Consider the following 278,835-nt stretch of genomic DNA (forward strand, 5'->3'; position numbering starts at 1 on the left):
TTTTTAAAGGATCTAGTTATTTAGATGCGTTATAACAGATGTACATGATATAAAATAGAGTAAAATCTTTTTCTCAGCAGTCGGTGCTCTACAGTGGCTGCCTGAGTGAGAATTCCTCAAGAGTAATTTAGGGCCTTTCCTTAGGGAAAGGAAAGGGGAAAAATTAATTTGATACCGTCTTAGAAATTCTATTACCCAACAGTATCATAAGTTAATCTTCTTAAATTCCTATTATACCTAGTATTTCCAGTCCCCTTTGACTGTTTTTGACTTCCAGATTCCCATTTTGGGCCTGGCCATCTGACTGCACCCCTGCGATTTCACCAATGCTTTCCTGCCCTGCATTCCTCTACCTACCCTGCAGAGTTGAGCTGATTTTCCTCGCTTTCCTTTGATTTATTCTCAGATGACAAATTCCTCAGGGGCAAAAACTAGGCCTTCAAGTTTCTTACGAATGACTTACAGTAAGGATGTAAGTACTGGTTATTGGTAAAAATCTTTTGATAGTCTCAAACTCTTTCAAAACCTTGAAGAGGGTGGAACATTTCCTAACTCATTCTATGACACCAGCATTACCCAGACACCAAAGCCGGGTGAAGACACTACAAGAAATAAAAATTACAGACCAAAGTCTCTGATCAATATTGATGAAAAAATTGTCAACAAAATACTAGCAAGCTGAATTCAGGAGCATACTAAAAGTATTATGCACAATAACCAAATGGATTTATCCCTAGAATACAAGGATAGTTTCACATATGAGAAACAGCATAATGTAAGAAAACACGTGATCATTTCAATTGATACAGAAAATTTGACAAAATTCAATACCCTTGATTTAAAAAAAGCCACACCCAAACTGAAATAGAAACATGATAAAGGCCATGTATTAAACACCCACAGATAGTACTGTACTATAGTAAAAGACTAAAAGCTTCTCCTCTAAAAGTACAAGACAAGAATGCCTACTTCCACCACTTCTATTCAATGTAATATTGAAAGTTCTAGCTAGAGCAATTAGGCAAAACAATAAAAGTCATCCAAATTTGAAAACAGGCCAGGCGCGATGGCTCACGTCTGCAATCCCAGCACTTTGGGAGGCTAAGGCAGGTGGATCACCTGAGGTCAGGAGTTTGAGACCAGCCTGGCCAACATGGTGAAACCCCATCTCTACTAAAAATACACAAATTAGACGGGTGTGGTGGCAAGCGTCTGTAGTCCCAGTTACTCGGGAGGCTGAGGCAGAATTGCTTGAACCTGGGAGGTGAAGGTTGCAGCGAGCTGAGATCATGCCACTGCACTCCAGCCTGGGCAACAGAGTGAGACTCCACCTCAAAAAAAAAAAAAAAAAAAAAATTAAAAAAAAATTTTTGAAAACAAAGAAGAATTATCTGTTAGCAAATGGCATGATCTTATACATAGAAAACCTTAAAGATTCCACACCAAAAAAAAACTAATAAAGCTAATTATTCAGCAAAGTTGCAGGACACAAAACCAACAAGCAAGTATCAGTTGCATTTCTATATACAATGAACTATCCTAAGAGGAAATTAAGAAAATAATCCCATTTGTAATAGATCAATAATAAAATACTCAACAGACCTGTACAATAAAAACAACAAAACATTGTTCAAAGAACTTAAAGACCTAAATAAATGGAAAGACACCAGTGTTCACAGACTAGACTTAAAATTGTTAAGTCAATTTAATCTTCCTATCAAGTACCTGGGATTATAGGCATAGAATTTAATCTATTGTCAAACACTACCCAAAGCAATCTAAAGATTAAATGTAATCTTTGAAAATCCCACTGACAATTTTTGCATAAACAGAAAAAACTAAGATTCGCATGAAACTTCGAGGGGCCTTAAGTAGCGAAAATGATCGTGAAAAAGAACAAAGTTGGAAGACTCATACTTCCTTACTTCAGAACTTACTACAAAGCTACATTAATCAAAATAGTGTGGTACTGGCTAAGGTCAGATAAACAGACAAATGGGACAAAAGAGAGTCCTGAAATAAACCCTAGCATACATGGCCAACTGATTTTGGCACCTCATTCATTGGGAAAAGGAGTCTTTTCAGTAAGTGGTGCTGGGAACAGCGGGTACCAACATGCAAAAGAATGAAATTGACCCTTACATCACATACTAAAATACTAAAATTAACTCAAAATGGATCAAAGACCTAAATGTAAGAGCTAAAATAATACTCTTAGAAGAAAACACAGGGAAAAAGTTTCATGACATTGGATTTGGTGATGCTTTCTTAAGACATACCAAAAGCAAAGACAACAACAAAAAAAATTAGGCCAGGTGAGGAGGCTCACACCTGTAATCCCAGCACTTTGGGAGGCTGAAGTGGGACGACTACTTGAGCCCAGGAGGTGAGAGCAGCCTGCGTAACATCGTGATACCCCCACCACTACAAAATATTTAAAAATTAGCTAGGTGTGGTGGCACATGCCTATAATCCCAGGTACTTGAGAGGCTGAGGCAGGAGGTGCACCTGAGCCTAGAAATTTGAGATTGTAGTGAGCCACTGTGATTGTGCTACTGCACTCCAGCCTGGGTGGGAATGGGACCCTGGGGAGGAAGGGAGGGAAGAAGGCAGGAAGGGAGGAAGGAAGGAGGGGAGGAAGGGAGGAAGTGGGGAGGGGAGGAAGCAGAATGCAGGTTCACAGAGGCCGCGGGAAGGGAAGAAGTATGGGGAATGACTATTTAATGGGTACAGAGTTCCTGTTTGGGACAATGAAAAGAATTCTGGAAATGGATGGCAGTGGTATTTGCACATCGCGAATGTACTGTCACTTAACTGGACGCTTAAAAATGACTAAAATAGTAATTTTTAGGTTATTTTACCACCACCACAACAACAAATCTCTTGGTAAGGATAGCCATGGTTAAGGGCTTGGACACTGGAGTTACACCTACTTGAAACCTGGACCTGCTACTTTCCAGCTGAGTGGCTCTAAAAAGGTACTTAACCTCTAAAGAACCGTAGATTCTTCTTTTGTAAAATGAGGATGTCACTGTCTCATAGATGTGGTTAAGATTAACATTAAAAGAAGTAAAATACCGAGCACAGGGGCCATCACATAGCAGGCTATCACCCAAAAGCAATGGGTTGTTATTTCAGTAGCTCTGCAGACAGAACAGAGACACGGTTATTACAGAAAACACATGACTGAAGAGAGATGGGGAAAACTTTGACATGTTAACAGGCACAGGTACTGGTAACGGGGAATCATGAAAAAAAGTTTGTGGCAAGGGACTCTCAGCTTTTCAACAGTTCATGAAAAACTTTCAGGTATAGAGGATTTCATTTACTAAAAGTTCCATAAGAAGTGTGTGATACAGATGCTTAGAAAAGAGAATGCGATCGCAGGTCCAACTGACAGTATAGTTCACCTGTCACTGTGCTTGTTCTAGGCACACTCTTTCAGAGACATGAATGAAAAACAGTGCTTCCAGAACAGGGCTCCCAGGAAGGATGAAGTCTTGGAAAGCCACCTGATACAAAGATCAGCCTTGAGATCAGAGGCACACTGGGAGAATGAAGGATGGACTGAAAATAATGGCAACGTAAGTAACAATTCAAGTTACTCAGTAACGGAACCGGCTTCCAGCACTCAAGTGCAGGCTGACTGACCACTTGTGAAACAGATTTTACAGGAGCAATTACCACACAGGAAAAGAGGAGGAGCAGGAGAAACAGTAACCTTTAAGGTATTTTACCTGTTTTATCCTCTAAGATTCTATGACTCTCAATTTTCAAATTTAAACTTTGAACTTTGCAAAGACATGCTATCACAGAAACATGATACAAGCTACTATGTGCTAAATAAATGCAGGCACATGTAGAACGTTGTTTTACACACATGCAATTCTGTCCTAGGGAAAATCTCTTTGGATACAGAAGTAGGAGCTTGGGCAAAAGTAGTAGCACAATTTCCGAAGTGTCCACTTCTAATCTGTAAATACATTTTAGGCAAAAAGGAAAAAACACACTTAAAACCCACAGGCACAAATAAACCAACTTTAATAGATATTATTTTATATTTATATAGCGCCTTCTTCAAGAACCTTAAATGCTTTACAGACATTATCTCTAATTAATCCCCACAACAACCCTGTGAGGTAGGTATTACTCCCATTTTACAAGACAGGGAGACTGAAGCACAGAGAGGTTAAGTGACTTGCCCAAGGTCACACAGTTAAATTCACTGAAGAGCCAGGACATGAGCGCTTTAGCCTCCCAGCTCCCAAATACCTCATGATAGAATCTTTAATAAAAAGTGTTTTTAAAGAAAGTATCAAGAGTAGTTATGAAAATGAGGTCTTTCTACTGCCATCAAGGAAAGAAAAAACCCTATACTGATGGTTAGAGGCCCCAAGACCCAAATAATACAACATTTCCTTCTTTCCCTGTTCCCAAGCCTCCTGGTTCCTGTCTTAAATAATCTTTTAAAGGTAAAATTTCCAAGACAGAAGCCATGTGACTTAAGAAGTGGGATTTAATTTAGAATATTTACTTTTAGTTACAATAATTTATAGAAATTTTTATTCCAATATACAAAATATGGGACAGCCATCCCAATAATCATGTACATAGTTACATAGCAATCGGCCACCATTTACAACTTAAACCAGCCCTGCATTTTAATCACAGTCAACTAACATACAACCTCACAATGCTTTCTTCATGGGTCACTTTTCTTACTTACTATACCTGTATTTTTCCCCCAACCCTGACCCTAAATGTTTTAAAAGTATATTGAGTTTCTTCAAAACATTTTACTTAGATCCAGCTGCATTAAGAAGAAAAAGTAAATGTAAAACTGTGACCCCACAGTCCCTCCCCTGACAAATCATACTATGAAGTATGATGTAGATGTGAATAAGTATGTGATTACCAGGAACTCAACACATATACTAGAACTTGCTTTAATATGAAATGTAACTTGGCTTTTACTGCATGTTTTTTCTTTAATGCAAAAATGTAAAAACAAACACAACGTAGTATTTCAATGCTGTACCTTTATGCAAATGACTTCATCTATCTTTTCTTAAACATGTTGTGATATAGCTCATGTTAAAACTGACACAGCTTCACTTACCTCTTTTTCTCTGTACTGAAAGCTGCAGAAATACAGCTTTAATTCCAAGACAATTTGGTTTAAGCCCTCAAAATAAAAAGAGCGCATCCACTTTCACTGCCCTGACTTTCCCCACATTGTTGATTGTGATTCTCTGTGGCATGTTGGTAGATAAGGCTGGCTATATATAATTTGTACAAAACATCTCTAGCCAGGGTAAGGCTTTAGAAACTATCTTAAAAAGAAACTTGTCAAAATACTTTTGATATTTAGTACAAATACTATTATTATAATTTTCTCCCAGCACATGTGTTTAAGCAGCCCAATTACCTAAGTGACCCTGTTAAAGGTCTGCTTATGGAACAAATAGGTGAAGTCATTTCCTGAGCCAAAAGATACAGATAATAAATGTTAATAATAGCAGCAGACTAAAAAATTCCTTTTTGTTGTTTGTTTTCCATAGTCATCAGTTTTAGCAAAAGAACTTTAGCAAATGACAATTTTTTTTTTAAATTTACTGCCTGAAAAGAATTTAATAAAGAACATCCAAGGCCTGATTGCTATTATTCTGAATATAATTTTCAATAATTTTCTGCAAGTTACATTCGGCTACTGTCAGACAACTTTCTGATGCATGGAAAACCGTCCAAAAAAACTGCGACGGTTTGCATACATTTTATGTTACATATATTATTTCTTAAAACCCCCAACAGAATGAAGTCTTAGCAAACACAAATTTTAATTTCTGAACACCCTTCCAGTAAGATTGTAAAGGTGCGGGGAAGGGGAGGAAGGACTTGTTTTTTGTATTCCTAGTCTACTTGATTAAAATTTAATCTTCAAAGGGTTTGTTTAGCTCACTATCCAGGCTGCTAGGGTTATGATGAACATTATTACTTCTTTCCAGGGTAAAAAAATGACATCTGAAAATAACATAAATGCTATGACAAGATATTCCAAGCATGACCTCAACTTGAAACATTAGAATACTTAAGAATTCTAAAGATTGGTATACCACCACTGCACCAGAATTTTTAATTATTCCAACAACTACAGGAATTTTTTTATAGTTTTTTAATTTTATGAAATTAAAGCTGAAGAAAATAACTGATTTAGAAACCATAACAAAAGGACAAATACTTAGCCAGAGATATCAGTTCCTCCTGAAAAAGGATATTTACCTCCTCTCACTGCAGTTTTTCTCAAGGTATCTTACTGATTTCAGATAGAATTTAAAATTCACCTTAAAAATAGAAACAAACAAAAGGACTACTTAAACTGACATTAACTGATAAAAATATGTTCAAATTTACTGACAGAATCATGGGCACTTCATACAATACTTAGACTCTACCAGTTTTAAGTAAAATAAATAAGGAAAAAATTATAATTACAAAGCCAGTCTTTCCCCTTGGGGAAACAAAAAGCCACTTTTGACCAATTGCTCCCTACATATACATACACTGTATATTATTATAAGCTTCTTCAGAGAAGCAAAACATCTTTGTCTTCCCGACACTGGATTATCTAGCATGTTAGGTTTTACATCAGGAAGGCAACTGCAAGTGTTGGGCCCAAAAGTATTTCTGGTTGACTCTTGAAAAGACACCGAATATGCTTCTATACACATTGAACCAGGCAAATTTATGCAGTGTGTTCGACATCACCTCCTTATCAATACAGCACAGATCCCGATTCTTTCTACTGCACTCCCAAGGAATTCAAAGCATTATTGGTGCAATTAATAAAGAGAAAATGCGTGTCAATGACTGGAAGGCTGTTTTACAAGAGGAGCTGGTATCTCTGATTTCACCTCCTTGTTGAATGGAACTGTACAGACAGCATGATACCTGAGCAAATAAATCAACTACCATGATCGGAAGGGCTTGTCAATCCATCGTCTTTGCTTTATCGTGTGCAAAGTGTGCTACTGCCCCCTGAGCTTCCTGCATTTCTCTTTTCTTGAAAAATCAGTGCTTGATCCTTTCCAAAATAACCAGAGGAGAAATGAGGCAGAAAGTATCTCTTCATCACGGTTCCCCCTCAGTCCCGAGACTGATAGAAAAGGATGTAACCAGACTCAGAGTTCTTTGAGATATCTGATGTCAACCCGTAGAATTCTTCAATAGCCTGTGCATCTATTTTCTGTGAGGCAAAATGTAAACATTAGTACATAAATGAGCTCTGTACAGTCAGATGGCTTAAATTTAATAGACTGATAATACCAAGTATTTGGGGAAAATGGAACTCTCATACATAGCTGGCAGGGCACTCTGAAAAAATGTTTAGAAATACCTATCTTCTAAAGCTGAACATACAACTACCCTTTGATCCAGCAATTCTACTTCTAGATATAGGATGAATTATATGAAACCACTAATAACTATTTTGGACCTACAAAATGGCAACTTCCAGGCCGGGCACAGTGATTCACGCCTGTAATGCCAGCACTGTGGGAGGCCAAGGCTGGCGGATCACCTGGGGTTAGAAGTTCAAGACCAGCCTGACCAACGTGGAGAAAGCCCGTCTCTACCAAAAATACAAAATTAGCCAGGCATGGTGGTGCATGCCTGTAATCCCAGCTACTCGGGAGGCTGAGGCAGGAGATTCACTTGAACCCAGGAGCTGGAGGTGGCGGTGAGCCGAGATCGCACCCTCGCACTCCAGAAGCCTAGATAACAAGACTCTGTCTCCCAAAAAAACAAAAAGGCAACTTCTAGTGGTCCAACCTAACATATACCCAAGAAAAATGAGTGTATACGTCTAGCAAAAGGCTTGTAAAAGATGACCAATGCATTTTAATTCACAATAGTCATTAACTGACAAAAGGTCAAATTTCTAACTTGGTATATTTGTACAGTACAGAATGACAAAGCAGTAAAAAAGAACTGCCATTACTGCAGGCAACAAGAATGCACCTCACAAATATATTCAGTGAATAAAGTCTGACACAAACAAAATCATACTGTATGAGTCCATTTATATTCAAGCCTAGGCAAAATTAATGATAAAAGTCCAAATAGCAGGCTCCAGGAGGAAGCTTAAGTTCTGACCAGAAGGAGGAACAAGGGGGCCTGCTGTGGTGTTGAAAATGAATTATATCTTGACCTGGATGGTAGTTACAAATGTGAGTGTGTCTGTGTGGCTGTGTGTGACGGGGGGACACACATATACAAATTCATCAAATTCAGACTTGTACACTTTACTGTATGTATGTTACATGGCTTAATTTTTTTTTTTTAAAGTCAGGTCTGTTGTTGAAAGCTTTCCTTTGTTTTATTCCACGTGTGTAAAGGTTACGTGACCACTCAACTGTTGGGCTTGGACGTTGTAGAGTAAGAAGTAGGAATCAGACTACAATCCATAGACCCAGACATTTGTCTCATAATCATCACCAGTCATATCTAAATGAGAAACTATCAGAAAATAGTGAAAAGCAACATATGCATAAAACTTTCAAAAATAAGAGATTAAGAAACTACTTACTTCTACAATGTCGTCATCAAACAACAACCAAAAATCATGACTCTTAACTATTGCAATATAATGGCCTCGATTGGGACCACTAAAACAAACAAAAAAGAAGTTAATTTAATATGATATTTATTAATATTACTCTTTCATGCTCTAAATTTTATGTTTTATAGAGAAACTGAAACAAATAGCAGTAAAAAAGAACTGCTTCTTTTTTATACCCCTTAACTATTCTTTCCAAAAAAGATAAAGCTACACTGAGTTGAACTGGTAATCAATTTTAAAATCAAATAATTAGTACTCTAAGAGATTCTATTCACATAAAGCTGCATTATTGAAATTCTTTCCTGTCTTTGTAATAGTTTTCAATTTTGCTTCTATAATAAAAGACAAGGTTTTCTATCATTTTATAAGGGAGGGGATCACAGCAGAACATGCTGAATTCAACTATAAAACAATGCATACAAGAATTATTTCTAAGCCTCACTCCCTTGGTAATAGTTTTTTTTCTTGAGGAAAGATCCAACATGATGCTTGAAACAGGCAAGGATATCAAATCCTTGGTTCCAAAATCAAGCCTGAACTTCACAAAATGTCTTTAAAAGCAAATGACCTTTGCTCAATGGTGAGTCAATACGAAGTACCTAATTCTTAATACCATTATAACTATTACTATGATTGCCCTTGCATCTCATTTTAAACAAATCTGGAATATATAAATGTAGACATGCATAAAAATAAAGGAGGCATAATTTCTTTCAAAAGCAATTCTTTGTTTTATAAAAGGATATGACAAAGGTTTTAACCTCTTCCAGTTTAAGTACGGTTCATTATAAAGGCTTATATAGTTATATTTATTCTTTGTAATTCTATAATTAATACAGAATTTGAAATCCTTTTCAATACAAATTATTCCTTACGCTAAACACTATTTTAAAAGTAGTGACCAGATTATTAGAATAAGCCACCTCCTAAAATGTCTTATGTTTCTCAGATCATTTGATCTTGTAGGTAAGATAAATACCTTAGGTGACAGAATGACACCAACAAAAACATTATTTTTTTTAAACTATGGAGGATGACACCTCAAAACTTTCTTTTTAAAAAGCATTTAATGCTTTATTAAGTCTATTTCTATATTTATTTAGGACTCATCTAAAGGGTCTTGTGTGTTATGGGGAGAGGGTCAGAAATGAAAACAAAATTATAAAAGGTGAAATCAAGAAAAATCAAAGAAAGGCTGAGGAACACAGGATGGAAGGAAAGGAGGTGGGTGGGGTGAGAACTAGTAAATTGAGAAAAGTTAGGCGGCTTTTTCCTTTGGCAAAGAACTAGTTTGAAGAACAGTAGACAAAAGTTAATTTCATAAACTAAAAATGAAATGAGAGATGAAGGGCTGAACTTCCACCTAAGGAAGCTGTTTCTTAGGCATCTGATTTCTGGACATTAAACACACTCAGTTGAGCAGATATAAATGCCTAATGTATGCAAGTAACTACTGACTGCTGTGGAGATTAAAGAGATTTCAACAACTGCTTGCCCAAATACCCCTTCAGTACAGAGATAGCTACTCCAAAAACATAATCCAAGGCAGAATATGATATAAAAGTAGAGCCACAGGAGAGACCGTATCCAGCAAGAGAGGAGGTGGAAGGGAGAGAAGGATGGGAAATCAAGAATCGGAGCCCAGTTCTGACATGGGCTTGAAGGGTAATACTTAGTCAACAAACATTTGCTAGAAGTCTCTTCTAGGCTGGGAACCAGGGATAGAGAAGGAGCAAGCTGAACTGGAACTGACATGCTGATAATGAGGCTGTGCACACCCTCCACACTTTCATATGAAGCAAATCTACAAATAAGTCTGACAAATAAAATACACAATGGAAAAATATTCTAAAATATGATTATCTTTTATTAGCGAGCAAATTATCTCCTGTTTTAAAAAGCACCTGTTCTCATAAGGGAAGCAGACATACATCCTAAGACAGTACACAAAGCACTAAGACAGGGCTAGCACTGCACATCTAGTATTTATGTGAAGACAACACGTGGAGACTGAGGCTGGGCAGAAGAGCGTCAAGGAAGACTTCCAGAGAGAAGAGGCAGGAAGGCATGAGGCAATGAGAGTGAGACAGGAGAGAGTAAGACCCCGGGGTAGGGGCGGGATCCCAAAGACCTACTGTGCAGAACTCCACCAGAAGTGAGTTCCCAGTGAAGGCAGACCACCAGGGCTGTGAGGAAAGTCAATAACCATCTCTCTGCAATTTTCTGCAACAATTCTGACAGTAGGGATTCAGACAGCTGGCAAGAGGATTTTACAGTGCTTGTGAGAACATGCTTTAACTGACTGTGGAGTTCAAGTTGGGAGAAGCAAGTGAGGCCAAAGAAAAGGTTAAAAAGGCAAAGGGTCAAGAGACTCAAGGATTTCAGGGTGGGGAAAGGGTTGGGTTAATTTTAAAAGGAGAGAGTGGGGACGGGACCCTGGTTGCCATCTAAGTCAGGCATCTCAACTCAATGTCTTGTGAGTAGAGCATAATTCTAAAAATCTAACATAATTTAAGTAGAGTAGGACTGTTACTAAATTTGAAGAGGCTAAAGAACAGTCTAATTAGGGTGTGAGAAAGTAAATATTATAGAGCTGGGATGTGAGAAGGCAGTATTATATTTTTGTTACTAAGACAGTAGCAGTAGCTGATTTACATCTCCTTTTGAATCCCAACAAAGCAATGAGGTAATTAGTATTATTTACATTTTCTAGAAGAGAAAACTGAAGCCTTTTCAGGAAACTCTGCATAACATCACACTGCCCACAACTGGCAGAAATGGTACTGAGATCCAGGCTTCTCTCACTTTGAATACCTGGTCTGAATCACTACACCAAGGTTCTTTAAGTAATCTTGACACTGCTTCACTCCTTTAAGATGTGATCACTCTTAATTTAGAAGTAGAAGAAAGATTCTTGCTGAGGATAAAAGACGGGACCCAAGGCTGACCCAGGCAATGGAGGTACAAGACGATTATTACAGAGTATTTGCTCCCTCCGGGTTGTCCTTAAAAATTCTGATCAGAGGCTGGGCATGGTGGCTCACGTCTGTAATCCCAGCACTTTGGGAGGCTGAGGCAGGCGGATCACCAGGTCAGGAGATTCAGACCATCCTGGCTAACACGGTGAAACTCTCTACTAAAAATACAAAAAATTACCCGGGCATGGTGGTGGGCGCCTGTAGTCCCAGCTACTTGGGAGGCTGAAGCAGGAGAATGGCTTGAATGCGGAAGGCGGAGCTTGCAGTGAGCCGAGATGGCACCACTGCACTCCAGCCTGGGCGACAGAGCGAGACTCTGTCTCCAAAAAAAAAAAAAAAAATTCTAATCAGAGAGCTGGGAGGAGGGCTGAAGTGGAGAAAGCTGGAACTTTTTTTATTTGGATAAAACATGCTGTTAGTACAAGTTTCCCAAAACCAAGGGGAAAATGATGAGTGCCTGCTTTAAAATTATTAAAGGAAATTCTAAGCAGTCAATGAAGACGGTTATGTTCCAAATACAAGTTCTGATTATGTGATGCTCTTGCAGTTTGAGAATTTTTTGATGTATTTAATAAGGTCAGTTACAGGTATGTATGTTCATACAGAGAAGATGTGTATACCACGTTGGAAAAGAAGATGAGAAGGAGACAGAAAGCAAAATTAGCTAATAGGAAATGATAAATACACACCCAGGTAAAATCAAAAAATGAATCTTTGAAGATTACTTCCAATGCCATTTTAAATGCTTTTTACAACCACTGATATGCTGAACATATGCAATTAAACTCAGAAGTGATTTATTTTAACCAACAACCCTCTATACACACACCCCAAAAAAGGAAAACTAACAGATCTCAAAGTTCTAGGAAATCAGATATAGTACTTGCAGAGTAATAAATAATAAAAATAAAAACAATATATTTTAACATATAAAATTTTTAAGGAATGATAAAATGTAAAGCTAAAACTCCATTTTGAAATAAAATTATCTTGAGAAGAATACAGAATTTCTAAAAGTTCTGCATTTGAATAATTCATGAACATCTTGAATATACACTGCTCTTCTAACCTAGAAATTCCACTACTATGTCCCCGGAGTTGCAATTACCTTCCACAGTGAACCACAACAGCAACCAGGTCGTACATTCTGTCTGGATTGGTGGCATCACCTGAAGTGTTAAATAGACGAAGTTCTAAAGGGAAAACTACCCGGTAAGAGAGTTTTGTATATCGATGAAGTTGATCCATATATTTAAATCTCTTCAGGTGTAGAGCTAGAATCATGGGCAGTTTTTTAACTTTCATCCTATTAAAAATAAAAATGAAAACAAAATTTCACAAAAGATATCCACCATGTCCTTGAATTATCAAACTATGATATCCAACGAACAGATAGTCAATGGTCAGTTTTAATAGCCCAGCACTGCCCAGTTTCGCACATTTCTACCAATTATTTTTATAATGACAAAACAATGTTCTGAACATCTTAGGACGATCCCACCCTACCGATCATCGCCACACCACATAATTTGACATAGCACTCAACATGGCTCCGAAACAGATGGAATGGCATTAGTCCTTGGTTAAGGAATCTGTATTTTTCACACACACATCTCTTATAATAAGGCTAAATGCACAGGGTGCTCAAGAGTGGTAGAGGGAAAACAAGTTTCTTGAAACTGACAATTCCTTTGGACTTGGGTAGACTGAAATCTAGTTTTTCTATCAATCTATATGATGCAGGTACAGACTGACAATAGGAGACTAAAACAACAAAAGCGCTACAGACCATTCAAGGTGCTTGTCAGAGACAAGAAATAATTCCATATTAAGAAAAATGACTATGTATATCCTAGAAAGGGAATAAAATAACCTGGAAACTTAGGAGTTAAGTTTTTAATTGTGAAACACAGGCTGTTCTTCATGTTCTAAATAATCTTTATTATGCCTTTAAATGCCATTTCTCCCTGAGAGTGCCTTTGTACTCCTACTTCACCTAAAAATCTATTCTTTTAATGGCTCAGCTCAAATGTCACACCCTCTGGCACAAATACCTGCTCTCTTCAATCCTCCATCAGCGCTTTACAGGTTCACTTTATATATGTCAAGCTTATTACATGGTAACAATTTTAGGTGATTACGGTTCTTTTCTTCTAGGCCCTGAACTCGTGGCAGCTAGAAAGCATTCCCTTCATTTTTATTTCCCCACTATCTAGCAACATGCCTGACATAGGATAGATGCCAAATGTTGCAGAACTGAATTTTAAATGGGTCTGGTGAAGCAAAATACTCCTCACAATTTAAACAAGTGAGATATATGGTAAGCCACTGTCTCTAATAAGTGAAAAATCATTTTATAACATTATACTAAATCTGCATTCTACATGTCTTAAATATGGTGGATAGCTTATTATTCCTAAATTACTTACTATTCGAGTAACTTGGCCTTTTGGAAACATTAGCCAAAGTAAAGGTAAACAACTAGTCACTCCTAGAAAGCAATCCAGCAATATAAATTGGGAGCCTTTACGGCCTTTGTCTCACTAATCCTATTTCTAGAAACATAAATTAAATATATAATCTCAAAAACATCCCTTATGAGAATAATCTACTTGTAGAGTTCTTTTACATTGTAAAAAATCCCAACTATTCAACAACAGGAAATGTAGAAATAAATTAGACTTCAAACATAACAGAGTGTTGTACAACTTAAATAAAACACTGCTGATGAAAGTTTCCAGGTGACATGGGAAAATACTTAAGAAGTCAGGATGTAAAATTATACATAAAATTTAATTCAACTATGAATTACCCATGTAGAGTTCCTGAAACGAAATCTTTACAAAGCATCAAGGTATCCTTTGAGAATTTCCAATGGATGGTAGATGCAAAAGACAAATTTTCTCAGCATAAAATGAGTGTCAGTGTACTATTAATAAATGGCAGTCAGGTAAGACTAGGAAGAGGAAAGAGAATGAACTTGGCCTGATGGTTAGGGAAAATGTGTTTTTAGCAATTACACAAGGCGGGGGGAGTCCAAATGCAGAAAAGAGAAAATGTCTCAGTAATAGCAGATACAATGTTTGATAAGACAACACATGAAGAGTATGAATCCTATTTGCCAAAGATCCTCCCAGGGGAGAAGTGCTGGCTACCACAAAGAAACCAGCTATCCATGGAATTGTCAAGCAAAAATATGTGTGGAGCCATATTTTAAAGATGATGAGAGACTAGCTTACAAAATTTCCCTCATATTGAAATGGTTCCAGAAGAAAAAGCAGAAAACTGCTTGAACATACGTGTAAGGAGTGTGAAACTCATGTAGATTTTGCAGCAGAAGGAAGAAAAAAGAAGTTGACTTCCTGTTCAAAACACTAAGACCAGCAAAACACCAAAGAATGTATAAGATTCTGGCTTTCCTTCCATTCCAACTTGTGGCGAGGGAGGTTACATTAGGGAGGTCTTGATCACTGTCATTGTTTTATTAAAAAAAGTTGTCTTAGAACATAGTGTTTTCTACAAAAGACAAACATTTTGAAGAAAAAAGAGGAGGACAGAGATCATTATTTTCCTTTTTAAGTGTGAATAAACACTGATTTTTAAAAATCTTCTGTAAGCAGATATCAATTTTCTATTTAAATTTATTTTTTTAATGACATTTACCGACCACACAAACAACTACTTAAAATTTGGATGAATTTCTATTATTCAGTTGGCCCTCCATATTGGGAGTTCCACATCCACAGATTCAACCAGCCATGAATTGAAAATACCCAAAAAATAAATAACTAAAAATAAAAAAGACAAATGCCATTTTAAAAAACACAGTACAACAATTATTTATATACCATTTACAGTGTATTAGGTATCGAAATACATAGGAGTATATGCATAGGTTATATGCAAATACTTGTCATTTTATATCAGGGACTTGAGCAACCATGCATTTTGCTGTAGGTGAGGGCCCTGGAACCAACTGATACTGAGGTACAACTCTATGCATTTTCTTGCTTTTACATCTTTAAAATGACAAATTGCATTCTTGTTGTATTATAACATAACAGGGGGTTGCTTATCTTGATAATGTCTAGTTATAATTTAAAACTATTCCAAAAAAGCACAAGGATGGGAAAAGACATACCATGTAAACACCAATCCTAAGTAAGCTGGCTATACTAATGTCAGACAAAGCATATAAGATAAGGAATCTTACCAGAAATAAAGAATACTTCATAATAATGGTCAATTAACTAAGAGAACATAACAATCTTAAAAGCATGTGCTCCAAAATTTTTTCAAATTTCAGAAATAAACAGACAAGTGCATAATCAGAATTGGAATCTTTAAGACTTCTCTCACTAACAAAAAAAATCAGTAAGGACAGGAAAATATGAACATCCTAACTATGGACTTAATTGACATTTATGGAATACTCAACCCCAAACTGCACTATATACATTCTTTTCAAGTTCAACCAAAACACTCACTAATGTACTGGACAATAAAAGAAATCTCAATAAATTTCAAAGATGAAATCAGAGTATGCGGGAGAATGGCGTGAACCCGGGAGGCGGAGCTTGCAGCGAGCCGAGATCACGCCACTGCACTCCAGCCTGGGAGACACAGCGAGACTCCGTCTCAAAAAAAAAAAAAAAAAAAAAAAAAAAAAAAAAAAAATCTAGAAAACCCCCTAGCTACGGAAACTAAGCAACACATTTCTAAATAAGCCATAGGACAAACAGAACATCACAAAGGAAATCAGAATACATTTTTAAATGGATGATTATTATGAGACTACAACATCCTCTCATTTTAGGTCCTGTTCCCTAGGGCAGACCCTGAGACAGGAATTCCCAGGCCTGTGATTTATTAATGTCATGCTCCCTGTGTATGGTGGGGGGGCGGGGGGAAGGAAAGCAGGTAAGGATTCAATCTCAAGCAAAATCCCAGGAAGAGTGGCTTCAGCTCAGTGTCAAGAGAAACCCTGGAGTCTAAATTTCACCTCCGATTTCTCTTGACCACAAGGTAGCTGGGGTTTCATATGCTCTTTAGCACCTGTCAGTGACTGGTCAAAAACTGGGAATTTGAACCAAATTCCCAGAAACTCCCTTCTCCAGTAGCCCAAGGGGGAGTCCTTCCCAGAGCCATCAGGTGCTAAGTAGTCCAAAAGGCTAGGGGAGGAGCTGGAGGAAGGACTGACATTGCCCGCAACCACCCTCAACCGGAATACCAACTATCCTGCCGCAGGCAAGCAACACCAGTACAGGATGGAATGCAGACCCTGGAATCCAGTGGAATCAGCTGTTTTTCTCAAGTCAGAAACCCTTTTTAAAGTAAATTTCCTATTTTTATAAACTGTGTGAGCCAAACAGAGTTCTACAGATGGAATGTGATCCAGAGGACACTATGTGCAAGCTCTGCCACAGATGAATGTAATACCCCAGCCACAGGCACTTAAGAGCTTACCAACATCCTGTCAGCACATAAGTCCTGACCACACAGAAAAGCTTAATAATTGTACAGACATTCAGTTCCAAGGACTGAATTCCATGCCCTTTTAAAAGGTGCCATCAACAAGGATTAATTGTGACACATTACAATGAGGGGGTCAGGGCGAATAGAATGTTTTATGTGAGAAAGTCACTAAGGTGACTCCGTGAGATATAAGCAATGAGAGGACATTTAGGTAGCAGAACCTAAACTCCAGCATGTGTCAAAATGGGGGATGGGTCACAGGCACAAATGAGGCTCATGGCGTACCCCAACATGTGTAAAAAACGTACTATTGAGGGACGGACATCTGGAGATCCAGGTAGGCACGTAGGCAGGGAGCCAGGAGGCACCAACTTCTCAAAAGATGGAAGGACCCACCCAACTCAGATTCCAGAAGACTTGCATGGGGCTGTGTGCGCAAGAGGTGGTCGGAGATGTTGACTATAGCAAGGCAAATCCCTATTGCCAATATGATTTCACATGATACTACACAAGTTACCATGACTGGGACTGACTACAGGGGAAAAAGATATGAATCTAGTTAAGAAAATGAAGCAAAAGGAAGGGCCTTCATCTCACAAACAGGAAGCAATTCAATCATTAAATCTAGGGCAGATACTCAGAGATGGACTGTGGCCATGACAATGTGATGCTGAGTCACCTGGCCATGCATGGGTCTTCTTCAACACCTGGTAAGAACAGGACTGGTCCCAAAAGTGGGGTCAGGCACATACGGAATAAAGGGAGAGTAAAGAGACTTGAGAGAGGAAAGATGAGAAGGCAAAGAGCTCAGCTCCCAGTCCATTGTCACTAATCATTGGATCCCACAGAGTAGTGACAGAAATACAGGCATACCTTGGAGATACAGAAAGTTCAGTTCCAGGCCACTCCAATAAAGTGAAGACTGCAATAAAGTGAAGACCGCAATAAAGCAAGTCATACACATTTTTGGTTTCCCAGTGCATATAAAAGTTATGCTTATATTATACTGTAGTCTATTAAGTATGTAATAGCATTATGTCTGAAGAAAAGTCTGTTATCTTGGTTTAAAAATAGTTTATTGCTGAAAACTTAATGATCATCTGAGCCTTCAGAGAATCATCATCTTTCTGCCGGTGGAGGGTCTTGTCTGAAGGTTGATGGTTGCTGACTTATCAGGATGGTGGCTGCTGAAGGTCGGGGTGGCTGAGGCAATTTTTTTTTTTTTTGAGACAGAGTATTGCTCTGTCGCCCAGGCTGGAGGGGAATGCAGTGGCGCGATCTCGGCTTACTGCAAGCTCCAGGCTGAGGCCATTTCTTAAAATAAGGTAAGAACGTCTGCCACATCAACTGGCTTTTCCTTTCACAGATTTCTCTGTAGCATGTGATGCTGTTTGATAGCATTTTATCTACAGAACTTTTCAAAATTGAGTCAATCCTCTCAACCCCTGATGCTGCTATCAACTAAGGTTATGTAATATTCTAAATCCTTTGTTGTCATTTCAACAATGTTCACAGCATGTTCACCAGGAGTAGATTCCATCTCAACAAACCATGAGATTGCAGCAATTTGATCATGAGATTGCAGCAATTCAGTCACATCTTCAGGCTCTTAATTCTTGTTCTCTTGGTGTTTCTACCACATCTTCAGTGACTTCCTCCACTGAAGTGTGAACCCCTCGAAGCCATCAATGAGGGCTGGAATGAACTTCTTCCAAACTTCTGCTAATGTTAATATTTTTACCTCCTCCCATGAATCACAAATATTCTAATGGCATCCAGAATTGTGAATCCTTTCCAAAAGGGTTTCAATTTACTTTGCTCAGATCCATCAGAGGAATCTCAATCTATGGCAGCTATAGCCTTAAAAAATATTAAATAATAAGACTTGAAAGTCAAAATAACTCCTTGATTCATGGGCTGCAGAATGGAGCTTATGTTAGCGGGCATGAAAACAACATCAATCTCTTTGTGTGTCTCCATCAGAGTGCTTAGGTGATCACATGTATTATCAATGAGTAATAATATTTTGAAAGAAATCTTTTTTCTGAGTGACAGGTCTCAATAGTGAGCTTAAAATATTCAGTAAATCATACTGTAAACAGATGTGCTGTCATCCAGGCTTTGTTTCTTTTCTACAGCACAGGCAGGGTAGATTCAGCATAATTCTTAAGAACTCAAGGATTTTAGGGACGGTAAATGAATACTGGCTTCAACTTAAAAGTCACCAGCTGCATTAACTGCTAACCAGAGAATCAGCCTGTCCTTTGAAGCTAGGCACTGACTTCTCTCTAGCTATGACAGTCCTACACGCCCTCTTTTTCCAATAGAAAACTGTTACCTCTATATTGAAAATCTGTTGTTTAGTGTAGCCACCATCAACAATTATTTTAGCTAGGCAATCTAGATAACTTACTGCAGCTTCTAGATCAGCATTTGCTGCTTCATCTTGTACTATTATCTTATGGAGATGGCTTCTTTCCTTAAAACCTCATGAACCCACCCCTGCTGGCTTCAAAATTTTCTTCTGCAGCTTCCTCACCTCTCTCAGCCTTCACAGAATTGAAGACAGGCCCTTGTTTTGGATTAGGCTTTGGCTTAAGGGAATGTTGTGGCTAGTCTGATCTTCTAACCAGGCCACCCAAACTTCTCCATGTCGGCAGTAAGGCTGTTTTGCTTTCTTATCATTTGTGGGTTCACTAGAGTAGCTCTTTTAATTATCTTTCACAACTTTTTATTTGCACTCACATCTTGGCTGTTTGGTGCAAGAGGCCTAGCTTTCAGCCTATCTTGGCTTTCAACATGCCCTATTCATTAAGCTTATTTCTAGCTTTTCATTTAAAGTGAGAGACATGCAAATATTTCTTTTCACTTGAACCCTTAGAAGCCACGTAAGGTTATTAACTGGCCTAATTTCAATATTGTTGTGTCTCGGGGAATAAAGAGGCCCGAGAGAGAGGTGGTGGTGGGGGAGACGTCAGGTTGGTGGAGCAGTCATAACACACAACATTTAAGTTCATCTTTTTTTTTTCGAAATGGAGTTTCGCTCCTGTTGCCCAGGCTGGAGTGCGATGGCGCGATCTCGGCTCACGACAACCTCCACCTCCTGGGTTCAAGTGATTCTCCTGCCTCAGCCTCCCAAGTTGCTGGGATTACAGGCATGTGTCACCACACCTGGCTAATTTTGTTATTTTTAGTAGAGATGGGGTTTCACCACATTGGTCAGGCTGGTCTCCAACTCCTGACCTCAGATGATCTGCCCACCTCAGCCTCCCAAAGTGCCGGGATTACAGGTGTGAGCCACCGTGCCTAGCCAAGTTCTTCATCTTAAACCGGTGCAGTTTATGGTGCTCCCAAGACAATTAACATAGTAACATCAACGATAACTGATCACATATCACCGTAACAATATAATAATGAAAAAGTTTGAAATAGTGCAAGAATTACCAAAAATGTGACAGAAACAGGAAATGTGCGCACATGCTGTTGGAAAAATTGCACCGATAGACTTGCTCAACACACGGTTGACACAAACCTTCAATCTGTAAAAACCGCAGGATCTGCGAGGTGCTGTACAGTGAAATGCAATGTGCTGTTCTCTAAGACCTCAGCCTCAGCCTCCCCCTCACCCCCATGCCAGCAGCCAGGGACAGGAAATCAACACCTGAAGCAGCCATCAATCCCTTCTCATTACAGTTCCCCAGGGTGATCACTGTCCTCTCACCTCTATGCTTTAACCTCCCATGGGATAAACGTATAGATGACCATTAGAGTGACATTTCCCAAACCACTATCTTTCCGGAACTGCGCTATTTACAAAGTTCAATAGGCATGCTATATAAACAGAGTCTATGTGCAAGTAAATCCTGGAAAAGGCTGGATAAAGTTTCCTTTATTCTGTGAGTCTTCAGGAGCATGAATATCTAAAATAAAATATTATACAGCAAATCATTTGATCATAAAATACGGATTTTGTGGTACATCATTAACATTCCCAAAAATCATTCTTCAGTGTTCTCAGGATGAACCTTTCTGGGAGATTTTTTTTTTTTCTGTTTTTTGATATGAAGTCTCACTCTTGTCACCCAGGCTGGAGTGCAATGGCGCCATCTTGGCTCACTGCAACCTTTGCCTCCCAGGTTCAAGTGATTCTCCTGCCTCAGGCTCCCAAGTAGCTGGGATTACAGGCTCCTGCCACCATGCCTGGCTAAATTTTGTATTTTTAGTAGAGACGGGGTTTCACCTTGTTGGCCAGGCTGGTCTCAAACTAGGTTATGTATTTTGTTATCTTTTTAACTACAATAAAAATATGCACTTGAAATTTGTCACTCATAAATCCATGTTTGCATTTATATACACACACACACACAAACAAATTATTGTCCGGGCGTGGTGGCTCACGCCTGTAATCCCAACACTTTGGGAGGCCGAGGTGGGCAGATCACGAGGTCAAGAGATTGAGACCATCCTGGCCAAGATGATGTAACCCCGTCTCTACTAAAAATACAAAAATTAGCTGGGCGTGGTGGCGCACGCCTATAGTCCCAGCTACTCAGGAGGCTGAGGCAGGAGAATCGCTTGAACCTGGGAGGCAGAGGTTGCAGAGGTTGCAGTGAGCTGAGATCATGCCACTGCACTACAGCCTGGGCGACAGAGCTAGACTCCATCTCTAAAAAAAAAAAAGAAAAGAAAAGAAAGAAATTAACATTTGGCAGTGGTTCATGCCTGTAATCCCAGCACTTTGGGAGGCTGAGGTGTGTGGATCACCTAAAGTCAGGAGTTCAAGACACGGTGGAATCCCATCTCTACTAAAAATACAAAAATTGGCCAGGTGTAGTGGTGCGTGCCTGCAGTCCCAGCTATTCGGGAGGGGGAGGCACTCCAGCCTGGCGACAGAGTGAGATGGAAAAAATGAAAATAAAAAAGTTCTATAGTTTTAGGTCTTAAATCCATCTTGAGCTAATTTTTGTAGATGATGTAAGGTAAGGGTTCAACTTTATTCTTTTTCGTGTGGATATTCAGTTTTCCCAACACCATTTGCTGAAGACATTATCCTTTTCCCACTGTGTATTCTTGGCACCCTTGTTGAAGATCAGTTGCCTGCATATGTATGGTTTTATTTCTGGGCCATTTTGTTCCACCTGGTCCATATGTCTTTAGGCCAGTAGCATACTGTTTTAATTACTGTATTTTTGAAATATATTTTGAAATCAGAAGTTTAATGCCTCCAGTTTTGTTCTTCTCTCTCAAGATTGTTCAACTATTTAGGGTCTTTTGTGATTCCACATGGATTTTTGGATGTTTTTTTCTATTTCTGCAGAAAATGCCATAGGAATTTTTATAGGGACTGCACTGAATCCCTAGATTGCTTTCGGTAGTATGGACATTTTAACAATATTAAGTCTTCCATCCACTAACATAGGATGTGTTTCCATTTGTTTGTATCTTAATTTCTTTCAGTAACATCTTACAATTTTCAATATACAAGTCTTCTGCCATGTAAATTTATTCTTAAGTATTTTATTGTTTCTAATACTATTATAATGGAATGTTTTCTTTTTTTTTTTTTTTTTGAGACAGAGTCTCACTCTGCTGCCCAGGTTGCAGTGCAGTGATGCCATCTCCGCTCACTGACACCTGTCTCCCAGGTTCAAGCAATTCTCTTGCCTCAGCCTCCAGAGTAGCTGGGATTACAGATGTGTGCCACCATGCCTGGCTAATTTTTTTATTTTCAGTAGAGACGGCATTTCACCATATTGGCCAGGCTGGTCTTCAACTCCTGACCTTAGGCGATCTGCCCACCCTGGCCTCCCAAAGTGCTGGGATTACAGGTGTGAGCCACCACGTCTGGCCGTCAAATTGATTTTTGGTTTTTTAGTAAGAACTATGATCTGTATACTCAACACAAGCTTATCTTATTATTCCAAAACTGAAAACTATAAACTTTCAGAAGTGAATTCATCCAAGTAAAGGTCAAAAATACTAAATAAACTGCTCAATATCACACCACAAATTATCAGAAAGGCTGATGCTAGATCCTAATGAGAAATAAGTAACTTCTGTAAAGTTGTCTTTCCAGGAACTTATGCATAATTCATCCTACAAAGTGTCCAAAAATATGTGGGGAATATGTGTATATACACACAAAACTGTTTACTGTTCATAACAGTGTAAAAAATCTAAATTGTTAGATTTAGACAACTGGTAGATACATGGTACTATGGTATGTTCATACAAAAAAAATAACTACTACACAGCAGGCGTGGTATCTGGCTCCTGTAATTCCAGCCATACCAGAGGCTGAGGAAGGAGGACTGTTTGAGGCCAGGAGATCAAGACCAGTCTAGGCAACATAGCAAGATCCTGCATAAAAATAAAATTCAATAAATTATTCAGGTGCGGTGGCACACATCTCTAGTCCCAGCTATACAGAAGGCTGAGGTAGGAGGATCATTTAAGCCCAGGAGTCTGAAGCTACAGTGAGCTAAGATCGCACCACTGGACTCCAGTCTAGGTGACAGAGAGAGATCTTTTGTCTCTTTAAAAAATATATACATATATACATGCACATATATATATATTTTATATATATGCACACATATATACACATATATATAAAATTACACACACACACACAGACACACACACAATGCACCACCTCCTAAGGATATAAAAATATTTTTTCATTAACATGGTCGCAATTTTTTAAGTGAAAAAAGTTTCAAACTTGCACATAAAGTTTGATAGCATTTTGGGGACTATGTATGTATATACATACACACTTTAAAAATCTAAGATATATACAAAAATGTTAACATTTTATAGCTTTTATAGTGATTCTTGATTTACATTTATCTGTATTTTCTAATTTATTTACAAAGAATACACATTCTTCATGTATTTTCTAATACATTAAAATTTCATATCTTTAAAACAAAGAGCTCGATTTTACAGACAATTCTCAATTTCTCACATGTGATTACTTGTATAACCATCATTCGAGGGAAAGGGTGGCTTTTGCTCACAGATGGGCCTTCCTCCCTACAGTCAGTAGTCTGAAAGGTGTATTTCTCTTAGCTACATTTAGTCCCTGACTCTTACTTATCCAATGGTCTTAGGTACTTTCGAAGGCGTTTTCAGGATGAATGTAATGCCTTAGCCCCTATCCCTCTGATTAAACTTCTTTGAGGTGCTCCCCATCATATACACTAATGGACAGAAACAGTGAGTAATCTATTTTGATTCTGTGGTCCATTACCAAAAACACTTCCCTTCCTAGGAAATGTCTGTGACCAAAACAAAAACATAATCACTTAAAAATCTGAGCTCTTCCCCTCCCTTAAAGAACAACTCGGTTCAACTATTTGATGGCGCCAAATAACAGACATCTGTACAGGCAGGAGAAGGCGAAGCCCAAGCAGAAAAGGGTGTGTGTGTTTATGCATGTGTGTGCATGCAGGGAGCGGGGGCAGGAAGGCAGACAGAATAAGCTGGGTTACCAAAAAGTGCACCGACCAAATAAGTTAATATAGTGGGGAAGGATGTGTGTGTGTTTGTGTGTTCACGCGCATATGCATGCAGGGAGTGGGGGCAGGAAGGTAGAGAGAACAAGCTGGGTTACCTAAAGGTGCGCTGACCAAATAAGTAAATACAGTAAGGATAAGAGCAGCCAACTGTACTGTCGGAGAAAGGAATTACAAATATTACAGTGGTGGCTACAAGAAGATTATCACTGGGTATTCATGGTTTTCAATACAGATAAAGAGATCAATAGATGTAGAAGAGAAATAAATGCAGATATGAAATTGTGTGTGTATATTTATAAATACTCATCTATCCTCTAGCTCTGCTCACTAAGCAGGCTCAGGAACAATGACATTCCAATAGCAATGAGCCCAACTACACAAGGTCTTAGTTTATCGTTTTCCCCTAAGAGAAACCAGGGCTCCTTGGAGAAATGGCTTATTCCAGAGTAGGGGCAAAGAAAGAGCAAAACAAGCCTGAAGAGCTTGAGTCAGAAAGGAAAGAAATCCTGGAGAATGACTGGGCACATCAAGAGAAGAGCCAGCTTGGAGGAGCTCCCCCTGGCCAGATTGTAGATAATGTGAGCATGGAAGTAAGAATGCTAATGGGTAACAATCCATTGAATAAAACAGGAACCTTTGAGTCCACTGTAAGATTTTAAAAGTGAATAAAATGAAAGTTCAATGAAGAATGAAATATTTACAATCTCAAAATACTTCTACACAAAACACTTCTAAATTACAACGAGAAAAAGTAAAGATTAACATGAAGAACTCTGTAAAACATCTGGGCAACTTTCACTCAAACATTCAACAACAGCCAAGAACAGTAATGGGAGGTTCAGAAAGGGATTCACATCGCCTCAAACTATCCTTAGAAAGGCCTGCTTGCGTGGATGGTCCTTTTAGCATCTGGAAACTTGGATTTCGGACATGTTCCCACCGCTTGCCAAATAATAAGTGTCTCGCTGTGCCTAAATTGTTTGAACAAACAAGACAGTTTATGCTGAACTCCTGCTTTCTTTCTGGGAGTCTGGAATTCGGGGGCATGGTAGGCAGAGGGTACCTGCATGACTAGCCCCAAATAAAAACTCAGGGCACTCAGTCTGTAATGAGCTTCCTGTGTTGTCACAATTCAATGTGGGAAGAATTAACTGTCTTTTGTGACTCCACTGGGACAGTTACTTCCGGGCACTTGCCTGGTTTTCTCTTTGCTGACTGTTTTGTATCCAGTTCCTGTAATAAATCTTAGCTGTGAGCATGCCTGGGTGTTGAGCACTGTGAGTCCTTCTAGGAAATCACCTGTCCTAGGAGTGATCTTGGGGATACCCCCAACACACGGCACAAATCAAGTCACATATGCTACTTAACAGGACACGATGAGAAAAACACTGTAAGATTCCTGTCCAAGATACATAACCTGAATCTAACCACAGCAAAACATGAGACAAACTCCAAAGAGGGACATTCTACAAAATAACTAACTTACGATTTTCAAAAGTATCATTAATGTCAAGAAAGGACTGAGAAACTGTTCCAAATTGAAAAAGACTAAAGAGACCGAATGCTAAATGTAATGGGGGATTCTGAACAGAATCCTTCTTCTATAAAGGTCATTACCAGGACATCCTGTGATACCAAAATAAGGTTTGTGGTAACAGTAGCATGTCAGTGTTACTTTCCTGATTTGGATGGATGTGGGAACATAGGAGAACGTCCCTGTTACTGGGAAATATCTATTAAAGTGCCAGGGGCCATGAGGTACATATTAGTAACTCACCTTCAAATGATTTAGGGTAAAAAAGCTTTCTTGGTCTATTCATGCAACTTTTCTGAGTTTGAGATTGTTTCAAAATAAGAAGTAATGATGATGATGATGATGATGATGTTTATTATTCCATTTATTGATACCAAACCAGTCTTACAATAACACGCTAAGAGAATGTACAACATCCTATGTAGGAAAAGCAGAAACTGGGGGTGTGGGGGATGGAGAATGGGGAGTCCTATCTCCCTCAACTCTCTTCACCAAGAAAAAAGTTTACATCATCAGGAAAGCCTCAAAGCCAAATATTTTAGCTGTACTGGTTTATGATGATTAAATAATTGCTAGACATAGGAAATCACTTGAGGGTACAGAGTTTTTGTAAAAGAAACATCAAGTAGAATATCATTTACCTAGTAATACTTAATGAACATTAACTGTTAGTGACAGAATTAAGAATTTTTACTCAATTTAAATTTTCCTAGATTGTTTTTCCAAGCCCACCTCCAAAACCAATTGCAAAAAAAAAAAAATCACTTAAAAATCCATAAAGCACTAAATTACCGTTTGTGTGCTTCCTGTTTGCTGCGACACTCTTCACAGTAATACTTGTATTCACTGCATAGAGTTTCTGTGTTGCTGAAACCCCTGTGTGAAATTCAAAACAAATTTATTTTGTAGATACCAGGAAATCATTATCCATTTAAAAAATATTCCAGACTAAAAATAATTATTAAATTTCAAACTAAATAATTCTACATATACCTTAAGCAGTGAGTAATTGATGTATTTTGTTCCACGTCAACAGAAAGGTCTAAAAAATCTTCATCTTTGCTGCTTATCTGTAAAAATAGTGAATTATCTTTGATTTTTTCAAATACTAGTAAACCACAGTTCCCAATTAACAGAATTAAATGCATTCTATTACTATTAGTAAGTAAACAATTCTTTTCCCTCAAGTTCAAAAGAAAACTACTTAATTTGGATTATCCAAAAGGACATTGAATAAACAACCCATACCAGATGTATAAATAAAACACCAAAGTACACTTTTGACTGACTCTCTCTGGCAAAGGCTAGTATGATGTGAGAGTTCATGATTTTCCAAAGTCTTTGTGTTATTTTAAAGCATGAAATAAACTGTACCATACACACTGATTCTTAAAAAAACATAGGCCAAGACTGAACAAAAATGCTTCACACAGGACATCTGTATTGTTCTGTCATTAAAAAAAAAAATTTAGCCCAAAATGTTAAATTACATTCTTCATTTGTGACTGACTTTATTTCTCCTAAAAATGTAATATAAAGTTTTGTTTGATTTATGGGTAAATAATCTTAGAAAGTTATCACTTGCTCATGTGAATTGGAATAGGACAGAACTTTAGACATAAATCTTCCTAGCTATATCTATCAGCAAGTCCATCCTGAAGGTACATGTGCAACAGAAGATACGTCTGACTCAGCTCCCTGGGCCTCTCATCCACTCAGTTAAGCAAACACCATCCCATTTTAATACTGCATCGAGATTATAAGCTCAGTAAGTTGTCATAGAACATGTGGCTGTACATAGTATGTATTTATGCAAATGTAAGTAAACCAGGGTACTGTGCAGAGCGTATTTTATAGACAGTTGAAGGGAGTTCCAATGGTGATTTTGACTTTCCTTGACTTCAACATTAAGCTAACCGTAGGACCTAAACCCCTTCTCTAAGATGCCATTCCACTGTGCGATGGAAGATACATTAACACTACAAGATTAACTGACCTGAGTCTCAAAAAGTCTGGTGAAAAAGAAGGGGAAACACAGACAACTCAGAGAGAAAAAAAAGAGAACATGATATGTTTAAGGAAAATACATCAATTTTGTAGAAAAGTGGGTAGGGTGACAAGAGATAGTATGGCAGAGGTAGGCTAAAGCCAGATCAGGCAGGAATTTACATGTAAGCTATAGAGAAGTAAAAGTTATACAGTCTGGTGTTTCTCAAAATCAATTCTGTATTCCTCAAAAAGAAGTCCTCAGACACTGCCTCAGGGGTCATTTGAAATGTTCACTTTTATGATCATGTAAAAACCTAGACACAAGGATGTTCTAGATCACCTGGGCGCATGAATTACTACGTTTATATTTGCAATTGGGTTGGTGCCAAGTGGTCACCAAGTAGGGCAGTATTTCACTCTCCAAAGTGGTTGTGAAGACATCTGGCTGCTATTGGACTAATATGTCCTAATGTCACGTCATACACAATATGGGGAGATCCTAGTCTAAAACTCAGGGAAGAAGTCTAGGATGGAGATCTGGAGTTGAGACTCATCAGCACATGTGATAATAAAATGGAACAGGATCATGATCCTCCCAATGCAGAGTGAGAAGCAACCGACAATGAAACCTGGGGAACACCCACATTTAAAGAATGGAAAAAGAGAAGCCAATGAATGAGACTGAGAAGGAACCCTCATAGAGAACACCAGAAAAGGGTGTTGCAGACACCAGCTTCCTACCACCTGAGACGTTACCAGTTGCATTTCTAAAATACAAGCATAAGCTCCTCCAGGAAGCCCGTCCCTCACCTGTCCAAATCCTTCCCACTCCCACCTGGATTAGGTCTACCATTCTCTGGCTGGCATGGCATCCTGTGCATACACATACAATAACACACTGTACTGGAATTGCCTGAACACTGGTTTGCCAGTCTTCATTACCACAGGAGTATCTTGAGATCAGAGGCTTATGTCTTACTCATCTACCATCTTCTACCTGGCATAGTTGGTGCTTAGCACCCCCAAAAATGAATACTTAAATAGAAATCTAACACAACACGCGTGGCATTGATACGAGGAAGAACTACCAAACTCCAATGAAAGATAGCAAAAAAAGTGGTAAATAAGGGGAGATAGTGCATATACTTGGATAAGAAGACTCAATTTTGTCAAGATATTTTTTTCTCAACTTGATCTATAGGTTCAGCAAAATCCTTATCAAAATCCCAGCAAGTTATTTTGTGGATATCGACAAACTTGATTCTAAAGTTTACATGGAGAGGCAAAAGACCCAGAAAAGCCAACAAAATATTGAAGAAGAACAAAGTCAGAGGACCAAGACTACCTGACTTTAAGACTTACTCTAAAGCTACGGTAATCAAGACAGCATGGTAATGGGGAAAGAACAGATATACAGACCAACAGGACAGAAGAGAGTGCCCAGAAACATGCTCACACAAATAGAGTCAACTCATCTTTGACAAAGGAGCAAAGGCAATTCAATGGAGAATCATCTTTTCAACAAATGATGCTGGAGCAGATAGACATCCACATGCAAAAAAATTAACCCAGAATAAACCTTATAATACCTTATACAGAAATTAACTCAAAAAAGATCATAGACATAAATTTAAAAATGAAAAACTATACAATTCCTAGAAGATAACATAGGAGAAATTCTAAGGGACGTTTAGTTTATTGATGACTTTTTAGATACAACACCAAAAGTATAATGCATGGAAGAAAAAGTTGGACTTTATTAAAACATTAAAAACTTCTGCTCTGCCAGCCAGGCCCGGTGGCTCACGCCTGTAATTCCAGCACTTTGGAAGGGTAAGGTGGGCGGATCACTTGAGTTCGGGAGTTCAACACCAGCCTGACCAACATGGAGAAACCCCGTCCCTACTAAAAATACAAAATTAGCCAGGTATGGTGGTGCATGCATGTAATCCCAACTACTTGGGAGGCTGAGGCAGGTGAATCACTTGAACCCAGAGGCGGAGGTGGCAGTGAGCTGAGATCACGCCACTGCACACCAGCCTGGGCAACAAGAGCGAAACTCCATCTCAAACAAACAAACAAACAAACAAACAAAACTTCTGCTCTGCCAAAAACAGTGCTAAAAGAATGAAAAACACGGACTGGGAGAAAATATTCGCAAAAAACCCACCTGATTTATGAACTAGTATCCAAAATTATACCCCCCAAAAAAACCCACTTAAAATTCAACAATACTCAAAGAAAACAAACAGTCTGATTTAAAAAAATAGACAAAAGATCTGGACACGTCACTAAAGATATATAGATGATAAATAAGCAGATGAAAAGACGATCAACTTATGACCTAACGATCAAGGTCATTAGGGCCTTGCAAATTAACATGAGATAACACTACACACTTATTAGAATGGCCAAAATCCAACTGACAACACCAAATGTCAGCAAGGATGTGGAGAAACAAGAACTCTCATTCACTGCTGGTAAGCAGGAAAAATGGTACAGCCACCGTGGAAGACAGAATGTTGGTTTCTTATCAAACTAAACATACTCTCACCATATAATCCAGTGATCATGCTCCTTGATATTTACAAAAAGGAAGTAAAAACTCACATCCACACAAAAGCCTGCACACAAATGTTTATAGAGCTTTATTTATAATTGGCAAAACCTGGAAGCAACCAAGACGTCCTTCAGTAAGTGAATGAACTTTAAAACCTGCAGCACATGCATACGGTGGAATGTTGCTCGGCCGAAAATTAAAGAAATGAGTTATCAAGCCATAAAAAGACATGGAAGAACCTTAAATGCATATTGCTAAGTGGAAGAAGCCAATCCAAACAGGCTGCATCCTATATGATTTCAACTACACGATATTCTGGAAAAGGCAAAACTATGGAGACTTTACAGGACTCAGCTTTCTTGCCTGTGGATCCTCTTTTCCAATGTTATGAAAACCTAGCAGCGCAACTGTCATAGTAAAGACGAGATCAGGCAAAATCATAAAGGCATGCTGAATCTTGGGCGAGATTTCGATGAGGAGGGAAGTACTTGTGTCTCCCCCCACACTGCCTATTAATTGCAAGGGGATTTAAAAAAAAAAAAAAGTCATCATAAAATGGAACAACTGGCCCAGCACGGTGGATCATGCCTGTAATCCCAACACTCTAGGAGGCTGAGGCAGGTGGGTTGCTTGAGGGCAGGAGTTCGAGACCAGCCTGAGTAACACAGCAAGACCCTGTCTCTACAAAAAATTTAAAAACTAGCTGGGGGTGATGGCAGGCACTGTAGTCCTACTTACTCAGAAGGCTGAGGCAGGAGAATCACTTGAGCCCAGGAGTCTGAGGCTATAATGATCTATAACAGTGTCATGCACTAAAGTCTGGGAAACAGAGCAAAAACCTGTCTCCGAATAAATAAATCAAATGGAGAAACACCACTACCTTGACTGGGTGATCAAAAATTAATTTCACCAACGAGAGGACGATGGATAGTGTGTGCCTACAGATGTGATGCCCCAAGAAGAACACAACATGAACGATGTATTATTATAGCCATGAATGCATAATCTGTATCTAATTAGGAAGAAACATCAGAGAAACTAAATATGAGAACATCTCATTTTAAAAAGTCTGGGGAGGCATATTCCTAAAAAATCTCCATGTTATAACAAAAAAAAAAGACCATGTAAATGTTTCAGGTTAAAAAAGGCTAAAGAAACAACTAAATGCAATGCCCCCCTCCAAACCGGATTCTGCACTGAGCGGGGAAAATGCTTTAAAGAACATGACTGGCCGGGCATGATGGCTCACACCTGTCATCCCAGCACTTTGAGAGGCCAAAGCAGAAAGACTGCTTGAACCCAGGAGTTCAAGACCAGCCTGAGCAACACAGTAAGACCCGTCTCTACAAAAAATAAAAATTCAAAAATTAGCTGGGCATGGTGGCACGTGCTGGTGGCCCTTGCTACTTATGAGGCTTAGATGGAAGGATTGCTTGAGCCCAGGAAGTCAAGGCTACTGCACTCCAGCCTGGGTGTAACGATTTTCAAGCTTCATCTTTACAAAGTGTACAGCAAGTGGGGTATCTTCCCCTCCTTGAGGGACACTGTATGCTTTAGTTTTTAATTCCAACAATGGATACTAAAGGTAATTGTAGAAAAAGGAAAAACAAATTAGTATGCCTCCCTGATCGGTATGATCCTATGAGATTTTGTCCTAAGACATAATTTTCACAACATGGTCTGTGGCCTCCTAAACTGAAAGAAAATCAAACAGTTCAAGCTACGACATCTTTCTATCACCTCAGGTATTCATTGTCAATAAGCAACATTACATTAAGAATACAGATGGAGTCCTTTTAACTGAAAAACCCATCTTTAACTCCAATATTTAAGAATTACAACTTTCAAGTTCATCTTCCATTCTTCTCTTTCTCAAAGAACAACCTTTAACGTAATGATTCAATTTTTCTCTATACAAAATTGTATGATATACTTACAGTTTCACAAGTAAGACATCTGGTTTCATTAGTTAATGTTCCCTGAAAAATCTCATGAACCCACGTTGGGTCTGGTGTGCTGTTATTATTTTCATTGTCAATATTACCATTAGGTAAGCGACCATTTTGTTTTTCCTGCTTTCTCTCTTCTTGTAAAATATCAGCAATTGTATTTAGCAGGTAATTTAAGAATTCATGGGCATCTTGTTGCATGTAGTTGTCAAAAAGCTCTGAAAATAAAAACATAACATTAGATAATTATTTCAGAATTAAAACTTCATAAAAAAACCATTTATAAAAGAATATCTAGTATTGGGTCAAAACTAAAATATAAATGCACAAGGTTTTTGTAATGTATAACAAATAAATAACTTTCACATCTAAAACTTTTATCTGTATTTGGGGAAAATAAATGTAAAATTAATGAAAATCTTGTTTAAACATACTACTAATTGACCCATGAGAAAAGGGCAAAACCTATCCTCATAATTAGCAAAACAGATACTGAGAATTTAAGAAGAAATTGCTTATTAGCTTACCTAACCTATTATTCCACAAATATTTCAACGTGGCAAGCTTTAATGCAGAAATTGGACAACCATTTGCCAATGCCAAGCCAACTGCTTAAGACCCACCACAAAGTTTATTAAAAATAAATTACTGAACCGTACATCCCAGGGATTCTGATTCAGTTGGTAAGGGGTGAGGCCAGAACGTGGGGCTTTTCAAAGCTCCTCCAACTAACTCTAATGCAGAGTCAGGTTTAAGAATCATGTTATCAAGAATTATCTATGTAATCTAGGTAATCTCAAGTCCCTTCCAAATGTGAGATTTTGTAATTCCAAGAAACATTTCCTGCAGTTACACAAGTGAGTAAATATAATTGAAATACTGGTGGTGCTAACATCAAGTGCACTTTACCCTGTGCTTGGCAATACACCACTCTACCAAGAACAGTAAGTCCAACACCCACTTGCTGGGCACTTTGTAAAGATAAAGCCTGAAAATGGCTACACCCAGGCTGGAGCGCAGTGGCCCAGAAGTAAGGACTTCAGAGGCAGTATCTCATTGGATCCCCAACAACCATGTAATACTGTTACTAACTTTATTTTTAAACATGAAAATGGGACCAGAGAGGGTACAGTCACACTGCCAAGAAATGGCAGAGCCAGGATTCAAACTGGGCAGCCTGACTCCACCATGCCACACACAAAGTAATGCCCAGTGTGAGCCCACATACATGAATTGGTCAACAAAATGCATTGAGAAAACCTATCTATTTAGGACATTTTATTTTTAGATTCTCAATGTACATTTAATAAATTCCAGAAGAGTAATTTTACATTTTAAAATAGGTAATTTTACATTTTAAAAATGAATGCATACAAATTTAGAAAAAAATTTAGGGAAAGTCTAAGATAAAAGGAATTAACAACTACATTTTAGAAGAGATACAGATATGACTATATAAAATTAAGTTCTATGTATTAGAAATCTTTTAAAAAGTTAAAAAAAAGTGAAATCTGGAAATTATTAACATTTTCAACATATAAAAGCAAATCTCATATAAAAGAAAACCAAAGTGGGCAACAGACTTGCAATTGATTGATAAGAAAAAAACAATCAAAAGACTAAGAAACATGAGAAAATGTTCAATCCCATGGTAAATTAAAAAAAAAAAAAAAAAAAAAGCAGGCTGAGCTCACTGGCTCATGCCTGTAATCCCAGCACTTTGGGAGGCCAAGGCAGGTGATCACCTGAGGTAAAGAGTTTGAGACCAGCCTGAGCAACATGGTCTCTACTAAACACAAAAAATTCACTGGGCGTGGTGGCGCATGCCTGTAATCCCATCTACTTGGAAGGCTGAGGCAGAAGAATCTCTTGAACCTGGGAGGTGGAGGTTGCAGTGAGCCGAGACTGCGCCACTGCACTCCAGCCTGGGCAACAAGAGCAAAACTCCGTCTCAAAACAAAACAAAACAACACAACAACAACAAAAAATCCAGAATACCATTCTTTGCAAAGTTATTGTAAAAACAGAAAGGGAACGAGTGAAGCTATTTATGGGGGTGGGGGACACAGCTGCTAGAGCAAGGCTGTCTGGGTTGGTGCTATGGTTCTACCTCTAACTGCACGTGTGGCATAGGCAACTTATTCAACCTCCCTGTGCCATAATTCCTCATCTGAAAAATGGGGCTCACAGCAGTACCTACACCTCACAAGGCTGGTAGAAAGATTAGAAGGGCTTAGAATACAACAATAGGTTTTGTATTCTGTTCAACAACCACCACAGTAACAATATTGGCAGTATCACTACAGGTTGAGTATCCTTTATCCAAAATGCTTGGGAGCAGCAGTGGTTGGGACTTTAGACTGCTTCAAATTTGAAAACATTTGCATACACATAATGATATATTTTGGGGATGGGATTCAAGTCTAAACATGAAATTCATTTGTTTCATATACACCTTATAGTCTGGAGGTAACTTTATATAGTACTTTTTTTTTTTTTTTTGAAACGGAGTTTCACTCTTGTTGCCCCCGATGGAGTGCAACTTTATATAGTATTTTTAAAAACTTTGTGCAGGGAACTAAATTTGTGTACACTGAACTATGAGAAAGTAAAGTTGTTACTACCTCAGCCACCCATGTGGCATCCTGCAGCTCAAAAAGTTTCAGATTTCTGGATTACGGATGCTCAACCTACATTGTTGTTGCTACTGAATAAAATACAAAACACATCAAAGACTGACTACGTAAAAATTATGAACTTCTGTATGGCAAAGTCAACATAAATAAAGACAAGTGACAAACAAGGAGAATTATTTGCATATTAATATCCAGACTATGTAAAGGCTTAATATACAGAATATTAAAAAAAAAAAAACCCTTTACAAAACAAGAAAAGAAAAAACCAATTTAAAAAATAGGCAAAGGAAAATAATAGCCAATTCAGAGTAGAAATATAAATGCCTATATAATATATGACAAGGGACTGGGAAATAACAATTAAAACAATGACAAAATATCATTTTGCCCATCACTTTGGCACAATAAAAACTGACTTAGTGTCCATCCAGTGTTAGCTTGAGTATGGAGAAATGGACATTCTCAACTGTTGCTGCTGGGAGCATAAACTGGCATGGCGTGTTGTAAAGGCAATTTTGGTAACACATTTAAAATAATACAACCTCGTTCTCCCAGGTGTCGATGCCAGGTAAGTATCTGTGCATGTACCGAAACAAGCATAAATACGGCTGCTTATTTATAACAGAAGTCTGAAAATATCCTAAATGTTTATCAACAGGAGAATGATTTATTTAAATTATGCTATAATTTTGTTAGGGAATGCTGGGCAACGGTTAAAATGGAAGCAGTTCCATATGAATTAACATGGCAAAACTTCCAAGACAGAAAGCGAAACAAGGATGCTAAACACATGTGGATCCCACTCACCAAAAACAAACCACCGGCTGGGCGCAGTGGCTCACGTCTGCAATCCCAGCACTTTGAAAGTCTGAAGCGGGTAGATCACTTGAGGTCAGGAGTTCGAGACCAGCCTGGCCAACATGGTGAAACCTCATCTCTACTAAAAATACAAAAAGTAGCCAGGCATGGTGGTAAGCACCTATAATCCCAGCTACTCAGGAAGCTTAGGCACAAAAATCACTTGAACCTGGGAGGTGGAGGTTGCAGTGAGCTGAGATCGCGCCACTGCACTCCAGCCTAGGCGACAGAGCGAGACTCTGTCTCGCAAAAAAAAAAAAAAAAAAAAAAAGAAAAGGAAACAACCACTGTAAGTCCCCATAAAAATGTAACTGTGGCTTCCTATTTGGACATATGTATTTAAACACATAGAAAAGGATTTGGTAGGATCAGGGTATTTCAAAGGAACATGAGACTGAGAAGCTGGGGAGGAAGCAGAGTACTCAGGGAAACTTCTAGGTTTGTTTGGTACTGAAATTTTATTATAAGAATGTATGATGGCCGGGCGCGGTGGCTCAAGCCTGTAATCCCAGCACTTTGGGAGGCCGAGACGGGTGGATCACGAGGTCAGGAGATCGAGACCATCCTGGCTAACACGGTGAAACCCCATCTCTACTAAAAAATACAAAAAACTAGCCGGGCGAGGTGGCGGGTGCCTGTAGTCCCAGCTACTCAGGAGGCTGAGGCAGGAGAATGGCGTAAACCCGGGAGGTGGAGCTTGCAGTGAGCTGAGATCCGGCCACTGCACCCCAGCCTGGGCGACAGAGCAAGACTCTGTCTCAAAAAAAAAAAAAAAAAAGAATGTATGCATGTATTATTTGTATGCTTAAAAATAAAATGGAGCTTTCCATGCAAAAAGTCCACTTCCTCGCTCCCTGTCCCTGCCTGTTACACATTTTTTTTAAGAGGTGGGGGTCTCGCTATGTTGTCCAGGCTGATCTCGAACTCCTAGGCTCAAGCAATCTCCCTGTCTGTTGCATACTCTTCATATACAATTACTTTCCAAACCCTTTCAATTTTAAAAGTTCATTTCCTGCATGTCTAGTCTGTTCCATTTCCATTTAAATCTACCTAGTTCAAGTCAGCTCCCTTCACTTAACCCACTGAGTCTCCTTTCCTTCAGTTTCACACTGCAAATAGACAAGTTTAATTTATAGACCCTGAATCTTTCTCCCTAGGAATTTTCCCTGACATCTCTTGCATTACATGGTAAAATTCACAATAATTTTTTCATGTTCATTATTTAGTTATTTTCATATATCCAAATCCATTCCACAAATTTGGGTCTCAAATAAAGTACAATAATACTAAGAATGCAACTGAAGCCCAACTAAGCCACAGTTCACTTCTCTGCTGTAAGTTTAGCCTGAGGGACCCATCAGCCTTTAGCAAAATTCCCATGTTATGCTTAAGAGCAATAAAAGTCATGAGTTCTAAGTGCTCCGTAGTGGCCTACGTGGACTTAACAACTAATCTTGAATTTGGTACATTGTGTGGGTTTTTGTCCGTAAGAGACAGTAGATCTAAAGCACTGGGACGCCATTCCCTTCACCCTGCTCAGAGCAGAAGCCTATGCAACCTCTCCCAACGCTGAGCCTGAAACTCAAAAAATCTTCTCAGCAGTCCACTCCATCCCTCCAAGGCTGGGCCAAGTCGTGCACAGAACCTCACACGGTTTCACCAATTGGAAAAGTCTAGACCACCACTGAGCTAACTGAAGTAAATTATCTAACCTTGCCCCTCAATGCAGTAATCCTCCATCCCTGAAAGTAATAAACACTTCCCCTCTCAACCTCAATCTCCTATCCTCTGCTACTCTCATTTGCTTATTGTACCTTATTTCCAAATGGAAATAAGGGATTTCATTTGTTCCCAACCCTTTCTAAGTTGCTCCTTCTAGGTCCTGCATTCTGTTCTAAACAAACTCCCTTGCCTTAGCAACCTTTGGCATTTTCTAGTTTCCGACTGCTACTTGCTCTCAATCACAAAAGTGCCCAAGATCCAGCCATACTATGACCCTCAACCCTCCTCTCTCTGAGGCCATCTCCCAACCTCCTCCTCATCCACTGACAGCCTGATTCACGGTTTCTCTTTCCGCTCCGCCTCCTGCACCAACCTTGACATGTCAGTGTCTAGGCAGCTTCCTGACGTGCATGTACCTCAATCCCTTACAATTCAAGAACCTTTCTCTCACTCACCCACCCATTTCCAGGTCACTAATCTGGAACCACCCACCTCAAACAGGTCTACTGAGACAAGCAGTGGAAGGTAATTGTGCTAAAGCTGAGTTGAGGGGCTTAAGAAAAGTTGGAAACCAACCGGAAAAGTCCCAGAGGAATCTAAAAAGAAGAATCATCAGGGAGAACTAGTAAAAAGATTTTATTGGCTTGATGCCACAATCTGAAGTAGCCTAATTTTCCCGTTAATTTCCCTGTTGAAAAAAATTATTTAGCATATACATGTTTTTCAAAATAATTACCTTTTAAGCAAAAATGTGCAAATGTTTTTGCTTTTTAAAAATTTACATCTTTTTTTGGATGCTCTTTTAACACAGAGCAACGATTTCATATTCACAAAAATACCTCAAACGACATGAATGCTCTGGAAATGAGATGCAAAGGAAACAAAAAAATAATCTTTAAACTTTTGTTGAAATATTTCTAAAATTATTTATAGTCCATTTTCCTTAGAGTATACTGAATATGCCAGAATTCTGCTGTACCTGAAAGCAGCCACTATAGTTTTAAAAACATCAACCGCCGGGCGCGGTGGCTCAAGCCTGTAATCCCAGCACTTTGGGAGGCCGAGACGGGCGGATCACGAGGTCAGGAGATCAAGACCATCCTGGCTAACACGGTGAAACCCCGTCTCTACTAAAAAATACAAAAATCTAGCCGGGTGAGGTGGCGGGCGCCTGTAGTCCCAGCTACTCGGGAGGCTGAGGCAGGAGAATGTCGTAAACCTGGGAGGCGGAGCTTGCAGTGAGCTGAGATCCGGCCACTGCACTCCAGCCTGGGCGACAGAGGGAGACTCCGCCTCAAAAAAAAAAAATAAAATAAAAAATAAAAAAAATAAAAACATCAACCAGGACTGCATAAACATCAAATTAACACTGATAAAGGACCTCAGGACAATCCCTGTGAACTCTATTGTATTTAATTTGTAAAACCCTGGTTTTCTTATGGTTTGCTTTCTTCTTTGCTAAGTAGCATAATGGGAAAGGTGGACTTCAAACTTGCTTTGGAAGTTAAACAATTTCATTCATTCATTCACTCATTCAATAAATATTTAGTAAGCACCTACTATGTGCCAGGAACTGGAATATGTGCTGGGAATACAATGGTGTGCAAAAACAAATGGGTTCCCTCCGTCATGGAACTGACAGTCTAGTGGGAGAGACAGACAATTTCATTATTAAATAAATGTATGATTATAAACTACTATAGTCCTGATATAGCTGCAACAATAATGCAAAAAAAAAAAAAAAAAAAGAAAAGAAAAGAAAAGAAAAACACTGCTTAAAAATCGGTTATGTTCTCCTCACAATTCAGAAATAGCTATGAGCTCTCATTACACAAAATACCATCTATGCTCTTTTGGAGAAAAAGAATTGCTTGAAATAAACATAAGAAATTATTTACTCCAATATATTTAATAGGTATTATTTGTGAACAACTAAAATTTCGTCACTTGAGGGAGACCAAGACTTAAATTTATCTGTTTTTGTATCTCTCCACGGCACATGAAAAGCTGCTATGTCCATGCAGGTTCCTTAAGAACAGGGACCCTTTCTAGCTCATTCCCTGCTGTATCCCTAGGACTGACAACAGTGCCTGCCACATAATGGGATGTCTTTCCCATTTTTTAATGAATGAATGAATGGATGGATGGATGGACAATAGGGACTGAAACAGCTAAGATGATGACAGAAAAGTAGATCTGCCCCCAAACAATAACTTAAATGACTGACATTGCTCAGATTCAGGAAGCAGAGCACAAAGCTACAGATGCCAGCTGATGTGGCCCTCAGGCCCACCTGAAACGATCCCAAACAGGCCAGGTGAGGGTTAACTCTAGCTAACACAATCAGATCACCAACCTATGATGTATTTCTTCCAAAATAATAGATCACCCACAAGCAGTACCTGTAAAGAGATGACTCCATTTCCTACCTGGGTACTGCAACAGCCTCCAGGCTGGTCTCCCGTCTCTACTCTCATGCTGCCCATGCCCACCCAGCAGCCAGAGGGTCTTCTCAAGCAAATCAGAACGCACCATCCACCTGCTCAGAACCCTCTCATGGCTTCCCACGGCTTTCCAAAGAAAACCCAAGCTTTAGGCCCCTGTTCTTCTGACTTTATCTTCATCTTATTCCACTCTTGCCATGCTAATTTTCTTGCCATCCTTCAAGCACTCAGGCAACCTGCACTTTCTTCTTACTGACAGTAACATTTTTGCCTCAGATCTTCAAATGATGTCTTCAAATTTCTGATCTAACATTACCTAATCAGAGACATTCCCCAACGACTGACATATGAACTAGGAACTCCCTCATCCTCTGTCCCCTCTCCCAGTCTTCTTTCTTTCGTGACAGTGACACATTACATCACACAACTGATGGCTGTCTGGTTCCCCACGAGGGTGTCAGGTACCTGAAGGCATATTTCTGTATCATCAGTTCCTAGACAGTGTCTGGCACACAATAGGAAATATATCTATCATAATTAGTCTACTCAAACACTCAGCTAGCATCCATCCCATCAGCAGGTAACATGCATGGAAGCCAGTATTCCTGTACTCTATGCAGGAGCACTGTGCAACTGTCCTCTTACGCTATGATTAGGTAACATGAGTTACAAAAATTCATTAATAAATAGAAATTAAAATCAGTTCTTTCCAGAGACACCAAAAAGATTAGTAACATAAAGCAATGGTGGTTAAAACAATATGGGGCTAATATCTATCGAGAATAAAAGTTTTTAACATAGTATGGCAGGAAATTAATTAAGAACCATCCACCAGTGAAAATTAGTGGAAATACTGAAATGAGTAACATACTTTCCAAAGATTTAAAACAAAATCTCAGAAGCAAAGATATGCAATGAATAATATATTAAATCCTCTTTGATTTGTGTATTCTTCTCTACACAATTCTCAAGGGAAAATTCAAAAGCCAAAAATATATTTCAAAACATATTTGCAAATGTCAGTAACACCAAATAATAAAAATGCTTTTCTATCAAAAAAAATGGCTTTTCTATTAAGCATTATTTCTGAAGTTTAGAAAAATGAAGCAAAACTTAAGAGAAGATGGGCTTAGAATAAATATTCTAGAATCAGTCTCTTTCAAAGAAGTATTTAAGAACTCTATTGTGTTACCAATTTAATCTGCCTAAATATGAAAAAAAATTAGTAACTACTGAACTATTAAAAACAATAATAAATAATAATAATAATAATAAGGCCAGACACAGTGGCTCATGCCTGTAATCCAACACTTTGGGAGGCTGAGGTGGGAGGGTCATTTGAGGCCAGGAGTTCAAGACCAGTCTGGGCAACATAATGAGACCCCGTGCTACCAAAAAAAAAAAAAAAAAAAAGAGAGAGAGAGAAGGAAAAGAAAAAAGCCCATTTGGAAAAAATAACAAACACCATAAAAATACCCCAGGTTTGACAAACAAACATATAAAGCCATAAGTATGTAACTGTATTTTACCTCTATTCAGCATGAGGGTCAACCTAACTAAAATAAAATCACTGTATAAAGAGCACATGTGATAGGTTAACAAGGCCAAGAGAAATGTACTATTAAATGAAAAGGGAAATAATGTATATTCTGTATGAGCTGCATACTTCTGATTTTTTTTTTTTTTTTTTTTTTTTTAGAGACAGGATCTTGCTCTGTTACCCAAGCTGGAGAGTGGAGCAATCAGGGCTCACTGCAGCTTCACCCTCCTGGGCTCAAGCAATCCTCCCACCTCAGCCTTCCAAGTAGCTGGGACTACAGATGTGCACCACCACATTCGATTAATTTTTAAAATTTTTTGTGAGACAAGGTCTTGCTTTGCTGCCAAGGCTAGTCTCCAACTCTTGGGCTCAAGCAATCCTCCTACCTTGGCCTCCCAAAGTGCTGGGATTACAGGTGTGAGCCACCATGTCCAGGCACTGAACATTTTTAAAATACGAATAAAGTCACTGAGAAAGGCTGCCATGGTCAATCACCAAGTACATAAATTTTCCACAAGGACGAAACTTTTAAAGTTTCATATAGACACACACAAAAAGACTGAGAAGACTTAATTGCTCAATCCACATTTGAGCATTAAGGTTATATTTGATTTTCTAAAAAAACAAGATAAACAGATCTGTAATCTAATAAGGTATATATGTTTAGCTTTCATTAGGGGAAACAAATGTATTTTTGTGAGCAATTAATCAATTATTCTACACGTGTATGTGGGGAAAATGAACAAATCTTCAACAAATGTATCAAATTCAAGAATAATAGCCTATAGCCTGTTTCTGGGTCATCTCATATTTCAGGGAAGTATATATGATCCAGGCTTACCTCAATTCACTGTGTACAGTGTCAACTGACTAATTTAAGGGCAGGATTACACATTAGGGTATTTAATAATCAATCTTAAAGACTTCTCAAATCCTGCTTGTGAGCATCTATTTAATAGGTAACAAATCAACTAAAAATGCCATTCAATTTTGTTTCTACAATGATTAAAATGCCTACATTAAATAAAAGCCAGAATTCTACATGTTATCTAAATTCCATTTGCATTTTTGAGGCAGCGTCCCACATTAGATAGAACCCTGGGCTTACGTATCAGGGAGAAGTAAGTTTGTATGCCAGCTCCACCACTTACTAACTCTGTGGGACCTTGGACAAATTAACCTCTCTGAGCCTCAGTTATCTCATAGGGTGATAAAGTCTAACTTATTGGCATGTGAAAATTAAATGAACAATATTTCAAAAGAGCAAAGCGGGGTGGGGCTTACTCAGTAACTATTTTTAAAAAGGGATGGGGGATTAAAACTTATCTACCCGAAGCCAAAAGGTCTTTTCTAGCTCTTTCCCCGGAGTGTGGCTCCTGGCAAGCCTTTTTTAGCTTTTGATTTTTTCACAGCTAAAATGGGGGAAATGACATGCTCTCTATCTAAGGCTACTGCAAGGATCCAATGAGTTAACACACACGAAAGCATTATGAAAACAACAAATGCATAAGCATGCAAAAAAAAAAAAATACGCTTCATTCTTGACAGAAAAGCCAAGCAAGCAAAAAGAGAAACTGTGATTTCTCATTTGCTGCCACACATAATTTTATCTCTGTATAATGCAATGCAAACATTAATTGTATCTTGTATTAATTTATTGTGAGACTATCTTCTTCACTAAACGAGTGCCTCCTTGAAGAACGGAGTGTCATCTTTGTTTCTTCAACAGCTAACATGTTATCAGGCATACAGATGATGCTCAGTAAGTGCTGGAATTATGGCACACTATATTTAACCTTCCTAGTATGTCATTAATACAGTGGAAAGTAGAGTTACCATTTTCTTTCCGTAATCTTGTGATGAACTTCTTAGGGGGTATTACTCCAACCTTTTTCTTCTGCGTGGCTATGCTATGGAAGAGATCTGCTAAGCATGTAAGAAGGCTCTCCTTTTTCCTAGGTTGACTCTTATATGCAAGAACTTTTTCCCGAAATGGACGACAAAAATAAAGTGCTTGAAGAACTGAATTGCAGTAGCAGGTATTCCCAAACTGCAACAGAAAAAAAAAGTTTTGTTAAATTTAGGGAAACACATTTTCAAGAGAGAAATTCCCGGTGTATGGTTGAGAGAACAGAAAGAGATGACAAGTGGTTACTACTGTTACTATAATACTGACTGCATTATATTATACATTTTAAAATACAACTCTCAAAAATTCTTTAGAAATCACAAAAGTAAAGTTTTCTATCAGGTTCTTAGGTACAACCAAATTAAAATACTTAAAAACAAAAAATAAAAAAACCAGATCCCCTGAAATGTTACATGAAAAAGTCACCAGTATGACAGTCTAACAATCACTGAAATGCCAAGTCACAGTATTCATGATGCATTGGAAAGACATCAAATTCTTAATTATGAATTTCTCTCTTACCAGTCATGTCATTGGGAGTATGTCACTACATCTTACTGAACTCTACTTCTCTCCACTCTAGTAACTGGGGGGCAGGGAAATAACCCTACTTTATAAAGTAAATGACACACAGTTTGATAAATATGTATTGCCTCCTTTTTCCCTTCCATTCATTCAACACTGGCTCTAAAATCTAGCTAATAAAATACCTAAAAGTCAGTCATGAAGATTTGGGGAGCACTATGAAACTATAAAAAAGGAATGAGGACAATTCTCATATTTCTACTATGGGCTGAGATCAAGTATATACAGTATTAAGTTAAAAAGGCTAGGTAGAGAAAAAATGTTTAAGGTTGGGTGATATCAAAAGTATGTCCACAGACCATTGTTTATATTTTTTTTAAAAAAATGAGGAAGGATAAACAAAAAGCTAATAAAAATGGTTATTTATAGAAGAGGAAAAATGGAGAGATGGATGAAAATGAGAATTCTCTGAAAGTAAGTGGTTATAAAACATTTACTTTTTACCTCCATCTTTCTAAAATAAAGAAATTTCTCACACCTGTAATCCTAGCACTTTGGGAGGCCGAGGCAGGTGGATTACAAGGTCAGGAGATCGAGACCATCCTGGCTAACACGGTGAAACCCCATCTCTACTAAAAAAAAATATAAAAAATCAGCTGGGTGTGGTGGTGGGTGCCTGTAGTCCCAGCTACTCAGTAGGCTGAGGCAGGAGAATAGTGTGAACCCAGGAGGCGGAGCTTGCAGTGAGCAGAGACCATGTGCCACTGCACTCCAGCCTGGGTGACAGAGTAAGACTCCGTCTCAAAAAAAAAAGCAATTTCTAAAATTAAAAACAAAAATAAAACCTAAATGTATATGGATTCAATGGTAGAAATACAGAGAAAAGAATTACTTCAGGTGACTTAAAGAATGTTTACCATACATGCCTAATGAGATAGGGTCTAACCATTTAAAAAAAAAAAAAAAACAGCAAAAAAAATCTATTAGCCAGATGCAGTGGCTCACACCTGTAATCCCAGCACTTAGGGAGGCCGAGGCGGGAGGATCACTTGAGGTTAGAAGCTCAAGACCAACTTGGTCAACATGGTGAAACCCCATCTCTACTAAAAATACAAAAATTAGCCAGGCATGATGACACACACCTGTGATTGCAGCTACTCGGGAGGCTGAGGTATGAGAATCGCTTGAACCCAGGAGGCAGAGGTTGCAGTGAGCCAAGATTGCACCACTGCACTTCAGCTTGGGAGACAAAGCAAGACTCTGTCTCAAAAACAAACAAACAAAAAAACAAATTTATTGATATTGTTATTTTGAAACTATTGTAGCTATATCACAGGACAAAGCAAACAAGGAATTACGTTAATACCCTTAGGAACCAAAATTTTTCATGTAAAGGAAAAAAAGATGCTATAATAAAATCAGAAAAGTAAAAGCCTTGTAAACTTAAGTTGGAAACATCAATATAAACTTATTTTTTTTATAACTCTGAAAGTGTATGTCTGTGTGTATGCATGTATGTTTGTGTGTGTGTGTTTTCAAACTCTGTCCACTGAAAAGGTGTGGCAGCAACAAGTTTCTCCTTTACCCAGATTGTGTTCTCTAAACACCCTTTTCCCATCCAAAGGAACTCGGACACCTTGAAGATATGGCTGATACAAGATCTGGGATAAGAAGTGCAAGATTAGCCTGGGGTATCTTAAATATGTGTCAGCTTTAATACAAAAGGATTACTGCAATGGATCAAAACACACTAACTATATAAAAATTCATAAATTTAAAATGACATTTTAGGCTGGGCACAATGGCTCATGCCTGTAATCCCAGCACTTTGGGAGGCCAAGGTAGGTGGCTCAGTTGAGGTCAGGAGTTTGAGACTAGCCTGGCCAACATGGTGAAACCCCATCTCTAACTAAAATTACAAAAATTGGCCGGTTGTGGTGGCGCACACCTGTAATCCCAGCTACTCAGGAAGCTGAGGCAGTAGATTCACTTGAACCTGGAGGCGGAGGTTGCAGTGAGCCAAGACGGTGCCACTGCCCTCGGGCTTCAGCGACAGAATGAGACTTTCTCCACAAAAAAAGATATATGTGTATGTGTATGTGTGTGTGTGTGTGTATACACATAATGACATTTTAAAAAAAGAAACCTTCATGAGTCTCCATTGACAGTTGCAAACTAACATATAAAAGGAAAACATCAAAGATTCATCTTGCCTTTCTCGTAAGAACCATATTTCAGGGGCACTAAACAGTTGATGAAGGAAGTTTTTGTTTATAAAATAAGTCCAGTGAATAAAATCAGAAGAAACGGTTGTAAATAATAGATTAAGCAACAATTATCAATGGATGCTCAAAGCATTAGGTTAAAAGCTGATGAGGATCTTTAAAACAGAGGGATCAGACCTAACCCCCCATGCATTTCAGCATCGCTGAAAGTGAACAACTGAATAATGTGTGTCTTTTAATATATCTTACCTCCTATGAAGTACTCTTGCCTTAAGCAAAACCACTAAACTTTAATCATGTCTCTACGTGTAACTACTAATTTACAAGACAGTCAACAGTCAGGCAACGAAAGAGACAATACCACAAAGAAGGAAAAGGCCAAGTTTGAAATGTGAATAGTCTCTAGGACAGATGACCTCGTTTCTCCACAAATGGATAACTTGAAAAAAGTCTGAAAAGGGCTCAAGAGACACCACAGTCAAACTGCAAATGTAAATGCTGGAGTTTACTTAGATCCTGATTTACAAACCAACTATAAAAAGTCATCTTTGGCCAGGCACAGTGGCTCACGCCTGTAATCCCAGAACTTTGGGAAGCCGAGGTGGGTGGATTACTTGAGGTCAGGAGTTCGAGACCAGCCTGGCCAACGTGGTGAAACCCCGTATCTACTAAAAATACAAAAACTAGCTGGGCGTTTTACTCTTATAATCCCAGCTACTCGGGAGGCTGAGACAGGAGAATCGCTGGAACGCGGGAGGCAGAGGTTATAGTGAGTCAAGATGGCACCACCACTGCACTCCAGCCTGGGCGACAGAGTGAGAATCCGTTTCCAAAAAAAAAAAAAAAAAGTCATCTTTGAGACAAAAGAAGATACTTGAATATATAGAGCATCGGATGATACTAAGAAATTGTTGACTTTGTTAGGCGTGATCATTAGATGATCATATTTTTTAAAACGTTCATGCCACTTAGAGATATGTAATTAAACTTGTCCCATTTATGGCCAAAATGACATGATGTCTAGGATTTCCTTTTCCAGGAAAAAAAAAAAAAGTCAGTGGAAGAGAATGAAAATATTGGTAATTGTTCAAGCTAGGTTAATGGGTTCATGGTGATTCATTATATTTACCTATCCTACTCTAGCTTTTCAAAGGAGGCATTGAATCTTTGAGGTAAATTGTGTCATCATGTCATTATGTGTCAAAATCATAGCAAATAAAGGACCTAACCAGATAAATTCATAGGGAAGACAGAGACTAGGCAGAGCCAATAATTTCAGGGAAAAATTTTAAAAGCTTTGCTATGTTCAATCTCCTAATTGTCGGAATATGTTTCTTTTTTTCCACAGAGATTAAACAAGTAAGATCCCTCTGCCCACTGAAACAGGAGTTACCAACTTTTTGAAGAGGCTTGGTAGACCCAAGCCCTCTCCAGCTGAGGACCTGAGACCTAGGGAGGACAATGACTTCTCACATCCACACCGCTAGTAGGAGACAAGCACCGGTTTCAGAAAAAGAGGTGCTTAAGAGGTATGTGATTAAAGCGTACTGGTATCATGATCATAAATGTAACTATAGATACACTTCAGTGCACCCTACCCAGGGGTTAAGTACACCTGAAACAGCATCCACAATGTTACTAAGATTAATTTACCCAGTATCCTGAATAATTTGTCTTAAAAATACCTGTATTTGTATCACAATCTAATCAAGCTAATGACCAACAAATGTAGTTATATCAACTAAAGAGAAGAGACAATGTCCATATTTTGGAATAGGCAACAGGGGAACTGAACAACTTCCACCGAGTAGGGAGATGAAAGCAAAAGAGATCATCTCGGAGTATATCAGAAATATTACGATAATGAGGATTGACCTATCTATAAAAAATACAAGCAGCAAATAGGATAGGCTAAAAAACTAGAGGGAGTCTCTATTCTGAAGACTACTGGAAGTCAGGCTCACACTTCTGTTCAACATGACTTGCTCATCTTTGGAATATAAAGCAAGAGTAACATTATGATCAATTCTCTGAGGCCTGCTATTAGTCTTCTTCTATTTACTTTCCTCAATCCCATTAAAGAAAAATTAAAGGTTGAAAGTACTACTCTTTCTCCAGAATAAGCTAACTTCAATCTTATTAATAATTTTGAAACTTTTCTTTCAATTTTCTTGATTTTTAATATTAACTTTCATTCAAGGTCCTAAGACCTAAAAATTATCTTTCAAGAGTACAGCCTTCGCGCAAAAGGTTTTCTGGGATGATCTTCTCTATACTCTTGTTTGTGAATGCTCAATTTCCTAAAAAACAAAAAAACAATGCTTTAGTGCTGAAATCTATGCTGTGTTATCTCAGCTGGTTTTGAAGATCAAAGGTAGGTTTAAATCAGGGAGAGGAAATTTTAAAAGTTGCCACCCTACTCGAGGTCTGGTCATTGATTTTTTGATTGCTTAGTGAGTACAATCTCATTCTTGCTTTCAACGTGCTTTCTCTAATGCCTTTTTCTCCAAACCTTAACAAACATCCCACCGCAAATACTTTTTATATACCTACTACAAAGACCATTTTGAGCGCACATCCCTTACACATATTTATAAATTATATGTACTATATTATGTATATTAAAAATGTAAAGGAATGCAATTAAGAAAATGCACATTTTAGATTTTTGTCTTATTTATTATACAAGCTGTTATTTTCATGAAAAAATATAGTTTTAAGTGAGAGCAAGGAGATTGGGTATATATTTTTGTAAAGGTTTTAGATTTTAAAGCAGTAATTTGATAGCCTGGGTTTATGTTCAGTTATTTGGATATGTGGTTTTAATGGCTATCAAAACTGAAAAAGGTACCTTTGTAAAGATACGTAGGTACAAGGGAAGGAGAGTCTCACTACCTACCCTTACTTTTTAAATCATGGTATCCAATTTGTGGTCCTATCTACCAAATTAGTTTGAATCCATTTAGGAAATGCTTGCCTTGAGAGCCCCCCAGCACAGTAATGAAGCACATAGTATCTGAAACCAAACTGTCTAGGTTCAAGTCTGGTTCCATTATCTGACCTCGGGAATTTACTAAACGGTTCTGTTTATCAGTTTCTTCATCTGCAAAAAGGGGACAATAAAGCACCTATCTCTTAGAATTTCTCAAAGAATTAAATGAATCATCACGTAAAACACTCAGAACAGTTCCTGGCCCTTCATCATTTCATAGCTATTTTTTTTTTTTTTTTTTTTTTTTTTGAGACAGGGTCTTACTGTCACTCAGGCTGGAGGGCAGTGGTATGATCATGGCTCACTGCAGCCTCAACCTCCTAGGCTCAATATCCTCCCACCTCAGCCTCTGGAGTAAATGGGACCTCAGGCATGCACCACTATGCCCCCAGCATTTTTTTTTTTTTTTTTTTTTTTTTTTTAGAGACAGGGTCTCACTATGTTGCCCAAGTTGGTCTCAGATTTCTGGGTTCAAAGCAATCCTCTCGTCTTGGCCTCCCAAAGTGCTGGGATTAAAGGCATGAGCCACTGTGGCCAGCCAATAGTTGCTTTTAAAACAACCTTTTAACTAAAATTATGTAATTCTCTAAAACTACATTTAAATTATAATAGATCTGCCACAGCAGAAATAAATGAGTGAGGGTGATGCCATCAACTATTTGACATCATGGAACTTGTAGTAACATACAACCATATCATATACAGATAGAGTACAGGCACCAGTCTCATCCTTATGTTAAGAATAATGCTTAGTCTTATCATTTTTAGATAAAAAATAAACATCATAAATTCTAATATTTTCTTCCCATTCCCAATGGATCATCTTACACACTTTATTTGGAGACTACTGGTTTTAACCACCATAATGTCAATAGCATTACTTTGTTTAAATACTGAGGCTGGGCACAGTGGTTCATGCCTGTAATCCCAGCACTTTGGGAGGCTGAGGCAGGAGGATCGCTTGAGACCAGGGATTCAACACCAGCACAGGCAATATAGTGAGACCCTGTCTCTACAAAAACCTTAAAACATTAGATGAGCATGGTGGTGTGCACCTGTAGTCCCAGCTACTCAAGAGGTAAAGGCAGGAGGATGGCTTGAGACAGGGAGGTGAAGCTGCAGTGAGCCATGATCACTCACTGCACTCCAGCCTGGGTGACAGAGCAAGACCCTTTCTCAAAACAAAAACAAAAACAAACAAACAAACAAATCCAGATAAATAAAAAGCAAAAAATAAACTGTGAAAAGGAACTGTTTTTGTAGAAGCACAACTTCCTCCCTGTCCCCCACGCTGGGCCTGGGTGACGGTGCCTGTTCTGTGAACATGCTGAGATGTTCTAAGGGAATGCCCTCTTCCACCAACCAGTTCTTGCTTAGGTGACCCTATTTTAGAACCTTGTATTTCCACACTCCCCTACCCACCACTCTTCTTACTCCAGCAGAGTAGACCAGACAATGAGTACCTAACCCAGAAGTCTTCTTTTCATACTCCAATGGATGTCACTCCCTCACCCTACGTTCTTACTCCACTGCCCCATGCTTCCTTGTAGGAACTGCTTTCTCTCCTCTATGCAAATTACTGTTGTGTTATCAATCAAAGCGCTTTTACGGCCCCTAAAACAAGGCTGGACACTTGGTACAGTCTAGCCAGAGGACCTGGGCCGGAGCTCTTTTGCCAGGTTTGATATGGATATTCTCTGGACTCTCCAACAATGTAAACCTCAAGTAACCTATGGCCATCAGATGGGGAGAAACTGAAAGAGAATGAAATCAATGCAAAAGAAAAGAGAACCAAGAGACACTTGCCCTAATGAACTTTATAACCTAAAAATGGGAAGTTTCATTTTTATTTATTTCTATAATGGACCCTGCTCCAACTAATGACTAGAAGCAATTCAGGTTAAATAGCCTTTTATATGATAGACTAGAAAAGGAATCATAATTGTATAATAAAGATTCTGAAGGGAAGCACATTTCCTTTTTTTTTTTAAACAAACAGCTTAAAACCTCAGAAGACAGGAAAAGCACATTTCACAGCACCCTCGCAAACGGAGTTCCTGCAGCCAGCCCACTTGTGTGTTGAGGCCCACCTGTATTAGAAAATTAATAAACAACCATACAATAAAACAATGAAAAAAAGCTATTCAAAAACAATGCACAGACTATATTACAAGTAGGAAAGATACACTAAACTGTGGTTTAAATCACTCTCTATCAGCTCTACTAAAATAAGTACTAACCAGCTACAATATAAAAGGAAAAAAGGCAATTTGATTTAGCCAGTTAAAACTTGTTTTCAAAGAATTTAGCTGACGATGTAAACAGCTGGCTTGTAAGTGGGATACTTTACAGCAAATTTCCCCATCCAAAGCTCCTCAAGTCACACCAGTATTTCTCCTCTCTACTTCCAATAATATCAGGAATAGCATTGTATCTATGAGATAAGCTAAGAGGAAATCCTCATTCTATGTATTATACAAATTATAGTGACAGGTAATTATCCCTCACTAAGAGTAAGCTGCCATAAGAGCCATCATCTGTGAAAATATTCTTACAAGACAAAAATATCTACAATTGAAAGTAACAGAAAACAGGTTGTCATCAAAGCACTAAGAGCAACCACTCTGTTTAATTTTCTGCTAATTTAATTTGTGGTTATTTTCCTTCTCTCCATTCAAAAAAAAAAAAAAAAAAAAGCTTGGGCAATATAGCAAGATCCCATCTCTACAAATAATTTTTTTAAAAATTTGACAGACATGGTGGTGTGTGCCTGTGGTCCCAGCTACTCAGGAGGCTAAGGCAGGATTGCCTGAGCCCAGGAGGTGAAGGCTGCAGTGAGCTGTGATCACACCACCACACTCCAGCCTGCTGCATGGAATTAACCACTCCACTAGCTCTGCTGCATCTACTCTGACCAGTTTTATTTCTGAGTATAATTCACAATGTTTCCCAACCTTTAATAGTTGGAGCTGTGACCCCTGTAGATATGTTAATTTTATATATAATAACGAGGCACAGAGACCAGAAGTTCTATTTCTATTCATCAAATGAATCTCTCTAGGGGATAAAGACAAAGGGTCCTTTGATGGTCTCTTAGTAAGTTTATTCTCTCCTGCTTGTCTTAATTTTATTGTTAAGAATTCTAATTGAAATGCTGTTTTTTAAATTAGAATATAAGGCTAAATTCCAGAAAAAAATTAGCGAGAGGAGTAATGAGCAGCCTGTTCTGAACAGAGAGAAAGGTAGGGGAGTGATGATTCTTTGTTATAGGTTATATGTATAGTGCACAGAGACAATTCCCAAAGCACAGGGAATCACACACATCACTTCAACTGCCTTCCTCAAATCCATGAGAAACCCATCTCAAACGCCCCATGTATGGACTAATATTTAGAGTCCACCAATCTGTTCAATATAACTTACTGTGTTACCTATTTTATCAATATATGCATTTTAAAACATCTGCCATGGATTCACCTAATAGTACAGTACAACAGTATAAAATAAACTACCACAACAATTATATAGCACAGGTTTGTGATACCCCCCAGTGACTCAGAACAGATAACATTCAGGTAAACTTCTCAAATTTTCCTAAAGTCTTAAAAATGTGTAATTACTAGAATTACCTCCATAAGAACTGGGATGTACTCTTTCCCCACATTTCACACTTTTATATCTCTAGCACTGGTACAATGACAGAAGTAAATTGTCAAATACCCCATAGATACATGGAGGCATTTGCACAGCTAAATTTATACTTGTACATTTCTACCACTTAGTCAAGTAAATCATTCTCAAAGAATCAAGAGTTCACTTGGACTAGGTTATATATTAACACTAAATTTTGGCTATGATAAATTTCTGACAAAATAGGGACAATCAGATTGACAAGTTAGAAACTATTCTATCTCTAAGATTTTAAGATGTGAGACAACTGGCCAGGCGCAGTGGCTGATACCTGCAATCCCAGCACTTTGGGAGGCCAAGGCAGGTGGATCACGAGGTCAAGAGATGGAGACCATCCTGGCTAACACGGTGAAACCCCGTCTCCACTAAAAATATAAAAAATTAGCCATGCGTGGTGGCAGGTGCCTGTAGTCCCAGCTACTCAGGAGGCTGAGACAGGAGAATGGCCTGAACCCGGGAGGTGGAGCTTGCAGTGAGCCGAGATGGCGCTACTGCACTCCAGCCTGGGTGATAGAGCGAGACTCTGTCTCAAAAAAAACAGGCAACTTTGTTTCCCTTCCCTTGAAGATCATTTCAAAATTCCCAATCAAGTCTCTTGGCATTTAATTCTATTAATACAAAAGAACAATTTTTCTTTAATAACTTATGAAATGCATTCATCGTCTTTAAAACTCCTTCCAAACATGATTCTAAAAGTGTACCAATGGATACTTACGTTGACTAATCCAAAATAGTGCTCATTGACTGGAAACTGTTCTGGACCAATCTCTTTCTCTAATGCCGAAGCATTGGCGCCCTAGAAAATGAAAAACAAAAATCTTAGTATTTATAGTAGTCATGCACCACACAATGACGCTTCAGTCAATGACGGGCCGCAGCATGATGGTCCTATCAGATTACAACGGAGCTGCCCTACACAGGTGTGTCTGTATCCTTCACACCGTATTTTTAACTGTACCTTTCTTATGTTTAGATATGTTCAGATGCACACTTACTCCGTGTTACAACTGCCTAGAAAACACAGGAGCATGCTAAATAGATTTGCAGCCTTCGAGCACTAGGCTCTACCATCTAGCTAGGCGTGCAGTAGGCTCTACCACCTCGGTTTGTGTAAAACACTCTATGATGTTCACATGCACAATGATGAAATGGCCTAATGAAGCATTTCTCACAGCATATCCTCATCGTTACACGATTGCATGTTCGTAGTGTTGTCATAACTACACAGGTGTTAGAAACACCCTGTAAAAAAAACTATCTGTGATCCCTATTGCGACCTAACACAAAGAAAAGAAAAAGGAGAAGAGAAAGAATGATATTGAAGAGTAAAGGCTTTTGACAATGGCCAAAAATTGGTTTTTAGGAACTTTCTCACAGAACCAAAGCCTGGATCAAGGAATTACATTCACAACATGTTCTTTTTTTCTAAGTAATGAATGAAATTTCCTGCTGTATCATGTACTCTAACAGGAGTGTAATCTGATAGCACACATCTCTGAGAGCCAAACTTCTGTGAAACTAAATATAAATATGCACATGCTCAGTGGCCTAGCAATTCTGAAGTATAAACCTGAAATTCTTACACAGAACTGAAGCTGACAAGAATGTTTACTGCAGTATCATTTATGATTGCAGCTGACAGCAGTCTAGATGGTCCATCACTGGGGAAACAGATACGTAAAATGTGACAGCATACTACATAGTAGAGCCAAAATAAACAAACTAGGTTTACACAAAGAAACATGAGCATCTCAAAAACACAATGTTAAATGAAAAAAAGAAAAATTAGATTAACATAAAACACCAACGTGTGTGTGTGTTTAATAGCACATGGAAAGTAGACTGAAGAATGTATATTAAATATACTGTATACCTGAGTGGTGCTGGAAGAGGGATGGGCCATGGAATTGGGAATGGGGTAAAGGAGAAAAAAACAAAATCCAAGAAACAATGACCTCGCACAGACAATCACAGTGTGTCACGGTTTCAAGAGTGTGATCAACTCAATTCTGTGCACCTGTGGTCCCTGAAGACCATGTGAAATGGAGGGGCAGAAATGTGGCCCTGAGCACCATGGTGGGTGATGACATATAAGCAGATACAACTAAATAGACTCTAAAATGTAGTTTGAAAGGGAAATAAAAGCAATTCTGCTAATATGACTCTGAATATGTTTACCTTGAAAATTCCCAGGAAAACATACTAGATAAGTATAACTGATAGGACATTGCTCAAAAAATACCCAAATGTCACACTGAAGAGCTGCAGAGACAACACGCCTCTTCAGCTACACCGGGCATATAGTCAACAACGCACCAGTGCTCAGAATCCCACATCTGCTGCTTCCTTCCTGCACGAGACTCCTAAACCTGGGAAGCCCAGAACCCTTGTTAGACACTGAGTCTTCAATTTCCTGACAGCTCTAGGCTGAAAAGGAGGACTGATAAAGGCACATGGTGAGTTGGCAGTCAAGTTCCACCAAAACAGGACGTTTCTTCTAATATCTTCCAGCCAACCAGCACTTCACACCTCATATATACAGGATACTGTCTTTATTTTTTTGACTTGGGAAATCAATTTTTGGTTTTATATAAAACCTTGATACCATCACTAGTTAACAGATATCATTTATTTCTAAATTTGGATAGCAATATGTCGTAACAATACCAAATTCAATGATTACAGTAACTTCACAATCCACTAAAAACTGATGGGAATATGGCAAGCCCTACTACCCCTCACCCTGCCAGCTCAAAAGTCCCTCATATATGTTGAAAATAACCAACAAACCCGGGTTTTTAACACCTGTCGTAAAAATTCAAACTGATACTGGCTTATCCAAAACAGAAGAAACGTGCCATCAACCAAAATACAACCTCAAATACTTACCTATCTAGAACAATAAAATACCAGTGCATACATCTTAGGAAGGCATTTCTGGCCTTTAAGATGCACTAAGAACAAGTTAACGGGTGAAGATGATCCCTCCACTGTTAGCCGAATCACACGCCACTCGCCTTGTATTCTAACCACCCCACATGTCCACCTGTCACCATATGTACCACGTACTTTCATGCCTGCTTAGTAAGCTCTTCTCCCACCCCCTTGTCCTCACAGCAGTTTCAACTATGGGTCAGGGTATTGTCTCTCTGTGCCTCAGTTTCCCAACAAAGAAAAATGTTAGCAACTACTTTATAGGGTGACTATAAATTAACAGAATTTTAACTTTTCTAAGGCAGCTGGTGGCGCCTGGCACACAAGCAGGTGTCCAATAAATGTTGGTCCTCTTCTTACCCTTCCCTTCAAACAAAAAGAAAACAGTCACAGTAATACATCTTTTCTGCTCCGTGCAAAAGCTAAGAAATGACAAGAGGAAAATCAGAAGACAAAACAAGACAGCTATAATACAAAAAAATAGATACCCTCCTTAGTTTAGGAGACAAGAGCCAATTCCCTCAGGCGGCCCCCAGAGGTATCATCACTGTACTCCCCCACACAGCCTAACAACAAAGCAGAACCATAATCCAATTCAGAAATCTGAGAACAGTAGGCCAAGAGTGGTAAGGTAGAAAGAGCTGTAGATCATCATCATTTAACCTCTCTGGATTTAAGAATCTTCATTTGCAAAATAAAAGGGTCAGAATCCTCAGTGATTTTCAAAGCTCCCAGTTACAAATTTTCTGCTGGGTTTTCAAGTAAGCCTTTACATGAACTAAGATTTTCATGGCTAAAACTATTCAGAAAATTAAAAGATTATGTGATTTCTAAAATTCCTTCTCACTCAACATTCTATCGTTTCTGATGACTTTCATCAATGCTTCTGAAGACATTACTGTTTTAACACAAAACTCTAGGGAAGTCTAAGACAATCAATATATGCCAAGCCAAGTCCACAATTCAACAGCTTGAAGAATGATGGTTAGGACAGACTGACGGTAGCAGACTGAAATGAAAAGTACAAAGAAGGAACAGTACTCACCTTATTACAGTTCTAAACTAAGGCACAACACCATAAACTATGCCTTCCTGTGGTAATGACTGTGCAGCAGATTCTGCAGATGCAGGAGAAGCATGCTTATTGCATGCATTCAAGGTTTTCCTCAACAGAAATGATCAGGGTACACTCCTCTCTCTAGCCTAATGCTAACTAAAAAGGCAAAAGATTATACTAAGCAATTGGTTTCTGCTGAGTTGTTTTTAAATTTAACAGCGTTTTCAACACCAAAGTTAGACATAACTGGTGAAAACCAACTGCAAAGTCAAAATTTTGCTGTTCGATTGCAACCATCTTTAAGACATTCCTGAAGGATTTTGTTGAAGGCTGACAAATTCTATCATATCACATAATAGTCATACAATCACCCAAAAATTTAAAGTGAGCCTAGAAAAAGTAAACATTCAATAATAATAGCTCCATTACCACATTTAAGAAGTATGACCCTATCAAAACTAACAATAGCTTTTATGAAATCAGTGGTTCTTCACTGGGATAAAGGGAAGGCATGATGGTGAGTTAAGAAGTTCTGCTCCAGGCCAGGCGTGGTGGATCTCCTGAGATCAGGAGTTTGAGACCAGCCTGGCCAACATGGCGAAACTCCGTCTCTACTAAAAATACAAAAAATTAGTCAGGTGTGGTGGTGGGCGCCTGTAATTCCAGCTACTCGGGAGGCTGAGGCTGCAGTGAGTCAAGATCGCGCCACTGCACTCCAGCCTAGGCAACAAAAGCAAAACTCCAACAACAACAACAACAACAAAAAGTAGTACTTCTGCTATGGAGTCTTCATAGGTATCAGAATTAATTTATTTTTGTCTGAGCACATGACACACATAAATGGAAGAAGACATTTTTTTCTGACTTCTGTGCCCATTTTTGTAACTTAGGCAAAAGATGAGACTTAGTACCCTTACTACAGAATTCATCACGAAGAAGTAATTAGATACTCAGGCCCTTCTGATGAAAACAATCAAAAGATAGGTGAAATTGAAAAATAACTATTAACTGAGCTAGTGATAAAAATAATCTGCAGGAATCAAAAAACAAAGTGATGGGGTAATTACGAGAGATAAGCAAACATCAAAGACTTCCCACTGCTGGTATTTTCTGACCCTAGCGACCTTTAAATTCTCTTCCAGCAGCTGAATGGAATGGTATGCAGGAAACAGGTGCTAAAACTTAGGGCCCACTCAAGACAGGGAGGACAACAGGCAATATGAGCATGAAGCCGAGAGCTCCAAAGAGTTTCTCTTCAATGTAAAAGGGAACCAGTAATAATCCCACACTACAAGAAACAGCAAGAAAACTTGCTTGACTTGTCCTTGGCACTTAGGAGTAGAGACAGGAAGAAAGAAGAAGTATCTTCCAAAACTCTTAACTATAACTAGGCCCTTCTAAAAGTCTGTGACCCAAATTTCCACAAACTGTGATCAAAAAAAAAAAAACCCTCAGTAGAGAATTCAAAGAAATCCTAAATTCAGAGTGCCCTCCTTCCACCTCTTCTACTCCACAAAAGGCAGAATCACAAATTCACTCTGGAATGAGATGAATTCAATCCACCCACAAAGAATTCCTACAAGTACAATGCCAAGAGATTTGAATTCATAAATCAAAAATTACAAAAACACACAGGAAAAGAAAGCCCCATGAATAAGAGCCCCATGAAGAAATGCAGACAGCAGAATGAAACTCAAAAAGTTACTGACAGGCACAGGATGTAAAACAAATGTCTAATATGTGTCAACAAATGACAATGAATTGATTGTAAGAACAAAGATGAGACTCTAAGCAGATGTTTAAAAAGAACTAAATACAACTTCAAAATATAAAAGTTGCAAAAGCTGAAGTAAAAACTCAATGGTGTGGCCAGGCATGGTGGCTCCAGCCTGTAATCCCAGCACTTTGGGGAGGCCAAGGCAGGTGGACTCAGGAGATCAAGACCAGCTTGGGCAACATGGCAAAACCCCGTGATATGGTTTGGCTCTGTGTCCCCACCCAAATGTCATCTTGAATTGTACTTCCATAATTTCCACATGTTGTGGGAGGAACCTGGTAAGAAATAATTTCAATCATCGGGGTGGTTCCCCCATACTGTTCTCGTGGTAGTGAGTAAGTCTTACGAGATCTAGTTTTATCAGGGGTTTCTGATTTTGCATCTTTCTCATTTTCTCTTGCCACCGCCCCATAAGAAGTGCCTTTCTCCTCCTCCCATGATTCTGACCCCTCCCCAGCCATGTGCAACTATAAGTCCAATTAAAACTCTTTTTCTTCCCAGTCTTGGATATGTCTGTATCAACAGTGTGAAAACGGACTAAAACACCCCATCTTTACCAAAAATACAAAAAATTAGCCAGGCATGGTGGTACGCAACTATAGTCCCAACTACTCGGAAGGCGGAGATATGAGGATCACATGAGCCTGGGAGGTGGAAGTTGCAGTGAGCCGGCAGCGCGCCACTACAGCTTGGATGACAGAGTGAGACCCCATCTCAAAATAAATAAATAAATAAACATTAAAAAAATTTTTTTTTTAGTGGATGTGCTTAAGAACTAAACAAGGTTAATATCAGACAGTATTTTTTAGCCAATATTCCTGTCAATGTAAGGTTATTAATGAAAACTCAAGTTTCATTAAAAACAGGAAACGTGGCCAGGCACGGTGGCTCACACCTGTAATCCCAGCACTTTTGGGAGGCTGAGGCAGGCAAATCAAGAGGTCAGGAGATTGAGACCATCCTGGCTAACACGGTGAAACCCCGTCTCTACTAAAAATACAAAAAAATTAGCCAGGCGTGGTGGCGGCGCCTAAAGCCCCAGCTACTTGGGAGGCTGAGGCAGGAGAATGGCATGAACCTGGGAGGTGGAGCTTGCAGTGAGCTGAGATTGCGTCACTGCACTCCGGTCTGGGTGACAGAGTGAGACTCCATCTCAAAAAAAACAAAACTAAACAAAACAAAAAACAGGAAATATTTTACAGAGATTTCACGGGAGAATGGATCCATTACAGAACTGCTGTAGAGAGACCACGGTATACCACAAGTAGCACTAAACTAGTAAAGCTACAGACTTGAGTCTGGTCTTGGCCATGACGTTAAGTTGGAAATGACTTGAGACAGATCATTCTCTCCAGACCTCAGTTTCCTCAGATGTAAAACTTCTGTCTATAGTACCTTCCATCCCCACATTTCCAGCAACATATGAATTTTACGGCTCTTCCAATCTCATTAAAACATTAAATATACAATGTTGGATAGTCTATTAAAAGTCAAACATTAACAAAGTCCTGAATGAGTTAGGAAATAGCATCATATCCTCAACAACAGCTGTCCAATACTAAGAATTTGTAGGCTGATATGGTTTGGCTCTTGTCCCCACCCAAATCTCATCTTGAATTGTAGCTCTCGTAATTCCCACGTGTCGTGGGAGGGACCCAGTAGGAGGTAACTAAATCATAGGCATGGGTTTTCCCATGCTGTTCTCGTGATAGTGAATAAGTCTCATGAGATCTGATGGTTTTATAAAGGGCAGTTCCCCTGCACACGCTCTCTTGCCTGCCACCATGGAAGACATGCCTTTGCTGATCCTCTGCATTCCACCATGATTTTAAGGCCTACCCAGCCATGTGGAACTGAGAGTCCATTAAATCTCTTTTTCTTTATAAATTACCCAGTCTCAGGTATTTCTTCACACCAGCATGAAAATGGACTAATACACAGGCAATGGGGCAAGTATCTCCTTCAACTTACCTAGTATGAATTCTTGAAAAGATGAGGGCTTGTTCTTTTCACACCCAGAAATCGCCATCCAAGTGAAATAATAATAGGCTGAAATTACAAAGATACCCTTGGCCTATTATTTTGATAATATAAAAGTAACTATATATTAAATGTTGTGAGCAACCCAAAAATATCTGCAAATAGGAAAAAAGTAATCTGGGAGATGGCTATCCTGCAATTAAATAATTTTTACATAGTCAACCATGGAAAACATATAACTATCTACCTTTCACTCCTTTCACTCTGCCATTATGAAAAAGATAAAAATTACACAAAAGTAAACTGAAAACAATTAATTCAATCTGGAATTAATGTAATTCCTTAACTTAAAAATCTCCTGGCCCACAACATCTACATCTAAAACTAGATTATGGCTAAAACATGGTGTCTATGAGGATATGTCATTTTGAAAAGTTATATTCAGTATATACTGTTTCAGAAAGTACAGAACAGTACACCTTACCAAGAAATTAAAAATGATGAAAACACAAAAGAATGTGCATCTATCAAAATAAATAAATAAATAAAAGTAATTTTGAAAATTTTTAAAAAAAGAATGTGCATCTATCATTTGGAAAATGTATTTAAATAGTTAGCCAAACTATTAGTTTCCACACAACTTTAACACACATAAAGAGAAAATTCAATACACTGTTCCAGTTTCATGTTTCAAATCATATTTTAGAATGCAGTGTGTATCATTTTAAGTTAGATCAGGTCAGTACACAAAGGAGAACTGCCAAATCAGGCAGGAAAAGCTTCCCGGAGGTGGGAAAAGCATGTGACTTGGTAAAATAAGAAAAGTTCTGGAGGCACAGGAAGCAGCCCATGTGAGGGTGTAAGGGTATAAACACAACAAAGAAGTGAATGTGAGCTGTAAAGATGAATCCAAAGTATAAAGGTGAAACAAGTTTATCTCATAGATGAAAAAGGGTGAAGAGTCAAAGAGAAGGCTTAACCCTCATACCTGTTCTAGAAAACACCATGTGCCCTGAAACCAAATCAAAGGCAATGAAAATATTTATGACAAAACACATTATATCTACACAATGAGTCTGAGGAATCATAAAAAGAGTATCAAAGCAGTAGGCCTCGGGATATGTGAAATTCAGTATCTGACTACCTGTGTTCTCTCTAGCCCTGTGCTAGTAATTGGAGAACATGATTTTTAAAGTGTGGCACCCATTAGTGAGTGGTGAGGTCTTTGCAGTGGACCAGTACCATCTTCTTTTTCAGTAAAACAGATCAGATACACATCTTTATTAGGAGTAAACAAAGGCTTCTCAAACTTTTGTTTCAATATGGAAATATAAATGTATGTACTGGGTCTCATTTCTCAATGTAGGTTGAAATTTTTTATATTTTATATACAAAAGCATAAGAAAAATGTCAAAATCATAATTCAACTGGGGAGTAGACAGTGAATAAAAATTAGCTTTTCATGATCACATATAAATAAAAATCAATTTAAAAATAAATTTAAAGATACAGAGATAAGAGAATAAGTGTCCAAACTATGTCACAACACACGATGTACTATAGCAAGTCTGGACAGGAACAACACTGAGTGCTGGAGAACTTGGAAAAGCTTCACAAACAGATGGAACTCAGAGTCACTTACAAGATGGCCAAATAGGAACAGCTCTGGTCTACAGCTTCCTGTGAGATCGATGCAGAAGACGGGTGATTTCTGCATTTCCAACTGAGGTACCTGGTTCCTCTCATTGGGACTGGCTGGAGAGTGGGTGCAGCCCACAGAGGGCGAGCGGAAGCAGGGTGGGCTGTCATCTCACCCAGGAAATGCAAGGGGTCAGGGGATTTCCCTTTCCTAGCTAAGGGAAGCCATGAGTGACTGTACCTGGAGGAAGGGTACACTCCTGCCCAAATACTGTGCTTTTCCCATGGTCTTCGCAACTGGCAGACCAGGAGACTCCCTCCCATGCCTGGCTTGGCGGGTCCCACACCCAGGGAGCCTTGCACACTGCTAGCACAGCAGTCTGAGATTGACCTGGGACCCTGGAGCTTGGCAGGGGGAGTAGCGTCCACCATTGCTGAGGCTTGAGTAGGCAGTTCTGTGCTCACAGTATAAACAAAGCGGCAGGGAAGCCTGAACTGGGCGGAGCCCACTGCAACTCACCAAGGCCTACTGCCTCTCTAGATTCCACCTCTGGGGGCAGGGAATATCTGAACAAAAGGCAGCAGACAGCTTCTGCAGACTTAAACATCCCTGCCTGACAGCTCTAAGAGAGCAGTGGTTCTCCTAGCATGGCATTAGAGCTCTGATAACGGGCAGACTGCCTCCTCAAGTGGGTCCCTGACTGGGAGTGTAGCCTGACTGGGAGACACCTCCCAGCAGGGGCCGACAGACACCTCATTCAGGCGGGTGCCCCTTTGGGACAAAGCTTCCAGAGGAAGGATCAGGCAGCAATATTTGCTGTTCTGCGGCCTCCACTGGTGATACCCAGGCAAACAGGGTCTGGAGTGGACCTCTAGTAAACTCCAACAGACCTGCAGCTGAGGGGCCTGTGAGAAGGAAAACTAACAGAAAGGAATAGCACAAACAGAACCAAATGAGCCAGGCTTTGACTCTTTCTTCAGGGGTATTTTCATCATAGCTTTTCATGTTGGTACAATGAAAGCCCTGAACTACGAAGAGTAGGCATTTAAACGTTCCAACTACAGGCTGGGCAGGGCACTGAGTGACAGCCTTCAAACCAGAAGGCTACATTCCTGTCCCCATTCTAATATAAACTAAACTACTGAACCACTGCAATAAAACACTGCCTCAGTTTTCTCATCAGCAAGATGGGAGACCAGATTTGTAGCATCTATTGCAAACCCCAAATGCTACAATTCTAAAACAGCATCACTACTGTAGAGTTACCAAAGTTTAAATTTAGAACAAATAACTTTTTTTAAACATTTGAGCTCCAAATTACTAATCTGCAAAAAAAGGGCAAATAAGACTTGCAACACGGCCTGTTTCTGTGAAAAATGTATAGAAGATGTTCAGAACAAGGCCTGGCACAACAGGCCCAAAGCAAACTTCCTTTGCCCATCTTCCTCCATCCCAACTACAGTGCCATCTACTACTCTTTCCTTCGGATGAGTCTTTCAAAAAACACAGTCCTGACACAATTTCTGTGGCTGGGAGGGAAAGTATCTGGGGGTTCTGCACTGATCTGCGGTCATCCTAAGAATCTTGGGCTATACTTCCTCTAGTGGCCTCCTCTGTTTTTAACTATCCCATCGAAGTTAAAATGTGCACCATAAAAAGTAGAAAGGTCTAGACCTAAAACTGGCATTGCACCATTGCAGTACACGTGGCGGAAGCTTGCAAAAGCTTAAAATCAGAAATTGGCACAAAGCAAAGTGACCCTCGGTAAGATACGATATGGTACCAATGACACAAAAGGGAACAGAGAGGTTCAGTTGCCAACACTAATGGAGAAGTCAGAACATGTTGCTAACTCTGAGAGAAATGAAATATTGTACAACCAATTATCAAGCTCTAATAATCATATGATCAAAGGGCCTTTGTCTCTATTCCTCTCTATCACAAGTCTTCTGAAAACCACTTGTTTCGTTGCAGGAAGAAAGAGAAACAATATGAATTTGCTGTCCAGTAGTGTTTATGTTTGTGTATATATCCCATCCTCCCAACCTACCCTCCATATCACTCCTAAACATCTTCAACCTGATAGGGAAGATTTCTGGCAAGTTTTCAAAAACAGAATTTCTTCCCAGAAGAAATTAAAAGTAGTTTATTTCTCCTTCAGCTGCCACCACAGAAGCACATATGTAACATATTAAAACACATAAATTTCTCATCTAAGCAGTTCAGAAAAAATCCAATTCTATGATTAATCACTGGGCAAATAACTGCAAATCTAAATTTACTCAGAGGACTCCACTTATGTAATAAAAAACAAGTTACATATCTGAATCAATATTATAATTCATTGCTAAAATAACTAAACCAAACCAACAGGCATGCAATTTTAACTTTCAAAAATTCAAATGTCCACTAGAAACTCAATATTCCTATCTGACATATCAAAAGGCACAGTATTCCAATTATTTTATTCAGTATTTTCAATGAAGTTTCACCACATAATTCATGGCTAAATGTGTTACAGAGAATATTTAGAAAGAACAAAAGAAGATTCGGATTTACCTTAAGTCTTTTAACTCAGTTAAGATATGGAAATATAAGACCACTGGATGCCAAAAAACAAACAAACAAAAACCAAGCTTTTGATCTGTAAATGTTCACGATGAGACAATGAGCTACTGAAAGAAATCACATTACTTCATCTCTGTCAGAAGTGACAGTAGTGATAATACTGGCTTTTCCAAGAACCACTCTGTCAAGCCTTCACATTTGGCTTAACAATAACATCAAAAGGGAAATTCTCAAATATGACCAAACTCAGCATAACAACATACTTGAGTGTGCACAATGAAACTTCACAGATCCTACTTTCCTAACAATACAAAAAGCTTTCAAAAAATTAATAAAATACTCTCATGGATGCCAAACATTTAAAACATAACTATATCTGAACTCCGTAACTGGCACCTTACCTAAGGCAAAAAGGGGGCAAGATGTGTTTTTTCAGCATCTTCACGTTGTCTTCAATGCAGGGATTCACCCACTTTGGTGAACAAATTACAAGAAAGTTTCATCAAGCTCTTTCTACCATATTCTTGACAATTTCTGTATCTATTTCACCAAATAAGGTTTCAGCTCTATGAAAAGCAAGGATCCCTGGATTGCCACCCTGCATACCCTTCAGACACCTGACTTGGATAACAGATTTCTGTGATTATGCTCAATGAGAAAACCTGTGTTGATGTTTTTCCACTTATAAATACATGAACACTTCTATTTTTCCCAACACCTACGTTATAGTATAATAAAGTATCTGTAAAGTACCTACCACTCCTGAGAAGAAATCGCTATATAAATAAAAGGTATTATTAAGTTGAAGTGAAACCAAAATCAACAAATTACATTATGGACTGACTTAGTTTATAGTAACAGAGTTCATACTCCAGATTCCATATGCGAACTCTGACTCATCCTTTAATAAAAAGCAAATTATCATCAAACTTACATAGTTATATCAAATACTCAGAATATTCCATACACTTCAAACAAAAAAAGGTACTCATATTGTGAACTGTCTCAGAGTTCTTCATTTTCTTACCACAGTAAGAAAGTGACCTGTAGCTCTGTGTCACTGAGACAACAGGAATATTAAACCAGAGTTAAGTGAAAAGAATAAAGCAGCATCTCTGCCAGCCCTGTTTTCTAGACCTCGATTCCCCTGACCTATAAAATGTGGTTCTCCCTTACCATTTTCCAGCTATAAAACTGTGAAAGAACTGAAAACAACCTTTAAGTTCTGCAAAAATAAAAACCATTCTTAGCAACCACACCATCAACAGCTCAGAAAATGACAGTGTCACTCTAAAGATGTGCGTACGCCAGGTGCAGTGGTTCACGCCCATAATGCCAGCACTTTGGGAAGTCAGAACAGGAGGACTGCTTAAGGCCAGCAGTTCTAGAGAAGCCTGGGCAACACAGCAAGATGCTGTCTCTACAGAGGATGTTGTGGAGCATGTCTATAGTCCCAGCTGCTCTGGAGGCTGAGGCAGGAGGATCGTTAGGTCCAGGAGTTCGAGGCTGCAGTGAGCTATGACCTGGGCGACAAGAGTGAGACCCTATCTCTTAATAATAATAGAAAATAAAACGTATGCACAATTTTTGTGAAGGATGTTAGAGAAATGCTGCAAAGGACTTTATTCCATTAATGCAGTTTCAGTATCTTCAAAAACAAGAACAAAAAAGCACAACTGTTTGATAAATGGTGGGGAAGTAGAAAAAAACTGGCTGCAACTGGCGTGAAGTACGGTCACATCCAAAACATATCAGTGGAGTGACCGACATGGAAAATGGCAGAGTAGAAAGCTCCAAGGGTTAGTCCTTCCAACAAAACCATTAAGCTGAAAAATACATCAGAATCAACTATTCTGAACCTTAGACCCTCATCAGACATTAAACACCCAGGGCAGTGGTTGATGAAGGGAGAAGAGACCACAGCATGCAAACCAGCTACTATCCCCTACTCCTCAGCATCCCCAGAGGCGGGCACAGGACCACCTCCTAGAGCAGCTGCCTAGTAACAGGGCTGGCAGCGGGAGCCTTGCCCTTCAACAATTTCGGATTGTGCATTTTGCTCAGCCTGGCAGTAGCCTCGGGAAACAGCGCAGATGCTTGCTCTTGTTTCTATCCCCTTAGGCTGCAATCTTTCTTGTTTTTTTCCCTTTATTGAGGGGGATAGGGATCCAGACATTATACTAAATTTCTGTCAAGTCATAGTTGTCCAGAGATAGTAAGACAGAACTTCAGTGACCACAAACAACAAGGAATACAGACTTTGCAAAACTGGTTTAGAAAAGTCATTATACAAATGGATGACTGCAAGCCTCAAAAAAGCAATTACTGAGGAGGTGGAGAATCTGATTTTCAGAGTCACCACATTACAACATTCAAACTGTTCAGTTCTCACAAAAAAAAAAAAAAAAAAAAATCACAAAACATGCCAAAAAACAGAGGAAAATATGGTGTATTTGCAGGAAAAAAAGAATTTGACAGAAACCATCCCTGAGGAATTCCAGACACTAGAATGACTAGTCAAAGGTATTATTAAATCAGTTGTATCAAGGGTATCACACTGGGGCCCAACACAAGAGCTGAGCACGCTTACCTCCCCACAATTAATGTGGTTTTTTCAGTGAGTCACTTGTCGAAATCCCAAATTTCCTGGATGAAAACCATTTCTGCAGGGTTCAAATAAGGCCAAATCACAAGTCCGAAAAGATTACACAAGTATCACAAGTCCAAAAGATTAGCTAATTCTTGAAGGCAACAACATTTAAATTCCACCACTTTGATCAGCAAGCCATGACACTTAAAAAAAACAAGGGTGTCAGAAAAATTCTGGACAAAAAGATCAGTTCATGAAAGGAAGGAAGGAATAGTGTTGTGCAGCTACAGAAATAACAAGGGCTGAATGACACTCAAAGTTTATGTGTGGCATTTTCAAAATGCAGTAAAATTCATTTTTAAAAATAAACAGATTTATATACGTTAAACACAATTTGAATACTAATTCAGAACACAGGAAGCAATCAACATGGGAACTTGAGTGTGGGTACGTTACAAAGAAGAAAGGTAAGAACTGGTAAGAGACACTTTAGCCATGGTAGGCCAGAAGCCTGCGCAGGTGTGAAACCCTCCTGGTGAGTGGGTGAGCAGTGAGCGCCACCACCACTTCTCACACCACGTGACTCTGGGTGAGTCACTTTCTCAGTCTTAGTTTCCTCACCATCTCATATAGGAAAATACCTACTCTGCCTACCTCGGGGTTATGGAAATCCAATAGTGAATGTGAAAGTGCTGTAAAACGTAAAGCATTATGTAAAGCTATGACTAGAAACATGAGTCATTTAGATTTTTCTAAGTAATCATTTTATCAAAGTGAGCAACATGATGGAAACTTGCAGCAGTAGAGTGAAGTACCTTGTTCAAGTACACTTGGCTTTGAAAGCTACTACGTAAATAGAAGGAAAAGAGACCAATCTTTAACCTATGTAAAAGTCTGAGGTTAGCTTCCTATGGACAGTTAAAATATCAGAACAAGCACCAAATCCCTTTCATATGCTTTGTGTAAAACTTTTTATTTTATAAATACTGTAAGTTAATAATCTAAAAATAATCCAAACTGTAAAGTGAGTGTAAAACTCAAAGTATTATTCACCACTCCCTCCCTTAAGGTTCATTTCCCTGGAGACAACCCCATTAACAGTTTTAGTTCTTAATGATTATTATCATAACTTTAAATAATATATTGTATGCCTCAGTCAACAGCTCTTAATTCTGCACTTTGTAGGAAGAGAAACTGACACACTACCTCCCAACTCTCCTTTCACAGGCCACCTCCTAATTTTTATTACGTGTCATTGGGTAGAGTATTGTTCTAGTGCTTCTACTGGTTCTGCATCTAAATCTTTAGCTAGATTTACCAATTTTCATATAGCACGTAAGAAATCCGGCCTATGAAACAAAAGGAAATAAGCACATTTACCTTTCCTGCTATCCCTCATTTCCTCCACCTCTCAGCCACTTCCTCATATATTCAGGGATTATAACATTTATATTTGCTTCTATAATTATATCTTCCATGCTTTATCTTTGGTGTATTCAAAAAGCAATTAACTAGAAAGAGTAGATACTTGAAGGGTAGCTAATGTGTGCTAAGGAGATTGGCTTGTGAAGTAGAGAGGGGCCGGAAGAAATGTTAGCAACTTCAAACAAAAAAATTTTAGTTACACATGTTAAAAAACATATAGATTACTAGCAAAACGTAAACAAAATATCATTCCAATAAAAAGCAGTACAGGAAGGAAAAAAAAAAAATCAAAGGAACAGAAATACAGCCCTCACTCATTAAACTACTGCTCCTCAAAGGAGACTCTTCCATGTTTCAATCTCTTGGTTTTCCTCGAGTGTCTGGAAATCCCTGGTTGGCTGCTCAGCTTTGTGAACGAAAGATGGTTAGTGTAAGTATCTCATGAGGGTTTCCTCTGCATTTGCGTAGGTCTGGTTGTCCTAAAAGATCACTGGTTTCAAGTTCTACGTGTGTGTGAGGAGCTGGTGGGCACGTTAACAAGAGCAGTACTCTGAGGATAGGAGTGTCCTTCTCCTGTGTCTGCTGTAAAAACCAAAGTGCCATGAGCTCTTCTCTGCTCTCACCACTGTCATGCTCTTCTCAGATAAAAGATCACCCACTTTCTGGCAAGACCATGACTCTAGCCTTATCCTAAAGGTGAAAGCTTGGCATACTTTATAATATAGTTTAACAAGAATAATATTACTTCAAAGTAGTCTACTCTTCCCAGAATATAAATTATCATCTAAATTACATAAAAAGCTTTGCTACTACATCTACAATAATGGGAGGAATATATGGAGCTAAATCAATCTGATCAGAAACTCTCAGCCCACACCAAAGCAGGTTTCATTCAGACCACTATTCCAATAATAATCACTAACAATGTTTTCTTAAATACTACATATTGAAATGTAAAATATATATATATTTATATTCAGAAAAATGTTCTAATTTTATTCTAATTTAAAAAGCAATATTTGGGGCTGGGAGTGGTGGCTCATGCCTGTAATCCCAATGTTTTGGGAGGTCAAGGCAATAGAATCACATGAGCCCAGGAGTCTGAGAGCAGCCTGGGCAGCATAGTAAAATTCCATCTCTAAATAAATGAAAACATCAGCTGGGTGTGCCCATTAGGTGGTGTGTGCCTGTAGTCCTAGCTACTTGAGAGCCTGAGGCAGAAGGATGGCTTGAGCCCAGGAGTTCAAGGCTGCAGTGAGCTATGATTGTACCAGTGCACTCCAGCCTGGGTCACAGAGCCAGACCCTGTGAGAAAAATAAATGTTATTAGTCACACATTATGACTGAAATGTATGACTGCCCTATAAATGAAAAAAACTAAAGAAGCTCTCTCTATAGGGTTACTAACAACTTGTACGACAGAATTTGGAGAAAGGCAGCATAAAAAAGTGTTTTGATCAAAAGCAGTTCAATTTCTAAAATTTCTCTATCACATTTGGCTTGCCATATAAGCTCATTCTCTGGTATATTCTGAAAAGAGACACTGAAAAAGGGGAGAATAAGTCAGCAACTGAGAGGGTGGAAAAATAAAATTTCAATGAGTTTCAAGGTAGGAAAACATACTTCAACATGCCCACATAAAAGGTAAGCTTTCTCCCAAATCTGTCAGAAAAGAGAAGAGTTACTTTCTAATCAGGTCCCCTAAAGTCTTCCATATTACAAAATATACTCTCTTAACTACTTCATTTTGAACAACAAAGGGTTGTCCAAGGAAGCCCCCTGAGCCTAAAAACACTCAAACAAACAATTCTAGATGACATTAAAGAAGAAATTGAACATTTTATTAATTATGCCTAAAGATTTGATGTCACGATTGTACAAGATAGATGTCATAATAAATAAGCCATCTTCAACCAGTTTTATAAAAAGACTAGGTCAGTAATTAATGATCTATTAAGTGGAGATATTAGCAAACAAAAAAAAAGTCAATATTATAGAAATAGAAATGCTATCCCAAGCCACAGTACTCACTGACTGACACCATCAAAAATGAATGTTAAAGTTCTGTAAACAGATGTACACTCAAACGAAAGTAGACATGTTCTAACTAAATGTTTCACAGATGCTGAAAATACCTATGAACAGTTCAAATAAATATATATCCTGAAACAAGGCCAGGTGCTACGGCTCATGTCTGTAATCCCAGCACTTTGGGAGGATGAGGCAGGCAAATCCCTTGAGCCCAGAAGTTTGAGACCAGCCTGGGCAACATGGTGAAACCCCATTTCTACTAGAAAAACCAAACCAAAACAAACAAACAAAAAAAATTAGCCATCTGTAGTCCCAGCTACTCAGGAAGCTGAGGTGGAAAAATCAATACCTTAAACATCGAAGGCAGAGGTTGCAGTGAGCTGAGACCACAAAACCTGGGCAATAAAGCAAGACCCTGTCTCAGCTAAATAAATAATCTTAAAATGAATGAAAACATTTAGAATTTATTTTGTCTGATCTCAAATCTCTATCGTAACAACATTTATGTATTTTTTTAAGTAAACTTTAATTATATCTAAATCCCTAAACATTCATATACTCAAACGTTTAAATATTGGGTGTATGGAGGCTGGGCATGCTGGCTCACCCCTATAATCCCAGCACTTTCGGAGGCCGAGGTAGGTGGATTACTTGAGGCCAGGAGTTCGAGACTAGCCTGGCCAACATGGTGAAACTCCATCTCTACTAAAAATCCACAAAAATTTGCCAGGCATGGTAGCACAGGCCTGTAATCCCAGCTACTAGGGAGGCTGAGGCATGAGAATTGTTTGAACCAGTGTGGCAGAGGTTGCAGTATGCCGAGATCACGCCACTGCACTCCAGCCTGGGTGACAGAGTGAGACTCTGTCTCAAAAATAAATAAAATAAATATTAAAGAATATATAGATTACAAATCTGCTATTTTACATATGGATATATAACTACATATAAACTCTTACTGCCAGAAGCTAGCTAGGGAGGGGAGACAGCAGCAAAGAAGGAAAACATGCTTTCCTTTACTTCCCAAGTTGAATTTTAAAATATCCCATCCCAAAACATATGAACTTTGTTTTAACAGGGCTCATTTTACATAGAATTCAGGCAGCACCATGAGTTCTGCTGTAGGATTCTCAAATGACTCCTGTCCTGAGATCAAAATATTATTTTAAACAGACCCTAATTTTCTGTCACACTGCTGAAAGTGGGAGAGTAAGGTGATTACAATAAAATAAACCGCTTTCCATGTTCTGTTTAACCCACTGCCTTCCTTTCAAAACAAACTGTGACTGTTAGAGAAGCAACAAAACTTCAAGGCTCCTAAGTCCAAGTCTATAACAACAAGAAAACAGATCTTAATAAAGACCCTTGGCCAGGCGCGGTGCTCACACCTGTAATTACCCAGCACTTTGGGAGGCCGAGGCGACTGGATCACCTGAGGTCAGGAATTCGAGACCAGCCTGGCCAACATGGTGAAACCCCATCTCTACTAAAAATACAAAAATCAGCCAGGCATGGTGGTGCATTGCCTGTAATCCCAGCTATTCGGGAGGCTGAGGCAGGAGAATTGCCTGAACCCGGGAGGTGGAGGTTGCAGTGAGCCAAGATCACGCCACTGCCCTCCAGTCTGGGTGACAAGAATGAAACTCCGCCTCAACTAAATAAATAAATAAATAAATACCCTTTAGGTAATTCAAAAAAGTGAAATTCTTCTTCAATGGAGAGAATAGATAGGTAACTTATTCTAGATTAGTTTGTAGAGTCGACTCACATTAAATTAGAGAAGACAGACTTTTCTGACTTCTAAGTGTGTACTTATGTATAGCTTTCCAAATATGTACTGACTACCCACAAGGCACCACTAGGCTAAAACTTGAAATATGCATATGGTTCATATGCTCAGGGAGCATTCAGTATAAAAAAAGGAGAACCTAGATCAAACATATTAAAAAGGTAAATATACAATATTTAAGTAATAAAATGATATTCGGGATTTCCTCCTAAAGAACCTGGCAAGGTCTAAGTTAGAGGGAGTAAAAAAGACACAACATTGGTCAAGAGATGTTTTTTGCGTTAACTAAAGCGTGATAGGTACCTGGGTGTACATAATATTGTCTACGTCAATATACATTTAAGTTTTCCTATAATAAAAAAACACTAGATATGGTTAAAGCAAAATACATTATTAACTGCCAAATAAGTGACAAAGACAACTACTGCATTTGTTCAGAAAGAGATACCCCTTCACATCAGGTGATGTGTGCCAGTAGTCTTCCATATTACAAAATATATTCCCTCAATTCCTTCGTTTTAAACAAAGGGTTGTCCAGGAAGCCTCATGAGCCTAAAACAACCTCAAGTAAACAATAATTCTAGGTGTCGTTAAAGAAGAACTTGAACACTTTAATTATGTTTAGAGATATGTCATGATTATACATGATAGATGTCATAATAAATCAACCATCTTCAATCCGCTGTATAAAAAGACTGTCAGTTATCAATGATCTATTAAGTGGGGATATTAGCAAACAAAAAAAAATCAATTGTCAATAATACAGAAATGGATATGCTATCCCAAGCCACAGTACTGTGCTCACCATCAAAAATGAATTTTAAAGTGCTGTAAATAGATAGATGTATACTTAAATGAAAGTAGACATGTTCTAACAAACTATACTAGATTTCACACACAAATAATCACAAGTAAGATACCACACGATTAAACCTCAGTCAGAGGCTTCTCACTGAGAAGCTATCGTCAACGCGGTGCTGTGGTGGGCAGAAATTACAGTGTTCCCCCGCTCTCAGCCTGCTAGTATCCGTGCCTTTGTATAACGGCCTCCCTTGGAATATGGGCAGGACCTGTGAATTCCTTCTAACCAGTAGAAAATGACGAAGGAGATGGGATGTCACTGCTGTGACTATGTGACATTATATAAGACTCCATACTGCTGGTAGACTTGCTCCCTGACTCCCTCATTGGCTTGGAAGGAGCAAGCTGCCGTGCTGAGAGGGCTTATGGAGAGGGCCACATGGCAAGGACGTAGGCAGCCTCTCAGCACTAAGGGCAGCTGCCAACTGGCAACCAGAAAAAGCCCAGAGCCCTTAGTCTTAACAGCTGCAAGAAACACTCAGTGAGCCTGAAAGCAGATCCACTGCCAACTGCAACTGCAGATGTGGCCTAAGCCCTGGCCAGCTCACTGATTACAGCCTTGCAGAGGGCACGGCTTACCTACAACAGAAACTGTTAGATCACATGAGTTCACTTAAGCTGCTAAATTTCTGATTACTTGTTACACAGCATAGAAGAATATTACTACCATCCATTTAACTATAAACTTTTGCTCCTATATGGCAAACGTACTCCGAAAGGCTCAGGGAGCTGAGAGGCCAATGAAAGAGGCTAACAAATCCAGTTTCTCAGAAAGAAAAATATAACAGGGACTTATGAACAAGTCTATTAAAGGCCTGAAAATTCCAGGACAGGCTTAGATGGTAAATTTACGAACAAAAGCAATGTCTTGGCAGCTGAGAGATGGTGTATCCCCCGTATCACCCTCCAGAAAACACCCTTCACAGAGCAAGCTTTTAGGGCAAGCACATGTGCAGCTCGGCAGGCCTCAGGCTTTCTTAGGAAACTTGTGACCACTGGAGAGGTTAGATAAGCACCTCCACGAGGCATTATCAACACTACAGGCATTGTTTTTGACCTTGCTGTGGGAAAGCCTTTGTATGCAGGAGTCAAACCCTGGTCCATTATGACTGGTTTCACTTCAACATGGTGTCACTCTTGCATGTGACAGGCTATTTTCCTACAATTTTTCTCGTATTTTCAGTTTGAAAGCGCCACATTTGCTATGTTTCGGGTATTGTTTGCCTTTTTAGTTATTCTACGATTACTCCCTTTGAGTTTAAAGAAATATTAATTCTAGAACTCCAGGATACAAAAGAGAAACCCATATGCACCCTGTAACAGAGTGATCACACGTCCCACTTCGCCAGAAACAGTTTGCACCAGTTGTCATGGCATAATTAATAGCACGCCTTTCCACTCCCAAAGTGTCCCAGTTTAGACGGTAAGGTGTATGATCATTCAGCCTTATAATCGCATCTTATGTATTAACCAGTATCTTTCCAAAGAAGATTCTCATTCTTTTCAGTCTGTTACTACTGCATCCATTCCTAACATCAGTAACATTTTGCTGGACTTTTCCCAGATTTATGATTTCTTCGGGAAACCAGTTCAACATACAGATCAAGATACAATACCTAACATGCAGACACACTTAACAGAGTTTTCTATGTATCGATTCACGCCCTACCTTCATCTGAGTAATTAATTTCTATATGCTGATATACCCCATATTCCTACAATTGTAATTTTCCTACAGCTTACGCTACATACTAGCACCAAATTGTTTTTTAAAATAGTCACTCTTGGCTGGGTGTGGTGGCTCATGCCTGTAATCCCAGCACTTTGGAAGGCCGAGGCCGGAGAATCACCTGAGGTCAGAAGTTTGAGACCAGCCTGGGCAACATGGTGAAACCCCATCTCTACTAAAAATACAAAAATCAGCTGGGCATGGGGGTGTGTGCCTGTGGTCCCAGCTACTCAGGAGGCTAAGGCAGGAGAATCACTTGAACCTGGGAGGTGGAGGCTGCAGTGGGCCAAGACTGCGCCGCTGCAGTGAGCCGAGATCGCGCCACTGCACTCCAGCCTGGGAGAAAGAGCAAGATTCCATCCCCCCAAAATAAAAATATAGTCACTCTTGTATAAACTGATAATGAAAATAGAGCTCTCCTACAACAATTTCATACATGCAAGTCCCACCCTAAATTCTTTCATGTACAAATAAATGCAGGTGAAGTCACATACAAGTGCTAACATGTACTTGCCTAGACTGATTCACATATTTATTTTTAAAACATTTTCTTATATGGCCTATGTGTGCCAGGAACTATGCTAAGGACAGGTGATACAAAGTTATGACTTATCCTTACAGAAAAGGAAACAGAGGTTCTACCTTTGTTGTTCACAGACAATAAACAAGTGATAGAAAAAAGATGTTCTAACATACTTGTCTCTCAAAAAGGTTCTACTAATTACCCTCTGACAGACTTAAATACAAATTAAAACTGTACTCCCTATCTGCAAAATACATTACTATTGTACTTACATTAAAAATCACACTATGCAATACAAAAAGCTATTTACAAAGCCCATTTCAAGTTTCTCATCTAATGCAATTCTAATCCCCAAAATAGTTGTTTTTTTTTTTTTTAACTACATGTTTTGAGTAGGGCATAATAAAAAGTCATAAAACTCATGCAATGTCCCCTGAACACAAAAATGCTGTGTAGTGACTGGGAGGGAGCAGAATAGTGGTTTCAGAAGTACTGATGATGTTCTATTTCTTAATATTGGAGTCAGTTGCATAGGTGTAGTTTGTCTGAAAACTCATTGAAGTTTACATTTATGTGAAATTTTCATTTTCAATTCAGCACAGTTATGAAAACACACAGTCAAAACTTTTAGAATGTGAAATCTTAAATGTACATCAATACGGAATATTAAGCAAAGAAGTATTTTTCATGCTTCTATGCTTATAGACACTATAGGGCACAATAACAATAGTGTAATAGTCTAGGTACCATTTATTAAGCACCTAGGTTAGGCCAAGGACTCTACTAGGAACTTTCTATACATCATGTACCCTCAAAATAACTTTTTAAGATACTATCCTGATTTTATAAGTAACAAAACTGAAGTCTTCTCTGCAAGTCAGCACTTAGAATCCTAAACAGACCAGAAATTTGATTAATGTTATTCTTTCTTCATATATAAAGCAATTTTAGATATAATAAATTCAAAGATTTTAACTTAAAATTCCAATTTTTCAAAGTGCTAAATATTCACTTGCTCTAACAAGAGATTAGAGTTGACAATTATGTCCAAGTCAGCTGACAATGACTCTCCAGTCAAAATAACACACTAAAACTAGAGTATTACTGAACTTCAGAAACATCACACAAGAATCTCTGTAAAGCCTTTTGTAGTTTTCCAATTAAAAAGATAGAAGACGCATAGAAGGAAAAAAAAACACTGAGGTTAATGTGATTTGAAATTTTCAATGTGGCCGGGCGCGGTGGCTCAAGCCTGTAATCCCAGCACTTTGGGAGGCCGAGATGGGCGGATCACGAGGTCAGGAGATCGTGACCATCCTGGTTAACACAGTGAAACCCCATCTCTACTTAAAAAATACAAAAAACTAGCCGGGCGTGGTGGCGGGCGCCTGTAGTCCCAGCTACTCGGGAGGCTGAGGCAGGAGAATGGCGTAAACCCAGGAGGCGGAGCTTGCAGTGAGCTGAGATCCGGCCATTGCACTCCAGCCTGGGCGAAATAGCAAGACTCCGTCTCAAAAAAAAACCAAAAAAAAACAACAAAAAAAGGAATTTTCAATGTGAAGTCACTTTTTTTTTTTTTTTGAGATGGAGTCTTACTCTGTCACCAGGTTGGAGTGCAGTGGCACAATCTCAGCTCACTGCAAACTCCACCTCCCCAGTTCAAGCAATTCTTCTGCCTCAGCCTTCCAAGGAGCTTGGACTACAGGCGTGCACCACCACGTCTGGCTAATTTTTCTATTTTTAGTGGAAATGGCTTTTACCATATTGGCCAGGCTGGTCTTGAACTCCTGACCTCAGGTGATCCGCCCACCTCAGCCTCCCAAAATGTTGAGATTACAGGCGTGAGCCACCATAACTGGCCATGAAGTCACTTTAAAACATTTCCTTGCTATGTCCACTAAAAGGAATGTATGATTAAAAACCATGACACTTCCATAGTAATGAGCACACATACGGCCCGCATCTTGGTTTCTAAATATCATTCTCCACTGAAAGAAATCAAGACACTTTAGAATGTAAGGCTGGAGAAAGGAAGATACAAGATGATTCTGTCTTATACCAAGAAGTTAGAAAGTGCTCAAAAAATGATAAAAACGTGACAAACACAGGAGCCAGCTTGAAGCTACTGGTCCCATCAGTAACAATTTGGGTATCAAAATCAATGATGATGATGAGTCATATGAACAAAACAAAAGTCCATGCTGCTCTAAAAAATACATGAATAGAAAGAAAGGAAGTATCTTTCATGCAGTAGAATGCCAACTGAAACACAGAGAAGGAATGACAGTCCTACTGCTACTACAGGTTGGGCATCCCTAATTGGAAAATCTGAAATCCAAACTGCTCCAAAATCTGATTTTTTGAGTGCTAACATAACACCACAACTGGAAAATTCCACACCTGATCTCAACTGATGAGTTGAAGTCAAAACACAATGACAGGCTGGGCATGGTGGCTCACGCCTGTAATCCTGCACTTTGGGAGGCCAAGGCAGGAGAATCACCTGAGGTCAGGAGTCTGAGACCAGCCTGGGCAACATGGTGAAACACCGTCTATTCTAAAAAAAAAACCAAAAACAAAAATTAGTTCGGCGTGGTGCACGATGGCATGTGCCTGTAGTCCCAGCCACTTGGGAGGTTGAAGCAGGAGAACTGCTTGAACCCAGGAGGCAGAGGTTGCACTGAGCTGAGATCGTGCCACTATGCTCCAGCCTGGGTGACAGAGCGAGACTCTGTCTCAAAAAAGAAAAACAAAAACCACACACATACGCAATGACAGTATAGACAGTGAAAAGCCTGGCAGGCCAGTAAAAATGTAAAAAATGTATAATGTGAATCTAATCATGAAGAAACAGCAGCCAAACCCAAACTGAGCAATAGTATACCAAACAATCGACTTGTACTCCTCAAAAATGTGCAAGTCGATAAAGATGAAGAAAAGCTGAAGAATAATGATTAAAAGACACTAAAAATATATGACAAAGATAATGCATGATAATCTTTGATACTGGGCATTATTGAGATAACTGATTAAATTTTCAAAATAGGCTGTGCATTAGATGACAGTATTGATTTTTTAAATTACACCATGTTTATGAAAGAGAATATCCCTGTTATTGGGAAATGTGCACTTAAGTTTTTACGAATGTACACACAAATAAATATTTGTCAAGTAAATTTAGCAAAATACAAATAATCAGTGGATTTGGGTAAAAGATATTTGGGAACTTCTTGCATTTTTCTTGCAATTTTTCTGTAAATTCAAGATATATCAAAGAAATTACAGTAGTCAGTTTGGAGGGGCTTCCACTGGCAAAATCGAAACTAATTTGAACATCAAAAAGAATGATTATTATTTATTATCAAAAAACTGTAACACTGAATAAACAAAACTCTATTGTGACACAAAAAAGAAGTGGAAGAGGCAGGGCACAGTAGCTCTTGTCTGTAATCCAAGCACTTTGGGAGGCTGAGGCAAGTTGACCACGAGGTCAGGAAATCGAGACCATCCTGGTCAACATGGTGAAACGCCATCTCTACTAAAAATACAAAAATTAACTGGGCATGGTGCCGCACGCCTGTAGTCCCAGCTACTCGGGAGGCTGAGGCAGGAGAATCGCTTGAACTGGGGAGGTGGAGGTTGCAGTGAGCCAAGATCACGCCACTGCACTCTAGCCTGGCAACAGAGTGAGACTCCGTCTCAAAAAGAAAAAAAAAAAAAAGAGTGGAAGAACAATGTCGTAGTAGTCAGCTTGGAGGGTTTCCACTGGCAAAATCAAGAATAATTTGAACATCATCAAAAAGAATGACTGTAATTGATTATCAAACAACTGTAACACTGAATAAATAAAAATCTATCATGACACAAAAAAGATGTAGAAGAACAATAAAGGGGAAAAACTCATTCACAGCACGGGTAGGGAATATCACATTGATTCCTTATTCTAAAAACTGGCAACTGAGGGCTTCATTATCTACGTTGCCTTTCCTGAAGACGCAATAGTTCAACACCAGTTAATGAGAAAAAGTTATTCTTTACAGAGGAATACCTAGTAATAAATATGAAAAACATAACAGAATTGGAAAAACACCATTTTGCAGGACCCAACAAAAGAACTGTAAGTGCCCTAATCATCAATGGGTGGGCTGGAGAACAAGCTATTGGTCAACTGCCAAATCCCTCAGATTACATGGTAATTGCAAAGTGAAATATTTCCCTTATGATGAAGACACTGGCGGTCTTCACTTGAATCAAATTATCAAATTCAGCATCACAGAGTGGTAACAACTGTCATCAGGTTCCACATGATAATCTGCAATATGAAGAACACAGTATCACTTAACAAAGTATTCTTCCCCAAAAATGTTTACTCTCAGTCTAATCAAGCCTTTAGACCTAATTCCCACTTTAGAGAAAATATAATGGATACAAGAGCAAATTAAAAGACACCATAAGGAAATGTTCAGACAAATCCAGATAGTTTCATTCAATGAGACAATCAGTCTTATCTGTTCAAAAAGTCAGAGGCAGTCCAGGCGTGGTGGCTCATGCCTATAATCCCAGCACTTTGGGAGGCCAAGTTGGGCAGATCACCTAAGGTCAAGAGTTCGATACCAGCCTGGGCAACAAGGTGATACCCTGTCTCTACTAAGAATACGAAAATTTGCCAGGCATTGTGGCACGTGCCTATAGTCCCAGCTATTCGGAAGGCTGAGGTGGGAGGATCACTTGAGCCCAGGAGGCTGAAGTTGGAGCCGAGATTGCACCACTGCACTCCACCCTGGGTGATAGCGTGAGACTCAGTCTCCAAAAAAAAAAAAAAAAAAAACCGTGTCTGTCAAATGTGGTAGCTCACACCTGTAACCCCAGTGCTCTGGGAGACAAAGGTGGAAGCATCACTTCAGCCCAGTTTGAGACCACCTGGGCAACACAGTGAGACCCCTACCTCTACAAAATAAATAAATAAGTAAAGTATTAGCCAGGCATGGTGGTGCATACCTGTAATATTAGCTACTCAAGAGGCTGAGGCAGGATGATTGCTTGAGTCCAGGAGGTCAAGATGCAGTGAGCTATTAGTATTATCACACCACTGCACTCCAACCTAGGCAACAGAGCAAGACTCTCTTTAAAAAAAAAAAAAGAAAAAGAGTTGGTGGGTCAACTTGAGACTGCAATATATTTAAAGACACTAAAGACTAAGTATGAGAAATGTAAATACATTTAGCAAAGTAGATAAATTAAAATTTAAAAAGTAATAAAAGAGACTAAAGAGACATAATCACACGCGTGAACCTAGATGGAATGACTGTGGTTCGAAAAAACAAAACAGAAAGACCACAGAAAACTTGTTTTTGGAAGTTTTTTTTTTTTTAATTTTTTTAAAGAAATTGGGAGGAGCTGGGCACGGTGGTTCCTGCCTGTAATCCCAGCACTTTGGGAGGCAGACAGGCAGATCCCTTAAGCCCAGGAGTTCGAGACCAGCCTGGGTAATAGGGCAAAATCCTGTCTCTACAAAGAAAACAAAAATCAGCCAGGCGTGGTGGCATGTGCCTGTAATCCCAGCTACTCAGGAGGTGGAGGTGTGAGAATCACCTAAGCCCAGGATGTCAAGGCTGCAGTGAGCCAGGATCACACCAGTGCGTTCCAGCCTGGGCGACAGAGTGAGACCCTGCAGCAGAGGGGACTTGAACACAAGTCTTGGGCTCTGTATCAAAGGTAGCCCTCCCACTCTTCACTGAACCTCCCTTCCTTTCCTCCCAAATTGCAGGTCTCTTCAACGATAGAAGCGTAAGGTATTTCCCAGTCAGTTTCCTTCTTGAAGAATGACAGGTGGCAAAAAACACAAAATTTTGGACCACGTTTTTCTCCATATGGGAATGATAGCCCCTAAGAATCAATTTATCTCCATAATGTTGAACCATAGTAATAATAGTGCTAAAACACACCTTACCCATTTGGCTAAGAAATTAAACATTGTTTCCATGGAATGTGAATGATTAGCTCCCAACAACGGACTTTAAAAAATCATCTTTAGAAATCAGTCAGTCAGGCTTCCTGCATAACCATTTTCTTCCAATGCCTGTTATCCCAGTTTAGCAGCTTTTCAGTTAGAAAAACGTTTAATAATAACCTTAAACTCAAACTAGCTCCCACATTAACTTCAATCTAAATTATTATCCTCAAGGAGTTCATTTAGAATCTGCTCATCACTGTGAAATACCATGATCTCAGATTTGGTTCCCCTGCAATACTCATTTGTCACTTTTTTAAAGGTCTAGTTGTCCTAAAGTCCCTTCTTTATCAACAAAAGTCTGTAATTCTGTACCACAAAATTTTGTTATCAATAGAGAAAATGAGAAACAATGAAAAGAAATGTGTCTTGGTCCCCAAGAGGTTACAAAATAGAAGAAAAGCAAAAACAATCTGAGAGTACTAGCCCTTATAATTAATGAAATTCTCTACAAAATATTGTTAAGAAAATATTTAACGATCCAGATTTTGTTTTAAAAATCATGTTTGCCATAAACAAACTGAGGGCACACTCACAATATCAGTTACAAGTAATTATTAACGGGTTACAGATAACTTTCAGTTTCTTCTTTACACCTTTTTACACATCACATTACACACTGACTATACTTCTTTTATAATCAACAAAACAATAAAATTTATTTAAAAGTACCTATGTAATAGGCTAGGCACAACGGCTCACCCCTGTAATCCCAGCACTTTGGGAGGACAAGGTGGGCGGATCACTTAAGGTCAGGAGTTCGAGACCAGCCTGGCCAACATGGTGAAACCCTGTCTCTACTAAAAATACAAATATCAGCCAGGTGTGGTGGCTGGTAAGTGTAGCCCCAGCTACTCGGGAGGCTGAGGCAGGAGAATTACTTGAATCCATGAGGCAGAGGTTGTAGTGAGCCAAGTTCACGCCACTGTGCAACAGTCTCGGCAATACAGCCAGACTCTGTCTCAAAAAAAAAGCACCTATGTAATAATGCACAGGGTTAAAGGCTAGGGGTGTAAGGTAGGGAGGGGAGTGAGCAGTTATGGAGAGGACAGAATCAAGCAATTAGTTAACTACGCCCACTTCTAGGAAATGTCAGCCATTATAAGATTAATGCAAAATTAACTTAGAAATTCCACCACTGCAGAGCTCCAATGTTGGCTTATAAGCAGGTTTAGAGTTAGTTAAAAAGATCCCTAAAATGAACCAATTGCTACTCCTCTTGAAAAAGTATCATTTCCTAATTTCCTACCTTGTTTCAGAAAGCACTTAAGATGGCAATATTCCTTTAATTCATCCATTATGCATTGGACTATGCAACCCCTCCTCTAAATAAAGATAACCTGAACTCCTAATCTTCAGTACTTCATAATATAACCTTATTTAGAAATAGTCTTTACAAAGATAGTCAAGTTAAAATGAGGTCATGAAGGTGAGCCCTAATTCAGTATGACTGGCATCCTGCTATTACAAAAAGGGGAAATTTGGACACACACACACAGGGAAGACATGAAGAGACACAGGGAAAAGAGGGCCATCTACAAGCCAAGGAATGCCTGAGGCTGCCAGAAGCAAGGAGAGAAGCCTGGGGCAGATCCTTCTCCAGCACCTTCAGAGGGCATGGTCCTGGCGAGACGCTGATTTTGGACTTCTGGAATCCAGAATTGTATGATCAATTTCTGCTGTTTAAGCCATTCAGTTTACGGTATCTGTTAGAAAAGACCCTAGGAAACTAATACACCATGGTATAAACTCCACGTAGCCTACACCCTCAGAGCCACTGCCTTTTTAAAGAGCTAGCGTTGCACAATTTTACATGTAGAATAATACCCAATCTAAGCGAAACACAACTCAGGAAAGGAATGCATATCGCCATTTTATTTTAGTTTGTTTCCAATTTAGTTATAAATGTCTTCTATGAGAATGCTTGTAATATAGTAATAAATTATCAGCTGAGATATAACAATTATGGATTAATCTAAACATTCTAGCTAACAAAGTTGACACATTATAACTGAGGTGTCCACAGTTTTTTAAAAAAAACTTAACTGAAAAATATAGGCATTTAGCATAAACTAGAATTTAAGAATACATGTCATTTAAAAAAGAAAAAAAAGTGTATGTCATAAGCACAAAAACATCAACAAATAAAACACTTGATAATAAAATGCTGAAAGTCAAGACAAAAAGACATAGCAAGAAAACAGGATGCATCACTTATAAGGGAAACTCCAGTTAAGACAAAAAGCTGACTTCTAAGTAGAAACCCTGGTAGCTATGAGTCAGTGGGGTAACGTATTCAAAGCGCTCAAAGAAAGGAAACAAAAAAAAACTGTCAACCAAGAATGCTGTATCTGCCAATGCTTCCATCTAAATGTGAAATAAAGACTTTCCCATAAGGGCATGGTGGTTCACACCTGTAATCCCAGCACTCTGGGAGGCTGAGGACAGAGGGTCACTGGAGCCCAGTAGTTCAAGACCAGCTTAGGCAACACACGGGGACACCATCTCTACAAAAAAATTTAAAAATTAGCCAGGCGTGGTGGTGTGCACCTGTAGTCCCAAGCTGCTCAGGAGACTGAGGTGGGAGAATCACTTGGGCCCAAGAGGCTGAGGTTGCAGTGAGCCATGATCGCACCACTGCACTCGGCAACAGAGCGAGACCTATCTCAAAAAAAAAAAAAAAAAAAAAGACTTTTCTAAAACAAAAACATAACAGAAGTTGTTGCTATGCTAGCAGACATACCTTACAAAAAATACTAAAGAAAGCTGTTCAGGCTAGAAGCAAGTGTTCTCAAACAGTAAGTCAAGTCCACATGAAAAAACATACAAGAGTACCTGTAACAGCAACTGTTATTATAAAGGACACTGTAAATGTGGATTTTTTTCTTTCTTCTCTTGATTTAAAAAGCAACTGTATAAAACTATATATATATTATGGGTCAGGCGTGGTGACTCATGCCTGTAATGCCAGCACTTTGGGAGGCCGAGGTGGGCAGTTCACGAGGTCAGGAGTTCGAGACCAGCCTGATCAACACAGTAAAACCCTGTCTCTACTAAAAATACAAAACCTAGCCAGGCGTGGTGGCAGGCGCCTGTAATCCCAGCTACTCAGCGGCTGACGCAGGAGAATTGCTTGAACCCAGGAGGCGCAGGTTGCAGTGAGCCAAGATAGCACCACTGCACTCCAGCCTGGGTGACAGAGTGAGACTCCATCTCTAAATAAATAAATAAATAAACAATAAATTTATATATATATATTATAAATAGTAACAGTACAGAAGAAGTAGGCTGAAATGGGCTAACATAAAATATCAATTGAATAAAAAAACCAGAATCACAGAATCATCTTAATTCAAACACACACACACACACACACACACACAAATCAAGTGACAAAATCCAACACCTTGTCATGATAAAACACTCAACATGACAGAAATAGAAAAGAATTCCTCTCTGAATACAGTAAAAATTGTATTTACGGGCAGAATACAATGGTTCATGTCTGTAATCCCAATGCTTTGGGACGCTGAGGAGGGCAGATCAATTGAGCTCAGGAGTTCAAGACCAGCCTGGGCAACATGACAAGACCCCATCTCCACCAAAAATACAAAATATTAGCCAGGTGTGGTGGCACACGCCTGTAGTCCCAGCTACTCAGGGGACTGAAATGGAAGAATCGCTTTCACCCGGAAGGCAGGGGTTGCGGTAAGACAAAATCACAGCACTGCACTTCACCTGGGCAACAGAGCAATACCCTCTTAACAAAAGAAAAGGTTAACTGACGGAATTAAGAAAATAAAAGAGGAAAGGAGCTCCTCAATCTGACAAAAGGTATCTATAAAAAATTCACAGCTAATATCTTACTTAACAGTGAAAACACTGGATGCTTTTCCCCTAAGATTAGGAAAAAGACAAGAAAATTCCCTCTTGTTAATTTCTATTCAATACTGTACCATAGGTTCTAGCCAGAGCAGTTGGAAAAACAGGCAACCAAATTTGAAAGGAAGAAGTAAACCTATCTTTATTTGTATGTAACATGATCTCATATACAGAAAACCCTAAAGAATCCACTAAAAAATTACTACTAGAATAAATGAGTTCAGCAAGGTTGCAGGTTCTAAAATTAATACACAGCAATCAATTGTATTGATCTCATAAAACTATGGAGTAGAATAGTGGTTACTAGAGTAGAGGCTGGAGATGTGGGGGGTGGGAGGAGTAGCCAAGGGTTGGTTAATGAATACAAAATTACAGCTGGATAGGAGGAATAAGTTCTAGTGTTCTACAGCAACAGTCCCCAATCTTTCTGGCATGAGGAACCAGTTTTGTGGAAGACAATTTTTCCATGGACTAGCGGGGGATGGTTTCAGGAGGAACCTGTTCTCAGATCATCAGGCATTAGATTATCATAAGGAGTGTGCAACCTAGATCTCTCGCGTGCGCGGTTCATAACAGGGTTCACAATCCTGACAATCTAATGCCACTGCTGATCTGACAGGAGGCGAAGCTCAGGCAGTAATGCTGCTCACTGGACACTCACCTTCTGATGCACAGCCCCATTCCTAACAGGCCACTGATCAGGGGCTGGAGATCCCTGTTCTATAGCACTGCAGGGTGACCATAATTAACAACAATTTATTATATATTTTCAGATAGATAGAGGAGCAGATTTTGAATATTCCCAGCACAAAGAAATGATCAATGTTTGAAGTGATGGATATGCTAATTTCCCAATTTGATCATTACACATTGTATACATGTATCAAAATATCACACTATATCCCACAAATATGTACAATTATGTCAATTTAAAATAATAAAAGCAAAAAATTAACTGCATTTATATAAGGTTATCCTGAAAATCTGAAAATGAAAATAAGACAACTCCATTCACAATAGCATTCAAAATGATTTAAATAAGTAGGAATCAATTTAACAAAAAAAGAGAAAGACATATAAAAGAGAAAAACATTTCAGAGTTTCAAAACTCTGAAAACTACAAAATATTACTAAAAGAAATTATAGGAAATTTAAACAACAGAAAAAAAAATACCATGTTCACAGACTGGAAGACTTTAACACTTAAAATGGTAATACTCCACAAACTGATCTACAGGCTCGATGAGATCCCCATCAGAATCCCAGCTACTTTTATGGAAACTGACAAGCTGATTCTAAATTCATATGGAGGTCGGACCCAGTGGCTCACCTGTGTAATGATCACTTAAGTCCAGGAGTACGAGATGCAATGAGCTATGATTGCAATCATGACAGTGTGGTACTGGCAGAGAGGCAAACATACAAATCAATGAAATAAAATTGAGGATCCAGAAACTCATACATCTATGGTCAAATGATTTTCAACAAGGGTGCCAACTCCAAACGACAGAGAAAGAATAGTCTTTTTAACAACTGGCGCTGGGACAAATGGACAGTCACATACAAAAGAATGAAGTTACCTTTACCTCAAACCATGTACAAAAAACTAACTCCAAATAGATCAAAGAAGTATATGAACAGCAACACCCAGAAAACTCTTAAAAGAAAAACATTGGATTTGGCAAAGGATTGACATGGGATTTGGCAAAGGATTATAAAATATGAATATGACACCGAAAGCATGAACAACAAAAGAAAAAACTCAGGCCAGACGTTGTGGCTCACACCTGTAATCCCAGCACTTTGGGAGGTCGAGGTGGGCAGATCACTTGAGGCCAAGAGTTCAAGACCACCCTGGACAACATGGCGAAACCCCATCTCTACTAAAAATACAAAAAAATCAGCTGGACATGGTGGCACGCAACTGTAATCCCAGCTACTCGGGAGACTGAGGCACAACTGTTTGAACACAGGAAGTGGAGGTGGCCGTGAGCCAATATCCAGCGACACAGTAAGACTCTGCCTCCAAAAAAAAAAGGAAAAGAGAAAAAAAAATTAGATAAATTAGACTTCATCAAAATCAAAATTAAATTTTGTGCTTCAAATGGCACCCTCAAGAAAATGAAAAGACAACCCATAGAATGGGAGGAAATATTAGCAAATAACATAACTAACAAGAAACTTGTATCCAGAATATATAACGAACTCTTACACCAAGGCCAGGCAGGGTGGCTAATGCCTGTAATTCCAGTGCTTTGGGAGGACTAGGCAAGAGGATCCCAAGGGCCAGGAGTTCAAGACCAGCCTGGGCAAAACATAGCAAGAACCCATCTCTACGAAAAGTAAAAAATTAGCCAGGCATAGGGGTATGCACCTGTACTCCTAGCTACTCCGGAAGCTGAGGTGGGAGGATGACTTGAGAACCGGAGTGGCAAGGGATGATCATGTCACTACACTCCAGCCTGAGTAACACAGCAAGATCCTGTCTTGAAAAAACAAAAACAAAACAACAACAAAAAAAACTCTTACAACAATTAAAAGACAACTCAAAGAACAGCCAAAGAATGCAAATAGATATTTTTCCACAGAAGATACACAAATCGCCAATAAGTACATAAAGAGGTGTTCAACATCATTATTCATCAGGGAAATGCAAATCAAAACCACAATGAGATGAGATACCACCTCACACCCAAAATGGAATGGCTACAATCAGAAAGTCAGATAACAAGTACCAATGGGGATGCAGAGAAATGGGAACAGCCATACACTGGTGGCAGGAACATAAAATGGTGCATCTTTGGAAAACAATCTGGCAGATCCTCAAAAGATTAAATGGCAATTCCACTCCAAAGTACAGACACATGGGAAAACAAAACATATGTGCATAAAAAGCTTGCACCCCCAATGTTTACATTAGTATTATTCAAAATAGCCATAAGGTAGAAATGGCCAAAATGTCCATTAATGAACAAATAAACAAAATGTAGTATATCCACACAATGGAACAGTATTTGTCCATTAAAAGCCATGATGAGGATCTCATCGAGCCTGTAGATCAGTTTGTGGAGTATTACCATTTTAAGTGTTAAAGTCTTCCAGTCTGTGAACATGGTATTTTTTTTCTGTGTTTAGATTTCCTTTAATTTCTTTTAGCAATATTTTGTAGTTTTCAGAGTTTTTACTAATACATATTACAACATAAACGAACCTTGAAAACAGTGCCAAAAACCATATACTCTATGATTCCATATACTAAAGTCCAAAGCAGAAAATTATATAAACACATAAAGTCAATCAGTGGTTGGTTTGCCTAGGGCTGGAAGGCGGAGGGAAAGAAAAGGAGGAGGAGAGAGATGATAGCTAAAGGGTATAAAGTATCTTTCAGGTGATTAAAACTGACTGTGGTGATAAATGCAGAACTCTATCAATATACTAAAAGCCACTAAATTGTACACTTTAAATGGATGACTAGTATGGTATGTGAATTATATCTCAATAAAGCTGTTTTACGAAAAAAGAGTTTGTGCCAGGTGCGGCGGCTCACGCCTGTATTCCCAGCACTTTGGGAGGCTGAGGCAGGCGGATCGCCAGGTTAGGAGATTGAGACCATCCTGGCTAACACGGTGAAACCCCGTCTCTACTAAAAATACAAAAAATTGGCCAGGGCATGGTGGCGGTCGCCTGCAGTCCCAGCTACTCAGGAGGCTGAGGCAGGAGAATAGTGTGAACCCGGGAGGCAGAGCTTACAATGAGCCAAGATCACACCACTGCACTCCAGCCTGGGTGACAGAGCAAGACTCTGTCTCAACTTGGAGTCTTTTTTGATGAATTGTTTATATCTGACATTTAAAGCTCAGTGTCCTGGCCAGGCGTGGTGGCTCACACCTGTAATGCCAGCACTCTGAGAGGCTGAGGCAGGCTGATCATCTGAGGTCAGGAGTTCGAGACTAGCCTGGCCAACATGGTGAAACCCTCTTTCTACTAAAAAATACAAAAATTAGCCAGGTGTGGTGGCAGGCACCTGTAATCTCAGCTACTTGGAAGGCTGAGGCAGGAGAGTCACCCGAACCCAGGAGGCAGAGGTTGCAGTGAGCCAAGATCATGCCACTGCACCCCAGCCTGGGCAACAGAATGAGACTCTGTCTCAGAAAAAAATAAGTAAATAAATAAAGCTTAAGGTCCAAAACTCAAATTCACTTTTAACATCTTTAATATAAATTTTGTTTTTAAGATAAAACATATATACATATGCATACAAAAACACAGTAATGAAATAGAAATATTTTCCAGTTTCAAGTACTATGAAATCTAGTAACAATAAACTCCAAAAATGGGAATGGCAAGAGTGGATATGTCACTTCTGTAACAATAAAAAGCTGTGCTATAATCCATTAATCGGTACATTAGAGTTACAGATCCTGCTAGTACTTGAGAATGAAATGTTCAACCTTTCCCCTTCCACAAATCACCCTCATGGAGCTCATACACCCACTTTTCTGATACTGTTCTGTTGGATGTGCATGTAAGGCTCATTTCCCCAAAAAGACGTATCTTCCTTAAGAGTAAGAATCACTCATACCTAACAGTTAACCCAGCACAGCCCATACACCAATATTCACTCATTATTCTTTTCTGTCTCCTTACCATGTCTCTTTTCTTAGCCTCTCTTGCTCTGTTGGTTTTCTTCAGACTTACAAGCAAAATGAGAAAAACGAAGTCCCTAGAAGTCCAGGTTCTATGTTTCATCCTATTTCTCGTAAGTTTACTGAGGTATCAAATCTAATTATGGCAGTCGTTTAATAAACTTCAAAACAAAAATATTTTGAGATCTGGCAATCCTCAAATTAGAGCTTCTTCTGATACTATCTTTAACCATTAAAAATCTATTTCACTCTACTAAAATTCGACTAATATCACCCACAGAAATTTCCACATCTTTCCACTTTGCCTAAGAAAATGTCACAGTTGCCCTTTTCTGCCCTTTCTTTCTTAGGAAGCACACAGCCTAAGGCCTTCTCTCCAAACCTCCAAGATTATCTTTTAATGAAGCCCAACCATCATTTAAATTACTATACTGTAAATATAAAAGGTTCTGATCTAATCTTAAAATCCTAAAATACATTTTACATATGCTCTGTTGAGCAAGGCCATGTAGTACAGCTTTTATTCATTTCATCCATTTTCATAACCTCTCATGCTACCAAGCCTATATTTACTCATCAAAAGTTGTAAAAGTATTGGTAGCTAATTTTCCTGAATGTTCCACTGCATCTTTACTTTTCTCCTGCTGAGATTGGTAGTGTGCTAACAGTACCTGAAGTAAAAATTCTCCTTTTACTTCCAAAACTAGAACAGATAACCACCTCTTAATGTTCACTTAGTACAAAAGGTATATGTTTACAAACCCACTCAACTTCTTCCCAATCTTTCACCACAACCCAAAATGCATTAAAGGCATATCTCGAATTGATTTTCACCTCTAATATATTTTTTAAAGCTAAAAAAAATGTGCATATTGTGGTAGTAGAAAAATAACTGCCTCCCTCAAAACGTCCACATCCTAATCCCCAGAACCTGTGAATTCAAGTTGCAGAAGGAATTAAGGTTGCTAAAATCAAACGACCTTGAGAGATTATCCCAGATTACCCAGGTCAGCCCTATGTAATCACACGGGTCTTGTAAGTGAAAGAGGGAAGCAGGACAGTCCCTGTCTGAGGGAGGTAATGAAAGAAAGACTGGCCAGTCATGGCTGGCTTTGAAGATGCTGCAGGGGCCAGGATCCAAAAGGCAAGGGCCGTGTCCAGGTGGCAAAGGCAAAGCAGCAGTCCCTCCTGCAGCTCCAGGAAAGAACACAGTCCAGCCAAGACCTTGGTCCCAGCCCAGCCAGACCCACACAACCTTTTTTTTTCTTTTAAACAGAGTCTCGCTTTGTCGCCCAGGCTGGAGTGCAATGGCGCAATCATGGCTCATTGCAACCTCCACCTCCCAGGTTCAAGCAATTCTCCTGCCTCAGGCTCCCAAGTACCTGGGACAATAGGGACAGGCCACCATGCCCAGCTAATTTTTTGTATTTTTAGTAGAGATGGGGTTTCACCATGTTGGCCAGGATGCCCTCGATCTTCTGACCTTGTGATCCACCCGCCTCGGCCTCCCAAAGTGCTGGGACTACAGGTGTGAGCCACTGCGTCCGGCAACCTCCACAACTTTAGAATAATAAATTTGTGTGATTTTAAGCCACTAAACTTATGGTGATATGTTACAGCCTCATTGGAAACTAATGCACACACAAATTGGTCCATTTTAAACATTATAAATAGAAAAACAAATAGAAATAAATGCACTCTAATATCCCTAAAATCTGAAAATTAAAGTAACTGTATCTGGTTAGTTCATCTAATTTTCAGAATCCTGTGCTTAAGAATTTGAAGTTGCTTTTTTTAAAGCATAGCAGCAGTAAATATATAACCCTGAGGTGGAACATATTAAAAAATGGAAAACAAAAGAAAAACTACTTAGTTAAGTTTTAGTGTATAATCAGCTAAATCTTATTAATTATAGTTCAGATGCAAAAATGTGTTAGAACTTCATGTACTCATTCACTTGTAATATCACAAAATTAAGTCCAGGTGTGGAAAAGGTTCAACTTAATCTGTAAACTTTAGCCTGCCTAAATGTATGATTTTGGGAATACAACTATGAAAATATTCTGAAAATGTAAAAAGTTTATTTCTGTGTAGCTTCAAATACAACAAAGAATAGATGTACATTCTCTTTCAATGTTTTTAAAAATATTTCTTAAAAAAACCTATAGAAGCAGTTAAAACTATATTCTGAAGCCCTAATGAAACACTGGATCTACGCAATGATTATCAACAGTTGCTAAAAATCATTAGGTAAAAAGCTGCCAGCAGCTCCATAACAGAAGAGTCGTTCTGACAATGCCAGCCTCATCATTATAAAGAGACACCACATTCCCCTGCAACCCGGAAGTACACATCACCTATGTTTTTCCACCACCACTTGTACCCCAACTTCTGCAAGGAAAATAAAAAATAAAAAAAATAAAAGATCAAGGAATCTGGATCAGGCCTCTTGATCTACCAAATTACAGAAAACATAGAGGATGGAAGAACACGTTAAACATCACAAAGGGGATGCAATCAGCAAAGTGCAGAAAATGAAAAAAAGCTATGGGACAATCTGATTTCCTCAAAAGATAAACTGTAATAAAAAAGAAAGAGGGATCCACATTTAAGAGATAATAGTGACAAAACATAACGAACATTATGGATCCAACCACGATCATTTGAGACAATCAGCTAATTTCAACAATGATTGGATATTTATGAGTATTAAGAAAAAGAGAGGCTGGGGGCAGTGGCTCATGCCTGTAATCCCAGCACTCTGGGAAACCACGACGGGCGGATCACCTGAGGTCAGAAGTTTGAGACTAGCCTGGCCAACGTGGCAAAACCCCGTCTCTACTAAAAAAATACAAAAATTGGCCAGGCATGGTGGCAGGCGCCTGTAATCCCAGCTACTCGGGAGGCTACGGCAGGGAGAACTGCTTGAACCTGGGAGGTGGAGGCTGCAGTGAGCTAAGATCACGCCACTGCACTCCAGCCTGGGTGACAGAACAAAATTCCGTCTCAAAAAAAAAAAAAAGAAAAAAAAGAGAGAGAGACAGAAAATGATTTTGTGGTTGTCTTTAGGGGGAAGAAGCATCTACAGCTACATTAGTAACAGCATGATCCGGCGGCAAAAGCACTAAACTAAATATGGAGAGGTCTCAGGCAGAATCCTAAAATCAAGTCACTGGAGTCTGTTCATTTCCTTAGCTGTAAAACAGACTACTCCTCCCTACAGGCCCACCTCATAGATTTTACAGTTTTTGTTTGGAAAAAATGAACTAATAATAACAAAGTAATCTGAAATGTAAATACTGATATTGGTGAGGTTTCTTCACAGCAGGTATGTTACAAAAAATATTCTGTGTAACAGTTATTTTCGCTAAAGTAATCATGTTTTCTTGGTGTTTTTTTTTTTCAATAAATTTTCTTTTTCTTTTTTCTTTTTTTTTTTGAGACAGTCTCATTCTGTCGCCCAGGCTTTTTCAATAAATTTTCTAGAAAACCACTTCTGATCCCTTTTTGCTTGACAAGTTTTAGAGACATTAAGCTACAAAACAGAACGCTGTAGTTGAAATGGACCTAAGATCATACAGAGGTGTATACCTAATCCCGTCATTATATAGAGGTGTACATAATTCCCCATCATTACTTTGGGAAAAAGAAAAGTGGATGTTCTAGGTACGATCTCTCCCACTTTCCTTTACCTGCTGCATCAGAAGTGCTTTTCATTAGCTCATTTTTAGCAAAAATGAGTTCTGTAAGCTACAAATGTGATTTTTAACAACATATACATGCCTTTTTTAAAAAAAAACTACCACAAGTTTATAGGAGATTTTTGCCTAAATCTATATAAACCTCATCAACTTAACAAGTTTGAGGACAAAATTCCTGAAACATTAAACCATGTAAGTAATTTTAATCACTTAACCTTCTTTCTTTCTTTCTTGTTGTTTTAATTCACTTCTCGCTTCCTTGCCAGGTCCTCTGTCCTCTTCATTTTTCTCCAAGTTACCTTTCAAATTCCACGAAGCTTCCCTCCCCACCACTCCCAAAAGCCTTCCTTCTCCAGCTGATCCAGGCCTCACTCCAAATACCAGTCTGTCTTCCCTGTACACATCAAAATACAGCTTATCAAGTTTGTATCAGCCTACATTATTATACACAAAGTTGGTCACCCCAACTAGACGGCCAGCCCTTTGGAATTTAAACAGTTTTGCATCTCTAGTGTCTAGCACATAACCCAACTTAATGAATACTCCTTGACATTGATTGCAATGGACCCGATTGTGCCATTAGTTTTACTGGGTGAATTGTGTTCCCTAATAAAGATACATTTAAGTCTTAAGCCCCAGTATCTCAGAATGTGACCTTATTTTGAAATAGGGTCTTTACAGAAGTAATCAAGTTACAATGAAGTCACTAGGGTGCATCTTAATCCAGTGTGACTGGTGCCTGTGTAAAAAGGGAAAATTCGGACACCGATAGGCATAGAAGGAAGACAAGGTGGAGACAGAGACACAGGGAGAAAGCCATGTGAACAGATTGGAATGATGCATCCGCACGCCAGCAAACCACCAGCAGCGGGGACAGACAATGGAAGAGTCTCCTCACAGCCCTCAGAAGAAGCCAACCCTGTCGACATCCTGATTCTGGACTTCTAGCCTATAGAATGGTAAGATGATAAATTTATGTTACAGGCATGCATCACTTAATGACAGGGATACATTCTGAGAAATTGATTGTCAGGCAATTTCATCACGGTGCGTGTATCACAGAGTGTACTCACGCAAACCTAGATAGTATAGCCCACTACACACTTAAGCTATGTGGTCTAGCCTCTTACTCCTCGGCCACAAACCTGTATAGCATACGACTGTACTGGATCCTGGAGGTAACTGTAACACAACGATAAGTATTCGTGTCTCTAAACACATCTAAACATAGAAAAGGTACAGTAACAATATAGTATAATCCACACACACAGTTTCTGGTACTTTGTTATGGCAGCCCTAGGAAACCAATAAAATTATTGTTTAATAAAATGAAAATGTGCAAACAGTATTATACAACCAAACTTTTCAATATGATAGACACTGAAGATCATGGGAAATTAAAATGCACACAAGAGTTCTGACATGGAATGAAACATGATGACAACCAAAAATGTACACTATATGTTAAGTGAAAGATCAAGTAAAACAAATAAACCTGCAGTTTTAAATACTGTGTGTGCATGTGACACACACACAATACCTCGTTTGTATATGCACAGGTCATGTCTGGCAATAAACACACACACATATCCCAACTCTTTCTAGCAATCACTTCTTGGGAAAGGGTGGCCCCTCCTCCTTGTAAGAAATGAATTTTTTAAACTCACACAACTTTGCACTTTTAAAAATAGTAAGTGGTTTGGTTTTTCTTAAACTTCCAAAATTGCAAAATTTAAAGAAACTACCATTTCTAAGGAAATCAGACATCACATTTTTCTTTAAGAGTACATACAGTTAAACCTAAATAATTGAATACTTTTAAAATCCTCACTTTGGTAGTTCAAAAAACAATGCATCAATTACTAAATTACAAGGGCATATCTACCGTCCCATTTCTAAAAGTTACCATGACATTATATTTCAGAGCCCATATTAAACACAGGCTGTTCCCAAAAATGTCAGGAAGAAAACAAGATTTTTCAAACACCATTTCATTTGCATCACGCATATAATTCTGGTGTTTTACAAGTGTTCTACCATTAAATTTCATTCCTCAACTAGGCCACACCTATTCAATCCAGCCTTCTCTATCAATATCCAGTAACGTCTGCAGAGGGCCTTGTTAACTTTGACGTCAACCAAAAATGTACTCTCTTTAACAATCTGTTCTAGATTTATCATCTATACATTTATCTAAACTCAAACTCTCCCTCACCTTTATTTTTTATCATTGTGAGATCTGAATCTGTGAAATGCCTAGCAATAGTATCACCAAGTAGCCACTCAATAAATGTCAGACTCCTATATAAGTTCCTTGGGAAAGCTAAAATTATAGAAGTCACATTCAACTTTACAAGTCAGCGAAGATGACCTCAGTCATCATTAACATAAAATGGCAAGAACATCACAGTAGGCTATTAGCACTGAAATGGTATAATAACTACAACCCAGTTTCAGAGATGAAAAGGAAAGATAGTAGACTATTAAAGCAGCTAACGTCTGGGATGAAAATGTCTAACAGAAGAGAGGCTTTAAGGACACAAGGAAGTAAAAACCTGAAACAGCAGAAGTGCGGAACACTTGTCACGAGCAGTAACCTGAGCAAAGGCAACTGTGTAGTCTCTAAAGAACGAAAATACCACCTTAAATACATACCATGTGTCAATTATGCCTCAATAAAGCTGGAAAAACTCAATAAAGAAACTAAACAGAGAACAAAAAAAGGTGACAGATTTCACTTGTATCTTTTCAGTTAAAAAGGGCAATATAATGTCTCCAACTAAGACAATGATACAAATATCCAAGCATTTTTATCGGGCTAAGGCTTGATTTGTATAGTGACAAAAATGACCAGAAGCAAAAGTTACCTCCTTTTAGTTTTCCACTTGCAAAGTTAAGTGAAGGCCTCTGCTTTAACCAGTCACAAGACAATGGCTGGTCCTTGTTCAGCAGAGTCCCCTGTGGAGGAGATATAAACCTCCTCAAATTGAAATTAAAAAAAAAAAAAATGCAATAAAAACAAAAGAAACTAACCAGTAAACTTAAAAAAAGTGAACTGTGTTTTATAAAAAAATATGAAACAAAAGACAACGAAAAGATTCTAATTTGCTTAGCAGAACCAAAAGCACAATATTTTTGGTTTTGTTTTTGGTCTGTCATATCTAGTTTTTGAGCCTTTGATGTTTCAAATTTGTTCCAAATTTTGTCCACCTTTACATAAAAACCCTGACCACATCAGTCTGAAGAAATTATCAGCTTTAAACCTCTAGGTCCATCAAATAACAAACAGTGAAACCACTTGATTCCTATTCCTCACCTGTTCTTAAAAGAACCAAAACATCATGTTTCTGTTTTTTGTTTTGTTTTCCTTCAACCTTAAGTTCCAGAGTACATGTGCAGGATGTGCAGGTTTGTGACACAGGTAAACGTGGGTCATGGTGGTTTCCTGCACAGCTCAACCCATCTCCCTGGTTTAAGCCCAGCATCCATCAGCTATTCTTCCTGATGCTCTCCTTCCCGCCATCCTCCCCACAGGCCACACTGTGTGCTGTTCCCCTCCACAAAGCATCATCTTTCAAGGCCACTAAGTCTGAAACCTTCTAAACATTATATCCTGTTTTGTGCAAAAGAGAATCACCCTGCTCTATTAAGATATACCTCCTAACGCAAACTTCAAAGTCCCAGCTACCACCCCCAAGGTACCACCTTAATCATCCTGCATATGAGTCTCTTCATTAAACAAATTAAACAACCAGGGAACCTTTGCAACATCAGCAAAGAAAAACTGTGAAATGATATGCCAGAGAAACAGCAGAAATAATTTCTTCAAAGTTGTAACGGTTAGATTTTTGGACTAAGATAATCACATACAAAGCAGAATAAATGTTCATCTACAGAATCTCAAAGTATAAATGTATTTTCATTCCAAAGAACTAAAGCCTTGTATTTTATTGTCTCCTTACTACTACAACTTAAGTACTTTATGGCTTATTTTATTTGTGCCCAGATGGGCTCTTTCTAATTTTAAAGTCTCTTTTCAGGGATCCCTGAAAAACCCAGGTAGACCAATACTGTAGAAATAAAGGCAATTTACTTACTATAATTTTATACCTTAAAAAAATGTCACTAGTAGGGAATTACAGAGTTTACTGACATCAGAAGTTAACTACAGGCCAGGTGCGGAGGTTGACACCTGTAATTGCAGCATTTTGGGAGGCTGGGTAGATCGCTTGAGCTCAGGAGTTTGAGACCAGCCTGGGCAACATGGTGAAACCCTGTCTCTACAAAAAAATCAATTAAAAAGAAAAAACAGCTGGGCGTGGTGGTGTGTGCCTGCCAGATACTTGATGGCTCAGGCAGGAGGATAGCTTGAGCCTGGGGGGCAGAGGTTTCAATGAGGCGAGATTGCACCACTGCCCTACAGCCTGGGCAACAGAGCAAGGCTCTGTCTAAAAAAAAAAAAAAAAAAAAAAAAAAAGATAGCCACTCCGTGAACTGTAAATTCTTAACATACTAAAGATTTTAAGGGCAATCTAAAACTTTGCTTCATGGATCACTAAAATACTCATTTTCAAACTTTGAAATGACTACACTTTGTCAAAGGTAACTTGTGAGCCCCGTTACAACTCCTACAGTCCACAGTATCTTAATGTGCTTTCCATCCTTTCCTTAAGAGGGCATGGAGCCTTACCAACAATGACCATGTAAGGGTGATGTTGATATGTATTTATAGTACAAAAGACGTTCACATGTGCCATCTCATCTGATCTAATGGGGAAATTATTATTCCATTTCATAACTGAAACTTAAATGGTTTCAGTTATGAAACCATTTAACTAATGGCCTACCCAAGTGAAAACAATTAGTGAGGGAAGTGGGACTCAAAGTCACACACACAGAGATACGCAGCTGAAAAGTCAGGAATAAAAATTCCCCAATTTCTTGTTTGAAAAGGAGTAATTTGTCTCAACCATCAAATCTGCAGCACATTGCCCTGTAGATGTCGTCACGAGTTTGCATGTCTAGAAATGGGGACCCCATCCCGAGCTACTGTGGGGTTGACTTTAAGCTTCCTTTTCCATTTTGTGAAAATGGGGCTAATATCACCTAACCTTTCATGGATCTTCAAGATGACAGAGAAAGACTAACAACAAAAACAAAATAAAATTAATGCTTTTGAAATATCTCAAAAAAAATCTATTGTTAATTTTCTTAGGTGTGACAATAGTATTGTGTTACTGTTAAAGAGACTGCCCTTTCATTTTAGGTCGGTTTTTTATTAAGCAATATTTTGTTTTTTATCCAATCTGATAGTTCCTTTAATACAATGCAGGTAAGTCTGATGCATTTGATGATAATGATTAAGGAACTAGAACAGCTTATTTCTTCCACCTGTGTTTTCTATCATTCTTTTTCATTTTGTTTTTCCTATTTTCCTTCCCTCAGAGTTGGAATGGTAACGTTTAAATGTCTGCTGGTATGGAACCAAAAAAATTCACTTCTTGTGTGGGTGTGTATTTATGTATTTATCCTTAATTTTTTAACATGTATATACAATCCTAAATTTTCCAATAGTGGTTGTTTAGTTGGCTCTTAAACAAGGAGGCCCTTAACAAGTTTTAAAAACCCACTGAACTGTCCTTGTATCCCACCCATCTTGTTTTGTTTTCATTTTATATTCTTAAAAAAAATACAAGCAAATTTTGAACAGTCAATGTAATTCAATTTACCAGCATATTTTTACCAACTCCATTGTTTCTTATATCCTCATGACTGTCCTCTGGACTTACATTTCCTCAGGCTAAACACATACTTTAATAATCATTTTAATGCACATCAATAGTTGGTAAACTCTTGGTACTTCTTTAAATATTCCCCCTTCCTACTCTCCAGCCTTATTGTTCACAAGATCCGCTTTCATGCCAAACCACCTACAGAGCCTAAGAGTAACACATTATCTGTTTACATCTGGTATCCTATCCCTCCATATCCACGTAATAAAGGCCATTCATTTTACAAAGTTCAACTCTCTTCTAAGAAGCTTTTTCCTGAAGCCCTCTTCTCTCTCCCAGAACCACCTTCTCTTTCACATATAATTACCATCACTTATACCAATGAGAAAAATACCTCATTGTGTGCATTTGTTTTATATGTCCATCCTCTTCTACAATACTGTAAGTAGAGCTGGTTTTTAATCTTTTTCTCATCATGACACACAAAGAAAATAGTATATGAAGAGCCCACAAGAATATAGAGATAGCCAGGTGCAGTGGCTCACATAAGCAACAGAGCAAGACCTGTCAAAAAAAAAAAAGCAGCAGCCGCTGCCACAGGTAAGACAGGTAAGTCTGCTCTCACCAGAAAGGGACTGGCTAAGTGTCTCGGATCAACCCAGATATCTCCAGGCTGCCCAGGGGTCAAGAGGATTACTTCCTCAGCACAACTATAACCCACTAAGGACACACTGAATGGGAAGTTCCAGAAGACCAGAGTTTATCACAGTCATCTTCATGTTCTCAAAACCCACATGCAGCCTGATATAATGTAGGTCTCCATGAATCCTTCCTCAAAGTACTTAAGAAAAAGCACTCTACTCCCACAAAAAGGAAAAAAAAAATCACTAGCATTAGGTAGAGGCTTAGTAGGTCACTAAAATAAAATCAAAGGCAACAGTACTCTTACTCCACTGAACAGTATTATGATTTAAACCACCATTTACAAGCAGAGAATGCATGGATGGTTCCTCTACCCACGAAGCATTTCAGTAAGAACATCTGTCCATTATCACTGAAATAAACATCTACTTCTTGTTTTCAGCTGGAAATAAATTTGTATTGGTAGGTAGCTTTGGACATGTGGCTCACTACAGATAAATAAAGCAAGTTTACACATCTCTTCTTTAGATACAACACACTGTTTAGAAGAAGCTAACGGTCCTTCTTACAGAGAAGCAGAAGAATATCATAAGCCAAGGCACACAGAGGGCTACAGCACCTCACACAGTGAAGCTCTGTTAAATTTCTTATACTTTACACTATCACAAAAGTCTTCTTGAGTTTTGCTGTGAAAAAGCAAAGACTTACTAGTTTTTTTCCTAAATAAATGTATATAAACGGCCACTCTAACCTCCTACAGCAAATTCTGCACATAAGATAGCAAAAGATCGAATGTTATACATAAGTATTTTCAACAATACTGGGCCTCCAATTGAGAGTTTTCAGTTCAGCAAGCATAACTCTTCATAATCAACTCTTCACTTACAACTTTCTCCCAACACTTTAAAGCATGGTGTAGATATGTAAATATCCCTCTTCTAGACTAGGAGATTGGGACTGTAGGTTTTAGACAAGATATCTAAGAGAAAGGTGGGTAAGTTCAATGTAAGCCAACAAGAGATGTTATTCTCTTGTTATGCTTCCTAAAGGACAGAGCATAAGGAAATTAAATATAATATGGACTCAGTAAATAGAAAAATCTGAAAGGAAATAAGTCCTGAAGCTAACGTGAATATACACAGCTTGTTCTAGTAATGACAAAAAGCTGCTGTGCCTTTTTTTTTTTTTAGTATAAAATAAGATAAGATAGATTTTTCTTCTAAAAGTATTAAATTGGTGAAAAAGTAATTGCGGTTTTTGCCATTCTCAATTTACCTAAACTTGTAAAATATGTTTGAGAATGTCACAAATTAGACCAGTTATTTTTGTTACCAAAGAAATAAATTATTCTATAAACTATTCAAAATACAGAAAGAAGACAATCTACATTCCTAGCTTTCATACTACCAATTAATCCACTTAATTTCAAAATAAGTGCTTTCTCAGGGCTATGTACTACTAATAAACTAACATTTCTTACAATGAAAAGGAACTGACAATTGTATTACACAAATTTCCATTTTGGTTAGTATATGTTGAGCTAATAGATTAATTAGTAGTGCCAATGAATGAATACTTTTTAACACAGGGAGGGGAGCAAATCATGTTAAAGGGTAATAATAACAGCCAACATGACACAGTGATTCCCATGGGCCAGGTACTAGTCAACAGCCTATGAACTAGATGTTATTTTACTCTCATTTTACATGTACAGAGAAGTAACTTGTCCAAGGTCATACTCCTAACTGAAGAAATAAATGTGAAATCTCAAAAAAATTCAAATCCCTTAATGGTACTGGCAAAGAAAAAAGTGTCAAAAATTAGCAAAGAGCTTTGTGAATTATTAGCCTGTTGGTGACTAAAATGGTGGTATCAGTAACCTTAAGTAAATGGTTTTAAATAAAGAAAAATATATTTAGACTGTAAAATCTAGGAAACTAAGTGAAATTCATGCTTAACTACGTCTGATTCTATGCTTTTTATATTATCTAAAACATAATTAGAACTCCCAAAATGTTCTAGAAATGGGCCATAGAGCAAAAAATAATAATTTTTTTAAAAGAGCTCCTAAAATGATGAAACTGATACCAATGATCATTTATAAACTATCAAAGGATCAGAATTTTAGATCCAGAAGGAGACAAGCATATAAGGAATATCTATTAAAGGGTGTCTAGCCCAATCCCTTAATTTCACAGATGAGAAAAACTAACTCGAAGTTTTAAGAAACTTTCCCATATGTACACATCTAAATGTCAAAATCTGGACTAGAATTTACCTTCTGGTCCAACTGCTCTTTTTATTATACCATGCTGTCAAATACATAATAAAATACCATATTAAGTTTCTGGAATAAGACTACTAAAAGAGAAACCAAAACAAAATTAGATTATTTAAATCTAAAAAGGTTTCTGGAAAGGAATTACACAAAGTATGCAAACGCTTAAATGATACTTCCTGAGACAATAAAAGCTTCAGAAGAGCTAGAATAAATAGGAGTTTAAAGGCAGGAAGAAAGGAATTTGGTAAATGATAAAAAGGAGGCAGACTCAATTTGGGGGGACTGGGTCAAAAGTCTAGAATCAAGTAAGACAACGAGAAATGTGACAACATCTCGCTGAAACTGGCCAACGTGGATGGTGGTAGGGCAGATAATTAACCTACTTTGAGACCTATTAGCCACTTAATAGCAAAAGGTGGAAGGAAAAAGTCACCAGAAGGTAAGCAAAGCCATATGATATAAAATAAGACCGTAATATTTACACACATGCCACATAATTGAATATGGTATTTAAAACTAGTTTTCCAGCATATAAAAAATTTCAGACCATAACAAGTCTTATCTTTGTGATAACTAAGTGCCTAAGATTAGAATAAACCACCTCTTATAAAATTCCATTTCTACTAACTGTATCACTTTACCCTCTAATAATCATTAAACGGGTTATAACCTGTCAACGCCCTAGTACCCTACCATTATGCTTTACTGGGCCAATCTCACCAACTCATCACTTTGTAACATTAAACTCATGTTCATCCTAAAATTGGGCAAATTTTAGGATGGGCAGGAATGATGATAATGATAACATAATAATCGTTCATGGGAAAACAGTGTAAAATTATATCCAGGGAATACAACTCAAGTTTTTTAAAAAGTCAAAGACAATATGCTCTGGAAGGTAAAAACTGACCTTCCTTTTGCTTCTTAGAGTTTTTATATTTTCCAGATTTCTATGAGAATGTATCATTTTTAATGTCCAAAATGTATTTTAGACAAATTCAAAAGATGAGTAGACTTAAATAAAACTTCCATTAATACTTCTTCTAAATGTTCTCTCCCCACCAAGCTCAAACATTCCTTTGACCAAACATTTATGTAATAGAAGATTCCTTATTTTTGAGGTTTTCTTATTTTTTTAAAGGCTTAAGAAGCTTAAGTTTTGTTCATTCTTTAAATGAACACACAAAAATTAGATAAGTAAAACAATGGCAACTCACGTCTGAATGCTCCTATCATGGAAGCACTATTTTACTAACAAAATATTAATTTACAAATAAGTATTTCATTAATAAAAGGACTACATCCACCCTATTTCTTGAGAAAGAAAAAGAAATTTCATTATTTAATATAATATTCTTGCTATATGAAGAGGAGACTTTCACGCACACACACACTGCCAACAAAGCATGGGCTTTGAGGCTTGCCCCAGCTTTCTTTTTTTTCAGTAGTAAGGATAAATTCCACTGACCACACATATCCTTACGTGGGACCCCAGTGAGACTCGAGCAGTAAGAAAAGGCAAACATTTTCCATGTGTGTCCTTTCTAATTTATGTTTAAAAAAATTGTGTTATTAAAACAGAACAAAAAAGAAAAAGACAGTCAGCTTTACCTGTGCCTTTCTTCAGCAAGTAAAGTTCACCATGCTCAGGGTGCTGTGCCATGCTCAGGGTGCTGTACCATGCTCAGGGTGCTGTGCCATGCTCAGGGTGCTGTGCCATGCTCAGGGTGCTGTACCATGCTCAGGGTGCTGTGCCATGCTCAGGGTGCTGTGCCATGCTCAGGGTGCTGTGCCATGCTCAGGGTGCTGTACCATGCTCAGGGTGCTGTGCCAGGCACAGGCATTCTCAGAAGTAAAGCCCGTCGGACTCTCCTAGCACCTACCTTTACCAGCTTTGGCCTCATTACCACCATGATCTAATGGATCTAATCTCATGCCCTCGTAACCGGGGGTGGGCAAGCAGCCAGGCCAGTGCCACCCCACGATCTAACTCTACCCACCTCCTGCACCAACAACTTCTCCGTTGTCCTGTCCCCCTCCCAATAACGCCTTCCTAACCATGACTCCTACAACCCAAATAGGAAGAGAAAATAATGATCAGAGGCAGAGCTAACATTTATGGAGCTAACAGTAAGTAGTTCCACCCCCAAAGCAGGGGCTGTCCTGACCACTACTGCATCCTCATGACGGACCACCCGGATTAGCCACCTCAACTGCAAAACAGAGCCCCCCTCTACACGTATTCTGTCACTTTTCCCGTTATTTCACACTTATTAAGTACAATATTAAATATCAGGTAGTTCATTCTCTGTGCCAGGCCCTGAAACTACTTCAAAGGCAAAATAAACACCATGTGATACTGAAAATGTATTATTTCATGGACAAATTAAAAAGAGGTATTTCAAGAGGTACCCTTGAAAATGTACTCATTGCAATCTAAACATAATCACTATTTGGTTCAGGCTATAATACTAACTTACGAAAAACAAGTTTTACTGATTTTCACATGTAAGCAGAATACTAGTGATCTAAAATAAGACACAGCCGAACAGATTTGTTTTTAACAGTTACTTAACCCAATTAAGGTATTGCAGATTTGCCCAGGTACCTTGTTTTAACAAACGAAAAAATTACGTATACTTCAATATCTATAGAATAAAATTTCAACTCATCCTAAATGTTTTCGCAGCTGCTGACTCTGAGAAGTATTCTGTTTAAGTCCAGCCCATCTTCTCTCCACATTCCATACACACACAGCCGTATCATCCCTGCTTCACCCGGCATAGCGGGAGCAGACAGGAAGGACTCTGGAAAACTTTTATACTGAATGCAGAACTTGGTACTCCAGATCAAACTGCAGAAGTAAATGATAATCCTTCCCCTTCAAGGCCCTCATAATTAAGAGTTCAAAGAAAATTTTACTACACAGTAAGCATAAGGTGCTACTGAGATTACAAAAATGCCATTCAACTGTAGGAAGGGGATGGAGGGTGGGGTTGGACAGGGGTAGGATTATTGAAGTAAGGAGGCTCCCTGCTTAACAGACAGCTACACACACTCTCCAGACGAGAAGGAAAAGGGGTGTGGCGGGGAGGAGCGTTCCAAGCCTAGCAAAACCACCTACAAAGCCAAAGAGGTATCTCTGCTTTTCAATTTTGTGATTCTAGAGGACAGATGGCAATTTTCTTTAAAGAATAAGACTGCAAACTACTGAGATATTTAGCACTGTTTGGGGGTGCATTCGAATGTATTCAAATATGAATACGGACACACCGAATTTTAATAGTACCTTTGGAACAATCTCATTTGGCCAGGCACTATTTGCCAACAATACACACACACCCCACATGTAATTAACGTATCTGGGTGGAAGCCCTAGAAAGAGCTTCTGAGTTTGACATCCTTGAGATCAGAATCCCACTTACTAAGTGTGTGACCCTGGCAAATCCCTGTGTCTCACTGTCCTAATCTGATTACAGCATACATTTATTGTTTACTTGAATACTGTTTGTGTCCATGAGCAAGAATGTAAACACCATGAAAGCAGGGGCTGCCCTGACCAATACTGCATCCCCAGCACTCAGCCCCGCCTCTAGCACTTAGTAGCTGCTAAATGTATACTTGATATACAGTACTTGAGTGAATGAATAGTCGGTCAAGAGTATCACACCACTCCTGAAATCCTAGTCTTTGACAACGAACTATGACCCATACAATGTGTGTAGCTCAGCAATCTGGCAAAATTGTCACTGTAAAAGACCTAATTATCGCATTCCTTTTGAAACTGACTAATAATTGGCATATCTAAAAATAATTAGCCCAAACAATCCTCGAAAATCATTTTAACATAGTCCATTTAATACCAGTGCTTTCCTAAAATGTAAACTGTGAGAAAGAACAATCATCCAGTTGGGAAATGGAGTCTTCAATGATTCATCCTTCAGTATGATTTCTTTAATACTGTCGATTTTATGTCCACCTGATTTCAGCCATTTTTTGTACTGTTCCTCAGCGTGCAGGAGAGAATCTGCTTTTAAAGCATCTTTCAGATCTGATTCACCACTCCTTAAAGAAAAATATATACAATGTACAACCCTTGGACGGAAAATTGCTTGGGGATCTCCTATATGAAATCAGTTGCATAAATAGGACCAGTGAGACATGAAGCACAAGATTTCAGAAGTCTTTAATAACAACCACTAGGCCCACGTTGCAAAGAACAACTTTTTTCGGTGATGACTCATAAATTATGATCCCTACATATAAGCTCATGAGGAGCTAATGAAACGAATTTGTCTCATCATGTGGAAAACTGTGGTCCTTCTGGCCACGCACAAAACACCAAGTTTCAAACGCGCCCACGTTTTGCTTAATTCGGGACTTCCAGCGGGCATTAGCACTTTTCCCTTACAGTCTATTTAAACGCCCTGGGAAAACAAATACGGTCGCCTTGGCAGGCGGTCCCCGCACAGACACACCTAGCTCCAGCCACATACAGATGTGTCTGGTGGGCTGAAGTAAATAAATGACAGGAAAGCTAATGCTGCTTTTCAAGATTAACGTGCATTCCCAGAGACAAGACTGCCACCTGGACACACGGCTGGAAACGGGAGAGCATGTGCCTCTCAGAGGAGAAAATGGAGAGAATTTCAACAGTACTTATTTAAACTTTCCACCTTCACACACGCCCCTTTCCCCCAGCGCGGGGTCGGGGACTCGGCCCAGCCAGCGGCGCGAGGAAATCTGCACTTGACTTCCGTCCTCTCCCAGGCGGGAAAGAGCGCTGCCCGCCACGGCCGAGACCCTTCCTTCCTGCCCGCCGACCCCCACCCCGCCCGGGGACCCCTCCCGCTCGGCGCGCGACCAGGAGGAAATGCAGCCCGCGCGGCTCCGCGCCCCCTCGCCGGCGACCCCGGCCCGGGGCCGCGCTCCGACTCGCGCGCGCCCACCCCTCGCCCCGCCACAGGCCCAGCCCGTCTCGGCTCTCGGCCCCGCGCCCCAAGCGCACCCCAGCAGTTCAGCCGGGGGCTCCCGGAGGCCGGTGCCCGCCCCACGCCACGTCCGGCACAGTCGCCCCCTCACCGCCACCCTCGCGCCGCCCTGGCCCACCAGGCGGCGCCCCCTCCCCAGCCGCCTGGGCCGCTCACCCCCGCGCTCCCCGCCTGCTCGCCGTCCAACCGCCCCCGCCCGGGCCGCCCGCCCGCCCCCGCGCTAGGCCCTGCGGGCAGCCACCGGGAGAGGCGGCTCCAGCGCCGCCCGCCCGTCCGAGAGGTCCCGGCTGCCCCTGCCGCCCGCTCGCCGCACCTACCATGGTACAGATGGAGGCGAATTTGGAGACTGTCATTAGGATTTCCATCCGGCCAGCGCCATCTTCCACCCAATCACAGCGGCGGCGGCGGGCGGGGGAGGAGGAGAGCCGGGCCGCCCGCTCGCACCGCAGCCCGCGGGCGGACCCCGAGCCGCCGCGGACCCACGCACCGAACCCGCTGGGCCGCCGCTGCCGTCGTCGCCGCCGGCGCTCAGGCACTCCCGGCCTCGGGCCCCAGCCCCCGCCTGCCGGCCGCCGGCCCGCCCCCGGCTCCGCCCCAGCGCAGGACGCAGCCGCTGCCTCCGGGCCCGCGCCTGCCCGCGAAGCCGCCCGCCGCCCACCCCGCCCAGCGCGCAGAGGAGCGGGCTCCGCCGAGGCCCTAATGCCCGGCCTGCCAGGCAGCAGCGCGGCCCGGCGGCGCAGCCCCGCCCACCCCTCGGCGCCCCCTCCGCGGCCGGCGAGCGCGAGGCGGGGAACTCCGGCCCGGCCCCACCCCGCGCGCGGCAGAGGGCAGGACCGAAGGCGGGCACCGCCTCCTGCCCGCGTCCCTGCGGTCCTAGAGCCGGGCGCTTAGAGGCCCCGCGTAGGAAGGGGCGCGGCGGGGAGGCGCGGGGGCGAGGGAGGCGGCGGCGACCTGGGAGAACCTCGAGGGGACCAGCTGCGACACCCACCGCGGGCGAGGGGACGGCGAGCCCCCGCTGCCTAAACAGAAAACGGAGGCGATGATCTGGGTAACTACACGCGGAGTGGGAGGAAACCTGCTCTGACAGTTAAGATAACCCGGGTTACCCAAGCACTTGGTTTGTTTCTTTTTACGTATATTGGATGAATCACCGGAGTCAAACACAACTTAGAAAAAGACAAAATAATTAAATAAAAATGAAGAGGCAAAGAACGAATTACACGTTTAACTCTTTGAATTAAGAAGAAATAAGTAATGGGGGAAGGAGAGGAGCAAATCCTGCTGGCCTGTTGGCCGTAAATTTATAACAGGCTTCTAAATATCTGCACATTGAGCTGCAAAATAGGGAAGATCTCAAGCCAGCAGTGATGATGATATTACCAGAGACAAGAAGCCCGCAAGCAAGAAGAATGCCCTGTGAGAAATCCTTAGGCAGTGCTGGCTACTGGCATGGGTAGTTCCTCTTTTCTTCTTTTCTAAAATTCATATTTGCACCCTGTTCTTCATGCCTGGCAGCTCAGCTTTATTTTTTCCTATTTGAGAAAGTAGCTCAAGTGAGTAGAATAACTTCATAAATTACTATGTTAGAAAGCTTGTGGCATCTTCGATGGGTGAACTCGTGATGGGGTACTTTTCTGGGTTCCCCTAATTCAGTGGGATTGAGGATCTGAATTCAGGCAGAGCTGTAAAATCAGAAGTGCCTCACCTCACGGGTTCAAAGCACTCAAAAACAAAGCATTCAAACAAAATTTAAGTGAAAAATAGACTTCTGGTACATGAATACTGTTTCCATAGTGATTCCATTATAAGCTTGCTTGGGGGGAGAATGCAGATTGAATATAGCTAAATCCCATGGTAGCCGGCCTGGTTCTCCAAGCGCCTGCCTCCATGGAAGCCGAGAGCCCTGATACCCCAGCCAGGGGCTTCCCTCTCTAGACTTGCAAGCATCACCCACCTGAAGTCTTTCTTGCTCTTTTCTAACCCCTGTTTGGACAAGGGTTTCTACATCTTAGACCTCTAGGGCCCACTTGGGCTTTGTCCGAGTGTCCCCATGCCCGTCTGTCTGCCCATCCTGATAAACAAACAGCTGTGGTCATCCTGTCCTTTCCCCTTGCTGTTCTATTCCAGCAAACAGATTTGATGTGCCAGAATTTTAGCCCTGCCTCCATCCCGCTAACCACCCATACACCTCCTTGTCCATTAATCCTAACGTGTCACAGGAACAAAAGCCACCGGCTTTACATGTAAGTTTATATAAGAACAAGGCCTTTCTAAAGTGAATTTCTAGGCCTGGTATGGTGGCTTACACCTGTAATTCCAGCACTTTGGGAGGCCGAGGCGGTTGGATTACTTGAGGTCAGGAGTTGGAAGACCAGCCCGGCCAACATGGTGAAGTCCCGTCTCTACTAAATACAAAAATTAGTCGGGTGCAGCGGTGCACGCCTGTAATCCCAGCTACTCAGGAGGCTGAGGCACAAGAATAGCTTGGATTCTGGAGGTGGAGGTTGCAGTGAACTGGGATTGCGCCACTGCACCCCAGCCTGGGTGACGGAGTGAGACTGTCTCTCGAAAATAAATAAATAAATAAATTTCTAGGCTGGGCACAGTGGCTCAGGCCTGTAATCCCAGCACTTTGGGAGGCTGAGACAGGAGGATTGCTTGAGCTCAAGACCAACTTCCTTGCGACCAGGGAGTTCAAGACCAGCCTGGGCAACATAGTGAGACCTTGTCTCTACTAAAAGTAAAAATAAAATAAATCAGTGGTGCATGGTGGCACATACCTATAGACCCAGCTACTTGGGAGGCGAGGTGGGAGGATCACTTAAGCCCAAGAGATCCAGGTGGCAGTGAGCCATGATTGAGCCACTACACCATAGCCTGAGCGACAGACCGAAACCCTGTCTCAAAAATACAGCGCGATGGCTCTTGCTTTTGTAATCCCAGCACTTTGGGGGGCCAAGGCGCGTGGATCACTTGAGGTCAGGAGTTCGAGACCAGCCTGGCCAACATGGAGAAACCCCGTGTCTACTAAAACTACAAAAATTAGTTGGGCATGGTGGTGAGCACCTGTGATCCCAGCTACTGGGGAGGCTGAGGCAGGAGAATCGCATGAACCTGGGAAAAACCAGTGAGTCGAGATTGCGCTACTGCACTCTAGCTTGGGCGACGGCGCAAGATTCCATCTCAAAAATAAAACGTAAATTAAAAAAGAAATAAAATGGATTTCTGTTAGAATTATCTGGAGTCGTGTCTAGCTGATGTTGGAGCCGTCTAAATTCACAGGTAAAATCATGAAACCTGATCACAGAGCCTCACAATGCCTTGTCTCCTATGGTCGACTGGAGAGGCAACAAACATAAAAGAGAGATTCTTGAATCTATGTGCTGGGTGTTGTACTGAGTGTTCTTTACCATATGTCATGCAGTTGGAGAATAAGTTTGGCTGAAATGCCACACTTTTGGACCCTGAGCTTGGAAAGGGTCATCTGGCTTTAGAACACAGCTTTACACAGCTGTGTAATCAGCTTTACAAAGAGCTTCCCTGTGCCGAGCGAAAGATGAGTTTGTGTAAAACTGACTCCTTTTGGGCCTTCTTGAATACGCAAACTACAAAATATGCCCAGATGCCTCAGGGACTAGGCAAGTAAATGAACTATGTCCAACCTTAATCCATTTAGTCAGCACAGCATTTTATAATTTTTTCATTTTCATACCTTTACACAAGCCTACACTCTCCAGTTCCTTCCAGTCTGCCTCAAATTTTCCGTTACTCATTCTGTTCAACAGCTGAACATAAGTCACTTTATTATATGGTTCTGCCACCTCTCTTCTCCCTGAAGGCATGTGGGTTCACACCAGCTCACATAAATGAGTGAAGCTTTGCTTGTGATGGGTTGGGAAAGAAAGTGGTGGGGAGAGGTCCAGGAAGGGGTGTGACCATTTTATCCAAGCTTCACAATAACCCGATGAAGCAGGTGTTATGATTATCCCCACGTTTAGATAAGGAAACCAAGGTACAGAGATAACTTTTCCAGCGTTGCACAACTAACTAGTAAGCAGTGGAACTAAGGTTTGAACCTAGCTCCAGGAGCCACACCTGTGTCCACTCTACTACACCAGCTTTGTAAAAGTATTTTATTTTGATTCTGGCAGGATGAGGTTGAGAGGCACCGACTCTTTTGGGACTTGCATGAAGGTTTAAGCTACAAAAAAAATACTCAAATAGGTATTTCTTTGTTTCACTTTCCTCATCTGGAAAATAAGGGTAACAATTACGTTACAAGGATAAAACATGTTTCAAATAGTGTCTGGCACTCAACACAAAATGGAGAGCTTAGAATGGACATTCAAAGTCAACATTTTAAAAGTTGGGGGCCAGGCACAGTCACTCACGCCTGTAATCCCATCACTTTGGGAGGCCAAGGCAGGCAGATCACGAGGTCAGGAGATCAAGACCATCCTGGCTAACATGGTGAAACCCCGTCTCTACTAAAAAATTAGCTGGGCGTGGTGGCGGGCACCTGTAGTCCCAGCTACTTGGGAGGCTAAGGCAGGAGAATGGCGTGAACCCGGGAGGCAGAGCTTGCAGTGAGCCAAGATCACGCCACTGCACTCCAGCCTGAGCAACAGAGAGAGACTCCATCTCAAAAAAAAAAGTTGGGGTGGGCAAATACAGCCCTCAGGCTGCCAGCTTGCTCCTCCAGATTTAATGAGCCTCTGCTATGTGCCAGCCACCTGCTTAGTACTTCAGATACATATTCCAATGTAACCCTTACAATGACCTTACAGATCCATCATTTCATACTTATTTTACACACAAGGGAGTATAACATTCATCATTGCACTAACCAGGGCCAGGATCCACACAAAGGCTCTGACTCTAAAACCTGTGGTCTCTCCACTTCTTTACCCAACCTCTTAATAGTTGAAGGAATCAACCTGCTTGGTGGCATTCATTAATATCATCCAGCCATCCAGCAACAGATGTCAATCAAAACAGTAATTGTTTTATTGGCTTGCATCAACAAATCAGCGACTTACTTTTCAAGCCCTTTTTTTTTTTTTTTTTTGAGACGGATTAATTTTGGTATTACAGGCATGAGCCACCACACCCGGCTGATTTTGTATTTTTAGTAGAGACAGGGTTTCACCAGGCTGGCCAGGCTGGTCTCGAACTACTGACCTCCAACCAACACGATACATTTCAAGGCTCCTCAAGCACTAACAGATATTCTGCCTGCTTCTCTGAATCTCTTCTTCGGGTTGGAGTTCCCCATTTTCTTTTCAGCATTTGCTCAGCTCTAATGAGAAAGTTCATCAGAAAAAAAAAAATAGCACAAGAAAATGAAACATCCTCTGGACTCCGAGAATCCTCTAGCATCTAGGTCTAACTTCCTCATTCCTAACTCTGATTTTCTTTATTTGTGCCCTTAGAGTTTTTCCTATGGATACAGTGTCTTCCTTCATCTTGCCTCAGAGGTACTTAGTATTTATTGACTAAGTAAACAGGATTTAGATATATACAATACATTGCTGAATAATTGAGCAATCAGAAGGGATCATGTTTGTGTTTCAGTTTGTCAACATGTTCTACATGGTTTTTTTTTTTTTTTTTTTTTTTTTTGAGGTGGAGTTTTTCTTTTTTGTTTTTGGTTTTTTTTTTTTTTTTTTTTTTTTGAGGCTCTTGCCATCCAGACTGGAGTGCAATGGCGCAATCTCGGCTCACTGCAACCCCCACCTCCCAAGTTCAAGCAATTCTCCTGCCTCAGCCTCCTGAGTAGTTGGGATTACAGGCACCCACCACCACTCCCGGCTAATTTTTTCGTATTTTTAGTAGAGATGGGGTTTCGCCATGTTGGCCATGAAACTCCTAAATGTGAAAACTAAATATGAAACTCCTAACCACAGCTGATCCACCTTCCTCGGCCTCCCAAAGTACTGGGATTACAGGCATGAGCCACCGCGCCCAGCCAGCTATCTCTCTTTCTGTCTCCCACTTTTCACAGAAGAAGAGTGTCTAATGAAAGCATTTGGAAAGGTATCCCCGCAGGGCGTAGTGGCTCACGCCTGTAATCCCAGCACTTTGGGAAGCCAGGCAAGTGGATCGCTTGAACCCAGGAGTTACAGACCAGCCTGGGCAACATGGTAAAACCCTGTCTCTATTGAAGAAAAAAAAAAAAAAAAAAGTTACTACATACTAGAGTCTTCTCTACTCCTTTCTTCCCTTCTTCTTCTTCCCTTCCTCCTCCTCTTCTCCCTCGTCCTCTTCTTCCTCTTCTCTTCTTCTTCTTCACCTCTTTCTCATTCTTCTTGTTCTTCTCTTTCTTTTTCTCCATCTCCTCCTCCTCTTCTCCCTCCCTCCTCCTCTCCCTGTCTTTCCAGCTTCATCTCCTACCTCTCTCCCCTCATGCACTATGTTGCTCCCACTTGTTCCTCAAACACTAACAAGCTCCGCAGCGCCTCTGAGCCTTTGCACTGGCCTTTCCTTCTCCCCGGAACACTCTCCCTCCTTCTTTACACAGTAAGCTTTTGGCGTGGGACTTCAACTCACATGTCACCTTCTCAAGGAGACCTGGCCTAATGCCTGGACCCATCCTGGCAGTTAGTGCTCAAAAAATACTTGTTACTGAATGAACTGAAACTGATGAACACCTGTACTTTAAGTATGTCCCACTCCAGAGCAAATAAAAGTAAAATAATTCTGATACACAGGGATGTTTTATCTTCTCCAAACAACACAGTACACGTCAAGGCTCCTCAAGCACTAACAGATATTCTGCCTGCTTCTCTGAATCCCTTCTTCAAGTTGGAGTTTCCCATTTTCTTTCAGCATTTGCTCAGCTCTAATTAGAAAGTTTATCAGGAAAAAAGAAATAGCACAAGAAACTGAAACATCCCCTGGCCTCCAAGAAGCCTCCAGCATCTAGGTCTAACTTCCCCATTCCCAACTCTGATTTTATTTATTTGTGCCCTTAAGAGTTCTCCTATGGATACGTCTTCCTTCATCTTGCCTTCTCTCTACTACCTACCTCTCAAATTTTTCAGAGTAGCTTTTCTATATGTTTTACCAGGGTTTAACCATTTGTTGGAGTTTGTATGGTAAACCTTTGGCTCTACCTTGTCATTTTGCTGTCACTTTCACATTCAGATTTGCATTTTAGCACCCACGGGGCCTCCTTGCCACTTGACCTTCATCAGCCTACCTAGGGTACCTAGGGAGAGGTAATGTGCCACGTTGGGGTTTCCTGAAATGTTCAAGCTGAGTCCTCAGCTGATGAAAATACACATGGTTTCTACTTCTTCTTTAAATATGTACATATATATATATATATATATATATATATATATATAGCTAAGCACAGCAATGTTAAACCAAATAAAAAATTCCAAAATATATTTAGCATGAAGAAACTCCTGTCATATACACAATAAACTGTTAACGGTGATTTCCTGGAATGAGGAAGTGGGAACTAGGGGAGAAGGTACAGGAGGGAATTTTTACTGTATACTTTTTTAGTTACACATACGAATGTACAACTATTTCAAAACTTCAGTAAATTGAGTATTTTTAAAACTTAAAAAGACATATTTATGTGACATTATTTTTAAATTACTAGGGCACAGTTTACTTTTTTTTTTTTTTTTTTTTTTTTTAGTTTTAAAAGTAATGTATTGGCCAGGCCCAGTGGCTCACACCTGTAATCCCAGCACTTTGGGAGGCCGAGGCTGGCAGATCATGAGGTTAGGAGCTCGAGACCAGCATGACTAACATGATGAAACCCCATCTCTACTAAAAAATACAAAAATTAGCTGGGTGTGGTTGCGCGCACCTGTGATCCCAGCTACTCAGGAGGCTGAGGCAGGAGAATCGCTTGAACCCAAGAGGCGGAGGTTGCAGTGAGCCGAGATCACACCACTGCACTCCAGCCTGGGCAACAGAGCAAGACTCTGTCTCAAAAAAAAAAAAAAGTGATGTATTTTGAGCCTAGTTTAACTCTGATTCCTCTCTGCCTAAGTAGATCATACACTTGAACCCCCACACTCCCTACTTCGGCCTCTCTCAGGGTACTTATCTTCCACTTTCATTAGCTCTGACTCTCTGGGTGAAGAAAGAAAACAATCTCTTTATACATGAAGTAAAGGACAAGCATCTATTTGCCTGCTTCAAGAGGGCTGGCCTTGGGTTGTTTTTCCAGCATTATCAAAAGTAAGAGGTTATGGGGGAAGTGAGAGGTGGAAGAAGGGAAGTGAACCTCAAAATTTCTCACTGTTCTCGTGTTCCTGCCACTCCATCCTCAAGACCCAAAGAGAAAACAGATGCAGTAGACTCCAGTCCATCACGTGATCAGTGCCCGCACCTGCCCACGAGGTGGTCCTGTCGCTGCCTTTTCCCCAGCACAGGGGGAGCACTTGCTCCTCCAAGCTCCTCTCCCTTGCTTGCTTATTTTTTAGAAGAATTTACTTTGGCCTTTCCCAATTCCCTCTGGTCAATTCTGCCAGGTATGTTGTGGACTTTTATTTCCTTTTTGTGTTTTTTAACAACAATTACACACAGGAGCAGATATATCTGCTTTCTGGCACAAACCTTGAGGATACACAAACGACAGATTTACGAGAATTTTTTTTCATAGGTTTTCCAGGTAAAAGTAAATGCACATCTCTCTCTCCAAAGCTGCAACCAGGGTTGCTTCTCCAGCCAACCTGCCGCAGACTGGCATACAATGTCCCCAGAGCCACTTCTTCCTCTCGTCTGTTGCTGGTAAACAGCAAGGAGTTTTGAATCTTAAGGATTCTATTGTTAAGTGTTCCTGGGAAACAGGAAATACACAACAAAATAATGAATATGGGAAAGTCAAAGTTTATAAAGCTCAATTGTAGAAATAGTTGACCCTGAAATACTACAGGGTTTCAAGTTAAGACTTAGGGTGTCCGAAGGCTTGATTGACTCCCCCCGTACACACACACAAACACACATGCAGGATGTTCAGTTTGTGATTCTTTTTTTTTTTTTTTTTTTTTTTTTTGAGACGTAGTCTCACTCTGTCACCCATGCTGGAGTGCACTGATGCGATCTTTGCTCACTGCAACCTTCGCCTCCCAGGTTTAAGCGATTCTCCTGCCTTGGCCTCCTGAGTAGCTGGGATTACAGGCGTGCACCACAACGGTTGGCTAATTTTTGTGTTTTTAGTAGAGATGGGGTTCAGGCTGGTCTTGAATTCCAGACCTCAGGTGATCAGCCCGCCTCAACCTCCCAAAGTGCTAGGATGACAGGCATGAGCCACCATGCCCAGCCAGTTTGTGATTCTGAACAAGCTCTTAACCTTCTCAGCTCCAGTTTCCTCATTATACAATGGTGAAGATCCCTACCTCATCATGTTGTTGAAAGGATTAAATATGATACTGTACATAAGTTCTCAGCACCAGACCAAGCCCACAGGACAAAGGAGATAAAAGGAATGCATGGTTGTTCACCTGGAATCTTTCTTCACCTGTTCTTAACAGGACACTTCAGTCAAAATAGCTTGTGATTCCTTGACTCAATAGGTAATGAATTTCCAACAGCCAAGAGGTAGAAATAACCCGCATGTCCATTGACAGAAGAATAGATAAACAAAATGTAATATAAACATACAATGGATTATTATTCAGCCTTAACAAGAAATGGTATTTCGACACATGCTACAACATGAACGAACCTTGAGGATGTTATGCTAAGTGAAATAAACCAGTCACAAAATGATAAATACTATATGATTCCATACAGTATTCCATTTGTATGAGATACCTAGAATAGTCAAATTCATAGAGCCAGAAAGGACAATGGCAGTTGCCAGGGACTTGAGGAGAAGGGCAGGGGGAGTTATAGTTTAATGGGCACAGAGTTTCACTTTTCCAAGATGAAAAGAATTCTGGAGATAGATGGATGGTTGCACAACAGCGTAAATGTCCTTAATACGGCCGGGCATGGTGGCTCACGCCGGTAATCCCAGCACTTTGAGAGGACGAGGTAGGTGGATCACCTGAGGTTGGGAGTTCGAGACCAGCCTGACCAACATGAAGAAACCCCATCTCTACTAAAAACACAAAATTAGCTGGGTGTGGTGGTGCATGCCTGTAATCCCAGCTACTCAGGAGGCTGAGGCAGGAGACTCGCTTGAACCTGGGAGGTGGAGGTTGCGGTGATCTGAGATCATGCCATTGCACTCCAGCCTGGGCAACAAGAGTGAAACTCCCTCTCAAAAAAAAAAAAAAAGAAAAAGAAAAAAAAATCCTTCATGCCACTTAACTGTGCACTTAAAATGGTTACATAATAATAAAGCCTATTATATGAGTCTTCAGAGGAAGCTGACAGGCAGTTTGGCACAGGGGTTAGAAAGTTAAACTTGGGAAAGACCCTGACCCTTTCAGTTTGTCAGTCACTTCTTAAATCACAGGTCAGTGTCTTGTAACAGTGTTGCATAAACACTAAGGCACAGTCAAGATTCAGGCTGACTATCCCTTACCCAAAATGCTTGGGACCAGGAGTCTTCTGGATTTATGATTTTTTTTCAGATTTGGGAATATTTGCATTGTACTCACCGGTTGAGCATCCTAAACCTGAAAATCCCAAACCTGAAATGCCCTATGATCATTTCCTTTCAATGTCATGTCAGCACTCAAAAAGTTTTGGATTTTAGAGCATTTTAATTTCCAGATTTTCTGATTAGGGACACTCAACCTGCAGTAGGCATCTTTAATGGATTTTTTGCAGAGTGTTACCTAAATCACATTGCTAAGTCTTGTTATTCTTTTAAAATCTAAGCCCATCACACAAGAGCATGAAGATAATATGTTCGAACATGAAGATAATATGTTCGAGCATGAAGATAATATGTTCGAGCATGAAGATAATATGTTCGAGCATGCTCTCTGGAAGCACTGATTGTCATAGTGAAAGGTTAAATAAATGTCGATGCATCCACACAAGTGAATATTATTCAACCCTTCAAAAGATTAAGACAGGGCCAGGCTCGGTGCCTCACACCTGTAATCCCAACACTTTGGGAGGCATAGGCAGGAGGATCACTTGAGCCCAGGAGTTCCAGACCAGCTGGGCGACATAGTGAGACACCCATCTCTAAGAAAAATTAAAATTACCCAGTCGTGGAGGCACACGCCTGTAGTCCCAGCTGCTTGGGAAGCTGAGGAAGGAGGTTCACTTGAGCCCAGAAGGTCAAGGCTGCAGTGAACAGTGATCACACCACTGCACTTTAGGTGGGGTGACAGAGCAAGTCCCTGTCTCAAAAAAAAAAAAAAAAATTAAGGGTATATGTGTCCTGGCTCAAAAACACATCCACAATCTATTATTAAGTTAAAAAGAAACAGCAAATTTCAAGATAAGATGTAATTACGAGAACAGGTATAATTTTATACCCAATATTTGGAAGATTATAAATTTAACTATTGTGATTAATTCTGGGGAGAATTATAGAGGCTTTCCCTTTCTTTTTTGTGTACTTCATTTTTGTTTAACATTTCATATTGAAAATGTATTACTTTTATAATAAAAACAGTGTTTCAAGGTTATCAGCCCAGTAGCTTCTTGCTCTCTTTTCACCTTGATAGAGTTGCCATTGATATCATGGGAACTGGATGACATGGAGGCATTGTGAGGCTGTCTTTGCTCTTTAAGCCATCCACTGTGTTACAGGCATAATCAGGCCTTTGGAAATCATGTTGGCACCTCCCTGAGGTCCATTCATAACATTGCCACGAGCCCCCTCACAAAATGATGAAATATGGTCTAAATGAAGTGTCTCTTTGGAGGAATCTAGTCTTGGTTCTCCCACTTAACATCACTAGTGCCCTACTTAAAGATTTTCCAAGATATAGTGTGTAAAGAGTGTTGTAAGACTCTTACATAAATTAGTGAAAACTCCCACATAAATTTCTTTGCTGGTGTATGTACCCAAAGCCTCAGAGAAAGGGCAGCTGAGATAGGACAGCACAGAGTGGGTCATGAGTCCAGAGACAAGTCTTCAGTCGTCAGACCTGAAGCTCAATTTTTCTATCAAGGAACACATTTGGTGCAAGGGAGACAAATTTACTCAAAAAAACAAACAAACAAATAAACTCACAAGGACCTATTAGGATAGCTATATATATATGAAACTAACAAGCATTAGCAAAGATGTAGATAAATGCAGAGAAATTGTAACCCTTTTCTCTACAACAAGTGGAGAAATTGCTGGTAGGAATACACAATGGTGCAGCCAATGGTGAAGAAAACAGTATGGCAGTTCTTAAGAAAATTAAGCATAAAATTGCCATATGATTCTGCAATTCCATGTCTGGGTATGTATCCAAAAGAACTGAATGTAGGCAATCCAACAGATATTTGCACACTCATGTTCATAGTAGCATTATTCACAATAATAGTCCAAAGGTGGAAGCACCTAAGTGTTCAATGATGCATGAATGGATAAACTTAAAATGTGGTACACACATGTATACGGAATATTACTCAGCCATAAAAAGGAATGAAGACTGGGTGCAATGGCATATGCCTGTAGTACTAGCTACTCAGGAGGCTGCTTGAGGTCAGGAGGTTGAGGCCAGCCTGGGCAACATAACAAGACCTATTTTTGAAAAAAAAAGAAGAAAAAAAATAAAATTGTGATATATGCTATGACATGGATGAACATGGAGAACATTTTGTTAAGTGAAATAAACCAGACACAAAAGGACTAATGTATGATTTCACTTATATTAATATGAGATAGCTGGAATAGTCGAATTCATAAAAATAGAAAGTAGAGATTATCAGAGAGGGAATAAGGGGAAGTTATTGTTTAATGGGTACAGCGTTTCTGTTGGGGATGATGAAAAAGTTGGGGTATAAATAATGGTGATAGACGTACAACCTTGTGGATGTATTTAAAGCTGCTGAATTGTATGTTGACAAATGGCTAAAATGATAAATATTGTGTGATTTTATCACAATCAAAAACTAAAGAATCTAAAAAAAAAAAAAAAAAAAAAAAAAACCCTCACAAGGGACTTGAGGACAAAACAGAATGCCAATTTGTTAATTTACACCGATTTCCCTCCTCCTCCAAGTCCCCAGAGCACCATCACTTCCAAGACTGTGACCTGCTTACACATCCACTCTTCTGCTCCCACAGTCCGCGAGTCCACCCTGGGGGCCACGGCTTATTGATACTTCCATGTATCAGCCTAGGGATCCCCTGCTGCCTTCTGAATAAAGGGCGCAAATGCACGAAGCCTGCTTGCGAATCAACATGACACCTGGCTTCCGATACCGCTTCCCTGCCCGTCTGCTTCCACACTTCTCACTCACAGACTTCCCTGCTCCCCCCGCCCCACCTTGTCTCCTTTTCCATCTGTGCTGACCCTTTGGCTTTGTGACTCAGCTTTTGGATTGGCCACTTGGCTGGGCCCTTGGTCCCTGCAAGACTAAGTTTCCTGTATCTACTCCCTGTCAACTCTGAGTCAGCCAAACAGCTGAGGTCATTCTCTACTTGTCACCACTGATGGGGACGGAGAGCCAACACCACCAGTCAGTCACCCAGGCTGGAAATTTAAGCATCATCATTTCTTCTTTTCCTTCCCAGCCCTCCCATCCCCGCTTGCAGGCCAGTCAGTTCCACCCCAGGAATGTTCCCCCTCAGGTGTACATATTTCCTTCTGAAGCCCCATCCCCCTGCTGCTTGAGATCGGGGCCCATCATTCCCCAAAAAAACCACTGTCCAGCCTCCTGCCTCACCTCTAGCCTCTAGTCTGTGCCCTCCAGTTCTTTATGCCCTGCCAGAGTGACTGTAAGTCTGGTCCCCGTGCTGCCCTGTGGACAAACCTCCACAGGTTCTCATTGCCAGGGGACCAAGTTGAAGCTCTTTGCGAGAACTGCACCCTCTCACTCCGGCCAGCCCACCACTCCAGCTCAGCCCTCCTCCCGCAGGCCACACTCATTCAACATGCTGAACTTTTGCCTTTCCCAAGGGCTTCCACCATCCTCCAAATCTGCCCACATTGCTCCTTCTGCCAAGAGTGACCATGTGGCCTGGTTTGCCCAGAACAATCTCTGTTTACGCCTATTGTCTGGTGTAATTATTAATTAACCCCCTCCCCCTCCACCTGCCCAAGTGTCCTGGTTTGAACAAGTTACATGGTCAGATTACATTTGCCCTAATTCTTCACCTGGCAAATCTCTGCTCATCCTCCAAGATGCACTTCAATGTCAGAAGCTCTGGGAAGCTTGGCCGAAGTCCTGACCTCTCCTTCAGGACTCCCTCAGCCTCATGTATGACTTGATGATGGTGTTTACCAGCGTGCATTATTAGGCAATTGTTTACATGTCTAGTCATCCCTACTAGACTTTTTCAGTCTTACATATGCTCAATTAATGTTTGCTGAGGAGGAATGAAAAATGAATCCATTAAATAGTTACTACGTAAGGGCCAGGTGCAATGGCTTGCATCTATAATCCCAGAATTTTGGGAGGCTGCAGCAGGCAGGTCACTTGAGCTCAGGAATTCGAGACCAGCCTGGCCAACATGGCAAAACTTCACCTCTACTAAAAATACAAAAATTAGCCAGGCATGGTGGCAGGTGCCTGTAATCCCAGCTACTTGGGAGGCTGAGACAAGAGAATCGCTTGAACCCGGGAGATGGAGGTTCCAGTGAGCCGAGATCGTGCCACTGCACTCCAGCCTGGGCGACAGAATGAGACTCCGTCTCAAAAAAAAAAAAAAAAAGAAAAAGAAAAAAAGGACTATGTGCCAGGCATTGTTCTAGGTTCTTGGCAAAACAGATAAACATCCTCTCCCTCTTGGAGTTTCCATTTAAGTAGAGGAAAGAGACAGAAGTTAATTTCTGAACCATTCACTGTTGAGGTACAGGTTCAGGATTTCCTTTGATTAAGCAGCCTTGCTCCTGGAGCTGGGGCTAGGACTCAGCTCCATAAGCCATACGGCTATGTGAGGAAAGTGGGCCCCATCCTGGTCAAACAAGCATTCGGAGAGCAGGAAAGAAGCGTGGGGCCAGGCAAGGTGGCTCGTGCCTGTAATCCCACTGCTTTGGGAGGCAAAGCTGGAGGATCGCTGGAGTCCAGGAGTTCGAGACTGGCCTGGGCAATGTAGCAAGACACCATCTCTAGAAGGAATTTTAAAAATTAGCCAGGTGTGGTGGCGTGCCTGGAGTCCCAGCTACTCCAGAGGCTGAAGCAGGAGGATCACATGTTTACAGTTATACATGCTCAACACCAGTGAACCTTGTCATGAAAACCCCTCCACCATTGCTGCTACCTAACTTTTGCTTTAAGCAACATAGATTTTTAGCTATCATGATATCAAATTGGCAGAGAAGTATACCCAGAGAGATTGCTATCCTTTAAATATTAACAATTAAAACAAAAATCAGGCCAGGCGTGGTGGCTCACACCTGTAATCCCAGCAATTTGGGAGGCCAAGACGGGACGATCACCTGAGGTCAGGAGTTTGAGACTAGACTGGTCAACATGGCAAAACCCCATTTCTACTAAAAATACAAAAAAAAAAAAAAAAAAAAAAAAGCCAGGGCTGGGCACAGTGGTTCACGCCTGGCCTGTAATCCCAGCACTTTGGGAGGCCAAGGAGCGTGGATCACAAGGTCAGGAGTTCGAGACCAGCCTGGTCAATATAGTGAAACCCCATCTCTACTAAAAATACAAAAATTAGCTGGGCGTGGTGGTGCACGCCTGTAATCCCAGATCCTTGGGAGGCCGAGGCAGAGAATCACTTGAACCTGGGAGGCAGAGGTTGCAGTGAGCTGAGATTGCGCCACTGCACTCCAGCCTGGGCAACAGAATGAGACTACATCTCAAAATAATAAAATAAATAAATAAATAAAAACAGAAATCTAGAGAAAGGAGAATGGCAATACGGTCTGTTCTTTGGACGTGGTTTTGACAGAAACAAGACATCCAGGAACACTAATCTCATTGCTAGATTGCTTTAGGATTAAACCCTGCCCTAGAAAGCCCTAAATACCTTTCCTCCTGGGTGTATTATTAAGTCATCTGAGAAAGTCTCAATCCTATAACCAAAAGCACATTAAAGAAAAATTTCTTCTCACCGTTTTTACCTTGAGAGATGATAGAGTAGCAAGTTTATGGATGAGAATATCAAGTGGGCATTTTAATGGAAACTGGGCCAGAAAAAGATGGAATAATTCTTTTGTGCTCTTTCCTTTTAATGCTTGAGTCAAAGTAACCCATCCGGTTTTCTTCAATACTGGGTTCTGCGTTAGTGCTCCAGGAGGTAGAACCCTCTCCCTGGAAATGATTCATTACCTGTGTTAACTTGAAAGGTGTCACTCTTCATCTGCCTTCTCTTGTTCCATGGCACCACTGTAATTTCAATAATCTGCCTGCTTCCAGTACTGCAGCAGACTTCTTCTTTCTGCTTCTTTCCTTTTTTCTCTCTTTTCTTTTCCTTTTTTTAACCTTTTATTATGGAAAGTATCAAACAAAAAAATTGGAATTGTAAAATGAACCTAATCTATGCATCATCCAGCTTTTCTACATCAAATTTATATACAGTAAAATGCATGCAAATAAAAAAATAAATAGGCTGGGTGCAATGACTCACACCTGTAATCCCAGCACTTTGGGAGGCCGAAGCGGGTGGATCACTTGAGGTCAGGAGTTTGAGACCAGCCTGGCCAATATGGTGAAACCCTGTCTTTACTAAAAACACAAAAATTAGCCAGTGTGGTGGTGTGCACCTGTAGTCCCTGCTACTTGGGAGGCTGAGACAGGAGAATCACTTGAACCCAGGAGGCAGAGGTTGCAGTGAGCTGAGATCACACCACTGCACTCCAGCCCGGGTGATAGAGCAAGATTATGTCTCAAAATAATAAAATAATAAAATAAAATAAATAAAAAAGGTTGGGCATGGTGGCTCATGCTTGTAATCCCAGCACTTTGGGAGGCCGAGGTGGGCAGATCACTTGAGGCCAGGAGTTCGAGACCAGACTGGCCAACATAGCAACACCCCATCTCTACTAAAAGTACAACAATTAGCCAGGCGTGGTGGCAGAAGCCTGTAGTCCTAGCTACTCAGGAAGCTGAGGCAGAAGAATTGCTTGAATCCAGGAGGTGGAGGCTGCAGTAAGCCGAGATTGCGCCACTTTATTCCAGCCTAAGTTACAAAATGAGACTGTCTCAAAAAAAAAAAAAAAGTAAAACGCATGGATTTTTTGATAAATCTATATACCTGTTTAACTGCCACCCAACACACAGAACATTTCCATCACCCCAGAAAGTTCCTTTGTCATCCCCCAGGTTTATCAGTTTTCAATACCTGGTCATGCTTGTTTCATCTAGACCAATACCCCACAACCCCCAGAATGATTTAGAAGCAAATTTACACATCAGATCATTTTCTCTGTAAATATTTTCTTATGTTTCTCTAAAAGAAAATCAAAATATTTTCATCACACTGAAGTGAACAATATTTTTTCCACATTATTAAATATCTAGTCCCTGTGCACATTTCCCTAATTCTCTTTTAATAGATTTATAATTGGTTTATTCACCTTTGAGCTATCCTACTGATTTTGAAATCATTCCAGATTAACATTTCCATCCACCATCATGATTATCTTTTTTCTTTCTTTCTTTTGTTTTTTTTAGATGGTTTTGTTTTGTTTCTTGAGACAAAGTCTCACTCTGTCACCCAGGCTGGAGTGCAGTGGCGTGATTTCAGCTCACTACAATCTCTGCCTCCCGGGTTCAATCAATTCTCATGCCTCAGCTTCCTCAGTAGGTGGGATTATAGGTGTGTGCCACCATGCCTGGCTAATTTTTTTTTTTTTTTGCATTTTTAGTAGAGATGGGGTTTCAGCATGTTGGCAGGATGGTCTCAAACTCCTGACCTCAGGTGATCCACCTGCCTCAGCCTCCCAAAGTGCTGGGATTACAGGAGTGAGCCACTGCACCCGGCCACCACTATCATGATTATCTATTAACTGAGTACTTTTTAATCTAACACAACTATGACTCAATATAGCTGTCCAGTTTAAATTTCCAGTACTGCTATTCATATGGCTTATCCTTCCACAAGAGTTAACTAGCTTTTGTATGAATAAACCTTGTTTCTCTGCCCCTGAGAATTTGATTATGCTGTCTCTTATCTCTACCCTGCCCTCAAACTTTCATTAAATAAATATTTGTGCAACACCTACTGGGTGTCAGGGCCAACGCTAGTTTCTTGGCAATCAGTAGTGAACAAGATACACGTAGTTCTTGACCCAAGAAGGTTATGACACCCTCCCCTCTCTACCTGGTGGAATCCATTTACTTTAAGGTAAAGTTCAAATGTCACCTCCTTTGCCAAGTCAGCCTGATCTCTTCAGGCAGAAATCAGGCTTCTATAGTATTCTCTCATTCTTTTAAGATTCCTACCTCACTTCATTTGCACTATTCCTAGAAAACATACCACCTGGCCAGGCATGGTGGCTCGTACCTATAATCCCAGCACTTTCGGAGGCCAAGGTGTGTGGATTGCTTGAGCCCAGGAGTTCGAAACCAGTCCTGGCAGCATAGCAAGACCCCTCTCTACAAACAAACAGGAAGAAAGAAAGAAAGAGAGAAAGAGAGAGAGAGAGAGGGAGGGAGGGAGGGAGGGAGGGAGGAAGGAAGGAAGGAAGGAAGGAAGGAAGGAAGGAAGGAAGGAAGGAAGGAAGGAAGGAAAAGCAGGAAGAAAGAAAGAGAAAGAAAACATACCACAGAAGGAATTTGAACATAAGATCTGTAAAGAGACTTACTTCAACTTTGTAGTACCCTCAACAGCTAATGGAAACAGTGAATGAATGAATATATAAGAGCAGCTATTAAAGAAAAAAAATTACCCATCAGCTGCCAAACTTGAGACAACAGTTTGAAAAAACATGTTTTTGAAAATTCTCAAGTTGGTATAGGTGATTGCAATGCCCTGAGGAGATCTGGGGAGAAAAGTCCATTTATAAAGCAATTGGGAATTGGGCTAGAGATTAAAAGGACATACCTTGAAGTAGTTTCCTTCTTTTAGTTATCTTGTTCCATGAGGGTATATTTCTGAACTTGGCACAGGGAATTAAAAAACCAATTTTCTGTAGTCAGAAATTCTTAAAAATATTTCTGTGCTATTATAAAAATTTGAAAATATAAAAAGAACAAAGAATCAGCCATAATTCACCACTCAGACAAAATCACTGTGACTATTTTGGCATATTTCCTTCCTGTCTTTTTTCTCTGCATATAGAAAACTGGAGAGCTGGATTTCTCAGTGGCGCTGGGCACGGGTGGACCTGCACAAGAACGTTTTGTTTTCCATATTAAGGTCATGTGGTCTTTGTCTGCTCTCTGGCCTACCTTTCCCCACTAATGACCTCTCTCTTTTTCTTTTTTTCCTATTTTCTTCTAGCCCTTCCCTCACTAAACCCAGAGTTCTGGTCTTGTGACCGTAACGTGAGTCTTCACTCAGATCTCTGGTTCCAATGTCATGTCCCTGACCGGGATACTGACCCTGTCACCTTGAATCCCTTCACCTCACTTACCTGGCTCTGAAACCAAGTTCATGGACCAGACCAGACCTGATCTTTAATCTTTATTATATTTTTTTCTTTTTTCCCCCATAGCGTTAAAAAGTCTTTGCAAATAGAATTATTATTATTATTATTATTATTATTATTACTGAGACGGAGTCTCGCTTTGTCACCCAGGCTGGAGTACAGTGGCATGATCTCGGCTCACTGCAAGCTTCACCTCCTGGGTTGACACCATTCTCCTGCCTCAGCCTCCAGAATAGCTGGGACTACAGGCGCCCACCACCATACCCAGCTAATTTTTTTGTATTTTTAGTAGAGACGGGGTTTCACCGTGTTAGCCAGGATAGTCTCTATCTCCTGACCTTGTGATCCGCCCGCCTCAGCCTCCCAAAGTGCTGGGATTACAGGCGTGAGCCACCGCGCCCGCCCTTTTTTTTTTTTTTTTAAACAGAGTCTCCCTCTGTCACCCAGGCTGGTGTGCAGTGGTATGGTCTTGGTTCACTGCAACCTCCGCCTCCCAGGTTCAAGCAATTCTCCTGCCTGAGCCTCCCGAGTAGTTGGGATTAAAGGCATGCGCCACCAAGCCCAGCTAATTTTTGTATTTTTAGTAGAGACGGAGTTTCACTATGTTGGCCAGGCTGATCTCAAACTCCTGACCTCAGGTGATCTACCCGCCTCAGCCTCCCAAAGTGCTGGGATGACAGACATGAGCCACTGCGCCCAGCCTGTAAATAGAAATTGAATGGCTGCATATTATTCTTTTTTGTTTGACCATAATTATCTTAACCATTCTAATATTGACCTTATGTTACTTTTAATTTGTCATTATCATAAATAGCATTGTGATGAATATCTTTGCAATTAAATCTTTAACTGTATATCGGATTTTCTTAAGTCAGATATGTACAAATAAAAGCACTGACATAAAATATGGCATTAAAATATTTCCTATGTATTGTTAAAATGACTTCTAGAGAGAGCATACAAACTTACATTTCCACTGGAGAGTGCAGTGTGTCCTTTTTGTTACATTGTTGCCAATATTATGTATTACTGTAGAAACAGGGAACAAAAGGGAATTTAGGAATAGAAAGGAGCTTTCTCAATGTGATCAACAGCATCTATGAAAAATGTACAACTAGCAACATACTTCATGGTGACAGACCAATGCTCTTCCCCAAGATCAAGAACAAAGAAGGGTGTCCACTAATATCACTTCTATCAGACGGTGTATTATTTTTAAATATTTGCTCATATAAGCTATTTAAAACCACGCTGCATTTCAAATTGTATTTCTTTGCTTGGTTGCAAGAGGAGCCTTTCTTATGTATATTAGCAATTGCCCTTCCTTTTTTGTGAATTATATATCTGTCATCTTTGCCCAGGCTTGCTTTTTTTTTTTTTTTTGAAATGGAGTCTCGCTCTGTCACCAGGCTGGAGTGCAGTGGTGCTATCTTGTCTCACTGCAAACTCTGCCTCCTGGGTTCAAGCGATTCTCCTGCTTCAGCTTCCTGAGTAGCTGGGACTACAGGCACCCGCCACCACATCCAGTTAAATTTTTGTATTTTTCATAGAGATGGGGTTTCACCGTGTTGGCCAGGATGGTCTTGATCTCTTGACCTCATGATCCTCCTGCCACAGCCTTCCAAAGTGCTGGGATTACAGGCGTGAGCCACTGCACCCGGCCCAGGCTTCTGTTTTTGTCCTAGGGCTTTTTACATTATTTCTGTTGAGCTCCCTAAATTTTCATCTTAAATATTTCCATGAATTTGTAGTATGTTTTTTCTCTTTTGTATGCCATATTGTTGCCATAGAGTTTTGTGTGTGTGTGTGATCAAAATCAGTTTGTTTCTTTTTAAGCTGCTTTTATGCTTAATCATGTCTTCTTATAGTACTTCACGGTACTGAGGAAACTATACCGCTTCCATATTCAAGAACTAGTTGAGTAGTTCATAGCCTATTATTTGGATAACCAATTTTCCTATGAAAAGCAGTTCTTATATCCTGCAACTGGTGTTGTCTGTATTATTATAACACATCAACAAGAAAAAAAAGTGTCAGAGAATCTAATTTGGAATACTGGTTCAAAATCATAATATGTAGCATTCATTCTAGGTTCCGAGCCATGTTTTTATGTGCAAGACTCAGAAGAAAGGTGAGGTTGATATTCAAGAATTATACAGAGGCAACCTACAGAATGGCCTTTGTCTGATTTATGACAGAATTTTACAGGAAAGGGTAGCCTAATTTGCATCAGATGTTCACCATGCTTTCATAATTGTTTGATATGGAAATGGAAACCTGTCTCCTCCCGTTCAAGAATAGCTAAAGAGTAGGGAGGACAAATAAGAACTACCCAGGCTAGAATGCAGTGGTGCAGCCTTGGTTCACTGCAGCCTCAACCTCTGGGGCTGGAACAGTCCTCCTGTCTCAGCCTCCCGAGTAGCTGGGACCACCAGTATGTGCCACCATGCTCAGCTAATTTTTGTTTATTTTTGTAGAGAGGGAGTCTGATATGGTTTGGCTGTGTCCCCACCCAACTCTCATCTTGAATTCCCTCGTGTTGTGGGAGGGACCCTGTGGGAGGTAATTGAATCATGGGGGCAGGTCTTTCCCATGCTGTTCTTGTGACAGTGAGTAAGTCCCATGAGATCTGATGGTTTTATAAAGGGGAGTTTCCCTGCACAAGCTGTCTCTTTGCCTGCCACATAAGATGTGACTTCCTCCTCCTTGCCTTCGGCCATGACTGTGAGGCTTCCCCAGTCACACAGAACTGTGGGTTCTCCATTAAACCTCTTTCCTTGGTAAATTTCCAGTCTCCGGTATGTCTTTATCAACAGCATGAAAACAGACTAATACAGGGTCTCACTATGCTGCCCAAATTGGTCTCAAACTCCTGGGCTCAAGAGATGTGCCCACCTCAGCCTCCCAAAGTGCTGGGATTATAGGTGGGAGCCACCTCACCTGGCCTGTGATACTGTTTTTAAAAATTTTAGTCTGTTAGTTTATAAAAGTAACAGTTTAAAAAATCTTTTAATTATTTGACTTTACTTGTAGCTTAGCTCATCTCTAATTATTTTCAGGTTCTAGCCTGGAGCTGATAAATGACCTTATTTTTATACCTCATATTCTTTTGTCTTATAATGAGTTTGAATGTGAGTCAATAAGACAAGATGTACCTCAGTGTCACCACTTTCCAGAAATAGTATCATTTATATATGATGAGTAAGATTTTTATGATACCAAAAAATTCTCAACATAAAACAACAGGAAAGCCCATATGAAACAATTTAGGAAGAATATTTAGACTAAAGTACAAAAAAGAGTCCAGGATTACTGAATTTCAAAAGGAAGTCATCTGGCCTGGCATGGTGGCTCACGCCTATAATACCAGCACTTTGGGAGGCCAAGGCGGGTGGATGACTTGAGGTAGGAGTTCGAGACCTACCTGATCAACATGGTGAAACCCCATCTCTACTAAAAATACAAAAATTAGCCAGTCGTGGTGGCACATGCCTGTAATCCCAGGTACTTGGGAGGCTGAGGTAGGAGAGTTGTTTGAACCTGGGAGGCGGAGGTTGAACCCAGGAGCTGGAGGTGGGAGGGAACCCAGGAGGCGATGAGCCGAGATCACACCACTGCACTCCAGCCTGGGCAAGAGAGTGAGACTGTCAAAAAAAAAAGAAGTCCCCTATCAACCACCATTTCAAAATAAATCAATGAAGAGAAAAGGGAACTGCAGAAGCCAACAGCACTGAAAGGTGCCCGGGACAAAGCAAGGCTGCAGCATGATACAAGCTCTTCGCCACTTCACTGACATCAACATCACTCTCCCGACACTCAGGGCCGGGCAGCCTTTCTAGAATTTGCTTTCTGTACAAGGCAGTACCTGCACATAGCACGGACTCAAGAGACGGTGCAATTACTAACACCTTTTCAGTAGGTTCTTGGGGAATACAGTCAGTTTTCAAAGAGTTCCACGGTGTGGCACTCCAGACAGGGTCTCTGGAGCCAGGCCATCCAGATGCAAATCCTGGGTCTGCTATTTACCAACTCTGTGACCTCAAACATTTTACTTAACCTCTGAGTGTTGGTGTACACTCGTTTAAAATGGAAATAATAGTAGTATCAGAGGTTTATGTCAAGATTGAATGAGACAAGACATAAAAAGTACCTGGTATCGAATAAGCATCTGGTATACCTGAGCTAGTCACACACAGAGGAAAGTAAAGCACCACCAGTTAGACATTTTCCATCTGTAACAGCTTATGCAAGTAAAACAAAACAAAAAAATAGAAAAACTCTCTAAGGGCCATTGAATCGGTTAGAATTAGGTTTAGTTATACGAAATAAACAAATAATCATCCCACCCCATGCCCACACACTCAGACACACACAAACCCCAGCAGTTCAGAAATACAGAAATCAGTTTCTCTCACACATAAAATAAGCTGGAAAGTAGGCAGCCCAGGGTTGCACAATCACCTGGATTCAGGATCCTTTGGTTGCATAGCTCCTCTCTCCTGCTCTGTCTGCTTCCTGGTCCTGGAAGGCTGCTTGGCTCCTACCATCTCATCTCCTTTTCCAAGCAGTGAGGAGGAGGAAGGTGCAAAAATGAACCTACACCTTACCATTTAAAAACACTTCTCAGACTGGCCTTTGTGGCTCACCCCTATAATCCCAGCACTTTGGGAGGCCGAGGCAGGAGAATTGCTTGAGCCTGGGAGTTTGTGAGACCACGATGGGCAACATAGGGAGACCCTGTGTCTACAAAAATTTTTTAAATTATTTGGGCATGGTGGCTGACACTTGTGGTCCCAGCTACTCAGGAGGCTGAGGCGGGAGGATCACTTGGCTCTGAGAGGTCAAGGCTGCAGTGAGCTTTGATGGCACCACTGCACTCCAGCTTGAGCAGTAAAAGCAAGATTCTGTCTCCAAAATAAATAAATAAATAAAAATATTTATCAGCGATTATATCCAGCACTTCCATTAACATCCCATTGGCCAAAATTTGGTCTCATAGTCTCATCTAGCAATCGGGAGGCTAGGAAATAGCCTTTATTCTGGGTGGGCGTGTGCCCAGCTAATAAGTGGGGGTTCTAGCACAAGCAAAGGAAAGAATGGATATTAGAGAGGAAAGGAGCATTCAATTCCCCAGCCCGGTGGATAACAAACTGGCTCTGAGCAAGAAACATAATAATATTCAAATACAGGAAGGCAGCCCCAAGACTGACTGACTATTTATTTGTTAGGGCATAATTGTCAATGGTTTACTTATTGTGTCTTATAGAATCATAAACTAGATTATGTCCTCAGCCCTCCTGGAAATTCTTGGCAGAGTGTGCATCCCATTCAACCTCCACAGCATAAAGGAAAGGGAAGGCACTTGGGGAGGATTTCAAAGAAAAGCCATCAGGATGACTAATAGCTCAAAACAGTAAGACCTAGAACGCACTGTTAAGGAAAGAGTCAGCTAGGGAAAGAGATGGCTAGAGGGTGACTAAATAATGATTACTTGCTATACAAAGGTCTCTGCACGGAGGAGGAGGGAGTGGGAGGAGGAGAAGAAGGTGGACGATGACCAGGAGTATGGTCACCTCCATTAGGGATTGAATGGAAGGAAACGGGAGCAGGAGTGACTTAAGGAGACCTGAAAGGACAAATATGCTGAAGGGGATGCTTGTCAAAATACAGGAGATGGTGTAAACATATAGCATGTGGGGATTATACACTGACATCTCTGACCACCGTGGTATTTGAATGTGCTCTTCCCTGAAGCAAGGCTTGAGGGTTTGCAGGGGCACTCACAGGTGGAGGGAGGGTGAGCGACCAGAACTCCTATGATTTCCTTCTCTGTGCCCCAGTTTCCCTCATGGAATACCCCTGTGTTGGAGTTCAGAAAAGAGATCCTACATTGATTTGAAAGATACACTCTGGTTTTGCAGATGTACAGAAAATAATAACTAAACAGTATCAGTATGTGGCAGGACAGATCCTACCAGTAGAAAGGAATGCCCTTTTTGTATTTTAGGATCTCATTTTTTAAATTATAAGAGCAGTATAATGGCTTTCCAGTCAAGATGGCCCTGTAAGATGCATGCCATCTGCTGCATACATTTAACAATGTCAAACTAATACACAAAGAGAAAACCAAAAAAGCTATAGCATGGTTCAGAAACAAGACAATTACTTACATGGACCAGAAACAGAGAGAGCTGAGTGAGGCAGAAACTAGGACCAAGGGCCATGGGTCTCAAACAGGCAGTGGTGGTCGAGAATCTGGCTTCTCTAGTAAAGCCTGCTCTGCCTGACGCTAGAGACCAAAGCCAGGTGCCTGTAGAAGCCAGGGGCTGCAGTAGAGCTTGCCTTCCTCCTCTCCCCCAGCTCCTGCTCCACTCCCACTCCCCAGGGGTAACCACGCTCCCTTTTCAGCCCTCCTGAGAGACACTCTGTAAGATAAGGACATGTGGCATCTACAGGGCTTCCCACCTCGCTTCCCCTTCCCTGATTTCTATTCAGTTCTGCCACTGCCCTTACCTCTTCATTCTGTTAACTATGATTCTTTTGTGTTTTGTACATAGGTGCACTGCAGAAATGTGTAATATGACTAAACCCATAGAAAAGGGAACATATTCTATGTTATTAAATCTGCCATGATTTAACAGAATATTTTTTCCAAATTCAATACATAGCTCAAAATCATGTCCTATTTTAGTTAGCTTCATTTTTTTTTTTTTAAAGGCAGAGTCTCACTCTATCACCCAACTGGAGTACACTGATGTGATCATGGCTTACTGCAGCCTCATCCTCCCATGCTCAGGTGATCCTCTCACCTCAGCCTCCTGAGTAGCTGGGACTACAGGCATGTGCCACTATGCCCAGCTAGTTTTCATATTTTTAGTAGGGACGGGGTTTCGCCATGTTGCTCAGGCTTGTGTCAAATTCCTGAGCTCAAGCCATCTGCCCACCTCTGTAATCCCGGAACTTTTGGAGGCCGAGGTGGGCAGATGCCTCAAGACCAGGAGTTCGAGACCAGCCTGGGCAACACAGTGAGACCCCATCTCTACAAAAATTAAAATTAAAAAATTAGCTGGGCATGGTGGCACTTGCCTGTAGTCCTAGCTACTCAGGAGGGTGAGTCCTAGCTACTGGGCTCAAGAAGATCACCTGAGCCCAGGACATCAAGGCTACCTTGAGCTATGATGGCAACACAGCACTCCAGCCTGGGTGACAGAGCGAGACCCTGTCTCAAAAAAATATGTATTACTCTTGCAGCCCCTTGACTTCCTGTTTTAATATGAACTGATGATTTTTTTCCTTTTTTTTTCCTTTATTTAAGATGGAGTCTTGTGCTGTTGCCCAGGCTAGAGTGCAGTGGTGCGATCTCAACCTCCGCCTCCTAGGTTCAAGTGATCCTCCTGCCTCAGCCTTGCAAGTAGCTAGGAATAGACGCCTGCCACCACCACATGCAGCTAATTTTTTTGTAGTTTTAGTAGAGACAGGGTTTGCCATGTTGCACAGGCTGGTCTCGAACTCCTGAATTCAGGTGATCCACCCGCCTCAGCCTCCTGAATTGCTGGGATGACAGGCGTGAGCCACTGCATCTGGCCTTGAACTGACGACTTTCTAAGCCTGTTACACAAATGACACCTGAGCTTCCTTCTCAATGATTTACTAGATGAGTGCCCTTGTTCTTGGGCTCCATGTCTCCTTCTTGGATTCCTGTTCCGATTGGAAGGAGTATATCCTCAATTAATTTTTTCAGAAAAGGTATATGTACAGATAAACATTGTGAGTGCCTTTTGTTTTATTCTCACAGCTGCCTGTTTGACTGGATGTCAGTTTCTAGGTTGAAATCAGTTTTCCTTATAAATTTGGGGTCACTGTTTCATTGTGTTTTAGCCATGTTACTTTAGATATATCTGATGCCAATTTGTTCTTCATTTCCACCTAAGACACTTTTATTTCTTCTCTGCAAAACTTTAGGCTTTTCTTTTTCAAACTCGACATTCTGAAATCTCACCATAATATGTTTAAGTGTGATCCTCTTTTTTTCATTCATTGTCTTTGGTACTATTGTCTTTTTCAATATAAGCACTTGAATTCTTCTTCAGTTCAAGGAAATTATCTTTCATTTCTCTAAGTGCTTTCTCTTCATTCACCATTCTCTCCTCCTGGAACTTCTATTAGATTGATAGTGAGTTCTGTTTTTTCACTTTCCCTCATTATGGCTCCATATTTTGGAATATCTCTTTGTCCATATCTTTTACATCACTATACAATCTTCTACTTCATTCAGTCCTTCTATTTTAAGTTTTCATTTTGGCAATCATGATTTTAATTTTTGAGAATTTTTTCATACTTTTTGAGTGTTCTTTTTTCATAGCCATCTGTTTCTGTTTTTTTTTTTTTTTCCAGAAGATAAATCGCATGTCTTCTGGGGCTTAGCTTAGGAAGGTCTTTTTTTTTTAGTTCTATTTCTTGCATTATACGTCTCCCATTCTCTGAAGTAATGTATTCTATTGGCTCAAATTGGTCTTTCACAACATTAGGTTTTTAAAAAATGTCTTAAAGGCTGGGCATGATAGCTCACACCTGGTAATCTCAGCACTATGGGAGGCCAGGACGGGTAGATCACTTGAGCCCAGGAGTTCAAGACCAGACTGGGCAACATGGTAAAACCCTGTCTCAACAAAAAATACAAAAAAATTAGCTAGATGTGGTGTTACGTGCCTGTAGTCCCAGCAGCTTGGGAGGCTAGGGAGAATCTCTTGGGCCTGCTGCATTCCAGCCTGGGTGACAGAGAGAGACCCTGTCTCAAAAAAAAAAAAAAAAAAAAAAACTTTTTAAAAATATCGACTTGACTGGATTAAGGAGTACCTAGAGGACAGATGCAGTGGCTCACACCTGTAATCCCAGCACTTTGGGAAGCCGAGGCGGGCGGATCACTGAGTTCAGGAGTTTGAGACCAGCCTGGCCAACATGGCAAAACACCATCTCTACTAAAAATACCAAAAAAAAAAATAGCTGGCGTGGTGGTGCACACCTGTAATCCCAACCTACTTGGGAGGCTGAGGCAGGAGAATCACTTGAACACAGGAGGCAGAAGTTGTAGTGAGCCAAGATCGTGCCACTGTACTCCAGCCTGGGTGACAGAGGGAGACTCAGTCTCAAAAAGAAAAAAAATAGTAATAAAGGAATTGTAAGGGTGTTTCCAGAAGAGATTAGCATGTGAGTCTGAGTAGATTCAGTGGACAAGACCAGCCTCAGTAATGCAGGTGGGCACCATCCAGTCAGCTGAGGTCTCAGATAGACCACAAGCAGAAAAGCTGCATCGGTCTTTCTCTGGAAGCTGGGATATACTCTTCTTTTCCTGCCTTGGGCATCAGAAACCCAGGCACTCTGGTCTTTGGACTCCAGGATGTACACCAATGGCCATTCGGGTTCTCAGGTTTACAACCTCGGACTGGGAGTTACACTATCTACTTCCCTGATTCCGAGCCTTTTGGACTTGGACTGAGCCACGCTACTGGAATTCCAGGGTGTCCAGCTTGCACATGGCCTGTTGTGGGACCTCTAAGCCTCCATAAATCAAGTGGGCTGATTCTTCTAGCAAATCTCCTCTCATGTATCTATTTAATACATATATATGTAGATATAGATATATTATTTATATATTGGTTCTGTCTCTCTGGAGAACCCTAATACAGGAGCCAAGTGAGGTTGACATATTTACCACCCTGCCTTCTCTCAGCAGGGTTGCTGCGGGTTGGCTGCTCCAAAGGCAACACTTTCCAGCACCTCATTTACAGCTAATGACCTAGAAAATTCTTTCACTACTCCCCTTCTATATCAGCAAAAATAACTAAAAGTACTTTGCCTTCATGTGTCAAGGAAAGCAATATATCTTAACTGTCCTGCCTCAGGGCTAAGTCAACTCCTGCTGTCGTAATATAATCTGGAGGAATCTTGTTTGTCTTGCTGTTCTACAGAAAGTCACATGGGTTCATTACCTGGATGATATTATGCTAATTGGATCTAGTGAGCAGAAAGGAGCTTAGATCCTCTGGTAAAACACATGCTTGCCAACAAGCTGGGAAATAATTCCCTGGGAAGTCCAGGGTCCTGATATACTGATGAAGTTCCTGAGGGTCCAGTGGTTTGTTGGAATATCTCCTTCTGAAGGAAGATCGGCCAGGCACAGTGGTTCATGCCTGTAATACCAGCATTTTGGGAGCCCGAGGTAGGAGGATCGCTTGAGCCCAGGAGTTTGAGACCAGCCTAGGCAACACAGCGAGACTCCATCTCTATGGGAAAAAAAAATAATCCAGGCACAGTGGCAGGCACCTATAGTCCCAGCTACTCCTCAGGAGTCTGAGGTGAGAGGCTTGCTTGAGCCTGGGGGTCAAGGCTGCAGCGAGCTGTGATTGTGCCACTGTACTCCAGCCTGGGTGACAGAGAGAGATCCCGGACTCAGAAAGAAAAAAAAACAAACATTAAAAGGAAAAGGGAGAGAGCATGCTTACCTCTTGCCCCACTGGTTATGTAGGAGGCACAATGCTTAGTGGGTTTCTTTGGATTTTAAAGACAACATGAATCATACTTCGGTGTGTTCCTCTAACCTCATTACTGGATTATTCACCTGATAAGGCTGACAGTTTTGAGTGGGCACAGAGTGGAAAGAGGTTCTGACAAGTCCAGGCTGCAGCACAAGCAGTCTGACAGCAGACCCAGTGGAGTGGAAGAAGCTGTGGCAGACAGAGCTGCTAGATGGGGACCCTGGTAAGACCCAATGCAACCTGAGTAAAGCTGTGACCTCTTCTACTGACAACTGTTTTTCATCCGAAAAGCAGTTCCTGGACTTAGAGGGCCCAGATACAGACTGGGCATCTGACTCTGGGTCACAAATGACTGTGTGATGTGAACTGCACCTGATGACCTGGGCCCGCTCAGCAGTGTTCATTGTAAAATGTAAATGTACTCTAGTATCTTTTCCTCACCCAGGACAAAGCTCATGACTGAGATCCCTACAACAAAAGACAGATTAACAAAAGAAAAGCATACACATTTGTTTAATATAAATTTTACATGACATGGGAATCTTCAGAAATGAAGATCAAAAAACAAACAAAAAAACGGGAAAATGTGTATCTTCAGGACCACAGAGGTATAGTTGGAGGACAAAAGGTCTAATCTAATGTCAATAAACTGGGGGGAACTTAGCAAGGCCTCTTTATTCAGATTATTCAAGGCATCTCTGTGTCTTCATTCTTTTCCTCCAGGCACAGGGCAGGACCCCTCTGGAATAAGGACCTTGTGACTTATTTTCAGAAGACACTCGGTCCAGGTTTTATGGCTCTTTTGGGGGACAAAGAGCAAGGAGGAATTCTTTCTAGTTTCTATGACCTCCTTCTACTGTTTCCTCAAATGCCAAGGCGCCATATTTTCAGGTGGCATTTCCTGTACAACATCAGTGTGTATGAGATCAGGCTCTGGCAGATCTGGAAACCACACAGAAACTTCAGGAGCGCACTGTGGTGCAGGCTCCCATGGTACCTTTCCCACTGTCTTATTGTTCCTCTCTCAACACATACCCATGGCCTTATGGGGAGTTCCCTGCCCCCACTAAATAGAGGGGGGAAAGGTGTGGGTCAGGTTTATTAATGGATCTTCACGTTAAGATGGAACCAGCCAGAAATGATGAGGTGTTGAACTATACCCCACCCAGGAATGGCCTGAAAGAGAGGGGTGAAAGACATTCTTTCCAGTGGGCTTTGGGTGTTAGGTCTGGTTTATTTGCATGGAAGTGAAGACAGTCTGAGCAACGACCCTCTAATCCATAGCCAGTCATTGACAGGCTCACCACGTTAGTCAGCAACTTGGGAAAGAATAAACTGCATACTTGGTGACCCAGAGGGCTGGGGGAGAGGTGTGTGGACTACGCACAGAATGTGAGGATGTTTTTAGACCATGTAAATGCCCCCCACAGCATCCGCTGTGAAGGAGCCTCTCATGAATCCTTTTGGTCATTGGGTTGCCCTAACAAAGAGCCACAGCCCGGATGGCATAAACAAAAGACATGTATTTTCTTACAGATCTAGAGGCTGGAAGTCCAAGGTCAGGTGCCATCGGTGTTGGTTTCTTCTGAAGCCTCTCTTCCGGATTTGTAGAGCTGCCCTCTCTTGTCCCCACGTGGCCTTTCCTCTGTATGTGTGGAGAGGGAGAGCTCTCTGATGTCCCTTCCACTTCTTCTAAGGACATCAATCCTATCAGATTAGGCCTCAACCTTTATGATCTCAATTATCTCCTGTCTCCAAACACAGTCACATGGCGGAATTAGGGCTTCACTATATGCATTTGGGGTCCACAATTCTGTTTCTAACAATAATCATGTGGTCACGATGATCCAGTCTGTGGATATCTATCGGTCTCTCTCCCGTACTTCCCATGTACTTGCTTAATTGGTCCATGAACAAAGCAAACGTGGCAGGGATGCATGCTACGCATAGGCTCAGCAGCACACTCTCACCAAGACTGATCTGGCCTCTGCCAGAACCCAATGTCCAATCGGCCACAGCAGATCAACAGAGACCCTAAAATGGCACCATTCCTTAAAGAGACCCAGCAAAGACATCTGATTGCAGGCAGATAACTTTGGATCCCTTTAATCAGGTAGGAGGCAGAATTAGCCTCACAGAGAAAAATATTTGCTCCAAGTATGGATTTGCCTTTCCTGTCCCCAGCATGTCTGCCAGCACCAAAGTCCATGGACTTAAAGAATGTCTTGTCTATCCCAAATGGTGTCAAAATCAAACATCTCCCTGCAGGGATACACTTTTCAGAGGTGGCAATGTGACAGCAGGCTCACAACCATGGAATTCACTAGTTTTATCACGATTCGTTCCCTAGAAAAATATGGATTAACTGGGCCGGGTGCGGTGGCTCACGCCTGTAATCCCAGCACTTTGGGAGGCCAAGGCGGGCCAATCACAAGGTCAGGAGTTTGAGACCAGGCTGGCCAACATGGTGAAACCCCGTTTCTACTAAAAATACAAAAATTAGCTAGGCGTGGTGGTGCACACCTGTAGTCCCAGCTACCTGAGAGGCTGAGGCAGAAGAATCACTTGAACCCAGGAGACAGAGGTTGCAGTGAGCCAAGATCAAGCCACTGCACTCCAGCCTGGGCGACAGAGTGAGACTCCGTCTCAAACAAAAACAAAAACAAAACCATATATATATATATATATATATATATATATATATATATATATATGGATTAATTGGATGGCAGAATGGCCTGCTGAAGACACAGATACAGTGACAGCTGAGGGGCAATGCCTGGCAGGGTGGGGTGCTTTCCTACAAGATGTAGTAACTGCCTGAAACCAGAAGTAGCCCATAGTGCCACCTCCCCCATAATCAGATTGCATCAGCCTGGGAACCCAGGGCTCCTTCACACTATTACACTAATTCACCATGGAAAGAATTCTTGCTTTTTGTTTGACCTTGGGCTCAGTGGCTGACCTAGAAGAAATACTTCCATCATGGAACACAAAGTTCCATTCCATTGGAAGTTGAAACTGAGTGTGATCCTCAGCCATCTGGGGCTCATCATCCTGCTAAACCAAAAGGCAGACAAAGTTGCTGATTGTAACTTTATGGTGTTATTTAACATGTTCCTTTGTCCCATTTCCCATAGATTGTTCATGTGGTAAAGATATAATAAACTTATTAAATATTAATTAGTAACAGCCCCAGTAAAAGGCAGAGAAAGCAGTCGCTGTATTGGCTGGCTCCACTGACTAGAAGGAAATTCCCTTGCTGCTACCTGACAGGAGAGGCTCATCCAAGAGATTCACTGAGGCATCTCCTATGCTAGCAGTCGGTGGAAAGCGGTGCAACGCAGAGAGGCAGGTTCACTGAGGACTCAGATCACAGATGAAGGTATGGGTCACCCTGCCAAGTAACAAGCCCACTCAGCCCGAAGGAGGTAATGGATGGTGGAAGAAGGAAGCTATGATTATCAGCATGGCCTTTATGACTTGTTCCAGAAATGTGCTCAGTCAGAGTTATGTTTCATTGTAATTATTTTAATTGCCCCCTCACTCCAGTCTCCTTGAATCTCCCCCTCCTTCATACCTTCAGTGATGGGCACTGGCAATGGCTACCATTTTAGACTCGAGGTTAGACTATGACTGAATTGAAGTCACCATGCAATGGTACAGCAGTTAATAGGAATTTTGTGGGTGCCCTCTGCTGGGAACATAAATAGTTCACCTGGTAAAAGGATAAGGGTGGATGTTTGGGGGAATCCCATACTGGATAACTTCCATTTGCCCCATCTTTCAGACCAGGGAGGCAGACCATATGGACTGCAGCAATGGGCTCTCTTGCCCTCTGGGTTCCGGTTAGATTCAGCCAACAGAAAACACGGGCAGGAGATCAAAGGGTGGAGAAAAATAAAGTTGAGGTCACTATTTCCAATTCCTCCCTTGCTGGGTCACTATGGATTGACTGTGCCCTCTACTAAAAGCTTTTCCCTGGGTTTTGGTAACTATTTTCTCCCTTTGCCCCTCCACCATTCCATTATTAACTTGGGTATACCACACTATTCCTTGCTACTTTCACAGAACCCTGCCTACACCTTTGTAATAGTACCGTTGGGGTTTTCTGTTGTTCTTTTTTTGAGACAGGGTCTCACTCTATCACCCAGGCTGGAGTGCAGTGGCATGATTACAGCTCACTGCAGCCTGGAACTCCTGGGCTCAAGTGATCCACCTGCCTCAGCCTCCCAAAGAGCTAGGATTACAGGCATAAGCCACTGCACATGACCTATAATATCGTTAAACTGCCCTTGACTACCCAGTTTGAAGGCATTATCTGCTTCCTGCCAGGAACTCACCGGATACAACCAGGGCCTATGCATGGCCCTGGAGTTAAAAAAATAAAGAAGACCTGGTTCCCAACCTCAAGGAATTTGTGCATCTTATAGTTGAAACAATTATGTAGAGAGATACAAAATTCAAATGACATGTAACAAAATGCATAACAGGGGTATATGTGAGGCATGCTGTTCTACCAAGGAGAGAGTGATCAGCTCTGCTTCCAGATGCGGGTGGGCACGGGGGAACAGGACCACTGTCCCCCACTCCAAGATGAAAGATTTCAACTGGGTCTTAACGGGTAAGTGGAAAGTTAGAAATGCCTCCTCTTCACATCCTCACAAATTAGTTGGTTCTTTGATTCTCCCAGGTGGCAAAAATGCCTCCAGCAATGTCTTCAGTGTGACAGGACTAAAGGAGAGGGAGTTCAGAGAAGAGGCATGCTCCACACCACTCTGAGAGAGGCAGATGTCAAGAACAGAGGCTGTGAAGAGGTGAGGCAAACAGCAGCTTCTGTGCCACTTTCTACACTCTCCTGCCCCACAAGGATGGTCTCAACTCCCACTGTGTATCCTAGTTGCACTCAGACCTGGGCAACCTCAACATGCAGACCCCTTCCTGAAGGCAGCATAATTCTTAACCCCTACCAAAGAGGAATAACACAACGGGCTGTTACTAATATTTAATACGTTTATTATATCTTTACCACACGAACAATCTATGGGAAATAGAGGGGACAAAGGAACATGTTAAATAACACCATAAAGTTACAATCAGCAAAATCTAAACTGTGGGAAGCCCTATAGTATCAACTGGTTTATCCCAAAAATAAACTGCAAGGGAAGCAAATGGTTTTGAAGAAACCCAAAGATTAAAACAGGTCTAAAAGGGCCATGCACGGTGGCTCATGCCTGTAATCTCCGCACTTTGGAAGGCAGAGGCAGGTGGATCACTTGAGCTCAGGAGTTCGAGACCAGCCTGTGCAACAACATGGTGAAATCTCATCTCTACAACAAATACAAAAATTAGCCAGGTATGGTGGCGTGCACCTGTAACCCCAGCTACTCGGGAGGCTGAGGCAGAAGAATCGTTTAAACCCGGGAGGTGGAGGTTGCAGTGAGCTGAGATCGCACCATTGCACTCCAGCCTGGGCAACAAGAGCAAAACTCCATCTCAGAAAAAAAAAAAAAATACTAATGGCTAAGCCCTTCCTCCAGAGATTCTGATTCAATTTAACTGGGATTTGGGTATCACTTCTTAAAGTTTTCCAGATAATGTTAATGATTTCTTAGAGGAATACTTTTAGGACCAAGTGACACAGTCAATTATTTCCAATTAATTAATGATGCATTTGAATCAACCATTCATTCAATCGTGTATTCATTTATGCAATTTCCAACTCTAATGACTGAATGTTCTATTTCAGAAAAATTATGTCTATGAACTTCCCATTTTTTAAACAGTTTTTATCATCTCTTAAAAATATTTATCTTTTTTTTTTCTGCTGGATTTTCATTGGTTAACTACATAATGAAATTACTCTGAACAGCATCTTTCCCACAAATTTCACACTAAGCTGCTTTTTCTGGAACTAGACAATAGCAAAGAAGAACAAAATTAAATAGTCTACACAAGGAATAAAAAAATCTATTTTCAGTTTATATTTTATTAGTAGTAGCTTGCCAGTCAGATGTTAAAATTATCCAGAATAAAAAAAGAATGAGACCAGGTGCAGTGGCTCTAACCTGAAATCCCAGCACTTTCGGAGGCCAAGGTGGGAGGATCACTTGAGGTCAGGAGTTCAAGACCAGCCTGGCCAGCATGGTGAAACCCGGTTTCTACTAAAAATACAAAAAGTAGCCAGGTGTGGTGGTAGACACCTGTAATTCCAGCTACTCAGGAGGCTGAGGCGGGAGAATCACTTGAACCCAGGAGGTGGAGGTTGCAGTGAGCCAAGATCGTGCCACTGTACTCTAACCTGGGTGACAGAGCAAGATTTCTCTCAAAAACAAACAAACAAAATAATCAGTAGTTTTTTTTGAAACCCTTTTTTACTACTCTTTAAGCACTCTACCAAAGAATTGTCCATATAATTAAAATTCTAGGTGACTTCAGCAGTGGGCCAGAGATGTAGACCTCTGTATCTAATGCTTTCAGAAAAGAAGGTAGAATACAAAGTTTCAATCTTGCTATGAATGCTTTTATGAATTTCTTTTATGCACATGTGCAAAAGTTGTTGTAGGGTATATATTAGTGAAATTTCTGGGTTACAGGGTATGTGAATGTTTAACTATCCTAGACTCCCAGCCAGATCTAATGGGATCTGGACTAGAGGCTGCCCTTTTATTGAGTGATATAAAATCCATCTCTCCCACTCTCTCCTTTGGACAGATATCAGTGAAAATCGCAGAGTACAGAGCTCCAAAATGTTATGTCTCCACAAAAGCAATGAAAAGCGTGCAAAAAGTATCACAATGAACTTTTTCAGAACTTCAGAATGTAATATAAAAGTTACAACAACCAGGGGAAAGCTTAATGATAAAAAAAAAAAAAAAAAAAAAAAAAGCTGAGTTTCAGTAAGAGAGCTTTGTGATTTTTAACTTATCTGGTTACTGTCCCCAACTCCCCAACTCAGCTGCAGAGTTGAAGACTGAAGCCCATTTTTCTGCTGTAGGTTGCTGGTAACAGAGGGACCAATACAGACCTTATATTCAAAGAATTAAAAAATTGTGGTTCTGTGTCTTGACCCATATGGTAGCTTCCTGAGGGATCTGCTCAAGGGCTTACCCATATTTTACCTGCCTTGGAGCTTCCCCAGAGTTGAGGCTACTTCCAGGGTGACGTTTGTCAAACAAATTTAAAGGCAAATGTATGAGCTATTGCCACCTGTGGCAAAGGATAACCGTTGCACGAGCAACAGAAAAAACAAAAAGCCTGGGAAAAAAGAGGCTGGAGAAGGGCATACTTCAAGAAAGAAGGGCTTTGAAAAGCTCTCATGTTACTATGGATTGAATGTTAGTCCCTTTCAAAACTCATGTTGAAACTGAGTCCCCAGTATGGCAATATTGACAGGTCAGGCCTTTAAGAGGTGATTGGGTCCTGAGGGCAGAGGCCTCATGGGTTAATCTATTCATGGATTAATGAATTAATGGGTTGATGGGTTAAAGAGTTACTACCACAGGAGTGGGACTGGTGGCTTTATAAGAAGAGGAAGAGACACCTGAGCTAGCACGCTCAGCTCCTTTGCCATGTGATGCCCTGCACCACCTTGGAACTCAGAAGACAAAGTCCCACCAGCACGAGGGCTCTCACTGGAATGAAGGCTCTCACCAGATGTGGCCCCTTGAAGTTGGACTTCTCAGCCTCCGTCACTGTAAGAAATAAATTTCTTTTCTTTACAAATTACACAGTTTCAGGTATTCTGTTACTAGCAACAGAAAATGATTTAAAACACATGTATCAATTTTGGCTTTTGTTGCCATTGCCTTTGGTGTTTCAGACATGAAGTCCTTGCCCATGCCTATGTCCTGAATGGTACTGCCTAGGTTTTCTTCTAGGTTTTTTATTGACGAATGGGATCTAATTAAACTAAAGAGCTTCTGCACAGCAAAAGAAACTACCATCAGAGTGAACAGCCAACCTACAGAATGGGAGAAAATTTTTCCAATCTATCCATCTGACAAAGGGCTAATATCCAGAATCTACAAAGAACTTCAACAAATTTACAAGAAAAATCAAACAACCCCATCAAAAAGTGGGCAAAGGATATGAACAGACACTTCTCAAAAGAAGACATTTATGCAGCCAACAGACACATGAAAAAATGCTCATCATCACGATGATGGCCATCAGAGAAATGCAAATTAAAACCACAATGAGATACCATCTCATAGCAGTTAGAATGGCGATCATTAAAAAGTCAGGAAATAACAGGTGCTGGAGAGGATGTGGAGAAATAGGAACACTTTTACACTGTTGGTGGAACTGTAAACTAGTTCAACCATTGTGGAAGACAGTGTGGCGATTCCTTAAGGATCTAGAACTAGAAATACCATTTGACCATTACTGGGTATATACCCAAAGGATTATAAATCATGCTGCTATAAAGACACATGCACATGCATGTTTATTGCGGCAGTATTCACAATAGCAAAGACTTGGAACCAACCCAAATGTCCATCAATGATAGACTGGATTAAGAAAATGTGGCACATATACATCTTGGAATACTATGCAGCCATACAAAAGGATGAGTTCATGTCCTTTGTAGGGACATGGATGAAGCTGGAAATCATCATTCTGAGCAAACTATCACAAAGACAGAAAACCAAACACCGCATGTTCTCACTCATAGGTGGGAACTGAACAATGAGAACACTTGGACACAGGGTGGGGAACATCACACACTGGGGCCCATTGTGGGGTGGGGGGAGAGGGGAGGGATAGCATTAGGAGATACACCTAATGTAAATGACCAGTTAATGGGTGCAGCACACCAACATGGCACATGTATATATATGTAACATGTTGTGCACATGTACCCTAGAACTTAAAAGTATAATTAAAAAAAAAAAAACATGTATCCCAGGGAACTGGGCCAGATGCGGTGGCTCAAACCTATAATCCCAGCACTTTGGGAGGCCAAGGAGGGCTGGTCAGGAGTTTGAGACTAGCCTGGCCAACATGGCAAAACCCCATCTCTACAAAAAATACAAAAATTAGCCTGGCATGGTAGCACATGCCTGTAATCCCAGCTACTTGGCAGGCTGAGAGAATTGCTTGAACCTGGGAGGCTGTGGTTGCAGTGAGCCAAGATTGTGCCACTCTACTCCAGCCTGGGCAACAGAATGAGACTTCATCTCAAAATATACAAATAAAATTTTTAAAAATACAAAATATAAAAATTAGGTGGGTGTGGTGGCATAGGCCTGTAATCCCAGCTACTCAGAAGGCTGAGGCATGAGAATCGCTTGAACCTGGGAGGCAGATGTGGAAGCGAGCTGAGATCACACCACTGCACTCCAGCCTGAGTGACAGAGTGATGCTCTGTCTCCAAAAAAAAAAAAAAAAAAAAGAGAGAGTTTCAAAAGAGGAGGAGAAAGAGAAAGGGGCAGAGACAGTATTTGAAGAATTAATGGCCAAAACTTCTCAAATGTAATGAAAGACATGACTCCTCACACCCAAGACGCTCAACAAACTTCAAGTATAGAGAACCAGACAGAGACACATTATAACCAAGCTGTCAAAAGCCAAAGAGAGAATCTTGGAAGCAGCAAGAGAGAGGTAACTCATTATTTACAAGAAATCCTAAATAAAATTAACAATTGATTCCTCATTAGAAACTACGAAAGCCACAGGTAGTGGATGACACATTTAAAGTACTGAAAAAGAAAAAATGTCAACCAAAAAAAATTTCTTTCTTTTGAGACAGGGGAGTATAGACTGGAGTGCAGTGGCATGATTTCAACTCACTGCAACCTCCGCTTCCAAGGCTCAAGTGACTCTCCAGCCTCAGCCTCCTGAGTAGCAGGGACTACAGGCACAAGCCACCAATACAGGGCTAATTTTTGTATTTTTTTTGTAGAGTTGGGGTTTTGTCATGTTGCCCAGGTTGGTCTCAAACTCCTGAGCTCAAAACAATCCTCCTGCCTCAGCCTCCCAAAGTACTGGGATTACAAGCCTGAGCCAGCAAGCGGCCAAAAAACTTTTATCTGGCAAAACTATATTCAGTAATGAAATAGAAATTAAGACACTCCCAGATTAACAAAAACTGCAGAAATTTGTCACTAGTAGACCAGCCCTACAGGAAATGCTAAAAGGAGTCCTTCAGGCTGACATGAAAGGACAATATACAGTAACTTGAAGCCAAATGAAGACAGAACATCAGTAAAGGTATTATAACTACCTAGGTAAATGTATTGTAACTACAAAAAACAGTATTACTATATTTTTGCTTTATAACTCCTTGTTTTTTATATGATTTAAAAGTGCATAAACAACAGTTATAAATATATGTTAATCAGCACATGATGCATGAAGATATAGTTTGTAGCAATAGCAACATAAAGGAGGGATGGAGTTATGTAAGAGCAAAATTCTGTATGCTATTTAAACTAACCTGGTATAAATTCAAACTTGATTGTTATAAATTATAATGTTAACTGTAATCCTCAGGTAATCACTAAGAAAATAACTAAAAAATATAAAGTAGAGCCAGGTGGCAGTACCTGTAGTCCCAGTTACTTGGGAGGCTGAGGCAGAAGGATCACTTGAGGCCAGGATTTGAGTAGTTAGCTTTGATCATATCCATGAATAGCCATTTCACTTTGGGTTGGGCAAGAAAGTGAACCCCCACCTCTAAAACATAGAGGTAAAGCTACATGACCTTGGATTTGGCAATGGTTTCTTAGTTTGACATAAAAACCACAAGCAACAAAAGAAAAAATAGATAAATTTGGCTGGGAGTGGTGGCTCATGCCTGTAATCCCAGCAATTTAGGAGGCCAACTTAGGGCGATCACTTAAGGTCAGGTGTTCTAGACCAGCCTGGCCAATACGATGAAACCCCATCTCTACTAAAAATACAAAAATTAGCCAGGTGTGGTGGTGCACACATGTAATCCCAGCTACTCAGGAGGCTGAGGGAGAAGAATTGCTTGAACTTGGGAGTCGGAGGTTGCAGTGAGCCAAGCTTGCACCATGCATTCCAGCCTGGGTAACAGAGCGAAACTTCGTCTCAAAAAAGAAAAGAAAAGAAAAGAAAAAGTAGATAAATTGAGCTTCATCAAAATAAAAACTTTTGTGCATCTGAAGACCCTATCAAAAAAGTGAAAAGACAACCTATGGAATAGGACAAATTATTGGCAAATCATATATCTGATGAGTCTAGTATCTATAATACATGAAGAACCCTTACAATTCAACAAGAAAAAAGACATGCAAACCAAATACAAAACGGGCAAGGGAAACGAATAGATGTTTCTTCAAGCAAGATATTCTAATGGCCAATAAACACATAAAAATATGCTCATCATTAATCATAAGGCAGATGCAAATCAAAATCACAAGATACCACTTTATACCTATTAGGATGGTTATAATTTTCTGCTGTTGTTTTTTGTGTTTTTGTTTCTGAGGATGGTTTAAATTTTTTTTAACTTTTTTTTTTTTTTTTTGAGACAGAGTCTCGCTCTATCGCCCAGGCTGGAGTGCAGTGGTGTGATCTCGGCTCACTGAAACCTCCACCTCCCAGGTTCTAGGGATTCTCCTGCCTCAGTCTCCCGAGTAGTTGGACTACAGGTGTGTGCCACCACGCCCAGCTAATTTTTTGAATTTTTAGTAGAGACAGGGTGTTAGCCAGGATGGTTTCGATCTTCTGACCTCATGATCCGCCTGCCTCAGCCTCCCAAAGTGCTGGGATTATGGGTATAAGCCACTGTGCCCGGTCAAAAACATTTTTTTTTTTGAGACAGGTCTTGCTCTGTTGCCCAGGCTGGAGTGCAGTGCCATGATCACAACTCACTGCAGCCTTAACCTCCTGGGCTCAAGAGGGTGATCCTGCCACCTCAGACACACACGTATCTGGAACTACAAGTATGCATTACTATGCCTGGATATTTTGGATTTTTTGTAGAGATGGGGTTTCTCCATGTTGCCCAGGATGGCCTTGAACTCCTAGGCTCAAGTGATCCACCTGCCTCAGCCTCCCAAAGCGCTGGGATAACAGGCATGAGCCATTATGCCTAGCCTAAAACATTTTTTAAACCGGAAAATAAGTGTTGGCAAGGATGTAGAAAACTGCAACTCTTTTTTTTTTTTTTTTTTTTTTTTTTTTTGAGACGGAGTCTCGCTCTGTCGCCAGGGCTGGAGCGCAGTGGCCGGATCTCAGCTCACTGCAAGCTCCGCCTCCCGGGTTCCCGCCATTCTCCTGCCTCAGCCTCCTGTGTAGCTGAGACTACAGGCGCCCGCCACCTCGCCCGGCTAGTTTTTTGTATTTTTTTAGTAGAGACGGGGTTTCACCGTGTTCGCCAGGATGGTCTCGATCTCCTGACCTCGTGATCCGCCCGTCTCGGCCTCCCAAAGTGCTGGGATTACAGGCTTGAGCCACCGCGCCCGGCCAGAAAACTGCAACTCTTGTACATTGCTGATGAGAATGTAAAATGGTGCAGCTGCCGTGGAAAACAGTTTGGTGGTTCCTCAAAAAGTTAAAGAATTACACACAAGAGTTAGCAATTCCACTCCTAGGTGTTTACCCAACAGAACTGAAAATAGGAACTCAAACTCAAAAAAACACTGCTAAGAATATTGTCATATTCAATATGTCATATTCAATATTGAATATGACAATATTCTTAGCAGTATTATTCACAATAGCCAAAAGGTAGAAATAACCCAAATGCCCATTAACTGATAAGTGGATAAACAAAAGTAGTATGTCCATATAATGGAAGATTATTCAGCCATAAAAAGAATTAAAATTCATCTGGGTGCAGTGGCTCACACCTGTAATCCCAACACTTTGGGAGGTTGAGGCAGGTAGATCACTTGAGTCCAGAAGTTTGAGACCAGCCTATGGTAAAACCCTGTCTCTACAAAAATATACAAAAATTAGCCAGGTGTGGTGGTGCATGCCTGTAGCCCCAGCTACTCAGGAAGCTGATGTGGAAGGATTGCTTGAACCTGGGAGGCAGAGGCTGCAGTGAGTCAGAAACTGCAGTGAGCTGAGATTGCATCACTGCACTCCAGCGTGGGTGACACAGCCAGAACCTGTCCCCCCAAAAAAAAAAAAAAAAAAAGAAAGAAAGAAAAGAAAAGAATTAAAACTTGAAAATACCTAGATACCTAGGAATGCAGCTAATCAGGGAGGTGAAAGATCTCTACAATGAGAATTACAAAACACTGCTCAACGAAATCAGAGATGACAAAAATATTCCATGTTTATGGGTAGGATAGCATTAAAATGGTTATACTGCCCAAAGCAACTTACAGATTCAATGCTATTCCTATCAAACTACTAATGACATTCTTCACAGAATTAGAAAAAAAAACTATTTTAAAATTCATATGGAACCAAAAAAGAGCCCAAGTAGCCAAGACAATCTTAAACAAAAAGAACAAAGTCAGAGGCATCACACTACCCAACTTCAGACTATACTACAGGGCTACAGTAACTAAAACAGCATGGTACCAGTACAAAAACAGACACATAGACCAATGGATCAGAAGAGAGCCCAGAAATAATGCCATACACCTACAACCATTGATCTTTGACAAAGCTTACAAAACAAGCAAGGGTGAACAGACTTTCATTCAATAAATGGTGCTGGGATAACAGCCTAGCCATACACAGAGGATTGAAACTGGACCCCCACCTTACACCACATAAAAAAATCAACTCAAAAGGAATTAAAGTCTTAAATGTAAAACCTAAAACTATAAAAACCCGGAAGATAATTTAGAAAGTACCATTCTGGACAGAGGACTTGGCAAAGATTTCACAACAAAAATGCCAAAAGCAATTGCAACAAAAACAAAAATTGACAAACGCGATCTATTAATAATTAAACTACGCCAGGTGTAGTGGCTCATGCCTGTAATCCCAGCACTTTGGGAGGCCGAGGTGGGTGGATCACCCGAGGTCAGGAATTCCAGAACAGCCTGGCCAACATGGTGAAACCCCATCTCTACTAAAAATAAAAATAAAAAAATCAGCTGGGCACGGCAGGCGCTTGTAATCCCAGCTACGTGGGAGGCTGAGGCAGGAGAATCGCCTGAACTCAGGAGGCGGAGGTTTCAATGAGCTAGATCACGCCATTGCACTCCAGCCTGGGCAATAAGAGGGAAACTCTGTCTCAAAAATAAACAAACAAACAAACTAAAGAGCTTCTGCACAACAAAAGAAATTATCAACAGAGTAGACAGACAACCTACAGAATGGAAAAAAATATTTGCAAACTATGGATCCAACAAAGGTCTAATACACAAAATCGATAAGGGACTTAAACAAATATACAAGCAAAAAAACAACCAATCCCACTAAAAAATGGGCAAAGGACATGAACAGACACTTTTTAAAGGAAGACATGCATGTGGCCAACAAGTATATAAAGAAATGTTCCATGTCACTAATCATTAGAGAAATGCAAATCAAAACCACAATGAGATACCATCTCACACCACTCAGAATGGCTATTATTAAAAAGCAAAAAAAAGCAAAAAGAGTCAGACGTGGTGCTCATGCCTGTAATCCCAGCACTTTGGGAGGTCAAGGTGGGTGGACTGCTTGAGGTCAGAAGTTCGAGAACAGCCTGACCAACATGGTGAAACGCTGTCTCTGCTAAAAATACAAAAATTAGCCAGGCGAAGTGACACACGCCTGTAATATCAGCTACTCAGGAGGCTGAGGCATGAGAGTCGCTTGAACCCGGGAGGCGGAGGTTGCAGTGAGCTGGGATCATACTACTGCACTCCAGCCTGGCCAGCAGAGGCAGATTCTGTCTCAAAAAAAAAAAGGCGGGGGGGGGGGAAGTCTAAAAATAACAGATGATGGCAAGGTTACAGAGAAAAGGGAATACTTACACATTGCTGGTGGGAGTGTAAATTAGTTCAGCCATTGTGGAAAGCAGTGTGGAGATTGCTTGAAAAATGTAAAACAGAATTACCATTTGACACAGCAATCTCATTATTGGATATATACTCAAAGGAATATACATTGTTCTCCCATAAAGATACATGCACGTGCATTTCACTGCAGCACTATTCACAATAGCAAAGACATGGAATCAACCTACATGCCCATCAATGATAGACTGGATTTTTAAAATGTAGTACATATACACCATAGAATACTATGCAGCCATAAAAAAGAATGAGATCATGTCCTTTGCAGCAACATGGATAGAGCTGGAGGTCATTATCCTAAGCTAAGCAACACACGACAGAAAACCAAATACTGCAAGTTCTCATTTCTAAGTGGGAGCTTAACAACGAGCACACATAGATACTAGAAGGGGAAAAATAGACATTGGGGCCTTTTTGAGGGTGGAGAATAAAAGGAGGGAAAGGATCAGAAGATATACCTATTGGGTAACTATGTTTATTACCTGGTGATGAAATTATCTGTATACCAAACCCCTGTGAAACACAGTGTACCTATATAGCAAACCTGCACATACACCCGGAACCTAAAAGTTAAAACAAAGAATTGAAATTCTGAGAGACACATGTAACCCTGAAAACATTATGCTAAGTCAAATAGGCCAGAAACAAAAGGACAAAAATTGCATTCTTCCACTTACATAAAGTACCTAGAGTAGTTAAATGCACAGAGATGAGAAATAGAATGGTGGTTGCCAGGGGCTGGCAGGTGGGGAGAAATGGGGGAGTTATTGCTTAAAAGTTACAATTTCAGTTTGGGAAAATGAAAAAGTTCTGGAGATGTATAGTGGTGATGGTTGTGTAACAATATGAATGTACCTAATGCCATTGAGCTGTACACTTAAAAATGGTTAATATGGTAAATTTTATGTTATATAAATTTTGCCATAATTTAAAAAAATCTTTTAAACTTTTTCCAAAAAGATTAGGAGAATTCTTTTGGAAAAAACCTCAAAAACATTTCAAGAAATGGCAGTGTTATTAGAATAAGTATGTAACTTTAGAAAACAACAACTTGTAAGAATAAAATACTTATTTAGATATTTGACTTTTTGGAAGCTTATGAAAAATGAATGTGTCGGGAAATAAGGTAAATTTACAAAGGTAAACATGCTCTTTAACTAAAAACAACCCCAACACCCTGAAGTACTGATACATGCTATAACATGGATGAACTTTTAAAATTTATGCTGCAAGAAAGACACAACAGGCTATATAAATTTCATTTATATGAAACATCCGGAATAGGCAAATCCCCTCTTAGTGGTTTCCAGGGTCTGGGGCACGGGAACAACACAGAATGACTGCTTATTGGGTAAAAGATTTCCTTTTGGGGTGATGCAAATGTTCTGGAACCAGATAGTGATGGTTGCACAGCATTGCAAATGGACTAAAAACCACTGAATTGTATACTTAAAATGGGTTTTGTTATTTCTGTTATAGAGAGAGTCTTGCTCTGTTGCCCAGACTGGAGTGCACGGCCAGGTGTGACCAGCAGAGCCTGGCCGAGCGATGGAAGAAGGTACTCAGGCATAGGTATCCAGTGAAAGAGCGGGCTAGGGGACCGGGCTGCTCACAGACCCCAGGAGGGTGTCATACAGAGTTGTAGCACCCGCAGCCCAGACAAGTGGAAGCTGCGGGCATTTATTCAGTACAGATTTAATAACAAAGGCCTTCAGTCAACACACTTTGTGGGTAATTAACATGGTCACCACCCCACCCCACTCCCACCCCACCCCACTCCCACCCCACCCCACTCCCACCCCACCCCACTCCCACCGCACCCCAGAGAGCAGTCCTGCAGATTAAAGGCCAGGTCCTGAAGCAAACTAACTTATCTAGATCAATTTCTTTACGTCCCCTTGTTATCTAACCTTTGCTCTCAGGCTCTGGATAAGAGAATTTGCCTGCCTTCAGCCAAACCCTCTTTCAAAGCTTTTGCAAAACCTCCTGGCCTTCCAAGAAGGTTTGCATCTTTTCCTATAATTTCTCCCACCACCCTGACGAACCTCCCACAGTGCACCATAACTTAACTCTGGGCTCTGAAGTAGCTGAGACTACAGGCATGGGCTGCCATACCTGGCTAGATTTCTATACTAAATTTTATGTTATGTTAATTTTACCTCAATTAAAAAGGAAAAAACAAGGCAGGGAATTCACCAACTTACGCAGGACTCCAAGATTAGTACTTTTGTAAAATATACATTTATTCAACCATCAAACAAAATTCTAGTTGGTACCTACTTTGTGTAGAAAGTGCCTAAGGAAGTATAGTGTGCTCTATGTTGAACAGGAAAATACATTTCCTTTAATTTGCAGTTCTGTATTTCATTCTAAACATAAACATACACACACACACACACACACACACACACACAATAAGAATAAGCCTACACTTAACATTTTGTTAAATATACCAAAAATAAGGATAAAAAAATGAATAACAAATTAGAAAATATTTTTATTACTAAAACTGAAAAAGTCAACTTTTATTGTTCATACAGAAAATTCTGATCAGCCGGGGCAACAGGGTGAAACCCTGTCTCTACTAAAAATACAAAAATTAGCCAGGCATGGTGGCGGTCGCCTGTAATGCCATCTACTACGGAGGCTGAGGCAGGAGAATCACTTGATCCCAGGAGGCGGAGGTTGCAGTAAGCTGAGATTGCATCACTGCCCTTCAGCCTGGGCGACAGAGCGAGGCTCCTTCTCAAAAAAAAAAAAGAAAAAAAAAAAGAAAAAATATTCTTTTTAAAAATCTGCCAGGGCTTTATAGAAATTTGTACATCTTTTTCCTATACCATGTATCATTAGTCTGTATAAATAACTTGTTCACAATTTTGTATCCTCTGATAAAATGAGTACTTTCCAAGGGTAGATAGTCATAATGACTCAAAATGTGTTGAATCTCATGCCCCTGTGCTGTTCTCCCACTCACTCCTTTGGTTTTATGCCTCCTACTCTGGATAATCCGTCCTGATCTTTCAGATTAAAGATCATGTTGTTGATGCTCTGGTAGCCTCAGCTGGTCCTTCATACCACATATGAAATTCTTTTAAAATAATCTTCTAATTATTAGTTTAGTGTCTGTCTCCCTGGAGATTATATAATTTCCCCAAAGGCATGGACTCATTCCCATCTCAAGAACAGGTCCCATTATATGTCATAGAGACACATAATGAATCACTTAATAAGAAACGGATGAATGAATATGTTACACACAGAACTTTTATGAGAAAACGACCTTACAATTTTTTTTTGAGATGGAGTTTCATTCTTATGGCCCAGGCTGGAGTACAGTGGCATGATCTCAGTTCACTGCAACTTCTACCTCCCAGGTTCAAGCGATTCTCCTGCCTCAGCCTTCTGAGTAGCTGGGATTACAGGCGTGCGCCACCACGCCCAGCTAATTTTTGTAGTTTTAGGAGAGACGGGGTTTCACCATGTTGGCCAGGCTGGTCTTGAACTCCTGACTTCAGGCAATCCACCTGCCTTGGCCTCCCAAACTGCTGGGATTATAGGCGTGAGCCACTGCGCTCGGCCCTTTTTTCTTTTTTTTGAGATGGAGACTCACTCTGTCGCCCAAGCTGGAATGCAGTGGTGTGATAGCTCACTGCAACCTCGGCCTCCCAGGTTCAAGCAATTCTTCTGCCTCAGCTTCCCAAGTAGCTGGAATTACAGGTGCCTGGCACTATGTCTGGCTACTTTTTCTATTTTTAGTAGAGACGGGGTTTCACCATGTTGGTCAGGCTGGTCTCAAACTTCTGACCTTAGGTGATCCGCCCACCTGAAAGTGCTGGGATTACAGGCATGAGCCACCAACACCTCGCCAGGACCTTACAATTTTTTAAAAATTATCTTATTTCTTGTTTGAATGGTGAATGATGATGATGGAGAAGAGGGTGCATACTATTGAGGAAGGCATGAAGGAACCTGAGGTTCTTGAACTTGAGAGCTTAATTTTCTCCCAGAACCTTGTCAACTGAATAGCTCCTTTCTCATTCAGTTAGAACAGGGTTTACTTCTCCTTTTGTATAATCATGGTAGTTTCTCATTTTTGTGTCCTGGGTTTCAAGAGCATTGGTTAAAGCTTTCCTACTTTAATAAGAGAAATGCTGATAAAATAGCCCCAAAGTGCAAACAATCAAAATGTCTTTCAATGTGTAAATGGTTAAACTGGCACATCCAAACCATGGAATACTACCAAGCAATGAAAGGAAACCAAACTGCTGATAAACACAACTTAGGTGGATCTCAAGGGCATCATATGAGTTTAAAAAAAAAAAAAGGGAAAGAAAAGCTGATCTACTCCATGGCTCCACTTATTTAACATTCTCACTATACAAATTAGACATGAAGGACAGGTTAGTGGTTGCCAGGTATGGTGAATGAAAGGGGTGGTATAACTGAAAAGGGTAACATAAGGGAGCTGTTAGGTGATGGAATAGTTCTGTCACGAAGTAGTGGTGTGTACTCGGGCAGGAACCTCCACGTGTGACACAATGGCATGGAACTATCCACATATGTTGTACCAAAGTCAGTTTTCTGGTTTTGATATTGCGCTATGGCTAGGTAAAAAGTAACCACAGCGGGGAAACTGGTTGAAGGGCACACAAAACCTCTTTGTTCTGTTTTTGCAGCTTCCTGTAAATCTATAATTATCTCAAAATAAAAAGTCAACAGAAATTTTTTAAAATTTTAAAAGGAAGATTGCTAAGTTTCACAGAGGAAAGCCCCAAACCTTGAAAGGCTGGAGCATTTTTCCAGATGCACCCTAGGAGGGTGGATGCACCCATGAAGGAAGAGCACCCAGAAGAAGGTTGCATGCAGGACTCAGCTCCCACCAGAAATTTACACTGGCTCTACCTTCCTTCTAGAATTGATAGCTACTTCGGCTGTTGAGTACAGAAAAATGCCACCTATTTCATATAATTGTAGATGCTAAAGGAAGCTTGGTGAGCCAAATCCACAAAGTTCCCCTAAAAAGGCTGGAGCATAGTGGAGAAATGCAGATTTGCCCACAGCCATCCACTTAGCTGATGACAGTCTCCAAATCTATAAGCCAAAGTCCTTTCCCCCACACCTTGTGACCCCGGTAACAAAATCCTGAAATTCTGCCAACAGAGGCTAAAGACAAATTCTCTGGTCATTAACATAAAATGCCACCCATTCAAAATCCTAGAATAGGATGTTTTTTTATTAAATGTGGATGAGAGGTACTGCTGAAAAATTTGTAGTGCCTCCTCCATGCTTCTCATAAAAATGAATTAAAACATTTGAGGGAAAATAAAAAACGTCAATGCCAAAATCCACTATCCTACTATCATAACACTCCACTTCCAAGGTCCCAGTGGGCATATTGTTACCTCACTGTTATGTTCTGCTGTCACTCAGAGCACAGCCCTCCCAGGACAAGAGCCAGTGTTTATCTGTTTTAAATAGATTTATTGAGACATAATTTACATGCCATAAAATTAACCCATTTCAATGGTTTTTGTTAGGTTCACAAAGTTGTGTATCCATCACAACAATCTAATTTTAGACCATTTCCATCATCCCCACCATAAACTTTGTGTCCAGTAGCTGTCAGTCCTTACTCCCACCTCACCTCACATTTAGGCAGCCATAGTCTACTTCCTGTCTTTACAGGATATCCCATATAATTACACAGTACGCTTTGTTTTGTGTCTGGCTTCTTTCACTGAGCACGGTTTTGAGGTTCATTCATGTTATAGCACCTCTCAGTATTTCATTTCTTTTTACGGTTAAATAGTATTCTGTTGTACAGATGTGTCACATTTTGTTTGTCCATTCACCAACCGATGGACATGTGAGTTGTTTCCACTTTTTTACTTCTGTGAATATTGCTGCTCTGCACATTCACATAAAAATCTTTGTGTGAACATGTTTTCATTTATATTTGATAGATAGCTATAAGTAGGACAGCTGGGTCACATGGTAACTCTATGTTTAACCTTCTGAGAAACTCCCAAACTATTTTCCAAACTGGCTGCACCATTTTACAGTCTCACCAGCAACATGAGGGTTCTAGTTTCTCCACACCCTTGCTGACACTTGTTATTATGTCTTTTTTGTTACAGCCACTACAGTGAGTGTAAAGTGGTATCCCACTGTGGTGATTTGTATATCCTTGGCAACTAAGAACATTAGGCATCTTTTCATGTGCATAATTGGCCACTTGCATATCTTCTTTTTAGAAATATCTACTCAAGTCCTCTGCCCATTAAAACAATTAAGTTGTTAAGAGTTCTTTACATATTCTGGATGTAAGTCTCTTATTGGATATATGACTTATAAATATTTCTCTCATTCTGTGGGCTTTCACTTTCTTGTGGTTATTGAAATTCAAAAGTCCAATTTATTATTTTTTTTACCAATGTGCTTTTGGTATCATTTATAAGAAATCATTGCCTAACTTAATATCACAGATTTACACACCACGTTTTATTCTAACATTTACAGTTGTTCTCTCTTAAATTTAGGTGTGTGATCCATTTTGAGTTGATTTTTGTGTATGGCATGAGGCTGAAGGCCAATTTCACATTTTTTTTTGGCATATGGATGTCTAACTGTCCCAGCACCATTTTTGAAAAGACTCTCTCCCATTGAATTTTGACATCTTTGTCAAAAATCAATCGACTGTAATGTAAGGGTTAATTTATGGGTTCTCAATTGTATTTCACTGGTCTATAGTTTATCCTTATGCCAATACTACACCGTATTGATTACTATAGGTTTGTGTTACATTTGAAAGTGAGGGTGTCTCTAGGTCCTCAAACTATACTCAAATTTTCAAGATTATTTTGGTTATTCTGTGTTCTTTTCATTTCCTAAGAATTTTAGTTTATCAATTTGTGCCCGGCCAGGTGTGGTGGCTTCATCTGTAGTCCCAGCACTTTGGGAGGCTGAGGCAGATGGATCGCTTGAGCTTGGGAGTTCGACACCACCCTGTCCAACACGGCAAAACCCCATCTCTACAAAAAATACAAAAATGAGCCAGGTGTGGTGGCACATGCCTATAGCCCCAGCTACTTGTGGGGACTGAGGTGGGAGGATCACTTAAGCCTTGGAGGCAGAGATTGCAGTGAGCCAAGACTGGGGCACTGCACTCCAGCCTGGGTAACAAAGCAAGGCACTGTCTCATTAAAAAAAAAATTATGTCCTCCAAAGTCAGCAGAGATTTTGATAGGATTTGCATTAAATATGCAAACCAATTTGGGGGATTTTTTGCCATCTTAACAACATTAAGTCTTTCACTCTACAAATATACGATGTTCTTTCATTTATTTAGGTCTTCTTTAATTTCTTTCAGCAATGTTTCATAATTTTAAGTGTAGAAGCATTGCACTTTTGCTGAATTTGTTCCTAAGTATTGCATACTTTTTTAATGCTACTGTGAATGGAATGTTTTTCTTAATGTTAGGGTTTTTTCGGTTTTTTTTTTTTTTGAGATAGAATCTTGCTCTGCCACCCAGGTTGGAGTGCAGTAGTGTGAGCTCGGTTCACTGCAACCTCTGCCTCCCAGGTTAAGTAATTCTCCTGCCTCAGCCTTCCGAGCAGCTGGGATTACAGGTGCATGCCACCATGCCTGGCTAACTTTTTTTTTTTTTGTATTTTTAGTTGAGATGGGGTTTCACCAAGTTGGCCAGGCTGGACTTGAATTCCTGACCTCACGATTTGCCTGCTTTGACCTCCCAAAGTGCTGAGATTACAGGCTTGAGCAACTGTGCCTGACCAAGTATCTAAGTATTAAACGCTGATATACAGAAATACATTTGATTTTAGTATATTGATTCTGTATCCTGTGACTTGGATGAATTTATTAGTTCTTGTAGTTTTATAGTGAACTGTGCATAATTTTCCTTCTTTCTTTTTTTGCTGAAATGGAGTCTCGCTCTGTTGCTCAGGCTGGAGTGCAGTAGCGTGATCTCAGTTCACTGCAAGCTCTTCCTCCTGGGTTCACGCCATTCTCCTGCCTCAGCCTCCCGAGTAGCTGGGACTACAGGCATCCACCACCACGCCCTGCTAATTTTTTTTTTTTTTTTTTTTGTATTTTTAGTAGAGACTGGGTTTCATTGTGTTAGCCAGGATGGTCTCGATCTCCTGACCTCGTGATCCGCCCGCCTCGGCTTCCCAAAGTGCTGGGATTATAGGCATGAGCCACTACACCCAGCCAAACTGTGCATAATTTTCTACATACAAAGTCATGTCATCTGGAAATGACGAGTTTTGTAACTGCCTCCACCCAATGGGTTATTCCTGGCCGCTGCACTATAAAGACCACAGCAGTGCAGTAAAGAAAGAGTTTGACACAAGGCCAAGTCATACCTTGTGGGAGAAAGAGTTATTACTCAATTCAATCTCCCCCAGAATTTGGAGATGGAGTCTTTAAGGATAATTTGGTGGGTGGGGGTTAGAAAGTAGGAAGTGTTGATTGGGTCGAAGACGAAATCCAGGGAGTCAGAGCTGTCTTCTTGTGCTGTGGGGACCACAAGACCAGGCAAGCTAGTTTACCGATCTGGGTGATGCACTGGAATGCAGGGTCTGCAAAATCTCAAGTACTGATCTCAGGTTTTACAACAGTGACTGCTAAATCATAACTTCTAACTTGTGGCTAATTTGTTAGTCCTGCAAAGGCAGTCTAATCTCCAGATAAGAAGGGGGTTTGCTCTGGGAAAGGGCTGTTATTGTTTGTTTCAAAGTTAAACTATAAACTAAGTTCCTCCTAAAGTTAGTTTGGCCTACATCCAGGAATAAGCAAGGACACTCTTGCAGGTTAGAAGCAAGATGGAGTCGGTTAGGTCAGATCTCTTTCACTGTAATAATTTTCTCAGTTATAATTGTTGCAAAGGTGGTTTCCGTTTTACTTCCTACTTTTCTAGATGCCTTTTTCTTGCCTAAACCACCTGGATAGAACCTCCAGGATAATGTCGAACAGATGTGGTAAACGTAAATCTCTTATTTCCGATTTTAAGAGACAATCATTTAGTCTTTCACTATTAAGTATGATGTTAGGTATAAAATTTTTGTAGATGCTCTTTATCATGTTGAAGAAATTCTTTTCTATTCCTAGTTTGTTGAGGTTTTAAAAAAATCAATAGGTACTAAATTTTTTTCAAAAGCTTTTTTGCATCTATTCTAATGAGCATGTTTTCTGTCTTTCATTAACAAAGTGTATTACAGTAATTGATTTTCAGATATTAAACCAGGCTTGCATTCTCAGGATAAGTCTTATCTAGTCAAACTGTATAATCCTTTTTATACGTTGCTGGATTTGGTTTGCTAGTATTTTCTTAAGAGTTTCTTGGCATCTTAATGTATGGGGAATATTGGTCTGTAGTTTTTTTATAATGTCTTTGTCTAGTTTCGGCATCAGGTAATACTGCCTCAGAGAATCAAGTGGGAAGCTTTCTTTCCTCCTCTATATTCTGGAAGAGTTTGTGAAAGATTTGTAAGCAATTTTTGTTAAATGTTAGGTAGAATACTCCAGTGAAATTTTCTGGGCATAGGCTTTTCTTTTAGGGAAGATTTTACATTGTTGATTTAATCCCTTGTTTTAGATTTACTTAGATTTCTATTTCTTCTTTTTGAGACAGGGTCACTCTGTTGCTCAGACTGGAGTGCAGTGGTGTGATCACTGTAGCCTCGACCTCCTGGGCTCAAGCAATCCTCCCACCTCAGCCTTCCAAGTAGCTGGGACAACTAGCTAGCCATCACACCTGGCTAATTTTTGTACTTTTTTCTGTAGAGACAGGTTTTCACCGTGTTGCCCAGGCTGGTCTTGAACTCCTGAGCTCAAGTGATCCACTTGCCTCAGCCTCCCCAAATGCTGAGATTACAAATGTAAACCACTGTGTCCAGCCTCTATTTCTTCTTGTGTCCGTTTCATTCCATGTCTTTCTTGGAATTTGCTCATTTCACATAAGTTAACTAATTTGTTGGCATGCAGTTATTCATAGTATTCCTTTATAATATTTGTAACTTCTGTAAGATTGATAGTGACGTTCATGCTTTCATTCCTGATTTTAATAATTTGAGTCTTCACTGTTTTTTCTTGCTGTCATTAAGGTTTGTCAATTTCTTGATCTTTTCAAAAAACTAACTTTTGGGTTTATTGATTTCTTCTATTTTACTTCCTTTCTATTCATTATTTCCTTCTTTATGATTGCCTTGGGTTTGTTGTTCTTTTTCTACTTTCCAAAAGTACAAAGCCAAGTTACTGATTTGAGATTTTCTTTTCTAATATAGGAGCTTACAGCTATTCCCCATACATTGCTTCCACTGTATCCCAGACATTTCGATACTTTTTTTCATTTCTTTCTTTTTTGAGACAGAGTCTCACTCTGTTGCCCAGGCTGGAGTGCAGTGGCATGACCATGGCTCCCTGCAATCTTGCCCTTTCAGGCTCAAGTGAACCACCCACCTCAGCCTCCCAAGTAGCTAGGATAATGGGCATGTGCTACCACACTTGACTAATTTTTTTTTTTTTAGACGGGGTCGCACTACGTTGCTAGGTTGGCCTTGAACTCTTGGGCTCGGTGGTCCTCCTGCCTCAGCTTCCCAAAGTGGTGGGATTACAGGTGTGAGCCACCACACCAGGCTCTTGTATTTAATTTTCATTCATCTCAAATAATTTTCTAATTTCTATTATTTCTTCTTTTTTAATCCATTGGTAACACAGTGTGTCATTTAATTCTCACATAATTGTATTTCCCATAATATTTCTTATGTTTGTATTGTGGCCTGAGAAAATACTTTGTATGGTTTTAATTCTTTTGAATTTTTTGAGACTCGTTTTATGGCCAAGTATATGGTCTATCCTGGAGAATATACCATATGCACTTAAGATGTCTAGTCTGCTATTGTTGTTAAAATGTTCTACAGGCGTTACTTGGGCCAGTTATTTGATAATATTGTTCAAGTGTTCTACATTCACGCTAATTTTTTGTCTGGGTTTTATCTATTATAGAGAGTGGAGTGGCCCGCACAGTGGCTCACGCCTATAATCCTAGCACTTTGGGAGGCCGAGGCAAACAGATCACCTGAGGTCAGGAGTTCGAGATCAGCCTAGCCAACATGGTGAAACCCCTTCTCTATTCAAAATACAAAAATTATCTGAGCATGGTGGCACCCATCTGTAATCCCAGCTACTCTGGAGGCTGAGGCAGTAGACTCGCTTGAACCTGGGAGGCAGAAGTTGCAGCAAGCTGAGATCGTGCCACTGAGCTCCAGCCTGGGTGACAGAGTCAGATCTGACTCAAAAAAAAAAAAAGAGAGCGGAGTATTGAAGTTTTCATTTATTATTGTTGAATTTTCTGTTTCTCCCTTCAACTACCTTCTCTTCATTCTTAACAGCTACTCCAGAGTGATCTTTTACAAAAATAAGGATTGCATCACTCCTCTTCAAAACCCTCTACTGCCTTCGTATCTCATTCAGAATAAAAACCAAAGTACCTGCAATACCGAAACGTCTCACAAAATGTGCTTACCTCTCCCTGCATTCCACACTACCCTCCCTCTCCTGTTACCCAACCATTAACCTCCCTGCCCCCTTGCTTAAATGTATTGAATGCTTTGTCCACAGGATCTTCGTGTTTCTTCTCTGTTTGTAATGCTCTTCTCTCGGATGCCTGCATGGCTCCCTTCCTCACTTTCTTCAGATCTTTGTTCAAATGTCCTTCTCAGTGAGGTCTTCTCTGCTCACTCTATGTTCAATTGTAATGTCTGCTCATTTCCCCTTTCTTCATTTTTTTCTCCATAACACTTTCCTCCATCTGTCATAATGTATATATTGTAATCATGTAAATAATTTATTATTAATTGTCTTTTCTCACTAGAATGTAAACTTCAAGTGCATAGGGATGCCTGTTTTATTCTCATGTATCTTCAGCACACTGCCTGTCACATAGGTGACCAATAAATGTATGCTTCATGAACAAATGAATGCCCTGAGCACTGTTTGAGGAAACCAGTCAGCTGACAAGTAGACTAAGTCAGATTCATTGGTTAATCTCAAATGAACCCTAAACACTAATTCCTTCTGTAAGACTCTGCAACTGTGAACAATCATTTTCTTAAAATTCTGTCATTGCTATTAAAATTAACTGTAGTAATGCTGATTTGGTTGAGCCAGCTCATTGCTCCCTTCCATTTTCATCTTTTCCCTCTCTCTTTCCAAATACTTATTGAGCATTTGCTATGTGCTAACCACTGGATACAAAGTGGTAAACCTCTAGTGACAAAGCCCATGCACCTATGAACTATGCAGTATAACTATCTGAAATTCACCATGCCAAAGTTAATCAGACCACTGCCCCTAGTCGTTCCTTGTGCAGTTTACTTTCCAGTTTCAATAATCTTCTCCCAGATAGACCAAAATTAAATAGAATTCTAGCAAACAATTTACATTGAACCTTGCCAAATTCATGCACATAAGTCAGCTTTCAAACACAGTCAGCCCTCCATATCCATGGGTTCCACACCTGTGGGTTCAAACAAATGCTTATGGAAAACATTTGGAAAAAAAACTTAGGCCTGGCATGGTGGCTCAGGCCTGGTGCGGTGGCTCACACCTGTAATCCCAGCACTTTGGGAGGCCAAGGGGGTGCACCTGAGGTCAGGAGTTTGAGACCAGCCTGGGCAACATGGTGAAACTCCATCTCTATTAAAAATACAAAAATTAGCCAGGCACGGTGGTACATGCCTGTAATCCCAGCTATTTGGGAGGCTGAGGCAGGAGATATCACTTGAGCCTGGGAGGCAGATGTTGCAGTGAGCTGAGACTGCGTTGCACCATTGCACTCTAGCCTGGGCGCAATATAATTAAAAAAAATAGAAATAATATGGTATAATTATTTATATAACATTACATTGTATTAGGTATCACATCAATAAATAATGTAGAGATGATTTAAACTGTTAGGAGGATGTGTGTAGGTTATATGCAAATACTATGCCATTTTGTATCAGGGACATGAGCATTCATGAATTTTGGTATCTGAGTGGTTCTGGAAGCAATTCCCCCAGATATAGAGAGAGGACTGTACTACAGAAGCGAAAATTTAAGCATCACAGGTATTTTAAAAATAGTTTGAAGAAAATAATTGGTAGCAAAATTGCATTTATAGATTTTGAAGTCTAAGTACAAATTAATAGCATTAAACTAGTGTCTGATAAATGTTCTTCACATTACATTTTACGCTTCCGTTACAAATCCCAGTACTAAAACTTTTAAAGGCATTTCATATCAACTATTGTGCAGAAATATTTTTATGGCATTGTGGTTCATTATAGTGGTTAAAGTTATTGTCAGTTTTCAAAAAATAAGATCTATTTCAAATATTCCTGACATATATGAAACTTTAGCCAGAGTAATTTTTCTAATTCCTAAAAGGGTTTTTGTCTTTTGTCAGCAAGTACTGTAGTCAAAATATTTCAACCACAGATTCTTCTTATTCCATCAGAGTACAGCCAAGTATCTGAATGATACCTCAGAGGTCCAGGAAGGACACGATAGCAGTCAGCAGAAATATTTTAATCTACTCATCAGACATAAGTCTAATTGCTCCCCTATTTCATTTGGCAACCAGAAAGACTGTTTTGAGAAAAAACTTTGTGGGTTTCTTTTTAAACAAGCATAACCAAGTGCTAGTTCCCTACCTGACTTTCCCGTAAAATTTTACGGGTTGATCTGTAAGCAGTTTCACTAGAAATCTAAGGACATGACAGAATATCAGTGAAGCAAAATCATCATAATCACAGGACAAATTAAAGTAAAAATCCAAGACTCAGTTCGAGGCAATTCAGCAAAGTTGTACTATGACCTGCCCAGAAACAAAGCAAAATGAAAATAATCCCATGAGTCCGTGTTCCTGGAAAACTTAGCAGAAGCAAGATCACCATGAGAATGTGCATATTTTGGTCTGGGACTCACCCAAATAGTATAATAATCAAAGTTTGCTTAAAAAGGAGATTACTTCAGGAACTTCCGGTGACAACCCTGGTTTTCTTCTGGGAGAGTCAAAGCAGAACCAGCAGCAGAAACAGTGGAATGGAGCAGTGCACATAAGCCTTTTGGTCTTGGGAAATCTCTACCTGTCAAAAAATTACTGAGGATCAGTAACAGCTTTTGCTTGTGTGATTTTTATCTATCAATATTTACCATATATCAGAAGTTAAAATGAAAAATTTTTATACTCATTAATTTATATAAAATAATTTTTAAAACTCTACATGTTAACATAAATAACATTTTATAATAATATTTTCCAGAAAAAATATGTGAGAAGTGTGGCCTTGTTTTTAATGTTTAGTGTTTTCAATGTCTTTACTTAATGTCTAGCTTAATCAAAGATAACAAGATATTCATATCTGCTTTTGCACCGAATCTATCGCCATATGCTGTTTGGCTGAAGCACAGGAATATGAAGAAAATGCAGCCTCACACAGATGTTATAAAAAGGAGAAGAATTTGAATAACCTTTCCAGATAACTGCATCTGTCCTTATTTGATCCTATTCCAGTGCTCAAGTGCCAGATTTTTTTTTTTTTTTTTTTTTTTTAAGATGGTGTTTTGCTCTTGTTGCCCAGGCTGAAGTGCAGCGACATCATCTCAGCTCACTGCAACCACCACCTCCCAGGTTCAAGCAATTCTCCTGCCTCAGCCTCCCGAGTAGCTGGGATTACAGGCATGTGCCACCACACCTGGCTAATTTTGTATTTTTAGTAGAGACGGGGTTTCTCCATGTTGGTCAGGCTGGTCTCGAACTCCTGACCTCAGGTGATCCGCCCGCCTCGGCCTCCCAAAGTGCTGGGATTACAGGCATGAACCACCATGCCCGGCCTTAGATTAGTTGTAATGTGAAATCTGAAACCCTAGCAATGAAGTTTTCCTACTCTGTTACATTAAAACCTATTGATCTATCTTACACGTCAAATGGATGTTTTCTCATTTATTATTTTGTAACATTATGTATTGGTCATTTGGAAAATACGGTTCACTCAGTTATGCAGATCTTCCAAATACACATTTTTTATACAATGTAAAAGAAAACATATTTGTTAATATCGTCACTGATCTCATCAGAAAAGTATCTAAGTTTTGGGGAGCCCTAAAGCTCACAGTTGTGAATACAAGTTTTCCAAAATACCAATTTTCACTTAAAAGCTCAAATTATCATTGGCAACATACATTATGAGTTATTTGCATTGAAGTGGCAATCTGGTTAAGTTCATTTTTCAAAAATATCTGCCAAATATCCAAGTCTGAAGCACCACAGTTTGTCAATCTATCATGTAAAAAGTGTTCAATGGAATAAAGTGGTGGTGAAGTTCAGCTGTCAAGTCAAACAACAGCCAAATATTTTTCCTCCAGCCAACCATCATACTGATTAGAAAGCACAATGTTACAGTGCTGTATGCATACTTCTTGCTTTGTCACATAAAATACATTAACAAGATATGGATGCTGGGCTCTATGACTCTTGCCTGTACTTCCAGCTACTAGAGACGCTGAGACGGGAGGGTCACATGAGCCTAAGAGTTTGAGGTCAGCCTGGTCAGCATAGCGAGACCCTGGCTCTAAAAAGGAAAAAAAAAAAAAAATGACTCAAGGGTAAAAAATTAAAAGTAAATCATGCCTTAGCATTATTAGGAAAACAGTTTTGACTCACAGATCCCTTGCAAGTCTGAGACACTCAGGACTGCACAGACCAGATTTCTGAGTATGACTGGGCTAGGAGGAGAGAAATGGCCAGAGACAGCAGGATACACTTTGTACCTACCAGCTGCCAGGTACTGGACAAAATAGAAAAGATGTTCTACATTCATTGTCTCACATGGTAGTATAAATCCAAACCCCTTTTAAACAAGTATTTGTGCCTCCATTTTAAAGGCAAAGAAATACGCTTACAGAAAGCTGCAGAACAGAGCTGGAAGCGAGTCTGTTGGCTCCAAAACTCTTGCTTTTTTCCCCACCATGGAAAAGGTATCTTCTTTCTTACTAGCTTTGGTATAGGGAACCCTCTCTTCCAGAGTACCCCCCTACAAGCCATGTCCCCCCTCCAATTTCCTGGACTGTTCCCATTCCTGTGCAGGCCCTTGCCTCTTCGAGTAAAATTACTTCTACTACTAGTTATCTAAATCAGAGGTAACAAAAAACACAGAATATACAGGTGCTTTTCCTCCCAGGGAGCACATCAGGTATTCATAATCTTTAATTTTCAATGAGCCTGAAATTAACCTTAGAACCTTCTCAACTGAGGTCCAGGTAGCCATAATCAATCAGTCAATCAGGGCTAACAACAGAACTGAAATTTGTTTGTTTGCTTTCACCCCAAATCAATAAGAAGCAAATGTGCGGGATCAGAGGGTGAACCTCTTCCTTCCTTCTTTACAAATACAAAAAGTAACTTTGCCAAGAAAATATGTGCATAGCTCCAGGTGGTGTTACCTAGAAAAACTAACATAATTATTAGGAGTGAACACTGTTGACTTCAATTGACCAGTTGGTCTCTCTGAATTCATTACAAGTCCTAAAAGTCTACCAAGTACTTCCCATCTACTTCAAAAGTCTAATATTGACAGTGAAGCTATTTCCACATTCCAAATTGTGCTTTATTCTTGAAATATAACTGAGCCGCTATAAACCAGTCTGCAATGACTTCCCCAACTGCTTCATCACTTCAACACATTCCCCATCTGAATACTTCTAGTATTTGATTCGGTTCTGCCTCACGTTGTACTGGCCTTAGAGTCTACAGCAGCTGAAGGTATTTTTGAAGTCTGGAACAAAAATCAGGATTGAGACAGAAAAATCTGGCTACAGACAATGAGGACGTGTGCTAGGGGGTTAGGATTCAATTTTAATGTCCAATTACATGGTTACAAACCTGTTTATGCCTTGCGCTTTTCAGATAAAGAATCAGATTTTGGAAGGAAGGACACAATCTTTGCCTTGCTCAATTAAAAAAACAGATTTTTCGACTTTAGGATAAGTGGTAAAAAATAAAAATAAAATAAAAAATAGATTTTTGTCTTGTTCACTCTGCTATTTGATGGGGCCGGGAGCAGTGGCACATGCCTGTAATCCCAGCACTTTGGGAGGCTGAGGCAGGTGGATCACCTGAGGTCAGGGGTTCGAGACCAGCCTGGCCAATGTGGCAAAACTCTGTCTCTACTAAAAATACAAAAACTAACTGGGCATGGTGGTGGATGCTACCAGCTACTCAGGAGGCCAAGGCAGAAGAATCACTTGAACCCAGGAGGCACAGGTTGCAGTGAGCCGAGATGGCGCCACTGCACTCTAGCCTGGGTGACAGAGCGAGACTCTGTTTCAAAAAAAAAAAAGTTTGATGGAAGAAAGATTATTTTACACAATTATCCTTCATGATATATTTTTCAATTATTCATAGTATTTCTAACCCTCATTACTTTAGCTGTCATTGCAGTGACATTTTTCTGGAGACAAGAATTCTCATTATATACTTTCTACATTAGAAACTCCTAATCAGTTCTTACTTGAAATTGTTCTCCTGTCAATCTACCAGAACAAAGGACAAATCATAAGTAATTGGTGAGATACTCAAAAGAGGTGACCAACTGGGCCTCTCACATAAAGGACAGAACGTTTTTTTCTCCTAGCTTGGAAAATTTGTCCTCCTGGAATTAATCAGCCAATGTCTTCTGAAAACCAAAATAAAACAAAACATTTACTTTGTTAAAATCCCTTCACAAGACACAAAAATAGAAATACATAGATGTAAATTCAGCTTAATGACCGGAAGTTGTGTTTTGTCTAGTATTTTACTCAAGCTTACTACAAAATTATAAATTTCCTTTATCTTAATAAGCCACATCCCTGTTCATTTGTTGCTCTTTTCTAAGACCATTGGACAACTTTCGCTACTCCAAGATCCTAAAGTTGTTATCCATCTCTATGCCTTTACGTAAGCTGTTCCCTCTGCTTTAAATGTCCTTACTATTCGTTCTCTGATTAAAGTGCTACTCTTATCAAGCCAAACCTCTGTGAAGCTCCCGTTTTTGTTCAGGGGTTCTTCTCTCTTCCCATCCCCTTCCTCCAATCTAGATGCAGTAACTTCTTCCACGGAACTCCCATGCCACTCATTTTCAGTGTCCTCTACTGAACCACTTACAATATTGTAATGAACTCGCTTTTTTCTTCTACCAGACTCTTTGTGGGTTCCTTGAGGGCAAGGATCATGTTTTATTCATTTTTATAGTCTCATCACTTAGTACAGTATCTGATTTAATCTAGATGCTCATAAATGTTGAATGAATTTTGCTATTTCCTATTTTCTACATGTAATTTGCTTCATATTTCTTTTAAAGTTTCAATTATTTTCTTATTCTCTTCACACTAAAGGTCTCAAACTAGACACACATTGACCATTAGTGACTCTGGAACTCACTTTGTTTTTCAGATCTGTACGCTGGAGCTAATGACACAAACCTATTTTAAAAGCCTATAGTAAAAACAAACGCCTTATCCTCTTGAGAGAAAAGTGCTCATAAAATTGGGGTTTACTTCGGAAAACCATTTTGCAATATTTTATGAAGTTAGACATACACCTACTGGTATGGTTTGGTTCTGTGTCCCCCACCCAAATCTCATCTTGAATTGTACTCCGTAATTCCCACATGTTGAGGGAGGGACCTGGTGGGAGATAATTGGAATCATGGGAGCAGTTTACTCCATACTGTTCTCGTGGTCGTGAATAAGCCACATGAGAGCTGATGGTTTTATCAGGGGTTTCCGCTTTTGCATCTTTCTCATTCTCTCTCTTGCCTGCTGAGATGTAAGCCGTGCCTTTACCTCCCACCACGAATGTGGGGCCTCCCCAGCCACGTGGAACTATGAGTCAAATTCAACCTCTTTCTTTTGTAAATTACTGGGTCTCAGGTATGTCTTTATCAGCAGCATGAAAACGGACTAATACACCTACCTTATGATCAAGGAATGGAACTCCTAAGCTGGGCTCAGTAGAGCACATCCATTGTCCCAGCTACTCTGGAGGCTGAGATAGGGGATTGTCTGCGCTCAGGAGTTTCAGGCTGTGATCTCAAACTACGATCACACCACTGAACTCTAGCATGGGTAACACAGCGAGACCCACAAAAATTATATACAACTCAAACCGCTATCAAGAGGAGAACAGAAAAATAAATTGTGATATATTCATACAGTGGAATATTTTTGCAATAAAAAGAATTGAACCACTAGTATGCGCAGTATGATTGATTCTCAACAACATTCAGCTAAGGAAAAAGAGCCACAGGAAAAAAGAGTACATACTGTATGGTACCATTCATATGAAATCCAAGATTAGGCAAAACTAACTTATGGTTATAGAAATCAGAATATTGGCCAGGCATTCTGGTTCATGCCTGTAACCCCAGCACTTTGGGAGGTCAAGGTGGGAGGATCATTAGAGGCCAGGAGTTCAAGACCTGCCTATATAACATAACAAAGATTCCATCTCAATCAATCAATGAATCAATCAAAAATCAAATATTGTTTTTAGTCAGGGAGGGGGCTTACTGGAAGGGATGTCTACCCTATGTGTATCGGAGGAGGGAGAGTGCAATTCTGGTTCCTTTGGTTTTGATGGGGGTAGGGAGTGGCTTCCTAAGAATACGCGCATGGGACAGGAGCTAAAGCCCCCAAGTAAATATAGGTCTAGCAGGAAGAAGGAATGAGTTTGAGTAGCTAAAAAACAATGTCCCAATGTCCACTCCATAACCCAACTCCTCATTCAGTATTGGAATGCCTTCAACATCCAATTCAGCTAAAACAATATATGAGTTAAACTAATTATTAGGTATCCTGCATCTAAATAACTCATCCCTAGGGGCTCCAGATTAAAATGATGGATTAAATACTCTCATCTAATTGTGTTACCTCCTAGAATCCCATCGTGTGTGCACGCGCGCGTGTGTGTGTGTGTGTGTGTGTCTAAAGACCTAAACCATATGCATGCGGAGGATAAAAAAATACAGCAACGTTTTGAAAGCTGAAAAACAGATGCACAAATGCCAGTTGACGTAGGTGACTTGAGAAAGCTCAATTCCAAAACAGCAATGGAAAAACCTGAAAAGCAACCTTTTGTACACTGTAGAATCTTCTAAATGCATAGGAGTAGGTACCACCAGTTACCTCCTAGGAGTTTCGTAAGAATTAAGTAAGATAATATTTTTAAGTGCTTACTGGCACATAGAATGAGCCCTCAGGAAATATTAGCTATCACTAATATCATCATCATGCCTCTGGTTAAAATGAGTCAGATTCTCAACTGTCTATAGAAAAAGAGTAAGCATTCTTTTTTCTTTCTTTTTTTTGTAATGGGCACGGAGGATATTTACTTAAGATGGTGGTTTTCAAACTTTTAAAAAAGTAGCAGACTGCTTGTTTTGTAAACGAAATCTTACATGAACCTTACTACAGGAAGCAGATAAATGTGCACTCCTCAGGGAGCAGCAAGGGGGAGGGGCCTGGGCTCTACCCTCTCACTCTCTGCCTTGTCCTTTAAAGGAGACTGACATCCCTGAGGAACACAACTGGTTTAGAGGGAAAGGGAAAAGAGGTTAACATTTAGACAAATAAACGAACGAATAAAATAAATGAATAGGGAAAAACGGAAAGCCTTTCCTTAATGTGGAGGTAGAAACGGAGCTGGAAAATGACCGCTTTGTAACCATCACAGTAAAGATTGCGAGAAGCATTGATGAATACTCAATCCAGGAGGGAAAGTTTGTTTAGAAGCAGGATATTTGCATGATCTTCATGCAAACAGATGGCACATAAGGGAGAAAACACTGCTTATACCAGGGCAAATATTACTGACCTGCAGACTCGAAAAACGTGAATGTCACGTAAGGCAAGAAAAGGCCAAAGTGCTTCAGATTAAAAGCTAAGAGAGACACAGTGACTATTAATAAACACAACATATGATTTCTGACCGGATCATGTAAAGAAAAAAATGCCATAAAGGACATTATTGGGACAACTGACATTGGAAATATGGATTGTAAATGTGATACTGGCCAGGAGCCTGTAATCCCAACACTTTAGGAGGCTGAGGCAGGCAGATAACTTGACTCAGGAGTTCAAGACCAGCCTGGACCACATGGTGAAACCCCGTCGCTACAAAATATTTAAAAATTAGCTGGATGTGGTAGCACCTGTGGTCCTAGTTACTTGGGAGGCTGAGGTGGGAAGATGGCTTGAGCGTAGGAGGTGGAGACTGTAGTGAGCTAGGATCATGCCACTGCACCACAGTCTGGGCCATAAAGCAAGACCCTGTCCAAAAAAACACAAAAAAATTGATACAAGCATTGTATCAGTGTTTAGTTTCCTGAATTTGATAAATGTACTGTGGTTATATAAGATAATGTCCTTATTCTTAGGAGACACAAATGAGTACATTACATGGCCTGAAGAGGAAAAGATATATGTGACCTACTCTCAAACAGTTCAGAAAAAAACATATACAGCATGTTTACACAGATGGAGAAAACAGTGAAAGAAAGGTAGGAGAAAGGAAGGTTTGATAATCAAAGAAATGATGTGAAATAATCTTTAAATAGAGTAATGTGAAACAAAATAGAAAACGTTAAGAAGCCAGGTTTGCTTATTTCTGCTTCGAACCCCTGACTGGGATGAAAGGCAGCTCCTCAGGAAGAATCTTTTTTTTTTTTTTTTTTTTTGAGACAGAGTCTCGCTCTGTTGCCCAGGCTGGAGTGCAGTGGCGCGAACTCAGCTCACCGCAAGCTCCGCCTCCTGGGTTTACGCCATTCTCCTGCCTCAGCCTCCCGAGTAGCTGGGACTACAGGCGTCCGCCACCTCGCCCGGCTCGTTTTAAATTTTTAGTAGAGACGGGGTTTCACCGTGTTAGCCAGGGTGGTCTCGATCTTCTGACCTTGTGATCCACCGGTCTCAGCCTCCCAAAGTGCTGGGATTACAGGCTTGAGCCACCGCGCCCGGCAGGAAGAATCTTAAAACAGGATAGAGCACACGGGCCCCCACGTCACTTGCCTGAGTTACAATGTTCCTGAAACAGTAAATCAACTCGACCTTGCCTTTTCCTACATGAAGATGTCTGACAGGGTTTGTGATTATGCTTCTACAATCTATAACCAATTTACTTTAGTAATCTATAAAGTGATGTACTCTTACACCCAAACTTTAATGAGATTTCACACATACAGAACCCCCACAACCTACATAGAAGCAATAGGCTGAAACACCACTTTGGAGCCCTGTGAAAGAACCGCCCTCAGGGTATAAACCTTGGTCTACAGTCCTCAGCAAGACTTCTGAATAAAACTAACTGTAATCACGTAAAAGTTTAACTTTTTTTTTTTTTTTTTTGACAGCAGGTAAGCAAATTAACTGGGGAACTGCAGTGGGGATGCTAAACAGCAGAGTACCCATTTGTTAAGGGTTGATCATGAATTTATGGGAGGGGCTACAAACACAAATGCCAACAGGGGCCAGGCAGTAAACGACTGAAGCAGACTGAGTGACGAAGGAACTCAAAAATGCATGTCCCATCTAAAGGGGCAACCACTGGAGTGCTGCCACCAAGCCTAGCAGCTCTGTGCCGCCAGATCTCCTGATTTTCCAAGGGAAGCCAGAAATCTTTATTTTTTTTTTGATATGTTAATTTTTAAAACACTCCATGGGCTCAAAAAAACATTTCTAAGTGCAAGAAAATATAGTGCTTGGATGACTAGTTTCTGATTTGTCATCACACCAGACGACCTGTTTACAAGATTTTCTTCAACGGTGCTCAGCTGTGGAGGTACTGTCATGGTTGCATTTATCCAAGGTTCTACATGTGCTAAGAAAGTGATGGGGGCCAGGCGCGATGGCTCACGCCTGTAATCCCAGCACTTTGGGAGGTGGAGGCGGGTGGATCACCTGAGGTCAGGAGTTGACGACCAGCCTGGCCAACATGGTGAAATCCCGTCGCTACTAAAAAAAATCAGCCGGGTGTGGTGGCGCATGCCTGCAATCCCAGCTATTCCTCCTGAGGCTGAGGCAGGAGAATCGCTTGAATCCGCCAGGCACAGGTTGTGGTGAGCTGAGATTGCACCACTGCACTCCTGCCTGGGCAACGAGAATGAAATTCCCTCTCAAAGAAAGAAAGAAAGTAATGGGAAAGGAAAAGTGACCTGAGGTAGTGAGTTCTAAGAGAGTGATTGTAATGACGAGCTACAGAAAATTCAGTTGAATAAAGACAATCTAGAAGCCAAGGGCTAATGGTTACAGTGAACGTCAGGAGGAGTCAATGTATTGAACGAATCAATACCAAATCCTATTCCTCCTCAAGTTCTTCAGCAAATGATGTTAAGTGCTGATGATGGTGGTCACGGAATGTACACTTTTTAAAAATAGCGATAATGCAGTTCTTAGAAATTACAACTTTCAGGTGCATCAGGAGAGTGAGTCAAAGAAATGCCAACTTCAAAAGCGATTGGACGATATTATTTATATTCAGTCTGATAAGGGATTTTGTTACTTAGATGACTTTTTAAAAATGCATCCTGAAAATACATATAATCATGATAAAAAACATCGGACAAATTCCATGATTAGGACATCCTACAAAATACATGACCAGTACTCCTCAAAACTCTCAAGGTCACCAAAAGTAAGGAAAGTTTGAGAAACTGCCACAGCCACAAGAGGCATATAAGGAGACATGATAACTAAAAGTAATGTGGTATTCTGGATGGAATCCTGGAACAGAAAAAGGGTATTGGGTAAAACAAAAGGAAATCTGAATAAAATGTAAACCTTAGTTAATAGTGTAAAATATTGGTTCATTAATTGCAACAAATGTACCATATTAGCATGAAATGTTAATAATACGGGAAACTGGATGCTTTGTATATGGGATTATCGCAACTTAAAAAAAAACTAAAACAGCCTTAAAAATAAACTACATTAACAAAATAATACCTATTTTTAAAGGTGTAGTGAATAAAACAATGGCCACCCCTATATTTAACATCTGGTTTAATAATGGCCAATACAGTTAAAGCCTCCCTTTCTTGTCCCCTCCTTACCAGATATGACCGCTTTTCTCAACTTGATTTTCATTCTCTTGTATTCTTGACTACTTTAACTACATATATATACATAACTAAGCAATATATAGCATTATTTTACAAGTTTTAGAATTGAATGCACATGAATTGTCATACTATTTATTTTTCCACATCTTTCTCTTTTTGCCTCATCACATTTCTGAATTCAGTCTTCTTTTATGGGCGTATAATACGACATCCTAATTAACATCCCATAAGGTATTTATTCTCTTATTGATGGACGTTTCTAATTTTTTGCTTCTACTCACAGCGCTGTTACATACATCCTCGTTCACTTACCAAAGTTTCTACAAGACGTATAGGTAGCAGCAGAGTGCTAGGGTATAGTAGTTGAAAATCTTTTTTTACTGGATTTTGCCAAATTGCTTTCCAAAGAAGTTTTAACGTTTGCGCACCTACTAGCAGGTGCGTATGTTTAGACGTGTGGAGGATAAACTATTTAAAGACATAGAAACTAGATAATATACTTGCTTCATTCTCGTTTGACTTTCGTACCCACGCAATTATTTCTGCAAACAAATAAGCAACTACTACTAGCACTTTCCGCAGCTCCACCCGCAGTATTCCCCGGGGAGGCACGGAAACACGGGAGCTTCCGGCGTAGGCGGTGACGCAAAGGACGACGTAAGCACGCTCGGGTCGTCGGCGTCCTGTTGGTCGTCCTTGAAGGCCCCTTTCCGGGCTGTCTGACACGATACAAGTGTCGGCTTGTGTTGGCCGGTGGTCTTTCTTTCGGAAGAAAGGAAAATATCCTCACAGACTTTCTGTGTTCTCAGAGACGATCTTCTTCCCTAGAAAGGAATCGCTTTCGGTTGGCGTTTCCCTCAGGCAGCGCCGTGGGCAGCCCACAGGCCCTTGTAAGGCGCGCGCCGCGGCCCCGCCTCTTTCCTTTCGGCCGGAACCGCCATCTTCCAGGTAGGGCCTGCGCGTGGCTCCCGGGCGCTAAGTGTTCGACAGACTTGAACCGCAACCTTGTGGCCTCAGAGCTCGTCCACTGGGACCGTGGGGAGACTGTCTAACCTGTTTGAGGTCCATTGGCATGGGCGGGTTAAACCACGTCCTGCCAGACGGGGAGCAGCGTGCGCCGGGTCGGGCCTGGACCGTGGGCTGAGAACCGGACTGCGATATCGCGGCCCTGCGGGGGCACATTTGCGAGAAAGACGACACTGAGTCGCTTTGGGTGAGGTGACTCGAGTTAATCTTTAAAAGACTTCGTTTAATGTCCCCGTGGCTGCATCTCCGGTACCGTGGGTGGCCCTCTCACATAGGCCGTGTGGGGGCCGCGTGGCCTGATGCCTTTCTAACTCTTTTCAGTGTGGCGTTTTTATTCCTAATCTTGTGATGGTGTTGGGTGAGGACTTAAGCGGTAGTAGGAATGGGTTTAGAGTCAGGCGTCGGTTTTAATCTCCTGTGAGGCCTGCACGTGTGAAAACCCGGGCCCTTGGTCGGAGAGTGGGTCCCGGAGTCGTCCTGGGTAGTGAAACCTCACTGCTCTTAGTTAATGCATAAGACGATTTTCGACTGATTTTAAAATTTTGACCCCACGTGGTGGTTGGACGAAGGGAAAGTGTTTTGACGTTGCGACACCAATATTTGCACCCAGAGGAGATACGTTTTGCGAATTCTAGGGCAGCATGCTTTGAGTGAAGGGCAACATTTAGCCGTAGTTGATCATTTTGTCAGTTTGTGGATGTTAACAGTCTGCAGATTGCTTTTTATAGTGAATCCTAGTTGCCATGATTTTAATACTGTTACAGACTGTAAAGCATCGTTTTGAAAAGTGCTTTCAGTTTTAAGTTTATGGGGTCCATGCGGAAAATGGATTCCAAACTCAGAAAGGTGAATCTAGTGGAGGACTAAGGGCTCTGGAATCAGGAATGAGTTAACTGGTTCTGCCACTTGGTGATTCCACAGAGTGGCTTGAATCTACACAGTACCACTCCTTGTATACTAACTTACCACAAGTTTGTGGAACTTTATACACATCTAAAGGCTTTGGGGATTAGAATAGGGTACCTGGCATTTAAAGGGTTCATCCATTGTAACAGTGGTTTGGCTTTGGTGAGTTAGGTGAAACATGTCTCCTTGCTATACAGTTTTTATACAAATGGTACTTTGGGAGCCATTCTTAAAGGATTGTTAGTAAATTTAGAAACCAAATTGTGTTAGAATGTTGTCAACACGTTAAGCCTGACTGCTGTATTTTACCTTACGGTAGCAGTAATAGCCAGGAATGGCACTTCTGCCCTGTAATGACTAAAGAGCCATCAAAACTATTGTTTTGGCCTTTTTGGGAAACAAAAGGAAAGGTTAATTTCTAAATGCCTACATGTAGGTGAATTCTTAGATAATGATAAATTAGCTGCCAGTTACTACTGAGCACTTTACGTGGGCCATGCATTGCTGAGTTCTTTGTAGATGTTATCTCAGTTATGGAAGTGTTCACCCCTATTTCACAAATGAAGATGAGAGATGAAATGTGGGTTTCGCAGCTAGTAAGTGGCAGAGCCTATGTCAAATTTAGGTCGATGATTATAAAGCCTGGGTTCCCCTCTCTTCTACCCTGTATACATTTCGTAGTAAGTAATCCGAAATGTGAAGTGACTTGAGATTTCTGATAAATAGATGCTGTTTGAGATACACCATCACGGAAAATTTGGTTGACAAGAAAGATTTAATTCACGTAAAAATGTAAGGCTGTTTTATTGTGTTCTCCAATAAATTCTTATAGTTAGTAATTAAATGCCATTGGCATTCTAGATTGGGGTCTACAGATAGAGTGTGGTAGAAGTCCTGTTGTAGTTTTATATTCTCACAGAGAAAGGGTACTGGTTTGGATTCTCGTATCAAGTTCTGCTGCTTGGCTGGGCGCGGTGGCTCAAGCCTGTAATCCCAGCACTTTGGGAGGCCGAGACGGGCGGATCACGAGGTCAGGAGATCGAGACCATCCTGGCTAACGCGGTGAAACCCCGTCTCTACTAAAAAAAAAAAATAATAATAATACAAAAAACGAGCCGGGCGAGGTGGCGCGCGCCTGTAGTCCCAGCTACTTGGGAGGCTGAGGCAGGAGAATGGCGCAAACCCGGGAGGCGGAGCTTGCAGTGAGCTGAGATCCGGCCACTGCACTCCAGCCTGGGCGACAGAGCGAGACTCCGTCTCAAAAAAAAAAAAAAAAAAAAGTTCTGCTGCTTAAGAGTTTTGATATTGTAGAACTTGGACAGTTTTGCCAAAATATCTTAACTTGCTAAAATAATGGGTTTTTAACCTTTCAACAGAACTAATTGCTTGGTGACCCAGCTTTCAGTTTGCAGTTCTCACTTTGCTACTGACATGCGAACATTTGAAATTACAGGGGTTTGGGGCAAATGCCAATTTTCATTTGCATTTGACTGTTACGCTTTCTGGTTTCAGTAATTTGCCAAAATGACGAACACAAAGGGAAAGAGGAGAGGCACCCGATATATGTTCTCTAGGCCTTTTAGAAAACATGGTAAGTAGGTTTACCTTCCTTGAGAGAAGCATGGCACACATTTGTGTTCTGTTGTGTTCAACATGTGTTGTAGTTCAGAGAATGTGTATCAATAGCATTAAATAACTAGCGTCTACCCAACTTATTTTGTGATAAATAAGCATGAAGATTATATGATAATTTTGTGACTAAATATTGATGCAAGATTAAACTTTGAAGAAAGGTTGTAATTTAGTAGGCTGATTTTGCTTTCGGGAGAAATTATCCATTGGCAAGATATTAAGCATGTAACCATCAAAAATGATGTGTTAAAAGCTAGTGAGATTTCATTTCTTTTACTCGACTTTTAGCCTTAGTATTCACTATACCAAATTTATTTTTGCAGGAGTTGTTCCTTTGGCCACGTATATGCGAATCTATAAGAAAGGTGATATCGTAGACATCAAGGTAAACATAAAATTGGGAAAATAACACTACGAAGTTAGAAAAGTTGGATTTAATCTAGTGTAGGAATTCAAATACTAGTGTATATTGCATCTGTAAGAGTACAGAATGGATTTTTTTTTTTTTTTTTTTTTTTGAGACACAGTTTCACTCTTGTTGCTCAGGCTGGACTGCAATGGCACGATCCCACCTCAGCCTCCGCCTCCCTTCCAGGTTCAAGCGATTCTCCTGCCTCAGCCTCCCAAATGTCTGGGATTACAGGCATGTGCCATGATGCCTGGCTAATTTTGTATTTTTAGTAGAGATGGGGTTTCTCCATGTTGGTCAGGCTGGCCTCGTACACCTCGGATGATCCGCCCAATTCAGCCTCCCAATGTGCTGGGATTATTGCAGGTGTGAGCCACCGCGCACAGCCTAGAATGGATTTTTTAAAGTGCTGTTCTTAGCAGAATTTAAATTTTCCTCATCACCTGCTTGGAGTTAACAAGTGGAAATTTGGTGGTAGGGTGGGAAATTATGAGTTTGTCACGTTGGAAGGGAATGCCTTAGTGCAAAGTTTAACTATTGATGAAGATTACCGTTACTATGATTAAAAACCCTCGTAGTGAAAGCTGTGTTCTGTGGTCTGTATTTAAGTGTATCCTGGCACTCTAGAGCTTAATGATGATTGGTTTTTTTTGATTGCTTGAAGCAATGTGAAAAACACATTTCACCGGCTCTGAAAGCTCTTGAGTTGCCATTTAAAGGAAATCTTAGAATATCTTAGTTACTTAAAGTCAGATTTTTAAAGGAAAGGGAAATGCTGGTATATTTGTCTCTTTAACAGGGAATGGGTACCGTTCAAAAAGGAATGCCCCACAAGTGTTACCATGGCAAAACTGGGAGAGTCTACAACGTTACCCAGCATGCTGTTGGCATTGTTGTAAACAAACAAGTTAAGTAAGTAGTGTTGTAGTTCTTTGCAGCCAACCGGTATTCCCTCATACCCCCTTTTCACTTTGCCAATTGGACTTATGTCTTTATTGGTCATTCAAGTGGGGCAAAGGAAATAATCCTTTTAAAACTCAGGCAAACTGAGTGTTTGTCTTGTATCCTGTCAGAGGAAACAAATTGAAACAGATGTATTGGAAAGTCTTAACACAGTTTGTTACCAAGCAGTTTTTTTTGTTGTTTGTTTTGAGACAGAGTCTTGCTCTGTCACCCTGGCTGGAGTGCAGTGACGGGATCTCTGCTCACTGCAAGCTCCACCTCCTGGGTTCATGCCATTCTCCTGCCTCAGCCTCGCGAGTAGCCGGGACTACAGGCGCCCACCACCATGCCCGGCTAATTTTTTTGTATTTTTAGTGGAGATGGGGTTTCACTGTGTCGACCAGAATGGTCTTGATCTCCTGACCTCGTGATCGCCTGCCTCGGCCTCCCAAAGTGCTGGGATTACAGGCGTGAGCCACCGCGCCCGGCCCAGCAGTTTTTGTAGAATAAAAAGAGAAAATTTTAAATTTTATTAGCAATCTGGTTTGGGTTAGATTACTAGAGTTTAAGAGGCTGTCATCTCATCAAATAGAGTTAAAAGTAGGGATGTTCTCTGCAAGGCTTCTGATATGATTAAATAATTGATTGTAAAGTAATCAAGCCATACTTTTTTGATTTGTCGTATCTGGATAAAAGGTTCATGGTTTGTTTAATAAATGAAACTGCAAAAAGTTTTCTATATTTCTGTTACATTTCTGATAAAGCATTTACAAGAATTTCTTCTCTGTTCAGGGGCAAGATTCTTGCCAAGAGAATTAATGTACGTATTGAGCACATTAAGCATTCTAAGAGCAGAGATAGCTTCCTGAAACGCGTGAAGGAAAATGATCAGAAAAAGAAAGAAGCCAAAGAGAAAGGTACCTGGGTTCAACTGAAGCGCCAGGTGAGAATTTGGTGTATATTTCATTGGTCCTGAGAGCACTTTAAGGTTGAGATTTAACACTTCACGTAATTATTTCATTCCCCTTTTTTTCCTTTAATAGCCTGCTCCACCCAGAGAAGCACACTTTGTGAGAACCAATGGGAAGGAGCCTGAGCTGCTGGAACCTATTCCCTATGAATTCATGGCATAATAGGTGTTAAAAAAAAAAAAATAAAAGACCTCTGGGCTGAAAAATGTTTCTCTTCATTGAGTAGAAGTGTGGTGTCCTCTCTCCCAAAGAAATACTTAAAGCAAATTTTAGTTGTGTCCTAATTCATTATGTAATGTCTTTCCTATTCAAATTTAATGTATTCCTTGCTGAAGGATGTAAGGTAGCTTATTGTGCAACAGATTACTCAGTTGGTTAGAAAATGGCCAGGTATTATGTATGAAATATTTGTACTGGTTTGAAGATAGTCTTAAATCATCAAGGAAGAAATAAAGTAATTTTTTTTTTCAGACAGTCTTGCTCTGTCAACCTGGTTGGAGTGCAATGGTGTGATCTCGGCTCACTGCAACATCTACCCTCTGGGTTCAAGCGATTCTGCCTCAACCTTCTGAGTAGCTGGGATTATAGGCGCGTGCCACCGTGCCCAGCTAATTTTTATATCTTTAGTAGAGACGGGGTTTTACCATGTTGGTCAGTCGGGTCTCGAACTCCTGCCCTCGTGATCCACCTGCCTCGGCCTCCCAGTGCTGGGATTACAGGCATGAGCCACTGTGTCAGGCCATATAAAATAAATTACAAAAATAAGTGGGATATAATCTCTTGCATTACAGTTAAGCTCAGGATCCAGAGTTTGCTTTTGAACCCTAAAAAAACACATTGTTTAAAGTATCCATTTGTGTGTTATATACTAGTTTGGAATTGCTTTGACCATGCATGAAACAGAACTCAGAAAATAATAGTGGTAATAGCATTTGTGTTAGGCTATTGTCTTGCTGTAACAATATAGCACAGACCTGGGTAAGCAGTAGAAGCTTATGTGGTAGTTCTGGAGGCTCTGACGTCCCAAGATAAAGGTGCTGGCAGGTTTGGTATCGTATGAAGGTTTGGCCTTCACTTACCTCTTGATAATTCCACAATGGGAGTTCCTTTTTTTTTTAATTGAATATTTTATTTTGAGATAATTGCAGATATACATGGAGTTATAAAAAAGATTCCTTGTACACTGTATTCTGTTTGTCAATGATAACATCTTGCAAAACTGTAGTGCAGTTTCACAGTCAAGATACTGATAATAGGTGGGCATGGTGACTCGTACCTGTAATCCCAGTACTTTGGGTGGCTGAGGTGGGTGGATCACTTGAGGTCAGGAGTTCAAGACCAGCCTGGCCAACATGGTGAAACCTGTCTGTATCAAAAATACAAAAATGAGCCAGCTGTGGTGGTGAGTGCCTGTACTCCCATCTGCTCTGGAGGCTGAGGCAGGAGAATCAAGAGAGACTCAAAAAGCATAAAGTCAATATGTAGAACAGTTAACACCACAAGATACCTCGTGTTGCCTTACGTAGTCAGACCACCTCTTCCCCCGCCGATCCCTGGCAAGCACTAAGCTAGCCTTCATTTCTTTTTGTCATTTCAAGAATGGAAATGACAGGGATCATGTAAGTTAGATGTGTCCCTTTGCCTTTTTTGACTTAGCATGATTCCCTGAAGATGCATCCAAGTTGTTTCACGTATTGTGTGTAGTTCTATTGCTGAGTACAATTCATGGTATGAACGTACCACAGTTTGTTTAGTCATTTGACCTGCTAAAAGACATCTGGGTTATTACCAATAGTTAGCTGTTGTTTTTAAGGCTGTTACGAGAATTCATGTACAGGTTTTTGTGTGAATGTAAGTTTTCATTTTTCTGGGATAAACGTCCAAGAGTGCAGTTGCTGGGTCTTAAGGTAGTTGCATGTTTACCTTTCTAAGAAACTGCTAATCTGTTTTCCAGAGCGTTTTCTACCATTTTACATTTCTACCAGCGGTTCATGACTTATGGCAATTTCTCTGCAACAGTGGGGATTAAGTTTCATCATGAATTTTGGAGAGGACATATTAAAACAATACCCTTCAATTGGAAACGTTTACTTAACAAACATGGGTCCTTGAAACGTATCCTCGCCAATCTTGCTGACAGGCATTAAGTCCATTTCATCCCCAAATCGATTCTATCCAACCTTTGAGATTGTACACAGTCATTCTTATTGCTACCTTCTCGGGGTGAGGCTGTGTAAGGCAAAGACCTAGTCATATTTACTAAGTGTTAAGAACTATCGGGCGCAGTGGCTCACACCTGTAATCCCAACACTTTGGGAAGCTGAGTTGGGAGGATCACTTGAGTCCAGGAGGTCAAGGCTACAGTCAGCTATGATTGCTGTCACCGCACTCCAGCCTGGGTAACAGCAAGACCCTGTCTCAAAAAAATATTTTTTAATGTTCTGAATGGAGAAAAGTCTAGGTGGTGGTCTTGAGTTTTTCCCAATGAAGTGAGATGGGTGATATGTACTGCTTGGGGATCCCTCACAGTTGGATATGAATCTGAATAACTGCCCCTAAGGATTCACATTCTAGTAGTGGAGACTTGCATGTAAACATAATCTCATTAGTCCTGTGTATTTTCCAATAATAGTTCATGGCTCAGCCGTGCATCTAGTAGAAGTCATCACACCCTGTCCCTTTAGTCACACTTGCCTTGTTCCCTTCATTAAAGCAGCTTCCAGACTCCACATTTACTCATTCTGTTACTACATTACAAATTGACCGACATGACTCAGTTTTCTTACCTGGAAGGGGATAATAAAAGTGCCCCTAAAAAGGTGATTTTGAGGGTTAGATGGGAATACTTACAAAGCACATATCATGATGTTATGGTGAATATTCAGTAACTACCAACTTTTGTTTCATAGATCTGCTGCTAATTGAGAATTTTGCATTGTTTGGACACAGAAGCCTGCCAGGAGTATTTTGGATGTCCAAAATTAAGTCATTGCTTTGCAGTGAATCTAGAATTTACTAATATTTAGGTTTTAAGAGTATATGTGACCCCCCTTTTGTGGGGGAGTGGGTGTGGTATATCCCTATTTACCATTTATCTGCTTGAGAGATACGTACATAAAGTTGAGCTCTTCGTTAATGAATTGATATTATATGCCTGACAACATTTGTTGACCACTTGATCTATTTCATCTTCCTGGCTTCTTTGAGATGTGAGGGCTACCATGTTTTATGAGTAAGATAAAAAACTAAAGAAGGGGGAATAACTCACCAGTGGTCATACTGCCAGAAAGTAGCAGAGCTGGTACTTGAACCCATGATCCTCTTATGCCAAAGAGTTCCTCTATTTGCCGTGCTGTTTGACTACCAAGTGGATCCCTGAAGACTCCAATAAGTTAGTGTGTGGGTGGGTGCCAGATAGTGTCCGGAAGACCACATTATTTTTTGTAACAGCTTTGTTGAGGTATGATTGATAACAAAGAACTGCACCTTCAGTGTGTACAGTTTGATGAGTTTAGACATTTGGATGAGTTTGTGCAAACGTGATTGCATCATGATGTATGCGAACCTTTGTAATCTGGTTTCTGCTTGTTTTCCCTTTCACTTCCTGTTACTGCCTTCTTTATGCTTTAGGTATTAGGAAAATAGATTTTTTCAAGTTCTTTGCACATGCTCTTGCCTTTGCCTGCAACACTTAGGCTTTCCTTTGGTCACTTGATGAGTTCCCGTGTGTCCTTCAGCACTCACCCTGTATTATCTCATAGATGATGCCTTCCCTGTTGCAAGTATTTTAAGGAGAGGAATGAAGAAAGCTCTTTGAATCAGACAGGAGAAAGATACTTCTGGTTGTAATAAAATCCCCCACATCTTTGTTCCCATAACTTCTGTTATGTGTTTTAACTCGTAGTCTTCCCCACTACACCTGAGTTTAGGGACTCTTCGTGCCTGGAAAATAGTAAGCATTCAGCAAATACTCTTCGAATTAATGAGAGGATAATGAGAAAAAGACTGCTCTTGAAAAAAAATGCATCTGTGTTCGGTCTTTACAAAACTCTAGTGTTTCTCTGAATTTTGAGGACTCGTAACCATTTTGCGTATGAGTGTGTAGGCTTGTTAAATCTCCCATGTAACGTGCAAAGATCAGGAGACCTTAAACATTGTTTTGTTCATTCTCCAACAAGTCATGTTCCCTTCACTTTCTGTTGCCTCATCAGTAAAGTGGTGTCACCTCCCTGAGTATAAGGGATTGGATAAAATGATTCCTGGAGACCCGTTGTGCACTTAGGGCCTATTTCATGTTGTAACACAACCAGGTGAAATAAGTAAATTGTGACTTGTCAACAAGGAAATGGGGATATGAGGTGTCAATTCAAAGGGGCAAATAAAGTTGGACATGAGAGAAAGAAGGATGACATGCCAGATTGGCTTAGGGGAACTACTATCCTTAGCGCAGATACTCAGAAAATGAACTCTTCCTATGTGATGTACAGCATAGCAATTTTTAAAACAATCAGTGGCAATACTATGAATATGCGTAAAATTTTAGTATTTTGGATTAGTCTTCAAAAATAGATTTCCTCACAAGCACAATACTGGGTTAAAGAATATATGTTTTTCAAATTCTTGGTTCACTTTGATGAATCGATTTACCAAAGGGTTATACCAGTTTGCACTCCACCTTCCAGAGAACATGCTTGTCTCAGCATTCTCATCAGCATTGATTATTTTAATTTAATCTTTGCTACTTTGGTGAGAGAAAATGTTTATTATTGAGTTTGGCTTCAGTTAGCTTCTGGAACCCTCTCCTGGTTTCTTTTTACCTGGTCTGCGGTCTTTGCTGGTTCCGTCTTTCTGATCTCCAAATACTGGAGTACCTTTATACTCCAGGTGAGATTCAAAGCTAGGAGGCTAAAGCCTAAAGCCTCATAGCTTTGAATACCATTTATAATCTGACAATTATCGTGACCTACAAAATCCTTCATTATCTGTCCTGTAGCTACCTTTGCGACCTAGTCTTGTACCACTTCCTGCCCCAAAGTCAGATCCAATTTCATGAGCCTCCTTGCTGTGTCTTTTAAAATGCCAAATGCATTTGTGCCTGAGGGCTTTTGTAAGTTGAAGTACAAAATATGAAGGAATGCTTTTGAAGGAGCGTGTCATGCTATGAAGGAATGCTTTTCCTTCATCCTTCCCCATGATTTGTCCCCTTTAGTCAGCCTCTGCTCGAATTTTATCAAGATTGTCTCTTAATATCCTATAAATACAGACTTTCTTCATTTTCTATACCTTATCCAATATATGTTTAGTGGTCTGAGTTTTTATCAACATATATCTATAGATACTTTAGGGGAATTTTTTTTTTTTTTGATAGTGTCTCCCTCATTACCCAGACTGGAGTACGGTGACACAATCATGGCTCACTGCAGCCTCAAACACCTGGGCTTGAGTGATCCTCCTGACTCAGCCTCCTGAGTAGCTGGGACTATAGGAGCATGCCATCGCGCCCAGCTAGTTTTTTATGTTTTAGTGGAGATGGGGTTTCACCATATTGCCCAGGCTTATCTTGAACACCTGGGCTCAAGTGATCTGCCCACCTCGGCCTCCCAAAGTGTTGGGATTATAGGCGTGAGCCACCACACCTGGCCTGTGGGGGATGTTTACTGGTACCTACTCTACTGTGGAATGAAGGGAAAAGAGAGACACCATAAAGCCTTATTAAGGAGGTGACAGTATAGGAGGAGCAGTAAGACCTAAATCTCTTCATAAAATAAGGCAAAACAGGTATCCAGGAGGGTAAAAGGAGACCAGAGGAAAGAGTTGATATTGACAGGGCTCTTGCTTCTGCCCTTTTGTTTCACTGATTATCTTGGTCTATGCAGTAGTGTGATCTCGGCTCACTGCAATCTCTGCCTCCTGGGTTCAAGCAGTTCTGCCTCAGCCTCCTGAGTAGCTGAGATTACAGGCGCCTGCCATCACACCGAGCTCATTTTTTTGTATTTTTAGTAGAGACGAGGTTTTGCCATGTTGGCCAGGCTGGTCTCCAACTCCTGACCTCACATGATCTGCTCGCCTCGGCCTCCCAAAGTACTGGGATGACAGGCGTGAGCCACTGCACCCAGCCCAACTTGCTGGTTTTTTTAACTTCAGCCTGCAGACTTGCAAAAACCAGCAAATAAACCAAGCAGCCCTTCCTGTGCCTTCCTCCTCCCTTTCATAGCTAAATTTCCTGGTCGCCCACTGCAAATCTGGCTTCCGCCTCCACCACTGTGATGAAACTGTACTCTTAAAGGTTACCAAAAGCTTGCTAATTAACAAATGTAGATACTTTTTCCCAATTTAATCTTAGCCACATAATAATTGACAGAGTAACAAATTTTTTCTCTTGCAGAGGGTTCTGTTTCTTCTCCCTATCTGACCCCCTTCTATCCTCATTCTGGGCCCCTCCTAGATGTTCCACGTTTGTCTCTCCCTTCTTTATAAATTATTCCTGGGTTATCTAAGCCAGAGGTTCTTAAAGTATGGTCTCCCAGCTGGCAGCATCAGCATCATCTGAGACCTTGTTAAAAATGCAGACCTGCCCGAGACCCGCCAAATCTGAACTTCTGGGGATGGGGCCCAGCACTTCGTATTTACCAAGCTCTCTGAGTGAGTAAGATACACGCTCAAGTTTGAGAACCACTGGTCTACATCTTTAGTCTTCTCTGATACTTGAGACTCAGTTGCAGAGCTCACATTCTCTGAAGCCCGAGATCTGTAGTTCCATCTCCCTCTTGGGCAGCTCCATCTGGATGTCCTGCAGATTAGGTTTTATAAGTGGGGAGATAATTAAATTGAAACCTCCAAGCTTTGAGTAGTGTGTGTATGCTGATAAGATTACATGTCTGCTTTGAAATGCAGGTCCTGAGCAACCACCACAGATTGTGCATTTATAAATTAACCTCTTACTGTCCGATTTCCCTTCTTACACGTCAGTGAAAATGAAGAAAAATATCCTAACTATAAATTTTTTCACCCTATTTTTAAGTAATAGCCATGATTGTAAGTGAGGCTGTGTGGTTCCTTGAACTTTGACCTCAAGTCTGTTCCGTTCTAACCAGGTATCTTTTAAGGCCTTCTATTTTTCAGTTGAAACCAGTCTCAAAGGGTTAGATAAAATATATCACCCTCTTTTTTGAAGTTTTCTTCTGAATGTTGTGGCAGAAACACACACTCAGGTTCTTACCTCTTCCATATTCCCTCTTGTGTAGTATTAGCATTTCTCTGTAGTAGGATGGAAAATTTGCTAAAATATAAATTCCTAAAATATGAACAAGGTAGGTTTATCTTAATTCTTTTTTGTGCACAAGACAAAAGATTTAAAACTGGGTTGGATTTATTTGGAATGAGTGTTTATAGCATATTTCTTCACCCTAGCTCCCATTAGAAAAAAATTGATAGTAAAAATCCTCCACAGAATCTGTTCAACCAGTTGCTAGGTTATGAATAATAACAGTGAGGCAGCAGCTGCAGCTGCTGTTGCTGAGGTAGAAAATGTGCGCAGAAGAGTGAATAAGCAGCTGAGGCTCTGCACTGTGATTCTTTTCAAACAGCCGCGTATGGCGAGGAGCTGTTGACAGGCCACCACACAAAGCCACTAATGGAAGAGGGACACAAATGCTGTCGTACACACTTCTCCAGCAAGACTCGGATTTATGGAAATCATTTGGATTGGAAAATAAGTGGAATACTCTTTACTGTCTCTATAAAATGAGATGATAGCTTAGCTCAAGTGAAGATGACTGGATTTTTTTGGTTCCACCTAAGAAGGAAGAGAGGTTCAGATTAAATTAGTTGCTCATGGGAGATGAGTAAGTAAACAGTTCTAAGATCTTTGAGGTCAGAGACCATATCGTTTTGTTTTGTTTTTGTTTTTTAAGACAGGGTCACCCAGGCTGGAGTGCAGTGGCACAATCACGGTTCACTGCAGCCTTGAACTCCTGGGCTCAAGGGATTCTCCCACTTCGGCCTCCCAAAATGCTGGGATTACAGGCAAGAGTCACCGCACCAGGCCCATATCCTATTATTTGTAAGCTCCTAGTACTCATACTGTTGTATGTGCGATCTGCTCTTTTTATATCTGTGAGTTCTGCATCCATGGATTCAACCAAGCTGGGATGGAAAATATTGGGACAAAAAATTGCATCTGTTCTGAACATGTACAAACTTTTTGCTTGTCATTATTCCCTAAACAATACAGTATAACTATTTACATAGCATTTACATTTTATTAGGTATTATAAGTAATCTAGATATGATTTAAAGTAGGAAGGAAGGGCCGGGCGCAGTGGCTCATGCCTGTAGTCCCAGCACTTTGGGAGGCCAAGGTGGGTGGATCATTTGAGGTCAGGAGTTTGAGACCAGCCTGGCCAACATGGTGAAACCCCGTCTCTACTAAAAATACAAAAATTATCCGGGCATGGTGGCGCACACCTATAATCCCAGCTACTCAGAGGCTGAGGCAGGAGAATTGCTTGAATCTGGGAGGCGGAGGTTGCAGCGAGCCGAGATCACACCACCACCGCAGTCCAGTCCGAGCGACAGAGTGAGACTCCGTCTCAAAAAATAAAGTAGGAAGGATGTGCATAAGTTATATGAAAATAACGACACTCTTTTTATATCAGGGATTTCAGCATCCCTGGATTTTGGTATCCTCAGTGTGTCCTGGAACTAACGCCCTACAGATAACCTGAGAAACAACTGTAGAAGGAGCTCTCCTCCTTCTCAAATGATTAATGGCTTTCCATAGCCCCTCAGTAAACTCTTTAGCATGCCATTCAGTCTGGTTCCCAGCCTTTTGGGTCACTTACCACATCCTTCTCACCGTTGAGACTACTCAGAGTTCCTCACACTTGGCATGTACCTTCATGGTTTTGCGCATGCTGTTCCCTCAGTTTGACATGGCCCTTCCCTGGTTTCCACCGATCACACGTGACTCACACTTGCAGCCCAGTTGATGCCTCCCTGAAGCTTTCCCTGATACTTGGGTCAGACCTAACTCTCCCTGTGGCAGCTCTGTTGGAGTTTGCATCCTGACCTGCTCTGGCCTTCCATTATCAACACAGTGTTCTACAACCTGCTTGCTTTATTTTGTATTTATTTTTTTGAATTTTGAACTTTTTGAGACAGGGTCTTGTTCTGTTGCCCAGGCTGGAGTGCAGTGGTATGATCATAGCTCACTGCATCCTCAATCTCCTGGGCTCAAGCAATTTTCCCACCACATCTCGAGTACTTGAGACAACAGGTGTGCACCACCATGCCTGGCTAATTTTTCTTTTCCCTTCCCTCTGCTCCCCTCCCCTTCTTTCTCCCTCCCTCCCTCCCTCCCTCCGTTCCTCCCTCCCTCCCTCTGTTCCTCCCTCCCTCCCTTCATCCATCCTCTTCCCTCCCCTCCCCTTCCTTCCCCTCCCTCCCTTTTTTCCTCCTTTTTTTCTTTCTTTTTTCTCTTTTTGTAAAGACAGGGTCGAAAACGCTTCAAGCAATCCTGCTGCCTTGGCCTTCCAAAGTGCTGGATTACAGGTGGGAGCCACTGTGCCCGGCTCTGTATCCTGCCCTCTATACCTTTGGAATGTGCCAGAATTAAAACTCAGAGGGCTTGAGGCCTGCACCACTATATGGCTGTATGACTTTGGATAAGTTACTCAATTTGTCTAAACCACAATTTAGAGGATATTCACCTGTTTCACAGGATTAATTAAAAATTAAGATAATATTTTAGAATTTTCTTGGTAAACTCAGCAGTTATAAATAATAGTGAATTTGGTAAATTCTTCACTACAGGGATGTCTGTGAAGGCAGGCAGGAGTGTGTTATACTTCGCTGTCTTAGTAAATGTTCACTGCTCTTTGTGTTCTGTGCCAGCACTTATCACAGAGCCTCACAGAGTCAATTTTCAGTAATTTTGCCAGCTGAGTTGAAGTAAAGTAGGGAACTGGTAGAGGACAGAGCCGTGATTCCTGTTTAGGGAGAGCACCTCAAAGGCAGGGGCTCTGAGGCTCCAGTAAACTCAGTAGTCGAGGACTTAGGATATACAGGAAAGGGAGTTGATGTTGGGTTATGGCTGGGGTGGGGGAGTTGTTTGTGAACAAGATGGGGACCGTTGGCAAAGTTTTGCCTGGTGACTAGAATTCAAGCTTTTATTTGACTGGGAAAGAGTTAATAACTTCCCAAGACTGCTATTATTTGCATATTACCAAACTCTGGCCTTTATACTCATTCTGAACACCCACAGATTTGTATATCTGTATCCATGCCTACGCATTTCTATTATCTTTTTAAAACCACTTCAGCATGCCTGTTATATTGGTTGCACCACAGTTTTACATAACGCTGGACACAAATTTAAAATGAAATGGCAGAACACAAGCAGCAACGGTTTAGACAAGGCTATTTATAATTCTACAGTTCAGTCATTTATTGTCTTCACTAGAAGGTCATGGATTATTTTATACAGTTATAAATGCAAAGAGCTCTTCCAAGGAGAATGAAATCACATGTTGAACTCTTCTGAGCAAAGGTGCAATGTAATTGCAAAGTGGAACATAATTATCACTGGGCAGAGAACAGTCTTAGGAATCTTCCTTATTGGCAGACCTTAAGCTACGATGGTCTTATTCCAGACTGGGAATGTAAAACAGAGAAGGAGGTGAAGAGAGACAGAGATGCAACATTCCACCAAGAAAGGACTCTTCCCTTGAAAGTGCTGGATTTTCACTCCAGGAAGGGGAATAGGGTTTATGGCCGATCTCCTTGGCAATCATTCTCTCTGTGAGTTCTTCATTTTGAATGGGGGTGGTGGTATGTCCAGCTAGAGGGAGGAATCATGATTGTCTAAACCAGTCGTGGCCATCCCAGTCTTTGCTAGATACTTGAGTAATATCTTTCCCAGTTTGTTCTGGCCAGTGAGATGTAAGAGAAAGTCTGCTGAGTTCTTGTGAGAACTGCTTTATTTCATAATTAAAGAGAACAACTAACAGAATACTTCTTTCCCTTCCTGTTTGGGTGAGGATGCTGCGGGAGCCACCCTGCATCTATGAAGGAGAAGTGAAGGGAATCTGAGAGACAACAGCCCAGACCCCCATCACAGAGCTGCACGTGACCCTGGAACTTAAGTTTCCAGTTGTTCCCTATATATATATATATATCCAGTTGCAACCAATGTAACAGGCATGCTGAAGTGGTTTTAAAAAGATAATAGAATTGCGTAGGCATGGATACAGATATACAGCTACCATTGTCTTTGTGGTGCCTTTTCCCCCATCAGGGAGGAAGGTGCCCTGCTTCAAGTCTTTCCAGTTACACTGCAGTTTAACAGAGAAAATTGCCTTATGAACAGCCAAAAGTCAGTACAACTTAAATATGGCAGTTTATCTCAGGACATCTCCCAGCACACGTCCTCCTGAGAGCAAGTTGCTCTCAAAACCAAGGCAATGGGAAAATGGTCAGAAACATGACTTCTATATTTTCTAGTTCATACACTGAAGACACCATTCATTCATTCATTCATTCATTCATTTGGAAAGTCAGCCAGTGAACAAACATTTATTAAGGACCTTGCCAGTCCCAGGTGCCACTATGTGCTGGGTACTCGAGTCACAAGCTAGAGTCCCTGTCCTCCTGGAGACAGACATGAAACAAACATTCTACCAGAAAGTAATGATAGTTGAGATCAGTGCCCTGAGAGCAAGTAACTGCAAGATAGGGGTGGGGACAGTGGCAGTGATCAGAGACGGCTTCTCCAAGGGAGGAACATGTAAACTGAAGAAACCATCTAGTCTAGTTTACTTCAGGATTATTCAGAATTCTGCAGATGAGAAATGAGAACAGTAGGGATACAGAGAGGGAGACACGAAGAAATGTAGGAGGAGAAATGATGGAACTTGGTGATTAATCAATGTGGAAGTGAGAGAGTGGGTAGACTCAAGGATGTCTCCCAGGCTTGGGCCACTAGGTGGATGGAGACACATTCATTAGCATGGTCAATTACAAAAATGGGCCCCATTCTCCACCACTCTCTGCTTCCTTGCCCTTTTCACATGTGACTCTTCTGCTGTTTCCACAAAGGGGTGGAGTGCATTTCCCTATTCCTTGAATTTGGGCTGGCCCCATGACTTTATTTGACCAACAGAATGCAGCAGGAAGGGATGGGTTCGACCTCAAGGCCTGGGTCTCAAGAGGCCTTGTCCATTTCCACCCACTCTCTCGGAACTCTGCTCAGCTACCATGAGGGTAGGCCCTGGCCAACCTGCTGACAAGAGACACGTAACTCAGTCACTACCCTCCCTCATGACGCCAACAGCTGCCAGACATGAGTAAGGCTATCCAAGGGCAGCCAGCCCCCACCTCCAGAACCTGGAAGCTCCCTGCAGATGCACCAAAGGGCTCAACAACTGTAAGTGATTGTTGTTCTAAACCATCTAGTTTGGTGTGGTTTGTCATGCAGCAAAAACTGGTACAACCAGGGTAGAGAAAGGTATGAATAAGGGTGGGGCTGTCTAATAGGCAATTAGGTGAGACTGGAACACAGGAGGCCAGAAGCCAGAAAGTCTTCTAACTGTTCAAGGTTAAAGTCCTCAGGCTTCTGCCGTGCTGTTTCTGGTGGGCTCCGGAAATCCAAGAACCAGTCCATAGCTCTCTTTTGTGTCCTGTTCCTCACACTGCCCCCCACCCCACCCTAGACCCCACCATACACCTAGAAGTAAATACTTGGATAATGAAGCAAATGCATGACTCAAGCACATAGGATAGTATTAATGATGGATAGTTAGTGGAGAGCCAGGGCCGCCAGCCGGTGTAGTGCTCATGAGTGTTCAGGAATGAGCCAGTGCAATCCCTGCCTGCAGAAGAGGGGCTGGTAATGGATACTGAGCTGCTAACCATCACTGCCCCTAAGGGGACTTCATCTATCCCTAGCAAGGTCACAGTAACTGCAGTTGCCTCCACTGATACTAATTCAGAGCTCTTGCCCCCGCCCTCCCTTTTCCCATATTAACGTCATCCGTTAGCATCTTTTCTTTTCTTCTTTTTTTTGAGACGGAGTTTCGCTCTTGCGGTCCAGGCTGGAGTGCAGTGGTGCCATCTCGGCTCACTGCAACCTCCGCCTCCCGGGTTCAAGAGATTCTCCTGCCTCAGCCTCCCGAGTAGTTGGGATTACAGGCGCCAACCACCACGCCCCGCTAATTTTTGTATTTTTAGTAGAGACAGCGTTTCGCCATGTTGGCCAGGCTGGTCTTGAACTCCTGACCTCAGGTGATCTTGCCCACCTCGGCCTCTCAAAGTGCTGGGATTATAGGCGTGAGCCACCGCGCCCACCGCCTTAGCACGTTTTAAAAACAAAAAGGGCAACGTTTTACAGGAATCGGTCTCTCCCATTGTTGCAGAAACATCCAGCTGATCGCACTTTTTCTTCTTTCTTCTCTCGCCAACTCGTAACTCATCTCAAGTTCACCCACAGGTCTAGTGACTCCGGCTGGCTGCTGCGGGGTGAGGAGACTCGCAGAGTGCCTGACTAGAGGCCGCCCGCGCGCTCTGGATGGTGGCCGTATCTTCAGGGTCTGGGCCCCGGAGCCGCAGTCCTGCAGCAGAGCGCCTGGAGCCGCAAGCAGCGAGCAGCCCGGCGAACCGCACAGCCTCGGCGATAGTCAGCTCCGCGGCCTCTGCTCCCGCCCCTCCCGTCAGCTCCGGGAAGGGGCGGAGACGAGGAGGAGCTGTGGCGGCCGCCGCGCTCCCGGGCGCACCAAGCCCTTTAAAAGCCGCGGGTCTTGACAGCTGTGCTGGCAGCCGCCGCGGTCCCGGACTCCTAGTCCCGCTCTCCCAGCTGGCGAGCCGGCTCCGGGTGCGGCGAGGCCCAGTCCGCTCGGCTTGCGCGCCGGACCGCGGGACGCGCTCCATGCGGCCGCTCAGCATGTCGGGGCACTTTCTGCTCTCACCCATCCCCGAGTCCTCCTCGGACTACCTCCTGCCCAAGGACATCAAACTGGCGGTGCTGGGCGCCGGCCGCGTGGGCAAGAGTGGTGAGTGCGGCGGGGACCCCGGGGCGGCTTCGCTCCCCGGCTCCGGCCGCGACCACTGGGGGCGCTGCGGACGGAGAAAGGGAGCTGCGGCCGAAGCAGAGGGCCGGGGGGCAGGTAGAACCCGGCTGCTTTCGCGCTCGGGGGTCCGGGTCAGTCCCGGCCTGCTTCCCCGGCGTTCCCTGGGGCATCTACTCCTGGGCTCTCGGCGGGGTTGGCGCCTGTTCGGGGATGAGGTGCGGGAGAGGTGTCCCGCCAGTCGTACTCGCGGCCGAGCCCGCGGCGCCTCAGTTTTGCGGAGCCTCTGGAAGCAAGCAGTACCCACGGTTCTGCGCCCCTCACTCCCCCCAGGGCGTCGGGGGTTCCTGGGTTTGACCCGCTTGTCCGACTCCTTCGGTTGATTTGCTCATTTCCTTTTCAGCAATGATCGTCCGCTTCCTGACCAAGAGATTCATTGGCGACTATGAACCGAATACAGGTGAGAATACTTTCACGCTCTCTGCTTTTATGCTTGCGTGTTTCTTTTTCCGGATGGGCGTTTGAGAATTGAAAAGCAAACTCTCCTTCATTCTCCAGGCAAGCTGTATTCACGTCTGGTCTACGTTGAGGGGGACCAGCTCTCCCTGCAGATCCAGGATACTCCCGGGGGCGTCCAGGTAAGAACCGCCAGGGGCAAACAGCTCACTCACACCCGTCAGACCACCCTGGTGGGCACAGCACGTAGGGCGCCCACGCTGGGCGCAGGGGTCTGAACAAGGCATCTAAACCAACCTGTGCATTTACAGGTAGGAATGGGCTCTCCACAGGGGGGGCCAGTAGTTGGGGTGTTAGAAACTCTCTAAGGGGGAGGCATGGTTAGAAGCAGCCTCCTCTTCTTAAGCACCTGACTTAACTTCACTTTGCAACCCTGGTGGGCCATCACTACTTAGGCAGGTCACACCATTTCTTCCAGAGGTAGCCGTGGAAACTTTAACAAAGAGAAAGACATTTAAAACAAAACAAAACAAAAAAACAGGTAGGATTCTAGTGGGAGAGAGTCTTCTCCCCTGGTAAGCTCTGCTTTTTTTGAGACGGAGTTTCACTCTGTTGCCCAGGCTGGGGTGCAGTGGCTGGATCTCAGCTCACTGCAACTTCCACCTGGTAGGTTCCAGCGATTCTCCTGCTTCAGCCTCCCGAGTCGCTGGGAGTACAGGCATCCGCCACAACTCCAACTATTTATTTACTTATGTATTTATTTATATTTTTTTAGTAGAGATGTGGTTTCACTATGCTGGCCAGGCTGGTCTCGAACTCCTGACGTCAAGTGATCCGCCCACCTCGGCTTCCCAAAGTGGTGGGGTTATAGGCATGAGCCACAGCCCCCGGCCAAGCACTGCTGAAGTGCTGCTGTTAATGGCTGTTCCCTCAAGTCAGTAATTGCAATCAGATAACCCCTTGGCAGAGGGTCTAGAATGTAACTTGTTTATTAACCAGTTACTAATTGCTACTCCCTTCTCCAGAGGAAAGGTCTTGTGGAAGAACCCTAAGAAAGGAATTTCTTTCTGTAACATTCTTAAGAAGTGCATGTTAAAAATATTTTTATGGGTTTGGGAATAGATATTTATCTTGGCTTATTTTCAAAGTTTTGTTTATTGTGAGTTAGTGTTTCCTAAAACTTGAGCCATTCTAGTTTAAGGTCATTCTTCAGTCAGCCATGGTTCACCAAAGACTGCCTGACAAGCAAGGGGTTTAAAAATAATGCAGGGATAACAGCTAATAAAGTAACCCAGGCAGGGAGTTTGCCTGGGAATCTGCTCTTTGCATATCAAAAGCCTGCTTCTGCAGAAGCTGGGTGGAAACTGAAAACTGTTTAGCGATTTCTTTTTCAAGTGTTTCTTCAAGGGTTGCCTTGATGTTTTTGAGTTTATCTCCCACTGAGGGTTTCCTTGACTGGATGTCATTTTGATGTTTTCTCAGATCCAAGACAGTCTCCCCCAGGTCGTCGATTCCCTGTCCAAATGCGTGCAGTGGGCCGAGGGCTTTTTACTGGTCTATTCCATCACAGACTACGACAGCTACCTGTCCATCCGACCCCTTTATCAGCACATCCGGAAGGTCCACCCTGACTCGAAAGCCCCTGTCATCATTGTGGGCAACAAGGGGGACCTTTTGCATGCCCGGCAGGTGCAGACACAGGACGGTATTCAGCTAGCCAATGAGCTGGGCAGCCTGTTCCTTGAAATTTCCACTAGCGAAAACTATGAAGATGTCTGTGATGTGTTTCAGCATCTCTGCAAAGAAGTAAGCAAGATGCACGGCCTCAGTGGGGAAAGAAGAAGAGCCTCCATCATCCCTCGGCCCCGCTCTCCCAACATGCAGGACCTGAAGAGACGCTTCAAGCAGGCTCTGTCTCCCAAAGTCAAAGCCCCCACTGCACTGGGGTGAACTATCTCAGACAGATGCCTCTCCTTTTTAATATGCATTTGTGCAGCTAAAAGACTGGGCTTCTTCCTTTTTAATCACACATTCAGAGTTTATTTTTATAAAAAGATTGATTTTCAAGTACATGTATATTTCTGAAAATTCAGTGATTGCCTAGAAGCTGGATAAAATTTTGTTTTGGTAAAAGAACTTTTTTTTTTTTTTTTTTTTTTTTTTTTTTTAACTGTAACCACTGGCCACTTTTCCATTAAAGGCAAAATGGCAACATTGCTCATTGTTTTCTCAATGTCTTTTTATAGAAATTGTGCTTGCAGCAGCTGCCAGAACTGTCTATGCTTGCCCTCGGTCTGAACTCTGATTGGTGTCTCGCAGTGGGGAGGAGTTCGTGTAGAGAGAGTCTGTTGTGGGAGAAAGGAAAGTATGTGGAGGAGGAGAGGGATTTGAATAACTGCAGGATGTCTTTAAATGGGACACTGCCACCAGTCATGAAATTGACACTGTGTGATTTTCACGGGAAGGGGTACAGTGTGAGCTGATGCTAAAACGTTACAAGTCATGAGTAACATTTATTGGTGCAAATACAAGTTTATACTCTACGCATATTACAAAACAAAAACCCCTTTTATAGTATTCCTTATGTCAGTAAGTGGGCCCTACCACCCAAAAGTTAACTCAAAATTCTCCTTCCCTTCCAATAGGGCACCAGATCTGTCCATCCTCACTCCTGTTTTTCTCTAAAGCCTCACTCTCCCTTAATCTAGCCCTCCCTTTGACTGGCAGGCAAGACTCATGTTTCTTGGCTTCTAGAATGGCATCTTCTATTTGTCTCTTCACATCAGAACAACCCTACTAAAACTAACCCTAATCATTTTATTTCTATAAAAAACTCAACTGGTTTCCCCTTATCTACTGGTTAAGATAGACAGGAGACATGGCATCAAGATTATTTACCACTTCTCCAGGCTTATCAACCCCTCCTTCCAACACACACACCCCAACAGTCAGTGCATTCCAACAGATTGTCTTTCTCAGCCTGCTCCAGACTCTTTCATGTCTTCCTGTCTTGGCACAAACTATCCCTCTGCCTCAAATATTTTTTCCAATTCTATGTCTAATGGCTTGCTAACTCGTCTTTAAAAACTCAAGTCACATGCTACGTTCAGCTCTGGGAGGCCTTCTCTGGTCTTCCTCTATTCCTGGAACATTTGTGTTATAACCCAAGCCTGTCACGTAGCTATTTGTTACTCCATTGTAAGGAGTCCCCCTCGAGGGCAGTAGCTGCATTTTATGATCCTGTATTCCAACCTTCTAGTTCAGTGGTAAGTTTTAAGTAAACATATAATGAATAAATGAATGAATACACCATTTATGGTGCCAAGGGTCAATGATGGGAGATTGGGAGATTACCATGAAACAAACTGTTACTTCTGCAAGGCAAGGACAGGTGTTCTGAGTAATTAAAGATTATTAGCTGTGATGGAGAGCTAATAATTAGAGATTATTAGCTGACATATGCAGCTTCTGGCAATCACAGACCATTACCCTTCCACAAGGACAGCTCTGTCCAGACCTGTGATGTCAGCACCGCTTTTCCCTGTAGTTGAACGGCGTCTACCTATACAAAATGGTGTGAAGGGTTAAGAAAATTAGATAATGCATGTCTAAAAGAGTGTCCAAATAATTAAGTAAAATATTAATTTGGTCAGGAGGCTGAGGCAGGAGAATGGCGTGAACCCTGGAGGAGGAGCTTGCAATGAGCAGAGATCGCACCACTGCACTCCAGCCTGGGTGACAAAGCGAGACTCCGTCTCAAAAAAAAAAAAAAAAAAAATCAATTTGGACTCCATCTTTTAAAAAATGCCTCACATCCTCCTCGTTTGCATGCTCTCAGAACAAAAGCTCCATCATCTGTTCTGCTTCCTGCCGTGCATCTTAACATTGCAGGTGTAGACCCAAGAACAACTGATTCTCCTAGTCCCTGCCATGCCTACAACATGTCCAGATTGCAGCCTGTCACCAGGGACTTCTCTGCCTTCAAGGAACTGAGATCAAACATCCCATGGGAAAAAGTTAAATCACAATCTAAAAGCTAAAGAATAAGACAAGAGCTGTCCACAGGCCACCTATGATCAAGTTTCAAATGAGTGAATGCTAAGAACAGAAAGTCATCTTGAACTCTTCAGGGGAGCAGGCTGTGGATCAGAAGGGTCAAAAGACGAGTCCCAAGGCCATTTCAAAGGGACTCACAGCCTTGTGGGCTCAGGCAGGCTGATGGGCCAAGCAGAAAGCACCCTCTCCTGTCTTCTTTCTCTCCCAGTATCATAAATGATTGACCTGCAGGGCTTCACGGCCAGCTTTATTCTCTGGTCCCTGAAACTGGCCCAGCACAGGAGCTGGCTTTTGCTGGTCGTGGAGAAACTTCGTTGTCTGTGGCCGCTCTTTCCCAGGCCTCCCGCTAATCAGCAGTGGGGTCTCCTGGGGATCATAGTGCTTAGGGAGTATCTGGAAGGCTCTTGGGATGGTAGCTCCAGAGATGGAAGAGGTGAGCATGGAGTTATCGGAAAACAGTTAAACTGGAAAGTTGTGTAGGGAAGAGAGCTGAGGATATAGGCTTGGCTGAGTGCTAAGGAAGCCCTAACAGGGGAAGCTGAGCTCTAAGCCAACCTCCCCTTCCCTCACCAATGGGGAGGGCATAGTTGAGAGAGCCATGGGTGTTATTATTTTGCAGGCAGGGGCAGAAGTCCTGAAACACTGGACAGAACATTGGGTAGAACATTAAAAGAAACTTGGGTGGGTGTGGAGAGAACAGTATCTGTGCATTTTATCTAATAGTTTTGCCTTACCTCTGAGGTGTTATGGCCGGTGCAAGAATTTACCTCTATCCTCATGAGAGAAGTGGGACTGTAGCTTCCCCCACCCACTTCGCCTCCCTCCTCCATCCCTGCCTCTGTGGGAAAATCTGTCTCTGAAACCCCCAGGCCTCCACTGCTGGCATTCGTTCTCCTTCTGGTCAAGGCTCAGTCACTGATTCTGCTTTAAAACTCTGCAGAATGATTTAATTAATGTTGCAATCAGTGTTGTTCTGGAGAAATGGATGCAATCCAAAATGGCTAAATTGTACATCCTGCAAACATTCCGTACTTCACATGCAACTCATGAGAAGCAAACTCAAATAATGGAAAAATAAGTCAATTATAATAGAAGAAGATAAATTTGTTTTGCTTGTGTTTAGGCGAAGGGCACAACGGAAGTTCTAAAGTTTATTAATATCTGTTTAGAGAAATGGATTAAAATAAATACTGGAAGGCAGTGGTAAACAATTGAGCAAATAAAAAAGACAAGATGACTGTTCAGTTATAAATTGGGGCTCGAATTGCTTTTTTGCTCCTTGTATATGTTGCAATTTCAACTTCTCATTATGCAAAGTTACCAATTCAAATTTACAATGCAAATACATTTTCTGTGATTAATAAACTATTATTACCATTTACTCTCTCTCCAAAAGGTGGAATATTTTGAAAGACTTTGTTAAAATTAGTTTCAAGCTACTGTGGTGGCACTTAGGAAGAAAGATGTGATATGGAAAAAAAAAAGATTATTTTCCAAACATCATTAATTGAGCTAGGGCCCTAGAAAAAAATTAATCTATGTAAGTGATGATTTGGTTGCAATTGCAAAGCAATTTTCAGCATAACAGAGTAGAAATGCGCCTGCCTTAGATGAAATGTCTAGAAATCTCCCTTGTGTACCCTCTCTTTATGTACTTCTCTAGTAGAAAGTCAGCTCTGTTAGGATTTGAGTGAGTCCTCATTTATCTTCAGCTCCACAGCACCTGTTCAAGTGTCCAGTACACAGCAGGATCCTCAAAAATATTGGCTAAGCTGAACTGTTAGAAATATTGGAGTCCCTAAAGTTACTTTTTTATTGTTCATGAGTACAGAGGTGTATTAGGGTTCTCTAGAGGGACAGAACTAATGAACAGATATATGTGTGTAAAGAGTTTATTAAGTATTAATTCTAACAATCACAGGGTCCCACAATGGGCCATCTGCAGGCTGAGGAGCAAGGAGAGCCAGTCCGAATTCTGAAACTGAAGAAATAGGAGTCTGGTGTTCAAGGGCCTTACCTCTGAAATGGAAGCATCCAGCACAGGAGAAAGGTACAGGCTGGGAGGCTAAGCCAGTCTCTCTTTTCACATTTTTCTGTCTGCTTATATTCTAACTGCGATAGAAGCTGATTAGATTGTGCCCACCCAGATTAAGGGTGGGTCTGCCTTTCCCAGCCCACTGACTCAAATGTTAATCTCCTTTGGTAACACCCTCTCAGACACACCCAGGATCAATACTTTGTATCCTTCAATCCAATCAAGTTGACACTCACTATTAACCATAACAAGGGGTATATATCTATATCCTGAGTTTTCTTCATCAAACTGTCAGAGACAGCCCCTTTCCCACCCATCTCCCCGGCCTCTTTTTTATCTTTTTTTTTTTTTTTTTTTTGAGGCAGGGTCTCGCTCTGTCACCCAGGCTAGAGTGCAGTAGCATGATCTCAGCTCACTGCAACCTCTGCCCCCCAGGCTCAGGCAGTCCTTCCATATCAGTCTCCCAAGTAGCTGAGATTACAGGCACGCACCACCGCATCCAGCTAATTTTTGTATTTCTGGTTGAGACAGGGTTTTACCAACCATGTTGCCCAGGCTGGTCCCAAACTCCTGAGCTCAAAGGATCCACCCGCCTCAGTCTCCTAAAGTGCTGGGATTACAGGCGTGAGCCACCGCACCTGGCCTCCTTTCCCCTTCTTTAACTCAGAGAACATTCTCCAGAGAAAGGCTACTTGAACAAAATAGATGCTTTCAATTTTGCTTATATCTTTAGAAAAACCATGACAACAGTGATTTGCATTATTTTAAATCACATCTATTGAGAATTCGCTTTGTGCAAAAAGCCCTGTGCTACATGTTGTTGTGATCAAGACAGCCTTCCTTTCCCAGGAACTGAGTTCAGTGGGAGTTCTGGGTCACACCTCTGAAGGGGTCACTTGTTTTCCGGGAGATGTGAATTTAAACTCTGACCCTACCTGAGGGTGTTGACAAAATCAGTGGGGGATGCAGATCACAGAGCCGAGGGGGGATGGAAGCAAATACCACAAAGAGTGTGAAAGTATCGTTACTAAGAAAGGATGTTTCTTACTTTACAAATTGTAAAGCATCATTTCCTTGGAGGCATGTGTTCAGTTCAAGATTAATGAGTTAAAATTGTAAAATATTTACTGCCATTTCTTATTGGCATTCTTTGCTCATATTGGAAAAACACTGTTAACTGCAGGGCTTACTTCTATAACCCAATTTTGCCTAGCAATACTAATGTGGATTTATAACTGGGAAAACAAGGATGCTTCCGAAGATCCTGCCAATGAATAGAACCAGCCTTGTGGAGACAGAATAGCACGTGTTCCCAAATGAGGTCTGGGTTCAAATCCCAACTTCGCCATTGGTGATATAAGCTTCCTTATCTTAAAATGGAAATAATAGTACCCATCAGACAGAATTGTTTGTGGAATCTGACACATATATGGTGCTCAGTAAGTTGTAATTGTTTATTTATTTATTTTTAAATATTTTAGGCTGTAGTGCTGGCTACTTGGGAGAATAAGGTGGGAGGATCACTTGTACACAGGAGTTCAAGGTCAGCCTGGGCAACAGAGTAAGACCCCAGCTTTAAAAATAAATAAATAAAAGTAAAATATCTTGGTACATTATGAAGCTGCTTTTGCAAATGAGTGTTTCTTGGGCTTGCTTGGATACTCTAAAAGATACAGTAGTTGCTTTGAAGTACATGACTTTTCCCATTTCGCTTCTGGGAAAAAGAAGGTTTGCAAGGGAATAGTTGTTTCTTCAATAATAACACCTAACAATTACTGATCTTTTATGTATGCTGGGTTAATATTCTAAATAATCCATTGAGATAGAACTATTATCATTCCCAATGATACAGGAATGCTGGGAAGGGAAGAGTGTGGTCCCTTTAAATGATACGGAAGAGGGGAAGGGAAATGCTGGGTAGAGGAGGGCATGGTCCCTGGCTAGGGCTCCACCCCCACGGACCTGGGTGAGAACAGGCTTTTTTGCTTTTCTGTCAAAAGTTACATTTCCCAAGACCACCCTGGCCTGCCGTGCCCCCATTCTGTGCCTATAAAAACTCTGACACCGCAGCAAGCAGACACGCATGTAGCTGAACAGAGAGAGGAGCACATCAGTCAAGAAACACACAGGTGGCTGGAAGTCCAGAGCAACACATCCACAAGCACCCGCTCGCCAGCAGGCCAGCAGAACAACAGTGAGTTTGGCTGGGGTAGTTGGAGGAGAGCCGGGGCCAGCTTGACTCCAGTGGAAACCCACCTCCCTTCTGGCTCCTCCATTTGCTGGGAGCTACGTCCACTCAGTAAAACCTTGCACTCATTCTCCAAGCCCACGTGTGATCCGATTCTTCCAGTACAGCAAGGCAGGTAACCCCGGGATACAGAAAGCCCTCTGTCCTTGCAATAAGGCAGGGATCTAATTGAGCTAACACAAGCGGCCTATAGATGGCAAACTGAAAGAGCACCCTGTAACACACGCCCGTTGGGGCTTTAGCTGTAAACATTCACACCTAGACACTGCCGTGGGGTGGGAGCCCCACAGCCTGCCTGTCTGTATGCTCCCCTAGAGGTGTGAGCAGCGGGGCACTGAAGAAGGGAGCCACTCCCCCATCGCGTGCCCTGTGAGAAGGACAAGCGAACTTTCCCATTTTAGTATATTTCGTTTTTTTACATGTGCCCCAAAAAAGTATCTCCCATATTTCAGATTAGGAAACTGAGGCCCAGAGAAGTCAAGCAATGAATGGCCGAAAGTCATATGAGCCAAGAAACCAGGATATCTGGCTTCAGGAAGGGAAGATAATTCCGTGCAGCTCAGGCTGTTTCCTCTGCCCAGTTCTTTGTGCCTGCTGACATATTTGGGGGGAACTTGTAAAAAATACAGCTTCAGGGTCCAGCCCCAGGGGTTCTGTTGCTATGGTTTTGAGCTGTGGTTGGTGGGGATCCTGCATTTCAGCAAACTTCCTGGTTGGCATTGTTACCTGATATCTGGCTTTGAAGCTTGTGAGAGAGACCCCGGTCTGGACTTGTTCCAAGCTTCTCGTTTATCCAAGGGGCAGTCAGACTTGGACAGCAAGAGCCTTGTTGGGAAGAAGGCAGGAATTGCTGGGTGTCTTGCCATGAGGCTGGGTGCTGGGTGAGTTGATTCAGCAAAGCTGCGTCCAGGCTGCCTCAGTACCACTTGGCAGAGCTGAGTCCTTCTCCATGGCCAGGTGACCTTGAGTCACCCCTTTGAAAGCCATTCTGGGGTGGGCATAGCGGGCTGGAGATGGGGGTAGTGGGCATTATCTACATCAACGGGCCCCAGGGACACCCTCTCGCTGGCCACAGTCTCTCTTCTCTGACCAGTGCCCCTGAGAGGCAGCCTCTAAGGCAGCCCTTGGTGATTCATGAGCTTTCTCTTGTCTAGGAGGTAGCAGGTTAGCATCTTGTGAAGAGGAGGAGGTGACTGAATGTCATCCCAGTGTCCCAGGGCTGTGAGAGTGAATGGTTACTACGCCAGAGCAGAAATTGGCAATGCACCTTTGAGAGCTCAAAGCATTCCCCCCTCCCACTCCCGCCCCCGCCATTGATTTTGTCCGGCACTGTCTCCAGGAATTGCATGCTGTGTGTGCACGTGCACCTGTCCATGTGCTGGGAGAGGCAAGAGAGAGGTAGCAAGTTCAGAGTTTGAAAAGAAAGGCCAGGCCAGGTGCAGTGGCTCACACCTGTAATCCCAGCACCTTGGGAGGCCGAGGCGGGCGGATCATGAAGTCAGGAGATTGAGACCATCCTGGCTAACACAGTGAAACTCCATCTCTACTAAATATACAAAAAATTAGCCGGGCGTGGTGGTGGGCGCCTGTAGTCCCAGCTACTAGGGAGGCTGAGGCAGGAGAATCACTGGAACCCGGGAGATGGAGAGGTTGCAGTGAGCTGAGGTCGCGCCACCGCACTCCAGCCTGGGCAATAGAGTGAGACTCCATCTCAAAAATAAATAAGTAAATAAATAAAATAAATAATAAAATAAAATAAGTCCCTGGACCATGGCGGTGGCAGAGAGAACAGACGGGATGCGGCAGATGCAGGAGTGATGGTTTAAAAGGAGAGTCCGCAGGAGAGAGATGTCTGCAACCTAGAGGTTGGAGCGAAGGAGACAGAGGTCTTGAAGGTGACCCAAACTTTTGAGTGCAGAACTGGGTGAAAAGAAACATTCTGTTCCAGTGGAAGGTACCCCAGCAGAGGGACTGGGTGGAGGAGGAAGTTGAATTGAGATTCGAAGATGCCCTCAGCTCAGAAGATAAGTCAGGGCGAAAGGAATAGATTTGGGAGGTGGGAGGGGCACGATGCCGAGTGAGTCCTTTTGAAGGCCCTGGGGTGGAAGTAATCATGGAGTGTGTAATATTCCTTATGCTGAAGGGCAGGCTGGGTGATGCAAATAGCTTAGAATTTAATGTTAATGCTTTTTTATCTTGGTAATGTTGCTTGGTAACATTGGTACCAAGCCAGATTAGTAAGATTTACCAAGATTAATAAATCTTGGTAAAATTGCTTAATTTCTTAATAATTATAATACGACTTTTTGTTGTTGTTTTGAGACAGGTCTCACTCCATTGTCCAGGCTGGAGTGCAGTGGCACAATCATGGCTCACTGCAGCCTCAACCTCCTGGACTCAAGTGATCCTCCCACCTCAGCTTCCCGAGTAGCTGGGACTACAGGCACCCACCACCATGCCTGGTTAATTTTAGTATTTTTTGTAGAGACAGGTTTTGCCATGTTGCCCAAGCTGGTATCAAACCCCTGGACTCAAGCCAACTGCCCACCTTGGCCTCCCAAAGTGCTGGGGTTACAGGCATGAGTCACTGTCCCCGGCAATAAGGTAACTTTTAAAATAGAAAATCTAGTTTGTTAAGACTCTACTTTTCTCTATCCAAGGAATACGTACACAACACACACACACAAATTATATATATATAAAATATATGTGTATATATGTATATATAATATACATAATATATGTGTACATATGTATATATATGTATATATAACATACGTGTATATAATATATAATATGGCCGGGCGCGGTGGCTCAAGCCTGTAATCCCAGCACTTTGGGAGGCCGAGACGGGCGGATCACGACGTCAGGAGATCAAGACCATCCTGGCTGACACGGTGAAACCCCGTCTCTACTAAAAAATACAAAAAAAAAACCTAGCCGGGCGAGGTGGCGGGCGCCTGTAGTCCCAGCTACTCGGGAGGCTGAGGCAGGAGAATGGCGTAAACCCGGGAGGCGGAGCTTGCAGTGAGCTGAGATCCGGCCACTGCACTCCAGCCTGGGCGACAGAGCGAGACTCCGTCTCAAAAAATATATATATACACATATATATATATAAAATATATGTGTATATATGTGTATATATAATATATGTGTATATGTTATATTATATATACATATGTCTAGAAACCATTGCTATGGTTACTAAATGACACCACATAGGGCTGGCAGGGCATCGTCATTGTCCATAACCAGTACGTGTTGAGCTTGTGCCAGATGTTTAGCGCATTTTCCACTTCGCTACTGCTCAAACTCTAATCTTTGAATAATGACTCCGTTTCTCTCTTGCAAGGGGCAAGCAGTCCCTGCTGCAGAAGAGCGGCCCCTTCTTTAAAACCGGTGCATCATCCGTTGGTTAGGTTCCGCTTGGGCAGCCCCTTCAGGAAATTCTTGGTTTTCTTTCTGGTTTCTGTGTCGGCGCTGCTTGTCGTAAGGAGGTGGGATAGAATTGGCGGGGGGAAGTCTCCATTGCCTGCTGCCTGGGACCCAGACCATGAGTCTTGTAACTGCATCCGACTCATCTGACTCCACATTTGTGTAACAAAGTTGTGAGTTGTTTTTCCAGGTTGAAGGTCATGTAACCTGAGCATGCCCAGATAAACCAAGTGGGCAACCACAGGCGGGACCTAATTGCTCAGACCAAGGAACAGGGAATGAATTAAGAAGCAGAAACCTGGCTGAGTATGGTGGCTTATGCCTGTAATCCCAACACTTTCAGAGGCCGAGGCAGGCGGATCACCTGAGGTCAGGAGTTCGAGACCAGTTCAGCCAACATAGTGAAACCTTGTCTCTACTAAAAATACAAAAATTATCTGGGTGTGGTGGCGCGTGCCTGTAATCCCAGCTACTTGGGAGGCTGAGGCAGGAGAATCACTTGAACTCAGAAGGCAGAGACTGCAATGAGCTGAGATTGTGCCACTGCATTCCAGCGTGGGTGACAGAGTAAGACTCTTACTCTAAAAAAAAAAAAAAAAAAAAAAAAAAAAGCAGAAACCAGACAGCAGGACCCAGGACCCATTCAGATCATTCCTCATTACCCTCTGACTATCAAACCTGCCCCAACTCCCAGACTGGGGAGACAGATTTGAGGCTGACTCCTGTCTTCTTGTTTGGCAGCTTTGCAATAAACTACTCTCTCTATAGAAACTTGGTTCAGTGTTTGGCTTTCCAAAGTGTGGGCCAATGGGGCCAGTTCAGTTCAGTAACAGCCTTACATGCTTTATTTCTGGCAAATCTTAGCCTCTTTAAAAAACACTTTAATTTTGAAATAAGTTTGGATTTACAAAAGCGTTCCCAAGATAGCACAGAGAGTTCTTGTGTGGTCTTCACTGAGCTTCTGTTGTTATTATCTTATATAACCATGGTGCACTTAGTGAAACAATGCTATTGTGTTTGTTTTCTATGGCTGCTGTAACAAATTACCACAGACATGGTGGCTTTGAATAACACAGATGTATTGTCTCACACATCTGGAGGTCACAAGTCCAAAATGGGTCTCACTGGGCTCAAAGCAAGATGTCGGCCAGGTGCAGTGGCTTACACCTGTAATCCCAGCAATTTGGGAGGCTGAGGCAGGTGGATCACTTGAGCTCAGGAGTTCAAGACCAGCCTGGGCAACATGGCAAAACCCTGTCTTTACAAAAAATACAAAAATTAGCTGGGTGTCGTGGTGTGTGCCTGTGGTCCCAGCTACTTGGGAGGGCTGAGGCGAGAGGATTGCTTGAGCCCAGGAGGTTGAGGCTACAGTGAGCCGTGATGGCGCTACTGCACTCCAGCCTGGGTGGCAGAGAGAGACCCTGTCTCGAGAAAAAAAAAAAAGAAAAGAAAAGATATCCCTAGGGCTGTGTTCCTTCTAGTGGTCTAGGGGAGAATGTTTCCTTGTCATCTCCAGCTTCTAGAGGCTGCTTGTGTCCTTGGCCTGAGGCCTCCTTCCACTTTTTTTTTTTAGCTGTATTTATTTTATTTACGTAGAGAGGAGAAGCTTGCTATGTTGCACAGGCTGCCCTCACATTCCTGGGCTCAAATGATCCTCTCGCCTCAGCTTCCTGAGTAGGTAGGACTTAGGCACATGCCACCTCACCTGGCTTACTAAACTCTATTTTTAAGAACAGTTTCAGGTTCACAGTAAAATTGAGTAGCAAGTACAGACAGTTCCCATACATCCTCTGCCCCCACACATACATACACTCCCCCACTATCAACATCCAGCAAGACTTGTGCGGGATGGTACATTTGTTGCAATTGGTGAACCTACGCTGAGACATCACTGTTAACCAAAGTCCACAGTCGACCTTAGCGTTCAGTCTTTTGTTTTGACAAATGTGTAAGGACCCGAATCCACAATTACAGTATCATACAGAATGATTTCACTGCCCTAAAAATCCCGTGTGCTCTACGTAGTCACCCCTTCCTCCTCTCATACCCTTGGAAACCACTGGTCTTCTTACTGTCTCTAGTTTTGTTACCCACAGTGGGTGAGTTTGGCAGCTTAGTACTTGGCAGATATCAACCCAATGACCATAACCAAGGAGGATTTAGCAAGAGAATTTTATTTCTTGTAACAAGTAAGGTGAATACCAGGAATAGTTCCCAAATCATTGTCTCCCTACAGGGCTGGGTCAGATTTTATAATCATAGGATAATGAGGTGTGATCTGATTGGATCTCACAATGAGGTGATGCCAGGAGGCGTGATATAATTGGGTCCTGCCATGGGGTAATGCCAGAGCTTGATCTGATTGGATCCTGGATTCTGCCAGGTGGTGTCTGCTTCTTAATTTGGTCCCCTCTCCTTGGTCCAAGCACTTAGGTTCCCCCTGTGGTTGCACACTTGGTTCATCTGGGCATGCTCAGGTTACACGAGGGTCGATGGCAACTGAAAAACAACTCACAACTTTATTACTTATTGAGGCTGGGTGTGGTGGCTCATGCCTGTAACCCCAGCACTTTGGGAGGCCGAGGCAGGCGGATCACCTGAGGTCAGGGGTTTGAGACCAGCCTGGCCAACATAGTGAAACCCCATCTCTACTAAAAATACAAAATAGCCGGGCGTGGTAGCACACGCCTGTAGTCCCAGCTACCTGGAAGGCCGAGGCAGGAGAATCGCTTAAACCTGGGAGGCGGAGGTTGCAGTGAGCTGAGATTGTGCCATTGCACTCCAGCCTGGGCAACAAGAGTGAAACTCCATCTCAAAAAAAAAATAAATTAAATAAATAAACAAATAAATTTTTAAAAAGTTGACCCAGGTGGGGCCGGGCACAGTGGCTCATGCCTGTAATCCCAGCACTTTGGGAGGACAAGGCGGGTGGATCGCCTGAGGTCAGGAGTTCAAGACCAGCCTGGCCAACACAGTGAAACCCTGTCTCTACTAAAAATACAAAAAAATTAACTGGGAGTGGTGATAGGCGCCTGTAATCCCAGCTACTTGGGAGGCTGAGGCAGGAGAATCGCTTGAACCCGGGAGGTGGAGGTTGCAGTGAGCCAAGATTGTGCCACTGCACTCCAGCCTGGGCAACAAAGAGCAAAATTCCATCAAAAAAAAAGAAAAATTGACCCAGGTGGATCTGATGCAGTTACAGTTTTGTCTTTTCTGGAATGTCATATAGTTGGAGTCATACAGTATGTAGCCTTCTCAGATTGGCATCTTTCATTTGGCAATATGCATTTAAGGTTCCTCTGTGTCTTTTCATGGCTTAGTAGCTCATTTCTTTTTATTGCTGAGTAATATTCCATTGTCTGGATCTACCACAGTTTATTTATCCATTTGTCAGGTCATGTACTTTTGGGTTGTTTCTACTTGTTGACTATTATGAATAATGCAAACAAATATGTACAAGTTTTTGTCTGGACATATGTGTTCATACCTAGGAGTGTAATTGCTGGGTTATATCATAACTCTATTTTATAATAGACTTGAATGCTGGACTGTTTTCAAAAGCTGCTGCACTATTTTATTGTATTTCATTATTTTATTTTATTATTATTATTTTTTTGAGATGGAGTCTAGCTTTGTTGACCAGGCTGGAGTGCAGTGGTACAATCTCGGCTCACTGCAAGCTCTGCTTCCCGGGTTTGCGCCATTCTCCTGCCTCAGCCTCCCGAGTAGCTGGGACCACAGGCACCCGCCACCACGCCCGGCTAATTTTTTGTATTTTAAATAGCGATGGGGTTTCACCGTGTTAGCCAGGATGGTCTCAATCTCCTGACCTTGTGATCCGCCCGCCTCGGCCTCCCACAGTGCTGGGATTACAGGCGTGAGCCACCACAACTGTCTGCTGCTGCACTATTTTATGTTCCCACCAGCAATGTATGAGGGCTCCAGTTTCTCTACATCCTTGTCAACACTTGATATTATCTGTCTTTGGTTGTAGCAATCCTGGTGGGTGTGAAGTGGTGTCTCATTGTGGTTTTGATAAGGGTCTAGTATCTGAAATGCTTTTTATAGTACTTTTTTCCCCTCTAGTGAAAGATCCAGTCACATACTATATTCAATTGTCATGTCTTTTGAGTCACTTTTAATCTAGCTCTAATATTTTTAGATTCCTTTCCTCAAAGCCCAACATTTATTGGCAAAGGCATTTTTAGAAAATAATATACTTCAAGTATCATTTTGAATTCTCAAAACAACCTACACGAACAGTATCCTTGGTCGTTCTGAGGTAGCACCTCACTCATTTTCTTGGCACAAACCACTCCTTTTGTTTTTCTTCATACTACAGAAGGGACACAGCGTTTTACAAATTTCCCTTTACTGTTTCTTGAGTGCCTTGAAAACGCCAAATCCCGCAAACAAGCAAGAAGGAGGTGCCTGACCGACAGGATTAAACAAGAAGCCCCCTCTTCCTTCAAAATTCCAGCTGCCCGTGGCCAGGCACAGTGGCTCACACCTACAGTCGCAGCACTTTGGAAGGCCAAGGCAGGAAGATTGCCTGAGCCCAGGGGTTCAAGACAGCCTAGGCAATGTAGTGAGACTCCATCTCTACAAAAAAAAAGAAAGAAAAAGAAAAACATTGGCCCGGTGTGGTGGTGTACACTTGTGGTCCCAGTTACTTAGGAGGCTGAGGTGGGAGGATTGCTTGAGCAGAGGAGGTTGAGGCTGCAGTGAGCAGTGATGGTGCCACTGCACTTCAGCCTGGGTGACAGAGCAAGACCCTGTCTCAAAAAAAAAAAAAAAAAATCCAGCTGCCCTGGAAACCTGTTCAGTCCTCTCAGGGGATAATTGGGCAGCCACAGTCCCCTCTTCATTGCCCCTCACCCTAGCATACTTTAGGCAGCCAATATTATTCCTTTGTGATTCTATTTTAGGGAGTTTTTCCATAGGCACTAATTCCCATGTTAGAGGCCACAATGGGGGACAGCATACATTTCCCTTGGTTCCCACCCATTGAAGCTGGCAAGGCAGTATCAGCATGAGCAATCGTCTTCATCCTGTGAGTGGCATGAAACAAAATCACTCAACCAGTGACAGATTTAAATGTTCAAAAATAGGCAGTCATGTCACTTTCCCCACACAAATGCAAACGCCCCCAAGAATGGCCAGAACAAGAGCTACCGTGATTCCAACTAGAAGAACACTTGTGCTGTTTATAGTCAAACAGCTTGTAATCGTCTGCTTCCTTCCTCCCTCCGTCCTTTCATCGGAAGGAAGAACCATCTGCTTCCCTCCTCATTCTTCCCCGCCTCTCCTTCATCTCTGCAGGTTGACTTGAAGCCTGCCGGAAGTGAAGAACAGAAGGGCGAAGTGGAGTCTTCTCTCTTAGGCACATCAGCTTCTTGCCTACACATCTGGATGGATAACCCACTCTTTCCTGACCCAATGGTCTTTCTCTACGTATCAGAACTTACCTACTCATCGATTGTAACTAGGTTTTGTCTTTCCTATTTCCTGGCCTTTATTCATGCTTCTTGGCCTTTATTCATCCTTCCACTTGGAATTCATCTGCTCACCAAAATCTTGGCCTGTGTGCAAGAGCAAACTCAAATGCCATTTCCTACAGGCAGCCTCCTCTGCTTTGCTCCTCCCCCAGGACACCTAGCACATAGAAGATGCTTGAGCAATACTTGTTGAATGAGTGAATGAAGGAAGGAAGAATGAAATATTCATTGCCTCTGTTGCTTTATGTAACTCTTGTTAAAGTCACAGAGTATTACAGTACAAGTGGTCCTGGGACATCCAGTCCACAGGAGATGAGTTACTTTGTAAGTCAGGGTATGACAGCTGAAGGCTGTCACAGGTTGGTGGTATGTAGATATGTATGCTTCACAGGGCCCCTTGGCCCTGACTCTTCTGTTTTATGCAGACAAGGATGTGGTCTTGCGGATGCTGAGTTCGTTCAGGAAACAGAAGTCCGATGTTTGCAAATATTTCTTTAAATGGAAGCATTAAGTGTAGAGGTTGTTTGTGTAAGTTCTTCCTGAGAAGTGTTGAGAGTTCAAGTATAACATGCCCATGGCAGATGACAAGATCAAGCTGCTCAGGCTCAGCTAGACTCTACCTTGCATGGTCAGGGGCCCTGGAATCTGTACCCTACTCCTGCCTCTCACCCTCAGTCCCTGTCTCCAGTCATCACACTGCTCTGCAGTGCTCAAGAAGCTATGCCAGGTCATGCCCATGATTGTGCTAAGTTTCTGTAGCTGTGGATAATTATATTGGGCTTATAGCATGATGTGGGATAGATGCCAGAAATAAAGCCCTTGCCCTCTATTATAGACTGAATTGTGTCCCCCTCCAAATTCACATGTTGAAGTCCTAACCCCCAGTACCTCAGAATGTGGCTGTATTTGGAGACTGGGTCCTTAAAGAGTTACATGAATTAAAATGAGGTCATGAAGGCAGACCCTTATCCAATACCACTAGTGTCCTTATAAGAAGAGGAGATTTGGACACAGATATGCAGAGGAAAGATGATATGAAGACACAGGGAAAAGCGGGATGTCTACAAGCCAAGGAGAGAGGCCTTGGGAGAAAAAACCCTGCTGGCATCTTCATCTTGGACTTGCAGCCCCCAGAGCTGTGAGAAAATAAATGTCTGTTGTTTAAGCCTCCCAGGCTATGGTACTTTGTTATGGCAGCCCCAGCCAACTGATACTCCTTTGATGAGGTTTGTTGTGGAGAGTTACATACATGGCTCAAACCTCTCTTCTGCTGGAAGGCATCGTGCACGAACCCATGCCTCCAGATCATCATGTGCTCTCCAAGGAGGACCTGGGGCTGTTCTCTTTCCTTATGGAAGGGATGCAAATGTCCATCCCCAAGTGACTCTTTCCACTTTGAAACAAAGAGGAGCTGGAAGAATTTGCCATTAAACTTTTAATAATAGTCACGTGTCTTCCTTATGCATTTTTATATTTGCTTGTACCTTTGTTCAATAGAAAATGACAAATGCATGACTCTCCAGCCCCACCCACTCAGCTCCCACGTTCCCAGCTGATTCAGTGTTCTCTGATCCACTGTCTCCGCTGGCTTGTCTCATCACTCCAACATAGGTGCTCACGTGCACATGCTTTGCCACTTCCAAGGGCATAGGATGAGGTGAGGAATGAATTGACAGTGTTGGGGTCTGGGCTTATCCACCTGCTGCTGGCATGGTCATCCATAGAGGCAAGAGGAGTCTCAGGTCGGTCATCACACTTGGCATTCTGGAGCGTTCAAACATTTTTCATGAATGCTAACTCATTTAGTCATCAAAGGAACCCTGCAAATTAAGCAGAGTGAAACTATTATTTTCATTTTCAGGAGGAAACTGGGGCTTAGAAAGATGACGTGCCATGTGCAGGGTCTCATAGTAAGGATGAGGGAGCACAGAGACGAGAGCCTTCTTTTAGTCACCACTCCTACGCTCTCCCACGCCTTGTGCAAACATAAAGAACTCTGTGCCCTTGGTTGTCCCGTCACCAGCATTAAACTGGCTTATCTGGTGACATAGTAAGATTTTGACAGCAACCACTTATGCAGTGTTGATGATGATCTAGGCACCTTTCTATGTAAATGCTGTACACGGATTCACATCTAACACCCTTAAGAAGTTAAGTCCTGTTATCGTCGCCCGCATTTGAGACTGAGGTGTGGAGAAGTGATATCGCTGGCCCAAGGTTACACAGCTGTCAACAGGCAGACTCAGCCTTCACACCCAGGCAGTCTGGCTGCAGGCTCTGCTCTCTTAGCTACGGTGCCGTACCTGCCCGTCACCGCTGTCTGTGGCCTCGGTCTGTGCTCAGGATGGTCAAGACCACATGGAGGCCAGGAAGGTTGTTACCTGACATATGGACAGAACCTTTGTGTCCTCCCGAAATTCATAATTCAAAACCTTCCCCACTAATATGATGGTATTGGGAGGTGGGGACTTTACAGGTGATTAGAATTAGGGGGGTCCTGAGGGCAGAGCCCTCATATCGGGATTGGTGTCCTTATAGGAAGGGACACCAGAGAGCTGGCTTCCTCTCTCTGCCCTGTGAGGACACGGCGAGGAGGTGCAATCCAGGAATCAGGAAGAATCTGCTGGAGCCTTGATCTTGGATGTCCCAGTATCCAGAATGACAAGAAATTGCTGTTATGTAAGCCGCTTGGTCTGTGGTGTTTTGTTATAGCAGCCGGGGCTGACTAAGATGACTGCCATCCCCCTCCACCAAGTGAGCACTCTATGCCCCAAATCAAGCCCTGGAATGCCCCGAAGTCTCAGCTCCCTGAAGCCCGAGCTCCTATCCCTCCAGCTAGCATCAGCTGCTCCTGGTGTCCCTCCATCTGGTGTGGCTTCATGTTCCCAGTGAAGCGGGCCAAACTAGGTCAGTGACAGCAGGAACGGGTGGCCTGCGCTTCCTGCGTCCTCCCGCTCCCTGAGCAATCTGGTCCAGTGGCTGAGAACAGTATCTCCCCAGGCTGCTGCAAAGCCCTGCTGAGGAGGATGGTGATTCAGGCTGAGTGTGTCTTAATGGTTCTGCCTGCTCCTTCTTTGCGTGTGTCAGAGCCTGCTGCTCTGAAGAGGTTTTCAAGCTCACAGAAACAATGAGGCTGGCAGTTTTCAGCACAGAACTTGTGCTCACCAGAGGGGACAGGGCTCTGAGGGCAGTGAGAACCCAGGGTATGCCAGGAGAGCTTCCAACAGCAGGGAGAAAGAACTTGGATATTTGTAGCCTTGGCTCCTCACCGGCTATATGACCCTGGAGAGTATAGTCATCATAGTAGCACTTACGGGTCACTCATTATGAATCAGGCCCTTTGCTAAGCATTTTGCCCATATGCTCTTGTTCACTCCTCACAGCGACCCGGGGAGAGCGCCTCATTTTATGGATAAGGATATTGAGGTCCAGGGACAAGGAAGCTGAGTTATTTGCCCAAGGTCATACATTTAGTAAACAGCTAGGATTTGATCAAGATTGTTCCTTGTTCTCTCTCTCCTTTCCTCCCTCCCATCCGCGCTCTCTCTCTCCTTTCTTTCCTCTTTCTCTTTTTTCCACTCAACAAATATTTGTAGCATCTGTCTGATGCTATGTCAACGGGGAGATACAGTAGTGAACACGACATTTTGGTCCCCACCTGATGCTAACTACGCTCTGTTGTCTCCCATGCCATTTAAGCCTTTTCCTGCCAAGCCACGCATGGAGAAAACGACCCCTGTGAGGCCCCCACTGGGGTTCAGAAAGCAATATCCCGAAGTCTGGCACTTTGATATGCAGAGAGGACTTAGAAGCTGCCTCAAAATCAAGGTCCCTGTAACCTTACCTTGTCCTCTTCCCCCTACCTACATCAAGTGCAGAGAAGGGCTCTCTGAAATTTCCTTCTCTGGCCAATAAAGCTTTTTTCCAAAGGAAATGAAATTGTTTTAAGACCTCCTCCCTAGGGATCCCATCAAGTAACCAGGAAAGATAAACTGAAAGAGAAGAGGCTGGGTGTCATCAACACACCCAGACAGATTTTTCATCTATTCCTTTGAGGCCAGCTCCAAGAGATGACTTGCAAGATTTTATGTGCATAATAAGACACCTTTTGTTCCTGTGCAGCTCCACCCCTCACCTTCCCTAATGCCTGCCTCCCACCTCCCAGGTCCTTAAGTCTCTTCCCTATGAAGAGAGTATTTAAGCCTCAACCATCTGGCCCTCTTTGAGTTCATATTGTATATGACTCCTGTGGACACACATGCGTGTAAATACGTTTTATACGCCTTTTTCCTGTTAATCACCTTTCGTCAGTTGATTTTTCAGCAAACCTTCAGAAAACAAAGGAAAAGTTTTCCCTTTGCTCCCACACCCCAACGGTCTTCCCTTGGCTTTTAGATGCATTCAGAAGTGGGCGTATTGAGACTGAGAAGCGGGAAGTATCTGGGCACTTGGGTGCACCTGTTTGAAGCTTGGGGAGAGGCTGGGGAATCAACTTTCAGGAGTGAATGAGTCTGTCCAAAATGAAGTGTGTAGTGAGAGGACAAGAGGGATGATGAGCCAAGGGTGGAACCAGGATGGTGGCAAGGCTGTGGGAATTAATGGATGGGTGAAGAAGAGAAAGCCCATGACAGGGCTATGAAGGAACATCAGAGAGGTGGGGGAAGAACCAGAAGACAGTATTGTCCTGGAAGTCAAGGAAGGCGTAAGTGCCAAGTTATGGGGTGTGTTCAACAGGATTACGTGGCAACCTGATAGTTTAGCCTTCTTCAGCAACATTTGTTTTTTTCGAATACACAGAATTCCTGCTCCTATTTCTTTTGAATTCCTTTTCCTCTTTAATAAAGTGGAAGGAAAAGCTCTGACTCTAGTCACCTGGACTCACTCCCTCAATGCCAACTCACTTTTGCCAGGTCCTTGTATATCCTTCCTGTGGTATTCTCTCCAGTTAATTTTTTGCGAAAGTAAAATTGTCAACTTATTTACCTGTTCAACTGCTAGATGGAATTGTGTTGAAGTTCCACTTATACAAAAATACCCCAAATTCTGGTTTTTGTAAGTTTTGCAACATTCTTAATGTAATGTTGCAAATACAATACATTTTACATTATTCTCCACTTAGAGTAGGGTTGGTGGTTTGAAACAGAATGTTCCCTTCCCTCCTGAGAACTGCCACAAATTTCCTATTCCTGGCCTGAGGGATAGCCCATTTGCAGAATGAGAAGGTTGACACATGTGAAAACCAGTGAGCAATCTAGTTAATAGCTCTGCCAGCTTCCTGGTGTTCAGAAAGATCACTCACTTGGATTCATTCCCCAGTTAAGTGTCCTTTTCACCATGGCAGCTTTCAATATTTGAGCAAAGCTTTACCAGGCAGGATTGCCACCCAAGCGATCAGGGCATGGTTTTGCCATCACGGTAGGCACTGGGCTCTGCCATTTCCACCTCAAGGACATCTTGCCAGGTCCTCACCACGAGCTTTGGGCTCTCGTTCTTCCTCCCTCGCCTGGGCCCTTCACAGAACTTTCTGCATGGAAGGTGACAGCCAATATGTCTGGTGTAGCACAGTCTTCTAGCTGTATTTTTTGAAATGTGTATGTTTTCATATAGTTAGAAATTTTTAAAAATGTAAAGAGGTATAAAGTGAAAATCTTCACTTCTCTTCCTGTATTCATTCACCCAGTTTGCGCTCCTCCCCATGTACCCAAAGGTAACCACTTGTATTAGTTTCCAGCTCAAACAGTGTGCTCTCCAAGGACCAGCATCTACTCCTCCCGCTGGGTCCCATTGCTCCTTTCTCTGACTTCCTGAGTTTGCTGGCACCTGTGTGAGAGAGTATCCTATGTTATAATGAGCTGTTTGGCTGTATATCAGGAGTCAGCAAACTTTTCCTGTAAAGGGTCAGATGGTAAATATTTAGGCTTAGGGGACAAGAGGCAAAATTGAGACGATTATATATGTCTTTATGACGAAAGAGAATAGATTTCCACAATATCGTTATTGATAAATTCAAAATATAAGAAAAACTAAGTATAATGTTTTATAATTCAGGTCTACTAATGAGAGGAATGTTTTTGATTTATGGACATTGTATCTGGGCATGATGACTCACATCTGTAATCCAGCACTTTGGGAGGCCAAGGCAGGAGGATTGCTTGAGGCCAGGAGTTTGAGACCAGCCTGAACAATAAAGTGAGACCCCATTTCTACAAAATAAATGAGCAAATAAAAAAGCAAAATGTTTTTTAAAAATTAGCTGGGCATGATGGCATGTGCCTATGGTCCCAGCTACTTGGAAGACTGAGGCAGGAAGATCCCTTGAACCCAGGAGGTCGAGGCTGTAGTGAGCTATAATGGCTCCACTGGACTGCAGCCTGGGTGATAGAGTATGACCTTGTTTCCAAAAACAAATAAAAATAAATACAATTTATGGACATTGAAATTAGAATTCCATACAATTTTTTTTTTTTTTTTTTTTTTTTTTGAGACGGAGTCTCGCTCTGTCACCCAGGCTGGAGTGCAATGGCCAGATCTCAGCTCACTGCAAGCTCCGCCTCCCGGGTCTATGCCATTCTCCTGCCTCAGCCTCCCGAGTAGCTGGGACTACAGGCGCCCGCCACCTCACCCGGCTAGTTTTTTTTTTGTATTTTTTAGTAGAGATGGGGTTTCACCGTATTTAGCCAGGCTGGTCTCGATCTCCTGACCTTGTGATCCGCCCGTCTCGGCCTCCCAAAGTGCTGGGATTACAGGCTTGAGCCACCGCGCCCGGCCAATTCCATACAATTTTACACCACAAAATATTCCTCTTTTGATCTTTAAAAAAATTATTTTAAAATGTAAAAATGTTTCTCAGCTTGTGGTGTATACAAAAACAAGGAGCAGCCAGATTTGGCCTGCAAACCGTACTGATTCCTGCCCTCTAGGATGTTATCTTCTCCTTGAAAGCAAGGTTTATTTTAGTGTTCCCTGTGACAGCTTGCAAAATCTCAACACATATTCATTCACCACAAGGGTCTTGTCCAGCAAGTAATGACAGCTTTCTCACAGACACTAAATGGAGAACTTCACATTTGCTATCTTACTTAAGGCTCACAGCAGCCTGATGAGGCACTATCATTATCCCCTATTACTGATGAAGCAATGGAGGAACAAGGAGCGAGTCTGTCCTACTCTGCCATGAAGCTGTTATGCAGTAGAGTTATGAAGCTGTTAAGTCTGCCGGCCCAGCCACACGCAGTGACTCACGCCTGTAATCCTAGTAGTTTGGGAAGCTGAGGCGGGTGGATCACTTGAGGTCAGGAGTTCAAGACCGGCCTGGCCAACATGCTGAAACCTCCATCTCTATTAAAAATACTAAAATTAGCTGGGCATGGTGGCATGTGCCTGTAATCCCAGTTACACAGGACGCTGAGGCAGGAGAATCACTTGAACCCAGGAGGCAGAGGTTGCAGTGAGCAGAGATCGCACCACTGCACTCCAACCTGGGTGAGACTCCATCTCAAACAAACAAACAAACAAACAACAACAAAAAAAGTCTGTCGGCCCCTACAGCCCACAGACCAAACAGCACCCAGACTGCTTTCAGTGGGAGCAGGAGCAGAGACCCAGATCTGAGAGCAATTTCTTGGCGCTCCAGACTCACGGCCTGGAGAAAGCTGGTCTCTGGAAAGAAGACTGAGTGCAAGCAGAAAAAGCAAGCGCCAACCGTCACCAGCATCTTCCGGAAGCTCAGGACTAGGCGTTGATCCTAGAACAAGTTTCTTGCACCCCACATTTCAACAGGGGCAAGAGGAACCCAATAGCTTTGTTTTAATTAAAAAATTGTTTTTTTTATTTTTTTAAGAGACAGGGTCTCACTCTGTCACCTAGGCTGGAGTGCAGTGGCAAGATCACAGCTCACTGTAACCTGGAACTTCTGGGCTCAAGTGATCCTCTTGCCTCAGACTCCTAAGTAGCAGGGACTACAGACACGAATCATGGCACCCAGCTAATTTTTAAAATTTTTTTGTAGACGGCCAGGTGCAGTGGCTCACTCCTATAATCCTAACACTTTGAGAGGCTGAGGCGAGTGGATCACCTGAGGTCAGGAGTTTGAGACCAGCCTGGCCAACATGGCAAAACCTTGTCTCTACTAAAAGTATAAAAATCAGTTGGGTGTGGCGGCACGCACCTGTATTTCCAGCTCCTCGGGAGGCTGAGGCAGGAGAAGTGCTTGTACCCAGGAGGTAGAGGTTGTAGTGAGCTGAGATTGCGCCACTGCATTTCAGCCTGGGCGCCTTTTATTTATTTACTTTTTTTAGAGATGGGATCTCACTATGTTGCCCAGGTTGGTCTCAAACACCTGGCCTAAAGCAGTCTTCCCACTTCTATCTCCCAAAATGCTGGAATTACGAGCATAAGCCACCACGCCTGGCCAATCCAGTAGTTTTGACTGACTTAACATTGAATCAGGTTGGTGTTTTTCCTTTATGTAACAAAATTTTATTTCCTAATAGAGCTAGGCATGTGGTTACACATATACAAAAAAAAAAAAAAAATGTAGTACGGAAGCTTTTAAAATGTGGGTATACAAGACTATTTTGTAATGTAGGAAAATGTCTCCCATCTGTGGCTAACTACAAGAAGCAGGTTAGAAACAGTATGGAGATTAATTAGCCGGGCGCGGTGGCTCAAGCCTGTAATCCCAGCACTTTGGGAGGCTGAGACGGGCGGATCACGAGGTCAGGAGATCGAGACCATCCTGGCTAACACGGTGAAACCCCGTCTCTCCTAAAAAATACAAAAACCTAGCCGGGTGAGGTGGCGGGCGCCTGTGGTCCCAGATACTCCGGAGGCTGAGGCAGGAGAATGGCGTAAACCCGGGAGGCGGAGCTTGCAGTGAGCTGAGATCCGGCCACTGCACTCCAGCCTGGGCGACAGAGCCAGACTCAGTCTCAAAAAAAAAAAAAAAAGAAACAGTATGGAGACCATGCTTCTGTTTAAACAATCAATGTGCAAAGCAGGAGAGAAAGAGGACGCACCTGAGCGCGCCCACAGCGTGCATCCCAGGGTGGGAAGATTAAGGTGTTACTTTCTTCCTTGTGCTTATGTGCATTTCTATGGCTTTTCTTCCAAAAACCGATTACTGTTGTAAAATGTTAATTAAAAAAGGAGCTACTGTCAAGCATTAGACAGGCTGCAATGACCATGCTATGGCGAAAACAACTGGAAACTGGATGTGCTCACTCCTGTGTGTGTGCCTGGCGGTTATGTCAGATGTATTACGTTCAGTGCTTGATTTGAGTCCCTTTTTTTTTTTTTCTGGAATGTGTCTTCATTTGACAATGTCAAATATTTTCATGAGAAAAATGTACCTGTTGAGGCTAAAATTTGACTTTGAATTGCTTTGAATTATAAACTCTGTGAATAGTATTTTTTTGAGGGAGAGGGGGATATAGGATTTGGTTCCTCCTTTTTCTCTGTTAGGAAACTAGTTCCAAATGGTTAAAACGTTCATAATGTTCGAACAGCATCGTGAACAAACTAAATTTACAGAAGGAAGCGTCATACCTCTTGAATCAGCGTCTTGAAGACATTGACTCAATAGATCATCTTCCCACTGGCGTGGCGCCATTTTGCCTTTTGCCAAAGGGCTTTCCCTGTGTGGTTTGGATTTAATAAAGGGCAGAACGAAATTTCATGTATGCAGTTTCCCACTGATTTGAGTCACTGTGTCACTGCTTTGGTGCAAAACCAAAATCACAAGACACAATCTATTAAGGGCTGGTGGGCAAAAGAGCTTCCTCGGCCCCAGATTAATGCCTGCACGGGAGCTCCTTAGTTTAATTTCAGCAACATAGTTTCACATGAAGCATCTTCTTAAGTTACTGGTTTTCTTTTCGTACGCAAACACTTCAAGACTTCTATATCCGAGTGAATTTTGTTCTTCAAAGTACTTCCTGTGAAGTAATCCACTTTTCTTAAAGCTGATAGTATTCTTCAAAGTGTTTTTGAAACTCTTCTTTCATAATTGTTCTCTGAACCAGCCTACAAACTGTAATAAAAACAGTCTTTTTACTTTATAGTTATGCCGGACATACAAATCAAAATGGAATTTCCCTATCTGGGAGAAAATAAAGTTATATTCTTAATCACATGTTACGCCAAAATAAAAAACAAATGGATAAAACATTAAACAATAAAAAAATGAAAACATGAAAATGTGAAAGGAAATTGTGAGAGAAAATTGTTTTACTAATCTCAGAATGGTGAAGATATTTTTAAATATGACACAAACATATGTATCAGTCAGGGTTCTCCAAAGAAACAGAACCAATAAGAGATCTATCAATCTATTTTCAATCAATAGATATATTGAGAGTGAGATAAAAAGATGGAGATTCAGATAAGAGTTGATGATGTTGCAATCTTGAGATAGAAAGCTGAAAATTTAGACAGGTTTCCATGTTGCCGTCTTTTTTTTTTTTTTTTTTCTGAGATGGAGTCTCACTCTGTCACCCAGGCTGGAGTGCAGTGGCATGATCTCTACTCACTGCCACCTCCACCTCCCAGGTTCACGAGATTCTCCTGCCTCAGCCTCCTGAGTAGCTAGGATTACAGGCATGTACCACCACACCCAACTAATTTTTGTATTTTTATTAGAGTTGAGGTTTCACCACATTGGCCAGGCTGGTCTTGAACTACTGACCTCAAGTGATCCTCACTCCTCAGCCTCCCAAAGTGCTGGGATTACAGGTGTGAGCCACCGCGCCCGGCCTTCCATGTTGCATTCTTGAGGAGAATCCCTTCTTCTTTCAGGAACCTGGGTTTTGCTCTTAAGGCTGTCAGCTGATTGGATGAGGCCCACCCCTGTTACTGAAGTCATCTGCTTTACTCAGAGTCCTCTCACTCAAATGTTGTTGCTGTTGTTTTTGAGACAGAGTCTCGCTCTGTCACTCAGGCTGGAGGGCAGTGGCTCGATTTAAGCTCACTGCAACCTCTGCCTCCTGGCTCAAGCGATTACTACAGGGATACTCCACCACACCCAGCTAATTTTTGTATTTTTTGTAGAGATGGGGTTTCGCCGTGTTGTTTAAGCTGGTCTTGAACTCCTGACCTCAAGTGATCCTCCTGTCTCGGCCTCCCAAAGTGCTGGGATTACAGGCATGAGCCACTGTGCCCAGTTGTCTGCTGACTTAAAATGTTAATCACACCTAAAAAAATACCTCCACAGCCACCTCTAGATTAGCATTTGACCAAACAACTGGCACCATAGCCTAGCCGAGTTGACACATAACATTAATCATCACAACACGGAAACGGTAAAACAGGAGGCTGACAATCCGACCACAGACAGACACAGAAAGTGGACCACAGGCCCGCGCCCACGGGGCGTGCATTCCAGCAGCCTTGCTGTCAGTGCATGGCTAACTCAGCCTGTCTTTATCCTTCTAAACAGCAGTTTGAAATGAAACATGGACTTGAGAAAGAGCCCCCTTTTTCCCCTAAAGGCTTTTTAAAAGATGTATTTAAAATAAGAATTATTAGACTGAGAATAGAAGCTGAGCAGTTCTCCAGCAGCAGCATGATCGATGTGTCTAGCATGTGGAGACACTTACTGCTTTATCTTGCTCTTGGGCTGTTTCTTGCTTGGGGAAAAGGTTTTGAATGAGAAACTTCCATGTGTTAGTCCAGATGTCACTTTGTATTCGATATTAATTGTTCACACCACTTGACACTGATTTTTTAAATTATAAACTGTTTTTTTTTTTCTTTCGTGAATTGTCTCCATTTAATTGAATTTTAAAAAGTTTTAAACTGAGAACAAAGTTCTGCTGTGTGCGGCTTTCTTTTGTAATAGAGAAGTGTTTGGGAGTTTCCATTGGATTTATTGCTATGTATGTTAAAAGAATGTAGGGTGGCAAATCATAGTGAATATGGGAATAGTCATCACGGTGGTTTTGATTCGCTAAACTTCTGTGGGGGTGGTCGATAAGGTTTAGCTTTAGAAAGTTGGTTTGCATAAGCTTTCTCCAAAAGTCTGGACACTTATTATGGACCTAAGACTATGCTTATCTTTTTTTTTTTTTTTTCCCGAGATGGAGTCTCGCTGTGTTACTCAGGCTGGAGTGTGCAGTGGTGTAATCTCGACTCATTGCAACCTCCACTTCCCTGGTTCAAGGGATTCTCCTGCCTCAGTCTTCTGAGTAGCTGGGATTACAGGTGCCTGCCACCATGTCTGGCTAATTTTTGCTTTGTTTTGTATTTTTAGAAGAGACAGGGTTTCACCAGGTTGGCCAGGTTCGTCTCGAACTCCTGACCTCAAGTGATCCACCCGCCTAGTCTCCCAAATTGCTGGGATTACAGGTGTGAGCCACTGTGCCCAGCTGAATGATGCATTATTTAAAAGAACCTCCAATATAAAGCTTTTACAAATATTAATCTCTGAGGGAAAAAATAGCAGCAGTTTTTTTGTTTTTTTTTTTTTAGAAGAAAACTAGGTGGAAATTTCTTACATAGCTGTCTTTCTTCCTGAGAGGAACATCACATGCCTTAGTTCTATTTGTGAAGTATAATTTCCTCTTTTGGCTATTTAGTTTCACAAAAGAAGAATTTCAATGGTGTTAGTAATAACTGGGGAAAAAAAGCAAAAAACAGGTAAGAAAAAGCAGCGCACAAAATGTACCATAAACATAGTGGAAAATAAAAATGGATTGTAATTAGTGCTGAGGACTCCTCCTTGCTAAGTCACATCTGGTTGCAGTGAAGTCTGTGAATTTTAGAAGAGAAAAGATTTTTGCCTGTAGAGTTGAAAATCATGTTGAAGGGCAATACAGACAGCTCACCAATACTAAGGCCATCTGCATGCCACAGAAGTGGGAGCCCTAAAGGCGCTATTGAGTGAGTGTGTGTGTGTGTGTGTGTGTGTGTGTGTGTGTGTGTGTGTACACATGTGGGCTCTCCTACCTTCCTCATCTCCTGGCACCTCCCACCCATATTGGGAGAAGGCTGTGAATATATCAATATATGCAATAGACTGCATTGATATTGACAGATTCCCGTTCTACCCTTCCTCATCCTGTCGGTTCTTGAGCTGAACCCCACATAGGGTGGCCTGTGAGCAGATCCGGGAAAGAATATTTTGTCTGTGTCATTTTGGTTTATATGAAAGCTTCTCCCTCTCTCTGTTTCTCTCTCTCTCTCTCTCTGTTTCTCTCTCTCTGTCTCTGTTTCTCTCTCTCTCTGTCATCACAGGGATTAAAAAGGATTTGACTGAGTCTTTCATCGGCCCCTCGTCTGTAATTATCTACAAACAGGCCCTTTGAAATGCCCTCCTCTTAGTTTGCGCCAGGCATCAGCGTTAGCAGGAATTGGGGTGTCCTTCACAAAGGGAGAACAGACTTATTAGATAAGCCACTCTCACAAGGCAGAGCAGATACAACTTATATTCGGAAACGTCAGTGAGAAGGAAGTTGCCCTGGTTGAAAAGATGAGGAATGGAAATTGTAAGGGACAGGAAATAGTTGTTCTTTTTCAGCCATGTGAGCCAGGTGTGGCCAGACGTGTTCAGCTGATAGAGGGACCACTGAAATTGGGGGGCTCTGGAGCCATGATGCTCAAAGCATTATTTGAGTGGTTTGACTCTTAAGTCATGAAGCTGGTTGCCTCTGCATTTTCATTAATGGAAGAAAAAAATTATTTGGTGTTTTCAGCACTGGCAGTTTCTAGAAATTCTCAATTTGTGTCCATGGGCTCCAACCCCAACATTCTGATGCACTAGCTGAACTTTAAAGCAGCCACTGCAGGAGGTTTTGATGCAGATGGTCTCCAGAGCAGGCTTCGAGGAACATTGCTGCAGGCGCACACAATCGATCAGAGTGAGACAGAACCAGCCGCGTTTCCACCTCTCTGGGGGCCTCTCTGCTGGTTCCAGTCTGCTGGGGACTCGCTCACATTGAGACTGGGAGTGCAGGCTTCGGGCAAACATGACTTAGCAAGGCGGCGTCCTCAGCATTGAAGCACTCTGTACTTCCTGCTCACTTACTTTGTAAACATAAAACTGCTCAAAAACAGTAAGTCTATTGATCTAAAAAAAAATCCAGGTAGGCTACTGGGCTGGCATAGCAGCTGTTGCCTGAGACCCAGGAACCTGTTCTTGTTCTGCCCCTGCTAGCTATGCTGTGTGGCCACTCCCCCATCGTGGTCCAGGATGGCTGCTGGAGTACAGGAAGTTCCAGAAAGCAGGCAGGAGTAGCCCTAATGACCTATGTTTCATTAAGCTTTGTAGAAGTCCTACCCAATGCTTGCATTTGTATCTCATTAGGCACATGGCCATATGTAGCTGCAAGAGAAGCTGGGGAATGCAGTTTTCTCTCTGGACATATTGCCGCCCTTGAAATATTGGGGTTCTGTCACTAACAAAACATACGAGAACGGGCACTGGGCAACAACTAGCTGTCTCTAACCAGAAAGGTGCTACCATTCTTGAAAGCTTAGGATTTGCCTCAGAAGAAGCCCTGTAATTTCTCAGTGAACATGCTCAGTCTTCCACAGCCCAGAGACCTTCCAGAAGGAATTTCTGACTGCTGGGGAGGTGTGTGTTGACTGCGTGGCTGGGCAGGGAGCTGAAGAGGACCACTAGGACCACTGCCTACACTTTTCGCCCTCAAGTGAAGGCTCGCTAGGCTGCCTGCTGCCATCACTCTCCTACCGTGCGATAGACAAGCTGTGACTAGTGCCACCCTGTGAATGGTCTGAAGTAAAGCGCACTGAGAGGCACTTGCCTGGGTGCCAGGTGGTGTTTGGGAGCCAGTGCAGCAGGATATAACCCATGTGTTTTCTGCTCAGTGGGAAGCAGAGGTCTCTTAAAGAGCAAGTGCATTAATGATGGCTCCAGGACAAACATCTAGAACCGAAATGGGAAAACTTCCCTTGTCCCCCTCGCAGGGCGTGTGACAGGGGAGTGGCTCCCTTCTCCGCTGCCCCGCTGCTCAAACCTCTAGGGGAAGGATACAGAGGGCCAGGCTGTGGGGACTCCCACCCCACAGCAGTGTCTGGGGGAATGTTCACAGCTCCTGAAGCCCCAGTGGGCGTGTGTTACAGGGTGCTCTTCCAGTTTTGCTGTCCATAGTCAGCTTGTGTTAACCAACTCAATTAGATCCTCTCTTGTTGTCACAAGGACAGAGCGCTTTCTGTATCCCAGGTTCTAGCCTTGGTGTACTGGAACAATGGGATTACCCCTGGGCTTGGAGAATGAGTGCAAGGTTTTGAGTGGAGGTAGGTCGGGGGAAGTCAGAAGGAGGCGGAGTGGAGAGATTTTCCCATGGAGTCAGGTGGCTTAAAGGCCTGCGCTCTCCTCTGACTGCCCCAGCCAAACTCCTCATCCTTCTGCTTCTGCCAGTCCTGTCAGGCCGGTCCTGTCTGCCAGTGCCTGTCGGTGCTTTCCTCTCAACATCCAGCCGCCTGCGTGTTCTAGCCGCCTGTGTTCCTCCCCTGAGGTGCACCTCTCCGCTTCCTGCGTCTGAAATGTCTGCCTGTTAAGGTCTTGGGGGTTTTTATAGACACAGGATGGGGGCATGGCAGGCCAAGGTGGTGTTGGGAAATGCAACGTTTGGGCAGGAAATGTCTGTCCTCACCTAGGTCCGTAGGGGTGGAGCCTTAGCCAGGGACCATGCCCTCTTCTACCCAGCACTTCCTTTCCCCACTTCCATACCACACTCTTCTCTTCCTAGCACTCCTATATCAGTGCCAAGCCCCAGTTCCTTCAGCCAGGCTGGGACCTTTGTGTCAGGGAATGAATCCCAAGCCCTCCAGAGAGGGAACAGAGAGGGAACAAACACATGGGCAGAGCTGATGGGGTTTCTTCCTGATGACACCAGCAGCAATCCGGGTGTGGCAGGTGCCCTACTAATGGCTTTAGATGACTACACAGTCCTGGAGGACAGAGAAGCAGGCACGGCTGTGACAAGGAAAGAAGAGTGGTTGGAAGTCACTGGGACACTGGGTCAGAGCCAATTCATGATGTGCTTCTTTCCCCCTTCAACTTATTAATGGTGCTGTAACCTTCCTTAACCACCTACTACCAGCTCCTCAGCCCTGGAGCTAGCAGGACCTCTGAGGCATCAGACACAGGGTCCTGAGAACAGGCTTGGGCTGCTTGTAGGTAGTTCAAGCTGAACTTCCCTATAAATGGGGGCCTGCTTCTCGGCCCCACTCTCCTTTCTTGGCCAGACAGCTAGAAGCTCATTTGACTTTATGAACCAGAGCTCAGAGAAGTAAGGTCGAATACATTTTTCTCTTTGAGTGGGAAGAAAATACTTTTTTTACTTTGTTTTAAAACCATATGTGCCTGCTCATATATAACATCAGTTATCAGGGAAGGATCAGAGTCACTTAGAAGACCACTTCTGCCAAAGTCCAAGAGTTGAAAACGAGTAAGTGGACCACTTTGTATTTATTAGGATTTATTTATTTATTTATTTATTTATTGAGACAAGGTTTCACTCTGTCATGCACGCTGGGAATGCAGTGTCATGATCTTGGCTCACCACAGCCTCCATCTCCGGGGCTCAAGCCATCCTCCTAACCCAGCCTCTCAAGTAGCTGGGACAACAGGTGCATGCCACCGTGCCTGGCTAATTTTTGTATTTTTTTTGTGGAGACGGGGTTTCGCCCTGTTGCCCAGGCTGGTCTCGAACTCGTGAGCTCAAGCGACCCACTTGCCTTGGCCTCCCAAAGTGCAGAGATTATAGACGTGAGTCAGCTGGGATTATAGGTGTGAGCCACTGAACCCTGCCCTATTAGGAGATATTTTGTGTTTATGTACCAAATGAGAGAAAGAAGCTTAAGGTTCTCTAGTAGAAAAGTGTCTAGTATAAAAAGTCACACAATGTTGCACAATGTTTCTTTCTCTTCATTCACTCAAAAACTTTTTCAATGAATATCTACCATGCGCCAGGCGCTGTGTTGTTTTGCCAACAAGTGAGGGGAGGTAAAAGTTGAGGGGTGGGGTCCTCTGGTCACCAATGACGGGCCCACAGTGATCACTGTTGAGACCGTCATTGTGGGCAGCCTGGTCCAACAGGCCTCTGAGCTTCCAGCCAGGCTGGGGAATGTCATCTTCCTGAAGGGCTGCCTCAGCCATCTCCCACCTCTCCTCCAGTCCAGTACGGTCCAGCCACCTCCCCTCAGGCATGGCCTGTGGCACTCCTCCCCACTTCTACCCAGCCTGGGATCTCCTGCCCTAGCCTAGGGAGGAAGGATAACCCATTCTCACCACATCCCAACTTCTCTGAAAGGCCTTTTGTATTCCCCAAATCTCCTCTCCATTGTAAATATGCAACAAGCATGATTCTGACTATCACAATTTATCTATAAACAGAATCTGCTAGAAGCTTTTAAGGGCCCAGGCTTCAGCAGCACCAAGCTGAGACACTCTGGTTGCCTCTGCTTTCTGTGGGTTCCTCTTTGGAGCTGGCTGAGCCTGGGCTTTGTCCCGGAATCATGCTTGTCTTTCCTGAGGCAGTGAAGACAGATGGAAATGATAATGGGATGAAGTCTCAAAGTGGCTCAAGGGGCATTCTGTTTCAAATAGGTAAAGAACTCTTTGTCACCATTGGAACACTTTTAAACATCCTGCAGAGAAACACACACATACACAAAATGGAAGGAAATGTTGAAATGAATGAGAACTGAATCGCAAGATCACTTAGCAGTAGTTCCAGTTGTCAAATCAGCCATTGCACCCAAGATTTTCCTTGACAAAATTATCTTCCTCTTTTTCACTCCCAGTTGTTGCTTTTATCATTTATTGTTAATTGTTAAGACAAGCTGGATGACAGGTTCTATCTTTTCCCATTTATCACCCACAGAAAGCTGCATTTTATAGTGTCATTTTGGAGGTTTACATGAGAATAACACCAAGTTAGGACGACTCTTCAAATTAATCTTGCCATAAAGATACCATGTATCCTTAGTGATTAAAACAAATAAATCTTTACAGTCTCATCTATTCATGCCTTTTTAAAATTTTTTATTTGTTATTATTATTATTATTATTTGAGACACGGTCTACTCTGTCACCCAGGCTGAAATGCAGTGGCACAATCATAGCTCACTATAACCTCAAACTCCTGGCCTCAAATTATCCTTCTGCCTCAGCCTCCCGAAGTGTTAGGATTACAGGCATGAGCCACCACATCTGGCCAAAAAGAATTTTTTTTTAATATACATTTTTTCAGAGCAGTTTTAGGTTCACAGCAAAATTGAGCAGAAAATACAGAGTTCCCACGTGCTGCCTGCCCTCACACATGCACAGCCTCCCCCACTAGCAGCATCCTGCATGGGGGGGGCGGCGGGGGGGGGCACATGTGTTGCAATTGACGAGCCTACATTTGCATGTGATTATCACTCGAAGTCCACAGTTGACATTATAATTCAGTCTTGGCATTGTACATTCTATGGGTTTTGACAAACGTGTGATGACTTGTATCTTCTATTATAGAATCCTACAGAATTGTTTCATTGCCTTAAAAATCTTTTGTGTTCTGCCTATTCATCCCTTCCTCTTCCTGTAACTCCTGGCAACTACTAATCTTTTTACTGTTTCCATAGTTTTCCCTTTTCCAGAACATCATATAGTTGGAATCATACAGTATGTAGCCTTTTCAGATTGGCTTCTACTAATACGCATTTAAGGTTCCTTGATGTCTTTTTGTGGCTTGATAGTTCATTTATTTTGATTGCTGAATATTTTATTATCTGAATATACCACAGTTTGCTTATTCATCTACTGACTGAAGGAAATTTTGGTTGCTTCCAGGTTTTGGAAATTATAAATAAAGCTGCTGCTGTAAATATCTGCACATAGTTTTTTGGTTTTGTTTGTTTGTTTTGAGACAGAGTCTTGCTGTATTGCCCAGTCTGGAGTGCAGTGGTGCCATCTCGGCTCACTGCAACCTCTGCCTCCCAGGTTCATGTGATTTTCGTGCCTCAGCCTTCCTTCCAAGTAGCTGGGATCACAGGCACACACTACCACGCCCAGTTAATTTTTTTTTTTTTTTTTTTTTTGGTAGAGACAGTCTTGCTCTGTCGCCCAAGCTGGAGTGCAGTGGCGCGATCTCAGCTCACTGCAACCTCTGCCTTCCTGATTCAAGCAATTCTCCTGCCTCAGCCTCCTGAGTAGCTGGGACTACAGGTGCACACCACCAAGCCTGGCTAATTTCTTTTGTATTTTAGTAGAGACGGGGTTTCACAGTGTTGCCCAGGCTAGTCTTGAACTCCTGAGCTCAGGCAATCTGCCCACCTCAGCCTCCCAAAGTGCTAGGATTACAGGAATGAACCACTGTGCCTGATCTTAATTTTTGTATTTTTAGTAGAGACAGAGTTTCGCCATGTTGGCCAGGCTGGTCTCAAACTCCTGGACTCAAGTGATCCGCCTGCCTCGGTTTCCCAAAGTGCTGGGATTACAGGCATGAGCCACTGCGCCTGTCCCCGTTTGTCTTCTTATTGTTGAGTTTTAAACTTTCTTTGTATATTTTGGATGCCAATCCTTAATCAGAAATGTGTTTTTTAGTTATTTTCTCTCAGTCTGTGGCTTGTCTTCTCATTCTTTTGATGTTGTCTTTCACAGAGCAGAACTTTTTAATTTTAACGAAGTTGGGCTTATCAAGTATTTCCTTCATAGGTTTTGCCTTTGGTGTTACATCTAAAAAGTCATTGCCAAACCCAAGTCATCTAGATTTTCTTCTATATTATCTCCTAGGATTTCATAGCTTTGCACTTTACATTTTGGGTCTATGATCTATTTTGAGTTAGTTTTTGTGAATGGCTTAAGGTCTGTGTCTAGATTCATTTTTCTGCATGTGGATGTCCAGTTGTTCCAGCACTGTTTGTTGAAAAGACTATCTTTGCTCTGTTGTCTTTCCTTTATTTCTTTGTCAAAGATCATTTCACTGTATTTATGTGAATGTATTTCTAGGCTCTCTATTCTGTTCCATTGATCTATGCCTGTTCTTCGCCCAATACCACACTCTCCTGATTACTGTAGCTTTATTAAATCTTGAAGTCAAGTAGTGGCAGACCTCTGAATTTGTTCTTCTCCTTCAATATCATGTTGGCTATTCTGGGGCTTTTGCGTCTCCATATAAACTTAGAATCAGTTTGTTAATATTTATAAAATAACTCTCTGGAATTTTGACTGTTATTGCACTGAATGTAATAAGTATGCATTTTTGTTGAGTCTTTACCTAGTGATGGAATTTCTGGATTGCAGAGTATGCATATGTTCAGCTTCGATTCAGTTTATATTCAGTTTTTCAGAATGGTTTTGCAAATGTACACCCTGCCGGAAGTATTGTGAGTATTCTTGTAGTTCTGCATCCTCACAATATTTGGTGTTTTTCCTTTTGACTGTTTTGGCATAATATGATCGTTGTAGTTTGCATTTCCTTGGTGACTAATAAAGTTGAGCAATTATTCATATATATGTATATGTGTGTATATATATCTGTATGCATATATGTATATACATATATATACATATACTTTAAGGTTGGGTCTCACTCTGTCACCCATGGTGGTATCATGGCATACTGCAGCCTTGACCTCCTGGGCTCAAGGGATCCTCCCACCTCAGCCTCCCAGGTAGCTGGGACCACAGGTGCATGCCACCATGCCTGGCTAATTAAAAAAAATTTTTTTTGTAGAAACTGAATAGTTCTCCCTATGTTGCCCAGGGTGATCTCAGACTACTGGCCTCAAGCAGTCCTCCCACCTTAGCCTCCCAAAATGTTGGGATTACAGGTGTGAGCCACCACATCTGGCCAAAGTTGAACAATTGTTACTTTTTATTTTTTTTCTGGAGACATGGTCTCACTCTGTCATCCAGGCTACAGTGCAGTGGTGTGATCATGGCTCACTGCAGTCTTGACCTCCTGGGCTGAAGCGATCCTCCCACCTCAGCCTTCCAAGTAGCTGGGAATACAGGCACATGCCACCATGCTGGGCTACTTTTGTTCATATTTTTTTGTACAGATAGTGTCTTGATATGTTGCCCATGTTAATTTTTTTATGTTTATTGGCCATTTGGATGTCCTCTTTCGTGAAGTTTCTGTTCAAGTCTTTTGTTATTTTTTTCTAGAATATTCTTTTTCTTATCAATTTGGAGCTCCTTTTAGATTCAGAACATAAATATTTGTTGATCATATGTTGCAAAATCTTCTTCCAATATGTAGGTTCTCTTTTTACTCTGTTAATAGTGCCTTTTGGCGAACATAATTATTTATTTCAATGTAGTCTAATTCATTATTTTTCTTTATTATTAGTGGGTTTTTTTGTTCTCTGTTTAAGAAATCTTTGCCTCCTTCAAGATCATGAAGAGGCTTCCCTCTAAGAGCTTTATTGCATTGCCTTTCACAGTTAGATCTGTTATCCAGTTGGATTTTTTAAATCTAGTGTGAAATAGGAGACAGCATGCCTTTTCCATATGACTTAGCATCTTTTTTTAAATTTTTTTTTTTATGACAGAGTCTTACTCTGTCACCCAGGCTGGGGTGCAGTGGCATGATCTCAGCTCGCTGCAACCTTCACCTCCCGGGTTCAAGTGATTCTCCTGCCTCAACCTCCCAAGTAGCTAGGATTATAGGCGCACACCAGCATGCACACCTGGCTAATTTTTTATATTTTTACTAGAGACGGGCTTTCACTATGTTGGACAGGCTGGTCTTGAACTCCTGACCTCAGATGATCCACCCACCTCGGCCTCCCAAAGTGCTGGGATTACAGGCGTGAGCCACCGCGCCTAGTTGATTTAGCATCATTTGACTGAAAAGGGCTTCCTTATCATAGCTTCTTAATAGATCTTTATATTTGAAAATGTTCCTTTTTTCAAGATTGTCTGAATATGTTTTTGACAAGAATATAAATTAACTGAGCTGCTCCTTAATGTCAGGTGGTTCTTCAGTTGATCATTTGACTTTGTCAAAGGTCCTCAATGTTTAATTAATTTTCAGAGTACCTAGTTAGATCTGAGAACACACCCCTAGTCTAAAATATTTCTTTTCCCTTTAATGATATCTACGTCCAAATGACACACATGGCTAGCTCTGGAGATGAAGTGTGCTTTAGAGCTACTATATTTTATTATGATAAATTAATGCAGTAGGAGTTTAAATAATTGTTAGCTGCTGTTATTAGCAACTAGTGATAAATGGGGTGACAGATTTCATGGTCAGATTGCCCTCACATTGAGACACTAAAATATTTTTATCAATGTTAATAGACACTTTTCTCACTCACAGGGTATAAGAGGCTGTACTAGAGAGAAAAACATTGAATGTTTGGTTAACTACAGTCCCAATCTATTATGAACCTGCAATTCTGGTGAGGAAATAAGATGGACACATTGATAAACAGAAATCAATAAATCAATCAATTTTTTAATGCAAATTTATCTAGAACAAGAAACCTGAACTTCGTCATAGCTACTCAGCATAGAACCCTTGTGATTTTTTTAAATGTTTGTTCCTTCCGCATATGTATATGCCCAGGATAGGATGTTCAAAGTGTGGTTGTAGAGTGGTTACTTGATGTTTAATGTTTCTTGCATACATTCACATCTAACACATTCTACCACACCAAGAAGCACCAAGACACCAATACAGAATATTCATGCTGAAAGTAGTGAGACACCATTGGGGCAGGGAATCATTGTCTGAGATCATTTCATGCATCATGTTGACAAAGAGAATGGACATCAGAGGATAGTGGCCAGTCTACAAAAAGAACCTAGACATCATATTAAACAAGAAATGATACAAGGAATTGAGAATGGTCAACTTTGAAAAAAGAAGAACCTGTGGTGAGGGTGTTGGGGGCGGGTGATAAGTGGGGCAAAGGGGACCTGCAAATGCTCTGCAGGCACTGGTGGGGATGATGGGGAAGGGGAGCTAGGTTTCTTGTTTGTCTCTCCAGAATGCAGAACAGCAATTCGTGGGTGAGAGTTACAGGGAATGAGTTTCAGCTCAAGAGAAAGAACTTTGAAAGTAACAATGGCCCGTGGAATGGGTGTTCTCACGAAGCAGTGGGTTCCTCCACACTAGCTGTGCTCACACATCTGGCCGTCCACCTGCCAGAGGGCATCATAGTAGATGGGCATCTAGTTATATGCCCTTTAAAGTCTTTTCTGCCTCCAAAAGTTATTGACTGATTGATTGATTAACCACAGAAGATGTCCCAAAGAAGGGTAACTTAGACTTAGAATGAAATAAACCCCAGGATTTAGTACAGTGGAGAGGGGCAGAGCCAGCCTTCAGTCGAAGAACAGTGTTGGGACGTGATGGAGGAGATGTGTTAGGGGCAACGACTGGAAGACAGAACAAATGTTTATGCCCAGAGCAAAATTCTGTTGTCAAAAATGGGGCTTTGTATGATGATGGATGTGTTCGCTTATCCATTCACTCCATAAATATTACTTTTCTGGTATATTTATATAATGGAGTACTATACAATAGTCAAAAATAAATTAAGGCACAGTGGGTTATGCCTGTAATCCCAACACTCTGGGAGGCCAAGGCAGGAGGATCGTTTGAAAGCAACGTAGGCAACATAGTGAGACCACATCTCTACAAAAAATTTAAAAAAATAAAAAAATAGACCGACATGGTGGTGTGTGCCAATAGCCCCAGCTACTTGGGAGCCTGGGGTGGGAGGATTGCTTGAGTCCAGGAGTTTGAGGCTGCAGTAAGCTATGACTGCATCACTGCATGCCAGCCTGTGCAACAGAGTGAGACACTGTCTCAAAAAAATGTAAATATATAAAAATCAATAAACTACAGTTGCTTGTATCGACATGAATGTATCTCAAAGGGATAATGTTGAATGAAAAAAGTAATACAGAAATATAGAGCAGTGTTTGATTCTAGTAGTATAAAGTAGAAAAAAATAAGCAAAATTGAACAACATGTTGTGTAGAAATGCATGCAATTATGAAATACTCTTCAAAAAACACAAAAAATGATTGATGTAAGATTCAGTATGCAGGTACCTTGGAGGAGGACAGGCCTGTGCTCAGAGGAGAACACACATGGGCTTCTAAGATGCTGGTAAAGTCCGTTTCTTAAGCTGGTTGGTGAATACACACGTGCTTATTTTATTACCCTGCAATCTACATATATACACTTCATGCAGTCTTTTGAATGTAGGACATGGTCATGGTAATAAAAAGAAAAACAGAGAACAGATGAGCATTTAAATTGAAAGAGCACACCAAGTCTTAAGCCAAAGAGATATAAGTACGCAGCAGAGTACAATAGCAGAACATCAAAAGCATAGAGAAAATCTTCAACACCGCCAGAAAGAAAGGAATCTAAAAACCAATAATACTGGGCTGGGCGCGGTAGCTCATGCCTGTAATCCCAGCACTTTGGGAGCCCGAGGCCAGTGGATCACCTGAGGTCAGGAGTTTGAGACCAGCCTGACCAACATGGTGAAACCCCGTCTCTGCTAAAAATACAAAATTAGCTGGGCATGGTGGTGCATACCTGTTATCCCAGCTACTCCGGAGGCTGAGGCAGGAGAATCGCTTGAACCCAGGAGGTGGCGGTTGCGGTGAGCCGAAATCGCACCATTGCACTCCAGCTTGGGCAACAAGAGCGAAACTTCATCTCAAAACAAACAAACAAAAACCAATAATACTTCAACTTACAGCAGACTTCCCTGCAATAATAGATGCCTTCAGTGACCTAAATGGTATCTTCAAACTGCTGAGAGAAAATAACCACAAACCAGAATTCCTTACCTGTGAATTCTCCCTAAGGTATAAGGTGTAAGAAAAATGTCTTTAAACATAGACACCAAGAGAGGTCACCCCTCACAAAACCTCACCGGAAGAACTACTGAAGGAGGTTTTTTTAGTAAGAAGAAAATTGAACCCAGGAGGAATGAGTGGGAATCCAAAAACTAGAGACAGCAAAGAAACTGGTTGACTTGTTGGAAACGCGGCATTAATATTAGCTGTAAAATACACACAGAAGACTATTGGGGGGTTTTAATGATAAGGTGCAATTAAATAACAAACGGCAATAGCATGACATGGGGCTCAGGATTAAAGGACTCTGAGATTTTCATCTTGAACTCTAGGAGAAGCAATATATTAACCCTGGACTTTTGTAAGGTACACGTGGCAAAAACTTTTAATGGTAACCTCTAAAATAATGGAAACAATGTACAATTTAAAAGTAAGAGAAGAAAATAAAAGAATAAAGAAAACATATTAGTCCAATAGTAGACAGGAAATGAGAGAAAAGAAGCATGAAGATGCATGGTAAATAGAAAAGTAAAAATTACCTGATAGACCTAAGGCCACCTATATGAGCCATCCCAAGAAATGTGGATAGAGTTAAACCATATATCGAGTTATATATTAGTAAAAACACTCCAATTGGAATAAGAGGTTAACAATAAAATCCAGCTCTCTGCTATTTTCAAAAAAAACAGAAAGATCAAATAGGAAAGATCGGAAAAGGCAGAAATGTAAGAAAGTAGATACAGCAGGGATCATGCAGAGGAGGAAATGTCTCAGGCTGCTGGCCTGGGTGGAGGGGACAGGCAAGGAAGGCCTAACTGAGCATATGACAGGAGATTTGAGATGGAAAGACAAGGGTGAGCCAGTCATGTGCAGTTCTCTCTTTTTTTTTTTTTTTTTTTTTTTGTTTGTTTGTTTTTTGAGACAGCCTTACTCTATAACCCAGGCTGGAGTGCAGTGGCACAGTCTCAGCTTACTGCAATCTCTGCTTCTCAAGCTCAAGCCATCCTCCCACCTTAGCCTCCCGAATAGCTGGGACTACAGGTGCGTGCCACCACACTCAACTAATTTCTGTATTTTTTTTGTAGAGATGGGGTTTCACCATGTTGCCCAGGCTGGTCTCAAACTCCTGGGCTCAAGTGATCTGCCTACCTTGGCCTTCCAAAGTGCTGGGATTACAGGCAGTTAGTGAACTGTTGAAGCAGCGGTACGAGAAATTGATCATGAAGGGTCTTGAAAGCCACAGAAGGATACTGCATTTTATTTTCAGTGCGATGAGAGTTCTTAGCAAGCCAGTCACATGATCTGTCTTTATTTATTTTTATTTTTGAGATAAGGTTTGGCTCTGCCACCCAGGCTGGAGGGCAGTGGTGCTATCGCAGCTCATATTGCAGCTTTGTTCTCCCAGGCTCAAGCAACCATCCCACCTCAGTCTCCCAAGTAGCTGGACTATAGGTGTGTGCCATCACACCCAGCTAGGTTTAAAAAAAATTTTTTTTGTAGAGATGTAGAGAGGTCTTGCTATGTTGCCCAGGTTGGTCTTGAACTCCTGAGCTCAAACGACCCTCCTGTGTCAGCCTCTCAAAGGGCTAGGATTACAGGCATGAGCCACCAGATCTGTCTTTAAAAAGACCATTCCGGCTTCTGTGTGCAGAATGCATCACAGAGAGTTATTGGGAAGCAAGAGGGAAGCAGAAAAGCTACTTGGTGGTCAGTACAGTTACTCTAGTGAGAGAAGAGTATGGCTCGTCCTAGGGAAGTTGTAGTAGACACACAGAGACATGACCTGGTTGGAAATACGACTTGGTAGTTGAGTCAATAGGATTTGTTGATTTACTGGATACAGAGTCCACAAAACGGAGGAATCAAGACTGAGTCTCACCTTAGGGGCTTAAGCATCTAGGTAGGTATTAGTGTCCTTCACTGAGATGGGGGTGACTGAGGAGCTGCAGATTAGGTGGGCAGCGGGAGGTGGTTTGCAAATCAACAACTCTGTTTAGATTTGAGATGACTATTGACTAAAAAAGAATTATCAAGTAGGTAATTAGATGTTCGGTGTGGAGGTTAGTGCAGATTTCCGGGCTGGAGATATAAATTTGAGAGTTATCATGATATAGATTGGATAAGTTCACCCAAGATACGGACTGGATAAGCTCACCCAAAGATTGAGTATAGATAAAAAAAAGTTTAGGGTGGAAGTTAGAGTTGCTTGAGTTAGCAAACAAAAATAGAAGACACTCAGTTTAATTTGAACTTCAGATAAACAATAAATGTTTTTTAGAATGAGTATGTTCCATGCAATATTTGGGACATGCTTATACTTAAAAAAAATTGTGTTGTTTATCTGAAATTCAGGTTTAGTTGGGCATCCTGTAATTTATTTGGCAACCCTACCTGAGGCACTCCTATGTTTAGATGACGAGTAGGGAAGGATGGGAAGCGAAGGAAATGCTGAGTGCGGCTGTGTACCAAATTTCCCCAGAATGTGGTGCCGTAAAACAGCCATTAATTATGCCCACAGATTCTGTAGGTCAGGAATTTGGACAGGGATTCATGGGCACGGCTTGCCCCTGCTCCGGGGCCTCAGCTGGAAGACTTGACTCAAGGGCTGGGGACTGGAATCCTCTAAAGATTCATTGACTCATGGAACTCATTGATCCACTGACATGTCTGGCGGTGGATGCTGGCTGTTCACTGACATGTCTGGCGGTGGATGCTGGCTGTTCACTGACATGTCTGGCGGTGGATGCTGGCTGTTCACTGGCTGTTTAGCCAGGGTCATCTGCTGAAGTCCCTCCATGTGGCCTCTCTACACGGCCTGGGCTTCCGCCCAACATGGTGGCTGGATTCTAAGGGCTGGTAAGCAGAGGGAAAAGGGGAAGAGAAAGGAGGAGAAAGAGAGGGAGGAAGAGAAGGAAAAGGGAGAGAATGAGTGAACCAGGTGGAAACTATATCTTTCTTACGACTAGCCTCCAAAACCCATAGCATTATTTCTGCCGTGCTCTATTAGTCAGAGCAGCCACAAGCCCAACCAAGTTTAAGGGGAGAGGAAATCATTACATCCTTGATAGGAAGCAGTAAACTTCCGTAAGAGCATATAAGACCATACACATGGCTGTGGTCATTGTTGGACAATACAAGCTGCCTCAGGAGAGGTTAGTGAAATAGGACAAAAATCAGGAGAAAGAAAGCTAAGAGAAGACCTTGTTTCAAGGAGGAGGGAATGGTGAGCCAAGTGGAAGGAGGCTGGTGTGGAAATGCACCCAGGGTGCTCAGTGCAGAGTGCGGGGCTGAGAGCGGGAGGCTGGGAGAGGGTGACTGTGGATGAGGTGCATACGTGTGCTAGACTTGACAAGAGAAAGAGAAGTCTCGTGATGGAGGAATTCAGTGGTAAGACTGAAGAACATGTAAGGCAGTGCGTGGGGAGAACCAAACCTGGCATGGTAAATGGGTGAACTGCGCATGGGCAGGTGACCTGGAAGGAGAAGGAGTGAGGAAGAATAGAAAATGTGAGTGCAGATCTTATTGAGGAGCTAGTTTAATCTCTTTTAAATACACTTTATGGAGACTTAAGGTAATTTTCCTAATTTGCAAAAATGAATAAAATTAATATTTTATGGTACTGAGGAAAAGGTGCTCTGCATGTTCCATAAATTTTCCATTAAAAAAAACGTTCCCAAGCCTATCAAATAATGCTACCCAGCATGTTTTTCTTTTCACAGTCCTTGAGAAGTAATTTTCAATGCTTCTGTGTTGATCATTTTTTGCTGAGTGAGTAATTGACCCACACATGCAGCTGCAGCCTTTGTATTCAAGGTTTGTTCTGAGGAATACAGTTGAAAGAAGGGAGCCAAGATCTGTGAACCCTGCCTTGATGTGCAGAGTGGGGACCAGGTGCCAGTGCCCCATGGCTGGGCTGTGGGATGGGAATGTGGTCCCTCAGGTCACCACAGCAACCAGCGTGCACACCTCCATACACTCGTGGTGTGATATCAGCACACTTCAGGGAAGCTGAACTGTGCCAGCCTGGAGTCTAACAGACAGCTTCCCTTCTAGGATACACTCTATGCCTGATAAAATGCAGCACCTACTAGTTCTAACCCACATGTGGGTTTTCAGGGTGAGCAGAAACGCTACCAGGAAATGTCTTGATGGGGTCTCTCTCCTCCCTGAGCGCCAGCCTATTGGAAAATATTTCTAATCTATCAAACATGGTTTTGAAATGAAAAAAAAACAAGAATCTGCTAGTTAATTTTTTTTTCAGTGACTTCAACCGATAAGCAAGTGGAAAACGGGTTGCATTGTGCACATGCAGACCAGGTCACAGGAGATAAAGGGCCTTATCTCACATGACGGACAATTCAGGAGACTTTATCGCTCCAATCTCCTGACGCCACCTCACTTGATCCATTTCAACAAGGAAATTTTAATGGAGAACCTCCTCTGGGTCTTGATTTATGCTCTGAATCACAGCAGGGTTAGGAAGAAAGCAATTATTCACTTGTCAAAACTTTATAGGCCAGGTCCTGTGCAGGGGACTGGGGATACAGAGGTGCTTAGCCACGGCCTCTGCCCTTGATCACTTACTGTGTGGAGGACGCAGGCAGAAGCAGGCAGGGGTGCCAGGAGTCAGGACTGGGTGGGGCATCCCAACCAAACTCTGTTCTGGCTTTGGAGGAAAAATAGGAAAAACGGAAGCAACTTAAATAATCTAGTAGGTGATTGTATTAGTCCATTTTTGTACTGCTATGAAAAAATACCCGAGATGGGGTAATTTATAAAGAAAAAGAGGTCTAATGGACTCACAGTTCCACATGGCTGGGGAGGCCTCACAATCCTGGCAGAAGGCGAAGGAGGAGCAAAGGCATGTCTTACGTAGCAGCAGGCAAGAGAGCGTGTGCAGGGGACTGCCCTTTATAAAACCATCAGGTCTTGTGAGACTTACTCACTATCATGAGAACAGCATGGGGAAAACCTGCCCCCATAATTCAATTACCTCCCACCGGGTCCTCCCACGACACATGGGGATTATGAGACCTACAATTCAAGATGAGATTTGGGTGGGGACACAGCCAAACCATATCGGTGATGAAGGCCCAGACAGGGTGAGAAGCTGAGATACTGAGGGATGACTATATATCTGAAGAACTTCAATTTTTCAACGCTCTCTTTTTCATGAGGTCTTTTTAACGAGTCCCAAGGAAAGGCCAGTCACAGTTTGAAACTGTCTCCAAAATCATGTCATCAACTCTGGGACACAGGAATGAGGAGGAAGAGGAATTCCCGCCAGGTGGCCCTCTGCTCAGTGGTGATTCAGAGATTAATTTTATGATCTTCTCGTTGACATCAATTAATGGAACAGCTGGCTGAGGGCTTCTGTTTTTCTTTACTGAGTTATCACCTGACCCAAGAAACCCAACAGCGAATTCTTAGGGACAGAGGAAGAACTCAGCATGTGCGTGTATGTGTGTGTGTGTGTGTGTGTATATGTGTGTGTGTGTGTATGTGTTCACAAAAAATATGCATGTCCAAGAGGTCCACTGGCCCACAGGAGACACCAGCAGGAGTGTGACTGCTGTCTGTTGGGTGCTGTGAATCTACGTGTTTTTTGATAGTTCTAACATGTTACTCAATTCCTGGTTGTCTCTTTGGGAATATAGGAAAGTCTAGATCTAATTATATTATATATTAATATACATCACTAACTTAGCAGCTTTGAAGGCAAAAAGATCAACCAGACAGAGATCCTGCTCCTGAGTTTACAGAGTAAAGCAGTGTTTCTCAACATTGGTTACCCATCGAAATCACCCAGGGAACTTCAAACAATGCTGATGCCAGTCTCACCCACAGAGATCCTGAGTGAAATTGGTCCAGGATATGGCCTCGGGCATTGAGATTTGAAACTTCTTGGTTGATTCTAATGTGCATGCAAAGTTGAGAACAATTGCAGTAAAGGAAAGACAAAGTCCTCAGAAGTCTGTAAGCTAAAGAGTAGTAATGGCTGGGCACGGTGGCTCATGCCTGTATTCCCAGCACTCTTGGAGGCCGAGGCAGGAGGATCACCTGAAGTCAGGAGTTCGAGACCAGCCTGGCCAACATGGTAAAACCCCATCTCTACTAAAAATACAAAAATTACTGGGGTATGGTGGCATGTGCCTATAATCCCAGCTACACGGGAGGCTGAGGCATGAGAATCGCTCAAACCCAGGAGGTGGAGGTCACGCCACTGCACTCCAGCCTGGGCATCAGAGTGAGATTCTGTTTCAAAAAAAAAAAAAAAAAAAAGAGTAATAACAATTTTCAGTCTCTAGGAGTGATAATACCACTATATAAATAGTGGAAGTATAACACGTAAACATTGTGGAACTGTAATACAATTTGAAGTTGCTGTTTTCTCTTGCGTGCATATGCATGTATGTATGTATACATATATACACACATATATTACATAAGTAATACGTTCTTCTTGTAATGGATCCAATGATATAGAAATGTTCCTGTTCCCACAGATTGCTCAATGTGCAATTCCCCAGTCCCCTTTCTATGCATTTTAAGCGCATTTATATATATATGTATCTAGTCACATACCAACAAAACTGAGATCAGGTTATCTACTCTGATTTTTAAAATGTTGGCTGGGCGCAGTGGCTCATGCCTGTAATCCCAGCACTTTGGGAGGCTGAGGCGGGCGGATCACGAGGTCAGGAGATTGAGATCATCCTGGCTAACACGGTGAAACCCCGTCTCTACTAAAAACACAAAAACAAAATTAGCTGGGCATGGTGGTGGGCGCCTGTAGTCCCAGCTACTTGGGAGGCTGAGGCGGGAGAATGGCATGAACCCGGGAGACAGAGCTTGCAGTGAGCCGAGATTGCACCACTGCACTCCAGCCTGGGCGACAGAGCAAGACTCTCTCAAAAAAAAAAAAAAAGTTTAACAACTTTCACACCTACACTTTTTAATGGCTATTTAGTGTCATTGGCTATTTGGTATAGTTAACACTCTGCTTTACTAAGCCACTCTCCAATGACTTAGTAAACTTAGCTCTTTCTAGTTACTTGTGTTTCAATTGCTATAAAAACTCTTTATAGCAGCAACAAAACAACACAAATAGTTAAACAAGTAACTCTAAAACAAGAGCTCAGAATTTCCTTAAGATTTAGGGGCTGAGTGAGATCACTCACACCTGTAATCTCAGCACTTTAGGAGGCCGAGGTGGGAGGATTCCTCGAGGCCAGGAGCGTGGCCAACATGGCAAGACACTGTCTCTACAAAAAATTAAAAAAATATTAACCAGGCATAGTGCATGCACCTTTGGTCCCAGCTACTGGGGAGGCTGAGGCAAGAGGATCACCCGAACCCAGGAGGCGGAGGTTGCAGTGAGCCATGACCGTGCCACTGCACTTGAGCCTGGGTGACAGACAGATCTTGTCTCAAAAAAAAAAAAAAAAGTGAATAACAGCCTGTGATTGAAACCCAGAAACCTTTCATTTTTAATCCTGGAACCACTTCTGGCTTAATCAAATGCTCAGGCTTTAGGGCAAAGAAAAAAAAAGGGAGAAATGTTGCTCTGGAAAATAAGTATGGTTTCTAGTAGAAACTCTGAAAGGAACATAAGCGTGGACATTTTTGAGTAGGAGGAAAAGAATAAGGAGCAATACATTCAACTGAAAAGAAAAGAAACCAGAAAGGGCGAGGTAGTAAGGAGACTCTGCCACAATAAAATCCAGATTTCCTATTTTATTTCATTTTGAGATAAGGGTGATTACGCATATACAAGTAAATCACTTGAGATGACTAAGCTGAAGGTGGGGTAGGAGGCGACAATTGTCTCTCCACCGTCACTGGCATGAGCAAGTGAAGTTAAGTGGGAATAAAATCAGGAGATGCAATTTCATGAAATCACCAGTGCTATTGTGGAAAGTGGCAGCTGCCTCTGAGGACGGCTTGCCTGGCAGTGAAATCAGCAGGTAGATTTTCCAGGCCAGAATGCAATTGTTTAAGCAGTATATTAGATGTCTATTTCATCTGAAATAATAATCATCCGGTGCCCTGTTACGCGCCGTAGCAGCTGCTTCTCTCCTGGCGTGGATGGGATTGGTGTAGAACCTGATGTGATGCTGACTTACCCCAGAGTTAACAGCAGACACCCACAGCAGATGTTATGATTCAACAGGTCATGAGGCAAGCTCTCTGATGCTGGAGCCTGGATGATCGCCCCGAGACTTGCTGGTCAGAGTTTAATTCGATCATTTGTCAGTGTTATGACACTGGATATACTTGTTCCCACAAAACCTTAGCTGTTTGGGGTTTAGTAGTGGATTCATTTCAAAATTGTTCGAGAATTTTTTTTTTTTTTAAGAAATAGATGAGAATATGCCTGTTTAGGCAGTTTGACTTCCCAAGTATCGTTTCTTATCTCGTAAATAATTACCTCACATCGAATATGACAGATTTGGGGGATATGTCTAGGCATGCGCCCAGCACTCACCAGATGATGTTGCTGGAGCTGGGGGTTCCTGAGGCTTCTGCCAGGCAGTGGTCTGTTCACTCAGGGCTGCATGCTCACAAATGGCTGTAGCCAAAGGCTGCAGGTCCATTCCGCTGGAAATGCTTTCAGTAATCAGCAGGAAGACAACATTCTGAACCCTCATTTTAGGCAAATTTTAAGTTTCATCTTTTTCTGAACACTTCATAGGACATAGAAAATAAATGCTTTCCCTCCTCCCTTTTAGAAAGTGCACTAGACAGTGGTGGTGAGGTCTAAAGGTGGATAAGAGGGAGAGGAATGGAGAAGCAAAGCACCTGTGTAGGTAAGTCAGCAATGATCTGCCTCAGACATCGCCTTGTTTTATCCCATGTGGTCTGTGGAACTCCCATCCCTCCTTTGCTGGGTGACACTCAGCACAGGGGTTGGAGTGACAGCATGAAGGTGATGGCCCACCGGTGTCAACGGCCTGAGACTGCCTGGTGAAGAGTTGGTGGTGCATTATGACTAAGGCCTCTTATCTTCCCACCCACTGTTCACGGAACCAAGGGTTTCATCAGGATTTGTTATTTCGCTCAAGTCTGGGAATTAACTGTGACTCAGTGTTGAGGGCTAAGGCATAAGAGGGCAACTAGCTAGTTTAACAACAGCCTAGTGGACAATCAGTTATCAATTCTGACTATTCTGAGTCAGGCCACAGCGATCCCTTATTAATTCTGACTGTTCTGAGTCAGGCCAATCCCCAGCCCACCAGCAGCCCAGCATCCACAGTTGCTGACCACGCTGGGGTCCCTGGGCCATGTACCTTCCTGACGTTGCCTGGCAGGTCCAGCACAGGACTTTCTCGCTGGGAGCTCCCCAGTGTTTGGACCCACAGTGAGAGAGCACACAGATATTTAGAAAGTTCCGGTGGTGGGAAGCAGGGTGCAGTCCAGGCAGGGGCGTTTCATCCTGCTCAGCCGGCTGCTGTCCCCACAGGAGGGCACAACACTTGGTGGGGAGAGCACAGGGCCCACATGTCTGCGTGTGAATGCCATGAGGACAGGCCCGTGTGTGTCCTGCTGACAGGTCCTCAGCACTGAGCGCATGGCAGGTACTCAGTTAATATTGGCTAAATGGACGAAGAGGTCAGAGAGGGACAAGGAAACATTTAAGTCAACAAGATAAACAGGGAGAGTGGAAGATGCTCTCACAAATGAAATGCTACCATACAGTGCTGCTCAAAGTTCCCATTGAAATAGCCCTCCTAAGAGAAGGGCGGAGGGCACGCTCAGCCTAGGTGGCCTGGAGTGGAGCCCTCAGGACAATAAGGCACGTTTAGTGATATGCAACTCACATCCGGTTTCCGACAGCCAGCCTCGGGTTTGTGTTGAGGTCCCTGCCGTGGACGACTCCTGACGAGCTCCTTGGCTGCCTTTTGGTAACTCCTACCCCCGCGAGAGTCCCTGAAGCATGTTTAGACCCTTCAAGGTCTAGCCCTGAGGATCACAGCCCTGAGCTAGAGTTGCCTCCGCTGTGTGACTACAACGTCCTTCAAGTCCTCCTTTCCTGTGGAGGTCTTGGGATTGCCTCTTTTTTTTCCTGGAGGAGAGGCTGCCCTCCTGCCCCAGAGGTGTGGCCTGTACCTGGGGCAGTGACAGCGCCCAGCATAACTTAGCAGAGTCCAGCGACAGCACCAGGGATGCCACTTGCGGAAGTTGAGACAACGTGGGAAGAATTTCCTGACAAGCTGGTGGATATTAACGGAGCCTAACAGAAGCTGAAATCCGCTGGCAAACCCCGCACGGTGAGAAGCCCCTTCGCCTGCGCAGACTGCGTGCGGATGAGCTCACTTGGAGTTCGGTGACCTCCGAGTGAGGTCTGAGATCCCACCATTCCACAAGCCCCTTTCAAAATATTATTGTGACCCAGTTTTAAGCCAGTAATTAGACAGTCTTATTTTACAGCCCAGGAATCTAGGCCGTGGCATGGTGGGCCGTTTGCCCACAGTGAACGGAAAGCTAGGCTTTGTCAGCTTTTTGCTATCCTCCGAGGAGCTTCCAAAATTGGCAATGCTCTGGTTTCAGACTTATAATTAGCCTTCAGAAAATGATGACAGATCGTCCTGCTATATCGAGGCCAGTCTCTTTTTCCCAGGAACCTGACACAAGGTCCCACTTCAAGCATTCCATGACCCAATTTGTCTTTCTTGGTGACCGGAGTGTGGTGACTGCGGGAGAAGCAGCCTGTGGCTGGCAGCGGCCGAGCTCCTGCCCCTGCCCCTCTCCTAGAGGATGGAGCTCCCCGTAGGGGGCTCCTTTTGGCCGAGGCCCATGGACTCAGCTTCTTGGGGCCACTGAGCCTCAGTTTGCACCCCGAATGCTGACAGTACTCAGAATTGATGTTGTGGGTAGTTACAGGCCCTGGGTGTCTCAAGCCGCTTTAGGGGCTTCTGATTTCTCCTTACGGCTCCGATGCCCTCCCTCAGTTCAAAGTCATTAAGCCCACTTGATTGGCCCTGGAGCTTTTGAGGTAAGCCTTGGGTTGGGAGATATCTCAGGCCCGAGAGCAGTCAAGGCCAGCCCTACTCATCCTGATCCCACTAATCTACTCCCCACAGACCATCACACTCCGCACCCCCACCGCAATACACACCACACATACGCACACACCGCACACTCACACACACCACAGTACACACCACACATACGCACACACAGCACACACTCATGATCCCACTAATCTACTCCCCACAGAACATTACACTCCGCACCCCCACCACAGTACACCCCACACATACGCACACACAGCGCACACACACACCACACACTCAGCCTCCACTCCCCACAGACCATTACACTCCGCACCCCCACCACAATACACACCACACATACGCACACACAGCGCACACTCACACACACCACACACTCAGCCTCCACACCTCACACCTTGTAAACACACATATACATGCATCACACACCACACACACAGTTACACATATACTCACACCCCCACATCCCATACCACATACACAGATACCACATATCACACACACAACACATGCACACTCACACCCACACCACACACACAGCACCCTCCTCATGCCCTCCACATCCCCACACACTCATATACCACACATCATACACACATACATTATGCACACCTCACAACTACCCATCCCCATACTCACACACCGTACCTCACATACACATACCACACTCACACCTCACACACACAGCACAGCACCTCTACATTCGCAGAGTTTTGTAAGGTCTTTCCAAAACCCATGCAATGCCAGCCTGGCCAACATGGAGAAACCCTGTCCCTACTAAAAATACAAAAATTAGCCAGGCATGGTGGTGGACGCCTGTAATCCCAGCTACTTGGGAGTCTGAGGCAGGAGAATCACTTGAACCTGGGAGGCAGAGGTTGCAGTGAGCCAAGATTGTGCCACTGCACTCCAGCCTGGGCGATAGAGCAAGACTCAGTCTCTAAAAATTAAAAAAAAAAAAAGGAAAAAACCAAAACCCATGCAATGCCTCACTTCTGGCGATGGCCAGGGGTCTCCCTCCCCAGTGTCTGTGTGCCATTCAGTGTCCATAAGCAAGACGACACCTTCACTGTGGGTTTTCCGGCTAGAGAAAGGGGTCCAGCTTGGGGACATAGTTTGCTAGTACATCAATCATTAAGAAAGTCATGTATGTTTAAAACATACTGAATTTTATTTTCTTTGGAATTTTTTTTTAATGTTTTACTTAATATTACATTAGGATACAGTATAACACAACCTGGATTTGAATCCTGGCTCGGCCATTTACAAGTCAGCCAGCTAACCTTGGACAAGCAGCTTGATTTCCTCATCTGTGAAATAGGAATGACTATTATTTTTTAAACGCTTTTTTTTTTTTTTTTGAGAAAGGGTCTCGCTCTGTTGCCCAGGCTGGAGTGCAGTGGTGCCATCTCAGCTCATGGCAACCTCTGCCTCTCAGGCTCAGGCGATTGAAATAGAAGAATTCCACGTGTCTCAAAGGTTGTTGTGAAGGTAAGGGCCAGCCGCACAGCGCCCCTAGTGTTCTGTTTGGCACATGGTGGGTGCTCAGTGCACGGTAATGAGGAGATAAGGAATAGCGTTGTTCTCATCTGGCTCTGCCTCTCCCAGTGGCAGGCGCTGTACCCATTCTCAACATTGCCTTGGGCCAGGGCCCCCAACTTCTCCAGCTCCTGGGCAGCTGGTGTATCCCACCGGCTAAAGGATGAATGTATAGCTTTTGGCCGATCACCTCTCCATGAGCGTTCTAGCTCATCTTCTAGCTGAAGCTATCTCCCTATTGGGCACAGTAGCTCACACCTGTAATCCCAGCACTTTGGGAGGCCAAGGCAGACAGATCACTTGAGGCCAGCAGTTCGAAACCAGTCTGGGCAACAGGGTGAAAACCCGTCTCTAGTAAAAATACAAAAATTAGCTGGGCATGGTGGCGCACACCTGTGATCCCAGCTACTCAGAGGCCGAGGCACAAGAATTGCTTGAATCTGGGAGGCAGAGGTTGCAGAGAACTGAGATCTCGCCGCTGCACTCCAGCCTGGGTGACAGAGTGAGACTGCATCCCAAAGGAAAAAAAAGTCTCCTTCTTGGGGCAGTCTGGTTTCTCTGGAGGTTCATTCGCTCCCTGCAGGCACCTCTCACTGGCTTTCTGCCTGCCAGTCTCACCTGCTTCCCTGCATGAACTGCTCTAAGGAAAGGTCAATGTTCTATTTGTTGTCCTGGGTGGTGGTGACTCTGGTGTTGACTTTCTAATACAGAGATGATAGACTTCATAATATTTTTAATAAGTGAAAAACCAAAGTAGCAATATCGAGGGTTGCCTGGAAAAGAGCTGGGCTGAAAAGGAGATGTTAGGAGGCTCCTGCGGGATCCAGGCGAGAAGTGGTGACGGTCTGGACTTGGGCACTGGCAGAGAGAATGGAGAGGTGGGGAGGGCATCCTCACACCCCAAGGTGGTGGAAACTAAGGGCTTTGGCACCTGCTGTTGCACTGAATGCGTACGATGGAACTGTCCAGAACTCCAGTGACCCGTGGGTTTCCTTTAGCAGACTGCATAGTCTGCGGTGGGTGGGGCAGCAGGGGAATGGGTTGAAAGGGATGATACCTTTTGTTTAGGATGAGTTGAAGTTGGCGTGCTTCTGGGAACATCCAGGTGGAGTGTCCGGTAGTCAGTCAATACGGGGACTGTAGCTCAGCAGAGTCAGGAGCAGCTGTCTTCAAAAAATGCTCGCCTGCTAAAGATGGCTCCAAGTACAGTCATCCATTGCTTAACGATGGCAATGTGTTCTGAGAAGGGCATTGTTAGGCAATTGCATCATTATGCGCACATCACAGAGTGCTTGTACACAAACTGGATGGCATAGCCTGCTGCACACCTGGGCTATGTGATCTGGCCTATTGCTCCTAGGTTACAATCCTGTACAGCAGGTTACTGTACTGAATCCGGTAGGCAACTGTCACACGAATCACTAGGCAACAGGAATTTTTCAGTTCCGTGGTAATCTTATGGGACCAGCATCCTATATGTGGCCCGCTGTTGACTGAAGCACCGTCATGATTGTTGTTATTTCCTCTTCTACTTGACTGGAGGGGCCAGAATCTCCCCCTCAACCGGGTAATTTTGCAGACTGAGTCACTGGATGGCCTTTCTCCCATGGTCCTTCTTTCTTTACCGAAGCACAGAGTTTAATGATCTTTTCAGGCTCCTTTTCCCTCGGTTATAATGTGGAACTGCTCAGCCTGATACTTGAGAAGCTCATATCCCATTTAAACCTTATTAGAAATCTAATTCCTCCACTAGAAAATGACAGTGCAATAACTTCAGCTTCCTATGCTAAGTGGGGGAAAGAGGCATCAAAAGCCACAAGTAAACAGGAAAGGCAGAGAGAATGAAAGCAAACCTAATATTTATTCCCGGCCCTGGGGCCTCGTTCACGGCTTCAGGGAGGCGCCTCTGCTCTTTGCGCACACCTCCGGGACTCTCCCCTAGTGTCTGCTAGTGGAAAAGACATGCGGGGGAGAGAGGTGTCCTCCCATCACCTCCCTGGCCCAGTGGCCAGCCTGTGAGGAAACAGGGACCAGGGAGGTGATAGTGCCTGGCTGGGGTGATGGAGCTGTACAGAGAGCCACGGCAGGGCTGGGGGTAGCGACAGAGGCACCCGGGCGCGTAATGTGAGGAGCTGCTCCGCCTGCCCTTGCACAACCCTTAGAGTCACCTCAAATCTCGGACTCTAGACACTTTTCTTGCTTCAACCACCCCAGACCGCGGTCACAGACTGAGGATAAAATCCCAGGTATCTTGATGCTGGAGTCTGTGTTCTTCTTTGCTGTTCCACACTTTGTGGATTATTTCAAACTCATCTTTCACAACTGGGCTCCAATTTCCCTTCCATGAGGCTGCCCTCCATCTACAGGTTCCAGAGGCCTCTCGCCCCCACCAACCTTTCCCTGGCACTTGGTTCATACTTACCTTTAAGTATTGATCCCGTTAAGGCTTATGTGCCTGTTTCTTCTCCCAACTCTATCCCAGGATAGTCTTTATAACACAGAACTCAGTATATGTCACGCATTTAATAAATACTAGTGAAACAGTGAATGAATGAATGAATGGCCCTGTGATTTGCCGTTCAGAATGCAGAGGTGTGGTCTGGGAACGGTGTGCTGTGGACACAGCTGGTCACAGGGGTCGGGTCCCTGGATGCTTCCTCTCTTTCTACTCTTTCCTCCCCACCCACATGCAGACCTCCTTCCAGTCTGCAGAGCTGGGCCCTTCTCAGGACTCAACTCTAGCTGGGAGGAGTCTTTCCTGAGTGCAGCCCCGGGCACTGAGTCCCCGTGCTCGGTTGCCCTCCCTTTTTCCTTACTCCACTTCGCTGTTCCTTCCAATCCTGGTACCTGGCCCATCATCTGCCTCTCAGGCCGTTTCCATCACAGAGAAGGGATGTCCCCCAACACCTCTCTTCCGGGAGGGCCCCAGGTGGTTCTGAGCACTGCAGGTGCCCAGCAAGGAAACGGGTGAAGCTGACTTACGTCATCTACTGCTGTGCCCCATAAACCTCATACTTTACTGCTTTTTCTAAGACTTTCAGATTCAAGGATGCAACCTGGATGTGCAAGTTTCTTACATGGATGTGTTGCAAAATGCTGGGGTTCAAGCTTCTATTGAGCCCGCCACCCAAATAGTGAACATAGTACCTGAAAGGCAGATTTTCAACCCTTGCCCCCTCCCTCCCTCCTCTCTTTTGGAGTCCCTGGTATCTACTGTTTCCATCTTTATGTTCATGCGTTCTCTTTGTTTAGCTCCTATTTATAAGTGAGAACATGTAGTATTTGATTTTCTGTTTCTGTATTAATTCATTTAGGAAAATGGCCCCCAGCTGTATCCATGCTGTTCCAAAGGACATGATTTCAAGGCTGGGCACAGTGGCTCACGCCTGTAATCCCAGCACTTTGGGAGGCTGAGGCGGGCAGATTACCTGAGCTCAGGAGTTTGAGACCAGCCTGGCCAACGTGGTGAAACCCCATTTCTACTAAAACTACAACAACAACGTAAAAAATTAGATGGGTGTGGTGGCAGGTGCCTATAATCCCAGCTACTCAGGAGGTTGAGGCAGGAGAATTGCTTGAACCCAGGAGGTAGAGGTTGCAGTGAGCCGAGATCGTGCCACTATAGTCTCACCTAGGTGACTTCGTCTCAACAAACAAACAAAAGGACACGATTTCATTCTTTTTAATAGCTGTGTAGAATTTCGTAGTGTATATGCACCATGTTACCTTCATCCAATCCACCATTGGTGTGCACCTAGGTTGGTTCCATGTCTTTGCTAATGTGAATAGTTCCACCAGACATCAGCTGTGGCGTGTTTATCACAGCTTTACTGCTTTTGTTTCTATGTATTTATTTAAGGGGCCATGCTAATCTTCTCCGTATCATTCCAATTTTAGTATATGTGCAGCCAAAGCAAGCGCAGCTTTACTGCCTTGGAGCCTACTTTTAGCATCTGTATGTAGACCCGTTTCCCCAAGCGTTCCTTTCCTGAGTCTCTCCTGTGGTCCTGATGAAGAAGTGAACCCTGGGGACAAAGCCTCACCAAGTCCTAAGAAATATTACTACCTGCTTGTTTGGGTCTCATGTTTCTTTAAAAATTAAGACAAAGCATGTCCCTCAGTCTCCTGGAAAAGGTAATCAGAGATGATGATGAGGACCAAAGGCCCACAGTTAAAAATCATGGGTAGAAACACGCCAAACTCACTGTGCTAAAAGCGGGGTGGCAGCTTTGCTGTGTCCTCTTCAGACACAGAGGGAGCAATACCTGCTTTGGGATCCAGGAGATTTTGGGCACCTGAAGAATCCCACCTTCAGACAGAGGGCAAGAGCAATGCAAAAAATTCCTGGACATTGCTCAGCAAAGCACAGATAAGAAGTAAAAGGAGAGTAAGCCTGGGCAACCCTGGGCTCTGTCTCTTGGCGTCCCCGGTTTCCATCCCATTGCAATGGGAATGGACTTGGCTTAGACATTCCCATTGCAATGGGGCAGACATTCTGATTATGGCAGAACCCAAAACACGTGATAAAGAAATGTCTTTTGTTTTAGCTTTTTATTTGGATGTAGTTTCAAATTTACCAAAAAATGTATGAGGAACATTTATAAACTCTTTACCTAGATTCACTGATTGTTAACATTTTAACCTGTCAGCTTTATTGGTTGATCATCTGCTCCCCACTCCTCTCTCATAATTTAGAAAAAAAATTATTTGGAAGTCAGTTACATATGTCATGGCTGTTTACTCCTAAATACTTCAATGGGTATTTTCTTTTTTTTTTTTTTTGAGGCGGAGTCTCGCTCTGTGCCCCAGGCTGGAGTGCAGTGGCGCAATCTCGGCTCACTGCAAGCTCCACCTCCCGGGTTCACGCCATTCTCCTGCCTCAGCCTCCTAAGTAGCTGGACTACAGGCACCCGCCACCGCGCCCGGCTAATTTTTTGTATTTTTGGTAGAGACGGGGTTTCACCGTGTTAGCCAGGATGGTCTCGATCTCCTGACCTCGTGATCCGCCAGTCTCGGCCTCCCAAAGTGCTGGGATTACAGGCGTGAGCCACCGTGCCCGGCCTCAATGGGTATTTTCTAAGAACTGATGTATTAGTCTTTGCTATACATCGCATTACTATAAAGAACTACCAGAGCCGGGCATGGTGGCTGACACCTGTAGTCCCAACACTTTGGGAGGCCGAGGCAGGAGGATCAGTTGAGGTCAGGAGTTCGAGGCCAGCCTGGCCAACATGGTGAAACCCCGTCTCTACTAAAAATACAAAAATTAGCCCGGCGTGGTGGCACACACCTGTAATCCCAGCTACTTAGGAGGCTGAGGCAGGAGAATCACGTGAACTCGGGAGGCGGAGGTTGCTGAGACTGGTAATTTATGAAGAAAAGAGGTTTGACTCACAGTTCTGCAGGTTTAATAGGAAGCATGACTGCGGGCCTCAGGAAACTTACAATCATGGAGGAAGTTGAAGGGGAAGCAAGCAAGAGAGGGGAGAGAGAGAGAGAGAGAGAGCAAGTGGGGACCTGCCAAATACTTTGAAACCATCAGATCTCGAGAGAACTCACTCACTATCACAAGAACAGCATGGGAGAAATCGGCCCTCATGATCCAGTCACCTCCCACCAGCACCCTCCCCAGTACTGGGCATTACAATTCAACATGATATTTGGGCGGGAACACAGAGCCAAACCATATCAACAGGGATATTCTCTTCCATAACTGAGGTTATCAACTTCATGAATTTACATGGCTATGATGCTTTCTTTTTGAGATGAGGTCTTGCTGTGTTGCCCAGGCTGGATCTGAACTCCCAGGCTAAAGTGATCCTCTGGCCTCAGCCTCTGGAGTAGATGGGACTATAGGCGTGCACCACCATGCCTGGTCACGATGCTTTTAACTGAATATTAAATTCATGTTAATGTTCCAATTTTGCCAGTTGACCCAATAATGTCCTTTATAGCATTTCTCCCACTGCAGAATAGGATCTTGTCTCCTGAGCTTCCTTTAATCTATAACATTTGTGTCACCTTTTGCCTTGTGGAACATTAATGTTTTTGAAGAGTCCCATCCCCCAGTTCCTGTCTAATGGAATGCTGCTTATGTTGTGTTTGTTCGATGCTTCCTCGTGATTAGATTGAGGCTGTGCATTCACCGTGGGAGACAGCGTAGGTGACACTGGTGTACTTCTCAAGCCACCACATCTGGAGGCACATGATATCCACGTGCCCCACAATGGTGGTCATTTTCATCATCTGGACACTGTGTTGCCTGACTTATCCACTGTGTAATGACTATTTTAAAACAAACTGTCTTTTTTTTCTTTGAGAGAGTCTCGCTCTCTCATCCAGGCTGGAGTGCAGTGGGACAATCATAGCTCTCTGCAGCCTTGATCTCCTGGGTTCAAGTGATCTTCCTGCCTCAGCCTCCCAAGTAGCTCAGACTACAGGTGTGCACCACCATGCCCAGACAATTTTTTTACTTTTTGTAGAGACAGGGTCTTGCTTTGTCAGCCAGGCTAGTCTGGAACTCCTGGGCTCAAGCAATCCTCCTGCCTCAGTTTCCCAAAGTGCTGGGATTACAAGTGTGAGCCATGGCCCCCGGCCAAAATGTCTTTTTGAATGTTCATGTATTTGTAATGTAACAAGTGATTTCCCAAACACACACACACAACCATACACACACACACACACACACACACACACACACACACACACACACAATTTCACCTTCCAATAAAGTTTCTTCTTTGCAGTGCCACATACGCATGAACTCTGAGGTCTTCAAATTCTGCATGGGCAGCGTTGGTTTGCAGAGGACAGAATCCTCTCAAATAGGTTTCATTAAGAAGGGATTTAGGATATTAACGTACTTACAAAAACACTATAACATTTGAAGAAATGGATTATAAGCTAAAGCATGCCTTAGAGTTGGTCTTCCAATCTTCTAAGAGCAGGCAGCCTCCAACTTCAGAATCATAAATTTAGGTCATAATCAAGAAGCTGCCAGGTGGGGCATGGTGGCTCATACCTGTAATCCCAGTTCTTTGGGAGGCTGAGGCGGGAGGATTGCCTGAGGCCAGGAGTTTGAGATCAGCCTCGGCAACGTAGCGAGACCCTGTCTCTATGAGAATTTTTGAAAGCTACCCAGGTGTAATGGCACATGCCTGTAGTTCCAGCTACTCAGGAGGCTGAGGTGGGAGGGTTGCTTGAGCCTGGGAGGTTGAGGCTGCAGAGAGCTATGATTGCCCTGCCCCACTGCACTCCAGCCTAGGCAGCAGAGCAAGACCCTGTCTCTAAATAAATAAATAAATAAATAAATAAATAAATAAAAGCTGCCACGAACCTCAACTGGTTGCTGGATCACACTGTACCTGCTACAGTCCATGTGGACACCCAGGAGGCTAGTGACCAGATGCTGGGCATGGGGCAGCCTCTGCTCATCTCCCACAGTAAAGCTTAAGACCCCCAGGGACAAACTGGCCTGCGGGCAGAGCAGGTACAGAAGGGCAGCCTCCACCTAACAACCACCAAACCGAGATCGCTCTCACAGCCCTGGCTGCAATGGGTCTAGGAACTGCAGTCTGTTGGTTCCAGCCTGCACTGTCCTGGGAGGGACACTCGGAGGAAGGCGGAATGGGTGGTGAGGGCTGACCCATCCCATCCACCTTGCCCCTTGCCCCAGGCTTCCTAAGATGAAGCAGCAATCTTCCTAAGAATTCAGACACTCCCTGTCCCACGCTGTCCTCCTCTAAAGCAAACCAAAGAAGGCTTCTCTTTTGTAGTGAAAATGCCGAATGTCAGAGGGCAGCTGGCTTTGAGACCATCCACGCCACAGCTAAGACTCAAGGGACAGCTTCACTCTGGATCTCCACGCATAGCTTTTGATTCTGTGCCTTTCTATAAATATATTGTTTGGAGCATAAAGCTAATAGGAAAACCAATTACTGTGGTCAGTTGCTGAAAGCATCCCTTTAGAGAATGATGCTGACCCAGTGGGCTAGCAGGTGAGGACTGAGCAGTTACAATGCAATCAAAGATAGAGCCAAGGAGGGCAGACGGCATTTGGCTCAGAATCAAAGTCAGCGTTGGGAATGGGTCACAGCTGCAGGGGCGTTTCTGGGGCACTGGAATAGACTGCTTGAAACTGTGGGAGTTACGGGGGCAGGTGGGGACTGATGAACCAGGCAGGGAGCGGGCACGAAAGCCACTGGCTAACAAATCACCAAGGGACTTGCTTTCTTCTTCTTCTTCCTTCTTCTTCCTCTTCCTCTTCTTTCTTCTTCTTCTTTTTTTTTTTCTGAGACGGAGTCTCGCTCTGTTGCCCAGGCTGGAGTGCAGTGGCACAATCTCGGCTCACTGCAACCTCTGCTTCCAGGGTTCAAGTGATACTCCTGCCTCAGTCTCCCGAGTAGCTGGGATTACAGGCACCCGCTGCCACGCCCCGCTCCTTTTTGTATTTCTTCAGGCAGCTTCTATTCATCCCTGCCCCCCATTTCTCTTCCACTCTTCACCAGCCAGCGAGACACTCCACATCGTTTGCCTGAGTGTCAGTGAGAAAGAGAACCACACCGACCATGTAGACCACAACTGTCCATTGGCAGCTGTCCACAGCTCCATTTCGGCACAGTCCTCAAGACTCACCATTTTCTTTCTTTCCGTGTGTGTGTGTGTGTGTGTGTGTGTGTCAGGGTCTTGCTCTGTTGCCCAGGCTGGAGTGCAGTGGTGTGATCATAGCTCACTGTAGCCTTGAACTCCTGGGCTCAAGCCACCCTCCCACCTCAGCCTCCCAAGTATCTGGGACTACAAGTGCATGCCACCACACCCAGCTGGCGTATTCTTTTGAAGTTCCTCTAACCATGGCCTTCAGTGATAGGTTTGGGGTGGGGGTCAATGGGGCATGGATAGGGCCCTGTGAAAGAACTGCTATTGAGCCTTCATTCCCTGAGTGGCGAGGGGAGGCGGCAGCTGAGGATAACACGCAGGTGTGTAGCTTGGGAGACTGGCAGATGAGCAGGTTCTAGTGGGGGCAGATTTCAGTTTAGCTTCAAACAGATTGTGTGTGAGGCGACTAGGGGACATGCCCAGGAGCAATGATACCTACAAGCCTGCGACTTGAGACAGGTCTGAGTTAGATACAGTGATGGGGAGTCACCAGCAGTAAGGTTCTGGTTTTTAAAAAGGATGAAGTGGATCACAGTGTTACCATGGCAACAGGCAGTTGAGCTCGTTTTGGGGATGGAGGGTGAAGCAGGGCAAGTCCATGACTTCCATTTGATGGCAGGTTGGGAGCTACCTTCTAGGGAAGTGAGTTCTAATCTTGGTTTTGCCACTTGATTGAGCCATGTACCTTCACAGCCTGTAAAGTGTATGTGAGGCCAAATTGTAAGCAATGCAAAGACAAGGGATGACTATTGTTAGTGACTTTGGACATATATAGTTCTGTCTAACACCAGATGTACTAGAAGTGGGTAATACATATTAAATATAAAAAAACTAATTTAAAAAGTAGCCGAGCATGGTGTTGCGAATCTGTAGTCCCAGCTACTCTGGAGGCTGAGGTGGGAAGATTGCTTGAGCCTGGGTGGCGGAGGTAGCAGTGAGCTGAGATTGTGCCCCTGCACTCCAGTCCGGGTGACTGAGACCCTGTATCCAAAATAAAATAAAAAAGGCCCCTCGCTAAGATGAAAAATTAATTTTAAAAATTACATCCAGGTGCCATGGCTCATGCCTGTAATCTCAACACTTTGGGAGGCTGAGGTGGGAGGATCACTTGAGACTAGGAGTTCAAGACCAGCCTGGGCAACACAGGGAGATAGGGAGACACCTGTCTCTACAAAAAAAAAAAAAAAAAAAAAAAAAAAAGCCAGACGTGGTAGCAGACACCTGTAGTCCCAGCTACTTGGGAGGCTGAGGTTGGAGGATCACTTGAACCCAAGAGTTCGAGGTTGCAGTGAGCCATGATGGTACCACTGCACTCTAGCTTGGGCGACAGAACAAAACCCTATCTCTAAACAACAACAAAAATTACAAATAGGCCAGGTGTGGTAGCTCAAGCCTATAATCTCAACACTGTGGGAGGCCAAGGTGGGAGGATCCCTTGAGCCCAGGAATTCAAGACCAGCCTGGCCAGCATATAGCTTCTCAGGAATGCTGGGTTGCTTGGTCACAGGTCACAGGCACTGAACATTCCGAAAAATAAAGCTGAGTCAGTGTTGGCTCCTCGCTGCTTGAAGTTCTTGTCTAGGGAAAAACTACTGCAGTAATTATTTTCAAGAAGCAGAAGGGAAAAAGGAAATGAATAATTAAGAGGAATTGAAGAGATGCAAATTTCCCTTTGCTCAAAGCTGGCAGATCAGGATGCTTCTTTACCGAGAGGATTTTCTTCCTGTTTAATTTGCTTTTCCACTCCTCCTGAGTGAGTAGAAAAGAGAAGTTATTGGGGGATGGGAAAAATAAAGAGGTGAACAAGAGCAAAAAGAGAAAAAGAATGAAATCATCTTTCTATAGAAAAGATGAGTTACTGCTATTCTATCAGAAAAATAAAATGAAAAGAAATCACTATAATCAACATGTAAATTTTGAGGAATGGGCGAAGATTGATTCATAATCCTTTTGGGAACCCCAGTGTCACAAGGGAAGCATGTCTGTGCCTGTGCCTCAGTGAGAGCGCAGTCTCCTGGGTCCCCAAGTGTGGCCCTCTCCCTCTGTCTCCATGCACCTCTCCTAACGTGAGTGTAGGACCAGTTAGCAAACAACTGCAATCCACTCTTCTTTGACCTAAAGCTCATCAGTAGTTCCCTTTCACTGCCTCCGCTGGCCAGGCACCGGCTGGGCACCTTCCATTTGTGGAAGTGACGTCTCGAGCCTCCCCAGCACGGAGGGCTTCCAGGCTGGCCTGCAGGAGTCCTGAAGCACCCTGCATGGAACCTCTTTGTGGGGGACACTGGAGGAAGGGCTCCCTAAAGGAAAGAGCTGTTGAAGTTTGGTGCCAGGGCTCAGAGCTTCTGGGAAGCTGACCTAGGGGGTGCCTGGTACTGAACACAGAGCCCTCCATGCTCCCAGCAGGGCACTTAGATGTTGAGTTGTAACCGTCCCCTCCTAGCCTGTGAGCTCAAGGCCCTCACTGTGCTCATCGCTGTACCCCTGGCACACAGCACAAAGCCTCACACAGTGGGTGCTGGACAAGTGGATGAATGGGCTGGGTGACGGAAGAGGTGGCGTTCTAAGAGCTGCTGGGCTGGACAAGCAGATGAAGGTGCTGGGTGATGGAAGAGGTGATGTGCTAAGAGCTGCTGGTGTGTCTGGAGTTGGTTCCTTCTGGTGGGTTCTCAGTCTCACTGACTTCAAGAATGAAGCCACGTACTCTTTGCGATCAGTGTTACAACTCCTAAAGGTGGCACAAACCCAAAGAGTGAGCAGCAGTGAGATTTATTGTGAAGAGCAAAAGAACAAACATTCCACAGTGTGAAAGGGAACCAGAGCGGTTTACGATGCTGGCTGGGGTGGCCAGCTTTTACTCCCTTATTTGTCCCCGCCCACGTCCTGCTGATTGGTCCACTTTACAGAGTGCTGATTGGTGCATTTGCAATCCTCTAGCTAGACACAGAGGGCTGATTGGCACGTTTACAATCCTCTAGCTAGACAGAAAAGTTCTCCAAGTCCCCACTAGACCCAGGAAATCCAGCTGGCTTCACCTCTCACTGGCACGCATCACCTTTGTCACTCTACTGCCATCCTGAACCCAGCCTGAGCAGGGGAGGGCACAAAGATACGGCTGATGGGAATGGAAAGAACAACACCTCGGGGGGTCAGCAGCTTCCACAATGTGGGAGGTGGCACCTGTGTCCTCAACAGCACTGGGTCTTTGGGTTTCTCCCGTGGCTTCAGTTTAGTGAACCTTGGAGGCTTTGGGCAAGTATTACTGGCCTTGTCTTCCCATCCCACAAAAGTAAGCTGGGCAGAAGGGGAGGAAATAGCAAACCCTGGGCCAAAGCTGGGGTGCCGTTCATGAGGACGTGAGGGTCCCTGCCAGGGGATGACCAGCGACTGGAGAAGAATTCGGTGAGGAGAGAAGGTCCACATTGACCAATAAGGAAATGCTGAGAGTTATTGTTTTGGGGAGCTTCAAATAAAGTCCAGTGGGGGCATGGCCAGGGGAACACAGGTCAAACATAATAATATCTGATGTCTTTATTTCTTTCTTTCTCTCTCTCTTACTTTCTTTTCATTCCTTCCTTCCTTCCTTCCTTCCTTCCTTGCTTCCTTCCCTTTCTCCCTCCTTCCTTCTTTTCTTCCTTCCCTCCTTCTCTTTCTTTCTTTTTGAGACAGGGTATTGCTCTGTCTCTCACAGGCTAGAGTGCAGTGGCACAACCACAGCTCATTGAACTCATTGCAGCCCCCACCTCCCAGGCTCAGTCAGTCCTCCCACCTCAGCCTCCCAAGTAGCTGGGACTAGGGGCAAAAGCCACCATGTCCAGCAAACTTTTTATAGTTTTTGTAGATACAGGGTCTCCCTATGTGGCCCAGGCTGGTCTCAAACTCCTGACCTCAAGTGGTCCTCCTGCCTCAGCCTCCCAAAGTGTTGGAATTATAGGCGTGAGCCACTGTGCCTGGCAATTACCTCTAATTTGTAAAACCACCTTGTGAGGTAGGTGCCCTTTGTCACCCTCAATTTGCTATGAGGAACTGAAGTCCGAGAAGGTCAGGTTGCTTGCCCTGGGTCGCAAGGCTGGTGAGCGGGGAGCTGAACCTCACGCACAGGCTGCCTCTCCGTATGGAGGCGGCCATACCCATGGAAGTCACACCTTGGAAAAGAAACCCCACCTTGCCCAGTCCATGACATTTGTTTTGTGACAGCAGATGCTGCGGCATTGCCCTGGCATTGCGTCCTTTGGGCAAAGTCTCAGTCAAAGGAGAGAACGTTGTAGTAAACAAAGCAAGACAGAGCTTTCAACTCTTAGGCCTGGAAAAGCCTGCACCAGGTTCCTCCTGTGCATAGAAACAGGGAGGCAAAGGAATGAGTTGAGTAATAAGCTCAGGGCTTCAGGTATTACAAACAGAAGCAATAAAATTGACGCTTGGCTGAGTTATCAGGAGGCAAAGAGGCAAAAATCCAATTTAAAAGATTATGCCAAATGGAATAAATCCAAAGTAATGGGATTGCTGAGCCTTAGCTGCCATAAAGGGAAACCATAGCATGTCTTGGTTTAAAAAAAATAATAAAACGGAGGATAAACACAAGCTGATTTAGTGTTTGGACTTAGTGTTTGGGGAAATAGTTATTATTTTTCCAGAGAGGTCTATAGTCAAGGACTGTGTCTCCAGTGCAATGCATTCGATAAATATTTATGGAGAGTCCTGAGACCTCAAGTGTTCTCAATGCACCCAAGCCAGTGGCATGCTGTGTGTGCATCTGGGGTGCCGTGTGTGCGTCTGGGGTGCTGTGTGTGCGTCTGGGGTGCCGTGTGTGTCTGGGGTGCTGTGTGTGCGTCTGGGGTGCTGTGTGTGCGTCTGTGGTGCTGTGTGTGCCTCTGGGGTGCTGTGTGTGCGTCTGGGGTGCTGTGTGTGCGTCTGGGGTGCTGTGTGTGCGTCTGGGAGTGCTGTGTGTGCGTCTGGGGTGCTGTGTGTGCGTCTGGGGTGCTGTGTGTGTGTCTGGGAGTGCTGTGTGTGTGTGGTGCTGTGTGTGCCTCTGGGGTGCTGTGTGTGCGTCTGGGGTGCTGTGTGTGCGTCTGGGAGTGCTGTGTGTGCGTCTGGGGTGCTGTGTGTGCGTCTGGGGTGCTGTGTGTGTGTCTGGGGGTGCTGTGTGTGTGGTGCTGTGTGTGCGTCTGGGGTACTGTGTGTGCGTCTGGGAGTGCTGTGTGTGCGTCTGGGGTGCTGTGTGTGTGTCTGGGAGTGCTGTGTGTGTGTGGTGCTGTGTGTGCGTCTGGGGGTGCTGTGTGTGTGTGGTGCTGTGTGTGTCTGGGGTGCTGTGTGTGCGTCTGGGAGTGCTGTGTGTGCGTCTGGGGTGCTGTGTGTGTGTCTGGGAGTGCTGTGTGTGTGTGGTGCTGTGTGTGCGTCTGGGGGTGCTGTGTGTGTGGTGCTGTGTGTGCGTCTGGGGTGCTGTGTGTGCGTCTGGGAGTGCTGTGTGTGCGTCTGGGAGTGCTGTGTGTGTGTCTGGGAGTGCTGTGTGTGCGTCTGGGGTGCTGTGTGTGCGTCTGGGGTGCTGTGTGTGTGTCTGGGAGTGCTGTGTGTGTGTGGTGCTGTGTGCGTCTGGGGGTGCTGTGTGTGGTGCTGTGTGTGCGTCTGGGGTGCTGTGTGTGCGTCTGGGAGTGCTGTGTGTGCGTCTGGGGTGCTGTGTGTGCGTCTGGGAGTGCTGTGTGTGCGTCTGGGGGTGCTGTGTGTGGTGCTGTGTGTGCGTCTGGGGTGCTGTGTGTGCGTCTGGGGTACTGTGTGTGCATCTGGGAGTGCTGTGTGTGCATCTGGGGTGCTGTGTGTGCGTCTGGGAGTGCTGTGTGCGTGTCTGGGAGTGCTGTGTGTGTGTCTGGGAGTGCTGTGTGTGCGTCTGGGGTGCTGTGTGTGTGTCTGTGGTGCTGTGTGTGTGTCTGGGAGTGTTGTGTGTGTGTCTGGGGGTGCTGTGTGTGTGTGGTGCTGTGTGTGCGTCTGGGGGTGCTGTGTGTGTGGTGCTGTGTGTGCATCTGGGGTGCTGTGTGTGCGTCTGGGGTGCTGTGTGTGTGTGGTGCTGTGTGTGTGTCTGGGAGTGCTGTGTGTGTGTCTGGGGGTGCTGTGTGTGTGGTGCTGTGTGTGCGTCTGGGGGTGCTGTGTGTGTGGTGCTGTGTGTGCGTCTGGGGTGCTGTGTGTGCGTCTGGGGTGCTGTGTGTGTGTGGTGCTGTGTGTGCGTCTGGGAGTGCTGTGTGTGTGTGGTGCTGTGTGTGCGTCTGGGAGTGCTGTGTGTGCATCTGGGGGTGCTGTGTGTGCGTCTGGGAGTGCTGTGTGTGCGTCTGGGGGTGCTGTGTGTGTGTGGTGCTGTGTGTGCGTCTGGGGGTGCTGTGTGTGTGTGGTGCTGTGTGTGCGTCTGGGGTGCTGTGTGTGCGTCTGGGAGTGCTGTGTGTGTGTGGTGCTGTGTGTGCGTCTGGGGGTGCTGTGTGTGCGTCTGGGGGTGCTGTGTGTGCGTCTGGGGGTGCTGTGTGTGCATCTGGGGTGCTGTGTGTGCGTCTGGGGTACTGTGTGTGTGTCTGGGAGTGCTGTGTGTATGTCTGGGGTACTGTGTGTGCGTCTGGGACCGGGCGCCACAATTCTTCATATGCTGCTGCCTGAAACCCCACATCAGGTTTGTGGGATTTAGGAGGACTGGGGTGAACGGGACGTCTCTCATGGGAAGATGTGGATTTGGGAGGCACCACCCCAGCGCAGAGGTCTTTCGTGCCCTTCGAGGGGCCTTCAGCTGGAAGGAGGAAAGCTGGAGTCACTGCAAGAGAATCTCAAGCACCGTGACTCACGTTTGATTATACTAAAAGAGAAACTGCTTTGCAGGTCTGCATAAAAATCTCATTGTGTTCCTCATAAGCAGTTATGTTCTGAGGTGACCGAGATTTTGTAAGGCACAGTTCTTTTCCATCATTAGTCTGCAGCACTCAGGACAGCCTCATCTCGGCTGTGGAACAGAGACCAAACGTTCAGAGGCAGGCACCAGAAAGGGTGTTTGAGAAGTGAGGTAAGAACAGCTCTGGCTTTGAGTGCTGAGAAGCACTGTGCTAAGTGCTTTATGTGCTGTCTTTGTGTAGCTACTAAAAGTACCTCATCTGATAGATTCGAAGGCTGAAAGAGATTCAGTAACTTGCCCAAGGCCACGCAGCCAATGATTAGCAGAGTGGGGATAGCAGTACTTGACCCCTCTGCTGTCTGGTTTCTCCTAAAGGGGGAGACTTTAAAGCTAGATAATCGGGGGAACAATTCAGCGAAACAAGTAGGGGTTTGAGCTAGTAAAGGCCACATCCAGTTCTGGAGTTTTCTTCTCCTTTGTTTTCTGCTTGTTCAGAGAAGAAGATAGTACAGACATGACTGCAGTTCCCCACCCTCAAACAGTGTCTGCTACACACAACAAAAGCCCCAGTCTATGCAGATCAGGATCACCGACAGAGAATGTCCAGATGTGTGACAAGACGGTGACACAAACATAAAAGTGACACAGTGTCTCAGTAACGGTTTATAGCACAGAGGGTATCATGTGCAAAGAGGGATTTCTATTTGTCTCTTCAGACAAAAAACTTGGTAGTCCAGAGGAAGGAGACTCCCACGCCCTGTGACCCTGGTTGATAAAAAGAACCGCTTGAATCAAGGTACATGGGCAGCTCTTGGTCCTGCTCAGAGCGGCAGCACCCAGGCTGCTGCGCCCCAGAGCCAGGCACGCAATCTGCCCACTTACCACTGCCGTCTTCCCGGCACCAGAAAGACCCAGCACAAAGAAGTTTCCAACTTTTTGAGGATAGGCAGATAGGGAAAAGGAGTATCCCTTGTGCTCTCCACTCCTTTTCCCTATCATCCTCATACCACCCTCCTCGGAGCTGTCACTGTGAAATTCATTCATTCATTCCTTCGTTCTTTCATTTGTTCCTTCCTGCATCCAGCCCCTGTCTATTCATAACTCAACATTCACGCAGCCTGTCAGATGCCACACTCAGCCCTAGGGTTATAAAAATGAATAAAATGCAATGAGAGAGCATCTTACACCACTCAGAATGGCTACTATTAAAAAGTAGAAAACAACAGATGTTGGTGAAGATGTGGAGAAAGGGAACCCTGCTGGTGGGAATGTAAATTAGTTCATTCACTGTGGAAAACAGTAAGGCGATTGCTCAAAGAACTAAAAATAGAGCTAGCATTCCACCCAGCAGTCCCACTACCGGGCATCTACCCAAAGGAAAAGAGCTCATTCTATCAAAAACATATCTGCACTCATCTGTTTATTCCAGCACTATTCACAAGAGCAAAGATTTGGAATCAACCTAAGTTTCATGATTGGGGCATCATTTTTGAAATGTGGTGTATATACATCATGGAATGCTACTTGGCCTTAAAAAACTAAAATCAAGGCCGGGCACAGTGGCTCACACCTATAATCCCAGCACTTTGAGAGGCTGAGGCAGGAGGATCACTTGAGGTCAGGAGTTCCAGACCAGCCTGGCCAACATGGTGGAATCCCATCTCTACTAAAAATACAAAAATTAGCCGGGCATGATGGGCACGTGTAATCCCAGCTACTTCAGAGGCTGAGGCAGGAGAATCGCGTGAACCTGGGAGGTGGAGGTTACAGAGAGCTGAGATCACACCACTGCTCTCTGGCCTGTGCAACAGAGTGAGACTTTGTCCCAGAATAAATAAATAAATAAAAATAATGTCTTTTGTAGCAACAACGATGGAACTGGAGGCCATTATCCTAAGTGAAATGACTCAGAAAGTCAAATACTGCATGTTGTCACAAGTGGGAGCTATACAATGAGTACATATGGACAAACAGAGTGGAAAAATAGACAGGAGACACCAAAACGTGGGGAAGTGGGAGGAGGGTGAGGGTTGAAAAAATTACCTATTGAGTACAGTGTTCACTGTTTGGGTGATGGGTGCACTCAAAGCCCAGACTTCACCACAGGGAAATACGTGCATGTAAGAAGCCTGCACTTGTACCCCTAAATATTTACAAATGAAATTTTAAAACTGAATAAAACACGATCCCGGTCCTCAAGCTACTAATTGTCTAGAAATGAGATTGACACATTAAAGGGTCTACGGAGCCTCCCTGCCTAGGAGCTGGGCTGGGCTGGGCTGGGCTGGCAGGGCCCTGGGAGGGCTTCAGAGAAGAGAACCTTCAGCTGGATCTAAAAGGGAAATGGGAGCTGACCCAGGTGGAGGACTGCGGGGCAGGAAAGCGGTTTTCAGTCTGAGGGAGCAGCCAGTGTAAACTGCACAGACAAGAAATCACAGGCCCTTGGGTGGTCCAGTAATCCTCTGGCAACCCCCTGCTTCCAGATCGCCCCACTGCTGATCAAGTCAAAGTCTACCACGGCATTCTTCTTCCAGCCCGGTTCCCACCATGTCACTCTTCTGTTCCAGTCTTTCGTGGCTTGAGACAAAACCCCCAATGTCTTGCAGTGCCCAGGCACTGTGCAACCTGATCCCCACCTACTGCTGGGCAGGTTTCTGCTACACCCTTTAACCAGCGCGAGTCTCTGAAAACTCAGCCAAGGGTTGGAAACTCAAAGCCTCGGAACTCCAGGCGCCGGAAAGGTGGGAGGTGCAGAGTGGATGACAGCAGGACACATATGACAGCAGACTACTGAGTTGCTTTGTGTGAGGACACAGGGCTGTCCCGGAGCCTGTCCTAGGCTTGGTCCTACTCCCAGACCTTTGTGCAGGGCACACCTGACGTGGCCTCCTCTCCTATCCATTTCCTTTCCTCTCTTCCACACTTGCCTCTCATGGAGACTTCCGAAAATACTTCTGGAAACAAAAACTCTCCTCCTTTCATACTAAGAAACAAATCTATCCAAAACCAGATTTATCTTCCTTTTTGAAACTAGCTCCTTCTCGGTTTTTCTGTCTCTGGGCACGGTCCTGCTCTTCTCCCAGTCACTGAGGTCTAAAAACCCACGTTCCTCCTGTCTTGCCGTCACCCTCAAACCCTGTATGTGCAAAGCATAGAACTGCAGGCCATAGCAGTTGGAAGGGACTTCGGATATTGTCTAATTTACCCGCCCACAAATCCAGGCATCTCCTTTAGAGCAACCTTTATAGCAATCAGATCTCTGATCAATGATCTTCCAGATTATTTTTCATTCTTCTCTAATTGCTTAAAAATTCTTCATATTGAATGAAAAGCTGCCTCCCTGGGCCCCTGTTGGTCCTCTCCAGCCACACGGAATGGGTCTCATCCCTCTTCTAAACACATTTGTCATGGGATTCTTTACCTTCCTCCACTTAAACATCTTTTCAGTACTTTTTAAAATTTATTTTTATTTTTATTGTTTTTGAGATGGAGTCTCGCTCTGTCGCCCAGGCTGGAGTGCAGTGGCGCCATCTGGGCTCACTGCAAGCTCCGCCTCCAGGGTTCAAGCAATTCTCCTGCCTCAGCCTCCTGAGTAGCTGGGACGACAGGTGCCCGCCACCACACTCAGCTACTTTTTTTTTTTTTTTTTTTTTTTTTTTTGGTATTTTTAGTAGAGACAGGGTTTCACTGTGTTAGCCAGGATGATCTCAGTCTCCTGACCTCATGATCTGCCCGCCTCGGCCTCCCAAAGTGCTGGGATTCCAGGCATGAGCCACTGCACCTGGCCCCCTTTCAGTATTTTTTAGGTGACTTTCCCATGACTATCTGGTTACCTCCTTTAACTCGTCAGCATTGTTCCTAATATGTAAACTGGGATTCAATTATATTCTGCTCAAATGATATTTTTTGGGTCTACTATGAGACAAGCAGCAGGTCAAGGTAATTCTGGGCATGAATTCAAGAGTGAGACTGACTGGGGCCAGACCCTGCCCCTACTCCCTACTGGCTAGATGATGTTGACCTTCGGTGCTTCCTTCAAGGCTATGGATAGTAAAAGACTGAGAACAGAGTAATATCCAGTAAACATTCAATAGATGATTGCTCTTTTTCTTTTTGCACTTAAAAATATGAAACATGAAAAAGTGCTAATGATTGAAACTGAGTGATGCATATTTGTGGGTTTATCAAACTTAAAAAACTTTATGTATGTTTGAAATGTTCTATAATGAAATTAAAATTTAAAATGTCATATTAATTAGGTGGGATACACCTATTTAATATCTGGGGATATTATAGCAGCTGGGATACAAAAATAGTAAAAAAGTTCCTGCCATTACTAACCTCTGAGTAAATAGGGGAGATATACATGTAAACCAAGTTTCAATGTAGCATTAGATATGAAATGCAGGCTGGGCATGGTGGCTTATGCCTGTAATCCCAGCACTTTGGGAGGCTGAGGCAGGAGGATCACCTGAGGCCAGGAGTTTGCAACTGGCCTGGGTAACAGAGTGAGACTTTGTAAAAAGCAAGGAAGGAGGGAGAAGAAAGAAAGAAGGAAGGAAGGGGGGGGAAGGAGGAAGGGAAAGAAGGAAGGAAGGAAGAAAGGAAAGAAGGAAGGGAGGAAGAAAGGAAGGAAAGAAGGAAGGAAAGAAGGAAGGAAAGAAAGGGAAGGGAAGGGAAAGAAAGAAATAGAGAAGAAGGGCTGGGCGCAGTGGCTCAAGCCTGTAATCCCAGCACTTTGGGAGGCCGAGGCGAGCAGATCACGAGGTCAGGAGATCGAGACCATCCTGGCTAACACAGTGAAACCCCGTCTCTACTAAAAATACAAAAAATTAGCTGGGCATAGTGGTGGGTGCTTGTAGTCCCAGATACTCGGGAGGCTGAGGCAGGAGAATGGCGTGAACCTGGGAGGCAGAGCTTGCAGTGAGCCGAGATCGCGCCACTGCACTCCAGCCTGGGCGACAGAGTGAGACTCCGTCTCAAAATAAACAAACAAATAAATAAATAGAAAGAGAGAAGAAGGAAGGAATATGAAGGAAGAAAGGAAGGAAGGAATGAAAGGAAGGAAGGAAGGAAGGAAGGAAATGTGGAGATGCATCCAAGTAATCCAGGTAGCTCAGCAGATGAATACTACAGTGAATGGGGCTGGGGGTGGAACCACAGGTGTCTTTTGTTTTGGACGTTACCTTCCACCCCTTGCTAGGAGTGCATTAGCTGACTGAATAGCCTGAATTGACTTGTACCCATCTAGAAAGCCCAGTTTGGGGTTTTTCACACATAATTTCCTGGGCTCTGGAGTCAGAGTGTCTGGGTTCAAATCCCTTACTTCCAATGACTTAACCTCTTTGAGCCTCAGACTTCTTATCTCTGTTGGGGCCAATAACAGCACCTACCTTGTGGAATTACGAAGTTAAGATGTGGAGATGAGCAGAGCGTTTGGCGTTGTGCTGGGCACGTTGTTAATGCTCAAGCGTTGGTTGTTTCTTACTTCTTCACTCCGACTCCTAAATTATTATTACAGGTAACTCTTCTTCTCTCCTGGAGTTTGTATCCAATCATCACCCCTCTTTCATCCCCACTTCCAGCAAGCACATTCCTGCAAGCCTTCCTTCTGATGGGAACTGGAAAGGCTGATTGGCCAAGCTTTCCATTCCTTCTGCTACCTCGTTCCCTTGGGGAGGCTCCAAGTGACTGAGGGGCCTCTGGGCTGGAGGAGACAATGGAACGCAGGATGATGGGAGGGGGTTAAAATAACTCATGCTCTTGAAGAAAAAGGGTAAAATCAGGCCTTGGGTAATGTGTAAGATGGAGATGTTTAAAAGTGACCCTTCCCTCTAGGGAGAGAGAAGACAAAAGCTCCAGGTTCCACTTATGCTGGTTTAGGGCCGGGCTCTGCTTTTTTGAGGCTACAGCTCCACCTCGTGGCTTCATCCACATATCTGTCTTGCTGTAGCCCACACTATCACTGTCTTCTCATAAACAAAAATTTGTCCATAATTTAAAAACCGAATGCAATATCTAATTTATTTTCTAAGTCTGGAATGCTGGCTCATACCTGTAAGTCCAGCACTTTCAGAAGCCAAAGTGGGAGGATTGCTTGAGCCCAGGAGTTGGAGACCAGCCTGGGCAACATTGCAAGACTCCCATCCCCACAAAACAACTTAAAAAAATCTGCTGGGCATGGTGGTGCACACTTGTGGTCCTGGCTGCTCTGTAGGCTGGAGGATCACTTGAGCCCAGGAGGTTGAGGCTGCAGTGAGCTGTGATCATGCCACTGTACTCCAGCCTGGGTGGCAGAGTGAGACCCTGTCTCTGAAAATAATAATGATAAAAATTGGCCGGCCGTGGTGGCTCACGCCTGTAATCCCAGCACTTTGGGAGGCTGAGGCAGGTGGATCACTTGAGGCCAGGAGTTGGAGACCAGTTTGGCCAACATGGTGAAACCCTGTCTCTACTAAAAATACAAAAATTAGCCAGGCATGGTAGCATGCACCTGTAATCCCAGCTACTCAGGAGGCTGAAGCAGGAGAATCGCTGAAGCAAACCTGAGAGGTTGCAGTGAGCCAAGATCATACCACCTCACTCCAGCCTGGGTGACAGAGACCCTGTCTCAAAATAAATACATAAATAAATAAAAATAATCATAATGGTTTACTTTCTCTACAGTAAAACACTGGAAACATTATGTTCATTCTTGCCCTAATGAGATTTTCATCTTGGGAAAGCATTCTCTTCTGCAGGGGAAGACACTGTTTTGAAATTGCATTTCAGTTACTTCCTTACACATCTGGTACTCCCTTGTATTGTATGGAAGTGCCAGTTTCTCTCCTATAAAAACAAAACAAAACAAAACAAAACTCATGTTCTAGAATGATACCTGCACAGGTAAGATGCTCAACTCATGTCTTTCCTCCTCTTCCTGCAGATACACAGCAAGGTGTCCCATTCAAACCTAACCTTGTTCTTGCCTCAGGGGTCCTCCCTGGAATGCTCACCCTGCACCCAAGCTGGTTTTTCAGAGTCATTCAGACCCCCTCTAAGGAATCCCTTTTCACTGGGCCCTCTCGACTATAAAATCATCACCAGACATTTCGTCTCCCTTGTAACAGCTACACTCATCAGTGTAGCTGATTTTTCTTCTCCTTATTTCTTGTCTGCTTCTCCCGGCTACCATGCATGCATCATTAACATTCCACGTTTGTTCTCTGCTTTCTTGGCAACATATAGTGCCTGCACCTCGGAGGCACTCAGTACTTTTTTGTTGAATGAATCAATTAATTCTATCTTTAAGAACTGGGTTCTGGCCCGGCGCAGTGGCTCACTCCTGTAACCCCAGCACTTTGGGAAGCTGGAGCAGGTGGATCACCTGAGGTCAGGAGTTCGAGACCAGACTGGGAAATAGAGTGAAACCCCATCTCTACTAAAAATACAAAAATTAGCTGGACCTGGTGGCGGGTGCCTGCAGTCCCAGCTACTTGGCACTACTTGGAGACTGAGGCAGGAGAATCACTTGAATCCAGGAGACGGAGGTTGTGGTGAACGGAAATCATGCCACTGCACTCCAGCCTGGGCGACTGAGACCCTGTCTCAAAAAAAAAAAAAAAAAAAAAGGAAGAAGAAGAACTGGGTTCCTCTGCCAGCACAGCAGCCCACCCCATCGTGTGCTGGCCCAGGGGCCAGGGAATGAGAGGAATGACAAAAATGCCTGTGTCCCCCTTGAAGCCGTTATTTTGCAGGAAGCAGTGCGATGGTTGAACATATAGATCGGCATGTTTTTGAGGCATGCACTGACTTTATTATTTGGCTCACTGAGCAGCTGTCCAATGAGGCTGGGTTTAGATTGTTTTGGGAAGAGATTCACATCTTTCTCCAATTACCTTTTCCAAGTTAGTCAGCCATTGCTGGTCGGTTCCCTCTACTATGAAGTGGTGTGTGTGTGTTTGTGTGCTCGCACCCTGCCCTCATAACCCAGTTGCAGGCTGAGGAGAGGAAGCATGTTTTATTTATTATTTTTTTTTATTTATTTCTAAAATTTATTTTTATTTTTATTTTTATTTTTCTGAGACAGAGTCTCACTCTGTCACCCAGGCTGGAGTGCAGTGGTGCAAACTCGGCTCACTGCAACCTCCGCCTCTGGGTTCAAGTGATTCTCCTGCCTCAGCCTCTGGGATTACAGGCACCCGCCACCACGCCCAGCTAATTTTTGTATTTCTAGTGGAGACAGGGTTTCACCATGTTGTCCAGGCTGGTCTTGAACTCCCGACCTCAAGTGATCCACCCTCCTCGGCCTCTGAAAGTGCTGGAATTACAGATGTGAGCCACCTCGCCCGGCCTGTGTGTGTGTGTGTGTGTGTGTGTGTGTGTGTGTGTGTGTGTGTAGAGAAGGGGTCTTGCTATGTTACCCAGGCTGGAGTGCAGTGGCCTGATCATAGCTTCCTGCAACCTCAATCTCCTGGGCTCAAGCGATCCTAGAGGAAGGGCGTTTCGGTATGGACACTTCTTAGGAAATCTTTGCTGCTTTGGAGACTAAAAGAGCCCGAAGACAGGTAAGAGAGCCGCGGATACAAGCCTCCCTGTTGTTGCATACCGGTCTCAGGAAACTGAGTGAGGAGTAAGGAGGGCAGTGGGTTAGGAACAGCCAGCAGATGGCGCCAGCCCCCAAGGCATGACGCGCCGGCCGCAGGAGCGCCTGGGAGTGGCAGCCAAGCTGGTCCCCAAACAAAACTGGAGCCAGTGCGCTCTCTGGGGTCCTTCACATCCTGCCACTGAGCGACCCGAAGGAAATCAGCTACTTCCTGGCTCTGGGGCTTCACCTTTTAGTGAGCCTCGTTAGCCGGTTTTGTTTTCTTTTGGGGGACGTGCGTGTGATTTGTGACCCCTTTTCCCGTTGACGCTCGGAGTCCAGAGCTCCCCGGGTCCGCCCTGAGCCGTGGCACGGCCTCGCCTCGCTCCCGCGCCCAGAGCGGCGCTCGCAGGTCCGTGGCTGCCGGCACAGAGGTCTGTCCTGGACCTCTTAGGTTAGACTGTCCCATCCCTCCCCGTAGCCGCTGCTGTTTGGGGACTTGGACGCCCCTCTGCTGAGACAAGGGACGCCCCTTGCCTCCAGCCCCATGTGACATCTTCCTTGAAGAATCGCTGCCTCACCTAGATGTCCCTTGGGCGGTGCAGTTCGTTGGCCTTGTAGGAAGGCTGGTTGCGAAGAGCAGGGCTTTTACTCAGGGCCCCCGTGGCTGATGATTGTGTCCTGCATGGGATAATGTAAAGTGCGCACAGGTCACTCCCTGATCAGATGTCCCAGGGAGATCGAGGGGTGGGTGCAGCTTGATGGAACCTCTTCAGGGCAGCAGAGGGAGGGAGGGCAGGCCTGCCCCGCTAGCCTGTTCCCAAGAACCGGTCTTAAACCAGCTCACATATCCCCCATCGCTCCCTCTGTGTGTCCTGGCTTCCCTCCTCAGCTAGGAGCATCGGACACGTCTACCTGCAAGGTGAACTATGCCGTCCTGTGCCAACCAACAGGGATCAGGGGAAGGTGGACAGAGGGGGTGCACATCTGTTCCCCCCCAACCCCCAACCCCAGGTCAGATCTCCATTCCCACAATAAATGGTACCTAGCGGGGTGCAGGTGTGGTTTAAGGACATTCTCCTGGCCAGAGTCAGTGGCCTGCAGCGTGGTCTTCCCCAGATGTCCTCGCTGCAGGCCTGAGGCCATGCTAGGTGGCCAGGCTAGGCTCCCAGGAGTGGTCCTGCCAGGCCCTGCTGTCTGTGATGTGTGGGGAGCGGGCCTGGAGGAACTAGATGGATGCAGGGACAAGCATTTCCCAAAGGCCTGATGACCTTTACTGGATTCAGCTGCCTTCATAAGCCTGTGTTTCTAGCTTTCAGTGTTTCTGGGGTTAACTTTAAAACAAAATCAAACCAAAAAAGTTTTTATTATATACTGTGATAGTCCACAACTCTTAAACACAGGGCAATGACAGTTTAATGCGCTACCACATCTGCTCAGGATCATAGAATTCTCTACAGTTAAGAGTCGGGGGCCTGGCACGGTGGCTTACGCCTATAATCTCAGCACTTTGGGAGGCCAAGGTGGGTGGATCACCTGAGTTCAGGAGTTGGAGACCAGCCTGGCCAACATGGTGAAACCCTATCTCTACTAAAAATACAAAATTAGCCGGGTGTGGTGGCGTGCATGCATGCATGTGTAATCCCAGCTACTCGGGAGGCTCGCTTGAACCCAGGAGGAAGAGGTTGCAGTGAGCCAAGATTGCATCATTGCACTCCAGCCTGGGCGACAAGAGTGAAACTCAGTCTCAAAAAAAAAAAAAAAAAAGAGCGGGGCAGTGGGGCAGAATTCCTAGGCCTCCTGGTAAAGCAGGGTAGCTTTGAGCCTGTAGGAAAGTTCACTTTTCTGACTCAGTCTACTTTAAAGTGGCCTCTGAGGGACAGAGACCCTGATAGGATCTGGTTGTCTTGCAGGAAGGGTCAGTGAAGTCACTGACTTATTTTGTGGATGAATGCTGCTGCTGGATGTCCTAGCAGATATATTCCTCATTCTCCACTCAGCTTTCTCTCTCTCCTCCTGCCATGTTAGCCCTACCCACTTCCATTCGCAAATGCACCTTATGGATGGTTTGCAGGGTGCTTGAGGCTCATACCAAGGGGAATGAATGAACACAGGCATCTCCCGGAAGACAGCAGTCGGTAGAGAGAACATCTGTATTTCTGACTTGCGGACAGTGTGTGTCCTTTTATACAGCATCATCAAGTTCACCTTTCTCCATCTTTCTCACAAAGAAATCCTAAAAGACATTGAACATGCTTAGGTTTACAAATGGGAGGGCATGATACAGTAGGAAGAGATGGCATTTGTCATGCATCCCCACTTTCTATCGGTGGACATGGGGCAAATTTTCTATCCTCTTTGAGTCTCAATTCTCTCATCTGGAATATGGGGATAGTGGTGCCTCTGCTGTGGGGATTGGTTGAGAAAACAAAGTGCCCAGCATGGAAAGCACACATCAAATGACAACTCTCTTATTTCCCCTGGACTAAGGCAGTAAGGAGCTGAAGTTCAAGTTCAAGTTCTGCCACTCACCAGCTGTGACCAGAGCACTTTGCCTCATTTCAGTGAACCCCGGG

The 278,835-nt window shown here is 42.4% G+C and overlaps 2 protein-coding genes and 3 non-coding genes across 33 annotated transcripts; 3 read left to right on the forward strand and 2 right to left on the reverse strand.

Moving 5' to 3' along the window:
- Nucleotides 1-4,024: 4,024 nt before the first annotated feature.
- USP12 (ubiquitin specific peptidase 12) lies at nt 4,025-177,830 on the reverse strand. 21 transcript variants are annotated; one of them, XM_077974305.1, is made up of 14 exons: nt 177,677-177,830; nt 167,054-167,167; nt 128,513-128,572; nt 126,997-127,114; nt 124,281-124,433; nt 60,906-60,983; nt 53,882-53,962; nt 43,662-43,875; nt 32,614-32,843; nt 27,121-27,197; nt 26,920-27,003; nt 12,704-12,901; nt 8,585-8,663; nt 4,025-7,243 (listed from the first exon to the last, which is right to left on the reverse strand). In XM_077974305.1, the coding sequence occupies exons 9-14, from the start codon at nt 32,824-32,826 to the stop codon at nt 7,142-7,144; spliced, it is 753 nt and encodes a 250-aa protein (XP_077830431.1). In that variant the 5' UTR covers nt 32,827-32,843; nt 43,662-43,875; nt 53,882-53,962; nt 60,906-60,983; nt 124,281-124,433; nt 126,997-127,114; nt 128,513-128,572; nt 167,054-167,167; nt 177,677-177,830; the 3' UTR covers nt 4,025-7,141. The 21 variants fall into 21 exon arrangements, with proteins under 21 accessions (XP_077830431.1, XP_077830423.1, XP_077830422.1 ...); XM_077974297.1 differs by having other exon boundaries at nt 167,011-167,167; XM_077974296.1 differs by having other exon boundaries at nt 167,054-167,171.
- A 266-nt stretch (nt 177,831-178,096) lies between these two features.
- On the forward strand, nt 178,097-199,794 carry RASL11A (RAS like family 11 member A). Of its 9 annotated transcripts, none has more exons than XM_028837146.2 (10): nt 178,097-178,389; nt 180,621-180,699; nt 181,064-181,125; nt 181,949-182,061; nt 182,884-183,034; nt 190,649-195,486; nt 196,549-197,221; nt 197,526-197,582; nt 197,681-197,760; nt 199,061-199,794. In XM_028837146.2, exons 7-10 carry the CDS (start codon nt 196,627-196,629, stop codon nt 199,526-199,528), a joined length of 1,200 nt encoding a protein of 399 aa, XP_028692979.2. In that variant the 5' UTR covers nt 178,097-178,389; nt 180,621-180,699; nt 181,064-181,125; nt 181,949-182,061; nt 182,884-183,034; nt 190,649-195,486; nt 196,549-196,626; the 3' UTR covers nt 199,529-199,794.
- On the forward strand, nt 181,777-181,849 carry LOC114673610 (small nucleolar RNA SNORD102). Its single transcript, XR_003724387.1, has one exon. It is a non-coding gene; the product is annotated as a small nucleolar RNA SNORD102 (small nucleolar RNA).
- Nucleotides 182,106-182,233, forward strand: LOC114673622 (small nucleolar RNA SNORA27). Its single transcript, XR_003724396.1, has one exon. It is a non-coding gene; the product is annotated as a small nucleolar RNA SNORA27 (small nucleolar RNA).
- Nucleotides 199,795-256,003: 56,209 nt separating the features above from the next.
- On the reverse strand, nt 256,004-256,106 carry LOC114673672 (U6 spliceosomal RNA). The gene has a single exon (XR_003724433.2). It is a non-coding gene; the product is annotated as a U6 spliceosomal RNA (small nuclear RNA).
- Between the last annotated feature and the right edge of the window lie 22,729 nt (nt 256,107-278,835).

Source organism: Macaca mulatta, chromosome 17 (assembly GCF_049350105.2).
Source record: "Macaca mulatta isolate MMU2019108-1 chromosome 17, T2T-MMU8v2.0, whole genome shotgun sequence".
NCBI lineage: Eukaryota > Metazoa > Chordata > Mammalia > Primates > Cercopithecidae > Macaca > Macaca mulatta.

Bases quoted from the DNA above. Each gene is read 5' to 3' on its own strand.
- USP12 (XM_015120779.3), bottom strand. From the start codon at position 108,319: ATGGAAATCCTAATGACAGTCTCCAAATTCGCCTCCATCTGTACCATG. The intron at 27,004-27,120 runs GTATATGTAGAA...AATTTCACACAG, and splicing joins TCAATTACTCACTGCTTAAG to GGGTTTCAGCAACACAGAAA. The intron at 7,244-8,584 runs GTAAGTAGTTTC...TTTGCCTCACAG, and splicing joins TTGATGACGACATTGTAGAA to AAAATAGATGCACAGGCTAT.
- RASL11A (XM_077973632.1), top strand. From the start codon at position 196,627: ATGGTGGCCGTATCTTCAGGGTCTGGGCCCCGGAGCCGCAGTCCTGCA. The intron at 197,222-197,525 runs GTAGAACCCGGC...TTTCCTTTTCAG, and splicing joins AGCAGAGGGCCGGGGGGCAG to CAATGATCGTCCGCTTCCTG. The intron at 197,583-197,680 runs GTGAGAATACTT...TTCATTCTCCAG, and splicing joins CGACTATGAACCGAATACAG to GCAAGCTGTATTCACGTCTG.